This window comes from Notamacropus eugenii, chromosome 2, assembly GCF_028372415.1.
Source record: "Notamacropus eugenii isolate mMacEug1 chromosome 2, mMacEug1.pri_v2, whole genome shotgun sequence".
Lineage (NCBI taxonomy): Eukaryota > Metazoa > Chordata > Mammalia > Diprotodontia > Macropodidae > Notamacropus > Notamacropus eugenii.
The window spans coordinates 436934048-437220222 of record NC_092873.1 but is presented as its reverse complement, the minus strand read 5'-3'; the positions used below and the strand labels follow the sequence as shown (position 1 = coordinate 437220222).

Below are 286175 nucleotides of genomic sequence, written 5' to 3'. Positions count from 1 at the left end.
CCAAACTTCCCTGTGTTTCATTACTTTGCAGTTAGTCTTTTGGGACACATCTCCCTTATCAGAATGTAATCTCTTTAAACAGGAGGGATTGTTATATTCTTTACACTTATATCCTCAGCACCTAGGACAGTGCCCAACACCTAATAAATGCTTTTTGGATTGGTTGACAATTTAGTCTAACCTCCTCATTTTACACATTGAACCTGAGGCTAAAAGAAATTAAATGGTTTGCTCATTATCACATAGGTAGCAGAGCTGAGATTCAAAGTTGTCTTCTGACTCCAAATCTAGCATTCTTTTCACTCCACAGTGCAATTCTCAAAGTTGATTCTTCCTTGATTTCCACTAATAGAAGTGTAACGTCATGAGTAAAGGAGGCTACAGTCAAATTGGATTGATCTCATATCACAGCTTGAATATTATGTCCACTTCTAGGTCATATATTTTAGAAGGGATATTGCCAAAATGGAGGCCATTCAAAAGAGAGCAAACCAACATGATGGAGGAGAATATAATCCATACTTGTGATGATCAGGTGAAGGAACTAGGGATTTTCATTCTACAGAAGACTAAAAATGGGTTATGTTAGTAGGCTTCAACTATTTAAAGAATTTTCATGTGGAAGGGAGATTAGATTTGTTCTATCTGGCTTTGGAGGACAGAACTAGACTAATGACTGAAAGTTTAGGGAGACAGATATTAACTCAACATATGAAAAAACTTCCTAATAATTAGGATGTCACAAAACAGAATGGGCTGCCTTTGGGAATGGTTAGGCAAGTCAAGCCAAGTCAACAAGCATTTTTTTATTGTACTTACTAGTGCCAGTCACTGTACTATGCAGTAGGGACAGAAAGAAAGGTAAAAACAGTCCCCACCCTTAAGGGCCTCACAATCTATAGAGTTAAGATTTCTCTCACCAAAATATCTCCAATCAGAGGTTAGATGAATACTTGTGTCAGGGATTCATGCTTTGGGTGACCTCGGAGAGTCTTTCTGTCTCTGTGATTCTATAATCCCTTTGACCTTGGTGGGGAAGACAAACCAAACAAAGAAGGGTACATTCCTTGTCTATAAGGGGTAGATAATCTCACTCAAATTGCATCTTTCCTGTTCGACAGGGATGGGCCCCAAAGGAGACTTCAATAGTGATTTCAAGATTTTAATTTTATCCCTTGTGTCAAAATTCAAGCACCCACCCTGGAGTCGCTCAAATCTTTCCATCTATTGCTCAGGCTTGCTCCAAATATTAATGTGCTTGATCATTACTCTACCATGCTGAGAGGTATTCACTACTAGCTTCAGACAGCTCACATTCCTCCCTGTCTTTTTATTCAGTATCTTGTGGTCCAGCTTCCCATTTACCAATGATCCCAGCAGAATGTAGTGGGTACAGACTTTGGGCTGTCCTTTGGGCTCATAGCCTAATTCTACTTTGCCATCCTTCAGCTTCTCATTGTTTTCCTGGTCTGTACCCGTCAACACCTGCACCCGAGTTACTGTGGCTGCTTTGGCCAAAACCACAGTTAAATGGTTGCCAACCTTAGGCTCCAGTGCCCAAAAGAACCCTCCCTCACCTAGGACATAGGCCTTTTGGGGAGAAACATGGTTTAAAATCTGCAAATTACTGTAGACAGTTGCGGGTGGATTGTTGGGGGACTCCTCTCTGTTCTTATTTTTGATGACCTTGTACACTGGTTTGTTGGAGATGCCCTCACTGGAGAAGCTCACTTGATGAAAGAGGGAAGGGCTGAATTGGATAGGATGGTTCTGGTCACGCAGATTTCGGAAATGGTAGAGAAGCACTTCAGGAGGTGCCTCCCTGTAGAGGAAGAAGAATTGAGCTAGCCGAGGGAGGTCATTGGAATGCAGGAGTTTGCCAATGAAGCCCTGTGTTGAGAATTCCATTAGTACCCAGTCATTTGTCTTCCAGGTCACTATCTCTCTCCATATGCAAGTGACAAAGTTGGGCAAACAGTGGACATTATCTTCAATCATCAGGAAATAGTTAGAGAGATTGGCAGCAAAATTCATAAGCAAGGCATGCGCCACATTCTGATTAAATTGGACCATATTGGAGTAGGCCTCACTGAGATTAGTTTTCAGGGACCTCATAGGATGGGGAGTAGACAAGGAGCGGATCACCAGCAACTGCCCTGCTAGTGTTTGTGGACTGAAGGTCTTGACAATGTCAGTGATGGTCTCATTGAACCAAGTAGGATCAAGGGTAGTCAGGTAGACCAGCACTAGGATATTCTTCAGCTCATCCTCAGAGGAAGCAAGGAATAGCGACTTCAAGGTACTCATGAGGTAGTTGCCCTGGGGATGCAGCACAGAGGACAGACCTACAGTCATTAGCTCTGAAAAGGAAGCACCAGTGGTAGCATTAATAGCAGAAAGAGATGAAAATGACTTGTATCTTTATAATTTGAGTCAGTTCTCCATAGATTTGTGAAACAAGGCCTTTATTAGAGATACTTGTTGCAAATTTTCCCCCCAGTTTTCTGCTTTCCTTTTAATTTTGGTTACAGTGGTTTTGTTTTTGTGAAAAACTTTTTAATTTTATATAATCAAAATGATCTATGTTACATTTTGTAATGCTCTCTATATTTGCTTTGGTCCCAAGTTCTTCCATTATCTATAGATTTGACAAATAAACTATTCCGTGCTGTCCTAATTTGCATGGGAAGGATTTGAGATAGTCCCTGGGAATTTCACCTCTGCTCCTCTCTCTTCTCTTTCCACTTTCATGATTTCTTTCTCCCTTCCCTGGGGGATGAACCAGATAAGGTAATGCTACTTTACTTAGAAGTTTAAGTTAAATCTCCATTTATTTTCTCCTCATGGAGGATGATGATGAGAGTATGTATCTGGGACCCAGGAGTGGGGAGAATCTGAAGGAAAATATAAGAGTACACCAGAGATAAAGCTTGCCTAGGAATAGCTCTGGCCCAGCTTCTCAGCATTGTCCCTGGTGCCACAGGGGATAGATGGTATTACCTCCCATTTGCCTTCTTTCTACCTTATATGTTTAGAGCTATTTGTGTGTTGTCACTCTACTAGAAAGTTATGGTTCTTGAGAGGACAGATCATGTTTTTGCCTTTCTTTGTATCCCCAGCACTTAAAGCAGAATAGGCTCTTTAAAAAATTCTTCTTGAGTAACTGACTGACATAGATGGACAAAACTTGGATTAGATGATTTATAGAATCCTATAAGGATGCCAAAATTCTGGGGTTCTAGTGCACTGTGAAAAACACCCACCCACCCCCAAGAACCCATTCCTTTTCTTTAAAAATAATAACGCTTTCTAAAAAAAAATCTTTTGGTTTCACATCATCTACATTTCCCAAAGTAAACCTATCAGAGAGCCATTAGAACAAAGAATGGAAATGAGGAAAAACAGTGCAGTAAAACTAACCAACATATGGAAAAGGTCTGACTTTATATGCAGTATTTCACAGGCACGTTCCCCACTCCCTACTCTACCTCTTCCAAGCAGAGGACGTTTGGGCTTTCTCATCTTTTCCTTCTCTTTTTATCTAGTTTCTCTGCCATAGCTCTTCCTTTTCTCCTTCCCTCCCATCTCCCTCTTCCTCAAAGCCCTGCTAAGAATACCCTTAGCAAAGAATGACCAGAGGATCAGTCTAACTTGGGCAGGGGGGAGGGGAGGAATACAGGGTGGCAGGGTTTGATGCTGCTGGTTTTAGGGCAGATTGGGTTTGAGGAGAATAATGGACTTAGGATTCCAGGTTTCTACATTTAAAGTCTCATGGGCAACAGCCCTGCCTGTCAGTATTCCCCACCCCACCCCACCCCCCATAGCCTTCTTTCTTTTCTTCTTCCTACTTAACATCTTCATGTCAGCTGTTATATCCTTTAGCCTTCAGAGGACTCCATGCTTCCTAAATGGTGGGGCAGATAAAGTACTGTGCTTAGAATCAGAAAACTTCTGTTAGAATCCTCCTTCAGACACTTGTGTGACCTTGGGTAAGTCATATTTACCTAAGTCCCAGTTTACTCATTTGTTAAATGAGAGGGTTAGATCTGATGGCCTTGAAGATCCCTTCCATATTTACATCTTTGACCCCAGTTCTCCCCAGGTTTCCTTGGGGAGACTTACTTTTCTTGATGGGCAAGTTTCCAGCCAGCTGTTGATAGGAGGCGTTACTAAGCTCTGAGGGGTTCTGGATTTCTTTGAAGGTCCTCAAGTGACTTTTGCTCATAGAGGTAACTTGCTCCTGGGTGATTATCCAAGCCAAGATCTTCTTTTCCTCCTGCGGATGGGAATAGTTTCAGTCTTTCCACATATCCCACTCCAAGCCTCTAAGGCTGTGGTCTCCGAAGTGTGGAGTTGGCCTGACTCCACAGTTGGCTGTGTAATCACCCAACAGGTCACCTCTTAGTGATGTCAGGCTTAGGGGCATATCTCCAACACAACCCTATCCTTTCCCCCCAACACTTCCTTATTCTACCCTCCTCCTTCCACTCTAGGGTAGCTAGGTGGTACAGTGGATAGAGCACCAGTGCAGGAGTCAGGAGGACCTGAGTTCAGACCTCACCTCAGACACTTGACACTGACTAGCTGTGTGACCTTGGGCAAGTCACTTAACCCCAATTGCCTCATCCTGGGTCATCTCCAGTAATTCTGATGAATATCTGGTCACTGGATTCAGATGGTTCTGGAGAAGTGAGGCTGGTGACCTGCACAGCTCTCCCTCACTCAAAACAAAGTCAAGTGCAAGTCATGTCATTATTTCTCTGATGGCATGGTCTTCTTGGGCAACGAAGGACAAACACACGAAAGTCCTTCCACTCTGCAAGCTTCCAACCTTTACTATTCTGGGAGCAGTTATTATTTACCTAGGTATTTACCTAGGTATTTACCTAGGCACCCGTAGGGTGCCAGAAAAGTTCTCACCCTGCCCCATACTTACCAACTGCCTTTCTCCTTCCCCCTCTTCCACCCTCACCTCCCACATCTGCCAATCTCCTAGTGGCTGCTTTGAGGAGTGAAGGCTTGAATAGTGAAGTAACTAAGTGGGACAGAGGATGCTTTCACTCAGAGGTTCACAACCTTTCTGTTTTCGCTCTCACTGTCCTCACATAACCATATGGATACCAAATTTTGTTCTTGTTCTCTCTCTATACATATATACATACACATATATATATGATTATTAGTATAGTTATTGTTCATTCTTTGTTTTTGAAGAGGACCAATGACATTATGGGTCACATGAATTAGATTTAAGTGAGGCAAAGTTACAGTCATTAGCCTCACTCTCTCTTCTAGAGTCATCAAAATCCAGTGGCAAGACACAAGTCAGGATGACTGGTGATGGCTCAGGATGCAGTGGATGACTTTGGTATCTTTGATGTCTCTAAGCACTCCACAGCACTTGCTTCATGGCCATTGAATAAATGATTCTCATCTGCTCATTCCCCTAGGGGAAGTCTTCACATGCTTAGGGTAGTTATTCCTCTTAACTCACCAACAGGCTTAAGGTCTGTTGGTTACCCCAACTTGGTTTAGCCTATCTTCCTGGATAGTTTTATTGAAATGTGACCTATAAGCATGCTACAGCTTTTTAAAGCCATAGGAGAGAGTTAAGTGAAAGGTGGACACTAAAGGTGGATGATAGGCCTGAAAAGAAATGAGCAAACCCTTACATCAGAGGTGCTAGTCCTCCCTGAACACCCTATACATCCCAGTATAGTAGTAGAGGTGTGTGTGTGTGTGTGTGTGTGTGTGTGTGTGTGTGTGTGTGTGTGTGTGGAGAGAGACAGAGACAGAGACAGAGACAGGGAGGTAGAGGGTAGAGGGAGAGAGAAAAGAGAAGAGGGGTGTTTCCAGACCTAGTTTTTCTACTGTGGTGATAAAAATTATCCAACCTAGAATAAGATAAACTGAGGCAGAACTCAAAGCCCATGGTACTATATTAAAGGGTCAATGGTCCCCTCAGATCTTCCTCATGATCTCAGATGCCCTATTTTTATATGGTTATATATCTAAATATTCAAGAACAGCTATACCAAGTATAGAAAAATTCCATTGGTTGATATATGATGCATAAGCAAAAATGATCTGTCAGCAGGGTTATGAGTTGGGTGAAGCAAGGAATATCTCCACAGACTAGGTGGCCATAAGGTGGTCATAAAATGGACACCTGTTTGTATTGGACAAGAAAGAACAGTCTGGAGGTACAAAAATAAACTTGGGGGACTTTCCAAGTTGTTGAGTCACTCTGCCATACTGGGCTTGGTCACCATGACAAGGAAAAACAAGGGTGGAGGGCCTCTAGTTAACTTCCTATGATTAAGCAAGAGAACTTACAATCTGTAGCTCATAGCTCTGGGGCCAAATATACAGAATTTATAACCTTAACCCCTATGGAATCATAATGAATAGACGGATACTGATTAGAGTTTGAGTTGGGGCCCTCAAGGAATCAGCTTTCTTACCACTGAGTTCCAGTCTGCTGTCATCTGGGCATTTCAAATTGGATGTCCCACAGTCATCTCAAACTCAGGATGTCCCAAGAAGAACTTATATTTCTCCCCAAACCTAACCCTCTTCCAAATTTCCCCATTATTATTGGGGGGTGAACCACTGTTCTTCCATTCAGAAAGATTTACAACCTCAGTGTCATCCTCAACACTCTCACTTACCCCATGAGTCTCATCCATTCTCACACTCCCTATACATTCCCCTCTCCATTCACCCAGCTACCACTCTAGTTCAGACCCATAGTCAATTCTTGCCCTGGATGACCATATTAGCTTCTTATTTCACCTTCCTCTCTCAGAACTCCCCCATTCCAATAGATCCTCTATACAGCTGCCAAAGGGATTTTCCTAAACCACAGGTCTGACCATGCCACCCCCCTGTACTATGAACTCCTGTGCCACTGTTACCTTGAGGATGGCATTCTCATATCACTTCTTTAGGGCCAAGCTTGACCAGCCTCTGAGGTTTTGAGGATATTGATTTCTCATCCAGAATGCTTCTCCCACCCCAATATACTTGATTCGGATTCTACCAAGGGCCAGTTCAGCCCTGCCTATTTCCTTTGTGACATTGACTCTCCCTTACCTCCCAGGGTGACTGAGAGAATCAAATGAGATAATGTTTGTAAAGCTCTTAGCACAGTGCCTGACATAGAGTAGGCATGTTGTAAATGCTTGTTTCCTTCCTTCCTTAAATCCCTAGCTCTCTATTCTGAATTTTTACAGCATGGGCAGTCTATATTATATTATACAATACAGAATTTGATAGATCCTGTCTTATGGTACCCCCTTTTTGTTTTTGCTCCACTGTGGGCTCTCTTACTTACCAGGGCCTGCTCTTCATCAATTTCTGTGGTAGTTCCCAGGCTGAGGAGGAGCCCCAGGAGAATGGATGCAGGAAAGGCCAGTGCTGAGCATCGAGTGGAATAACGCATGGCGTGTAGGTGAGATTCAGCTCTGAAAAGGAAATTGAGTCTGGTCAGAATGGGGGATCTAGGATGTTTCTATCTCTACAGAAACTCAGAGCATCTTTCCACCTCCTTTGGAAGTCCCTCCTCCTTTCTATCTATTCATAATTGCCATTTTCACAAACCTTTGGCTCTTTCCTACCTGAAGACATCGCTGTACAGAACAGACAGTTACATGACACAGTAGATACCATAACAGACCTGTAATCAGGCATACTCATTTTCCTGAGTTCAAATTTAGCCTCAGACACTTAATAGGTGTGTGTATGTGTGTGTGTGTGTGTGTGTGTGTGTGTGTGTGTGTATGACCTTGGGCTGGTCATTTAACTCTGTTGGCTTCAGTTTCCTCATCTATAAAATGAGCTGGAGAAGGAAATGGCAAACCTCAAATGGGATAAGAAAAAGTCGGACGTGGCTGAACAACAATAGAACAGACACTTTGCCACCCAGTGGAAGAGATCAGCTCTATATGACTGTGTCCCCTTCTGCCTCCTGTGACTTCTCCTAGACCTCTCAGAGCCTTTTGGAAGTATCAGTGAAAATCAGGCAGGCTTTCTGGGAGGGACCAGGGCACTCAAGGGATCATTCTTGGAGAAGGGAAGTGCATTAGAAACAAACAGAGAAAGTGGGGGGCTGGTGGGGGCAGGGATAAAGGACAAGAGTTCAGTTTCCTCTCCCAGCCCCTGACCATCAAGGAGATATCTATAATTGGGCTATAGTAATGCACATTATTCCTCTGATTCCTCACCTGTTATCTATTCAATTGCTGAGCAATCTCCCCTTGACCTCTTGGTTAGGATTCTCTTGGAAGAACATTGGAATGGAAGTAGCTACCCAGGGATGAGGATGGAGGAGTTTGTAGCCTGGGTTTAAGCTACCTCTTTAAGCACAACAACCCACAGGTCTTTCTCTCTTTTGGCATCTACCTTCCACTCCCCAAGGGCTGAGGAGGAAGTGTTCAGTAAGTGGATTGTAAAGAATTAAATAGGAAATCCAAGTCAGTTCAAGCACCTCAGAACCACTGCCGATGATGGTAAGTTCATCTGTCATCTAGTCAACCTATTGCCTCTTAAGTGTGGGGTATTTCAGAGACTTCAGAGTTCACCCAAAGATTCAGGCGAAGGAACTTTAAAACCCCTACAGACAGTGGGGTTAGATCTGGACTCCTTGGACCACCAGGCAGAGCCTGATGGGACCAGAATTTGTCTCCTCTGATCTCTGGTGTGACCAAATAAATTTCTTATGGTCCCTCCCAGGTAACAGTACCCTAACAACCATTATTCCCTCTGAATAGGGACCAAGCTACCACTTCATCCTCAGGGGTCTGTGACAAGAGGGAGCCTATGGTCATCAGAGTATCATTGATTTAGATCTTGAAGACCATCCAATCCAACCCCATCATTTTATAGCTGAGGAAAATGAAGTCCAGAGTGATTTAACTGACTTGCCCTCCTACTATAGTTAAGACATGCCAGAAGTAGGATTTGGACTCTGGCCTGGAACCCAGAGCCAATACTCTTCCCATTGTGGTATACAGTGACTTGGGTGGTCTCCATCGTGAGACTAAAGAAAGGTTAAATAGAGCTTTCTCACTTTTACTCAGACTGGAAATGTTAGGGTAGCAGTAACTGCTCTCAGCTCACTTTTCTTGTTAGGGTGACAGAACCTCACACAAACAGGAGCCCAGCCCAGCCCTAGATAATCAAATAGTTTCAGAACCATTGGAGAACCCATAAAGTTCACTTATGGACGACGACTCCAGATCAAGAGCAGGGTATGTAATTGAAGCTTCAGTCAACACGAGAAGAATTAGGAAACAGCAGCTTATAAACTTTCTATGGCTTAGAAGAAGACCTACAAGATCTTCCTTCTGCTTGCCCTCCTGCTGCCACATTATTTTGATAAGTATTATTTTGGGAAAGAGGAAGATATAGAGAAAAATAGATTTTTTTTTTAAACCAAGGAGCTTTTATGTTCAAATACTCCATCAGATTTTTATCAACTGTGTGACTCTGGGCAAATCAATAAACCTTTTTCAGCCTCATTCCCTGTAAAATGGGGATAATAGTACCTGCAAGTAGCTCTGGGGGAGGGGTGTTGAGAGGCTTAGAGGATATAATGAATTTTGTAAAGCACTTTGCAGATCTCACAGTACAATATAAATAAATACCAGTTACTATTGTTATAGTTGCTATTTTTAGCCTCATTCACCAGGTCTTCTGTCTAGTGAAAACTTCATTCCTTAAGCCTTTCTACTGCACCCTTTCCAAAACAACTTTTATAGAACAATCCAGGGGTGTGCTGCTAAATGTTTCACAAGGGAGAGGGGATATGTTCAGAAGTTCTTAAGTTCAACATGCAGTATTAACTTTCTTAAGTTTGGACAATTAACAAAACAATAAATCAAGTCTTGATTTGTAGCTATTGCCTGTTTCTTAGGTGTACATTAAATATTCCCACTGAAAATTTAACAATGGGGTCTATAAGATGGTTAAAGCTGTTTCTAGCAAATCTCTGCCATAGGGCACTCTGAGAGCCAATCAAATAATCAATAAGCATGTGTTAATTGCTTATCATATGTCAGGCCCTGTGTCTAAGAACTGGGAACTCAGAGAAAAACCAAAAGAATCCCAAACAAAACCCAGTTCTGGCCCTCACAGAGCTCACTTTCTAACAGTGGTTTTCAAATTGCCATCAGAGGACCCCTCAGGGTCTTTGCTTATTATGAGAAATGAGTCCAACAAGCCCCCAGCTGTGACAAACATGCTCACCTTAAACAAAGAACAGCACTTGTTGTGAAATCAGGGAAGCTTTTATTAATTTTTACATTCATTTCCCCTCAATGAACGTGTAGATCCTAGGCGAGCGCTACAATTCCAAATTGGAGTCTCCCCACCTCACCATCTGTTGGCTAGAAGAAGCCTCCTGCACACCTCACTTCATGTTCTCTGTGATAGACTTCCCCTCAAACAGTTCATCAGGTCTGTGCACAAGTTTCTGACCTTTTACCTGATCATACTAGGTCACAACTTCGATTAGCTGCTATCTCTTAAAGCTAGGAGGAGTTTTAACTCTGTGGAAATAGAAAAATAGAATTCTTTCTTTCTGTCCTCCACACTTATTAAAATAACTCCTCCCCTTTTTCAACTACATGTCTTCATATGGCTAGATTTTCTTCTTATGCTTCAACTCAAGGCTCCATATCACAACAGATTGAATATAGAAGCAGATAGGAGAATATATCGCTATCTTTTATTACTAAACATTAGATAGACATTAAAGAGATTTACAAAAATATTTAAAATAAATCTGTTTTGGAAAATATAGCTATTTTCATAAAAACAGAGTTTATGTTCACATGTAATAGAATTGTTATTATTTTAAAATGAATTAATAAATACTGTATTTTAGTTTTTTATTAGTTTTAATTTCTAAAACAGTAAATGTCAACAGATATAATCTACATAAGAAGAGCCTTTTGAGGTCCTCTGTAATTTTTAAGAATGTAAAGGGATTCTGAGAATTAAAGATTATAAGAATTGCTTTGTTCTAATATGAGACACAAGTAACCAATTACATGCATACCATATATGCATGCAGGCATGTCTACATACCTGCATACATATATGTATATACGTACATACATGTTAAAAGGAAGGTAATCTCAGAGGACAGGCACTAGCAAGGGGGAGGACTAGATAAGACCACCTCAGGAAGGTAGAATTTGAGGTGAGTCTTGAAGCCAAGGAAACCATTAAAAAACAAACAGAAGCTTAAATCCTCTAGCTTCCTAATCATGCCTGGAATATTCTCCATCCTCTACCAAGACTACTGACCTCCTGGGTTTCTTTGGAGTCCCATCTAAAATCCCACCTTCTATAGGAGGCCTTCTTCACCCCCTCTTAATTCCAGTGTCTTCCTTCTCTTAATTACTTCCTATTTATCCTGTCTATAGATTGCTTGGTATATATTTGTTTGCATGTTTTCTCCCCAGTTCGGTTGTAAGCTTTTTAAGGGCAGAGATGGTCTTTTTCCACTTTTGGGATCCCCAGCACTTAGCACAGTGCCTTAGCACATAGTAGGCACTTTATACATTTGTATTGTTTGATTGTTGCTTCTTTCTTAGCTTGCTTTGTATGTCTGTATTGTCTCATCTATTAGGTTGTAACCTTCTTAAGGGCAGAGACTGTCTTTTGCCTCTTTTTGTATCTCCAACATTTAGCACAGTACCTGGCACATAGTAGGTAGTTAATAAATGTTTATTGATTGATTACTTGTGTAGATGTAGTCTTCTATGGAAAATCATCTGGGAAAGCCTTCCTTTAGCAAATTGTCAAGCCCTTCATAACCTGGATCCAACGTGCCTTTCCAGGCTTTTGTATGTGCTTCCTCTTCACGAACTCTTCATTTTAGCCAACTTGCAGTTTCCTGTGTGTATATATATATATATATATATATATATAAGTTCCCTCCCTGAGTGTTTAGTATATATAGGCCCTGAATCAATGTTTGTCAATTGATTGAGGGAAGGATATTCCTCCCACCGCATTTACTCTGTATGAATATAGCTATTTTCTTGCTATATTCCACATTAGAATGTAATGGTCCTTGTGCCCTCAGGGCCTAGCTTTCTTGAGATATGCTATTAAGTCTACCTTTTCTCCCTTCTTAAAGCAACGAAGGTCATTTTTGTCCTAGTGACTTTCCAAGTATTTCATCAGTGTATCCTTTCCTCATATGATGCCTTTGTATTTGGCACTTTGCAAGTTGGCACTTGTAGAAGAGAATTTGGGCAAAGAATCCATTCAGATTAGGTCCAGTCTTATGCTTTCTTCCCTTTTCAACTGTGTGGTTCTGTATACGCTTCTGAACAAAACTTTCCCTGGGCCTTCTCAACATTACCCATTGTGAATTCTGCTTGGCAGCAAGAGCTAGCTCAGTCACCTCAGCCCCAAGTCTCAATTCCTTTTGGTTTGTTTGTTTTTCGAAGGTTGTTTAGTTTCCTCTACAACTGAAGAAAGCTGTGGCCAGGTGTGGCTGTGCTCCGTTGTGTAATACTCAGCTGTACATTTCTTTTTTGATCAGTTTATAATTAACCAATATACTTTCGTGTACAAAGAGTAACAAAAGAATATTTTATGTGAAACAGTGAACTACTTTACATTTTAAAACGGTATATTAAAACAAAGGTTTATCTTTAATAAACATTGTCTTTGCTACCAAAGTTTTCCATATCTGACCCAATGCATAGCCCAAGACATAGCTAATTGCTTTTCTGCATTCTCTTTAAAATAATTAGAAAGAAAAGACTAGAATCCAGAATTGAAAGCTATATCCAAATATTGAAAGAAGGCATTACTTTAGGAATTTGTTCTCATTACAAGAAAGATATTTTTCAGTACTTTTAATCCAACATATTTCGCTTTTCCACCTCTGTAACTTTGCTTACAGCCAGCCAAATACCAAGTTTTCCCCAAGTCCAAGACAGGGGAGATGTGACAAGCTATCCTCTTCAAAGCATTCCTGCTTCTTAGGATTTCCCATTCAGGTGTGGGGAAAATGCTCCATATAATCTGCTGCTTTAAAATGGTCGGATCTCTATCTTTCCCCTATCATATTCTATGTTGTTATTATATTTAACCACTTACAGGTCATATTCCCCTTAGTGAATTGTAATCTACATGAAAGCAGGAATCATGCAATTAAAAAAAAATCTCTGTAACTTTAGCATCTAGCTCAATGCCTTGTAACATAGTGAGCACTTAACAAATATTTAATTAAATTGATAAAGATGTTAAACAGAACAAACTCAAGGGCAGATAAAGCAGGATATATGTGTGTGTGTGTATGTGTGTGTATGTATATGTATATATATGTATATGTGTGTATATGTATACACACACACACACACATTCACATATAAGCCATGAGTTCAGGAAGGTAGCAGCTACTGCAACTAGCCTTAATGAATGTACTAATCTGTCTTCTACTAGAGATTTTGTCTGTAGACCACAGCAAAAAACAAGAAGAAAAAGAATCTCTGGATAGATGTATGTTGAAGGTTGACCCATTATGCTACAGTTGTACAGCTCATTGGAAAAGGCAGAGAAGTATCTTGTAGGGGAGGACAGTCTTTTGTTTCAGGGTAGTGTTGTTTTTGCATGTGTGTCTCAGGTCAATGTATCCCCGGGGAATTCTTGTGTTTTGGGCTATGTTGCAAGCTGTCCTCTATGCATTCAGGCCTAAAAGACAGTAATGTGTTTGTCACAAGGTCAGAACTATAGCTGTTAATAACCTCTTTTCTTGTTTAGTATTTTATTTTTCCCCAGTTACATATAAAAACAATTTTTTAACATTTTTAAAAATTTTAAGTTTCAAATTCTCTCCCTTCTTCCACTCTCTCCAGTCTCCCTAATTAAGAAGGCAAGCAATTTGATATAGGTCATACATGTGCAGTCATGCAAGACATTTCCATAACAGTCATGTTGTGAAAGAAAACGTAGATTGAAAAAACAAACCAAAAAACAACAAACCAAACCCTCAAGAAAAATAAAGAATGAAAAAAAAAAAACATGCTTCAATCTGTATTCAGACACCATCAGTTCTTTCTCTGGGGATGGATAATATTTTTTTCCATCATAAGTCCTTCAGTGTTGTTTTGGATTGTTGTATTGGACAACACCTCTTTTCTCAAGCATGCCTGTGGTAGAAGTCATAGTGTCCCAGGGGTCAAAGTTATAGAACTCTGGTAATATTTAATCAACATTTTTTTAGGTCAACCAATTCTGAACACTCTTCCCCTCTCTTGCCCCCAAGTATCCTTAGTACAATCCAGTATAATCCATAACCCAAAAGAATTCATTTTATCTTTCTGAATGAATGATTGACCAGCATCAGGCATGAGGATCCTGCAGCCTTGAGGTCATATGTGGTCTTCTAGATCTTTAAGTGTGGCCTTTTGATTGAATCCAAACTTTACGGAACAATGGCTGCAGGTTCCCCATCCCTGGTCCAGCCATTGCTTGAATACCTTATAAGTAAATACAAAGTATTTACAATTTCATGGAGTGGGCTGAGAAGTAGCTAGGTAGATATATGTTATCCCACCAGTAGCTAGAGTGGGGAGCAGGGAGGAATATAGAAAGGCCTTGTATGAGGACTTTTTAGTGAGGAAGTGGAACCTGAGTTGAACTCTGAAGAAAACTAGGGACTTGAGGTGAAAAGGAAGTACATTCCAAACCTAGGAGACAACAATGTCAAGGACAGAGATGAGAGAAGGAATGTTGGGTATGAGGAAAATCCAGTTGTCTGAAATGTAGAATTCATGAAAGGGAATAATGTAAAAAGTCTGGAAAATTTAGTTAAAGTCAAATTATGAAGGACTTTAAATGTCAAACCAAGGAGTTTGAATTGTATCCTATAGATAATACAGGGGTCCACTGGAGTTTTTTGAGAAGGGGAGGGTTATAGTCAGACATGCACTTTAGGAATTCACTTTAGCAGCAGTATGGAAAATGGTTTGGAGAGAGGAGAGACTAGAGGTAGGAAGACCAATTAAGAGACTACAGACAATTCCTACTGTATTTAAGGGAACCATTCTACAGACCTCTACATAAAGTGATTTTTATGTAACTTGAATTTGCCCTCAACATGGGGAAGGGAGGGAGGTCAAAGCCAACAGGCAGGAATGGAGAAGAGAGAGAGAGAGAGAGAGAGAGAGAGAGAGAGAGAGAGACAGAGAGACAGAGAGAGACAGAGAGAGAGAGAGAGAGAGAGAGAGACAGAGAGAGAGAGAGACAGAGACAGAGACAGAGACAGAGAGAGGAGAGAGAGACAGAGAGAGAGAATAATACTATACAGTAAAATTAACAGGCTTTTTTATAATGTGGATTTTTTTTTAGAATTCTTTACATGAAGTTGAATTTACACAAAGTAAGAACAACTTTGTATTAGTTCCAGATGAGAAGTAATGACTGTGAATTACAATGGTGGATATATGAAGGGAGAGAAGAGAACAGATATGAAAGATTTTGTGGTGGTAGAGCTGACAAAACTTCGCAGCTGAATGGATATAGCAGCTCAGTGAGGGTGAGGAGTTGAGGATGACTCTAAACTTGTTAACCTAGATGACTGAAAGGATGGTGATGCACTCAATAGAAAAAGGGAAATTAGAAAGAAGGGTGAATTTGGGAGGAAAAGAGAAGTTCAGTTTCAGGCACACTGAATGTAAGATTCTAGTTCAACATGCATTTAGAAATGTCTAATAGGCAGTTGTTAACGGGGACTTAGGAGAGAAGTTAGGGTTGTATCCACAAACAGTTTTTGAAAAAAGGATGAGTTTTGTAGGAAAAAATCATGAGTAAGGTTCTGAATAAGTTGAATTTGAGATGCCCATGGGATATCCAATTTGAAATGTCTGAAAATAAATAAGGGATGCCTAATTGGAGCTCTGGAGAAAGATTCAGGCTTGATATATAGATCTGGGAGTCATCTGCATAGAGATGATAGTTGGAACTATTGGAGATGATGAGGTTACCAAGGGAGGGAGGAGAGAAGAGGGCCTAGGACAGAACCCTGGACAATGTGGCCAGACACAGGAGGAGAACCAAGAGAGTCGTACCTTAATTCTATTTCTGCCTCAAAACATCCAAGACAATGTGATTGTATCTAACAATTTATAAAGCATTCTTCCCTGATTGTTTCCCTCTCTCTGTGAAGACAGATATGCTCCATTACCTGCTCTCTAGGACTATTATTGGCTTTGAGTGATGTTTTTATTTACCCTGTTATAGTTATGGTGCATAGCATTCTTTAGGTTCTGTTCACTTTGTGTCAGTCCACACTTTGTGTATAGCTTCTTAAAGTACAATGTTATCTTGTTGGCCTTTCCATCTAATCAATCCCCTTTTATTACTTCATTCTGCTCATAAGTCTTCTTCTATCCAAATTTCAAACCTCATTTCTTGGCCTGAGATTCCCGAGTCAGGACTTTGGTTCCCTCTACCTATTCAAGGCTCAATGGTGTTATAACATCTCAGCTTGTTGCTAAAGAATGGAAGGCCAGAGGTGGCATTCCCTATATTGAAAACCCCTCCCCACCTAGAGAATTCACAGAAGGAGAGGGAGTCAGACAGGGTTGTCCATGGAAAACTGGAATTGGAATATAGTTAATAAGAAATCAGGACATCTGGGTTCCAACTTTTTTCTCCCATTGCTCTGCTGTAACTTGGGGCAAGTTACTGAGTTTCTTTGAATTTCAGGTTCCCTAGGTGGAATGAGGAAAAGTAATCTTTGATCTTTCCTGCTCAAAAGGATAGTGTAAGGATCAGTATTTCAATACAAAGAAGACACCCTGAGCTCTTTTGGAAGAAAGGGACTATCATTGGTCTTCCAAAAGTCTTCAGAGTTTATTGAGATTCCATTCCGTCCATTATGTGGACGAGATAAATGACAATAGATGACTGCTAATGGCATCAGGCCCAAAGCTATCCCTTTCCTCTCATCAAGGCTCTATCATGTGCAGTTGCCCCCTTCTGTTCAGTTGTTTTTCAGGCCCGTCTCTATCCACTATACCAGCTAGCTGCCCTGGCTTGTTCCCTACTAGCTACTAAAGCCAAATGCCTTGTGGTTCGGTTGCTGGTCTGCTGCTCCTATCCCACAAGGAGCCCTGGAAGGGCTCAACTAATGAAATTACTTTTTTGGCATTAAAAAATATATATTACTATTGTATAAACTTGACAAACATCAACTTCCAAGATATCAGATCCCCTGAGGTCTCTCATAGTGTATTGGTTGAAGGTAATTCTATCCCTAAATTCACTTGGCTTCAGGGATAGAGAGATAAAGAAACATTCTGGAGTTTTCAGGGTCATTTGCTCATGCTGGGCTGGGGAAGGTAATTTAGGAGGGTGGGTTGGTTTGAAGGAAAAAAGCCCCGTGGCTCCCTCCAAGGTAGAAAGGGGTCTCTGCCCCTTATCCACTTGCATGGTCCATTCAGATGAGCAATGTAAGGAAAGCGCTTTGCAAACCTTGGTATAAATGTTAACTCTTATTGTTGGGTTATTGTTAATGTTATGCTTATCATTATTGCTCTCAAATAAATGCCCCTGGGTGTTTTCCAGTGTTTTAATTTTCTGTCACCTCTGTCATTTCCATCCCCAGACTGGGCCCCTCTCTTTCTCTTCATCAGACCTTCTGTCTCCCGCTGTTCCTCAGACTGTCCAGGTCTTTGTAGTTTGATCACAATCCAGTCATTCCGGGTGGTTCTCACCACTAGCTTCAGGCAGCTCACCCTGTTCTCCATTTCTTTGTACAGCATTTTAGGATCAAATTTCCCATTTTCTTTGGCATGTCTTTGACATTTTCACTGGGATTATAGCCCAGTTCTACCTCTCTTCCAAGAAGAAACACTAGTTTGTCTTCAGGGCCTGTTGAAACTTGTACTTCTCTTATTTTAGCTGGCTCCTCCAAAATTACAGTCAAGTGGTTGCCTGCTATGGGCTCTAGGGCCAAGAAGAAATCCTCTTCCAGAGTGTGGGCTTTCTCAGGTAGATAGGCTTTAAAAATCTGCATGTCAGTGTAGATGGATGCAGGTGGGCTGTTGGGTTTCCCAAAGTCCTTTTTTTGGAACATGTCCTCTGAGTTTAAGGAACTAACTTCATGAAAGGGAATCTCAGAGGAGAAGTTGCTTTCATGAATGGAGAAGTCCATTGGCTGGAAGAATGAGAGGCTAATTTGGATGGTTTTTTTCTGGGCTAGCATCTTGCTGAAGCTAGAGGGACAAGCTCTGATAGTAGAGGAAGAAAGAGGCTAGACAGGGAAGGTCCCTGGAGTGGCAGAGATTGCCTGTGAAGCCTCACATAGAGAATTCCATTATACCTCAGGACCTACCCTTCTAGATCACCAGATCACCAGATCACTGGCCCTTGTATGGCAGTGATAACATTGGGAAAGCAGTGAATATTGTCCTTGATCATCAGAAAGTAGTTGGAGAGGTTGGTTGCAAAGTTCTTAAGGAAGGCATAGTCTGCAATCTGTTTAAACAGGATAGGGGTGAGGAAGGACTCACTAACGTTGGTTCTCAGATTTCCTCAGGAGAGATAAGCAGCAAGCAGTGGGTCACTAGCAGTTGCCCAGTGAGGATTTGTGGGGCAAAGATTCTGCTAATGTGGATGCTCATCAGAGTACTCATGAGATATATGCCCTGCTTGGAGGACAATCCTGTAGTCAGCAGCTCTGGGGAGGAAGTTGAAAAGGTTGTTAGAGCATAAGGGAGTGGAGAAGGCAACTTGTATGGGCAGGGGTTGGGATACTCCCTTACCCCTTCCCTACTGCCCTAATTTGCTGTCTTTCCTTTTTTAGTTACATCTTTCCTATTTCCCTTAGCAGACTAGATAGTCTAGATTAGGGCTTGGTGACTTATTCAGAGGTTAAGTGCACATTTTCATTTTAGAGAATTCCAGGACTTCAAGGCTAGATAGGAGCTTAGAGATCACCTGTTTCAATTTTCTTCATTTTATAGATGAAGAAAAAAGGTATAAATGACTTGCCCAAGTTCATCTTTCTAGTTACAACCAGAGGTCAGAGACATATAGGCAGAAGGGGCTTTAGTTTTCATCTTGTCCAAATCTTTCATTTTATGGATTTAAAAAATGAGATTTAAAAAAAGAAAAGGATATGACTTGCCCATGGTCACATTACCAGTAAGTCGCAGAGGCTGTACTATGACCCAATGTTCTTCCCATTATACCAGGCTCTTTCCTACTTCCTTTTCAAGAAGTCTTTCCTACAAACTTCAACCTATAAGCTCATATATAGATCTCCCTCTAGTACTTCCTCTGCCTATTCCTCTAGTATTTCCACTCTTTCCTTCTAGTAATCTCAGATTGCCCTGATGAATGACTCTGATCATATCATTCTGCTGCTATAAAACATTAATGGCTCCATAATGCCTAATGGCTAAGATCTGAACTCTTTAACCTGACATTCAAGACCCAAACTTGTTTTTCTAGATTTATGTCTTCCTTCTCCCACTCTTGAATCTTCTGTTCTAGCCAAGCTGTCCTATGCATATACACTCCTTTTCACCTTCACTCAAAGAATTAGTCTGCTTGGAATGCCTTCCTCCCTCCAATCTAAATTTGATCTTTCAGCGCAGCTCAAGTCCCTCCTTTTCTGTGAGCCCTTTGTCCCCTTTGAAATGGCTTTAAGGGTGGCCATGGGAGGAGAAACAGAGGAAGTAAGAGAATGCAGTGATGGGGGAAACAAGTATGAGATTTGGTGTGAGAAGACCTGGGTTTGAATGCCAGCTCTCGCACTTACTGCCTCAGTGACCTTTGGGAAAACCCTTCATCTCTACAAGACTCAGTTTCCTAATTTGTAAAGTGAAGGGGCATCAGACTAGGTGATCTCTAAAAGTCTATTCTGGTTATAAATCTATGATTCTGTCTCCATACAAACCTGGCATCCTTCATCTCTTATTCTAGAGGCTGCCCTGGTTTGGCTAGTCAACTTCATTCCAGGGCTACAGACTGATCATTTTTGGAGTGTATGATCTCCTGAGTCCCACGTTGGCTCAAAGGTTTTGAGAGCCTAGAGAGCACAGTGTAAAGCATTCCCAAAGAAGCTCATTTGTTCTCCTTTTACTCACCTTTCTTTCTCTCAGTTTTCCTCCCTTCTCCCCTCCTAACCCAACATTCCCTCCTCCCTTTTCTTTCTTCAGGACCCTGCTAAGAATGTGATAAATGGACTTTTTCAAGGAGGGAAGTGATTTTAGTCAGGGCAGAAGCTGGGCCCTAATGGCCATGGGATTACAATTGTCTATGTTCGAAATTCCTTAGGCACAGCCCTTCCCTTCATTCCCTTCTTTTTCTCCCCTCTCCTCCACATTCTTCCTTCTTTCTTCCTAATCACCTTCCCACTCAGCGATCATACTCTCTACTCTCCTAAGAGAGCTTAACTTTTCCACAAGTTCCCCTCCCAGGAACTCACTCTTCTTTTGGGACAAGGTTCCAGCCAGGTGTTGGTAGGAAACATTATGGAAGAGGTCTGAGCTGTTCTGCCATTCTTTAAAATTTCTCAAGAGGCTCTTTTCCCCAGATGTGACCTGCTCCTGGGCTCTTGGCCAAGTTAAGTTCTTCTTTGCTTCCTGGGAATAGGATAAGCATTAGATTTTCAAAAATATCTCCCAAGCTCTAGCTGAGAGAGGCAGGGAGGGATCCCTTCCATAGAGCCTCTACTGTGTTCCATGTGGAGACTGAGCGATCAGTGAATATATTGTATGCACCTATTATATGTTTAGAACTGTGCCTTGTATCACAAAGAATACTTTGAAATTTGAAGACATAGTTCTTGACCTCATGGAGTTTACAATGTAATGGACCCAGTATAAATTACTCTATTTAGGTTTTCAAGATATCCCTATCCCCTGGGCCCACTCGATTAATATATAGTAATCCCCAGTATTTCTTAAATTGTCTAATATACAATCAGTGCCAAATAAGTATTTGTTGAAGATGATGGTGATACTATAGCTCAGACTGGTTTCATCCTCAAGACAGATTCACAGAATTAACAGTGGGGTTTTGCCTCAGAGCGCCAAAATTTAAAAGTTTCCAAAATTTTACCCACATACTCCAGCTATATAGTAACCATTGTGGTAACTAAGTCCTTCCACTCAGATGATTTTGTCTTAATTACTTCTTACATTATTTTGATATGAATTACAAAGCTGATTCTTTTTTGTTTGCTCCAGGCACAATTCATGCTGCTTATTTCTTGTTATTTGCTTGGATAACACCAAGATTACTAGTAACAGATATATATATATATATATATATATATATATATATATATATATATATATATATATATATATATATATATATATATACATACACACACACATATAAAGTATGCTACATATATTATTTATACACGTATATGTACACACACACACATATACATATATGTATATCAGAGGTTCCCAAACTAATTTGGCCTACTTCTCCCTTAAAAAAAAATTATTCAGTAACCCCTTGGAAATCTACTTTCTTTAACTTTTTAATGGTTTTTAAAAATTTTTTTGCATCATTTTAAAAAATATAAATTTTTAAAAAATGCATCTTAAATTTAATAGTTTATTGTAAATTTTGGGGGGTTTTCTGTATTGAAATTTTGGTCACACAATATTGCATCATGTAACTGTATAAGTATCATATTATAAACAAGTCATTATATGCACATATTTCTGCCAATGCACGCTTGACTTCCTGACAATACACTACACACTCACCTGCCAATATTTGATTGTTAAGAACTGTCGGTAAATTTGACCACTGATTGGTTATAACTTGCATTCTGTGTATTTATTTGGAAAATAATGTAATTACTACAACTTTAACTCTGTTACACAATAGATGAAACATGTGAAGTTTTTCAAAATTTTCTTCTCTTCTTTTCTTTCCTGTGCTACCACCCCCCCCTTAATTTTATTCATTCTGCCCCAATTGCACCCAAGGCTACTACTGTCCCCTCTGGATCATTCCAGTGCCCCACAATAAGCAATATCACTCATTTGGGGAACGAATGAAATTTATATTTTATGTGAGTCCTCCTTACTTGGAATGACTGTTTTCTGCCTGTTCAGATCCTATTCAATATTCAAGACTCACATTCCACACTCTTTTCTCTTAAACCTTTCTCCACCCATTACTCCAAGTTCTCATCAGTTCTTCTTTCCTTTGTGATATGGATAGATTATACCCCACATTATAACACTTAATTATTTTTGTCTTGTATCCCCAGTGACTAGCACAGTAATTGACACATAGTGGTTGTTTAATCAAGGTGCTTTTTGGTTGGTTGATTTCATCTCAGGGGTTATTGCCGCTTGGTTTTGTACTTACCAGAACTTGGTCTTCATCAGCAATGACAGTGGCTTCTAAACCGTGCAAGATGCTGAGAAGCACTGAGCCAGTTAGCACTAAGACACAGAGCTGAGTCGAAAGACACATGGCACTTAAGTTGAAGTCACAGCTCTGTAGGGAAGAGTGAAAACAAGCTGAAAAATTCATGGTGTAATTTTAAAAGCACAAAGATGGAATTCTATAGAGCGAATTTCTAATCCTGGCTCCCAAGCTAATTCATTCTAGGACGTTAGACAAGGTATTTATTGTCTTTTCCTTATCAGTAAAGTGAGAGGGATGGATTAGATAATGCATCATCCTTTTGAGTTTTGATATTCTGTGGTTTTATGAGGAGAGGCTAAGATTCAGAATTTAAAACTTGAAAGACTTTAATTCTATATCTCCTTTGGAAACTTCCCTTTTTCTCTCTCTTTGTTCTAAGCACAGGAAACCTTTCCCCTTCCCCCTGTAGTTCTAATGCCTTTCCTTTGTTGATTATTTCCAATTTATCCTACGTATAGACTGTTGCAGTTGTGAGCTCCTCAAGAGCAGGATTGTCTTTTGCTTTTCTTTGCACTTAGCACACAGTGCCTGATTCCTAGGAAGTGTTTAATAAATTTTTCTTTATTTTTAATATAAATATAAAATATTTATTAATTTTATTTTTAATAATTATATTCATTAATTATTTATTTTATTTACTGCTCGCCATTTGTATTTTTTTCTTCCCCTGAGCTTTTAGCTCTTTGCCAATCTGAAGAGAGACACAGTCCTCCTACAATAATGAATGGAGACTGCAAGTGTTCCTCTGTCCTTCTGCCTTTTGTATGTCCCAAGTGGTTTGCTAATTAAAGGAAGCCTAATTTCCTCTAATTGTTGTTGTTATTTGTCCTTCATTCTCAAAGAGGATCATCAGGAAGGTGATGTTTCGACTTGCAAGTGAATTGGATTTATGTGAGGCAGAGCTTTGCTCTCACCTCTGGAGCCATCAGTGGCAAAACATTGTTCAGGACGGTTAGAGATGGCTCTGGATGTGGTGGAAGATTTTGACCTTTTAAAACTAGGTCTTTCCCAGGTCTCAGTTTGTCTGAGGCAATGCCCACTAAGGTCACATAAGAAAAGAGACAAAAAATGGCTTTCCTCTAGGCAGACCACCTAGAAAAAGTAGGTGAGACATAAGCCATGTGTAAGGGTGTGGAAGGTGAATGGGGAGGAGAATAAGGAACACTTTGCCTGCCATGTCCACTGGTACCTAAATATCACCCCTTCTCTCCTCTGAACTTTTGCTTATCTCCCCTACCTTTACACCCCTGCCCCACCTTTTTCTTTTAAATCTCTTTTCAACTTTTAGTTGAAAACTTGAATCTTTTAGCAGAACCCCCCATGGACATCCCCCCTTCCTTGAAACTCCAGAACTGTGGAGGAGACAGTGAGCAAAGGGATTGAAAGAAGTAAGGAAATCAGCATAAAGTTCTATCCGCTTCAAACCCCTCACCGCTGGTGAAGTTCCAGGCCCATCTAAGCTTTTTTTCCTGTTTCTTGCTTCCAGGGTGCACAGAAGACAAGGCTCAGGTGCTTCTTCAGGTTTCAGAGTTCTCTCCAAAGTTTAGGAGAATAAGCTTTAGCCCCTTTGGGGCAGGGTTTGGGGTTGGATCCAGCTGGACAGGACCAGAACTTGCCTCTTCTGAGTTTGGCCAGAGCTGGGTCCTCCTAGGTGACAGTACCCTGACAACCATTGTTTCTCCTGAATGGTGGGCCTGCCCCCTACCCCCTCCCCAGGCACCTGTTTAGGTGTGTATATGGCATAGAGATGAATGAGATAGGTTTGTGGATATTATAGGAGTAAGAATAGCACAAAAATAATTCAGCAATGGAAGGGGCTTTCAAGATCATTTGGTCCAAACCCCTCATTTTACCTTAAATGATAGAAACTCAGTCCTAGAGATAAAGTGACTTTCCTGATGTCACACAACAAGTTAATGGCAGAACAAAGACTGGGAAGAACTCAGTCCTCTTTATGGCTGCATTCTGTTTTTTACCTCTCTTTCATTTCAGCACATAGTCCCACCCCTTCTCTGTCCCCCATCCATGAAATCGTTCCTTACTTTTGTAGTCTCTCATTCATATCCAAGTCTCCATGACCCCATTTGGGAGATTCTTGGTAGAGATACTGGAGTGGTTTGCCATTTTCTTCTCTATCTCATTTTACAGATAAGGACACTGAGGCAAACAGGGTTAAGTGACTTGCCCTGGGTCACACAGCTAGGCAGTGTCTGAGGCTGCATTTGAATTCAGGAAGATGAGTCTTCTTGGTTCCAGGCTTAGTGCTCTATCCACTATGTCACCCAGTTACCCCACCATCCCTAATAGTAAAGATTTAAAAAGAAAGAGAAAAATACAATTCATCAAAACCAATCAACACACCTACCAAGTCGAACAGAATCTGCAACATTCCGCACAACCTTAGCTGTTGTTGTCCTTCTGACCTCACCTCCTATCCTCTCCCTCCCCCCCAGAAGAAGTGAGAGAGGCATTTTCCTGTCTTGTTTCTGGCAGCCCAGGGTCTTTTATTCTATACCGTACAACCTTCTTCTGCACCTTGTTTCTGTGCTGAACTAATGAATGGGCTTTATAGGACTTCACATTCTTTAAACAAGCTGGTAGTATTAGGGTATCAATAAAGTCTTCTTACACATTACCCACCCTACCTGTCTCTCTCAGGTACTCTACAACCAGTGACACTGAACCTTTTGCTTCTTCTTGCACACAACATTCCCTCTCCCAGTTCTAGGTATTTACACTGGCTGTCCTCCATACCTGGAATTCTCTCCCACCTCATCTGGGCCTTCTCCTGGTTTCCCTGGCTTCCTTTGAGATCTAGCTAAAATCTTACCTTCTACAGGAAGCCTTTCCTGATCCCCCTTCATTCTAATGCCTTTCCTCTGTTGATTACTCCTAACTTCTCCTGTGTGGAGCTGATTTGTACATCGCTGCCTGTTGTCTCCACCATTAGACTGTGAGCTCTTCGGAAGCAGGGACTATCTTTTAACCTTTCTTTGTATTCCTGCACAGTTCCTGACATATAGCAGATGCTAACTGATTGACTGAAATCACTTTCATCTCACTTTTTTTTTTTTTGCCTTGGTGGCTTTGGAACCTCATCCAGATGAGCTTTTGTACCAAATATACCAAAGTGCATTTCAGCCCTTCATTTTGGACAAGCCCAAAGTTCCCTAAAGGAACATGTAGATCACACATTGAGAACCATTTAAAAGCAGTCATAGACTTTGCCAATTTGCTTGAGTGAGGTTCTAATTTGACCAGGAGTGTAATGGTATTATAGATGTTTCATATCTTGCCTCAGACATTAATTAGAGGTGTGACCTTGGGCAAATCACTTAATCAAGTTCAGAATTTGAACTCCAAGCACTCTACCCACAATACCGCCTAGCTGTACCTCCCCACCTTTTATGCACTACCCCAGTTTCTTCATTTGTAACCTGGGGATAATAATAGTACATGCCTGACAGGGTTGCTGTGCAGATCAAATAGATAATAGCTTTGTAAAGCACTTTACAAACCTTAATGTATTTTATAAGCATTAGCTATTAATGTCACGGGAGAAGAAGGAGACCTGTTCATTTTGAGCAGCTTTATTATTGGAAATTTGCCATTTGCAATTTGAAAGCAGCAGGTATGGTTAATATGCTTTTTCTGCTCTAACCACTTTTTATAATAAGTGATCCAGTTGCCTCCTACCATGTCTTGGCTGTGGATAAAGTTGAGGAAGTCTGACTATAGAACTCCCAGCTGGCAGAGGAAGTCAAGAGAGGAAAATCTCAGGAAACTATGATGAAGGAATATGAATTTGATACTCAATTATGGCTCTGTTTTCATCACCCCACCCCCTTCTAAGAGACTAGTTTTCAATCCTAAACATAGTCTACACCATTCACCATCCCCATTTTGACAAGCATCTTTAAGTTGATAGCTATATTGATTACATAGATTTAGAGCTAGAAGAAACCTTGGACACTATTGAGTCCAATTCCATTTTACAGATGAAGAAACTGAGGCCAAGAGAGGTTCAGTTCCTTGCCCGAGGTCACACAATTATTAAGTCTGGGTCAAGATTTGAACTTGAGTCCAGTACTCTACTCACCATGGGCTCTAAATGCTCCTCCTCCCCCTTTCTTTGCACTGGTTAAAGAGGGAATACTGCAAATGATCCTTGATGTCTTTCATTTTCCCCAAAGGGCCTGAAAAATTTGGAAGCTGTTGCTCCACCAGATCCTTTCAGTCAGAACACTCTAATTTCTCAGTTCTTCAGATGCTATAGAGTGGGGAGAATATCCATAAGCTGCACTCTTAGGTAGTCACCCTCCTAAAACTCAGGGTCCATTCTCAATCCCTTACACATGTCAGCACTATTGAAGTGTTGACTGGCTTATCAATGGACATCGTAGATAAAGAAGCAAGCTTCTGGAAGGAGCAAGAAGGAGTTGGCAAGGTCGAGGACCCATTTTACTGGAGATGTGAGGGGCAATGACAGTTAGCACTGATGTAGCCTTAAGGTTTCAAAACACTTTACAAATACCATGCTACTTTATCCTTACAACTCTGAGAGGTAGATGCTATTATTATCCCCGTTTTGTTTTGTTTTTTTGATGTTGAACCCTGAGTCAGACAGAGGTTAAATGACATGGTCAGGGTCACACATAACTAGTAAGGTCTGAGGCTAAATTTGAACTCGTCTTCCTGACTCCTGGTCCAGTGCTCTATTCATTTCATCACCTAGCTGTCTTAGTAATAGTTAGAATTGTTTGATATTTTGCTTAAACTATTTTACTCATCTGTTTGACTGGGTTGGTGAGAAGTGTAGATGGTAAGTAGGCAAGTATGCCAGTAAAAATTGAAGAAATCCAACAGTTTCTTCTGGCTGTCAAAAGAATAGATCTTAGACTGGGGGCATTCTGATTGGCTTTTATTGGTTTCTTGATTAGATGTGGTGGCTAGAAGGAAGAATTAATAGCACTCACCAGAACCCTAGAGCTAGGGGGAAATAAAAGAGTAAATGTTTTTTACAAACTTGAAATATGCTTTCTATGTTCTACATGCCCATGGAGCAATTTAGAAAGATAGTGGATATCTGACAGCAAAAAGCTCCCCTTTCAAATATGCCCAGGAGATTTCACATATCCACTAAGCTGTTGAAAAGCTGCGGGAGATAGCTATTATCTTTTGTAAAGGTCACCAGAAAGGGGAAATGAATCAGGCTGTGGGAAATCTCCTGGTAGACACTGCCGCAAAGAATGCTGCCTGCCCATTAACCATACTGGCTCCTTTACTCCCACAACCACCTGGTCCCTTCGCACCTTCCTACAGCCCCCAAGAACAGGCCATGACTAGGAAAAAAAAAAGATACCAGTTCTAACCCTTGGGGTAGTTTTAGACACGGCTCAGACCAACTTCTTATCCCCTTGGAGAGCCAACGGAAGTGTCTTTCTGGGTTATACTAGGCCACACACCTGGGGAAGAATGCCCCCCCAGTGTCTGATAAAAGTTTGTTTTTACTAGCAGTAAGCCAGTAGAAATCACCAGACAAGTCTCTTGGGCTTGCCCAACTTATACCCAGAGACTCTGGAATGTACCTGTGAAGCCTTGTAAGACCTTGAACTGCTGTTTAGAAAGGCCTCAGCCCCCTCCAGAGGACAGGTGGATAAAAAGAGGTGAAATCATACACGCCCTTTTCCTTTTATGTTTTGGTCTTGCCGCATCCTTCTTTAATTCTCTCCAGAGATATTGCCTTCTCTATATTCCTCTTGTGCCTGTTTGGTCCTTGTTTGCTTAACCTCCTTGCCAAGTTTGTCTCTTCCAGGGTTCAAATCATCAACTTCTAGATGACTACTTAGGCTTTATGCCCCTTGAATGGGACCAGCATGGCAGGGACAGCAGTTCCAGAAGCTGAGACTTTTGTCCCTTATCTCAAAAGAATTTGGGTTGCATTTGTTTGAGGGGGAGTGATGGGGTGCTAATGATGGACCCCTAAATGGCCCTGGTCTTTCCTACACAGATTCAGCTGGGGCACCCAGCCCTTCCCAGTATCATCCCTTCAGTTGTCCTTGCATTGTGGCTTTGACCTTGCCCCATTCTCCAATTCTGTTACTTCTAACCTAGCCCCATTGTCTGCCACTTCTCACCCTTAATTCCATCTAGATCCCTTCTCTGTTACCTCCCAGACACTGCAGACTATTTGTCCACTCCTTGATCTTCCCACAGTCTTCTCACCCAGATCTTCCCACAGTCTTTCTGTATACGAGATCCATCTTGCTCCCCATTAAATCACTCAGATTCTTAAAATTTGGCCAATAGTGCAGACTCCCTAAGAATCCCACCCACTCCAACCAGTGTTTTAATAAACCTTGTCTCTGACTGAAAGAAGGCTTGAGCTGAATTCTTTCAAGGCAGGACCTACTTCTTTTGCCCTTGAATTTCAGAGTTCCCAGAAGTACTAGACCTCCACATTGTCTATGATGTAGCCTCTCCTCATGAGAGGAAGCAACACATATCACACACAGCAGGAATTATGCAAAGTTCTTACACTGGGCCAGATCAGCAGCGCCCCTGCAATCTCTGCCCACTATTCTTAGTTCTTCTCTCAAGAAGCACAACAATTGGAATGGCTAAACAAATTGTGGCCCATAAATACAATGGAATATTGCTATGCTGTAAGAAACAATGAGCATGATGAATACAGAAGAATATAGGAAGAGTTATATGAACTGATACAAAATGAATTAAGCAGAACCAGGAAAACGTCTCATTGAGGCATCTAGGTGGCAAAGTGGTTAGAGTGCTGGACTTGGAGTCAGAAAGCCCTGAGTTCAAATCCTGCTTTATTTGCCAGCTATCTGACCCAGAGCAAGTTGCTTAGTTTCTCTTAGGCTCAGTTTTCTCATTTGTAAAATGAAGGAAGTGGACTTGGTGGTCTCCAAGGTCCCTTCCAATTCTAAATCTATGGCCCTGTGAATATATACAATGACTATAACAATGTGGGTGGAAAGAACTACAAAACAATTAAAACTGAATGTTGCAAAATCATGAGGCAGCAAATTGTAGCTGATAGGGCGCTGGACATGGAATCAGGAAAATCTGGATTCAATTCCAGCCATATGATCCCTGGGCAAGTCATTTAAAATCTCTGTGACCTGGTTTCCTCATCTATAAAATAAATAAGTTGGTTGGACTCAATAGCCCCTGAGGAACCATTCAGCTCTAAATTTGTGATATATACATTCCTTTTCTTCCATGACGGTTCCTTAAGTGTGAAAAAAAATCTAAATTGTCCTGCTCTTTTTACCTCTAAGGACAAGTATCACATTTATCCTTAGTTTTTCCCCATTGTTTTCATGCCTCTCACTATCTGCATCACTGTCTCAATTCCTAGCTTAGAGGTTCAGGTCTGAAAAATACTGGAATTATTTTAAAAGAAATCAAGCTCCCAATAAAGTTAGATAGATGATTAGATAGATAGATGTGGGAAACAAAGGAAGGAGTTCTGTTTCCACAGGGTTAAATCTCCTCCCAGCTTTAAGTGATAGCAGTTAATCAGAGTGGTGACCTAGCATGGTCAGGTAAAAGATCAGAAACTGGAGGGGGAGCCTATCAGAGAGGGGAACGTGAAGTCATGTGACCAATAGATGGTGTGGTGGGAAGTTCAAATTTGGAACAGTATAAAAGGGCTTGCATTGGTCTGAACAAATTAAAGTCTTTTTATAACCTGACTTGGGAGCTACCTGTTCATTCAGGGCAAATGGATGTAAAGATTAATGAAGCTTTCTTTATTTCACAACAAGTATGGTTCTTTGTTTAAGGTGAGCACTTCTTTCGTAGTAGGGAATGTGTGCTCTTCTTATAAGGACTGTAATTAAAGATTCTTCTTCACTCTGGATTTTAGTTTTGTTATCAGGCAGGATGTGTCTTACTCTAGATGGGGAGCAGACTCAAGAGGGGGCCCTATTGATAACAATAGAAAATTAGTGTTACCCAGTTTTTAAGCCTGGAGCATTTTACATAACTCTCCTAAATGGTAGAGAGAATGATGACTTGATGCTGCATGCATGTGTGAAGGGAATGAAATTGGTATGAGATTTTTGGAGAGGAGAGACATTCTTCCTTCCTCCTGTGAGAGACACGTGGAGTTTTCAGACTCTCCAGAGACATCTATCCATCCTTTCCCACAAGCTGCATTTAGGTATGTGTGTCTGTGTGGACACGGGCAACATGGTCAACACACACAGACTTAAGAGATTTTTTTTTTGGGGGGTGACCATGTTTCTCAATAAGAAAAAGAAGAAAAGAAAATAAGAAAAATTTCACTGGGATATGAGGCAAAATTCAAATTCAGCTCTTCCTGACTCCAAATCCAGTACTGTACTTACTTGATGTTATCTAATACATCTCTGGATTCTGAAAAAGAATCCCTTTTTCAACATTCTCACAAGCAGTCATCCAGTCTTTGTTTGAAGACTTTTGAAGATGGGGAACTCTACCTTTTAAGTCAGCACATGCAATTTTGGAACAGCTCTGTTAGGATGATTTTCTGCTGAACCCAAATCTGCACCTGCATCTTCTACCCATTATTGCTTCTAATTTTGCCCTTTGGAATCAAGAAGAAGAAGATTTTTTTCTCAAGAAAAACTTTTATACATTTGAATACAATTATTAGGTACTTCCTAAGTCTTACCTTCTCTAGTCTGAACATCTCCACTTCCTTTTATTCTTTTTATTTTATTTTATTTATTTTCAGTGTTCTACAATCACTACCATATAACTTAAATTTTTTTTCCTCCCTCTCTCCCCTTCCCTTCTCCCTCCCACCTCCCTCCCCAAGATGGCATACAATTTTATATAGGTTCTACACATACATTCCTATTAAATACATTTTCACCATAATCATGTTGCATAGAAGAATTAAAACAAATGGGAGAAATCATATAACAAACCAAATCATAATACAAAAGAAAACGATCTGTTACATTCTGAGATTGAATTCTATAGTCCTTTCTCTGGATGTGGAAGGCATTTTGCCTTAAAAGACCATTGGGAACTTTTTAAGTCCTTGAATTGCAATGAAGTTCTAAGTCTACCAGAAAAAATCCTCACACACTGTGGTTATTGCTACGTATAAAGTTCTCCTGGTTCTTCTCCTTTCGCTCAGCATCAGATCATATAAGTCTTTCTAGGCCTCGCTGAAGTCTTTCTGTTCATCATTTCTTATAGCATAATAGTATTCCATTACATTCATATACCATAATTTATTCAGCCATTCCCCAATTGATGGGCATTCCCTTGATTTCCAGTTTTTGGCCACCACAAAGAGAACTGCTATAAATATTTTTGTACATGTGGGACCCTTTCCCATTTTTATGATCTCTTGGGGATACAGTCCTAGAAGTGATATTGCTGGATCAAAGGGTATGCACAATTTTTGTAGCCCTTTAGGCATAGTTCCAAATTGCTCTCCAAAATGGTTGGATCAGCTTACAGCTCTACCAGCAATGAATTAGTGTTCCAACTCTCCCATATCTTCTTCAACATTTATCATCTTCCTGTTTTGTCATGTTAGCCAATCTGATAGGTGTGATGTGGTATCTCAGAGATGTTTTGATTTGCATTTCTCTAATCAATAGTGATTTAGAGCATTTTTTCATATGACTACAGATATCTTTAATTTCTTCTTCTGAAAACTTTCTGTTCATATCCTTTGACCATTTATCAATTGGGGAATGACTTGTATTCTCATACATTTGATTCAGTTCTCTATGTATTTTAGAAATGAGGCCTTTATAACCAACATTAGTTGCAAAAATTCTTTCCTAGTTTTCTGCTTCCCTCCCAATCTTGGTTGCATTGGGTTTGGTTGTGCAAAACCTTTTCAGTTTAATGTGATCAAAATTATCCATTTTGCATTTCATAATGTTTTCTATCTCTTGTTTAGTCAAAAATTCTTCCCTTCTCCATAAATCTGACAAATACATTATTCCTTGTTCTCCTAATTTGTTTATAGTACTAGTCTTTATACATAGATCATGTATCCATTTGGACTTTGTTCTGGTATATGGTGTCAGGCATTGGTCTATGCCCAGTTTCTGCCACACTGTTATCCAGTTTTCCCAGCAATTTTTGTCAGACAGTGAGTTCTTATCCCAGAAGCTGGGATCCTTGGGTTTATCAAATAGTAAATTGCTATATTCATTGACTACTGTGTCTTGAGTACCTAACATATTCCACTGGTCTACCCTTCTGTTTCTTAGCCAGTACCAAGTGATTTTGATAATTGTAGCTTTATAACACAATTTGATATCTAGTAGAGCTAGACCACCTTCCATAGCATTACTCTTCATTAGTTCCCTTGATATTCTGGACCTTTTGTTCTTCCAGATGAATTTTGATATTATTTTTTCTAGCTCTAGAAAATAATTTTCTGATAATTTGATTGGTATGGCACTAAATAAGTAAATTAATTTAGGTAGAATTGTCATTTTTATTATATTGGTTCGACTTACCCACAAGCAACTGATGTTTTTCCACTTACTTAGATCTGACTTTATTTGTGAGAAAGGTATCATTTCCTTTAATTCTTAAGTAACCAGGTATTCCCAGAAGCCCCTTGCCTTGAGGGGGTAGAATCTGAAGATTCAGTGGAAGAATGTCAAGCCTCAGAAACTGAGCTCTGATTTCAGTTTGGTTTGGAGAGGTATAAAGGTAGGAAAGGGGTAGCTTTGAAATGGCAGATGCTCCAGCAGGGACTTTGAATGGAGGTTGAAAGGGGGAGTAATGGCAGCTAGATTTCTCCCCAGTTTGTTAATCTACCTATTCAAATTTCTGAGAAGGGCTGTGTGTGGTTTGAATGTACTGAAGCTAATAATTAGCTTGAATTATAATAATTAGCTCCTTGAAACCAGTGAAAGAACAGCCAGTGACATTTTAACTCCCCTCCTTCTTACCCCATGTCTGCAGTAAGCAGGCATTTTCTGCATAATTTCTCTATCTCTTTAAACTAATTCCTCATTTTGTTTCATATAAAGCTGTGACCAGTCATAAATCCTTATTATTCACATATATTAATTAATCATGAACAGAGGGACTGCAGTTGAGAAGGTCAGTGCTTGGAACATATAATGCTTGGAACATATAAAACTAAACAAAACAGAAGTTTGCTCCTTGGTTTAAAATAGCTAGAATTTAATCTTGGCTTTGGAGGATTTGTGCTATAATTGTGAGAGACTCATATTTTTTGGTCTTTTTCCTAATAATTCTTATAAACTCTCAAATAGCAGAAATAAGACCAACCATGTGAATCAAGACCATTGGATACATAAACTATTGCATCATGGGTAAGCAAGATGCAAATGACATTTAGAATATGGCAAATGCCTCAGCTAACCTTGCTAGACAGTGCCACCTGCTGATTACATTTATATGGCATGTTCTTCAGTCCCCTTACCATACTAGTATGGGCTTGGCTACAGTTTGTCCAAGTCTTTCATAAAATATGGTGTCTGGAACTTAATACAAAACTACAGATATGGTGTGACTAGGTCTGATAGAAATTATCATCTCCATTGTTTTGTACACCACCATTAACCTCTATTAACGTATTCTTTGATTGAGGGTTTTTTTTTTTTTACTACCTTGTTACATTGTTGACTCATATTAAGTTTATAGTCCATGAAAATTCCCAGGCTCTTTTCACAAGACATGTTGCCAAAAAAAAAAAAAAAAGTACTCTCTATCCATGTTCCTCTATCCTATACTTGTGCAATTGATTTGTTGAGCCCAAACATTGGACTTTACATTTGTCCCTATTACATTTCTTATGAGATTCACCCCCATCATTCTAGTGTACTATGATCTTTTTGGCTCCCTAGTCTGTCATCCAACAGGCTAGCTTTCCCTGCCAGCTCCATTTGATTAATAAATTTGATAAGTATGCTATCTAGGCTGTCATTCAAGTCATTCAAAAGATGTTGAATTGCCTTGCAGCATTCCACTAGAGAGACTTCCCTCCCTGACACTAATCCATTAATCGCAGCTTGTGGAGTTTATTGATTTAATATTTTTTAAATAAAAATTTTATTTTTTTAATCAGTAAAAATCTACTTTTTTCCTCTCCCCTTTTTCCAATTGAGAAAAAAAGAAAAAAGAAAACTCCCATTATAAACATGTATAGAAAAGCAAAACAAAGTCCTGTATTGGCTATGTCTATAAAAATATGTGTCCATTAGTACTTCTGAGTCCTATTCTCTATTAGTAGAGGGAGTAGTATATTTTATCTGGAACTATGATTGGTTACTGCTTTGATTAGAGTGCCTAAGTCTTTCAAAGTTGTTTGTCTTTACAATATTTCATAAATTGTTCTGATTCTGCTCACTTCACTGTGCATCAATTCATATAAATCTTGTTGGTTTCTTGGAAATAATCTCCATCATCATTTCTTACTGAACAAAAGTATTCCATGAAGGTTATATACTATAACTTATTCAGTAATTCCCCAATTGATGGGCATACCTTTAGTTTCCAATTCTTTGCCACCACAAAAAAAGCTGCTTTAAACATTTTTGTATATCCTCAATTAAAGTTTGTATTGCCTAGACTCCCTTAATTTGCCTTGACTTTTATTTCCCCTACTACCTTCTCCTCTTTTCCAGTTGAGTGAAATGTATTTCTGTTCCCAGTTGTATGTTGTATATAGTCTTCCCTCCTTTGACCAGTTCAGATGAGTAAGACTCAGGTGTTATCTACTCCCCTACTTCCTCTTTGTTTGTATATACTTCTACTTGCTTGCTTTAAGCGAGATATTATTTTCCAGAGTTCCTTTCTTTTCCCCTCCTCCTCCCCAGTGTATTCCTCTTTCCCTTCCTCTCCATGAAGATCTTCAAGACACAACTGAACCACTCTCAAGTTCTCTATCTAATAAGATTCCCTTTATGACCCCTGATGATGACATAGTTCTGAGGGGACATGTGTCTTTTCTCCCCATATTAGAATGTAAACAATTTATTCTTGTTCAATTGCTTATGATTGTTTGCTTAAGCTTACCTTTTTATATTTCTCATGACTCCTGTATTTGTGCTTCAAAATATCTATGCAACTCTGGTCCTTTCATCAGGGATGTTTGGAAGAGAGACTGATGGCTTTCTGCAACTCTGCCTCACTTAAATCTAATTCATACAGAAGTTAAGACATCACCCTGCGATATTATTGGTCCTCTTTGAAATAAAAGGATGAACAAAAAAATCCTCTGTTTCATTAAAGATCTATTTTCCCCGTTAGAATTGTACTCAGAATTGTACTCAGTTTTACTGGGTAAATTATTTTTGGTTGTAAGTCTATATATTTTGTGTTCTGGAATATTGTATTCTAAGTTCTGTTCTTTTATGGTGGTGGTTGCTATATATATTGTGTGACTATGGCTCCTTGGTAATTGAATTATTTTTTTCTGGCTGCTTGGTGTGTGTGTGTGTGTGTGTGTGTGTGTGTGTGTGTGTGTGTGTGTGTGTGTGTGTGTGTGTCTTAATTTGACTTGGAAGCTCTGGATTTTGGCTATAACATTTCTGGGAGTTTTCATTTTGAGTTTTCTTTCAGAAGGAGAACAATGGATTCTTACTATTTCCACTTTGCTCTTGGTTCTAAAAGATTTAGGCAATTTTCTTTTGTGATTTCTTGAATTCTGATGTCAAGGTTCATTTTTTTGGTCATAGCTTTCAGGTAGTCTTCTAAAGTTCTTAGGTAATTCTAATATTATCTTCCCTTGATATATTTTCCAGGTCAGGTTTTACTATGAGATACTTTACAATTTCTTCTATTTTTTGTTCCTTTTTTGCTTTTTAAAAATATTTTTGTTGTCTCATAGAGTCATTATTTTCTATTTGGTTCATTCTAATTTTGAGGAAGTTTGCTGCTTGGGTAAGGTTTTGTACCTTTCATGACAAGCTGTTAATTGCTTTTCTAATTCTTTCTTTCATAGCTCTAAATTCTTTTTCATTTTTTTCTTTTGGCAGTCTCATTTCATTTATAAAAAAAATATTTTAAGCATTCTTTTAAACTTTTTTGATCTCTTCCAGGAATTCTAATTGGACTTGTGCCTAAGTTATATTTTACTTTGAGGCTTTTCTTGTCACTCTTTTGGAATCATTCTCTCCTGGGTTTATGACTTGGGCATCCCTATCACCACAATAGCTTTTAATGGTGGAATTAGTATATTTTTGCTCATTTTTTTTTTTGCAGCCTATTTCTTGATCCAGACTTAATGTTAGAGCCCAGGCATACCCATTTCTGGAGGGAATATCTGAGCTGGTTTGCTGCTGTTTTCCTGAGTGTTGCATATTATCTTATTCAAGAACGTCAGAAGCAGTTTAGGCTTGGAACCTGCAAGCTCTCTGTACTACCAAAGTGGTTTCCTCCATGGTTTAAACTCTTCATGTTCCTGACCAGGTTTTGGATCTGAGCAATATGTCTGTGGGGATTTTGTTTTTTGAGCTCCAATAGACAACAGCTGGACTCAGCCACTATCAACCAGATGGAAAACTTTGCTGGTTCAAAGTGCAAGAATTGTAAGACCCTTTGGTCTTAGATTCCTGCCCTGGTTATTCTTCTGCAGACCAGAATGTAAGTTGGAACTGAGACCCTGCTCTGCTCTTGGGAGTCCAAGCCACACAACTACTGCTTGCTTCTGAACTTTTTCCTTCTTTGGTACATAGCCTAGGTCCTGCAAGAGCTCTTCACTCTGGAATACCACCCGAGGGGCAAATCTTTTGTCTTCTCTGGAGCTGTGACCCAGACCTGGGTGCTGAGTAATAGAGTTGCTAGATTATACTTATTCCTGTACCCTGCTCAAGTGTAGGCCCCTTTGTGTCATCTCCCTATTCATTTCTCACTAGATTCCATCTCCAATGTCCACAGACCTCTCTTCCTGTCTCTTTATACCAACCAAAATGACTCTCTGTGATTTTTTCTCTAGGTTTTCCTGATTAGGACTCAGTCTGGGGCATTTTCTAAATTTTTTTGGAGGTACTGTGGAGAAGAGCTTGGCTGTACTTCTTGCAACTCTACCATCTTGGTACTTCAATTCAACCATTTCTTAATCTTCCTAATTACACTATCATCTAATTCACACATATCTTTTACATGAAGATAGTAAGAGCGATTTCATGAAATGCCTCTCCCGTTCTGCTCCTTGAGAGTATTGACTCTGTAGCTTGCCATCTCTCAAACAGCGGATTCCCCACTTCAGACACCAGGTTCTTGCCCTTTGAATTTCTCTCTATAGAGAAATTTGAGATTGAGGAAGCAATTATCCTTTAATTCATGTCTTAGGCTGTTTGCAGGTACATCTTCTGTGGCCATTTGCTCCTATTACAAGATACAGTTGCTAATGGGAGAAGGGGAGGAGGAAGAAATCCTCATATTCTCTTACTGCTCTCTTCTAGAACATTTCTAAGAGCTTACTGTTTGAATTTGAGTGTCTCAGGGTAGGGCCAGTTTTCTTTTTATCTAGACCACAAAGCACATGGCTAATTTTCTTAACCATTCATTAGAAGTCATTGAACAGAGGATAAAATGAAAAATTAGCTGAAAAGTTTTTGCACAAAGTCAATGTTTAGAAATAGAAGGGAAATCTAATAAAATCTTCACAGAGAAAAATTTGAGCCTAATCTCTTCATTTTATTTATTTATTTAAAACTTTAATTTTTTCTCTCAACAAAAAAAATTTCTTTCCCTCCCCTCCCCCCCAAAAGAAAAATCTAAACCCTTTAAAAAAATAAATATGTATAACCAAGCAAAACAAATTCTTCATCTGGCCATGTTAAAAAAAATAATCTCAATATGCACCCTGAATCTACCACATCTGTGTCAGAAGTAGAGTAGCATGAACCATCTAAAATAGTAGTCACTGCATTGATCAGAGTTCTTAAGTTTTTCTTTACAATATTGTTGTTATTGTATAAGTTGTTCTGGTTCTGCTCACTTCACTTTGCATCAGTTCCTACAAGTCTTCCCAGGTTTCTCTGAAACTATCTCCTTCATAATTTTTTATAGCAAAATAGTGTTCCATTAATTTACTATAATTTGTTTAGTCATTCTCCATGTAATGGGTACCCATTTAGTTTCTATTTCTTTGACACCACAAAAGAGCTATTACAAATAATTTTTGCACATAATTGCCTTTCCTTTTTCTTTGTTCTCTTCAGGAGTATAGGCTTAGCAATATATCTATCACTGGATCAAAGGGAATGATCAGTTTAGTGATTTTTGGGGACATGGTTTCAAATTGTTTTCTAGAATGACTACCAATTTGGAGTACCATTGATGGTTTATTAATGTGCCTGTTTTCCATAACCATTCCAGCATCTGTCATTTTTATTTTATGTAAATTTTGCCAATTTGATCAGTGTGAGGTATAATTTTGAAATTGCTTCAATGTATATCTTTTTATTTTTAGTAATTTAGGGCTTGTTTTCAGATGGTTATGGATAGCTTACATTTCTTCTTCAGAAAACTTCTATTTATATCTGTAATGGCAAGCAAAGTAGGATCTTTTACTGTTTTTGTTTTATTATAATCAAGTGCCTCTGATTGAATAATGAGATTAAAGATCTTCCCTATCCATTAAATGGGACTTCCCACTAAGGGGAGTTTGATTAGGGAAGATTTGTAGTAAGACCCACACCTTTTGTTAACGAGATGCTGGTTCTCAAGGGTTGTGATGCCCTGTTGCTCTGAAAAGTGTAAAGACGCTGAGGTGATATTTTATATTGTGGCTTAGTTTTGGAAGATTTGTGTGTCAGATGAGACTCTGGGAAGCCGCTAAGCAGTCTCCTGGCTTTGAAAACCAAGACATTGGTTCTTCTCTCTGGTAACTGTATATATGGTCAGATGCATGTATTGCTTATGTCAGGCAGCTGGAAGCATTTTCTGTTGATTTTGATTTCTCTGTATTTTCTCTGAAGTTCAGGGTGCTGACTTTTTCCCTGAGCTAAATGAAAGATACATGTGCTTGATTAAAGTGATTGTTGACCCCCTCAAGTTGCCTTTCCTTTTAGAAAATCAGATCTAAGAACCTGTGATAGCAGGCCCTCCTGTGAATGTTGGGATGCGGCTTTCACAATATCCTTTCACTATCAATTAGAGAGTGGAGCAAATCTCTCTGATAAAGTATATTCGAAAATTGATATGAATGCACAAGAACAAAGACCATCTCACAATAGGTAAAGAGTCAAAGGCAATTGATTCTGAAGGTAAAAAATCCAGGCTATCAACAGAATATGAAAAAGTGCTTCAAATAACTAACAATAAGAAAAATGCAAATTAAAACTACTCTGAAGTTCTCCCTAATACCCATCATTGACGAAGATGAACAAAAAAGACACTGACAATTTTGTGAAGCACTACAGGATGACTGGAACACTAATACAGTATTAGAGGAGATGCTTAATGTGCTTTTCAGTGGAATCATATAATGTCATTTATGTTATCAAATGATGAATGTTTTGGTATGATTTCCTTCTTTTCATTTGAAAGCCATATTCAGTTCTACGTTCAAAAGCATCAAAAGTGATGCTACTATATTTAAGACTAGGGAGATCCACAGAGGGATTAAATTGTCTTCTTGGAAGATGCCATGTTTGACACAAATCATTCCTGATAATACTGTATTATGGTATGTTTTAACTGGAGAATAGTTTTTCATGTGGACATCAAATATCCTAGCATTTATGTATATATTTGTAGTACATTACTAAGCCAGTCAAGGACTGCAATAAGCAAAGTCAATGTAAATGTCATGATGCTTTTAGGTGGCTTGTTCAATAATCACCAAATTTATAACGAGTTGTTCTTTATACCACTGATTTTGTTTTTTGCATACCCATTTTGATATGAAGTCAATATATTGTTTTCATGTGAGTAGTGTTCACTGATTCTTTTCCCTGAGTGATACAACTGAATGTTTTATACAAAGTACAAAAACATAAATAGACTGTATTTGGAGGGGGTCACTGAATTTTTTGTTAATAAATATGTGATGTCTCCTGTTAGGAATGATGGATTTAGGCTTGAATCAGAAAGGAAGCTTATAGTATATTTTACTAAAAATTCATGCATCTTGATGTCATGGTGCTCTTTGAGAACGAAGGACAAACACAGCCTGTGAGTGAGTAGCAGATCCTCTCCTCCTCTTCTTCTCTCTCTTCCTCCTCTCCTCTGGTGTTCTACCCCAGGGGAAGGTACACTCCATGCCCAAAAGCTGCCTTTTTTCCTTTGGGTTTACCGGTTACATTTCTTGCTCAAAGATCAAGCCTTAAACCCAATTCACTCTGGAACTCAAAGACTGGACAACAAGTTCCCACCCACCTGGCAAAGAATGAATTTAATTACTAAATAGTAATTGTTACTCTTTTACTCAGGAATCCTGAGGGTCTTCCCCTCTCACTTGGATTTTTTTTTTTATTAAAGGGGCCACCCCTTGAGTAACTACTTAAAGAAATCTATTCATTGAATGGGTGTATCTCACTCAAAGTAAGAATGTGATAAGACCTTAGCCTGAAAGGTAAGGGTCTCACATTGCATCCTGGGCCATCTCCAATCATCCTAATTAACATTAGGCTACTGGACCCAAATGGCTCAGAAGAAAGTGAGGTTGGTGACTTTGCACAGCCCTCCCTCACTCAAATCAAAGTCAACTGCTAGTCATGCTATCATCTTGATGTCATGGTCCTCTGAGAACAAAGGACAAACACATGAGCTATTGTGTAGTGTTTGAGGCAGTAATTAAGGAGCTTATTTGGAGCTGTAACTCTTCAGTTTTGCAGGGAAGTTATAGTTTCAGTCATTTACCTTGATATAACTGTTACTGTTATCATTAACTATTTTTGTTATTATTATAGCTCTTTGGGAAATTTTTTGAAGTGATTTATGGGGCTCTCTACCTTATTTTCCCATGGTTGTACCTGCTACTGTCTAGTATCTAGCTTAGTGATAAGTATAGGTTTCCTCCCTGTGTTCCACTCTTTCCCTTTTCAGTTTGGGGATTTTTTTTTTTTATCAGATCTGCAAGTCTGCAGTCCAGTATACTTTTCCTGACCTTGTTAGATACAGTGGGGATGCCACAGAAAATCACTGCATTTAGAGTCAGAGGACTTGGTTTCCAATCCTGGCCCTTGAACAAGTCATTTAACTTTCCCAAGCTTTTTTCCTCCTCTATAAAATGTCACATTTTGGACTAGATGACACATGTTAAATTAGATTACTTCCCAAGTCCCTTCCCGCTCTAAATGTATGAGTTCTGGAAAAGTCAATTATTCTTTATCTTAAGCTTTGAGAAATTTAAATAATTATGTCAACAAGTTCAGGAAGCATTATTTTTAAATTATTCAGCATTATTTCAGTAAGTAGAGTCATTCTGGATCACTGTACAGTTACACAGATCTACAATCCAACCCCTGGACACATTGGAGAGTACATTCAAAGAAAGAAATAATGAACCAATATCTGAGTACATAAGATTAACCTCAGTAAAATCTCATTCTGAGGCACTTTTTGATAATACCAATATGAGAATCAAACTAGTATCTCATTGGTCAACACATTTCAAAAAGTTCTGTCAGTCTTCTGTGTAGAAGTGAGGTACTTGCTAGGTGCTGAGAGGAATACAAAAGTGAATAAGATGGGGTTTGCTGTAGTCTGGGATAGTAAAGACATGAAGATAAGTAACTGCAATGTATGCTAAATTTCATAAGAGATGTACAAAGAAAGTGTTTCATTGCTTAGAAGAGAGATCCCATCAGGTTGAGGGGGCTCAGGGAAGGTGTCTGGAGATGTATCAAAATTGTTCATCAATCTGTAGACATTCATTAAGTGCCTACTCTACCTCAGATAATATACTAATGATGGGGTTACAAAAAGGGGCAAATACTAGTCTTTGCCCTTGAGTTCACAGTCTAATGAAGAGATAATAAGCAAACAAATGTGTATTAACAAGTTATATATAGAATAAATAGGAAATAATTAAAAGAGGGAAGGTTCTAGAATTAAGAGGGTTTGGGAAAGACTTCCTGTAAGGAGATGGGATTTAAGTTGGGATTTAAAGAAAGCCAGGGAAGCTAGGAGATGGAGATGAGGAAGGAGAACATTCCAGGCATGCAGGATAGCCGGAAAAAAAGCCTTAGAGCCAGAGATGGTGTGTCTTCTTCATGGAATGTTGAAGAGCACTTTTGGAGAGTAAGGCGTAAGAACAGCTAGGTGGGCAAAATGGGTAGAGAGCCTGTCCTGAGTTAGGAGACTCATCTTCAAGAGTTCATATCAACCCACAACCTTGTCTGTCTCAGTTTCTTCATTTGTAAAATGAGCTCGCGAAAGGATTGACAGTCACTTCAGTATCTTTGCCAAGAAAACCCTAAATGAAAATGCCAAATAGAGGATTTTGTAGCGAACCACTGGAGTTTGATGGGATCTATGTTTTAGGAAAATCACTTTAGTGGATGAATGGAGGATGGATTGGAGGGCGGAAGAGACCTGAGGTAGGGAGCCACTAGCAGGTTACTGCACTAGTCCAAGTATGAAGCAATGAGGGCCAGCACTAGAGAGGTGCCAGTGGCAGAGGAGAGATGTTGCAAAGGTGAAATCGACACGCCTCAGCCCCAGCTTGGATTTGCGGCGTGAGAGACGCTGAGGAATCCCGGCTGACTCCCAGGTTGCGAGCCTCAGGCACTGGGAGCTCAGGGCTGCTTTCCGGTAATAAGGAAGCTTAACAGCAGCATTCAGGGGAAAGAATACTGGATTTTTATTTGGAAGAGCCATTGTGGCCTTAGGCAAGTTACTTCCTTTCCCGTTATGTTTTCTTGTCTGTAAAATAATGAGGCTAAATTAGACGCTCTCGACTAGCTCAAAATCCTATCATCGAGCGACGCGTGGCATCTGAGCTGAGCCTTTTGAAGGTGGCCCTAACCATTTCCACAGGTGGAAACGGGGGTGGTTGGGGATGAGCCAATAGGAGCTCAGGAGCAGGTTTTAACACCTGGGTGATCCGGCTTGGGGAGATCTGGGGGAGGAAAGATTGTAAAGGAAGCCGGGCGCTCGACAGGCTGGACGGGCTCCCTCGGTGCGGTGAAAGGGCCCTGGGCTGGAGTCCTTAGCCCTTAGTGGCTTTGAATCGATGCCCGGCCACGTGGCCTTAAGGACTCCAGGGGCCTCTAATCCAAACCACCTCCCTCCCCCTGGGAAGCTACTGCAGGAAGGGCAGGACTGTACGTAGCCCTTCGGCTGTTCGGCCTCTCGACAGTGGCCGCCGCTGTCAACGGAGCGCTTTCCGCGTTTTAAAGCGCTTTATGTACCCTGGTTGGGGGTTGGGCAGTCCCCAGTCCTCGGGAGAAACGTGTTACTAGGTAGGAAACAGGTTTAGGGAGGGAGGCCGCGGGCCCCTCAGTCTGGACCGCTCCGGGCTTCCGTTTCCTTATCTGTAGAAGGGCCGTAATAATGCTGCCCGCCCGGGGGTTGTGAGGGAAGCGCCCGGTAAGCGGTGCCGCGCTACGTGAAGGTCGGCTCTTACTTTACGGCCCTTGCACCCGAGGCGAGCATCCTCGAGGCCGGCGCGCCGGGAAGCTCTCTAGCGGGCTGCTATGGATGCCGGCGCCTCTGGGCGGAAGGACAAGAGTGCGCAAGCCGTCTGGGACGCCGCAGGCCCCGGAGGCGCGGTCCGAACGGCGGGCACAAGCCACGCCCCGAAGTGGGGGAAGCTCCGTCCCCCTCCTTCTCTTGGTCTCGCCCGTTCGCCGGCGATGACGTCACCGTCCTCGGACCCAGCCGGGATTGGTTCGGTGATAGGGGCGCCGGCGGCGAACGCGACGGGACGTGGAGCGACGCAGGACTGGGGCCGGAGGTCTCGCGAGAACTGCGGGCCCTGGGTGTGGGATGGACGCGGAGCCGGGAGGAACTGGTTCGCTGCTCCCCGGGCCTTCCTGCCGGCCCGAGACATGGCCCGGGGCCCCGGCCCGCTAGGCCGTGGCTGTCCCCGCCCCGAGTCCGCCGCCATGCCCAAGAGAGGGAAACGACTCAAGTTCCGGGCCCACGACGCCTGCTCCGGTCGAGGTGAGAGCGAGGGCTTGGGGAGGGGACGTCAGGGAGGCGGGGAGGCTGCGGGGAAGGGGCGAGCCGCACCGGAAGGACGGAGGCTGGAGAGACCCCTGCCGGGAGGGGCGCAGTGTTGAGAGCCTGTCCTGTTTTTCAGTGACTGTGGCAGATTACGCCAACTCGGATCCGGCAGTCGTGAAGTCTGGACGAGTCAAAAAAGCTGTTGCCAATGCTATCCAGCAGGAAGGTAGGCTTGGGCGAGCCCCGTGTGTCCTTTCGGCGGCCCCGCGTCTGCTCCCCTGGGAGTGCTCTCCTAAAGGATCCTGCCCCAAGTGCTTTCTTGGGGAACGAAGAGCGAGGGGAGTAGCCAGAAGCAGCATTTTGCGGAGGAGGGCTTATCTCCTCCACTGATTTATGGCCGCTTTCTGTTTGATTGCTTTTTTTCGTTTTCTCCCTCAGTCTTGGTTTATTTGTCCTCCAGTCTATGCCCATTGCTCTCTGGTTATTTTCTCTTATTACATGTTTTTTCCTGAGTTTTCTGTTCTCACTTGCCTTTGTTTTTTTGTTCTTTAATTCCTGGAACTCCTCTAATAGGGCAGTCTTTTTCATTTTGAAGATATGCTGCATTCTGGGTGCTGTATACCCAGGGTTCCAAAAGCCTTTAAACTTGAACAGCTTAAAACTGCACACCTTGTATAATAACGAAGGGGTATAGACCTGTGATTTCGCTGGTATAGGGAGCTCCACAAGGAGGAAACTCCTTATACCAATATAGGTTTGCATCTTCTCTGTGATTTATGATATTAGAGAAGTTGCCCTAAGGGCTGAGAACTTCAGTAAGTCCCTTTTTTACCTCGAGTCACAATTCAGTATGTGTTAGAGGTGGAAGTTGAATCCAGCTCTTACTGGCTGGCAGGTTCTCTGTGCTCTCTTACATTTCTTCTCCCCTGGGTAGATGTGGTGAACCATGTGAGAATTTGTCATGGTGTTCACTCATTTTTCAGTTGGGTCTGACTCTGTGACTTCATTTGGAGTTTCTAGGCGGAGATACTGGAGTGGTTTGGTATTTTCTTCTCCAGCTAATTTAACAGATGCAGAAAATGAGGCAACTTGCCCCCAGGGTCACCCAGCTAGTAAGTGTCTGAGGCCAGATTTGAACTCAGAAAGATAAGTCTTCCTGTCTCCAGGCCAGGCACTTCATCACCCAGATGCTCTGGAATTTGTCATCCATCTTACCAAATTAATTAAATCATGGGGTAGCATGAAAATAGTATTTTGTCTTTTGGAGAAATTCAAATTCAACACACTATTAAGCACCTTTATATAATGAGTTTAGGCACTGTGCTAGGTGCTGCAGATGTAGGAACAGAAATGAATCAGTCCTAGCCCTTAATGCATATGCATTTTACTGAGAATTACAGAGATACATTACCTAAATACAGGGCAGTTTAAAAAAGGGAAAAAGAGAGAGCAAGTAACTCTTTAGGAAAGATAGATCATTAATGGGATTGATCAGGATAAACTTCATGGAAGAAACTGAGCCTTGAAAAGGTTCTAACCAGTAAATGTGATGGAAGATGAGGCTGGATTGCTCAAATGCTTCAGAGTTGAGGGATAGAATTTTGAGTTCTGGGAACAGCTTTGGGTCTAGAGGCTATTGAGTACAGTGTGTGAAGGAGGTAACGTATGATAAGGCTAGAAAAGGTAAATTGGAGAGATTTAAGTGCCAGGCTAAGGAGCTTGTCATATATTGAGCAATAGGGGGAGCTTTTGAGAAGGGAAATGAATGGTGAGTTTGTGTCTTGGTAGTAGCAATAGTCATGGCAGCTGGCATTTATAGAGCACTTTAAAGTTTGCAAAGTACTTTAAAATATTATCAGATTTTATTCTGATAACAACCGTAGGATGAAGGTACTGCTGAGGCAGACAGATCACAGTTAGTAAATGTGACTTGAATTCAGGTTTTCTTGACACTTGGTCCAGGACTTTATCCACTGAGTAAGGAAATGATTTTGACAGCTCTGTAGAGTGATTGGGAAAGGCAAGTGACTGAAAGAAATATGATTAATTTGGAGGCAATTGAAATGGGGTGGGCAAGGCCTGAAGGTGATGGCCTTGTGAGTTAAGTTGTGGAGGCAGAAGTGATGGGGTTTGACAAATGATTGATAGAAGGATGATGAAGAGTAAGGAAAGATCAAGGAACTCCTCTCTAAGCGTTTTGGAAGGTTTGGGGGTGGTGTGAAACTGAGTTTAGTTTAGGACTTTTTGAGCTAGAGATGTCATTTGGGGCATCCAGGTCGATAGCTGTCCTGCTGGACACGAGCAATCAGAGATGCATGAGTGGAATTTAGGAAAGAAATTAGGTATGGGAAGAATCTTTGAACCCACTGGAGTGGGAGAGGGAGAAAGGCCTCCTGGGGATAAGGGAGGGAGAGAACAGTATTGTAGAAGTATCAGGAATAAGAACTAGTATCAGAGGAAATGGAAAGGAAGATAAAGATAAGATTTGAGAAAAAGACATGAGATTTAGCATTTAAGAGAATAATTTCTTTTGAGTAGTGGGGTCAGAGGCCAAATTATAAGAAGTGGAGGAAAGAAGGAGTTTAGGAAGTAAAGAGGTTGGTTTCTAGACTATTATTCCTATGAATCTGTGAGTTAATGATAGGAGCAGTATAAGCAAATGACTTCAGGGCATAAGTGAAGATTTCATAAAGAATATATAAGACCTGAGCGTGTTCCCATGTACTGGGAAATGCTGGTATTGTATGCTATGCTAGTAATGTATAGTATAGAATGCTAAGGTTGAAGACAGAAGAAATTTCAGAGGGTAATATCAATGGTATAAGTCTCAGTCTTGTCAAAGAAGAGGGCCACCTTTTCAAGTTTGTTTCAAGTTGGGACTTTTCAAGAAACTGCTCATTGTTTTACGGATTAAAAAATATTTCTGGAGAAAATGTTACCTAGTTTTCTGGAGTTAAATTGCCAAGTTTAAGAGATAACTCAGAAGTACAGCCATTCTTTTCTGCATCAGATTGGCTCATGCTGCTGAGTCTTTTTCTTTTACTTTTTAAAAAGAGTTGTTACTTTGTTAGTATATGATTTTTATCCATTGACCCTGTCTGTTATTTCTTGTTGCCTTTTCGATAGTCATAGTCAATGTGCTGTTAAAGTTGTATTGTATGTTTTCTGCATATTACTTATTCTTGTCATTGATTGCATTATAATATTCCATACACAGTTCAGCCATTTTACTCCTTTTGGACATTTAAGGTTTTTTCCACTTTTTTGGTGTTACAAATGACAACACTAAATATGGATTTTTGATTTGCTTGACAGTGCTCTGAAAGTATATTCTTAATAATGGGATTATTTAGTATATTGTTAGAGTGCTCTCTAAAAATGATTCTCTTAATTTTCAGTGCCATGCTCTAGGTGTGTTCTGTTAGGTTATGGCAGCCTGACCGGCTAGTTTTGTGCTCTTGGGTGGGATTTTACTTCATCTTGCTCTTCTGTCTCCTAGTGAAATCTTTGTGTGGCTTGGAAGCCTCCCAGGTCCCCACAGAAGAAGTTTTCTCTGGGGCTGGGGAGCCCTGTGACAGCAGTGATGAGATGGATGCCCAGGAGGAGAGCATCCGTGAGCAGACTGTCTCCAGAAAAAAGAAAAGCAAAAGGCACAAAGGTAAGGGGCGTGTTTGCATGGTCCTGAGCATTTCTTTCTATAATGACACATGGTAACTATGTTATAGCAGTTTTAGGGAAAGTACCAGAGGAAGCGTCCAGAATCCAAACATTGAGGAAACTATGTAGGTACCTATGTGAGTAGAGATGTAAACCACTTTTTCTTGTTATGTTTAACTTATTCCAGACATGGAAGCTGATGTGTGACTATTGGAGCAGTCATAGGCAAAAAATGTACGTAATAGTTCTGGAACATAACTCTGCTGGCTATCCAGAGTGTAAGGCAGGAGAGATGTACCAAAAACTTGCCTTCCTCAAATATGTGTATGTCAGTATATCAGGTGCCTATGATTTAGCTGATTTGTGAATGCCTTCCCCTGATAAAGACTCTAAATGTAGTTTGAGAGAGTTGCCTGAGGCTCAGAGCAGCTAGGTGATTTGCTCATGGTCATATACCTAGTAAATGTCAGAGGTGGGTGTCAGGGGTGCCAGGTCTTCCTGATCGCCAATGTTTTTTTTATTATTTGCCACTCCAAAAATTGTGTATAGTAACTGATTTTCTTAGATAAAATTATAGGTGTTTAATACAATATTACGTGCTTGCTGTGTGATTAATAGGTCCTATAGGTGAGTAGAAATATGACAGTTCTTTTCCTCAAGAAGCTTACAATTTAAAGCTATACTTAAATAAAACAATTAGAGAACAATTCAAGATAGTGTAGAATAAAATGCTAAATTGAATGTAAGTAGAAGATATTATGAGAGATTTAATTTTTTTCATACACCTTGGAGAAATCCTTGTCCAACTGCTTTGATTCTGCCAAAAAAGACGATGAACCTAGACAGTATTGGGCACCAGGGCTTCTGAAGTAGTGTTGAAATCCCCTAAGGAATGTCCACATGTTTTGTGATTGCCTCCAATCACTTGGACTCTCATTCCATCTCTCAGTGCCACACTTACAGTTTGTGTACATACATTCAGTTAATGTTTCTCTCTAGGTAAGTCCATTTGCATTCAGTTGTTGTACTTTTCCATCTAACAGCATTCAGATGTTAGAATGTCATACAGATCTACCAGTTTTTTCAAAAAAATTGGTGTTATTGGTACCCATCCCCTGACATTCAGGCATTGCAGAAAGTACTTTGTCTCTTAAGTGAGAATGTTCGTTAGCCCCTTGCCATGTGAAAGTCAATATACTTATATGGGGAAAAGTATCTGATCTAATTCTCCTTTCTTTCATGAAGACATGAGAATTTAATGTGCTAACATTAGTTCTGAACAGTGGTGATGCTAGGAAGTGTAAACTTGGAATAGTGACTTCTGGGATTAGGAGGTAGCATAGAGTGGTGGCCCTGGAAGGAAGCAGAGTTTTGTGTGGTGACTGAAGGTTAAGGGTATAGGGGCTTAGAAATTAGGGAAAAGAAGATGCTCTTAGAGAAATTGAGAGGAAATAAGATAATGATGAAAGTTGGAGAACTTCATGAAGTAGTCAGTTAGAAAAATTTTTCAGGTGGAGCAAATGAGAAAAGGTTAGGGGAATAGCCAAGTAAAGCTAGGAACAGCTCACTAGAATTGACTTTGGGGTTGCATACTTGGAAAGGAGTTTTGAGGGATATTCTTAGAACGAAAATGAAGTTCAGAGAAATTGCCAGATCTGATAAAGTAATTTTAAGGAGAGGAATTTTTCCCAACAACATTAAATCAGTAAGCCAGGCATTGTGCTAAGCACAGAGGATGCAAAGAAATGCAAAAAACAGTCCCTGCCCTTGAGTAGCTTAGTCTAATGGTAGAGATAACATGAAAACAAGGAGGCAATGAGCGAGATAATATTTTATTAGCAGGGCCATGCTCCCTGTCAGTAAATATCCATGGCTTGCCTCCATTAATGTCAAAGACCCTGAGCAGGAGCACAGTTACTTTGGGGTTCTCAGGGAATGTAGAACAAAGAACAGAGCAGGGTAGATGACGTCAGGGAATTAAAGGGGCACCATGGTTGGTTACAGAGTCAGGGAATATCATGGTACATTGGAAGTTTAATAATGAGGGCTAGCAATGACCATCCTTCTCTCATGAGACTAAGAAGTTCTTATTGTCTTGAGTGCAGGTGTGAGAATAGTGGCCTAGACTTTTGCACAGCAAACCAGACATCCTTGAAGAATGGCTTGGTGTGGGATAAAGATCAGGTCCAAACTCCCTTGCTTTCTCACACATTCTTCAAGGACATTTAAAATTCCTTGAGGCAGGAGAGCTGGATTTTTAAACTTAATGTATTACAAGCTGGCTGAATTCTAAACTAAGTTCAGCAACAAAGAACATGACTTAAGTAGTTGCAGGACAAAATGAGTCACTTATAAATAGGATCAATAAGAAAATGATACAGGCTCAATTTTAATCTTCTCAAGATATATATACATATACACATATAACACAGGGAAATCATTAGAATTAAAGGGGGTTGGGATAGACTTCCTTTACAAAATAGGATTTTAACTGGGATTTGGAGGAAACCAAGATGCAGAGGAATATTCCAGGCATGTGGGGCGACCACTGACAATTCCTAGAATTGCGAGATAGTATGTCTTGTTTGAGGCCAGTTGTCACTGAATCATAAGAGTATGTGTAGGGTTGGGAGGTGTTATAAGGTGTGAAAAAGGTGTGAAAAGTTAGGGTGGGAGGCAGGTTACGAAGGGCTTTGAATGCCAAACAGCAAATTTTATATATGATCCTGGAGGTAATAGGGAACCACTGGAGTTGATTGTGTTGGAGGGGTATAGATGAGGAAACTCAAGTTAGAGTAAGATCATAGCTCTTGGGATCCCACAGGATACCTCACCTAACTTCATTTTATAGATGAGGAGACTGAGTCACTCAAGTTCACAAAGGTGCTGTCAGAGGTATCATTTGAACCCAGGCTTCCTGACTCTAGAGCCGGTTTAGAGTCAGTCCATCTCCTAGAATCTTAGTTCCTTGAGGGGGAACTGTTTCTTTAAACTTTGTGTCTTTTAGCACTTTGCCTCGTACAGTGTAAAATTTTAATAATTATGTTATAGAGGAGAGACAGGAGGACCTCGATGCAGATCCAACTTCTCACATTAGTTTTGTGACCCTCGGCAAAGTTGCTAAACCTCCCTGAGGTTTAGTTTCTTTTTCTGTAAAATGGAAATAATAGTAGCACTTACTTTCTATAAGGTTGTTGTGACCATTATATAGATGCTTTGTAAAACATAAAATACCATATTATAGTAAGTTTTGTTACAGTTGCTTTGGGACTGTGATTTCATTGGTTCTTCCTAGCGAGAAACCTGCCTCTAGGAAACATCAGCAGCTGTTCTGTAATTTATAATCTCAGAGTTACTTGCTTGAGGTACTAACGAGACACTTTGTAAATGTAGAGGTATAGACAGAACAGACACAGGTCATTTAGGTGGGGGAGGTAGCCTTCAAGACTGATAACTAGGAGAATTAGGAAGACTTCTTAAAGTATAGCTTGTGCTGATCCTAGAAGGAACCTTAGGTGGCTTCTAAGAATTAGAATTGAGGAAAGTATGTGTTCCAGGCAGGAGAGATGTTTTTTTACAAAGGTGTGGAGAACAGAGATGAAGTGAGTAATGTGTGTGAAGAACAGTAAGAAGGTGAGTGTGGATAGTAATGTGCTGAAGTGGGGAATGATGTGGAATAAAGCTAGGAGGTAGGTTAGCACTAGTCTGCAGAAGAGCTTTGAAATGCCAAACAGGTTTAAATTTGTTCTTGGAGGTAATAGAGGGTCCTATCCATCACAGGAAAATACTGAGCTCTAAAAGGCAGAAAATAGTTAGAAAGCCTCCTATGTCGGTTTCAGAAGGAAAAAGGCTGAGATTCTGATTCTATTTTATTCTATTTCAGAAGACCCTGAGGGGGCTGTTGGAGAAGAGTATCCCATGGATATTTGGCTTTTATTGGCCTCCTACATTCGTCCTGAGGACATAGTGAAATTTTCCCTGATTTGTAAGGACGCCTGGACCGTCACTTGCACTGCCGCCTTTTGGACCAGATTGTATCGAAGGTGCGACTGAAGTGAGCTTAATATGCTATTTGTATAGCTGACTTCAGTGTTTCCTGTGGCTTGGAACTGCTCCCTGAATGAGGTCCTGGTGCTTGATCCTATGCTGTATGCATTTTCCTGCCTTCTGGATGCTTTTCTAATTTATATTTACAATTTCTAACTCTCACCTGTTATCTTTTCTGTGACTTTTCACTTCTGCAGCTTCTTCCAGCAGAGTGATGTCCTTGGTTCCCTCAAAAGACCTTTCTGTAGTCTTCCAAGTGGGGCATTTCCTAGTCAAACTTGTTAAGTTCTGGAGACACCTTTTTTCTCATACTCTGAAGCTGATTTGTTGAATTAGTGGTGCCTCTTAAATTGAGGTTTTATAATGCCGTCTTTTTGCTTGTGTTGCTGTATCTGTATCAGTAGTAGTTGTGAACTGCCAAGGAGAGAACAGCTTGTGTATTTAATCAGAATCCCAGCTCTGATTACTGGGAAAATGGGTGCAATAGAGAAAGTGAAGGTGAGGATGCAGTGGGGATAGAAAGGTCTGCAGACCCTACTGGAGAAGGCAATTTCCCAGGAGATAGACAGCTAGAGGAAGATGATGGTTCTCCCTTCACTCTTCTTGTTTGTTCACTTTTGTTTCTAGTGAAGAACTTAAGCTCATTGTAAGAAAGGGACCTGTAACAATTCAGATTTTTGTTATACCATGGTCCTTCTGGCTCTTGTGTCCTACTTTACTTGGACTCATCTTCTCTTGATGTTACTACAAGTTTAAAGGAAATCTTCTAAGTGTTTGCAATTCTAGTATTGAAGAGGGTGCCAAGAGTAGTAACAAGGAGGATTTAAAAGTGTGTAGTAGATGGAAATCTGGAGATTATATGTTCATCTGTATTTTGTATGGGAATAAGCAGAATGGTTGAGAGGTAGAGGAAGTGGTGGCTCTTGGGTATGAACATTGTGGGTTGGCTTAATGGGGTAGTATAGCCAAGTTCTGGCTCATCTGGTTTCAGCCGTGTAGTGGTCCTGGTCTGGCATGCTGTTGTGGGATCGTTCACATGTTGGTATGGGTAACGTGTCCTGTTACAGGCACTACACGCTGGACGCCTACCTGCCCCTCCGCTTGCGGCCGGAGTCTATGGAGAAGCTGCGCTGTCTCCGGGCATGTGTGATCCGGTCTCTGTACCATATGTATGAGCCATTTGCTGCTCGAATCTCCAAGAATCCGGCCATTCCAGAGACCACTCCCAGCACTTTAAAGAATTCCAAAGTAAGTAAGAGGGAAATGGGGAGCTTTTTGATGGGGTTTGGGACTGATGGTCTCATGTGCCTTTGGGGGCACATTATATACTAAGTTTCCATTAAAATTCCTGTCCTCAGCCAGAGTTCTGGAGGGGGAGGGAGCAAGGTTGTGGCCTACTAGGGGACCAGCACTGGCTGTTTTAGTTTAGAAGTATCAGTCTTCTGAAATATTTCTTTTGTTGGAATGGCTTTTTGCAGCCTTCACTGTTAAGGCCATTTTGTGCTTTTAATGGAGTTCCCTCTTTTCTTTGTATCAGTTTATTTGCATTGTGTTGAATATTGGGACACTCTAGGTGGTGGTTTTGTTGGGTTTGGGCTAGGAAGGGGACAACACAGTTTATTTTACAAGTGAGAATGGAAGGAATTGATGTCTTTATGTGGATAAACACATTTTTAGACAGGAATAAAAAGTGTTTTTTATCACTTTAGCACACATGAAAAGGGTAAGCTTTTTGTGGCTCTGAGATCTAGGTTGTCTTTTTTTCATTCTATCTGTGTCAAACACCCTGGATTTTTTATTGTTTGAAACCTCTTGTCTTCAAGAAGTTGGCCAGTTATTTTACTTTTATGCCCTATATGTCTAGTCAGGTATCTGTATCTGAATGGACATAGGTCTCTCGGTAACAAATTCTTTCTCTTCTTTCCTCTTGTCATCTTGAAATCTCCCTATGGTGACATTACTTCTATCCAGGCAGTTTGACATCTCTGATCCTTTGGGGAATTAATCTCTTAGGTTGTTCCCTAGTTAGCAGATACTTACCTGCTCTCTAGGTACATATTTCTTGAGTTTTCAAATCCTTGAAGGCAGGAGTCATACATATCTCAATTATCTTTATATCTCTCCTAGTGCTTAACACAGTGCTCTGTACATAGTAGGCAGTCAGTAGATGTTGACTTGAATTGAATTGCAGGTCACTTTGATTACTCTGCCCCTGATCCTACAACCTAATATTCTTCCAAGCCTTCTCAAATCTGTTATACTGATGCTTTCATTAACACGAAAGTTATGCAGTCTTTCATTATACAACCCTTCATTTCAGATCTTGGGTGACTGCGTAGCTTTCCATATATGTATATAGATTACAAGTGTACTGTTGGTTTGGCATTATATGCATTATATACTGTAGTAGTTAGGAGTTCCCTTTCTTCCCTTTGTCAATTGAAACTTGAGAGTCAGGATTATATGTGAGGACTATATTAGCACAGCCCTCTCAGCTTAGCATCATGTTACCTGGTGATTCAGGGCAGGAGCAGAATGCATGGCGAATAGAATTCTCACTCAGCAGCTGCCTATGCTTCTAATGTGGATGGATGGTGTGTCTGTTGTAGTGTTTACATAGTAAGCTTCCCAGTTGTTTGCCATGGAATTAGACTGGTGGTGGTGGACATGGGACTCATCCTATAAATTTACAACCCTAGTTTTGTTGATTAAAGGGAATAGAGTGACATTGGGCGAACTCCTAGAGACACATCCTAGCGGCTCCAGTGCAGAATGCAAATGCTATGGCTAAGTTGATCATTTTTAAATGCCCATCTCCTCCTATTTGTACTGCTGCTTGTTAAATTGGAGTAAATGAAATATAAAAAGCCGGAGTGGAATGACAGTGAGGGTTTTACCCAAACCCGGGCAGTGGGCAGTCAGCTCAGGCCGCCATGGCTTCTTCTATGCCTTCATGTTAGATTTTTCTGATCTGGAAGAGGGTTTGGGAACCGGAGTGGCAGGTGACCCACGCATGGCCTTGCCAGTTATGGACCCACAGTCGCATGGCATTCAGGGAGCTGCTGGCATGCCTGTAGGAGAACTGTCCCCTGGTCCTCGACTCCAGCTTTTCGTATTTGATTCTCCCCTCTCTCTCTTTTCAATAGCATAGCTTGTGTGGGACACTGGAGCCGTTGTGATGGCAGCAGAAGTATTTGCCCCCTAAAGCCAAGCCCATTATTTTTGATGGAACAGCAGGACGTACAGGGCATGTCTGAAGGGCAGGACAGCCAGCACGGCGGACGACCCACCCCCTACCCCCTGGGAGGTACTTCACTTCTTGTGCTTAACCCTAGCTGTAGCTTGGCTGCCACCAAGGGGCTGCTTATTAACAACTAGTGCAGCCTGACTGCGGTTTTCAGATGGGCCCTCTGCTCTGAGGACCTCTTGAGCTGCTTCCCTTTATCACAGGGGTGGGATTTTCTCTGTCCAGCTTTTACAGCCTTGCTGGCACCTTGCCTGGTGGCTGCTGGCTATCCTTTGGTTTCAGCAAGGAGATGTGGCCTACTGAATCAGAGTGAATGCACCAGTCTCTGTAGCCCACATATCTGTATTTTAAAGATGAGAGCAGCAGGGGTTGACCTTGACAGATTCTAAAGTTAACACTGTTAGTCCCTCTTCTTGGTACTTGGCAGCCCTGGGATTGTCTAGTTTTATGTGGAAAATAGAGATGAGCTGGGCAGCTCTCACTCAGCACCTTGCAGTGCCACTGTAGATAACGCACTGTAGGTGGTACCAGATCTGTCAAGCAGGGAGGCTGCTGTTGCTGATTTTGTTTCACTTTATAGTCTCTTGTGATGTTTTTTTTTTTTATTTCCTTATAACAGTGTCTGCTTTTCTGGTACAGAAAGATTGTTGGGAACCGACAAGAACCAATGTGGGAATTTAACTTCAAGTTCAAAAAACAGGTATGAGCTCTTCTGATAACTCATTTGGGTTTGGTTAGCAGTGGCCCTGCTCAGTGTTTCTGGAGGGATGTGTGATTGGAGGTAGTGGGGGTAGGATTTTAGTGAAGCCTAAAAGCCTAGAGCAGGACTTGAGGTTTTGTCATACTGGGGGATTTCCTATTAGTTGACATCTTCCTTTCCTTAAAAGACTGAAAAAAGTCTTTTAAGAATTTAATTGCAACAGCCAGTCCTTTGGATGGAATAATCAGAACTCTTATGCTGGTTCTCATTCAGAATTTTCTCACTGACCATACCCTGTTTTGTCTTAACAATGTTTCTTGGTCCTTCTTCCTTTTAAAAATGTATTCTGACACTACAAATGGGTTTCCTCTTAGGAGGTGAATGACATATAGCCTAATATCCCACAATGTGTAGGGTATAGATTTTGCCAAAAAGACTCCCATACCAAATAGGAACTTTTAGATAAGGTGCCTCCCAGGGTGTATAACAGTGATATTTCTGAGGTTTTTAGATCAAGCCCCCTTTGAAAATTTGTCTGGGGACCTGAACTTTAAACTTAAACCATTACTTTCAGGTACCTCTGCTTCCATTTTGTGCTATGGGTACAGAGCATAGAAAGACTGCCTAACTGAAATTATATTTATAATGTGCTGATGTTTATATAGCACTTAAGGTTTACAAAAATTTTGCTTTACAGATAATTTCATTTTAGTCTCACAAGAATGCTGGGTGGTAGGTGCTATTGTTACCCCCATTGTACAGAGAAACAAACTGAGGCAGACAGATTAGTAACTTGCCCAGAATCACATAGCTTGCAGATGTCACAGGTTGATTTTGAACCTCCAGTCTTTCTGACTCCAGACACAGCTCTCTATTCACAGTGCTACCTAGCTGCTCTATAATATAAAAAGGAACTGATTACATTTTTTTTTTTTTGTTATTCAAATAAAGCAAATGCTTTGGTGCTCATTTGTTAGGTAATCACAGTATGTAGGGGCTTTTATGCATATGTTTTGTAGGTTCTTTGGAATTTAGAATGCTGGATAGCTGATACATTTAATTTTTGTTTCCCCACTTATCTCCTAGATTCTACTGAGTTGCTTTACAAATAAGGTTTTACCCCATTTAATATAAGACATTCTGGGGAAAAGTACTTTTGTAAAGTGAGTCACTTTTTAATTGACTTTTATATAATTTCTGGGAAAGGAGTATGTGTTTGTGTAAGTATATTTGGTTTCATTTTATTTTATTTTATTTCTAGGCCGGAATTTTGGTCTTGATTGTATAGCTGCTAAGAAATTCTTAGTCCCCTAACATCTTGTCACATGTCAGACATTGGGGAAACATGTTTGGCAAAATCATGCTAAGATGGGATATTGGGTCAGGATGGGCATCACAAATTCTTAACAAATAAGGGACAGGAGCTTAATGACTATGACAAGGCAATTTTGAGAATCTTCTACTCAAAAAAATTGTAATTTCTCCAAGGAATAGTGACCAGAGTTTGAGTATCCTCTGCTCTTCCTCTTTGTATGAAGCAGATCTCTGCATTGATAGTTGACAGAGCAGGAAGCATACACTTGTCATACATTGGTTGACCTTACTAGAGGTTCCAAGTTTACTGAATGGAAGTACAAACCCCTACCAAAGATTTGTGAGTTCTATTATTATTGCAAGTGCTAATAATCCTTTTCCTTTTAATAATTCAGAGTTTTCAAAGCCCTGTTATATTTATAGGATTGTAGATTTAAGAGAATGTAGAGGCCTGCTAGTCCAGCCTCCTCATTTTACAGATAAGGAAATGGGAGTTCAGAAATGTCAAATGGATTGCCCAAAGTCACAGAGGCAAGATATCTCAGTGAAGTTCATATTAATCTGCTTCTCATAATGGCTTTGTAAATTAAAGCTAGATATTAATCTTTCTTTTAGAGATGAATAAATTTAGGGTTAGAGAAATTATTTCCTCTTGTCCATAAGAATAGTTAATACCTGACTGGAATTGGAACTTGGATTGGTATCCTTGAACTTTTTTTAAATTGGTAATTGCATTTTATAATGTAATTGTTTTCCTTTAGATTTTATTTTATGCATTTAAAAACATGCTGAGGTTTTTTATAGGTTTCATCAGAATGCCAAAGGAGTTCATGAGATTAAAAAAAGATTTAGAATTCCTGGGCTAGAACCGGAGGTCTTTATCATCTACTATTCCATACTGATTCTTTTGTCTTGGTAGGTGGACAAATTTTGTCATAAGATGAATTAATTTAAATAAAATCTACCCTTTAAAAAAATAATTGATTTCAGATTTTAATAAATCATTTCATTATTATTGGTCATTTGCCAGAACATAGAAATAATTTGCATCATTAATAAAACTTTACACTTAAAATATTCATTACGGCAGGATTTTTCCTTTATCAGCTCTGGTTAGCAGTTTGTTGAGATATGAGTTTATTCAACTAAAATAAGGCTTTGGTAGTGTGTGTGTGTGTGTGTGTGTGTGTGTTACAGACACATACACATGGGTGTCTTCCTTCCTTCCTTCTTTCTTTCCTTCTTTCCCTCCTTCCCCTACCACCTCTAACACTGAATCTAACTTATGAATGTAACTTTACTTTTTATAAGATTCATTGCTGTCTTTGAAGTGTTTGGTAAATTATAAAGTGCTTTGTGAACATAAGCTGCTGTTCTTGTCTTTGCTTACCTTGCAATTCTAGTCCTCTGCCACATAGAGTAAGTAACCTGGTAAAACAAAAGACAATAGGTGTCATTAGGTTAGGCATAGGTTTGTCACTGGTCGTATCCTAGAATCATTTATATTTTTCTAATCCACTGAGTTCATTTTCAGTTCTGTTTAGTCCCCCAGGTTAAAGAGTAAGTGTGTGGGAGGGCTACAGCCTCCTGTTCAGTATGAAGATGTTCACACCAACCCAGATCAGGACTGCTGCCTCCTACAAGTCACCACTCTCAATTTCATCTTTATCCCCATTGTCATGGGCATGATTTTTACCCTGGTAAGTGGATACAGGATGAGAATAATCCTGTTAACTGAATAACCCTATGTGCAGCAGGATAAGAAAGAAGGCCTGACAATGATGTGGTCTTTGGCTAAGCTTGTAGATGAGGACTCTGGAGTTCTCTTCTCATATCTCTGAGGGATTGACTGTGGCTAGGATCTGAGAAAAGAAAAAGTAATGAGAACATAAAGAGAGAAGAGACCATCCTAAGTGGTCTGGTGGTTCACTAGTTCCAAAATCAGCTACCCCTGGCTTGTGGGCAGATGGACTTTTGGATGGGGTAATAAGTTGAAATCCCACTCTCCTGTCTGAATGTTGAGTCTTCAATGATCCATGAACATTGAAGGCGGCCCTATTTGTTTGAGAAATAATAAAGTCTTAGACATAAGACAGACCTCGGGGCATATGGAAGACATCTCTAACCTAGGATGCAAGTTGACACCCCTTGTGCAAAGTTTAGACTGTTTTGAGTCAGTTTACCACGAAGTACTCCTATTTCTATACCTCTGGCACATTGGTCCCATTTCTTATAATATGTTTGGCAGCTAGAGAAGGAAAAATTATGACATTTAGTCTTTTGTGCCTTTTAGGTTTATATTCAGGGATCATTGTCTTTATTTTTAGCTTAAAGAGCTTAAACTGGGATGAGTTTATAAAATTAACCTTAAATGATTTTTCTTTATAAGACAGTTTTAGTAATTTAATTTTATAGAGCAATTGTGGTGCTTTTTTGGAGTTGAGCAGTCTCTGAATTCTCTTTAGACTATACTTTTTTGTAGAGTATAATCTGTAGCAAATCTAGCTTGCTTCATTTGAAGGATTGCTTCATGGGGCTACTCATTTTGCCTTTTCCTTTCAGTTTACCATCAACGTGAGTACTGACATGAGACACCATCGGGTGAGGCTGGTGTTCCAGGATACTCCTGTTCAAAATGGTCGGAAACTACGAAGTGAACAGGGTGTACAAGTCATTTTGGACCCCGTGCACAGTGTTCGTCTCTTTGACTGGTGGCATCCTCAGTATCCCTTTTCTTTGAGAGCTTAGTTACTGCCTCCTGTCTTTGGGGGCAGCCCTGAGCCAGTTGGATAATCCGTTAGTCATCAGAATACAACTAGGAAGGGGGCAGCTGGATTGCCTTTCCTGTTAGTAACTCACATGCTGCTCAATTTCTGGGGGCTCTTACATGGGGCTACTGAAGAATCAAGGGAGGGAAACAATGATTTGTAAACCTATTTTAATGTAAATTCTGCATTTGAAAGGAGAAACTTGGCCCTGTTCCTTGCTTTTAAAAGCCCTTTTTGGTGCTATTGAGTTTGGTGTCTTTTATTTTATTAACCCCACTGAACACAGAAAATGGATGATCTTGATTTGAGAAGAGCTCAGCTTTTTTGAATCCCCAAAACTGGAAAGCTTCTGCATTTCTTTGTGGATTTGAGTCCCATGTTGGCCCATCTGCATATAAGTGAATTTTCTTTCCTCCAGGAAATAAAACAGGTAGTAGGGTTCACAGAAATCTACTCATAATGATTTTTTGTTTTTTTTTTAATGGAGATATTTGTTATTTTAAATTTCTTCTGGCCATTTAAAAATCTCAGATGCTTCTGTACAAAGCTGGAACTTGAGATTTCCTGGGATATGTTAAAAGGTAGCAAGTTATATATATAAGATGAAAAGTAAGAATTTGAAATTTGTCTTTTGTTAGATTGTAGTGAAGTTTTAAAATGAAAAACAGGAAAGTTACTGCAGGGAAGACACTGTTACTCTTCTAGAAATAAGCAGGAGGCATTTATATCATTAAAAGAATAAAAATGATTCATCAATTCTTTGTAAAATTGGCTTCCTGGGCTAATAAATAGGAGGTCCTGATTGACTTTACCTTTACCTTTCACTCAGTGGCCTTGACAGCAGCCTGGGTGCCTCCTGAAGCCTGATCTGCTGCACCTTTGCAGATTTTTGTTTATTCCCTATAGTAGACAGGGGTGGAGTGTTTCTATAGGTGGTGATCTGAGAAAAGAGAACAACTTTTATGTGAAGCTACTATGTTGCTTTTTGATGATCTTAAGATCTCAGTGGATGTGGTGATTGCTGCATCTCATCTAGAGTCTGGCAACAAAGTAGAACCTTCTATTGGAAACCATGTGTCCCAGGTAGCTGATAACATAGGTCAAGCCTCTAAAAATGAATACTGCTTTTTCTACTGCATGGGTTCTGGAAAATTCTGAAAAATCTGCCTGATAATGCAGGTTTGTCTGTCATTAGACCTGTCTGGCCTCATTCCATACCATATGTGTCCTGAGTTGTTAATGGGATGGGTACCTGGGATGGCAACAGCAACATTTTGGGGTTGTCATCAAGAAAAGGGGAGGTTGCTTATAAACTTCCCTATTTTAAAACTTTTTTTTTTTTTTGCATTGGAAGACTAATAGTCTCCCTGAAATGAAACTACTGGAAATAGGATGATTTTGAAAGAAAATGGAAATGAAATTATTTGTCCTGTAGGTGTTTTAATTTGACTTCTGCCGTGTTCACCTTTCTCTTTGCAGAGCCAAACTAGAAGCTTACTGTACAAAAACAGTGCCAGCAGTGGGTATGGGCTCACTTGTCCAGTTGGCATAAGATCGCTTACCTCTTGAATTCAGTGATGATTAATCAGAACATCTTGGTTGAATGCTAACTTTGCTATTTAGTAGCCAGGTGATGTTGAACAAGTCACTCCTAACTTTGTTTCCTCATCTTGTAAAAATGGGGACAATAATACCTACCTCACTTGGTGAGGTAAGTGCTTTCCAAACCTTTAAAGCACTGCGTGTGGGCTGTCGTTGACTCCTGTGGCTTTAGATGTGCAATTTGCCCAGCTACTATTTCTAGAATCTCAGTGAAAGGATTTGCTTGTCTCAAAGCCTTTACTTTGAAGAAGCTTCTGCCTTCTTCCCCACACCCAAGTGCTTGTGGTGGTTATAGGTAATGGAATGTTTTGGCCTGCAGGTTGAACACTTGTCCTTTTCAGTTTTTTCTATGAATTGTCCTCCAGGAGAGCCAGTCTGGGTAAAAGGGCCTATGATTTTCCCCCGAGAGATGGGCATGTCTTCTGACTCATTGGGTTTTGAATCACATTCAACTCCTCCCCACTTCCTTCCTAAAACAGGAAAATGAAATGACATAGGAAATATTTTTGGAGAAGGGAAAAAGGAGAGCAAGGCTCTATGTGCCAAACTTCTGCTGCATAAACTAGTATTTGCTACTGAAATAGAACATGTTATGTATATATTTATAAATACATATGTACACAGTGCTGCACGTATATAAAAAATCTTCACACTGAGAGCAGTGCTCACTGGGTATTCTTAATGGGTTCTGTAGGCACCCACAACTCAGATGAGTGGGGAAGAGTGGTGGCACCAGAAAGGGGGAACCCGCGTGATGGCAGGGAACCTAGGGATCCCCAGGGTTCAGGAAGGGGAGCAGCGATTCCAGCGGGGGGACCCCCACCCGTGCCCCGGGGAGTATGGTCAGTGCATCAACAAGGGGTGGATGGGCACAGCAGGCCTCCCGGAAGAGCTGGGGCAGTGCCCTGTTCACTCCCCCTTCCATCCTGGCACCGCCGACTGGCACTTGAAAATCAAGTTTTCTCACCTGATCTATGGGTCTAATCCCCCGCCCCAAGCTGGGGCAAGTGCTGGACCAGGGAGCAAGCCTGAAATGCCAAGACAGCAAACCCTAGGGTTTAGCTGCCACGTTGGGGTGGGGGCTGGGAGGGGCGAGGTTGGGAACCGCACCCCCAGCACTTGGCCCCCAAACACCCAAATTGATCCCTACCTGGCCAGGGGGCCGCCAAGATGGCGCCAGAAGCTCCACGACTCTCGTCACGTGCCCGGGGCGGGGTCTAGGGCAGCTCCGCCTCCCGAGGCGTGGACATGCTAATATACGTGGCTGGGGGCGGGGCCTCGGGCCGGGCACCGGCTGAGGCTGCAGCCAATTCGGCTCGGGCTCGGCTCCCTCGGACGTGCCGGGCTCCCGCGGCCGGGGGCGGCTCCCTGTTGCCTGTGAGCGGCGCTGGCGGCGGCTGCAGGTGAGGGCCGGGCCGGCAGCGGCGGGGCAGGGTTCTTCGTTTCCCTTCCTCCCCCCCACACCCTCCTACCCCTCCAGGCCTAATAACCCCTGCGGGCTCTGGCCTGGTCTGGTGGCGCGGGTGCCCGCCGCATCCTAGGACCCTGGCCGCCAGGTGCTGACTCGGCCCCTCCTGCCGCCCCTCCGGCTCCTTGCCCTTGAGGAGTGGGGGTAGGGTGGTAGGTGGGGAGGGGGATGATACAGGGAGAGCTGGGTCGTCGATTCCTCCCTACCCTACCCCAGTGACCCCCGCCTCCAGCCCTACCAGTCCGGGGGTGGGAAGGGGAGATGTGGGGGTCGTAGTGGACAGCGCCACCCTTGCAGGAAGCTCAACCTGGCATCAGCTCAGCTCTCCAGGCAGGCCAGGCCCTGGGGAGTGTGGGGGGTGTGGGGCGGGTCTCGGCCAGGAGCTCGTTCCCGCACACTGCCTGCCCGCATTTGTCTAGCCTGTGCTTTTTCTGGGTAGCAATGCCCTCCCTCTCTGCAGTGCTGACGATGGGAAGGGGGGTCCTGCTGGCCAGCACTAAACGGGGGTCTTGGGGGTCCTTGAACATGTGGGGAAAGTGAGAATCAGCTGCGATTCGGGTGTATGTATGTGTTTCGTGGAGGGTTCCTGTGCCAGATGGGGGAGGGGGAGAAAAAGAAGACGGGGTGAAAAGACCGTAAATGTGATTTATGGTTTTTTCGGTGGTGGGGGTAGGAGAAAATCGGGGATCATGGGAGAGGAGAGAAGGAAGTGCCACTAGAAGGTGATGTCACTCTCCTGGGAAAGACTTGTGGTGGACCCCACTCCCAGCTTCCCTTCCCGATGTCTACCGTTTAATGGTGTGGAGGAAAGAGGGGTGATGAGAGAAGTATTGCTCAGGTTTTATATCCCTTCCACTTAGGAAGATTAAAGGACTTGGGCTTGAAAGTGGTCCCTTGGGGCTGCCTTGAAGTCACCTCCGAGGACACCTGGTCTAGAACCTCAAGCGCCCCATTATGTGTATGTGTATGAGTGTGTGTTTAAAGAGCAAAATGTACTTTCATCCAGTCTCCCCTTTCCTGTGTTTGGATGTAACGGGTCAAAGCAGAGAGAGAGGACCCCATCGTTTCAGCAGGCTTTTGGGATACTCCCACAGTATAGCTGGCTAGGCATTCCTGGGGAAGCTGTCCTGGCTGGAAGGACAGGCCTGTATTAATTTTTTCCCCCCTCTTCCGTCGTTTTCCAAGGCTTTGTCCTGCAGCTCCTTAATGCCTGAATTTAATGGCATCTGGAAGTAACCAGATGATGAATGGTGCAAAGGTTATTAAGGGCCAAGAATTCACTAGGCATGGAGCACAGATGACATCTCTGGAAGGAGGAAAAATATGGGGGAGGAAACAGGGTTGGGGGAGAGGGGCAGAATGGCAATTGTACTTGTTGGCATCAAGGATACTGCTGTGAAACAGAATATCATGATGTCATAACCGTGGGGGTGGCATCAAATCTGGGGCTTGAGGGTGGGTGGAATGCCAGACACCCAAGTATCATCTAGGATCTGATTGCTGTGGTCTAGCTGAAGGAAATTGTAGCTGGGGGCCATTTGTTGTAAATTTTTAGGACTTTAGAGGACAGTGAAGGTGGGGAAGGGAACAAGATCCCCATGATAATGACAGTAAGAGAAGCCACTGTGATAAATGAGCACCTTTATGCAGGACCTGGTACAGGTGTCCAGTAGAGCTGGCACTCTGAGGGAGAATTGTTTTGGCTCATGTGCTTGGAGTTTGAGAAAGCTAGCTGAGATCTTCTTCAGCCAAAGACTCTGTCCCTTAGAGCTTTTGGCTCTCTCATGTTGAATTGGCAAATAGCTGGAGCTAGGAAAATGAGGTCTAATAGGGGTGTGAATTTTGGTGATAGGCTTGGCATTTAGAGTCTGGAGTGTGTGTGGGGGAATGAGGGTAGGGTGGAGAAAGCTCTTATAAAGTTCTTGTCTCAGATAGGAAAATGAGAGGAATGGGCAAAAAGGAGTGTTTGTGTGTATCAGGGCCACAGGAAGTCACCATCTGTCCTCTTCTCTGTCCTGAGAGCTCACTGACCTATAATTAGCTACAGAGGACATGTGTGGTGTTGGTTTTGGACGACTGTGGTGCTGTGGGTAGCAGGGTACAGAAAGCTCCTGGTTCTAAGGGGAGCTGACTTGACTCCTAGGATCATATGAAGCAGTGGGTACCATCATAGGACTTAGAGCTGGAAAATACCCTAAAGATTATTTGGTCCAGGTCCCTTGAGGATTTTATTAATGAGGAAATTGAAGCACCCTTCCCCTTCCCCCCCAAAAGAGGAAGTAACTGGCCACAGGCAGCAGTAAGTGGCAAAGCCAGAATTCAAACCCAGGTCATGTGAGTCCACTTTACCACTTTCATTAGTGAGTCACTTCAACAAACATTTATTGAACACCTACTGTGTGTAAGGCAACATTTTAGGCAGGCTAGATAGACAAGAAAACAATAAAGGAAGTCTTCAAGGAACTGATACTCTAGTGGGGGTGACATATGATGTGTTCTATAAGAAAATACAAGGTAATTTGAGAAGGAAGGGTGAACACTAACAAATAGGTAGATCTGGGGAGACTGGAGAGGTAGGAACTGAGTTGAGCCTTCAATAAAGGTTAAGATCTTGGCATGCTGCCATGAGAAGGAAATGTATTCCAGGCATTAAAGACTTCTTGAAGATTATAATGCATGGAAGAAGAAAATTGAGTGTAAATTTTGGGGAACACCCCAAATATAGAAAATGAATGAATTTGGGGACTAGTTTGGCTGGGAAATGTATCAAGAGGAATAAAGTCATAACTGGTCAAGTAGATGGGAGCAAAATTGTGGAGGGCTTTATGGGAGCAAAATTGTGGAGGGCTTTAAATGCTGTGTTGAGGGAGTTATGTTGCTGTAGAAAACAAGATCCTGAGCCAGCAGAGAGCCTTGGAAGATTTTAGATCAGGGACATGGAACATTTTCAGATCTAGGATGTTTTGGCCACTGTATAGAGGATAATTTGGAGAGGGGAGAGGTTGGAAATTGGGAACCCATTTAGCAGGTGGTTGCAATAGTTCAGGCAAGAGGTGATCAGGGTTTGAACAAGTTGGTGGCCATGTGAATAAAAAGGAGATGAATTTTTGGAGGTACTTTAAAAAGTAGAGTCAACAACAGTTGGCAACTGATTGGATCTGAAGAGTGAGGGAGAGGGAAAAGTCCAGGTGAACTTGGATCTTATGGATCCTAGGATTCAGAAGAGTAGTGGCGCATTCAAGAGAAAGAGGGAACTTTAGAGGAAGGGTATGAGTTAGAAGTGAGATGAGTTTTTATAGAAAAAATAATGAAGCTGTGATGAGATACAATGAGGATGTGATGAAAAGAAAAATGGGAAAAGGGTTAAAGGAAAGAGGCTGACTAGTTTAGGAGAGGTTTGCTGCCCTGTACCGGAAGGAAATGTTATTTATAGGGGAAACCCAGGGAGCTGTGGTTGGAGGACAGGGTTAAGGAAGGTCTGACAAATGTCAGAGGTGGCAAAAGCTGTCACTGAGAGAAGGAATAGGGGTTCCTAGGTAGAGAATTTTGGAAGAGATCTTAGGTGCCTTCTCATGCAACCTCTTCATTTTATAGATGAGGAAACTGAGGCATAGGGAAGTTGCTAAGTGGTTTGACCAAGGTCTTGCAGGTATTAAGCAGCAGAACTGGGATTGGAACCCAGGTCATCTGGGACATGTGTAGTGGGAGAGAAGTGAAAGTCACATAGCTTGGCCATGGATCCCTTCTTTTGCCTGATACCAGGAATCTCCATTCCCAGAACCATGAAGCTAGGTTAGTCAATGAAGGATGTTTTTGGAAATGAAAGAGCATTTATTTCCTGTGATCTCCTATGGTTTACTGAAGATATCTACTCTCTTTTCCTAGCCACAGTAGATTTCTAACATTTTTTAAAAAATATTTTATTGGTGATTTTTTTCTAACACTGTTTTCTCCCCATATCCACAGAAAATTTTGTTTTCTTACAATAAAGAAGTACATTTAAGCAGAAATAGGCATAAAGGCTTTGTTTGAAAACATGTACCTCATTCTGCATGAATCCACCATCTCTCTCCAGAGAGACATAGGTCCTGAGGAGAGAAGCATGTCTGACTATGACACTACTTCCTACATAAATTTCAAGTTGCTTTTCAAAATGTTTGTTCTGATTCACAGCTCCACCAACAATGCACTAGCATTTCTATCTACTCATAATCCCATCCATCCAACATTGACTATTCTCATCTTTCCCATTTTTCTGGATGTGAGGTAAAACTTCAGGGCTGTTTTGACTTGCATTTCTCTTGTTATTAGTGATTTAGAGTAGTCATTAGTAGTTTGCAATTATTTTTAGAACTGTTCTTCATATCCCAACAAAGAATTTCAAGATATTTGAGAAGAATCCTTTTGAGTTTAGAAGTGTGTGTGTGGGTTAATATTACGGAAGAAATTCCCTAGGAAGTAGGCCTGGAAGGAAGAAATGGATTTTGAGTGGTGATATGGGGCAAGTGCAGACATTTAGGTTGGCCTCTGAGAGTCCAGATGAAAAGTGGAGTAAGATGAAATCCTGGAGCATCAAGTTTGGCTGGAACACAGAGTGTGTGATGGGGACTCATGTGAAAAATGGGTGGAGGGTTGGGTGGCCCTGAATGCTAAGGCATTTGTGGTATAGTGGAGTCAGAAATTCTGCCTCAATACTTCCTAGCTCTTTGACCCTATGCAAATCACTTCACCCCTGGAATCTCAGTCACCTCACCTGTAAATTGAGGATGCTACTTGCCACACTTACCTCATAAGGTGGTTGTATGGAACAGATGAAATAACATAAGTAAATGACTTTGCAAACCTGAAAGCCTATCCAAATGTGAGCTGTTTATTTTATCCTATAGTCATTTGGGTTTTACAGCAGGGGTCAGTCTTTAAGGAAGATTATTTGGGGAATGGTTTGGAAAGGGGAGAAAAGAAGGCAGGAATGTCATTAGGTCATGATCACCAAGACAGGAGATTGATGTTCAGCCATTTTTCAGTTGTGTCTGACTCTTCATGACTCCACCTGGGGTTTCCTTGGCAGAGATATTGGAGTTGTTTGCTATTTCCTTCTCCAGCTCATTTTACAAATGAGGAAACTGAGGCAAATAGGGTTAAGTGACTCACCTAGAGTCACACAGCTAGGAAATGTCTAAGGCCAGATTTGAACTCAGGAAGATGAGTCTTCCTGACTCTAGACCTGGCCCTCTGTTCATTTGGCCACCTAGCTGTCCCTGGAGATAGATAGGTCTTTAAAAAGTGTCAGAATGGGCACTTAATAAATGATTGCTGGATTGGGATCAGCAGGGCTGGGCAACTGATTAGATGTGGGATTAAAAGAGGGAAAAGAATTAAAAGTGGCACAAGGGTTGCTGGTTTTTTTGTGTGTGTGTGTTTGGATGACCTCTTCCATACAGTAGCCCTTCAGTTATTTGAAGATAGTTACTATCATGCCCTGCCCCCAAATCTTCTTTTCTCTTCTCTAGGCTAAACATGCCCAATTTCTTCAACTGATCTTCCTGTGACAATCCTATCAACTAGATAGGGCATCTGCATCCTAGACAGTTGGGCACAGGGCTATATAGTAATACTACTACTAACAATAGTACTCTACTTGGTCTCCCTGGTTCAGGTTTCACCTTTTTCCCATCTGCCTTCCAAACAGCTGATAAACTGATATTCCTAAAGCACAGATCTGAAATAGGTAACTTTCCTACTCAAGAAGCTTTAGTGGCTCCCTTGTTGCCTCTAGAATGAAATAGAAACGTCTCTGTTTGGCATTTAAAGCCCTTTTCTCCACTGATTTCACATCATTCTCCCTCTCAAACTCTGCTCCAGCCCAACTGGTTTTACGTGTTATCCTTTTATGTGATATTTCGTTTCCCCCTGTCTGTACCTTAGCATAGGCTGTCCCTCATGCCTGGAATGCTCTCTCTCCTCACCTTGGTCTTTTGGAAAAACATAGCCTCATTCAAAGCTTAACTCCAGGGTTGCCTCCTAGAAGAGGCCCTCTCTGAGCCTCCCAGCAGATTGTGCTTTCTCCTATCTCCACAACTGCTTTGTAATTACTTTGATATTTTGCATTTGTTTATCTGTATACACATCATTCCTTCCAATTACAAGGTAAACTCCTTGCAGGCAGGGAACATTTCCTTTTTTGTTTCTTGTACCCCTGGCACATGTCTGGATACTCAGTTAAATCTGGAGTCTTATTAGTCTTTTTGCATTGGCTATTCTCTCCAGTGATGCTGTTTATAATCCATCCATGCCTGTCCTCCTGCCCACATCTTGGCCACAGGGGCTGTGCCTGACATGCTGAAGACCTTCATCACTTTTTCCTGACATTATAAGGATACCATAGAGGTTACCAGGCTATTACTGCTTGTCTGTGCTTGTCCACAAATAGCTCATCTTCTCTTCTGATCATGCATTTCTTTGATGACATCCTTTGCTCTGGTTCTCTTTTGGAATTTCTTATTTGTTATAGTTTGCTGACTGTTTGCTCCCACCATTTATTGCCCTCTGTGGTACTCTTTTTTAATTCTGGGGAGATTGTTCTATCTTGTGTTTTTCAGGAATATAGCCAAAATGTATTGGCATTAAAAAGCTGCGTCTTTATTTTGGGAGAAGTCTGGAGTCATTGAAAGAGTTTTTTGCAATGTTATGAAGGCAGTCCTTTCCACTCCTCTTTCTGTTTAACTCTAGCTCCAATTCACTGTATTTGTCTATGTACATGTAGGTGTATGTGCATGTTCATGTAACACATACATCATTGATACACATATGGTCAAGGGCCATTAGGTGGTTGTCTACTTGCGTGTCATATTCTGGGTAATAGACATTCTTTATCCACTTGGTTTTTCTTGCTTGGATGGTCAGGCCAAACTCTTTTGAATGGTCATGGATCCCTTCCAGGAGGCTCTGCAGTGTTATGGGGTTTGATATAACTAACGTGATGCTGTTTGATAACAGAAGATCTGGAGGACCTCCCCATCCTTAAAAAATTGCTCTTTAACTTAGGCTTTTCACTGGATGTCTTTTATCACAGTGGCAAATACTTTTGGAAAGCACCTACTCTTTGTTTAGTATCTTACCTTATGCTTGTGATTAGAAGATTGTTGAACAAGGTCATGTCTATGATATGTCTTATGAGGAATCTTGAATGATTTTTATGCGTAGATGGGAGGTACCTTGTTAAGTCTCTTTTTACCCCTCTAGCAAACAAAATGCTTTTTAGAACATCAACAAAAAATAATTATAATGGAATCTTGTATCCTAGTTATATGACAGTAAAGGTGTAGTCCACTGTGGAATATCACTTGCAAAAGCCTGCCTGTTCCCTTCTAATATTCTCATCAAGGATGCCCTTGTAGATGATTCTCATAAAAATTTAATGTAGATGGGAAATAGGCATATAGGTTGGTAGTTGTTGATGAGTTCTCTTTTTTCAGTATTAATGAGGCCTAAGATTTTTTCCCATTCATTTAGCATCTTCTCCTTCAGATATATTGTGAATCAATTCCTCAGTGCCTCTTAATTGAGTCTCCTCTAGCCTTTTGTACACTTGGTATAATATGGCTGCTTTTTTCTTCACTTTGTTCTCTTTAGTGCTATTTCTGTTTCCTCCATAAGCACATCTGGGATGATTATGTTCGAGTCCAAGTGTGGCAGCTGTATTGTTCTTGTTGGGGAGGACAGCTTATCATAAAAGGACAGTTTATCTTTTCCATTTTTTTTTGGTTTGTTGATTTCTTTCCATTTTTATTCTTATGTATCACCTCTTCTGGACTCACTCCCCCAAACTCAGCTAGCAGGTTAGGTCCTCAGAGAATGACTACTTTTCCTCTCAGGGTTCTTTGAATAACCCTGAGGGACCAGAGTTTCTTTTATTCATGGGCCCCCATTGGCTGCTCCCCCAATACTGATCAACTAGTTGATATCAATTAGCTTTTACAAAGGGCTATTTGCTAAGAAGGTATAGCAAGGACAGAAGTATACAAACATCCCTTCCAAACTCAGGAATGTAATTTTTTTAGGATAGTGGGCTTAAGCTTAAAGTGGTTGATATAGAACATTCCCTCCCAACCCAAAGACTCTTCCCTCCCCCTTTTACACACACACACACACACACACACACACACACACACACACACACACACACACAGTCATTGGGAGAGTGGCCTCAAATTGGGAGCACAAAAGATACTGAGGAACCCAGGTGGGGAACCTATGGGGCTGAGTGGTACCTCACAACTTCTGACCCTAGGAATCCTTTTCTCCCTTCTGTGGATCCCTACCAACTTTGCTTGGGGGGGCAGGTAGTGCCAGCTGGGCTGGCTTCTTCTAGTATTTGGTGTCTCAACTACTGGACTCTGCTCAATTGCTGTGTTAATCTAATCCTTCACTGTTTCTATTGACTCCAGTTGTCTCTGGATTGCTGGTGGAAGCTGGAATGGCTCTCCTAACGTTTCAGAACTCACAAGGGACCAAAAGGTCCCTTCCTTTTCTGTATACTCATTCATCTGAGATCAAGAAGGAGGAAACACAATAGAAACAGAGATGCCATGTACTCTGGAACGCATGATGTCTGGGTGAGAGATAGGGGAGTCTGCCCTTCCCCCATGTGGTGGCAGCTCACAGAAATTCTTCTCACTGGGAAGCTGCCAGGGAAAAAAGTGAGAGATCTTCTGCCTGAACCTTCTGTATACTCCTTCAATTCTGGCTGCTTAGCCAGTTAGAATGCCAGAATGCTGCTAGTCACTCACAGCCAGTAGTAGGCTCACTAAGCTGCCATGTGTTGGATTGAAGCCAGGTGGGAGATATAGCAAATGCTCTGTATAACCCACGAGGAACAGGCAAATCCACTAGTACTCTATGGACTGGGCCCTCATTGACTACTCTTGCATTACATTTAAATGCCCTTGGGATAAATGTGCTTAGTTGGATCTCTCACTAAGCATTTTTTAAACTGATTTTTACCTTTCACTGCTCCTCCGTGCTTTATGAGGTGATATTACTAATAATAATCCTTCATCATGAGGCCTTTTCTAATTCCCTCAGTTGCTGGCTTCTGCCCCCGTCCACATTACTTCATATATATTGTGTTTGTTTGTAAATATTTGTATGTGTTGTCTTCCTTGGTAGAATGTCAGTATCTCAAGGGCAGGGATTGTTTTGTCTTTATATGTCTAGCATCTAGCATAATGTCTGGCACACATAGGCACTTAATACATGCTTGATTGATAGACTGTGCTTCTCCATATGATTTTACAATAGGGAGTTTTGATAGAACTGATTTAGGAAACTCCCTGGATGAAAAGACTCCACTGTAAATTTGGATCAACACCTTCTTATCTTAGTATGGCTAAGTTAAGTGATTTTTCCAAGATTATGTGGCTAATATATGTCAGAAGTGGGACTTGATCCCAAGTCAGTCTTTTTCTGAGACTGGTTCTCCACTATACCATATTGACTCTTCAAAATCTTACAAATAAGTTGGGTTCTATACTGGCATTGCCTTTGGCTGCCCTCTCATTTTGAAAATCAAGTGTTTGCTTATTACTTTGTGTTTTAGGCTCTTTGGATTTGTTATATAAATTATTTTACATTGGTTAAATTGTGAAATTATTTTAATTGCTGTCAATGTCTTTTTTACTGTCCATTGTCCATTTTTCATTATCAGTAATTTGTTTGAATAGATTAGGGCTGACTTGCTTCAATTGCACAAGGTATCATTTTTAAATCTATTTTTTCTAGTTTTATACCCTTTTTGATCCTTGCTTGAACAAGTTATTTATCTGATTGCCCACAGATAACTGATTCAGGAATGATTTCCATACCAGTAACAAGCCTTTTCCTGTGTTTAAACATGATAAAATGGCAGTTTTTGTAATGTTATTTGGTACATAGTTCCAATGCCTAACCTTTCATGTTGTAGAAGCATGAAGTCTCTGTGTAGTCTACAGGTCTTTGACATCTTTCCTTCCTTGTTCCTGATTCATGTTCTCTAATGTCCATAACTATTTAGGTACTTAATAAATGCTTGTTGAATTGTGCTGGATGGGAGTAAATGGGAGCGTTTATTAACCACTTTGGCAGTTTACTTGGAAAGTTGAAATCAAAACCTGGATTGGTGCCCACCATGGGCTGACTGCCTCAGTTTCCTAGGTTCCTTGGAGGTGCAGATATTGCAGGTGAAGCTGTTTCTTTACCGTCGTCCTAACAGGAGAGTGACCAGTCTATGACCAGGCACTAAGTTCTGTTTTTCTTATTTTGTGTCTCCTCATCCCTACCTCCCAGTCCCTGTAGGTAGCTGGCAAAGAGCTGGTCTAGGATAAAGAAGGTTAGATCTAGAATTAGAATCTTTGCTCTGACCAAACAAGACACTTACTACCTGACCTTGAGAAAGTCACTTCATCTTATCTCATTCTGTAAAATGGGAATAATAACACATAGAATGCCTTCTTTACCTAATTGCTGTGGAAATTGCACTTTGTAAGTGGGGTGGGGAGAGTGGAGGGTGGAGCATTGTAATTAAACTGTGGGCATTTTGTTGTAGTGGGACCTACCTACCCATCTGGCAGCCTGACAAGGAGCCAGGCCCTTTGTGGTCAGTAGTGGCTGAGGCCAGGGTTGTCCACCCACTTGACATAAGAGAGAAATTACTTTTGGGAAGGCAGGAGAGATGCCTCAGTTTGGTCTCTTTTACCAAGAAAGGAGCCTGATTTCTTCCCTCCCCTTCTGCCCACCCTTCCCTACCCTGTACTGCTATCTCCCTGTTTCCTTTCCTTGGTTTCACAGTCTACCCACACTCCTCACAGGCAAAGCCCATTACAAATTGCCTGCTTTAAGGAGCTGGCAGCTTTCACCCCTGAATTAGGGCCCTGTAAGTGTTACTTAGAAACCACACTGGGGCTGGGGAGGCTTCTGTGAGGCTGAGATGATAATTGTGCTATTTAAAGCCAATGCCAGAGCCAATGCCTTATGTGGCCTCGGGAACTGCCTCTGTCCCCCCTGTATGGGAGAGGGCTGAAAGAAGGGGAACAGAATCTGTTCTGTTTTTCATGTGTGATTGTTCTACCCTCCTCCAGAATGTGCCTGGCCAGTAGAGAGATTAACAAACCAGTCTAGCTCCAGAGCAGGGTCACAAAGACACTGAGGGGTCTGGATACCAAGCTGCACAAAGAGCAGGTGAAAGAATGAGGGATATTTGTCCTGGAAAAGCGGAGACTGGAGAAAGGCAGTAGGGGCCAAGAAAGTTCTCTGAGCTGGTGTGTGGAAATCGGGTCAGACTTGTTCTATTTGACCCCAGAGGGCAGACCTAAAAGAGCTGGAGAGAAATTGGAGAGGCAGATTTAAGCTGGATATAAGGGAAGACTTCCTAACAATTAGAGCTGTCCCAAAGGAATTAGTGGCTTCCCCATCTTCAAGTCAAGTGAGAGGCAGTGTGGTGGCAGCAGGTGGTTCAGTGGAGAGAGGCTAGACCTGGAGTCTGGAAGTCCTGAGTTCAAATAACCATACCTACTTCCTGGGTTCTTGTGAGGATAAAGTAAGATATTGATTGTAAAGTGCTTTGCAAACCTTAAAATGCTATAGGAGTGTTAACTTCTATTATTATTGTTTATTAAAATGAAGGGGCTAGATTCACTGGCCTCTAAAGTCCTCTTTAGCTCTAAAATTATATTCTGGATGGACATTTGTCTGGCATGTTGTATGGAGGGGATTCCTGATGAGGTGCTGGTTGACTTCTGAAATCCCTTCTAGCTGTGTGAGTTTGAGTAATCCTGCCTTCCCTATAGTCTGGCAATGCCTTGTGGGCCCTGGAAGTTGAGTAAATATTAGCCTAGTGGGGGACCTAGAGTACAGGTCTATAGGACCCGATAGTCAAGTTGCCCATGATCAGCAATGTTTTGGAGGGAAGTGTGGCTTCCTGTGAAGTTAATGCTTAAGTATGGGATGTTTGGTTTCTCCCCGGTGAGATTTTTCTCCTTCCTTCAGGGGAACATCAGACATTCCATCCATGGATAGCCTTTGCCTTTGAGAACATGAATCTGGAGGTTCATCTTTGTGGGCTTTCCTTTCTCCAACATAGATTACAAGTTCTCCATGCCTTGGTAGGCAGTGATAGGACTTGCTGTGGCCAAGAAAAGAAACCATCCTCTCTACCCCTAAGCTCCTGGTAATGACTCTCTTTGTCCTTAGGCTGGTTTTTGGATCATAGACAGAGTCCGCCAGACCCATCTCAGTACCTTTCCCAGTGGACCTTGCTGGAATGACTTTCTAGATCCCAAGGTCCTCTCCTCTCCTCACCTTGCTGGTGCATGGGAGTAGAACTGGTACAGAGAATCTCTTAGAATTAGTGCTCACCTACATTTCTATAGTGCCTTATTAAAAAAAATTATCGATACATTTTGTTTTTAATTTGACTTTTATTTTCCCATTTATCCCTTATTCTATCTAGAGAACTATCCCTTTAATAAGAAGGGGAAAAAAGCAGTTCAGCAAAATTTACCAACACAGCAACTCAGTATACCATTATATTCAATGTTTAACTCCCATAGTTCCCCACTTCTGCAAAAAAGGGAGGGAAATACATTCATATCTCTTTTTACTCTGAAAACTACCTGTTCATACCTCTTGACCATTTACATCAACTGAAGTATAACTCTTGTAAATTTGACCGAGTTCTCTGTAGGTCTTACAAATGCGATCTTTATCAGGAAAACTTGCTGGAATGATTCCCTACTCCCCCATCTCCTGCTTCTCTTCTAATTATAGCTGCATTGATTTTGTTTGTACAAAACCTTTTTATTTTAATGTGATTAAAATTGTCCATTTTACCTCCTGTGAACATCTCACTTATATCTCTTGCTTGGTCGTGAATTCTTCCCCTGTCCATAGATCTGATGACATTTTCCACACTTCCCTAATTTGCTTATGATGCTGCCCTTTATGTCTAAATCATGTACTCATTTGGGCTTATTTTGGCAAGCAGGGTAAGATGTTGGTCTATACCTAGTTTCTGCCAGACTACTTTACATTTTTTCCAGTTGTTTTTGTCAAATAGTGAGTTCTTGCCCCCGATAGTTGAGATCTTCAGGTTTACCAAAAACTAGGTTACAATGTTCATTTTCTTCTGTATCATATCTCTTCTTTAGGGCCAAATTTGTCTGTTATAATTATATATGTTTCATAATTTTCACATCCATTACCTCTGATCGTCACTACACCCCTGTGTGATAGGGAGGGTTGATTGTGATTTTCCTTTTCCAAAGGTGGCAGTTGAAGTACAGAGGTGCCTAGTGATTTATCCAAGGTGTGGTTAGTGGCAGAATCAGGACCAGAACTCAGCTGTATTCATTATACCATGCTGCCAGAGGGCCTGAGATTTTATGGGTTACCCACAATCTCAGGCCCCTTATTTCCACAAAGACAGGCTCCAGAATGCCATTGAAAATATTCTTCTGGGAATAGGACAGGTAGGGTGGTGGTAATGGCTAGAGTACCTCAGATGCTTATTAGCTGTGTGACCCTTGGAGAGTCATTTAACCTCTTGGCACCTCAGTCTCACCATCTGTAAAATGGGGATAATAGCGTTGGTTACTTCCCAGGGTTCTTGTGAGGATCAAGTGAGATAATATATATAAAAAACTTTGTAAACTTTAAAGCACTCTATAGATGGTTGGCTATTAGTGCTAGCCTCTCATTCTTTTCTTTCAAAAAAAGTTTTGTGAACACCTTGGTTTTTATATCACCATTGTTTCTCAGTGTACTCTCTTCCTCCCTTCCTCTGCCACCTGTACAAGAAAGAGGAACCAGTAGATATAGCCACCACATTTGACATTGCATGCAACATTCTGTATCCATAGCCCCCCATTTCCGCAGTAGCATACTTCCTCAGCCTTTTCCCAGGGCCAGGATTGGTCATCACAGTTACATGATGCCGGGCTTCAGCTTCTTTATGTATCTGCATTAGTGCAGTCATTGTAGAGTGTCTTCCTATTTCTGCTTACTTCATTTATTCCTCATTGGGTCACATCAGTCTTTCCATTCCTCTCAATTCCTTGTGTTCATTGTTTCCTACAGCACAATAGTATTCCATTACATTCTCCTTCCACAGTAAGTTTAGCCATTCCTCAGGGGTGGGTCCCAACTTTGTTTCTACTTCTTTGCTATGAGAGTGATGTGACTAATATTTTGGTATATATAGGAACTTTCTTGTCTTTAATCTCCTTGGGAGTATGTGCCCAGCTCTTGGTTAAAGTCATCACTTCATTAGGGAGTTTGGGGTGTTCGTCAGTGTTACAGCTCCTACTCTCACAGTTTCAGGGGCAAATTGGACTCCATGGAGTGTGATGGTTATGGGGCCTGCTGTTGTCTGGGTTTGTGAAATGGCAGCTCTGGCCTCCCCCAGCCTCTTTTTAAAAAAAATTTATTTATTTAACTTTTAACATTCATTTTCACAAAATTTTGGGTTACAGATTTTCTCCCCATTTGTCCCCTCCCCCCACCCCAAAGCACCAAGTATTCTGATTGCCCCTATCACCAATCTGCCCTCTCTTCTATCATCCCTCCCTTCCCTTGTCCCCATCTTCTCTTTTGTCCTGTAGGGCCAGATAACTTTCTATACCCCATTACCTGTATTTCTTATTTCCCAGTGGCAAGAACAGTACTCGACAGTTGTTCCTAAAACTTTGAGTTCCAACTTCTCTTCATCCCTCCCTCCCCACCCATTCCCTTTGGGAAGGCAAGCAATTCAATATAGGCCATATTTGTGTAGTTTTGCAAATGACTTCCATAATAGTCATGTTGTGTAAGACTAACTATATTTCCCTCCATCCTATCCTGCCCCCCATTGCTTCTATTCTCTCTTTTGATCCTGTCCCTCCCCAAGAGTATTGACTTCAAATTGCTCCCTCTTCCCATTGCCCTCCCTTTCATCATCCCCCCCACCCTGCTTATCCCCTTCTCCCCCACTTTCCTGTATTGTAAGATGGGTTTTCATACCAAAATGAGTGTGCATTTTATTCCTTCCTTTAGTCGAATGTGATGAGAATAAGCTTCATGTTTTTCTCTCACCTCCCCTCTTTTTCCCTCCACTAAAAAGTCCTTTGCTTGCCTCTTTTATGAGAGATAATTTGCCCCATTCCATTTCTCCCTTTCTCCTCCCAATATATTTCTCTCTCACCACTTAATTTCATTTTTTTAAGATGTGATCCCATCCTATTCAATTCAGTCTGTGCTCTGTGTGTGTGTGTGTGTGCGTGTGTGTGTGTGTCTGTAGTCCCACCAACTACCCAGATACTGAAAAGTTTCAAGAGTTACAAATATTGTCTTTCCATGTAGGAATGTAAACAATTCAACTTTAGTAAGTCCCTTATGACTTTTCTTTGCTGTGTACCTTTTCTTTCTTCTCTTCATTCTTTTGTTTGAAAGTCAGATTTTCTTTTCAGCTCTGGTCTTTTCATCAAGAATGCTTGAAAGTCCTCGATTTCATTGAAAGACCATTTCTTCCCCTGAAGTATTATACTCAGTTTTGCTGGGTAGGTGATTCTTGGTTTTAGTCCTAGTTCCTTTGACTTCTGGAAGATCATATTCCATGCCCTTCTATCCCTTAATGTAGAAGCTTCTAGATCTTGTGTTATCCTGATTGTATTTCCACAATACTTGAATTGTTTCTTTCTAGCTGCTTGCAATATTTTCTCCTTGACCAGGGAACTCTGGAGTTTGGCTACAATATTCCTAGGAGTTTCTCTTTTGGATCTCTTTCAGGCAGTGATCGGTGGATTCCTTGAATACTTATTTTGCCCTCTGGTTCTAGAATATCAGGGAAGTTTTCCTTGATAATTTCCTGAAAGATGATGTCTAGGCTCTTTTTTTGATCATGGCTTTCAGGCAGTCCCATAATTTTTAAATTGTCTCTCCTGAATCTGTTTTCCAGGTCAGTTGTTTTTCCAATGAGATATTTCACATGATCTTCCATTTTTTCATTCTTTTGGTTTTGTTTTGTGATTTCTTGGTTTCTTATAAAGTCATTAGCCTCCATCTGTTCCATTCTAATTTTGAAAGAACTATTTTCTTCAGTGAGCTTTTGGACCTCCTTTTCCATTTGGCTAATTCTGCTTTTGAAAGCATTCTTCTCCTCATAGGCTTTTTGAACCTCTTTTGCCAATTGAGTTAGCCTATTTTTAAAGGTGTTATTTTCTTCAGCATTTTTTTGGGTCTCCTTTAGTAAGGTGTTGACCTGCTTTTCATGCTTTTCTTGCATCTCTCTCATTTCTCTTCCCAGTTTTTCCTCCACCTCTCTAACTTGATTTTCAAAATCCTTATTGAGCTCTTCCATGGCCTGAGCCCATTAAATATTTATTTTGGATGTTTGGGATACAGAAGCCTTGACTTCTGTGTCTTTCCCTGATGGTAAGCATTGTTCTTCCTCATGGGAAAGGAAGGGAGGAGATATCTGTTCACCAAGAAAGTAACCTTCTATGGTCCTATTTTTTTCCCTTTTCTGGGCATTTTCCCAGCCAGTGACTTGACTTCTGAGTGTCCTCTCCACACCCACCACACCTCCAGATCCGCCCAGCCAGTGCTTGGGGTCTGAGATTCAAATGCTGCTTCCCAGCCTCAGAGCTTTGGGCGGGGGAGGGGCTGCTATTCAGTGTGAGATTAAGTTCAGGTGCTCATGTGGGGGCAGGGCTGCTCCATGGGGCTCAGTTCCCTCAGGGGGTTTATGCAGAGACTTTCAACAATGGATCTGAGCTCCTGCTTGCTTTGGGAGCCCCTGTCAGCTGCTGCCTCTGCTGCTGCCTCCCTAGGGGGGCCTGGGTTATGGAGACACCCCACTCCCCTCTTGGTGAGCCAAAAAGACTCTCTCACTGACCTTTGCCGCTTGTGGGTGGAGAGACCTGTGCAGCTGCTGGAGATTCTGTCCCTGAAGCCTGTTTGGATCCGCTCCTCTCGGTGCTGCGTGGCCAAGGCAGGGCTGGGCTCTGCTCTGGGTCCAGGGCATGACAGACCTTTCGTGTCAGTTTTTCAGGTCTCTCTGGAGCAGAAATTTCCTCTGCTCCGTTGTTGTGTGGCTTCTGCTGCTCCAGAATTTGTTGGGAGTTCTTCTTTACAGGCATTTTATGGGCTGTGGGTTTGGAGCTAGCATATGTGTATCTTTCTACTCTTCCATCTTGGTTCCACCCCCCCGCCAGCCTCTTTTTGTCCAAAGACTAGAGCAGTGGATGTGGCCCTGCTTCAGGTCATCCTATCTCTTTCTGCTGTAGATCTGTTGGAGAGGGAGGAGGAATGCTTGTGGGTCTAGCCTTCTGACTGCCAAGTCAGGATAGGTGGGCAGGCACAGACAGGACATCCATAGTGGGGAGCAACCTAGGGCTTGCCTATACTGGTGCTGTCATTCCAGAAGAGCCACAGAGATCACTCTCAGCTCTGCGCCAGATCCATCTCTGATCTGCGGGCATCCATGTGTGCTAGAGAAGTAGTGTGATATAGGAGGAGCACTGAATTTGGAGGAGCCCTGTTAAAGTCCAAGCCCTTCTGCCCCGGGCAATCACTGCCCTTTTCTGGCCCTCATCTTTTCCTCATCTGTCAAAGAAGGGCTTTAGACTAGGTTATCTCGAAGATCCCTTATTCTAAGGTCTCTAAGGTGTATTCTTTTATTATGTGTGTATGTGTGTGTATGTATTTCCCCCTTTTGTCTTTTTTCTCATGTTCTGACTCTGTTGTCCCTTTCCATCCAATACATTGGATCTTTTCAGGGCCTCTAAAGAGGGCTGGCTGCCAAGGATTGACTCTACTTTAGCCTCCTTATCCTTCTAGTTAATATGTGTGTGCATTAAGAATATCACACAAACACAGATATACATTGTGAAATATTCACATTATATCATGTATGTGTGTAATACATGTATATTTATGCATGTGGACACACATACACAATATAGAAACATGCCAGCATAATACATATATTGCATATGTGAAAGAAAGAATGAATAAACAAAGCATCTATGAAGCACTTGCTGAATGCTGGGGATACATAGAGAAAAACTTCCTGCTTCCAATGAGCTTGTAAACTGGTGGGGGCGACAACACATCTGGAAGGTGAGCATACGCTTACATGTCTGTGTGGGAGCACACATGTATATTTACATGCATGTTTATCTTGTATGTACAGACACGTAAGGGGATGCAAACCTGCCTCTGCTGTTGATGCCTCAGTCACCCTTGGGCACAGCTCATTTCTCTTCTCTGGTGCCTCCTCTGTAAAGGTGGGGTTGGACTGGATTACCTCTGAGGTTCCTTTTAGCTCTGAATCCTCACGTCAATCCCAGGCAGACGTCAAAGCTGATGCTGCCCAAACTGAGACCCTGGCCCCCCTCCTCTAAGACAAGACCTTGGCTGTCAGCTGTTCCCTATCCCTCCTCTGGGGTGAGAGGAATTGTAGGAAATGCCCCCATGACATCCTAGCTTTGTTGGGTGGGTTTGGAGTCTGGTGTTTCCCCCATGGACTAGGTTCACCGTTATTGCTCTTTCCCACGTGAGGCCCACCCAGGTGTTGTGTGCTAGAGGCCAAGGGGTCCTCACTGGCTCTGTGCTGTCCAAGTACAAAGCACCTGCCAGTCTGGAGTCAGGTGACTCAAAAGGAAATTCTTATTATGGAGCACAAGCTGAGAGCAGGATGGTTCCCCACCCTTCCTCTGCTACCTCTCCACCACCCCTATCCCCTATACTTAGCTCCTTCCCAAACCCAGAGGAGAGAGGAGGAGATTTGGGATCCAAAGCTCATTGCCCTCCCCCCCCCCCCCCCGCCCCAGGACAGGGTGCTATATATTTTGGCAGGTTCCACAAGCAAGAATTGACTTGGGCTAGAGCCAGCTAACTAGATTATGAACATCTTGGCATGTCAGGGCTCTGTGCCTGCCCCAGTGCCCATCCTGTGCCCCTCTAGCATACGTTTTCTATGTGGTGCTGGTGTCTAGGGCTGGAGGCGTCCTATGACCTCAGGTATCCTCATCTAGGGGTGACTCTTGTGTCACCCAGAGCCCTTTTACTCCTTCGGTACTAGCATTGGGAAGAGATTGGATGGGGATGGAGAGACTGTGGGAAGATGCCACCTTCTATCTTCCTCCCTCCTCCATGAGCTCCCCCTCCCCAACTCCAGCGAGGACTCTGGGCAGCAGGCCGGCTGATGCTCCTCTGCCGCTGACTGAATCATTTCTATATTTGGCCAGTGAGCCACGTGGGTGGGGGAACCACTGCGGCTGCCCTTCTGACAGCTGCTGGGGGGAGGGGATAGGAAGGTGGGGATGAGCAGGAGAGACTGGGGCTGCAGGCAGCAGGCAAGTGTCTGGATTTCTCCACAGAGACGAGCATGGCTGCATTTGAGCAGTCCTGGAGAAGGGGCAGGCCCTGACCTCTCCCTTCCTTCTCTCTCACAGCCTTCACCCTATTCTTTGACCCCAAATCTTTGTCTCCCTTTGTCTTCTCACCCTTTGTGACTCCAAGGTATTCCCCCTTCCTTCTGGCACCAGATCCTTACATCTCCTTCTTCTCCCACAGACCTGGTCCAATTCAGTGCACTCTCCTTTGGAAATGATGGGCATCCCTAGGCCCAGCTGGGATTCTGCCAGGCCCCAGTGCGTGGTGTGAGAGGAAGGCATCCTTTCCAGCCCTGGCACCTCTGCTCATCATGGCCTTGCTCAACTGCTGTCCATTCGAGTGGAGACTCAGAGGGCCCAGCATCAGCCCTGGGAAGTGCCATCAGGCAGTTTGGCACCACCCTTCAGAGGCCTCCCAGGCACTGTGCTCCACCTGGAGCAAGAGCCATTGATGGCCTCAGCATGGGAGAACTCTCTACCTGCATATCCACCTGCCTGGCACTACCCACTCTAAGGCCTGTGAACTGGGTCGATCTGGAGGTGCCAACCCTGTGAACCCATTCCCCATCCCTAGGGATCCCTGACCATCCCAACCATGTGTGAAGTAATGCCTACCATCAATGAGGGGGACCCTCTTGGTCCCCCTCATGGTGCTGATGCTGATGCCAATTTTGAACAGCTGATGGTGAACATGTTGGATGAGCGGGAAAAGTTGCTGGAATCATTGCGTGAGAGTCAGGAGACCTTGGTGGCCACACAGAGTCGACTACAAGATGCTTTGCATGAACGGGACCAACTTCAGCGCCACCTCAACTCTGCCCTTCCCCAGGTAAGCTGCCTGCTGATTGGCTTTCAGCTTGGACAGTGTTGGCAGTCCAAGTCCCTGCCTGTTCCATTCTCCACCTCTACCCATCCCCAAGGCATTGGTAAACAGGCCTAAACCCTTCCCCCTCATTCCGCCTTCAATCCCGAGTTCCAATCCCAGGTGTGACCCTTAGCACCTGGGTGACTTGGGACAAAGCACTTCCCCTTTCTGGGCCTCAGAATGTGTAAAATGAAGCTGTTGGATCAGCTACCTTCTGAGGTCCCTTCTGTCTCTAAATTAGTGATCTCATTCCCTCCACCCCAGTCAACTAATTTAGTTTAATTTGTATACCATATACATGTGCCTTGAAAATTGATTTAACGTCCGTCCTCCTTTCATCCCTTCCCCTGATCTATTTCAAGCCTTGTAAATCAGTCTGGCATGACTACGCCTGGAAAAATGAAAGGTTGGGGGCTTCCTCAGCTGTGGGTTGAAGTTTTGATATAGGGGAGGGAACCCTTGGAGACGTTAACCACAACCCTAGGTGCAGTGAACCAAACCCGCCAGCAGGTGACACCCCAGGCTGGGAAGAAATTTGCCATTTGGACCCAATGGCCTGTGACTTACCCAACCTGGAATGGGGGTAGACTGTTTTCTGAGCACGGGGGTGGGTGCAGAAATTCTTGGTCATTGGGTATCTGGGCTTCTTTCCTGTGGATTGTCAGGGAGGTGAGATGTAAAGGGGATGGTTACTCTGTGCCCTGAACTACCACATCCTATATGAGCCTATCTGGTGTGTCAGAGTGTCCTCTCTGTGGCTCCTGTCCCTCCCCAGCATCCCTCTCCCCATTCTAGGAATGGAATCAGCTTTCAAAACTATTCACTGGATACCAGTGATCACTGAGCCAACAAAGGAATGAACCCAGGGTTAGGAGGAGAGATGATGAAGTTGGGGAAGGGGCACATGCATAATCTGAGGGTCCAGGGCAAGGGCCTCCTGTGTTGACTCTCTCAGATGGTCACAGCTTGTCCAGTCTCTTGGCCAGGGTTTATATAGTGTGGAGGCTGCTCAGGCACCCCACATGGGCTGCAGCTTCTCAGAAGACCCCTGCCTTGCCTGACTGGGGTTAGGGGAGTCACATGTGAGAACTCATGCTTTGCATGCGATGAGGAAACTTCAAGCCTGGCCCATGCTACTGCCCCTCCTTGGGTGACAGAGGTGAGAGGAGCCTGGGCCTGGAGAGCGAGGGGATGCGAGCACTGAGAGTTTCTTTATATTCTATCCTGAGAGCACTGGCCTGGCTAGTGGTCCTTGTTGGGCTCGGAGGCCTCCAGGCTGTGCCGTCTGGCTGCCTTCTTCTTAAAGACCTAGTGTGTGCAGAACCAAGGAGTTCAGAGAGGACGTGGATCTCTGTCCTCATGGAGTGAGTAGTCTAGTGAGTGTATAAGACACATACAAAGGTCACCATAGTAATCATTACAACAGCCATAGTAGTTACAGCTAGTTATTTATTTATAGTGTATTAGGGTTGGCAAAGCACTTTACAAATATCCCCTTTTCTCTTCCCAACAACCCTGGGAGATAGGTGCTATTATCTCCATTTATAGTTAAGGAAACCGAGGTCCAGGGTCACACAGCTAGTAAGTATTTAATACAGGATTTGAACTTGGGTCTTCAAGACTCCCAAGTCCGGGACTGCATCAACAGTACCACCAGTTTGCCTTTCATATGGAACAATATGTGATAAATGCATCTGAGAGGTACAAAATAGTGTTTTTCAAGGTCGTTTCTAATGGGAGGAGAAGCTGCTATAGAAGAGGCGACATTTGAGCTGGCCTTTAAAGGTGGTAGAGGGATTCAACAGAACAATACCAACAGCTGGAATTTATCTAGACCTTGAAGGCTCTCAGAATGTGTTCTCTACGACAAACCAGTGTGGCCAGTTGGAGAGAGTGAAGAGACAGCGTTCGAGGCAGAGAATGGCATGAAGGGAGGCTCTTGGCCAGGCAGTCTCCCTCCTTTGGCGAGAACCCTCCTCCCGTCAGTCTGTGACCAGACTCACGCTTGCTGCCTGTAACAAGAGCGTTTAAGTTTTTTTTTCTTTTTTAAACAAAACATTATTACTATCTTTTTATATCACCTGCATTTCCCAATATATCCCTTTCTCCCTGCTCTCAGAGATAATTCTTTATAATACAGGACAAAAAAGGAGGGGGGAGCCCTGTTAAACAAAAACTAATCAACAGATAGAAAAAGCCTAATGATATATGTAGTGTTCTGTACCCATAGAGTGCCTCCTTCTGCAAACAAGCAAGGGAGATACAGAAGGGCACTGTCTTCTTGGTAAGGGAACAAAGAGCTAGACTAGAGGCAGCATGACATATAGTGGAGACCTAAATGGAGGCCTCAGCAGAGTCAGAGGACCTGGTTCACATCCCATCTCAGCAGTTACTACAAAAGTTGAAGATGGAGAATGGATGCTTGGGTTCAGGGGTGGGTGGTGGAAGGGTGAGACAACGCTTCCACTGCCTTGGGAAGTGCTGACCCCTCCAAGTGCAGGGTCTCCAGGCTCATGGGTGTCTTGGGGGGTTTTCAGGAGTTTGCCACATTAACCCGGGAGCTGAGTGTGTGTCGGGAGCAGCTTCTAGAACGGGAGGAGGAGATCTCCGAGCTGAAAGCCGAACGGAATAACACGAGGGTAAGTGGGAAGGACTGGCTGTGTGTAGAAGAACAAAATCCTTGCCCAAGGCAGGTACATGCTGTTGGGACAGGAGGTGGACCCCATGCCAGTGAACCTCTAGCATCTGACAGCAGACTAATGACCCCTTCCTTATCTTCCTCCCCTCTTTCCTCTCCAGCTGCTGCTAGAACATCTGGAGTGCCTTGTGTCCCGTCATGAACGATCCCTTCGGATGACAGTGGTGAAGCGTCAGGCTCAGTCTCCCTCTGGTGTCTCCAGTGAGGTGGAAGTCCTCAAGGCCCTTAAATCTCTGTTTGAGCATCACAAGGCACTGGATGAAAAGGTGAATGGGGGCCCCTTGGCTAGTCCAGCTCCAGGTCCCTCACCAGAGAGGTTGTCATGGTGCAGCTGAGTGGCCAGTAGCCTCCTCTTCTCCCTTTGTCCTGCCCCTAGTGCTCTTGCTACTCTTTATCTAGCAAACCTTGCCAAAGGAACCTTCGTGAGGCTTTCTGGTTTGGAGCTGAAACCTGCCTATCATTCTTGTCCCAGGACCCTCCTGTGCCAACTCTTCCAGATGGCATAGCCTCCTCCTCTCCCCCCATTCCCTGGCCTCAGATTAGTAGACCCATTCCTTCAGTCTGAGGAAGGCAACAAGATGATTTTTTCCTCCTGCCATGTGACCTGGCTAGGTTCGGGAGAGGCTCCGGGCAGCACTGGAACGTGTAAGCACCTTGGAGGAGCAGTTGGCAGGTGCTCACCAACAGGTAAACTACCCACCTATCTTCTTCCCCTTTCACTGGCAGTGTCCTCTGCTGAGCCTGGATGGCAGGGGCTGCCTTGTACTGGCAGTCCCTCTTTGTTCCTCTGCCTTTGGGTGGGATGTTTCCTCTATGAGGAGATGGGAGTTCTCATCTCCAAAGCAGCACTTTTTACATCCTGTTCCCCTGTAGGTATCTGTGCTACAGCAGGGAGCAGGACCCAGGGACGGAGCTTCAGGAGAAGATGGGGCCCTGGAGTTGGGACCAAGACTCTTATGGAAGGTGGGTCTTTGGGAGACTGGCAGGGAGAAGGGCTCCCTCCTTCTCTCTCACAGGGGTCATATGTTCCTTTATCTCAGCACCTAATTCATCTCCAATTCCCATGCTGGAAGGTGGGGCCCAGCCCTACTTTAGAAAGGTCAACAGTGGGACAGGTTTGATTGGCATTTGAGGTTCTTACCTTCACTGCAGACATCTTTCCATACCCTTTCTCTCTTTCCATTTCCTTTGACCTAATTACATTGCCTACCACAATGCTAGGCAAAGAATATTTACTTAACAAAGACCTACTGAGTTGACTTTAATTATAGTGTATTGGGTTGAGTTGTCACCCTCTGATTCTCTTGCTCTACCAGGTCAGGAGGGCCCCCTTCCTTTGCTTTTCCCTTTCTGGGTCTTAGTTCCCACTTCTATGAGCCTACTCCTCCCCAAGACTGGCACATAGCTGAGAAAGTGGGCATGGATTCTGTGAGGCAGCCTAAGGATGAGAGTGGGGTCCTGAGGCCTACAGGGAGAAAGGGGATTAGCCGGAAGTTGGATGTTGGAGGCAGAGCTCTGAATACAGTCCCATTGCTGGCTTCTCAGGGGGAAGGAAGAGGGTGGTGGGGCACCTTGAGGGGGAGTGCTTACTGTGCCCAGGACACCCAGAGACTGACCAATGACTCGTGCTCCTGGAGGATGAAGCAGGCCGGGCTGGAGAACTTCAGGAGCGCCTGGAGAAGCAGACTTTTGAGCTGAATCAGGCCCGTGAGCGCCTGGTTGCCCTGGCTGGCACAGTGGCTGAGCTAGAGGAGGACCTGAGCACTGCCCGCAGGGATCTCATCAAGTCAGAGGAGCTGAGCAACAGACACCAGCGGGACCTCCGAGAGGTCAGCGGCTCCCCGCTCATCCCAGACCTGCCCCAGACTGGGTTTAGGATGAGTAGCTTGCTAAAATTGAGAGGAAAAGGCAGTGGATCCTGAGGATGACCAGTCAGGGTAGGAAAAGGGGCACGTGCTGATTATACCCGGGGAGGGAGGGAGGGTGGTGGGGTATGGCCAGATGCTGGAGGGGCAGTGCAGTTAGGCACTATCATGAGGGTCAAAGGATAGCCTTGGGAAGGGAGTGTCCATGTCTAGGAAGGGAAAACTCCAGTGCTATCCCAGTGTCGGGGGTGAGCTTGGCACATAGTGGGGCCCAGTGGGCTCAGCACTGATGACTCTCTCTGTGGTTAGGCTTTGGCACAGAAGGATGACATGGAAGAGAGAATCACCACACTGGAGAAGCGCTACTTGGCAGCTCAGCGTGAAGCTACATCCATCCATGACCTCAATGACAAGTTGGAGAATGAATTGGCCAATAAGGAGTCCTTGCATCGTCAGGTGTGTTACCTGGGTGGGCCATGGAGTAGCAAGTGGAGAAGGGGTGCCATGACATGGGACCTCACAGCCTTTTGTGACTTTTAATGGAGGCTCAGTCTCTCAGGTCACCTGGGTCTGGGTCATCTTGTATCGATAGGACTCTGCCAGATTCCTCTGGCTCCCAGGGGTCTTAGGTCATTTCACTTAGCCTCTCCTGGGGTATCTGCTCCTTCCACCTTGCTCCTGCCAATTGTAACAATCCTAATGACTTGTCCCACCATAGTTTCTTCCTGACCGTGCTCAGAGATTTCCTCTACAGATGCCTCGGCTTTTACCCTTTGCCATCCTAAGCCCAAACCACAGTTGTGTTTCACAAGGAGATTTATTTGTGTAGAAAAAACAAAATGACCAGTCAGATCCTTCCAGTCACTGAGCCAGTAAGATACCTTCTCACCTAAACTAGTCTCATCCCAACTCTTCTTGAGAATTTAGTTTCCTTTGCTGAGAGGAATTCCATGTCTTTTTCTGTCTCCCATGCCTCTCAAAGATCCCCCCTCTTTTCAGAATGAATTCAGGGGAATTGCTAATGACAGTCACTACACTCCATCAAGGGCAACTCGTTGCCTTGCTGGACAGAGCACTGAGCTTGGAATCAGTAAGCTTCATTTTCCTGAATTCAATTCCAGCCTCAGACATTTAATAGCCATGTGACCCCAGCAAGTCACTTACTGTTTACCTCAGTTTCCTCCTCTGTCAAATGAACTGCAGAAGGAAATGGCAAACCACTCCAGTGTCTTTGCCTGGAAAACCCCAAATGGGACCATGAAGAGTCAGCTGCAACTGAAAAATGACTAAATAACAGTCTCCCTCAGCACACTCCATCCTGTTCATGAATTAGCAAGGGATCACTGGGCAGAGGATCAAAGCTGCACCCAATTATTATCAATAGTTGTGCAATTTCTACTTCCAGACTTCACCAAAAATATACCGTTTTATCTCAGAAGGTCAAGATGATAGGTATTAGTGCTGAATGGGAAACTTGAGTCCACTGCAGTCGGTGACATGGCCCCTCCACCCCTAGCTCACAGCTCCCAGGAACCCTGGGAAAGAGCCTGGTCTAGATTTCACATCCTTTTCTTGCATCCAATCTCTCCACAGTGTGAGGAGAAGGCTCGTCACCTCCAGGAGCTTTTGGAACTGGCTGAGCAGAAGCTGCAGCAGACAATGCGCAAAGCCGAGACCCTGCCTGAGGTCGAGGCTGAGCTGGCTCAGAGAATTGCTGCCCTCACCAAGGCAAGTGCCCATAGACATAGCAAGGCCCTAGGCATTCTTCCCTTCCCCCTCGCCTCTGCCACCTTTCACTCTCCCATGTAGCAAGGCAGATGGCAGAAAGTGTGGTGGGGTGGACCAGGAGGTGGGAGCCCTGGCAAGCTGCTTTACCACTGGGTCTGGTAGCCCATCTGCCAAGTGGGGGGGGGGGGGGGGTTATTCCTGCACTAGGTACTTCATAGAGTTATTGGGAGAATAATGAGCTAGCATATATGAATATGCTTTGAAATGTATAAAGTGCTATGCAGCTGCAAGGTGCTATGATTATTCAGTAGCCATTCCTTCTCTAAGAGGTTGGGCAGAAAGAATAGGATTTTTCAATCTAGTCTGGTGGTTCTTAGCATTTTTTGTGTCTTGGATACTTTTGGCAATGTGGTGAAGCCTGTGGGCTCCTTCTCAGAAGAACATATTTAAATGCATAAAATACAATACATCATAAAGGATTACAAAAGAAAATAATTATATTGAAATACGGTTAGCAGAATAATTGTCAGATTCCCTGAAATCTGTCCATAGGTTCCAGGTGAAATCACATGATCTAGGAATATTCTGACAGAGAGGGGATGGGGAGAAGGGAAGATGTGATCAATTGATTCATTTTGATTTCCATTAATATTTATTGAGCACCTGCTGTACTGCAAGACAAAGACAGGGACAGAGTGAACAGATTGTCTCCCAGTTCCAGGATAAGGAGTCCTGGGTTGGGAGGTACCCCGGAAGTGTGAAGGAGAGAATTTTAGGGCAAGTAAAATGACAGATTTGGAGAAGCTTTGTTACCAGGTTAGTTGTCAGGTGATGGTGGGTTTGCTTGGTTTTCTTTTTGGTCTGTGGAGATGAATGAAACTGGCAAAACTAGAGACTCCTTGATCCTGTGTGACTGACACCTGTTTCTGCAGTGACTATATGGCAAAGGGATAGAGGGTGCTTAAAAAGCATCCAATTGGTAGGCCATCGATAAGCATCAATTTGCCTGGTGATGCTCATAGGGTGTGATCTTTTGTCCAAACCAACATGGTAACTCATTACTGCTCTGGGAGCTGAACCAAACACATGCTGTCGTTCATACTCAACAGTCCTGTGGTTCTCAAACTGGTGTGGTTTCAGAAACCCTTTATGCTCTTAATAATTATCAAGGACCCTAAAGAGCTTTTGTTTATGAGGGCTTTACATATTGACATATATTGCATTAGAAGTAAAAACATCTTAGCATCATGATGAAAGCTGTTTTGGCCTCACAGATACCCTGTCAGGGTTTCAGTTACCTTCAGGAGCTCTGCACCACACTTTGAGAACTACTGATCTGCGTGAAACCGGAGAAGCCACAAGCTAAGTGGAAGGTCAGCTCAGTGGTTCTCCCATGAGAGACAAAGAAAGAACTTGGCAAAGTTGGCCTCCTAACATACTTGAAGGTAACAAGGAGAATCATTCCATATGTAGGATGCTTGATCATCTGGCTCCTCGCTGGGCACACAAGATATTGCAAAGACAGTTGTGACATCCCTTAGAAAAGATGAAGGAATGGAAAACTTCTGTAAAGAACCTTACAACATCCCCTAGCCTCCATTGATGCACCCCTCAATAGTCAGTGATCTCTATGCAAAGATGACCATAGGGGAGGATACCCCAAAACTCCAAGAAGTGGAAGAGGCTGCAGTCTTCCATGGTCTTGTGCAGCGTCATGCTAGGATATCATTCGTGCTTTGGTCAGTAAGTGACTCAAAAGAGGTGAGTGCTGAGTGACATCATACACACGATAGGAAACAGCTGAGTGCTGACAGTAGTGATCATTTCCGATTCAAGTGTCAGTGCGATCGGATGGTTAGAGCAAAGACCAGCATCTCCACTCTGGCGTGGTTTAGACACCATCAATGCCAGTAAAAAGGTAATCAATTCTCTCACCAATTTTAGAGGAGTGAAATTGTTTCAGAAATGGTTGCCTCTGAGAGAATGCTACGAAATTACAGAAACCGCTCCATCTATCAAACACACTTTCACCCAGCCATGACACCAGGGAAGCAATGGGTTATTATACAAACAGCCACCAAAATCCTGGAGGAAGATCCCAAGCTGTGCTGCCTCATCAAAGTGTAAAAAGAGAAAACAACCCAGAATAGAGCTTGGGGTGAGGTCCTCTACACCATGTCATTCCAAGAGCCTAATTCATAGCCTAACTCAGAAGGAAGGCAGCAAAGAGATTTGAAATGGAATGGCTCAGTGCTGGCTGCAGAACAAGTCACAGCACTGAACTCTACCTCCTCCAGACCCTGTATATTATGGGAGGGAGAAGCAATGGCGCTTTATGAATTTGGAGGGTTAGTTGCATCTGTCCATCTATAGGGATGGTATTGGGATCTGTTATTCCATTGGTCTAGTGAACTTCCAGGTGAGGAAATGCCTTCTTCTAGGGCACTTCAGCACCTTCTCTGCAACTTATCAGTCAGTCAACAAGTATTGATTAAGTTCCTACTCTGTGTTGTATTCTGGGGAGGCAGGTACAAAGAATGAAATAATCCCTTTCCCTTCTAGTTTTAGAGCACTGAAAAGTCCAGTGACTTGTCCGAGGTCACACAGTCAGAATGAGTCATAGGCAGGACTTGACTCTCCCTCCACTAACCATGCTGACTTTTGGACCAATATGGAAGAAATCTGTTCTGGGAACAATAGGAGTTTAAGGATGTTCAGGCATCAGTTGTCAAGATATTCATAGATAGAATACTAACTAGTCTTGGAATCAGGAAGATCTGAGTTTAAAAACCTGCCTCAGACGTTAACTGCTTGTGTGACCCTCAAGTCACAGCTTCGCTCAGTTTCAGTTTCCTCCTCTGTAAGATGAGGGTGATAAAAATAGCACCCACTGCACAATGTTTCTAAGATCAAATGAGATAATATGTGTAAAGTATTTGGCAAACCCTAAAGTGCTATATGAATGTTAGCTATCATTATCACCAAAGGATGGAAAAGATCATTGAATAGTATTTTTAAAAAGGGCAGAGGAGAAGAAATCAGCAGCTGCCAGCCTTATATGCCTCCTTGTTCAATTCTATAAAATCTTTATAGGTGTGGTCTGTACACGTATCAAGAGTGTTCTTGATGGAAAGACGTGAAGGGAATAGCCAGGCTTCTGCAGATATTTTTTCTGTCCATGGTCTTTACAGCCATTCAGGATCTCCTTGATGTAGAGAATCTAAGATCCCATTTGCCTGCTATCTAATTATTAAAAAGCATTTGATTCAGCAGAACAAAATTTATCTTTTAAAGCTCTCATCAAACAGTGCCTTCCATATGTATATTAAAATAACATTCTGTAATAGAAGCAGTTAAGGAGAAAACTTGGTTTGATGATCTATTGAAATATTGACATCCAATGGGACATAACATTTGGAGACACATGCTCACCCAAAGCATTTACCAGTAACTGTGTTGCAGAGTTCAAACAAAAGAAGAACTTTGTCTTAAGGACCGAAGTCCTCTGAATGCTCCTCGTACACACATGGTGTCACAGTCATTGTATTGAGTTCCAGAGCGTTACAGAGCCTTCTCACTTAAATCCAGTGTTATGTAGAAGAAATTTGTCTAATTGTTCATACCAAAAAACAGAACAAAAAAACAAAACCCAAAATCAAACACACAAACCTAGCTTCATTGTGAGTGAAAATTGCAACTAGAAAGGACAGCCCATTGAATGAGTACATTTATCTTTCTGTCTATCTGTGTAAATACAAGATATACCAAAAATCTTGGTCTAGTTTTAAGTTACTAAAGTTTAAAATGATTTAGAGTTTGAAATTACACCAAGACTTTTGGGACACCATGCACATATTTTAAATAGACCATGCAGAGCTGGAACCAGAATCATGTGGAAGGAGAAGATGGAGGTATATTTGGGAAATTGTGTGAAACTTTGAATGATCCCAAGCTACTTGTTGACACAGAAACCCATCTCTTCTGCTATGCGACTCTAACTTTTGGAACACCACGATCTCAGATTAATAGAAATAATGACTAACCCAAAGGACAGCACCAAGATGCATGGCAGGCATCCGTAGACTCCATCCCATTACCAGCAGCAACTCCTGCACAAGAAGACACAAAAGAAATGGTTCAGGGCCCATTCGACCAGAAAACGAGGTGGACTGGTCATGTAGTGAGAATATGAACCAACATGTGGAGGGTTCAGGTGCTGCATTGACACCCCCTTCTCCCCATGCCCAAATATTAATGAACCTCTGCACTGGATGAACCATCCATGGGAAGATGTGAGTGAGAATAGCATAGGATGATTAAGTGTGAAAGGGCTGCCATCTGCCCTGGCAATGGAAACACACACCAGTAGGAGCCTTGATCATTTTAAACATCTGTATAGACAATGAATTTAATGGAGCTTATTCCGTGATGTGATGGTACAAGATGGAAATAAGGCATAGAGCTCTGACTATGAAATATAACTCTGAGATCAAATTACTTTGAAAGGAAGAAAAAATGGCATATATATGCGGCAGAAATGACAATGACTATTTCTGCATGCAAGTTTTATACAAGTCAGATTTGGAAGGAAAAAGAACAGTTGATTTTCTGACCAGTATAGTAAGAAGTTTCAAGTAAAGTTTGATAAATTCATAGATGACAAATACATGAATTAAAGGGAGCTTAGGAATATCTATCTTCTCCTTAAGGGAGGACAGCTGTACCTTCCTTTCTGTGTCATTTCTGAGAGCCTCTTAAAGTGGAAGCTTGGTCCATTTTCCTGTTTTTGGATTAGAACCTGTAAGTATTGACCCTTGGGTTCAATGTCTTTTCCTTGGTGATCCCCCCTGCAAGGGGAGTTCCCAAAGCTGTGTCTGTGTGCATTCTTGGCTTCTTCTGCAGGCCTCCAGTTCTTGTCCAGAGAGCCCAGATTTTGGGCTCTTTTTTCAAATATGATTTTGGAAATGAAAGGGTTCCTGACCTGGAAAGGCCTTGACTAGGTGCCTTGCCTTGAGTGTGGTCCTGGAAGCTGAAAGCTTCTGATTTTGAAGGGAACTTAGAAGTCATCTGGTCCATCTCTTATTTTATGGATGATAAAAATGAGTCCCAGAGATGTGAGGGTCTCCAGAGATATTAGTAGTAGAACTGGGACCCAATCCGAGGTCTTTCACCTCTAAGTTTCTTTTCACTCCACATTTTCCCCACAATATGAAGAAATCAAGGAACAACTTAACTAACAAGAGGTTTGAAAGGTGGTCTTCTGAGCATGTCTCAATCTGTTTGTCCTGGCAAAGAGAGAGACTGGCAGCTTGGGAGGACCTTGCTAGAGTCTTTAGGGTAGTCTGTGTAGGCTGAGGCAGCTGGCCATAGGCCATGATGGTGGGAGGGGTTTAGGCCAGACTTGAGAAGAGCTGGTTGATGGTGAGAATTATAATATTAAGCCGAGGGACTCCTGAGTATCCTCTAGTGATTTTCCTTTTTTAAGAAAAGCAAAGGCAGCTCTGTCTCCCTGGGCTGGGGTCTGGTGTGAATGGACACAGGGAATGGCTTTGTAGCTCTCTGAGTCCCAATTATAGCAGCATCAGCTAGGAGAGTGCCAGGTTATGGAAAAACTGATCTGTTCCTCATTCTAAGCTCTGCTGGGATGGAAGAGTAAGGAAGGGGAGGAGAAGCGAGGGAGGGAGCGTGATGGTCAAGTGCAGTGTTGGCATCCCCAGGCTGAAGAGCGGCACGGCAACATTGAGGAGCACCTTCGGCAACTGGAGGCCCAGCTGGAAGAGAAGAACCAGGAGCTGGCTAGGGTGAGGGCAGCCAGAGACCCAGGAGTGGCGTCTGTTATGGTGGTCAGGCAGAGGTGGCTTCGGGGTGGGGACAAGAAGAAGGGACCCCAGAGTTGGGGTTTCCAGGTGATTCTCTGGGAGTGGAGGAGTGGAGGAGAGTGGGAAGTCTGGGTTTGCAGTGACAGGGCTGATGGGGAGTAGGGAGTGTAAGCAGATGCCAAGGATTGGAGGGATAAGATAGATGTTTTGAAGCACTTAACATGTGTTAGGCATTGTGCTAAACACTTGGGATATTAATACAATTCCTGCCCTCAAATAATGGTTATTTGATTGCAGGGCAAGACAAGCTATAAAAGGGAGCTGGAAAGTGGGGGAGGGAAATTGAGGAAACTGAGGGCAGTTGAATGGAGGCCTGGCCCCTAGGAAGACAAGACAGAAAGGTCACCCACCAGAGCCAAGGAACTAGGAGTGGAATACAACTTTCTGATGGGATAGAGACAGAGAGGAGGGCATGATGAGGGAACTTCTGGAAGCTGCAGAGAGGCCTGGGCAAGATAAGACCAAAGAGGAGATTCCCAGAAATGATGCCATTGGAAGCCATGGAAGCAGAGACAGGGGGATGAAGCTGAGTCATGGCTCCTGGAGGAGCTCTCCAAGGTCTCTGGGGGTTCTGGGTGCCACATGGCTTGTTTTATGGCAGGTGCGCCAGCGGGAAAAGATGAATGAAGACCACAATAAGCGTCTCTCAGACACTGTCGATCGGCTGCTGAGTGAATCCAATGAACGCCTACAACTGCACCTCAAAGAACGGATGGCTGCTCTTGAAGAGAAGGTGTGGCTGAGGGCTGGGGCTGCAGCTGAAAGGGGGTCACCTAGGTGAAGGCAGGGAAGGATGGAAGCACGGAACCCTGAAAACCACATTTCCTTCTGTGTGTGTGTGTGTGTGTGTGTGTGTGTGTGTGTGTGTGTGTGAGGGGTATGTGATACCCAGGCTCCCTGGGTCTGATATTTGGTACCTGGGCTCTCGTTCTTCCCCAGAACACGCTCATCCAGGAGCTGGAGAGCTCTCAGAGGCAGATTGAGGAGCAGCACCATCATAAGGTACCTGCCAGCCATCGCCACCTTCCAGAATGCCCAGGGCATGGGGGGCTGGCAAGTCTTCCTGGGGGAGAGACTAGTTTGGTGTAGTGGACAGTGGAGAGACAGAGACTTCTCAGGAGGGCTGGGCAGGGGGCATTTCACAAGTGTGGCCTCCTTCCTCAAATTCTGGTGAGAGATATATGTTCCCTGGGGTTCTTATCCAGGATTACAGCATCCTAGAATTTAGATCAGTTTGCTCTGCCCTCTGATTTTATGGATGAGGAGGGTGAAGCCCAAAGAGGAAAGAAAGACCTGCTTGAGGTCACACAAATATTTCACTGGGCTGGCACTTGACCCCAGGTCTTTTGAGGCCAAATCCAGCATTCTTTCTACTCGAGAGGTTTTTCTGGGCTTGGACCACAGCAGGTATTACCAGCATGGCAGGGATTATTTGATCTCATCTATTCATGTCAGTGAGTGCCAGGTAGGCCTGCAGGGTAAAGGGACTTGTGCCAGACTCTGTCTGTTGGAGACTCTGGAGAGGGAGATTTTGGAGCTGAACATCCACTGTTTCCACCCCATGAGCCAACCCTACTTCCTGTATCTGTGAATGACAATAGAGTGTGGCAGTGGAGCTTCAAATGCTAGCTGGAGGAGTGGGTGGATGGGATGGGGTTGCTGCAATCCACTCCTCTGCTTTTCCCCTGAGAGGTGTTCTCAGGAATTCTTTTGGAGATCTGCCTCCAGTTCCTAGCAGATCCCGCTGTGAAACACGCTGCGTTCGGCAATAACATCCCCTTCAGATCTCACATGGGACTTTGTTTTGTCTCTCTCTAAGTACTGATGTAATATTGTGTATGCTAGTGATCTGTAAAGTGCATCACCTCTCTACCAGGCTGTAGGCTTTCTGAGGGCAGAGAGACTGTTTCTTGCCTAAACTTTATCCCTCCCAGCTCCTAGATGGTGCTTTGTGCCTGTTGTGGAGGGACATTGAGTCTGCGTTAGCAGGACTCTGGGGCTTATGCCCTCCCTGGAGGGATAGTCTCTCAGGCAAAATTCCTGACAGATCTGAGCTCATTCCCTAACCCCTTGGGTCCGCTCTGTTTCCTCCTCTATGTGTGATGGACAGGGAGTGTGTTGGGCAGTTAGTTCTCTGTTAGCTATTTGTCTCCCTCCTTAAACAGATCCCTCTCTTAGCCTTAATACTCTTGGATCAGCCCTTTGCCAGGACCCTCGGCGGATGCTCTTAGTGATCCTTTAATCATATGGTGTCAGGAATGGGCCTAGATTGGGGCTTCTGGGATGTGGCCTGTGCTGAGTTCTTCTTTACCCTTCCCTGACCTCCACTTTCCCCTCTCTGCTGCCCTCTCTTTGCCCCAACCCAACCCCCACCATCCCCTCTGTGACCCCCACCCTCCCTGGGTTGGCCTGGCACAGGGCCGCCTTTCAGAAGAGATTGAGAAGCTACGCCTGGAGGTGGACCAGCTGAAGGGTCGAGGGGGGCCATTTGCAGATGGCGTCCATTCCAGGTACTAGAGTTGAGGAGTCTGGGTGCACTCAGAGGGGTCCCTGGAGCATCCTGAGAGAAGGAAACACTTCTTTGGATGCTGACCATCTTATGGTTCCTGGGATGATCGCCCTTCAATAACCTCTGTCCTATAAAGACAAAAGTCTCATCTCACCCAAGATGAGGTAGCCAAGGCTCCTAGAGGTTGAGAGAGAAAAGGTGGCATTTAAATGGCTCTTGATGGCATAGAGAACACTGTCTCCTCCCTCCAAACCTGTGAGACAGGCCCCAAAGTGGGATTATCCCTTTGTCACAGCTGAGGAAATTGAAGTTTAGGCAGATGACTTGCCCAGGATCACACAGCTAGAAATGTGTCTGGATTGGGGCTTGAACCCCAGGTCTTCTGACTCCTAGTCCGATGTTCTTTCCACTGCCCCCCTACAGCACATCAGGGCAGAGATGGGACCAGGGCCTGGCTCTTCTGCCTGGTCAGTCAGTTCGTTCTGTCTTCCAAGGGAGCCACCTCCATACTCTGCTTTGAAAACTCTAGATTCTTGGGGTGAGAGAGAGCAGCAGCCATGCTGTAGACCTAGAATGGAAGACGGACCTCAGTCAAACCTCTCGTTCTTACAGATAAGAAAAGTGACTTTTGGCCCAAGAGTCTCTTGAGGGAGGTCGAGAAGTAGATGATATAAAAAAAGGGGATGGCGACTCAGTCTCTTGTTACCAGGCTCTCCAGAGCTTGTGCCACACTTCCTCGGCCCCTCCCCAAATCCCCACTATTCAAAACGCTATTTCCTGGGGTCTTATTTTCCTTTGATGAGGGTTCGGGTGGGAAGGGTATGATATGACCAAGGAGGTAACAAGCTCTTTGCCACTTTTTTCTTTCTGTTCTGTCTTTGGCATCCTCTGGTCTATACCTCAAATCTCTGGGCCTGGGGTGGGGGGCTTAATACTATGGGAAAAGATAAAGCTGGAATCTCCACTGCTCCCATCCCCCATAACTACTCTAGGTAGTTTAATACTCCTGCAGCCTTCTGGTCTCTAGCCTCCTTGGGGTCCTAAGTGACGAGAGTAGTGAGGGGCAGTAGGGAGATAAGGAGGTAGCAGGGCCCTTAGAGGATGGTTCCAGGCCAAAGAAGTTTCCTTAGCCCTCCCTTCTGTTGTGGTCTCTAGGCTTGAATCCTCCTCAAGGTTTGCCATAGGCCCAAGGCTGACCCAGCTCTGGGTAAACAGCCCAGGGTGGGGAGGTCCAAGTGGATCCTTCTCTGACAATTCTGTCTGGTCCAGAAGGCATGACACTGGTGGGGGGCAGGAAGTTCCTGTGCTCAAGGGATGTTCTCTCCTTTTCCCTCAGGTCCCACATGGGCAGTGCTGTGGACCTTCGGTTCTCAATGAGTGCCGGAGCCCACGCTCCCCCTGGTCCTACCCCCAGCCTTCACCGCAGGTTTTCTGCCCTACGAGAGGAGCCCACCAAGGTAAGGAATGGAGGAGCAAGGCAGGGGGAAGCTCCCTTGGGGCCTTTGGGGTCCAGCCTGCCGCGTGCCTGGCTCCAGTTATGCCGGCGGTTGGCGTGTGGTGCAAATCCTCACCCATCAGCCCTCCCTTCAACCACTGACAGCTGCAGCAGCGGGGGCTCAAGGCCGTCTGTCAGTGGTAACAGCTGTGGGGCCCCCTGGGCCCCCTGAGACTCCCTCCTCCCTGAGGTGGGGAAGAGGAGGGTAGGACTGGAAGGTGGCCAGGCAGAGGGTATGTGTGCATGTGTGTGTATGTGTATGTACATGTGTGTGTGTGCATGTGTGTGTGTGCACATGCACACAGGTCTGTATGTAATGGGCAGGGATATCAGGAAAGAGACTGCCATTTTTAGGGGGAAAGAGAAAAGCTGAGGAGCTAAGTAGGCCCTGGAAATGGCATTGGACTTTTTTGGGAAGTAACTATGAGTCAATGGGCTTTGCCTAGAAGGGTGATTCCCTGCAGCATGCTCCCTCCTATTTTCCCAGCCTTCCCCTAAGGACTCCTCTTTTGCCTTTCCTCCCCTCTCCCCTCTCCTTTCCTACCCTCTACCTCCACAGTGCTCAGACTGAATAAAGGCTGCAAAGGCTGTCCACAGAGAACCTTGGAGGTGAACGGGTGAACAGTCCCCTTGCTCACTCCAGCTTCTTGGGCTCTGACAATAGTTCTTTGCCTCTTGCCTCCTTCCCCTTCCCTCCCCATTCTCTTCCTTTTCTGTATCCACCTCTACTCCAGTATGGATGTCTGGGAAAGAATTAGCAAAGGGAATTGAGAAATCCCAGGTCAAAGTGACTTGTCTGAGTACTGAGAGAACCCAGGTGTCCCTCACATCAGCAGCACCATGACACCCTCCTTTATTTTTCCTTTACTTTAATAATCTAAGCACAGTTCTACTGGAGGCAGGAGGTGAACCAAAACCCTCCCAAGGTCCATCTATGGGTTCTGTGACTTGTAACAGCTTTGGACAAATGAGGACTGGCCACACCACTGCAAGGGATGGGTGTGTGTGTGTGTGTGTGTGTGTGTGTGTGTGTGCGTGTGTGTGTGTGTGTGTGTGTGTGTGTGTGTGTGGAGAAGGCCTTGGAGGGGGTTCTGCCACCTCAGCGAGGTGTCTCATTGCCATCCTTTCCTTCCTCCACTTCCCAAACCACATTAAGGACTGGGAACCATCGCCACTCTCCGGGGTGCTGGCATCCACCGCCACCCCCGCTTTTGATAGTGACCCTGAGATCTCAGATGTGGATGAGGATGAGCCTGAGGGGCTGGTGGGCTCTGTGGGTGTCGTCTCACCCAGTGGCCATTCAGATGCCCAGACCTTGGCCATGATGCTTCAAGAACAGCTGGACGCCATCAATGAGGAGATCAGGTTTGAGGCGAGGCCGACCTGATTAGAGACAAGGGGCCACTGGGTGGGTGGGTGGGGCTCTTCTGAATTTGAGAATTGAGAATAATGTGAATTATGTGATGCTTGGCAATACAGTATATAATTGCATATAATCTGGGGATAAAGACCCAGAGTCAGCTCAGGAATTCTGTTCCATAACACAAGTCCTTTCTTGGTGCAGGACTGTTCATCTCAGCAGAGAGCTTCAGACACCTTCATTTGGGTTCTTAGTACCCCACTGGGGCCTGAAGGGGAAAATAATGACCTCTGTGGCTAGGCTGATTTTCAGTGGGAGGAACTGAAGAAAAGGAAAGAGCTGTGGGATCTCTGGGGGTTTGAGAATCCTCTGCTCTCTGTGGGGCACTAAGGAGGCATTGGAGAGAAACCATTAACCAGGAGGCTTGTCATGACCCCTGAGGTGGGGGGCTGGCTGCTGGCAGTGCAGAGGAACATAAGACCATGTGTCTAAAGCAGGCAGGAACTTCAGAGCCCTTTAGTCTAGTCTGGATGAGAAACTAAGGCCGAGAGCTGAGAAGCAGCTTGTCCATGCCATGCAGTGAGTCAGGGTGAGAGACATCGGGCCTCTGAGCCCTGTCCGCCTTTCAGTCCTTCTTGCTGTTTATCTTTCTGGAGGCTGCTTTGGTGGAACTTGGGGTGGAGACAGGGGCAGTGGAACAAAGGGGAGGGTGGAGAGGCTTCTGACTAGCAAGCTGGGGAAACTCCTTCCCTGTTAGCAGTGGCTGAATGTAGCTTGTAAGGGTGGAGAGAGTTCGGTGACCTTTAAATGATGTGATTCGGTGTGAAGGGGTTTGGCATGGCAGCTTTCCTCCGGGCTGCGATGCAAATGTCCAAGGGTCACCTGTGTAGATCTTTCCTACCTTAAGGCTAGAAATCCTAATGGTGGAGTCTGGTTTTCTGACCTGCCAGGATGATTCAGGAGGAGAAGGAATCGACTGAGCTCCGAGCTGAAGAGATCGAGACACGGGTAACCAGCGGTAGCATGGAAGCGCTGAACCTCACCCAGCTGCGTAAACGTGGCTCAATCCCCACCTCGCTGACCGCCCTGTCTCTGGCCAGTGCTTCTCCACCCCTCAGTGGCCGCTCCACACCCAAACTCACCTCCCGCAGTGCCGCCCAGGACCTGGACCGAATGGGTGTCATGACTTTGGTGAGACCTGCTTCCTGGGTCTCCTTGAATCTTCCGAGGAGCCCAGGATGTCACGAGTCTCTGCTTTTGGAACTGATGGAGAGGGTCTAGTAGGCCTGGGGCTGAGGTTGCCTTTGTCTAGGACAGTCTTATTGCTCCTATTTCCTGGGAGTAGGATAGTTTGTGCCCAGGATGTCAGTGCTCACAGGCCAGGCTACTGACTTGAGTTTCTTGGAGATTGAAGAGGTCCTGTGAGAGCTCTTGTGGGCATCAAGATGATTGTCTGCTCTCTCCTATTCTGTGCCCTGGACCTTGCTCTGTCCTGCCATTCTCAGGAGATTCCTCTTGGCTATGGACATCAGTATCAGATTCCCTCTCAGTTGGTCTTCCTGCCTTCAGGCCTTTTCAGTGCCAGGCTCTTCCTGGGCACCCCAAGATTTTGAGGGAAATTGACCTATGGGGATCATAAGATCGTAGGATTTTAGAAAGACCCTTGAAGATCATCTCATCCAACCTCTGCTTTACAGAGGAAGCTGTTAAGAGGCTAAGGGACTTGTCCTCTAAGGTCTTGCATGTTGTAAGCTGACAGAGCTAGGCTTCAGGTCCAGCTCCTCTGACACCCACTCCAGTCTCTTCCTACTGAACTGTGCTGCCCCACCCTGTTGTTCTCTCTCATGCATGGGTCTGACTGCCAGTTTTGGGGGACAGGAATTTGTATGTTCCACTTTTCTTCTCTTTCTCTTGCAGCCAAGTGATTTGAGGAAGCACAGGAGGAAGCTACTGGTGAGTGCTCATGAGTACCCAGGGTGCCAAGGGGTTACCTCTCAGAAGCTTGGGATACCCTGCCTCCCTTCATTCCCCAGCCCTGGACAAAGGAAACAGTCTGGTAGCCAATGGAGGCTGTGGAAGCCTGCCCTGAGTCTTTTCCAGACTTTGTAAAACTACCTGTGCCCAGGTGGCTATCAAGAAATGGGTACTCCCTTTTCCTTACCTCTCCCACCTCCTGGCTTCATGATGGTCCAGTCCCCTAAGCCCCCAGGGGAGTTCTCCCCTCACCCCCAACAGTGCACCCTCCAGGCTCTGCCTTCTTGGAGGAGCCGCCCCTGCGAGTCAGTGGGTGGTTGACTGGTTGGTAGGCACTGACGTCTCTGCCCTGTTCCCCTCATGGCTTCACTGTCTGTTCAGTCACCAGTGGCTCGGGAAGAGAACCGAGAAGATAAAACCACCATAAAATGTGAGACTTCTCCTCCTTCCTCACCCAGGACTTTGCGGTTGGAGAAGCTCGGCCATCCTGCCCTGAGCCAGGATGAAGGTAAAAGGTAAAAAAAGGGCAGGGCCCACCCCTGCTCCTCACCTTCCTTAACCCTCAGTCAGTCTGTCAACAGATCTTTACTGAGCACCTTCTACATACAGGGCCCTGTGCTAGACTCTGTGGGGCAGACAGAGAAGACTAAAGCATAGTCCCTGTCCTCATAGAGGTTATACTCTAGTAGGGGATCTCACCCATGCTCCTGCCCGCAGACAGGCTGGCATCTCACCTATCCCAGGTACATGGAACTAACTCTAAGCCTCTGCTTGAAGCATCTCCAAAGAAGGAGATGGTCCCCAACCTCCCTGGTCTCTTGCTCCAAGCCCCTGCATTGCTTTCTCCCTAAAAAGGAAGTTCTTTTTGAGGTCTAACTTTCATCTCCCCTGCTCCAACTTAGCCAATTTCCTCTGCTCCTCTCACCCTCTTGGCTCCTGCCCTCCAGTTCTTTGGATGACCAAGGCAGTAACCCCAGCAGCAGCAACAGCAGCCAGGACTCCCTGCACAAGGGCACCAAGCGCAAGGGGATCAAGTCATCCATTGGTCGACTCTTTGGGAAGAAAGAGAAGGGCAGGCTGATCCAGTTGAGCCGGGAAGGAACCACAGGCCATGGTCTCTGACCTGCCTTAGGAGAGTTTTGGATGGGTTCTGGGAATGGGATAATGCATGGGAGACTGGGAGCAAGAAGAGTTGGTTAAGCCTATTTCTTTGGAAATATTAAAATGTTTGGGATTATTAGAGAGAAGGGGGGAAAGAGGGAAAGAAAGGGAGAGGGAGAGAGAAGGGAGAGAGAGAGAGAGAGAGACAGAGACAGAGACAGAGACAGAGACAGAGAGACAGAGAGAGCAGGAGGGAGAGAGGGAGAGGGAGAAAGTGTCAGGATAGTCCTTGACTGTGGCTTATCTTTGTTATATATTGTCCTCAAGTTGTTGGTACCATCTACTTCGACACTTAATTCCCTTTTGGCATTAAATTCAGTGAGGATTTATTAAGTGCCTATGGTGTGTCCAGTGATTGGCTGTTTCATTATTGCCATCTCTGTTGATTTTTACTCCTGAGCCGAGCCTACAACCCTGTAGGAGCTGGAAGGAAGGAACTTCCCAGTCAAAACACCTAATTGCCATTCCCACCTCAGGGAAGGTGTGAGGCAGAAAGAAAGCTAGATAAGAAAAAGAAAGGTCTAGGGGTTTGTGCATGGGTCTCAGACGCAGTTAGCCATCTCCCAGCATGCAAGAAGGAAGCAGGAAGCTGTGGATCAAGGGGCAGGGTTTCTTGAAGCTGAATACCCCAGAGTCATATCTCCCCAGTGGAGCTGCTTTTTTTGTTTAATGATAGGAATTTTCACAATGCTGCCCACACCTGTATTCACCTCTAAATACAACACTGTATTCTGAAGCCAAATGGAATATAATATGATTTTATTACTTACCATTTTGGATTATCCATTTCACTGTCCTTCATCCATTGGTGTGGATTACGGAGATCATACTTTATAAGACGTTGCCTCTTTCAATGGATTGGCCACAGGGTTCTGGGACCCGTTCAGAAATGGAGAAAATATGTTTGTGAATGAGAAGAGCACAGCATCTTTATTTTATGTAAGTGAGCCTTCCTGGAAGGAGGCACGGAGACTTCCCATCAATGAAGGGACGTGTTTTGTAAGCATTCTTAATAGCATACATCTCACTACCAGGACCTGATGTTGAATTTTATTCACTCATATCTCTCTATCTTGTGAGAATAACTAGGTCTTCTTTCCTTCCTTAAATTAAATACCTGCAGGCCTCTGTATACCAGTAGATATTTAATAAACTTTGAATTGATTGACTGAAAGACACTCTACCCTGGCTGCTGCTGGGTGGGGCAGCCTCTTCCCAATAGGTTCAAAAGATAGCCCAGATTTCAGGATTTCCAGAGATGGCTCTGGGGTACAGGTATTGTAGCGATCTAGGTAAAAGGAAACCTCAGACAAGCCTGGGTCTGTGGCCTTAGACAGGCTCCTTGCCCATGGTCATTCCTGTGCACAGGGCTTCCGGAGGGGGGACTTCTGTAATGACAGAAGTGCCAGGGCATTTATCTAGCTATGGGTTGAGGTGGGAAGGGGACAGAACAGAGTTGGTAGCCTGGATGGAGGTGGCACCCAGAAGCCCTTGTACTAACCAGTGATGGGAGAGAATCCTCAAGGCTCTGGACAAATGGACAAAGATGTTCCCTTGGATGGCTTCTCTTTGGTTTTCACTCACTTCTGTTTGACACCTTACCCCATCCCTTGAATGTGGTCTGGGCTAAGAGAAGTCAGGGATGTGTCTGCATGGGCTCCAGTGAGGCTGGACACTGACATCCCCATTATTTCCCTTCTAGTCCTACTGTCAGAGTCAGAGCTCAATCTGCAGGAGCCCTTGGTGCCTGCCAAGCTGGGAACCCAGGCTGAGAAAGACCGGCGTTTGAGAAAGAAGTAAGGTTTGGGGTGGGGGAGTCATCTCCTCCTTTTCACCTGCCATCGACTCTTATGTGGCAGCCGCCTGAGGAGTTTTGGGGTTGAGTCTAAGGATTCATCTTTCCAGGCCAGCCCCGATAGGGGAGAGAGGCAGGGATTTAACATTAAAGGCAACGTTCTAGAAGGAAGGGTCAGCAGAGATGTTTTTGATTTATTATGAAATGATCAGCATGTCAGTTCTAGGACTGGTAATATAGAAATTAGTTAAGAACCCAGGACCTTTTGGGAATTGGGCCCTGTTCTTTGTTTTTCCTAGTTCATTCTGGACAGGGCAGAGTTAGCATTTAGGAGGCTAATGTAGCTATTTCTGGGCTTGGGACTGGGGAGAAGTTATGATAGATATTCCAGTTCCTGTTTTAGGAGCCCTCAGGCTCAGTGGATGATGGGCACAAAAGAGGGCCAGGCTAGATCCTCTCTGAGTCTGCTTTGCTTTCTTCCTGCCAGACACCAGCTTCTTGAGGATGCACGCCGGAAGGGAATGCCTTTTGCTCACTGGGATGGCCCCACTGTGGTCTCATGGCTGGAGGTAAGGCAGGGCAGCTGGTGAGACACACTGGGATATGGCTGGCAAGGATATCCCCACTGGGGGAGGAGCGAAGGGGCCAAGACTCCCTGATTAGGGGTGTGATGTCCCTGGGACCTCCAGTGCTTCTACCAGTTCTTGGCAGTGTTAGGTTCTGTTCCTCCAAGTTATTCTGAAGCACATAATTGGTGAATGACTGTGACTATTGTGAATGGCCTTTTGGCCAGCTATTTAGAGGTAAGTCTAGGAAGGTTTCCTCTGATGGTCATGACACATAGTTCTGGATCTGTTCCGTTCTCACTAGAGGTGTGACCTTTGGTATGGCCTTTCTTACAAGGACTAACTAGGTGTGGACCACAGTCAAATTCCTTAGTCTACTCGGGGCTCCTGTTCCTCATGTCTAATACAGAGGAGAAAAGATTTGGGCTAAATGACTCTAAGGACCTTTCTTGCTCTCAGATTCCCTGATCTCTCTGTTGCCTCAGTTCCTATGGGGTGGGTTTCTGAAGAGAAAGGCAGGAAGCCTGCTGGTTAGTTACTCCTTAGTGATTCTTGGTTTTTGGGAAAGGAAGGGAAATGGAGTGCCTGGGAATTAACCCGCTCTCTTTTCTGTTGGCAGCTGTGGGTGGGCATGCCAGCCTGGTACGTGGCTGCCTGCCGAGCCAATGTCAAGAGTGGCGCCATCATGTCGGCTCTCTCAGACACAGAGATCCAGCGGGAGATCGGCATCAGCAATGCCCTGCACCGGCTCAAGCTTCGGCTGGCAATCCAGGAGATGGTGTCGCTGACCAGTCCTTCAGCCCCACCTACCTCTAGGACGGTGAGTAGGTGTCCCTTCCACCCCAGGGACTTCTTGGCTAGGGGGGTGGGGGGTGGAGGGTGGGTGGGGGATTCTTTCAAGATTGCTCCTGGTCTCTGTCACTGGCTTTAATATCAGGAAAATCCTGCCAGGCTGGAATGCCCCACACCCATGGGCCTTGTTGCCCCATTTTGGCTTTCTTGGGTGGTATGTTGAGTTAGTCTCCTTGGTGCCTCTCACAGCCAATGACCTCGAGCAAGTCACAACTTCTCTGAGCCTCAGTTTCTTCCTCTGTAAAAATGAAGTTTTTGGACTAGAAAATCTCCAAGGTTTCTTCTAGCCCTAAATCAAGGACCTTCCTTTCTAGCAAATAGCATGGCTTATACCATCTGACAATGGGCTAGTGTGGGGGAGTTTGAATGGGAAGGAAGCAATAGAGGAAAGAATTTATTTCATCTCTGTGGCCTAGGAAACGTCCATGCCCTCAGGAGCCTTTACTAGGAAACCTGATGTTTACACTTTGCTGAGTCTTGCTTATGAGGAAAGGGAGGAAAATGGAGTGACTGGAGGCCAATCTGTTCTCTTTTAAAAAGGAAAAAAACCCTTTCCTCGTGCTCAGCTGTGCGGTTGTTTGACCTTTAGGAAAGCTTTTTTTGCTGTTATTTTTCCCACCTTCCATGGTCCTCATACAGGACTCTGGCTTCTGTTCTGCTTTTCTTTTTGAGGAGACAAACATGTAAGTATTCTTGCCCATCATCTCGGAATCCTTTGGGGAAGACACCCTGGTCTTCCTCAGGGGAAGCTCAAGGTTAGTGATGGGAAAATGTAACTGGGGGGGGAAGCTCATTTTTCCCCCCTCTGATGTTTTACAGTGAATAAGAGTTTATCCTGAGCACTTTGAAAAATCTAAGTGTTTTCCTCCTTCAGTGTCCAATATCTAGGAGGCCAGGAAATTAAGTAGTTTGGGCTGGTTGGTTCTGGAAGACCCCTTGGCAGGGAAGCACAGAGTGCAGAGATGTGGCATTATTGATTTCTCTCTGCCCTAGGCTCTGCTTCTGGGGCCCAATTGTTTGATCAAGGTCCCCTTTGCCTTCCCAACTTTTTTCCTCCCACTATTTGCAGTCCTCTGGGAATGTCTGGGTCACCCACGAGGAGATGGAGACACTGGCAACATCCACAAAAACAGTGAGTTTATCCCGCCACCCTGCAGCTTAGGAGTCAGAATTGGGGGGGGGGGGTGACTTTCCAGGAATCTAAGAGCTCAGAGGGCCCTGAAGCTCATGAAGCTTAGACCTGCGAGAACCCTTCCATTTTTGAAGTAGAGAGAAATGGGGTGAGGGATAGAACTCTCTTCTCCATCAGTGCTCTATAGGGAGAACTCATGAGTTCTATCCTGGGCTGCAGGTACCCCAAAACATACCCATGCTAAGCATCTGCTGGAGCAGAAATAAACTGGAAAGGTCTTATCTCAGGCTCTCCTGGGCTCTGATGCCAGGGGGGCCCCTGTACCATAGGCGCAGCTCCTCAAATTGAATCATGGACCATGAGCAAGGGTATGACAGAGAGAGGGTCTGGGGGCTTCTTTAAGTTCTTACTGTCACTTTTTAGGACAAACCCAAGGACTTAGTTTACATGTGCCTGCATGCGCGTGTGTGCGCACACTTATGTGTATGTGACACACACACACATAAACACACACCAGCTTTTCCAGATAAATACATAATATGCCCCCATCCACTTTACTGCCTACTCTTTTCCTCTGAGAGTCTCAAGTCCCATCAGTCTTCTTTTGCCCCCACTTCAATTGCAGGTGACTTCCTCCCTCTGCCCCTTCATAAGGGGGGGTTAACACAGGTACAGGTTGTGCATTAATTGACTCAGTCTGTTTCTCCTGACATGCTGCACTTGCTCCTGCTAGGACAGCGAGGAGGGCAGTTGGGCTCAGGTAAGATCCCCTGCATGACTTCCTTTGAGGATTGACGTGCAGGATGTGAAGACCCCAGGAATTCTCTTTCCAACCCTTCTTGTTGGGGTCTGCTCCTCTCATATTTAAGTTTTCATTTTGGGTTCTATTCCCAGAGCTATCACTAGGCATTTCTGCATCCAAGGCAAGGTTTAAAAACTGTTCACTGCCTTTTACTGTTCATTTGCAGCATTGAATCTTCACCACATATATAATTAACTTACCACAAAATAAATGTCGTTACAGTCATGGGGAGCAGAATTTTCTGCCATTGAAAAATGTGCCATTTTTAAAAATGGCATTAAACCTTCCCTTAGAGTTCCCTGTTATGTGTTACATTCTAGATGTCTGCCTCCTATACTACTCTTAGTCTTACCTCCTAGAGGAAGAATCCAGACACCTGGGGGACTGGTTCCTTCAGGAATGCCAGGATACCTGGCAAGGCAGTGCTGGAACTGGCTGGCTCCTGGCTCTTCTGAACTCCAGTCACATCAGCCCTAGAACTGAGTATCCTTCCCTGGAGAGAAGAAACATTATGTAGACTGGTTGGTGTCAGCCTCTCCTCACCCTGCCTGGGAAAAGTACTGATCAAAGAAGAAGCAGCCCATAGTTAGTGGGTAAAGGCCTGACTGGTAACCTACCCACTAAATGGCCAGACAGTGGAGGGTTGACTCTGTAGTTATATAATATCAGCTCTTAATGATTCACAGTAAGTGATTTAAATACTTTGAGGATTCTTTGAGGGCCATACATCCAATTGACCATCATCAGCCTGAGCCAAAGAGAAGGGAGGAAGGTGAATGACAAATGACCATCAGCCTAGGTCACTGAAAATAGATTCAATTTTCAGTCATCCTTCCCACCTTCTCACCCTTACCCCAAACATAAGAACTACAGAGGGAAGTCAAACTACAGAGGGATGAACTACAGAGGGATGAAATCTTGTTTCTCCTTCCTGGGTAGAAGTTGGATTAACAATTCTTCTAGCCAAATGTGAATGCTGCAAATGGCTCTGCCCCTCACCCTTTTGCTCTGGCAGACCCTGGCCTATGGGGATATGAACCATGAATGGATTGGGAATGAGTGGCTCCCCAGTCTGGGGCTCCCCCAGTACCGCAGCTACTTCATGGAGTGCTTGGTGGATGCCCGCATGCTGGATCATCTCACTAAGAAGGACCTTCGAGTCCATCTGAAGATGGTGGACAGCTTCCACCGGTAAGCTAGAGCCAGGAACTTAGGGTCACTTTCCCCAACTCCTTGTCTCTGGATAGGATAGTGTATTCCCCAGATTTGGTCATGGGCTGCCTCACTATAGGAAGCAAGACTTTACTGCCTCACTGGGTATCCATTCCAATGCATTGGCTCTACGCCTTCACTCTTAGGAAGTCCTCCTTCTGTGTTGACCCTTACCTTCTCTCATTGTCGTTTTAAGGTGAGGGTCATGACTGTCCCTCATCACGAGGAGTGTTCCAGGAAAGAGCCAGGGTAGCTGCTAGACAGGGTTACCACAGAGGGGAGCCATCTTTTGTCTGAGAGGTAGGGTTTAAATGACCTCTGAGTTCAATGAATTAATCCACAAGCATTTGTTAAATGTGCCGGTCACTGGGCTAGGTGCTGGGAATGCACAGAAAGGCAGAGGTCTAGCCCCCACCCTCAAAGAGTTCCCATTCTAGTGGGAGACACAACATGCAAATAAACATGTACATGCAAGACATATACAGTGTAAATGGAAGGTGATCTTAATGGGAAGGTTCTAATAGTGGGGGTGGGGCAGGCCTGGGAAGGGCCTTCTGCAGGGGTGGGGTTCAAGCTGAGTCTTAAAGGAAGCCAGAATAACTGAGAATCCAAGGTGAAGAGGGAGAACATTCCAGGCAGGGGGCACAGCCAGTGCAAAGGTGTGGCGTCAGGAGAGGAATGGGCAGGACGCCAGTGTCTCTGGATCACAGACTACTTGGAGGGCAGGGAAGGCTTAGAACATTGAAATTGCAGGGGGGACCCAGCTTGTGAAGGCTGTCAAAAGCTAAACAGAGCATCTCGTATTTGATCTTGGAGGTTTGATAGGGACAGCATCTGGAGAGGTTTTCCTCCCAACTTTGAGATTCCATGATTTTAAGTCGAGTTTCCTTTGCCCCTTAAATGTTAAAGAAATTTAAGAATCACCTCCCTTTAGCAATTCTTTTTCAGCTCTTTTTTAGTTGATTCTCTCAGGGCAGAGCCTTCTTACTTTTCTCTTGACTCTGTATCTTTGCTTGAATCGAGGATTCACCAACTGAATTCACTGCTAAATCAAGCACAAGTAAAGTAGAAATGCTTTTAATTAGCCATCACTGTGTCATGGCCCTCTAGGGTCTGGGGCCTCCCCCAGGCCTTTCTGTAAGCTCGGAGCCCCTTCGGAGAGGGGTGCTGTTGAATCCTTTACTTAACGTTATGACTCATTGGAGGAATAGTGGACTGGTGGGCTCTCGCCTGAACCCAGGGCTGGGTTCTGTTGTGTCCAGAGTCAATGGGGGGAATGGGGAAGTTTCTCTAAAACTCATCTCTCTCTTTGCCTTGTGGATTTGTCTTGAAAGGTTTTCTTGATTCCTAGAACATAGTTCATCTATCATATCAGGTTAGAGCAGACTCTAGAGATCCTCTGTTCTGCCCCCTTTACTTTATAAATGAGGAAATGGAGGCCCAGAGGTGACGTGAGTCATCCAGAGGTTATACAGCATGTTGGTGGCACCAGCCCTGGTACCAGAACTGAGCTCTCTTAACTTCTGTTCCCCTAGACCCTGCTGCCTTCTCTCCTGAGTACCAGGATGAAGGCTATCCCAGAAGCAAAGGTTTCCTTCTGCCTCCTGTCAGAGCTGTCCGGTGCATCCTTTTTCTCCTGGAGGGAGCCTGTCAGGCCCTAGGCACCTGTTCCCTTCACTCCCCAGCTCAGTAATTGATAGGGAGGGGAGGGGGGAGCTGGACAGTTCTCCTTTCCTGTTCTGCTGACTGGACACATTCACCTTCTGCCCACACAACTGGAAGTGGGGGAAGGAGTCTCTCAGTCCAATCACAAGGGGTTTTTTTGGGAGCCCTTTCCTTCGGCCCAGGGGAAAGAACCCTGGACTTGACTCTTAGAGTATCAGTTAAATAATACTCCCGCCCTCCTACAGTAAGGTGGACTTTCATCTCCGTTGCTCTTTTCTCACAACACCCCTGGGAGATAGGTCAGGCAGGGACTCCTATTCCCATTTAAGAAATCAGAAAGTGAGTCCCTATGAGTTTAAGTGGTTTGCCCCAGGGCACACAGGGAGTGAGTTACAGAGTCAGGGCTAGAACCCTGACTACACCTCCTCACTCTCCTTTGCTGCCCAGCCATAGCCCTTTTGTAAGGAGTGTGTGAGATGATGTAGGGAGAAAACACACTGGAGCCCAGAGGATACGTGTGTGTGATGGGGACAGGACAAGGACTCGCTTCCATCAACCTTGAATGGCAGAAGACTGAGGGCTGGGGTTTAAACAAGGTCTTTCTATCATACTCATTTTTCTTATTTTTTCCCCCATTATACTAATTTATTAACTGGCTACTACGTGCATTTGAGAGGCAGCTTGGCCTGGTTCATAAAGTGCTGACATTGGAGTCAGAAAGACCTGGGTTCAGATCTCATACCAGATATTTAATAGCTGGGTGACTGGGCAAGTTTAAGTTACTTCATCTGTAAAACTGGACAGTACTAGCCATAATACCTAACAAGCTTGGAGAGAGAACTAATGTAATGAGTTTGTACTTTGCAAAGTTTGATAATAATTATGATGATAGTAGTGAGTATTTATGTAGCACATAATTATGTGGCACAGTTAGTGATCTTATTGATCCTCACGGAAACTCTCAGAGGTGGATGCTATTATTATCACCATTTCACAGAGGAGGAAATGGAAGCAGTTTCAGGTGGGTTGGATAGCTAGTATATATAAGAGGCTGGACTTGAACTTAGCTCCTGTGACTCCAGATATAGGGCTCTGCCCACTGTCCTGTGCTTCCTCTTGTGGAGGAGAGGACTTTGGGAATCCGGGAAAAGAGGTTCTCAGGATTCTCAGCAAAGTGAGAGGTAGGGTCTATTGAGAGAGGTGAGTTGGGGGGCTTTGAGGAGGGAAGAGAAGGTTGTATTTAAATAATTGTTTTGGGGGATGTAATAGGGAGTCAGTAGTACTGAATTTCTGAATAGCAGTGATGACCAAGTTGAAGTTAGATGGTGCTCAGTCTACACAATTGTATGATTTGTTCCTGCCATATTCTGCTTTTCTTTAGGAGAATCAGAGGTGGGGGTTGTGCAGATTGGGGATTACCAGCATGGAAACATAAGAAAGTCAGAGAAGGTTAGGGACTCAAAGTGATGGTACATAATTGAAATAACTGACCACAGGGTCAAGATTTATAGAATCTCAGAGTTTAGAGGGTCCACAGCAGTCACACAGTCCAACTGGCAGGCTGCAAAAGGAAGAAAGAGAACAGGGGTGAAAGGACGGGGAGAAGAGGGAGGGGTCTGAGTTCATGATGAGAGTAAAACGTTGGTCCAGGAGGAATGAGGCAAAAGGAAAAGAGATAATGTTCATAGAGGGAAAGTTCTGAGTTCAGAATCTTGGAGGTGTTGCTGAGATCCGCAGTGGTGTGATTACTGCTACAAGGGTTACAACATTGTGGAGACTGAGGAACTGAGAGACCAGTCAGCAGTGTGAATGTTGAAGCCCTGAGTCAGCTAGAGGTGATGGGTCACAGAAGTTACTGGAAGAGGCAGAGGAGTGCTCTGTTCTGGAGGTCTGTCAGTGGCTATAACAAGGGCTACAGTAGAATAAAAATGGCCATAGATAACACTTGTATAGTCCTTTACATAGATTTTCTCATTTGTTGGGTAGAGGATGCTAGGTGGAGGACAGTGTGATCTTCAAAAGACAAAGAATTTTTGAGTGATGGTGGCAGCAAGTTTTTGGTGGTGGATTGTAAAATGGGTGAGTGAAAGCCCTCTGGAGTAGGTAGACTTCAGCAACTATTAAAAGGAGATTAAAAGTTTGGGTTTCTGTGAAGGGAAGTGGTTCCAGACATGTGGAATAGTCAGTAGGAAGGCTGGGAAGAAAAAAGAGAGAGAGAAAAGAAATGCAATAACAAAATTAGAAGAAAATCTATCTCGTGATTCAAAGACAAAAAAAAGCACTTGTCTCAATTAAGGAATCACAGAGATAATGCCAAGACAGATGCTTTATTTGGGTCCCATTTTTTTTATCAGTATCTGAATAAAAAAAATTAATGAATTTAAACATCAAACAATGAGCATTTGCATATACATATTAGAACAGAAAAAAGAGGATTGTACATAAAATGCAGATCTTTATAATATACAGCTTTCTGACTTTAAAAAAACATAAGAAGAGTCACTTGTAACTTTGAAGCTGTTCCACTTTCTGACCTTTTTGGCCTTCCTTCTGTTCTTTTCTCTCCATTTAACAAAAAGATATGGCAATGACCTACCTTCCTTCCTTCCTTCCTTCCTTCCTTCCTTCCTTCCTTCCTTCCTTCCTTCCTTCCTTCCTTCCTTCCTCCCTTCCTCCCTCCCTCCCTCCCTCCCTCCCTCCCTCCCTCCCTCCCTCCCTTCCTTCCTCCCTCCCTCCTTCCTTCATTCCCTCCTTCTTTCCCTCACACCTTACCCACCAGTATCCCACCCCCTTAGAAAAGTAATAGGCAATATATGACATTTCCTGGTGGATGTTATTTCCCCCTCCTTTTAGAACTCTGTGCTAGGAAATACTTGTCACTAACAAGGAAAGTCTAGGGAAATCAGGAGCCTGATTCTTGCCCAGCTGGCTTTCCTTCACATAATAATAGTTAACTTAATTAGCTATTAAGTTAATAATGAATAAGAATTTAATATTATTTCCCAGTTGGCTTTCCATCCCTTAATAATAGTAGCTAATAAGTATTAATTAATAATCCATAACTGCTTAACAACAACAGTAATAGCAGTGCTTCTCCAATTGGCTTCCCCTCCATCTTACACCCACCTTAATGTACACGGTTCATTATGCTTACAAGTACTGCTTCCAGCTCTTGGTTATCCAGCGTTTCGAGGTTTATAAAGCACTTTTCTCATCACAACCTTTTGAAGCAGGCTCATTGTACCCTGACAGCTGCGTGGCCCAGCAAACATGATTCCTTATGGCTCCTTCTTGGAGAGTCAGGGAGGGTGTGGGGGTCCTGGACATAAACTAGCTGGGCACATAGCCAGTCCCTCCCCTGCCACAGGGCAGGACTCTGTTCCTGATGCCCTGGCTGATTGGGTGGGGGATCTGCAAAGAAAAACTGAGGTAGTGAGTGGGGAGAACCCATAACTGTCCTCTGGAGGTACAGTTCTCATTCTGGTTCTTGCTCAATGTGTGAATTTGAACAAGTCCCTCCCCCTCTCTGGGTCTCAATTTCCTGATATCTAAATGAGAGGCTCAGGCTAAGGGATGTTGCTGGTCCCTCTGGCATTCTTTGTTTTACTTTAAGCCTTGTCGCCCCTTTGGCTGGTTCTCCTTGTGATTCTAACCTAAGCCTTGTTTAGTGTGTACTGAGTACACGCTCAGACTCATCTTCTCCTGTCTGCAGTTTGAAGCTGAGGTGGTCTAAGGCTGAGAAGAGGTTCTGGTTCTGCTGGGCACTCCTTGTATGACCTTGTGTAAATCACATCCTTTCCAAGCCTACATTTCCTCTTCCATCAAATGAAGACTTTAGTCTATGGATTTCTGAGGTTCTCCTTTCCAGCTCTAAATCTATGATCCTGTGAAACAGGGGACTTTTTTTTTGTTTATTTTTAGTTTTCAACATTCATTTCCATAAGTTTTAAATTTTCTCCCCCTTCCCCCTCCCCAAAATGGCATGCAATGTGATATAGGCTCTACATATGCATTCTTATTAAACTTATTTTCACATTAGTCATATTGTATAGAAGAATAAGAACGAATGGGAGGAACCATGAGAAAGAAAAAAAACAAAACAAAATAAGAAAATAGTCTGCTTCTCTCTGCATTCAGACTCAATAGTTCTTTCTCTGGACATGGATGGCTTTTTCCATCATGAATCTTTTGGAATTGTTTTAAGTCCTTGCCTTACTGAGAAGGGCTAAGTCTATCAAAGTCAGTCATCACACAGTTATTGTGTACAACGTTCCCCTGGTTCGGCTCACTTCATTCAGCATCAGTTTATATAAGTTTTTCCAGGAAACAGGGAACTCTTTTGTCCTCCTCCGCTACTCTTTTGTCTTGATAGGGATTATTATGGAGGCAGTGGTCATTGCCTTTATGGTCATGGAAAGAGCACTGGTATTTTTTGCCCCTGTGACCTTGGTCATTTCATCTCCCTAGGCTTCAGTTTCCTTACTTGTAAAGGGGTTAGAATAGGTCATCTCTGAGGTCTCTTCCTTGTTTGATATTCTCTGAATTCAAGTATAGTGGAAAGACCATCGAATCTCATTAAAAACCCAGCTCTTCTGTCACTGTGACTTTGGGTAAACCACTTCTCCTCTCTAGATCTTAATTTCCCCTTCTGTAAAATGAGGAAGTTGAAGTAGAGGATCTCCAAGGCCCCTGCCAATGCTAATCCTGTGATCCAGCGATTCTGTAGTTGTCTTGGTCTTAACATTACCTAGAAGGGGTGGGAAAGATGTAGAAGGAAGCAACCTCAGGGTAAGGCCCCCATGTGGAGCGGACAGCCCAGTAAGAATGTCTAATGGAAAGGCAGAGGGGCATGGGTGGTCTGGTAAGTAGGCTTCTTCACTGCTACACAAGGAAGAGTTGTAATAATATGTTCTCCTGAGGCAAGTGGCTGGGGTTGGAGAGAATAGTGTGTGTGTGTGTGTGTGTGTGTGTGTGTGTGTGTGTGTGTGTGTGTGTGTGTGTGTGTGTGTATATGTGTGTGTGAGAGAGAGAGAGAGAGAGAGAGAGAGAGAGAGAGAGAGAGAGAGAGAGAGAGATCTGCAGTTGGTACAGGTTTCAGCTAAGCTGAAAGTGTGTCAGGAGAGGAAGAAGAGGAAGTCTTTGGTGGAGCTAGCAAGGGAAGGTGCTGTTGGTGCTCTCTGAATTCCTCCTAGGAATTCAGCACTAGAGTGCATAGCCCTAGCTACCCCTGCCCCTACCCTGGTTAGAGAGTTCTTGCTGGAAGCAGGAGAGTCACTTGCCTCCTTGTCCCTCCCACTCCCCTGGGCTCAGCACCATGCTTTGTGCCCAACAGGAGCAGCCTGCAGTATGGCATCATGTGCTTGAAGAGGCTCAATTATGACAGGAAGGAGCTGGAGAAGAGAAGGGAGGAGAGCCAGCATGAGATCAAAGGTGAGCTGGGTCCTGCAGCTGGGGGAGGGAGGAGAAAGGAGAGGGGAAGTGGGTAGGGTCCTGGGAAGGGCACAGCATAGGACTATGGCCCAGCTCTGACAGCACTCCCTGGATGCTAGGGTCCTAGATTTAGAGCTAGAAGGAAACTCAAAGCCACATTTTACTGACGAGGAAAGCAAAGCCCAGGGGAGGGACTTGACTTACTTGAGCGCATGCCCATGGTCAGTAACAGAACCAGGATTCGCATGCAGGGCCTCTGACTCCACATCCAACCTGCTTTCTTTACTATGTCACCTAGCTTCTTTGAGGGCCCCTCTTTGAGAGGCTGATTACAGGACCACTGCTCTCTCCCTTGATCCTTCCCCCTTCAGATGTGCTCGTCTGGACCAATGACCAAGTGATACACTGGATTCAGTCCATCGGGCTGCGGGACTATGCCAGCAATCTTCACGAGAGTGGTGTCCATGGGGCCCTCCTTGCTCTGGATGAGAACTTTGACCACAACACGTTGGCCTTGGTCTTACAGATTCCCACGCAGAACACCCAGGTGGGATGCTTTCCCTTATTTTCCACTTTCTGTCAGGTCAAGGCAACATTCAAAATCTTGTGTCCTTAAAGGAAAGAAAATTACACACACACACACACACACACACACACACACACACACACACACACACACACACACACACTTTAATTCCCATTAAAAGAACCTCTTCAATGGAATCTTCAGGTCAACTCATGCCTGACAAAGCCTTTCATGCCATCACATAGTATCTCTGAGTGGTCCCAGCCTCCATCTTAGCTCTAGAATTCATCAGGTCCCAGCCTTCAAGGAAGCTGTTCCATACTACTCTATCCTTGCTCACTCTTGAGTCTGTTCTCAGAAAATGGGTAGAATCGTAATGCCAGTGAGGGAGGACCAAGACATAAGCCTTGATCCCCATGATTTCTCTAGGCTGAGATTCTATCCCTGACAGAGGTGCCAAGAGATGAGTTTTGGGAGGGTATGATTGGCCTACAAAAATGAGGGATGTCTTCCTGATTTTTCTTTCATAACTCACTAGAAACTCATCACCCAAAAATTATTTGATTGTTCCTTGAATCTATTTATGTTTGGGGTCTGCATAACTTTCAGGGAATCATTTTTCGTTTTGCAGTTTTGTTTTTAGAGCTGCAAGAGATCGTAGAGATTATCTAGTGCAGTAATCTCATTTTACAAATGAGGAGATGAAGGCCTTGAGAGGTTAAGAGACTTTCCTCAGAAAACACAGTGTGAATTCTGTGTGGGAAGTAGCACTTGCTTTTATTTGTCACAATGTTAATCTATTTTAAGCATTAAGGTGGGTGGAGGAGAGAAGCCTGCAGTAGCCGGGGGTCTGGTGAGCAAGCCCATTTTTAGCCTAGCTCCTGCCCTTCACCATTTTATAAACTCTGATCATATTTCCCCCCAGCTCTTGTCTGTCATTTTGGGACAGAGAATCTCCACCCCTGATGGTTTTAGTCATCCTGCTTTGGACTTATTCCAAATGGGTTGTTTGTATCTTTCTGGGAATATAGCAACCAGAACTATTCACAGCATTCCAGCAGTGAACTTGCTTTGGCTTTGTACAAGGATAGGGTGATATTTGCTGTTGGTACTCAGAAATGTAGTGGCCATTTTGGTCATGGAAGCACAGTGGGCCAGAGTCTTTTGGAAACAGACCATGACTGATAGCTCTTCCCTCTTTCCTGATAATTGTCTCAGTGTCTCTCCTATAATTTAGAATCTGGATTATGCCCACTGGTTGCCCATTGTCCACATACTTATCCTCTCAAAGAACGTCATTAGTTTAAAGATGCATGGTTGTTGTTTTTTATTTATAGAAATCATGTTGCCTTTCCCCCACTGTGTTCAGTGATCTTACCTTTTATTATAAATTCTTCCAGACTATACCATGAGTGAGTAGTCCCAAGTCTGTAGTTCTCAGGGTCTCCGTTGAAGTCATTCTCATTGATGGCTGGCAATACTTCTCAGGAATACACTTAACACAATGATAATAGCTCTTCACATTTATGTAATCCTAAAGTTATAGCCCTAAAAGTTTAACAAAGTACTTTCACATAACTTTGTGTATTACATATATGTATATGTGTATATGCATGTATTTATACATATATATGTATATATATTTATAAAGTACATTTATATAACTCTAAATTTATAACCCTAAAAGTTTTACAAAGTACTTTCATCACAACCACCCTATGAGGTTGGTGGTAAAATATGAGGTCCTCCTTTTATAGATGAGGAAATGAAGGCTTTCACGTCTCATCTAGTGCATTCTTCTCTTTGCATGTCTGAGGGAGTCTGGGGAGAGGGCTTGAACTAGGTTCAAGGTTGTAACTCCTGTTCTCCTCTCTTCTTCCTGTTATTCTCAGGCCCGCCAAGTGATGGAAAGGGAATTTAACAACCTCTTGGCCTTGGGCACAGACCGGAAGCTGGATGATGTGAGTGTCTAACCTTAGTGGGAATTCCTTTGGGGAGTTCTACTCATTGTTGGCATTTGGCCTTCACAAACCCTTCTCATGCTAAGGAATGGGAGGGGGGTGGTTTTTGTTTGGGCCCAGAAGGCAGATCTAGGGACACTGGGTCAAAGCTACAAAGAGACAAACTTAGGTTCAGTGCCAGCAAAGAAGTGTCCAGAGTCGAAATTGTCCCAAAGTGAAGGGGCAACCTCTTTGGGGAAGTGGCTTCACCCTCAGTAAAGGTCTCCTAAGCAAAAGCTTCATGATTGTGTAATGAGTATCCTGTAGAAGGGATTCTCATTTAGTTATAGGCTGGGCCAGATGGTCACTGAGGCCTCTTCCAGCTCCTGACATTCTGGAGTTCTGTGGGAGAGGCACCAAGGCCTGGATAAAAACCCCTTGAACTCTATGTAGGTGCTTATAGCCCTATTTTGCTTATGGGCAGCTTTTGGGTCTCCTTATGGTATGTGGGCTTTTGGGAGAGGTTGTAATGTGGAATAACATTTCACCATTGCCGTCTAAAAAGATCAGAGTTTCCTCCTCCAAAGACCATGCCATTGAGATCAGAGTTTTTCTTGTGCATTTCTCTCTGAGACCCTCCCTCGCTTTATGGTAGCTTCAGCATGGCATATGCTCAGCTAGCTGCTTTGGATCCAAACTCTATTTTGCTATAATATGTGGGAATCTCAGGGTACAGACTCCAAGTGGGTAGCTAAATATTGGGGATTCGGTTGCTAAATTTCAGGGAAGAAATTTGAGACAGGAAGACTAATGAAGAGGCAATTGCAATAGTTCAAGTAACTAACTTGTTACACACTTCAGTGACATGGCTTAACTCATCGGTCATCTCCAGGTTCACTTTCTAGCTTCCAGTCTTGGTCCTGCCTGTAGTCCAGACCAGTGCTTTCCTGTCTCAGTGTTCCTGACCTCCTTCCCATTTGCATTGTTCAGGCTTTCTCCTAGATTACAGGCCAGGCCGCTGGTCCCTGTGCCCCTGAGGTGCTGTGTACCAAAATCCCCTTGAACTTCTCTATTTCCTTGACATAGTGTCTGTCCTGCTTCCCCCTGCACCACCCACCTGACATCCCACCCCATCACCTGCCAGTTCCTTTGCCTAATATACTTACCTTCCTTCAGTTAATTCATTGCTATTTTCCCTCTGCTCACTACAGCTTCTCTATCCCTCATAAAGCACCCTGCTCTATGATTCCCATTTTCTCATCTCTGTAGTAAAATCTGTCAGACTGCTTGGTGAATGGTTCTTGTCTACTTCAAAGATCAATTGATCAGTCAACAAGCATTTCTTAAGTACTTGCTTAAGTTGTTAAGAGACTGTGACCAAGTGAAGCATTGCCTGTCCTTGAGGAACTGACACAGCAGCAGGGGAGACCACTTCCATCCATGCACACTATTCCTCCATCCATCCATCCATCCATTCATTTCTTTTTACATACGTGTGTGTATGCAAAACATACACAAAGCGGCTATCAGGTAGTCTTAGTGAGAGGAAGGCTCTAGCCTCTGGGAGACAGAGAAAGGCCTCATGTGGAAGGTCTGACTTGAGTTGAGTTTAAAGGAAATCTGGGATTCTACAGGTTTTAAATGAGGAGGGGAGAACATTTCAGGCCTAAGGATCACCAAGGCACAGAGTCAGGACATGGTTCATCATGTGTGAGGAACAGGGAAAAGATGGAAATAGCTGGAAAGATAGGATGGGACTAAGGGCTTTAAACTCTAAATAGAAAGGTTTCTATTTAATCCTAGAGGTAACAGGAGCTGACTAGACTTTAAGGAGAAGAGTGACATTAGGAAAATCACTTTGGCAGCCATAAGAGTTGGAGGGGGAGAAATTTGAGGCAGGGAGGCTGTTTATAGTTAGGAAGCTATTGAGGTAGTTCAGTTAAAGGTAATGTATTAGGGCAGGGGTGGGGAATCTGTGGCCACACATAGCCCTCTAGGTCCTCAGTGCAGCGCTTTGCCTGAGTCCAAGCTTCATAGAACAGATGCCCTTCAAAAAAGGATTTGTTCTGTAAAACCTGGACCCAGTCAAAAGGCCATACCCAAGGACCTAGAAAGCCACATGTGGCCTTAAGGCCGAAGGTTCCCCACCCCTGCCCTAGGGCAATTACTGTGTGAGTAGAGGGAGGGTGTCACTGGACATTTTTGCCATCACAGAATCTGAGTGCAGAGATGGACTTTCATTTTACAGAAGAGGAGACTGAGGCCCAGAGACTCATTAACCTCCCCAAGGTCATGGAGGTGGTCCCAGCAGAAAGTGAGGATTCGAACCCAACTCTTTTTAACTCTCAATTCAGCACACACTCTCCCCACGACAGGTGCTGCTTCTCAGCTAGCCTCAGGGTACTTTGAGATTCTCACTATTTGTGGGAGGAGAGGCCTTGGGTGCTGGAGTGGGTTTCTGATTTAGGAAAGTTGACCTTTCCCGTCAAGTGGGTATCAGATAACTTATCTCCCTCTGTTTTCATCTTCATAAATATGGCTTTAGTTCTCCCTTTGCCCTCACTGTTGTAGATCTCTCTTGGCTCCTAAGTCGTCCTGGTCTCTGCCTGGAATATCAACTCAAGGGGAAGCTGGAGCTGACTTTCTGGGTTCCATGCACCAGGGTGGAGATGTGGGTGATGTCATCTGGTGGGGGACGTGGGAGTGCTGGGAAATGCAGAGATTCTAGAGAAAGAGGGCTTCATGGAGGAGATGACAGAGACCCAGGGTCTGGGTTGAGACTGTGATTCAGAGGTGGCCTGAAAATGGGGGAGGCTGTCACCCAATGACATCTCCAGGATCTGCTAAAGGATCAAGTCCCTTATGTCTAGAATGTTTCTGAGGCTTCCTTCCCAGGCTCCTAGCCTGCAGAGGGAATGTGACTATCCATGAGGGAATGCTGCTTGAAGTATAGTCAGTCAGTTGTCCAACAAATACTACGTGCCAAGCACTGGGATAAATGCCGGTTTATAGCAGTAAGTTCATCAGACATCAGGGTGGGGTTCTTAGAGAACACAGGAATTCACTTTAACAAATATTTTTAAAAGCACCTAACAGACATCAAGGTACTGTTCTAGGCTTTGAACAGAGAGATACAACAAAGATCCTGTCCTAAAGAATCTTTATAATCCAACAAGGGAGGGAAAATGTACACAAATAAGTGTGATACAAAAGGAGAGATCTAGGCAAAGGACTTCTGAGAAATTTGTGTGTGTGAGTGCATGTGCGTGTGCGTGTGTGTGTGTGTGTGTGTGTGTGTGTGTGTGTGGTCAGGAAAGGTTCCCAGGAAGTAGCACCTGGCTTGGGCCTGAGGGAAGGGTGGGTCTTCAGAAGAGGAGGAATACTGCTGTGGGGAGGGTGTTTATTCCTCCCATGAGCAAAGGCATAGACATGGCACAAGCTTTGGAAACTTTTCTTGAGCCTGAGTGTGCATGTGTGTTTAAGAGGAGGGGAGGTGACTCTTGGTCTGGGACAGGCAAAGGGTAGGCCTGGAGAGTCAGGGGATGGATGAGAAATGACCACCGAAGGATATTTATAGCCTGAGAAGGCCTTGATGGGCTTGTTTTTGGCAACCAGAACTGACACTTCTTTGAGAGGATGGCTGGGAAGACTGCACGATAATAATGGGAATAATAGCTAGAAGTTACAGAAAAATGCATTACAAATATCATCTCATTTGATCCTCCCAATAGCCCTGGGAGGTAGGTGCTATTATTATCCCCACTTTACAGATGAGGAAATCAGGCACACAGAGGTTAAATGACTTGCCCAGGGTCACACCACTAGTGAATATCTGAAGAAAGATTTGAACTCAGGCCTTCCTGACTCTAGGACCAGTGCTTTGCCCACTGTGACATCTCTGGTTAGCTGACTTATGACTGGTTTTGGCCAAGACCACCTATGACTGTCAAAAACTCCTTTGACCAGTCCAATCCCCAGCATTAAGCCAGAGAGAGAGAGAGGATGGAGGAAGAAAGAGGCCTGGTGAAAGACTCTCCAGAGAAGGGAGGTGGTGGGAGTGGGATACTTCCCCACTTCTATTTTCTTGTGGACAAAGTGGGGCACTGACTGCATGGGAAGTGTGGCCTTGGCCTTGCACATAGAAGAATGTCTGGTTCTGGTCACTGGTAGCTGGAAGCCAAGGGGATTTGGCTGAGAGGAGACACCTAGGGAACCAGATGCCCAACACTGTCTCCTCTTAGCTAGGTCTGGGAAGGATTGGACATGCACTAAGGCCTAATGAAGACCAGGATGGTGTGTCTGGGGGGGTCAACTCTTCACTTTTCCTCTAGGGGACTGGATGGGAGACATGTGGCTGGAAAGACATAAGAATGGAGATCCTAAGCTTGGGCTGGGTTGGTTGGACCAGGGCAGCAGGACCCTCACAGACAACTGGCCTGAGACACTCTTCCTTGGACATATAGGTCTGAGACACCCCACCTTAGAGCTAGAGGGGACATTAGAGGTCATGGAATTGAGCCTGCTCATTGTACAGATGAGCAAGTTGAGGCCCAGAAGGTGGAAAGTGGTCCCAGAAAGGTTCCTGCAGGGCTCGCAGGTAGAGGAGGTTTGAGGTTCCAGTTTGCCTAGGGTAGTGACGCCTCACATTCTTTGTGTGTCTGTGTGTGTACATGCATGTCTCTAACGTGCAGGGCGAGGACAAGGTGTTCCGCCGTGCTCCCTCCTGGAGGAAACGCTTCCGTCCACGGGACCCCCATGGAGGGATGCTCAGCACCTCAGCTGAGACCCTCCCCACCAGCTTCCGAGTCTCCACCTTGGGGCCATTGCAGCCCCCACCGGCTCCGCCAAAGAAGATGCTGCCAGAAGGTGAGCTGGCTGCTGGGGTATAGTCAGTGTCCATGTGGGCACAGAATCTCCCCCGATGTCCCCTCTCCCTCCTGATATTCAGAAGCCCAGTTGTAGGGGGTACCAGAGATGAACATGGTGGCCATATCTGAGCCCTAGTTCTGCCATTCATTTCAGAAGGCTGGTTGCCATCCCTGGCTTCCCAGTTCCCCATGCTAATGCTAAACTAATGGTCCGGCCCTCACCCCTCTGCCCCACCTTGCGCACTAACCCCTGCTCTGTGTGTTCTTGCTGCTTCTGACTTCTCCCAGCTGGGACATCAGGGTCACAGAGACTGGAGACCTCCACGGTTCGGACCTACTCCTGCTGAACTCCCCCCTACCTTCCCTACCCCGGGTCTGACGGGGGGTATGCCCGTGGCTCGGGGTAAGTGGGGGTAGGCCCTATGCCAGCCTGGGAATGGGCGTGTGGGGCCATCCCTACTTCTGCCCACATGAACTCCTCCCCTGACATTTCCCCAGACAACCTGCTCTCTTCTTGTTTGCCCCTTCCACACCCACTGAACATCAACCGTCCCTGTACATTCACCTGGGAGAGCTGCTCCCAACTCTACCAAGGAGCCTAGATGCTACCTTTTGGGTGTTGGCTTCCTCATACAACTGCTTTGTGCCCTCCAGGCCTGGCCCTTTCTCTAACACTGGACCGTGCACACTGCCCTGCCTGGCCTCTTGCCTTTTCTGCCTTGCTTTGCTCTAGGGATTAAGGGAGGTGGGAGCTGACCCCAAGAGGTGGAATGGGTGGGGAAGATTTGCAGCCCCTTACCTCCCTGGAGTCATCCTGGCTCCTCCTAACCCCATTCTCTCTCTCTTTCTCTCTCTGTGTCTGTCTTTCCTAGTTCATTCCCACTATCTCTACGGACACATGCTCTCCGCCTTCCGGGACTAGCCACGGCCCCACCCGGCTTCCTCCTTGGCCTCACCGGCCTGGCCGGCTCAATCCCCTCCTGCTTGTTCCTTTTCCAGTAGCTCCCAGTCTTGTCTGTGACTTTCCAGTTGCCCCTGGATCTCAGCATATACTCATCCTTGAGCTCTGACTCCCATCACCTTTGTCCATGTGTTTCATGAGGCTTTGGTTGGGGCCTCTGTGTGCCAGGCTTGGCCCCATGGATTGGTCATTCTTAGACTGCAGGGGAGAGAAGGCAGCAAGCCCAGGGATGGAAACAGCTCCTTCCCCTTCATCTTCTGAATACCCAACCTGTTCCCCTGGCCTTGGAGCAAGGCCCAGGCCATGTGGTACTGATAGAGTAGTGTGAACCATAGCTTCTGGGGAAAGACAACTGTGTACTCTGGCTCTGGACTGTTTCCTTCCTTCTAGGGAGGGTCTCCTAGGCCTTGAGAGTATTTCTACCTAACAGTTGATTTTGATACCCTCTGACAATTTCTACATTAGCAATAGCCACAGAAATAACTCTCAGGACTTCCTGGGGGTTTAAAGGGACCTTGAAATCTTCTGGAAAGGCAGGTGAACAGAGCAAAGGGCTTCTTCACCTAGGCTTGGGGTGCGGGGAGAGTGAAATAGCAGGAATATTTCCACCATTAGAATAGGTTCCAGCTTAGTCTCTCTGGGATCCAAGCCCCAGGCCCTGGCCAAAGAGAATGTTAGAAAGAATGGGGTTGACCAGCAGGCCAGATTGGGGAGAAGACGTGAAAAGAAATGGAATCCAGAACTGTAGGCCAAGTGTGCATGAATAGGGAGGCCCCTTTCTTCATTTAGATATTCAAATGTTGGGGAGGGGAGAACAGACTGTATTCGGTTAGCAATAAGTCCCACATGGACATGGAAGCTCTTCTCTCTCTGCTTGCTCCCCAGCCTCTGCCCGGGCTGGTGGGTTGATGGATTCTAGAAGAATGTCATAGATTCACACTGACTCAAATGTCACAGGTTCACACACTGGGGTGAGGAGTGGGCAGGGATCGTCCTCTGCTTCCCCTGAACTCTCCCCAAGAGATGAAAGTTAGGAAGAGAGGGGAGAGGAAATGAACTTCTCTGAGGAGTGACTACACATGTATCCTTTTTGGCTCAGAACCCTATGGACCCCGAATTTCCAATCCTCTGACTCTTGCCATTGATCCCTCTTTCCCCCTGCCCCGAGCCTGCTTTCTCTGTCCTGGGTGTGTGCCAGGAAGAGGCATTCCTAGGAAATCTTCCTCCTCCTATCCTTTCCCTACCAAGGAATATTGCAGGTGCCTAGAGTTTGTGTCAGTAGTGAGTGTCTTGGAGTGGGGGAGGGTCCAGGACTGAATTTTAGAGTAAGGAGTCAGAGACAATGACAGGTTTCCTGGGCCCTCTACAACCCACTGTCCTTCCTGAGTCTGTCTCTGGAAGAGGGCTAAGGTTTTATTCTTTGGGTAGACTTCAAGTGGGAAGAGCTGGTGTGTTGGTTTGTCTGCTTAGCTTTTGAGCTGGGCTTAGAAATGAGGCTGACTGAGGTGGCAGTTACCCACCTACCCCCAGGAGGAGCCCAGAGCAGTACTAGCTCTTGACCTGTGTTTGCTTTGCAATGGAAGGAGGAGGCATGTTAAACCTCTGTCTGCTTGCGTGGGCACTTCCTTCAGTCTGAGGAACTGAGGAAGTGCTCCCTTCAGAGGTTTAGGTGAGCGGGAAAGAATCTTTCTTTCTTCTGAAAGGCCCTCACCTGCCCTTTGGGACTTGTGGGCTCCCGTGCTGCCTGCTCCCTTCCCACTAGGCTGATGGAGATGGAGATGGTAGAGCTAGAATGTTTAATCAGGAAATGAGTTGGAAGGAGACTAGGCTGAAAGAAGAAATTCTGTTTCAAGATCAGCTTTTGGGTTGTAGAGTTTTGAATGCTAAGATCCTGGGGTTGTGCATCTAGGATCGTGGGGATTGCAGTGCCATCTGAATCCTTTAAAGGACTCAATTATTTTTCTTTTGTAAACATCCCATGCTAAATGGGCTGTGCTGAATGAGAGACCAAGCCAACAGCTGCATCTCCAGCCCTAGCTCTCTAGGACCTTAATGTTGACCTGCCCTGGCTGGCCTGATCACAGGGCAGAAGCTAGAGAGAAAATCCATCCTTCCAAGGGCTGTTGGGAAGCAGGGGGATCTGTGTTATGCCATGGTAGTGGGGTGTTGTCTCAGTGTGTATCTTGCCTAAGACTCAATATGTTTTTTTATTTGGAGAGTCACTAGTGACCCCAGGCCCCCTCACCAGCCTCCAATGTCTCGTCAGGTCCTCCTTCCTCAGTACTGTATCAGATCACTGCATCAGGAATGGGTGTGCAACGCCCCTCTGTGTGTGTGTGTATATGTGTGTGTGTATGTGTGTGTGTGGCAGGGGTGTGTATGTAACAATAAACAACCCGGTTTTAAAACAACATACATATTGCCTCTGGTCCTCTTGAATGTTGATATTCTGGGTTTTGGGCTCCCTGGAGGCTGCTCCTGGGTTGAAATTCAGTTAAAAAAATGAGCTTTTCTATTCAGTCAAGAACCCACTTGATTGCGGCTGCCACGGTGATCTCTCAGGAGAGAAGTCTGGGAACATGGGAGATGAAGAAAAGGAAGGGGGAGAGGGCTTTAGTATCTGCGAGCAACCTGACCCACCAGAAGGTAACCAGCATCCACCACCTATGTGCAGGGCAGACTGAAGACCACAGGAGGGAGTGGCAGAGGGGAGGGACTGATGCTCTGTCTCAGGAAGAATTGCCTGCTGGCCAGGACTGTGCGTCCCCAGTCACCCAAAGGGCAGGCGGAATATCCTTTTCTCCAAGAATGTGAGGCCTACCTGGCTCTTGTCCTTCATCAGGGAAGCTTACTTAGGGTCAGGCCTCATCAGTGGCAGGGAGGTTGACTGGATGGTCTTTGGTGCCATCGACTCATCCAGTGATTCTATGCCTTTCCTTCCCTGGAGTCTCCTCCTTGTAAAAGAAGAGACATTGAAGAACAGAAGGGGAAGGGTTGATGATATTCAACAGAAGCTGGGGCAGGAACTCAGGAGCCTCCCCTTCCACACAGCCGCTGAGGCCCCAGAACACCATTAAGATTTTCACTGAGGCTTCACTCCATCTAGGTGGATAAAACATGAGGGCACCAAGTTTATCTGCAGTCATTTGCATTCAATTTACATAACCTACCAGTTAAATTGTCATTTCCATTCCCTGATAGTTGTCATATTCGATTCCTTCTCATCCACCCACTCATCCACCCTCAGGTTTCCATCCACCAGATACATATGATGGGGGAGGAAGAGCTGTACCAAGCTGGGGGGATGGAGCAACTGCAGACAGCTCACATGTGAACTTGGCTGTTGTGAGCATCCCATGAGATGGTGTAGGTAAAGCATTTGGTAGACCTGGAAATGTTCCATCAGCGTAAGCCATGATGATTATGACTTCCTTAGGGTCCACTCAGTGGCCATGGAGGCCCTGGATCTCTAGGCAGCTGCCCCCCTTCCTTCCCCTGCCCCCTTCTTCCCAAACCTCAGATATGGTTAGTGGAGTTTATCAAGGGATTTATTTACAAAGTAAGAGTCCAGTTTACAAACATGCACAAGAACGTGAAGAGTGCTCAACAGTTAACTGATCACTTCCTAATCTAGATTTCTGTTCTCAGTCCTAGGGTCTAGCCATTTTTGTCAGGGACAAACATTCCTCTCTCCTTTTCCCAGATTTCTTGGCAGACTCCCTCCTTCTTATTCCCATCATGGTCTCTGCCCTCCCTTAGCTCTGCCCCTCTTTGAAGGAAGAACCAATGACATCCATTCTACCCCCTCAACACGTGACATTTACGAGTCAGCAAGGGGTCCACTTCTTATATACCTGGGAACAGAAGTCATACCTGCCTATTTCCTATGGTTATGCAATTCTTCCACTTAAAATGTCATTTTATCACAAGTGCTTAGTGCCAAATGTGTGGCACAGACAAGTGCCGCAGGAGGCAGAGATCTTTCTGGGGGCTGGAGCAGCAGGGGAAAGCTTTATGAAAGAGATGGGAAGTAATATGAGTCCTGAAGAATAGGTAGGATTTGACTAGCCAGAGGGAAAGTTACCATGGTGTAATGCAGTGGTTCTCATATTTTTTGGTCCCAGGATCCCTTTATAATTTAGAAAATTATTGAGGATTCCCCAACAGGCTTTTGTTTATGTAGGTCATATCTATTGATAAATGCTGTTTTAGAAATTCAAACATCTTTGTATTATTATGAAAATAATTTTGACTTTGTTGACCCCTAGCTTGTCTTGGGGGAGACCTCCAGGGATCCCCAGATCGTAGTTTGAAAACTGCTGGTCTAGTGGAAAGAGAAGAGACTGGCAGTCTGAAACAGACTACCCGGATTCAAATCCCATCTCCAACACTTATTTGCTTACTAACCACAGGCAAACCTCTCTGAACCTCAGTTTCCTTATCTTTGAAACAATAGAGTTGAGCTCTGAGATCTTTAAAACCCTCCCAGCTATAAATAACATGTCATTGAAAGCATTTGGGGACAATTGTGGTAGGTAGAACTGACCATTGTTCCCAGGACAATCTGACAAGGGCAGAATCTAGGGGGACTGCCAGCTCCTAAGCTCTGGAAGCTCTCTCTTACTGAAGCCCCCAAGATCCCAGGTCTTCACTCTATTTGCCTGCTGTCAGCGTGGGGTTCACTAGAAACGCCCCCCCCCCCCCCCCATCCTCCTTGGACAAACTGCCATCTGGCTGTGCCTCCCCAGACTTGTCTTGGTAAGGATAATTTTCTGAACCCAACCGTATGTATTTGCATTTATTTAGATTACATTTCATCTCATTAATTCAGTCCAATGATCTGCCAGGGGTGGGTAACCTGCTACAAGTTCCCAATCCCCAACTAGGCTGTTGACATCTTTTGTGTTAGCTACTTCTCCTCTGCACTCCAGTGGAAATCTTCTAGGTTGATGCTGAACCTATTACTTTTACCTATTACTCTTTGAGTTGGGTCATTTGATCAGATCTAAGTCCATCTAAATGTATTATCAGGAAGATCCAAGTTTAAATCCCACCTCAGACAGCGACAAGCTGTGTTACCCTTAGCAAGTCACATAACCTCTCTGTGCCTCAGTTTACTCTTCTGAAAATGGGGATAAAATTAGCACCTACCTCCCAGATTTGTGAGAATCAAATGCGGTAATATTTGTAAATCACTTTGCAAATATCAAAGCACTGTAAAAGTGCATAAGAATAATATAGGATATTAATAAATTTAAAACCAGTAATGGTCCCAAAGAAAAAGATAAGGAAAGATATTTCCCTTCTCATGGCAGAGACATGAGGCAAAACATTATATACGCTGTCAGATGTAGCTATTATTTTGGATACATTCACTTATATAACCCTATGTTGGGACACTTTACACTTAATTGTTTTTCTTACAATGCATCATGTTACAGTGAAAAGAGCCTCCTTCTGGAGTCAGGCAACCTCAGCTGGATGGCATAACTGATAGAGTGCTGGGCTTGGAGTCAGGAGGAATTGAGTTCGAATTTGGTCTCAGACAGTTACTAGCTGTGTGGCCTTGAGCAAGTTGCTTAACCTTTGCCTGCCTCAGTTTCCTCATCTGTAAAATGGGGATAATAACAGCACCCTCCTTCCAGGGCTGTTGTGAGCATCAAATGAGATAATATGCAGCCTTTCCCCAATCTGCCCAGTTTTGTTACCCCATCAGAAAAAAGAAGTCACATTGGTCTGTCTTCCAGGACTTGTTTTTTCTGAGGCCATGCTGACTGGCTGTTTGTGATCACTGCTTCCCTTCTGGATGCTCACAAACCATCTTTTTAATGATTCATCCTAGAATTTTCCAAGGAACTGGGTCAAACTCACTGGACTATAGTTCATAAACTCTTCGCTTTTCTGAAATCTCAGCCTTTGTCCTTCAGTTTTATGATCCGTTGACATTTCAAGTTCTGAGAGCACAGCTGTGATCAGATCTGCGTCGGATGCAATTCACCTGGTCCAGGTCAAGGGCAGCTTGGTACTCTCCTAGTACAGTATCTCTGCTCATCTGGGATATCAATTCCCCATGAACCACTTTTGTTCTATATCTTCCTGTCACAACTTCTCTCCTTGGCAGAGTAAACAGGAACAAAATAAGGAGTTCCTCTGCCTTTTATCAGTCTCCAGTTATCTTTGTCCTTCTGGTCCCAAGCAATGGTCTAGTGGCTGGACTGAAGCCTTTCTTTGATTATCTTATCTCCTACAGCATAGCTAGCACACTCACCTCTCTGTTGTCCACAAATTCATTGGTTCATTCTGAGGTTTGGCGTTCCTGGTGCTACCCTCATATATCATGCCACCTTTCTACGCATAGCTTTTTGAAAAGCTAGCTTGGGTAGTAAATTCTATGTGCATTCGTATCAGTCTCTTCAGACAATCACATTCTTTACCTTTGTAGCTCCACCATTTCATGGTTGAGATTTTCCCTCTCTCCTGCGGTACCATCTCATGTCTATTTTTAATCCATGGTGCCCTTTTTCTGAACACTTTAAAAATCGCTATCCTCAAATCTGGAGTGCACGTAAGGTTTTATTTGCATGTTCTTTCCATTTCTATTACAAACTCGAGAAAGGAGTGGTCTCTCTTCTCCAAGTTCCTCATCATTTTGTCTATGAGTGAGAATCAGATCCAGAATAAGTAGGATTCCCCTTCGTTGGTTCCTTTACCTTTTGAAGAAAGGAATTTTCATGAAGGCAAGTCAAGCCATTATCTGCTACTGCGCAGTCTGACTCCAGCTTCATCGCCATCCAACGTGGAGTCTGTCCCCTTTCCACGCCATCTTCCCCATAGCTGCCAAAATGATCTTCCTTGAGCACAAGGCTGCCTATGGTACTCTTTTCCTAGAGATTGCCTTTAGGATAAAATGCAAACTCTTCTGATTGGCATTTAAGTGAAGCCTTTTACAATTTGTCTTCTGCCTACCTTTCTAGGCTGGTTGCACATTACTCCTCTTCATGCAGGCCACATTCCAGCCAAACTAGGCTATTGTATGCTTCCTGAACTTGGCATTCTGAGTCCCCAAATATAGTTCCCACTTTTCTTACCAGACATTTTATATTACTCCCTTTCATATGTTCATCAGCATTCCAACTTCAACCTTCCTTCATGCCTTTGAACATTTTTCAAAGGCAGCTTGGAGCTGCACCCTCCCCCTCCCCCCCAGTCCTAGAATGTACTTCCTCCTCATCTCTGCCTTTTAGTACTTTGTCCTTTAAAGATGATCATGAATGTATTTATCTGTCTATATGTTGTATCCCCCAGCAGACTGTAAACACATTGTCTTATTTCCCAGGCATCTAGCACAATTGCACATAGTAGGCACATAATTAATTTTTGTCAAATTGAATTGGGTAACCAGTCTGAAGCTCAGAATGGGTAATATCATTTACCCTAGGCCACAGAGTTATTTACTACCATGCTGGACTTCAGGATAGGAAATACAAGGCTTGTAGTTCACATGCTAGACTATTGAGATAACACACGTCATCTCTTACTGAGAAGCAGTAAATGATACTAATAAAATAAGATGAATGATTATATCTGAAAACATCAGTATAGCTATGACTATAATTAATGTATTTCTTAGGGTTTGATATTTATGGGACATTAGCCTAGTTGCAAATGTTACATATTACTGGAAAGTAATAAACTTTCTTTTAATAGCCTATACTTTATGTTAATCCCACACAAGTCTGAGTTTCTGTGCGTGGGGGGGTATTGGGGGGGTGGCTAAGGAAACTCAAATTCTAGCTAATGTCAGCCCTCTCCAGTTAATCTCCAAAACGGACCCATTTTTAACATTGTCTGATGAACTAGAGTTTTCAACTATTCCATCTAATCTTTGAAAATCTAGCAACCTCAAAAGCAAGAAAACCTTTGCTACCCTTTCAGTAATTACTCTTTATTATCTTCAGCTGTTGGGACAATGCAGTACATCTCATAGCTCTGAGTCAGAGGAGAGGTAAGGGAAGAGATGTGTCTCTGCATTAAAAGGCAAGTGAACATGCGATCATCTCCAACCCTTATTTGTTATAGTTACTCTCCATCTCCCCAGAGGACGCCTGGATTTTCTCTCTTGGGGTTGTGGGAAACCAGGAGAAGAATCAGAGGAAGGGTGTGGGGGAGGAGAAGGCACCTTGAGTCCAACCCCATAGTGCTAAGAATATGTACAGAAGGGAGCAACCATGTCACTACCTCATTCTATCCTCCTGGGATTACCTCCATTATAAACTACAAACTCTTCAGCCTGACATTCTAAGCCCTCCAAAATATGGTTCCCATTGTCCTTTCCAAACATTTTATATCACTCCCCTTCATATGTTCATCATCCTAGCCAAATGTACTTGCTGTTTAACACTTTCAATATTCCCTCTCTAGCCTTCATGCTTTTGAATAGGCTGTTCCCCCATATCTGGAATAAATTCCCTTCTCATTTCACCTCTTAGACACTCTTCAAGCCTCAACTTGGGTGCCACCCCCTTCATGATCCCCACTCCCACCCTCTTGGGTGTTAGCGTTCCACCTCTAAGTCCCACCTCACAGACCCTGAGGTCAAAGATCTTGTTTTTACACTTGTTTTACACTTTTTCTCCACTATCTTCCCATAGTTCCTTGCACATAGTGGACATTTAATAAATGTTTGTTGGAATGAATTAGGGAGTGGATGGAAATGGCATGCCACGGAATGAAATGGAATACAGTGAAATAGAATATTTGTCAGGCCCACACCCTGGTTCCCTTCATTGCCAGGCTTTCCCAGGGAGGGTGGAATGGCATGGGGCCATATTACCCCCTGCCCTGACTCTGCCTTCTAGTGACCTTATGAAGATTGATACCACTAATCTTGCCCCTTCCCCCAAACTCTTTCCTAACCCTCCCTTCCCTATCCTACTGCTGGAAACCCTACCCGAGGGAATGGGGCCAGTTTTTCGAGCTGAAAGGGGAAGGGGAATGGGGGCTATTGGTACCCTCTCCACTCTTCCTTCCCCCAGGGTTGTGTTCTTCAAACACCTAGATTTTTATTCATTTTTATTTTTTAAAAAAAGGAAATCTAAATAAGTTAGCAAAAAATTACAAAACAATGGCAAAACCACACAATGCTTAGTAAAAAAAACCAAAAAAACCCCAAACCAACAACCCTCAAGATCCCCGCTTCCATTCCCCCTCCCCCCAGCCTCCTGTGACCTTACTTCCAGGAGCCCCTGACTTTGGTGCTAGGAGACATTGGTCAAATGTCCTCTTTATAAACACAAAACAAAGCAAAACAAAACAACACTGGGAGGACCCCAATAATAGCTTGGCCCCCAGGCATACCTGGATAGAACATTTCCCCTATTTAGGGTGGGCCCAGCCCAGCCACTGGAATCAGGGAGAGATGAGAGCATATGGGCCACACTGCCCATGCTCCTAGCCCCATCACTCCTAATGTGTTTTTGTGAGGGAAGGGGTTAAGACAGAGGGACATTTTGGAAAGGGGCAGCTGCTAACCCAGGTTGACATGCAGGAGGGGCCACTCAGTATTCACTGATCTCTCTCCCTGGAGAGAAGGGAGCTGAAAAAACCCAGCTGAAATGGGAGGACACCTCTCTCTAAAGGCTGTGATCCAACCTCTTAGAGATATGGGAAAGTCTCTGAGACCTGGTAGCTCCGGAAGGTGACTTCCTGAAATTGGGACATCCAAGGAGATCTCTGCTTTGGAGGCAGTGGTATCCATGGCCCTGGCCTCCTGGGAGAGCCTCCTCCATCTCATAGCTGGCCTCAGTTCGGTATGGCTTCATCTGGGAAGGCTGCAGAAACATCTTCCACTGTGATGCTGTCCACGATGGATGTGAGGGAGTGCAGGTTGTGGGCATCGGAGGTGTCATCTGGGAGCAGATGGTCTGGGAGGGGAGAGAAGGTACAATATTAGCTGTAGGCTAGGGGCACGGTGGGACTCGGAGTCCAGAAAAGGGGAGTAATGGAATAGTAAGGTGGAATATTTGTGATAGGTGTAAGTAGACCCCAGTAGTCCTTGCCCTAAATGTGCAATCTCCGTGTGTTTATGTGAATTTGTGCATATGTGAAGATGCAGCCCAGTTAGGCTGGATTTAGCAGTTCCCAGGGACCCCTGGGGAAAGTACACATTAGCCCTTGGGGAAGGTCCAAAAACTAGTGGGATGAGAGTGAAGTAGGAGAGGAGGAGAGGGGATGAAAGGACACAAATCTCTCCTCTGACCAGTCTGGGTGCAGGGATGACTGGAGTGATAGGGAGAGAGGGGGGAAAGGGTTGAGATACAAAAAGTATGATGGAAGCTGCAGTCTCTAGAAGGGGACAACAAGGACTTTAGAGTGAGATTGGGTCACTCAGAACTTACCCCCAGGGTTGCTGCTGAACTCCAGTGTAGTACCCCACTCAGGACTGCAGGAGGCACTGTGGGAGCTGCATTCACTAGGCACCTGTTAGGGTGGGGGGCATGGTGAAGTTTTCTCCCTTTTTATTACCCCAAAAGAACTGGAACTAAAATCCCATGTCCGTGGCTCTGGCTACAGAATCCCCTCCATAGGAGGCAATACCTACTGCTCCCTAAATTTGACTCCAAGGATCTCCAAGCCCAATTCACTCTCTCAGGGCTCTCCTAACCTCTGCCTACATGGTCACTGCAAAGACTGTCTCTGCTTCTCTGGAGCCCAGTACACTGGAATTCTGTGTAATCATCTCTAGTCAGCACCCTTCCCATAGTTCCCATCACTCTCTCCCAATGGCTTTGGTCAATGTGCTGATCCCAGTCAACATCCCTGTGTTTCTGACTCCCTTAGAGATCAGGAATTTGCCATGGGAAAAGAGGGCTATTTATCTTTCTGTCCTGCAAAATGGGACCGCCCGCCCTGGGAAACTGGGGGGAGTTTTCTCTCTGCTTAGCAGTAATCTCCTGGTCCTCCTTACTCTCTGGACTGAGGCAGAACAGTCTTGAGTTCCATGGGCTTGCCACAGATTACTGATACCACAACCAATATGTTTGGTACCATCTCCACCAATCAAACTCAGTTACCACTCCCAGCCACCCTTTCGGTCTCTTTCTGCCAAAGTTTTTCCTCACACCAATCTGGAATGCCTTCCCACCTTTAACCCCGGTCTGGGGCTGAACCACTTAGAGCCAAGGTCATGCCATTCAATTCTTCTTTCCCCAACCCCAGATCTGCCCAATGGGGGATTTTAGCACCCTCTCCCCAAACCACTCTGACTAAGGATGGCACTGGAGAGGGGAATGCATCCAGAACTTCAATGTCTATGCTCAAGCATCTTCCTCCTCATCCTTGCTACCTGACTTCCCACCCTCCCATAGCAAAATGCCCCACCCCTGCTTTTGGAAATCAAGTCCACCCACATGCATCAGAGGTCCTGGAATGGGAGGCAGAAGCTGCCACTTACCCCTGCCTGAGGCCCCGCAGTGCGGTAGCAGGCCAGGTCCCGCTCCTCCTGGTTGAGGGAGCTGAGCAGTGTCTGGAGACGCTCAATATATTGGATGGCACTGCGTAGGATCTCCACCTTGGGCAGCCGCTGGTTGGGGTTGAGCAGGGTGCTCCTCTTAAGGGCCTCAAAGGCCTCATTGACCTTCTTGAGCCGCCGTTTCTCCCTCAGGGTCGCTGCCCGCCTTCGGTCCACAGACACTGTCTTCCGCTTGCACACCTTACAGGCCCAGGGCAAGCACTGGCCCGGGCAGTGTTCGGTGGTCCCAGAGCCCTTCTCCTCCAGTGGTACCCGGCAGTCAGGGCCCAGGCCAAGGTCAGCCCGCTCATAGCTTGGGGGCTCGAAGCCTGGGAGCCGGACAGGCAGGTAGTTTTCAGTCTCATAGAAGCGGGGCTCGGGGTAGAAGTAGGGAGAAGTCTCGTAGAGCTCCATGGGGTCGGGAGATGTTTGCTCTTGCCACCAGCCCCCGGCCTCCTGCAACCCCTCAAACCCCTCACGCCAACTGCCGGGTGCCATTTAAACCCTTCCCGCTGGCATGGAATCAGAGATAAATATAGCCGACCCCTTGGAAACCTGAGCCTCCCTCTAAGCTGTTGCTGCACATCAAGACATTTACAGTGGATTAGATGTGATTCCCCCTTCTCCCCCGCCCTGCTTTCACCCCCCCTGTCCCCTACCCCAGGCCAGCCTGCCCCAAGCAAGTCCAGTGGCTCCTGTGCACGGGGAGGGAGGCCGTTGGGTGTAATTTGATTAGTTTTCGTTTCTCTGAAGCCCCTGTGGGCAGGGGAGGCGGGAGGCTGCACAGCATTCTTTCCTCATCTGCTCCTTTCAATAATGCCTAGCCAGGCAGCCTGGCCCCCCTGGGTCCCTGAAGCTGCAAGACAGAGAAGAAAGGGGGTGGGCTTTGCTTGGAAGGGACCTTGAAAGGTCATCTCACCCACACCTCTGCTCTCCAATAGAAGCTCGTGTAAACATCCTATTCTCATGAAATTCTGTCCTGGCTTTAAAGACTCTAGCCTAAGGAAGGAGATTCCATAAGCTTTTTGTGTCTCTTAAAGCTGCATGACCTTGAGCAAGTCACCTGCCCTGTCTGAGCCTCCATTTCCTCATCTGAAATATATAACAAAATAATCCCTAAAGTCTCCCTTGGCTTTTCAGTTTTATGACATGACTTGTAAAGCTTCATTGCTAGGAAGTTCTTTTTTGTTAGAATGCAAACCTTTTACCTTCTTGTTAGGTTCTCAGAAGGGAATGGAAGCTAGCTGATGCCTGTCTGTTTGGGGACAGGATGGTCATGAAACCTAGAGGCTTCCTAGCTCCCACTTTATTTTTCAGAATATCTTCAACACCCTTCCCCGTCTCTTGTCTGAGGGAGTACTCTAAGTCATGGGGGCAGGACTGGGAGAAGGAAGGCTCCTCGTTCAGGGGCACAACTTGTTTGAGTTGGAGCTGGTGTTTGGGCACAAAGTCTTAGTCATGTCATCTTTACCCATTGTCATGGGCATCAGGAGCCATTGGGATCTGATTGCCCCATTTAGTCTGGCCCACTCTCTATTCCCTTTCAAGGGGCACCAGAAATAGTTCTAGCTACAATGGGAAGGGGGTGATTGGAAGTTGCAAGCTCAGGGATGATAGAAAGCAAGTTCCCTTAAATCTCACCTTTTCCTGGAAACCTTCATTGATTTTTCCAGTTAGCAGGAATGTCTCCCTACCACTGAACTCCTAGAACAGCTCATAGGTTTCATAGGACTGAGAGTTGGAAGGGACCTTAAAAAGTCTATAACCCATATCCCTTATCACAGGCTATCTTTGCCACACAGATACTTAACATGTTCTGCTTTGCATCATTGGTAATCTTGTGTTATTTACCACATGGAAGAAATATTGGACTTTTATACACAGCTCTAGAGGGTCAAAACAGGATCAATCAGTGGAAGTTTCATGGAGGCAGATTTTTAGCTCCATATAAGGAAAACCTTTCAAACAGAACGAGAGATGTCCAATACCCAGGCAGAAATGTTTGATGTTGGGTCAGGGCATTCCTGTACTGAGTAGAGAGCTAGATCCACCTCCAAAGAGATTTCCCCATTCTAAGATTCCACCATAGCTTCTCAAGCACAGGGACTGTCTTTGGTCTTGTTTAGTACAGTTTCTGGAATACAGCAGGCACTTAATAAATGCTTATTGACTGATTCCAGTGCCTTTAATGGATTGTAAGTCTTGTGAAGGCAGAGATCATGCCTTAAGTATCTTTCTGTTTTTCCCAGTCTTAACTCCATGGCTTTACACATAGGGTAGAAGGTGCTTAATAAGTGGCTGCTGAATAAATGAAAAAATGAGGAATCTCTCCACCTTGGCCTTCCACTGGCTCAGCAACAGCTAACCTTCACATCTCAAACTGGCCTCACAACACCCCTGATACAGTTCACCATGACATATATGTATGTGTATGCACACATACACACACATATAATACTCCTACTTAAATAGTATTTTAAGATTTACAACACCCCTGGGAGATGGGAAAACAAGCATTATTATCCTCATTTACAGAGTTAAGTGGCTTTCCCATTAAGTATAACAGCTAGAATTCAAGCTCAAGTCTCTTGATGCCAGGTCTCATACTCTTTATTTTTTAAAAATGTATTAAAATTTTTTTGTTGATGTCTAAGAATAATCAATATAATTTCCCAGTACTCTCTTCCAATAAAATTCACTTTTGTAAGAAAAAAATATATAGTTAAGTGCAGCCAACCAAAACAATGATCTTAACCAATGGCATATGCCTCATTCTGTATTTGTGGCCCTCTACTTCTCTACTTAGAAGAGAGACATATCAGTCAGTCAATCAATGAGCACTTATTAATCACCTACTGTGAACTATGTTTCATTATGTGTTCTATGGAGTCAACGCTGGTCAGTACAGTGATCTGAGCTCTGATGTCCTTTAGGGTTTTTTCCTTTATTTTATTGAGATCATTACTATCACTATGTAATCTTGGGCAAATCACTTTTGCCTCAGTTTTCTCAACTGTAAAATGGAGTGATAATAACAGCACCTATATCCCAGGGCTGTTGTTAGGATCACAGGAGATCGTATTTATAAAGCACTTCCTCAGCATAGTGCCTGGCACATAATAGCTATGTTCTTTCCATTACAATGCGCTGCCCCTTCTGCGCTGCCTTGTTCTAGGGCAGCTGCTCCTTTCAGGTGCTGTTTCTTCCCCTAGGTTGGACATTCTCTTTTCATCACAGGCTAAGAGCAAAGAAAAAGGATGGCAGAATGAGCAAGACTATGCGTATTGCAATGATGAAAGGGAAAGGTGTCAAGGAGTCGACATTCACTGAGAGCCATCACTGACCCAAATGTCCTATGGGTCAGCTCCGGGCACTTTGGGAGCCAAGAGCCAGGACCACACCTGGCTAAAAGGCCTGTGTGTTCCCCTCTCCTTTGTTCATTCTCATTCCACAGACGGGCGTTAGCCTCAAGGATGTGTTGAAGCTCTAGGAGAAAGTGAGCCCTCTCTGGAGTCCTCTACTCAAAGGTTTGTGCAATGAATGGAAGGTAGCCTTGGGTCTGGGAGGAAAGGCTAAAGAACCAATTCTGTTCTGCCTCTGTTACTCATATGTGAGATGGGGCTGTCATACAACAGCATTTGCCTTTGGTGTGAAAAAATGAATGTTTTTATGTAGCTGTTCTACATGATGATAAAGGGTTAGGGGCATGTTTCCAAGGCTCTTGGGCAACAGCAGCTAAGGCAAGCTGAGCGTTTGTTAGGCTAACACCTGGTGAGCACCGGAGTTTAATTCTGTGATTTATTTAAATTTCTGTGACTTCTTAGGTGTGTGACCTCAGACAAGTCACAACTTCTTTGGGTCTCAGTTTTGTCATCTGTAAAATTAAGGGATTGAACTGCAAGTCAACAATATGGCAGCCCAAAAAAGTTAACATGAGCTTGGGCTGTATTCAGAAAGGCCTTGCTCCCAGAAAGAAGGTGGTAACTTCCATTGTTGATAATGTCGGGAGATTGCCCTTAATCAGACTACCCCAGTATTACATTCAGTTCTGGACACCACCTTAGAGGAAGGACTTTGCTAGGCTTCAGAGCATCCAGAGAGGAGTAACTAGGCTGATGAAGGGCCTTGAGTCCATGCCACCTGAGGATCATTTGGAGGCACTGGGAATGTTTGCCTGGGAGAAGTGTCGTGAGGACAGGAGAGCTGCCTTCAAATACTTGAAAATCTAAGCTCTCTTGTGTAAGATAGATCTGTTTCACTTGGCCCCAGAGGGCAGAATGAGGAACAAGAAGAGGGAGTCAGGAAGGAGGCTTACTGCCAGTATTACAAGGAGTAGAGTTGCCCTGAAGTGGGCTGGGCTGCCCTAGGAGGTGGGTTCTCCAAGTAAAGGCTGCTTGGCAATTGTCTGGATGTTCTCTCTCTGACTGGGCTGGACTGGATGGCCAGTGAAGTTCCTTCAACTCAAAAATTCTTTGACTTAGATAACCTCTAAAGGTCCCTTCTGGTCTAAATCTATGCTCATCATGATGCTTCTACTCTACTGATTCTTTCTGGAATAAAGTATTTCTGCACAAATAACTTAGGAGATCAAGTTAGAAATGTTTGTACAACTGGCCTTAGGAGCTCCATGTTCCCGCTCATCTTCAACCCTCTGTTCTCTTCTTCCTGCACTCATGTCTTGGTTGGTTGGTTCATACTCAACGAGGACCAAAATGGCATCCCTGTGTTGGGATCAATGTATAGTGTATCTTACTGTGGCTGATCAGATATCTCCTTGACTGCTGCTAGGGAAGTCTCTAGGAAGAGGATTAGGGGTAGGATGGTTTCAGGAAGGAGTCCATATGTGGGCATAGGAAGGCCTCAGGATCTTATAATCCACTGGACTGAGGGCACGTGGTTCATATTCCCAGTTAGAAGCAGTTGCTCCACTGGGTGCCCTATCCCCTAGAGACTCTGACCTATACCCCTAGTTTCCCAGATCCTTGGAAGATGTGGGTGGGGGAAGAGGACACAGATTGGGATGGAGTGCGGTAGTGGTTAAGGTTCTTGACCCTGAGATATAAGACCATACCTACTACTAGGACTGTCAGGTGGTGGTGAACTGAGCAAGGGAATAGAATGGTCTTGCTGCAGATGCAGGGGGCTATGGTATGGGGGCCCTTAAGGATTATGGGACCAAGAAAACTGCAGTGGCATCCTTCTTTCCATACACAGATGTCAGGCACTGTGGGACATAGTACCAATTGTTTCACCCTCATTATGGCTTTGTAAAGTTTTCCTTCTGGAGACCTCAGAATATTTTGTTCTGCATCCTTCAGCTATACTAGTATTCTATGTATGTGTCATTTCCCTGTTGGACTGTAAGTGCTGAGAGGACAGGGATAATTTCTTATTTAAACTTCCTCATCTACTGCCTAGTGTAGTGATCTGCACTCAGTAAATGCTGAATAAATGTTGTTTGAATTGTTGTCAGAGAAAAGCACAGACCATCTGTGCACATTTACCATCATCTAAATGATAAATTCTTCAACTAAATGGGGAGCTTGAGCCACAAGTCCAAGAGCAAGAAATTATGTCTCATGCTTCTAATTGAATGTGAGTTTTTAGAAGGAAGGTAAAGTCGAGTTTTTGCCTTCATATCCCGAGGGCCCAGCACAGTGTCTGGCACGTAGTGGGCACTTAATTCATGCTCCATAATTTGAATTTTGCCTTCCTTCCGTAGGTTGGAGACTTCCCCAGAATGGTATCTCTCCTATAAGGTATGGAGTTCACCAATGTCATGCCTTCTTCCTTTGGGTCTTCTCTCTGTGTTCTGGATTATACCAGGAATGAAAACAAAGTCCTTTATCGTCTGTCATCAACTCAGCACCGTATTAGTAGGAGGATCAGGTTCATGTTTATTCCGTTGATAACCCAGCTGGCTAGAAGCATAGGGAAATGGAGTTTCTGTAGATAATGAGTATATTTATCAACCAGTCAATCGACAAACATTTATTAAGCATCTACTTACACTTACTTAAGTACTTCCTACTGGAGGGCAAGGTCTTGGGGATACATATACATCCACACTCTTGAGGACCATATGTATTAAAGGAAGTATGTGTTTGTGGGTGTATGCATATATGTATGTATTTGTGAGCATATGCATTCTGTGATTCTATATGTGTCCTTGTCCTTGTGTGCTCAGCACTGAGGGGTCAAGACTGACCTGATGGTTAAGGAAAGTCACATTTCTCCCCTTTCCTGGGGACCAGGTTGTAGCTTCTCCCTCCTAAAAAAGCCCAGAATATAGGAAAAAAAATACTGTATCTGGCATCTGCCGCTGGGGCTTCCCCTCCCCTAGGGCCTGTGGTTCTCCCCTATCCTGCCCCCACCACCCCTTGTGTTGCCCTCTGATGGATGGGAACACGTTGATGCCAAGTACAGCTCTGTCTTTGTCCTCCACCACCAGCCAGGATCCATCAGCTCTAACCTGACAGCAGGGAGTCCAGCCATAATCCCCACCCCTGCTGGGTTGGCTGGAAGGGCCCCCATTACCCGTGGCTGCCCTCCCCCCCACCAAACACCCACTCCTTACCCCTCCTCCATGGGCCCCAGTAGCATTTCTGTTAATTCCCCTTCTCTAGCTTTAACTTGATGCTATTTGCATGATGTGTTAGACTTCATTTGCATGGTAGCTACTAGATTTCATAATTCACAGAAATCCCCTCCACCTGCTTCTCTCTTCCTCCGTCTCCTTCTACTGCTCCCCTCTCTTCTTCTCCCTCTCCCACCATGAAGGACTCTCAGCCTTAGGTTTCTGAAGGCCAGTGTCTCTCAGTCCTACTCGGGGCCAGGTGGGCTGATGGATGCCTGGTTGAATTGGACTCACATATATTCCCCATTCCAGAATCCGGGGCGGGGGGTGGGGGGGGGGGAAGAGGGAGGTTGGATTCTGGATGCGGAAGGAGAGACGAGGGCCTTACAGTAGAGACATTGGCCCCAAAGCGTTGTGAGGAATCTACCTTGTAAAGATCAAGAGTAGCTTAAGTTGTAAAGCTTGGAAAGTAGAGTGTTCCCTACTAACATGTTGCTGCTGTCCTGGTTCTTATCTTGTGTGATGGAATGTAGATAGAAACTGTCTTGGGACAAGTCCCTATCCTGATATTATTCTCTTATGTTTAGTATTCTACAGACTCTTACACAGTGGTCAAAGCTACTTTTTATAGTTAAATAATAAAAGCTGACATTTATATAGTGTTTACCATGTGCCAGGCATTGTGCTAAGCACTTTAAAATAATAATAAAATATATATATAACAAAAAATAAAAGTATTAGGGTATAAGCTCATTGTTGGTGTTGTTTTCACCTAATATTCTATGGCATTCAGATGGAGATTGCCCTAGGACAGGTCACTACACTCTTATTATTCTCTTATTTTTAACATTCTGCACGCTTTTTTGGAATAAAATGATTGTTGTTTGTAATTAAGTAAAAGCATTGGCATGGAAGCCCATCTTCTGTAAGTCCATCAAAAGCATCTTTGGTGCAAGTTATTATTTATTACGATTTGTTGTTGGGCAGCCGTGTCTGACTCTTTGTGACTCCATTTGGGGTTTTCTTGGGGATGATACTGGAATGGTTTGCCATTTTCTTTGCCAGTGTGTCCCCATTTTACAGATGACGAAACTGAGACAAATGAGATTAAGTAACTTGCTCAGGGTGAAATGGCTAGTAAGTGTCTGGGGCCAGATTTGAGCTTAGATCTGCCTGACTCTAGGCATGGTGTTCTATCCACTGCATGTTGCTTTCCATAATTATTGGGAGCTCAGTAGGGTTACACATATGGCAGCTGCTGGGAGTTAGTGTAGTACAGCTTAAACCAATAGTGATTTGGAGGGTTTGGGGAGGTTAAAATCAGGGTGTGGATATATGTGTTGGGGTGGCAGTTTCTGTGCATTTAAGTAAGCAGAGGTATGAAAATGACACATATAGCAGTCCTGATTATGGAAGATTGAGCAGCTTGGTGAACACTAGGTGTTTAGAAGACTTTCTCTTTGGGCACTGTCGGTCTGTCTTCAAGATTCTGACAAAGTATGAAAGCTAACACAGACGACCTCAGTGTGGATGAGGGAGAGAAACAGATGCTGTTGTGTTCAGACTTCTCTCTCTACCGGGAGAAGTGAGTAAGATGTATTGAGTGTATGTGTGGGTGGTGGGGAGGGGATATTCAGGATTGGCTTCTTGGAGGTGGCAGACAGGCAGGCAAGGAGTGAAGGAAGATGCTTTGTGGATGATGGAGACTGATAAGAATGCCTAGACCTAGGGGTTATGCCCAGGTGGAGAGGGGAGGGTCTGGAATAGTAGAGGACAAAGGTAAGTGAGGGAAGAAGGAAATTAGAGAGAGACAGACAGAGACAGACAGAGACAGAATAGAGAGGGAGAGTGCTTGGGGAGGGAGGGCAGAGATGTGCTTCTATCCCTTCTCTCTCTCTCTCTCTCTCTCTCTCTCTCTCTCTCTCTCTCTCTCTCTCTCTCTCTCTCTCTCTCTCTCTCTCTTCCCCCACCCCCAAGAGACCATCAGAGAGGCCACACATTGTTTCCACTGAAGACAAGGAATCAGATGACTGTTGGGAAATCCCGGCTGTGACTGGAATCCAAAACCCAGAGCCAGACTCATTCTCTAAGATTCTTTTGCTGTCAGGGGAGGGGCAAGAGAAGGATAGGGAGCTGGGGTGCTGGGGAGTTAGATAGACTGGGATGGGGGGGAAGGGGAGTCTAAGTCTATCTATGGAGAAGGGAATAGAGACCTCACTACTTAGGTCAGAGGGCAGGGAGCAGCCAAGGCTTCTGTATAATATGACACAACTGTAGGGACTGGGAGCTTGAAACTATGAGTGAGGATGGAGAATCATATGTTTTGAGCTGGAAAGGATCTCAGGGTTCATCTTTTCCAACTCCCTTTTTTTTTAACAAATGAAGAAACTGAGCCACAAAGAGGCTAAAATATTTTCCCCAAGGTCACACAGGAAGTAAGCAGCTGAAACAGATATTTGAACCTCTGATTCCAAATACAGTACATTCTTTATTGTCCCACTGAAAACAAGACCTGCAGCTCACTTTACAGAGCTAAGTTCTGTACCAACAATGAGAGGAAGAGCTCAAGGAGGAGGCCTAGAGGAGGCCATTGTGGATGGGAAGGGTTAGCAGGCTGGCTCAAATGTAGAATGAGCAGTGTGGCCTAATGAGTAGATCAGAAAAAAACAGAGTTCAAATCGTTCTTCAGACTGCATAAGCCACTTAATTTCTATAAAGTGAGGGGGTTAAAGTTTATGACCTCTGAGATCTCTTCCAGTTCTGAATCTGTGATCTGTGATTAGAGATAAAGGCAAAGTGAGATTTTTCATGTTCCCCACTGGCCAAGGTGTCGCTGTCTCCTCCCCAAGCTAGAAGGGACCTTAGAGCACCCCTAGCCTAGGACACTTGACCCTTTATTCTCACCACTACTTTTCAAGGTTTCGTCCCCCTCATCTTCATAGTGTCAAGTTGTCTCTTGTAAGGTTCCTGGCCTGCCTTCTTCTTATCTTCCAACACACAGAAACACACACACGCACGCACACACACACACATGACTTCCCTCCACCTCAAGTTCTGACACTGAGAAGCAATGTAGTATTATGGAAAGAATACCAGATTAGGAGTCAAGAGACTTGGTTCTGAATTTTGTCCCTGCTACCGCTTAACTTAGTGTGACCTTAGACAAGTCACTTTTCCTTTCAGAATCATCATTGGTAAAATGAGGAAATGGGAATAGACTATCTCTTTCTTTCACTTCCACTTTTAAACCTATGAAATCTCTCTGCCCACCCGTACTACTCCCCTAGTCCTTGCCTGTTTTCCTTCCTTCTGTCCTCGTAGTCCCTTAACTGTCTCCTCCACCTCCCTCCTTGGGGGGAAAACCCCCTAGCCTTTTTCTACCCCCTCTCTGGACCCAGCTTCTATTTCTGCCCCTTTGACAAGTTGTAACATATTTAGGAGCAGCTGCTGCCTGGATGAAGATGCCTTTGCCTCCCTCCCCCCTCCAAACCCTCCTGGACTGCCCCCTCCTCACTCTCCACAACCACCGCCCCCATGCCTGGAATGTGCCCTGGGCCCCTCCCCAGTCTTTCCTCACCCAGGACTGAGACCAGATGCGTCTCCTAGGTCCCCACCACATGGCTGGCCGCCTGGGCCAACAGTATTGGGCCGAGAACTGGGCCCAGGCATCCGGAGACTTGCTATCTAATCCTTTTGTGCTTTAGAAAAGTCACTTAACAGCTCAGAGACTCAGTTTCCTTATCTGTACCTTGGGTATGATTGTATCTCCTCCACTTGCCTCAAAGGGTTGTCGTGAACATCCACTGAAATACCAGGTAGGGAAGCTGCCTGTTTTGTGAACTACAAAGCATGAGGCACCATTCATTATTCTTATGAAAGGGGCCAAGGGCATCTGAAGTGTGGGGGTCCCCTGGAGTAGTCATCAGACCTCAAACCCGTCCTCCCTGTGTGAGCTTCTTTTCTTAAGTTTATAAGGAAGGATCACACACTGGGGTCCCACCTTGGCATAAACTAGATAGGGCTTCAATTAAGATTGGCCCCAGGGGAAGTGGTTAGATCCTGCTTCCTGGTTAAGTTCTGGGTCTCTTGGCCTACCCTTCAGGCTCTCACTCCATGCCTATCCCCAACCCCATCATGATCAATTGCCAGGTGTCTCTGGTTATATCACTTATTAGCTGTGTGACCTTGGACAGGTCACTTCACCTATGAGTTTCAGGATCTTCATTTATAATATTAGTGCATTAGACTAGAAGATCTCTTAGGTTCTTTCTAATCCTAACAATCTACCATCTATGATCTCGGAGGTCTCTTCTTAAGCATATTTAGCTCCATTCCCTGGGTCTCACTCCCTCCACCCCACTGCCAGCTGTCATCTTGTGACCCTCTATTGCCTTTCATATCCAATTTGGTCCCCTAATCCAGGCCTTCAAAGTTCCTCCCCTCCAACTGTCGTCCCCTTCCCCAAACTGCCCTCATGTCCCATGACTTTCTGGCAGACTCACTGCTGTACCAGGCAAGCGTCTGTCTTTTCCTTTCTGTCTCTGGGTCTCCCTGCCTTTTACATGACCCACTTCTCCTCAGCCAAGCCCTGTCCTTATCCTTGAAAAGCCTGTTAACCCCCTCCCTGTCCTGGGAGGTTTTTTGAAATCTACCTGCTTCTCTTCATCCCATTTCCTCCAGCTTGGGGCTCCTTCCTCTTCCACCCTCCCTGCTGTCTTTAAGACCGTAATTTAGTACTATGGTTCCTAGTTTTTGTTACCTTATACATGTATGTCCATTGTCCCTGAGTCAGAAGAAGCAAGTTTCTTAAGCAACCCTGTCTCCTTCATCAATTCAATTCATTCTAATATCAGTTAATTGAGACCCCATATTTGAAGTTATGAGGAATATAAAGATGGATAAGTCATGGTCTTTGCCCTCAAGAAGCTTACACTAATGAAGGGAGGTAAATTATGCATATTCACAAATAAGTATAATACAAGGCAGACTGTGATGGGTTCCATAAGAGAAATTCCAAGAACATGTTACAATGTTGGTGTTCAAAAGAGGAAATGATTGGGGATGGTGAGAATCAGAGAAGGTTGTACAGAGCAGTTGGCCTTTGAGCTGGGCCTTAAAGAAGAGGAAAATTTCAAGTGGAAGAGTTGGGAGGAGGGGGAGACATTCCCAGCAGAAGGAATGGAATGAACTAAGTTCCAGAGGCAAGAAAGCATGAGATGTGCTCAGAAAACTGATTACCTGTCTGGTTGGTCTGGAGCAAAGATTAAGGAAGGGGGCAGTGTGGAAAAAGGCTGGAGCTTGATTGTAAAGGGTCTTGAATGTCAGGCTAAGGAGTTTAGACTCCATTCCATGAACAATGGAGTGCTCTGAAAGGACAGAGATCATGTGTCATGTGTCAGGCCTGTCCTATCTCCGCATCATAGAATCAGAGTTGGAAGGAAACTGTGGAACCGTCTAGTTCAACCCTCATCTAAATAAGAATCTCATCTAAACCTTACCCAACTTTTCATCCAGTAAGGGGGACCCCAGCTTCTCCTCCTGAGGTAGGTCATTCCTCTGTTGGAGAGCTGTACTCCAGCCCAAACGTGCTTCTTTATATTGACTATCTACCATCTTGAGCATGACCACCTGCTTGTCTCACAAGTCTCTCATTTTAACATGAACTCTTCATCTTGGAATTTAAGATAGAGAAGATTAGAGTCAGAATGAGTCTAATATTGTAGATGTTTGGAAAGGAGTTTTCAGAGCCTTCTGTAAAGTATAGGTAGGATCCCATAGATTAAAGTTCTATAGAGTAAGTCAGCCAAGGCAGGAAAGGGGAGATTTCATGAATGAAATTCTATAGAAAACTTCTGATGAGAAATAAAAGGGGAAGCTATCTAAAGAGTGAATTTGCAAGGGATCATTAGCCAACTTGATTCTTTTTAAAAGTCACGTCCTCAATAGGGAAACAGGATCAGGTAACAGACCGTAGTATGGTCCTGTGAGATATTGTTGGAAGTACAAATGATTAGAATGAACTGAAGCTGGTGAAGTAAGCTGAAGACAGCAAAGAAAAGCTGTATAGAGAAAGAGGAAGATCCAAGGGTGGAGGACAATGATGACAGAGAACAGAAGAGAAGGAAAAGCTGCTCAATTATCACTTTACTTCTGTTTTTCCCTGACAAAGAGAATGGAAAGAACACTACAAAAATGATCAATAGGAAATTGATGCCCAAAATAAATGGGAATGTTGTAGGAGAACACCTAACTGCCCTTGATGAATTCAAATGAACTAGACTCAGATGGACAGAAAGATGCAATAGAAGTGATGACCGAGCCTCCATCAACCATCTTTGAAAGAATGTAGAGAATGAATGGGAAAGGAAACCCAGGACTAAAGAATGACAGATATTTTCCCAGTTTAAGGAAGAGCAGAGAATAGAATCTGTAGACATAGTGAGTTTGACAATTCCCAGCAAAATGCTACAAAGTAGGTTGGTTAGCAGACATTAGAGAGGCAATGAGGTACAGTGGCTGGAGTGCTAGACCTGACTTTGAATCCTTTCATCAGCATTAGCCGAGTGATCATGGGCAGAGTCACTGTACGCTTCTGGGTCTCAATTTTCTTATCTGCAAAATGGAGATGATAATACCTGCATGACTTAACTTATAAGGAAGTAGTGAAGGTCAAATGAGATAATATATAATATATATATATATACAATATATACATATAATGTATAAACTATGAGTGTGCAAACTCTATGGAAATGCTGTACAAGTTATTTTTATCTAGAAAAGGAGGTGGTGATTACATAGATCCAACGTGTTTTCACAAAGAAGAAGTCATGTCAGACTAATCATACTTTCTTTTTTTAACAGAATTGTTATGTTGGTGTTTCAGGGAAATTCCATGGATTACTTTGCCTGGGATTTTTGTTGCTTTCGTTTAGTCCTTTCAGACATGTTCAACTCTTCAGGACTTCATTTGGAATTTTCTTGGCAGAGATACTGGAGTGGTTTGCCTTTTCCTTCTCAAGTTCATTTTACAGATAAGGAAGATGAGGCAAACAGGGGTTAAGTGACTTGCCCAGGGTTACCCGGCTCTGAGGCCAGATGTGAATTTAGGAAAATGAGTCTAACTCCAGGCCCAGCACACTATCCACTGTGTCACCTAGTTGCCCCAACCTAGATTTTAGCAAAGTCTTACATATAGTCTCCCACGTAATTTTTATTGCCAAAAAGAAAAGATACGGGCTAGACAATGATACAATTAGATGAATTTGGCACTGAGTTAATGGATGGCTTCTAGTTATTAAAGATTTGATGTTGGATGATGTTTAATAGTAAGCCACAGGGATCTGTGCTTGGCACTTAGCTATTTAACATCTTTATTAATGACCTAGATAAGGTCATAGTTGGCATGGCTATCAGATTTGCAGATGACACAAAGTTGGGAGAGACTAAACATGGAATGATAGAGTCGTTCAACCCAGCAAGCTAATAAGTGAATTCAGTTAGGCGACATTAGGAATTATAGTGTCCAGGACCATGGAGCTGTGAGTTTGAATGTGCTCTGTCTTGACCAGATCACATCGGGGGTATTGTCCTGACACTACATTTTAGGAAAAACGTTCACAATCTGGAGAGAATCTAGAAAACAACTGGGATGGTGGAGGTTGTCACTGTCATGCCCAGTTCCTCTTAAAGGGACTAGGATACTTAGTTTGGAGAAGAGTAGAGTTAGGGAAGATGCAAATAGTGGTCATGTACATGATGGACATGTACATGTAAATTTGCTTTCCACAAATTCGATTTTATGTAAAGAATACTGAGAGAAATTCACATATTCCCCAAAAAACTATGTTAATTTTACTGTATAGTACTGTGCTATGCCCCCTTTGCTCCTGCCCCTTGACCTTCCATCCCCCTAACAAAATAAAACCTCATTTGAAGAACCCCTCTGAGTGAAAGCAGAAAAACAAGGGGCAGAGAGACCTGTATTGCCACAACCATATCCAGAGCTTGGCTTGAGATCTCCAGTGCAGAAGATGAGACCCTTGTCCTACTCTGCCCACATGTCTATCCTGGCATGTCTGCCTTCCATCCCTCTGAGCTCAGACACTGCATCTGTCCCTGGCCTCCCATGTGTCCTTGAACTGTGAGCATATTTATATTATGTAGAAATTGCTTTACTTAGAAGTCTGTGGAACAGTCCACTTACGTAAAACGAGAACTCTCTGTATTTGAAGGCCTGTTGTGTAGAAGAAGGATTACACCTGCTCTGCTTGGCACTGAGGGCAGAACTAGATGCAATGGGCAGAAATTGTAAAGAGGAAGATTTAGGCTTGACGTAAGTTTGACAGAGTTTAACCCTGATCTCATGGTATGGCCACACCATGTGATCTTGCCCAGTGCCAAAGCATTTGAACTTTGGGATAAAGTAGGAGTTCTCTATTGAATGCTGAACCTGGAATCAAGAAAACCTAAGTTTGAATCAGGCCTTAGACTTTTACTAGTTGTGTGACCCTGGACAAGTCACTTATCCGCTTTCTGGTTCAGTTTGCTCGTCTGTAAAACAGGGATAACAATAGCTTTTACCTCTCAGAATTATGAGTATAAAGTGAGATAACTTTTGTAAAGCACTTTGCAAATCTTAAAGCATTATGTAAATAATAGCTGTTATTATTGTTAGTTGTCATCATCATCATCATCATCATCATCATCACCGTCATCATCATCGTCATCGTCATCATCGTCAGTCCCAGGGACTTGACCTTTGGGATGATGAAGAAATCCTTGTTGAAGCATCAGTCCCTGGCGCTGCGGCTGGGGGCCTTTGGGATTGTCTGAGTAACTCATCCAACAGACGATGGATGACCACATGCTGAGTTAGTTTGAGACAAGTACCGACTGGTCTAAATAATATCCTCTGAGGTCCCTTCCAACTCTGACTGTTCTATGATTCTGTGAGATGACATCTCCATATTGGCTCCCTGGTGTTCACACCAGGACTGATTACCTTATTCCCTAAAGCTTCCCTTTCCTTTAACTTCTCTGTTTCTGTGGCTGGCACTATCACTTCCTTGTTCACCCAGGCAAGAAAGCTGGGTATCATCTATAACTCATCTCTCATCTCCTACATCCAATTGCAAAGTCCTTTCCATTCAGTATCTGCAAAATTTTTCAATCTGTTCTGTCCTATTCATTCCCACTTCAGCATTCCTAATCAAAGAACTCATTGCCTCTTTCCTGAACAATTTGAATAACCTGAAACTTGTCCTTGCAGCCTCCAGACGCCAGAGTCTTGCCTCTCCATTGCATTCTTCAAACCACTGGGTGCAACCTTCCAAACAGCACTGATAAGGAAGGTGTTCCTCCACTCAGAAGCTTTCAGTGGTTCCCCATTGGCTACCAAATAAAGTATAAATTCCTTAGCATGATAGCCGAGATCCCTCACCAACTGGACCATACTTACCTTCCTCGTCTTATTTCTCACTACTACCCTTGCTAGATGCTAAATTATAGTCAGCTAGACCACTGACCATCTCCTATTCACATCCCATTCTCTCCTGTTTCTATTGCCTCTGTTTAAAGTTTCCCTCAGTTCTGGAATGGACCTGCCCTTTGCTGGCTGTTAAAGTACTTCCCTCTATCAAGAGCCAACTCAAATGCTCCCTTCTTTATGAAACTTTTCCTATCTCACTCCATCAAATTTGTCATAGCATTTCATCTCAAATCTCTTTCATGTACATTGCATTTTTTTCTTGTGGTTATTCCTGTACATGTCTCATTCACCCATCCTTTCCCTGCTACCTTGCCAGTGGACTGCAGGATACTTGAGAGCAGGGTTTCCTTAGCAAATATTTCTTGAATTGAACCTAATTTCATTGTCCCATTCACTTCCAGCAGTGGCCCTGTACCTGCCCCTTTCTTAATACAAAATAATAATACAATGGATTTCTTAATAAAAAAGTGTCCTTTGGGTTGACTTTGCCCTTCATTGAAAGGTCAGCTCATTCTGCACTTTAGCCTCAGACAGTCTTCTCATAGCACCATCTCACTCTTGTATTTACTCGTTACTCATACTTGAGAGGCAGTGTGTTACATTGTGGTTAGGGTACCTCGGAGCCAGGAAGACTTGTGTTCAACATCTCCTGCCTTTGATACATACTGACTATATCCCTCCAGAAAAGTCACAGCCTCTCAGGGGATTAGCCAACTCTACTACAAACTGTGGAGAAGTTGCTGACCTGAATTAGTAGAGGGTTTCCTTGCACGAAAGTTCCTTGTGCTAATGAAACCATAGATCTGGTTCCTACTTCTATCCCAACTTGTATTTACTCCCTTTTGTTTGTATGTCAAAATGTGAATTTGTGGAGGAGCACCTTATGCAGCCACACACTTCTCTTTAGACACTTTTCCACCTTATGAGAATCATTAGTGATTTGACTCACTAGAATTATGTTCTTTTAGCCTTGAGTCAATTTCAGATTTCAGGCAATGGGATCCTACCCTATTCTTTGTCTGAATTCTTTGATATTTGCTCTCCCAAACTCCAGGGTACACCTCAGAGCATAGGAATGTCCTGTTTCTTCTCTATGACAAATTCCTTAGATGGCTCTCATTTCAGTTTCTGAAACCAGTTCCTCCTTGTGGTTCAGATTCATTTCCAGGAAAGTCATTGCCCTTGCGTTTTCTTCTGTGTTCCACAAGATAAGCTTCTCAGTGAGATGAGGCAAGGGAAGGCAGGGCAGGGCAAGTTTTTATCAGCTGCCCTGCTTGTAGGCGTGGGAGCACCAGCAGGTGTGTGGATAGCTGCAGGCCTTCATCACAGTTGTAGCTTGATTCTGTGCCAGTTCTGTCTGTGAGCCTCTTCTAAAACATCATCCATTTCCCCCTTTTGGCCAGGCAGTTCGAAATATGTTTCTGCCACAATGCCCCTTCTGTGTTCTTTGTTTTGATCCTCACCCAAATGTTCTTCACCATGTCTGCATCCCCATGTCCCCTCCCTTGATAAGTCAATGAGCATTTATTTAGCACTTACTGTGTGCCCACATTGTGTTAAGCAGGGTGATACAAGGAAAGGCAAAAGCTCATGCATTCTCTGCATCTATCTCCATTGCATTCATTGCTCCTTTGATCTTATCTCTTTCTTTTGAGAAGATTGCTAGGTTGTCCAATGACCACCTCCTCCTCCCCCCTCCCCTCCTTCCCCCCATGATCCCTCCCCAGACACCTCTGAAAATGAGGACCAGAGGCATAGCTGAGCTAGTCAGTAAGTCCTACCACACAAAAATTCATCTTTTAGCTCTCATTTTTGCTTGATTTGTACTCACTGGTATATGTGGGAGTGGAGGTACTACCAGACTAACCAATCAATTACTCAATCAACAGGTATTTATTAATTTCTTATGTGTCAGGCACCATTCTAGCATCCCTGGGGATGCAAACCCAAACTCTGATAGTCCTTGAAAGAGCTTCCATTCTCCCAGGGGGTACAACATGAGAAGCACTGTGGTCCACTGGCAAGAACACCAGCTGTGGGGTCAGAGGACCCTGGTTCAAATCTTTTCTCCATTGCTTACAACCTGTGTGAACTTTGGCAAGTGACAAAACCTCTCTGGGCTTTGGGGCTATGAACTAAATGGCCTCTGATGATTCTAATTCTTTGTTATTTAAATGATTATTATTCATTTATTATTAAGGATTTGAACATAGGACTCTGAATCAAATCTGGTGCTCTATCCATTACTAAACTACCTCTCACATTGCCTCTTTTGAAATACTGTGCACCTCCACTTTTTTTCTTCTTCTGATGTGATAAATTCCTACAAGAATAGAATTTTCTGTCATTATAAATACATCTATTAAAAAATCACATTAGAAAGTGTCAAGTGTGCCCCTAGAATGCAATGCTCTAGGTGGAATGTGATGTTCTAGCTTGCTTTTCCTAAGGCTAGCTCTGCCCCAGGTTCTTGGCTGGCAGGGAGTTTAAGGGGACTCAGGGTAAGGGTATGAGGGCAGAGCACGTTCTGTGAAGGGAATGTGCATCTGGAAGGTAGGAAAGCAGATTCTCATTAGAGATTTTGGGGGATCTTCAACTAGGAAGTGCCAGGACTTCTGATTTTCACTAAGCATGCCTGAGATAATTTGAAAGAACCCAGAAGGTAATGTCAAGGACACAGCTGTCACTGACCTTGTGATATAGACACTGTCTTCCCCTTCCTCCCCCTGGATACTCTGCCTCCCTTGGCATTTGTGACACTGCTCTCTCTTGGTCCTCCTAGACTGCTCCTTGTCAAGCTTTCTTTCTGGATCATCCTCCATCTCCTGCCCTCTAACTGTGGGTGTCTCCCAATGTTCTGGACCGTCTGCTCTTCTCACTCTGTACCCTCTTTCTCATCTGACCCCTTGTTTTCATTTCTATGCAGGGGAAGTGGGGATAGGTGCCAGGTACTCTGCTAAGTGTTTTATAAATAAATATTTCATTTGATCCTCACAGCAACCTAGGAAGTAGGTGCTATTATTATCCCCATTTTACAATTGGGAAAACTGAGGCAAACAGAGGTTAAGTGACTTGCCCAGGGATACAGAGCTTGTAAGTGTCTGAGGCTAGATTGGAACTCAGCTATATCTGACTCTGGTCCGGTACCTTTATCCATTGTACTACTTACCAGCTCCTAATATACTAAGCTCTAAAATATCTACTGAGATCCAGTTCTGTTAATAACTATCCCCCACCTTTGGGACACACATACACACAACATAAGGGAAACCAACATGCAGGGGAAGCTCCTTGGATAGTCAGATTTCCCAGCGCTGTGCTATTCTGACAGAAGGCAACCTCACCAGGCTCCTGTGTCTTCCCTCTTCCCCAAAGCACAACTCAAACATCAGAGGATCATGGGCCAGCCCAACATTAACTCATGATTCAAGTCTCCCTACCTTTACCTATCACTAAAGTCAGCTAAAGTGAGATCAGTGCCTTGGTCATCAGTTAGGAGTAAGACCTGATTCCCACCTATATCACTTCGCGGAGTTTATTTGTCTGTGGACATGTTGCACCTTCCACAAATGGAATGTAAGCTCTTTAATAGCACAGTCTATGTAACCTTATTCTTGGATCCTTAGTGCCTAGCTTACTGTTTTGTGCATTTGGTGCTTGATAAATATTTGATGAAATGAACTGGATAATTCAGGGAATTTCCTCCCAAGGGCTCCAGACTGGAAGAAGGAAGTCTCCTTAAGAGGAGGGACTATGAAACCTTTTTCTTGTATCCCCAGTACCTAGCTCAATGTCTTATGAACTAGGTACTTCATTCATATTTGTCGAATTGGAGAATATAGGTGAATTTCTTCCCAAGGGCTCAAGGGGGTAGGGGGTGGGGAGTCTAATTGGGCTTGTCTAATGTTAGTTGAATTTTGGGGTCCCTGGGCTTGACAGAGTCTTGAGAACTATACTATTTCATCTGCTTAACTCTAGGAAAAGTAGCACTGAACCTTTGCAGACAGATGCCTAAGTCTTCCAAAGGAGAATGCCTTATTTTCCAGATTCATACTCATGCTTCTTTTGTTCTACGATTTCCCCCTGACGACAAAAACCAAAGGGCTCATGGTTAAGGGGAAAGTCAAAGGTCAGACAATTAGGTCCCAGACTCCAGCCTCATGGACCCAGAACCTAGTAAGGACAGCAGGCAAAAGCAGGCTACAGGGAGGAACCAATGGGAGGTACCATCTGGTCCTCATTCTGGGCTGGGGAACAGCCATGTGGCAAGGGAATGGGGAAGGCCAATCACGACTTTAAAAACACCGTGTTGCCAGAGCTGTGGGCACTGGCACCAGGCTGGCCCTCACCAGCCAGCGGATATAGATGATGGAACATTCAGGAACTCAGAGTTCTTGGTGGGAGCTCACCCCATAAATCCTGGACCAAAGAGAAAAAGAGCTCAGTACACTTTGCTATCCCTCACATACTCTATGGAAAAACTGTCCAAAGGTCAAGATGTCTAGCTCCCTGCCTCTATTATCCTAGTTTCTTCAATATGATCCTTTTGGTTTTCCAAACTGTCTGATTTGTGGTTCAGAAATAGAAGGGGATTCTCTAGGAGAGTTTGTAGTGGGGTCAGAAATTTGGCACATCTTGTGGCAGTATCATACACATCGGTTCTTTGGAAAGAGAACCAAATTTGGAATCATAGAACCACAGACTCTCAGTGCAGGCTGGGACTCCAGGGGCCATCTAGTTGCATCAGTAACTGAACAAGAATACAAATGTATCTGAGAAATAGTGACCCAGTTTTCACTTGAAGGCTCTGAGTGATGGACAGCCCGCTGCCTCTCAGTGCAGTCTATGCAACTTTTTCAAGACTGGTTGTTTCTAAGGCTTCCTTCACTGTTAAGATCTCCTCTTTGCAGCTCTTCTCTCCGGCTCCTAGCACTGCTCTCTGGAGCCTAGAAAACATAGGTAATACCTCTTATGCACTGAATATTAAAAGATAGCTGTCTTGGGCCATCTACGGCTTCTCTTCTCCAGATTAAACATTCCTGGTTCCTTCACTTGTATAGGGAGGTAAGGGAGGACTAGAACCTCTGGGGTGAGGGCTGCCGAACCCTTTTCAGAGCCGCTCATACACTTTTGGTGTCCACCTGTCCCTCAATGCTCCATAGCAAGTGAAGTAGGCCACACCCTGGTAAAAAACCTTTCTGCAGATGCGCTAAATCGGGTTGAGGGTATCCAACAGGCGTCAAACCCATGGAATAGGTGGGTGAGAACAATCTGTTCCAAAGGCCATAAAGGCGGCTAACGTAGACACTGAGGAGAGCTTAGGCAGGGGTGGGGAGCCTGAGCTACAGGTTCCCCACCCCTGGCTTAGAGTGGTCAGACATCGAAGACTAAGGCAAAACTAAACAACAGCACTGAAAACCCCCCACCTATTTGCATTTAAATGAATTCATTTCCGTATTTAAAACATCAATATCTTTTTTCAATTGCTCCTTTAAAATCCTCATCAGGATTCTTTGTCTCTCCATTCTTATGGATTTATCTTTTCATATGATCATCATTTATTAGAATTCTGTGCACTTGGTTCTTTTTTTCTTTTTCGCTTTACATTATTTTATAAAGGTCTTTCCAGATTTCTTTGTGTTTTTTGTTCTTGTCAGTCTTTATTGTATTAATGCGAAATAACTTACTTTACATAAAAATGTTTTATTGATTTTCTTTTCATGAAAAAAAGTTCCCTTATCATTTTTCCCCCCTCAATCCCCGCTCCTGTGGAACCCTCTCTTATAAAAAAGAAGTTTTTGTTCTTTTGACCCCCGTTTGGGGTTTTCTTAGCAAAGATACAGGAGTGGTTTGCCATTAACTTCTCCAGCTCATTTTACAGATGAGGAACTGAGGCACAGGGGGTTAAGTGACTTGCCCAGGATCACACATCTAGTAAGTATTTGAGACTGGATTTGAACTCAGGTCCTCCTGTCTCCAAGACCAGAGTTCTATCTACTGTGCCACTTAGCTGCCCCAGAGCCAGATTAAATGTACTATAATTGGGAAATATTTACAAAATAAATAAAAGTACAATAGAATGCAGATAATGTCTATTCATATGTGGTCTTCCCCCCCCCCCAAATTTATTAATTTATTTGTTTTCAGTTTTCAACAGTCACTTCCAAAAGTTCCAAAATTTCTCCCCCTCCTTTTCCAAGATGGCATGCCATCTTTCACATACATTCCTATTAAACACATTTTCACATTAGTCATGTTGAATAGAAGAATTAAGACAAATGGGAAAAACCATGAGAAAAACAAAATAAAACATAACAAAAGAGAAAATATTTTGCTTCATTCTGCGTTCTGACTCCGTAGTTCTTTCTCTAGATGTGGATGGCGTTTTGCATCATGAGTCCTTTGGACATGTTTTAGGTCCTTGCATTACTGTGAAGGGCTAAGTCTATGAGAAACAGTCCTCGCACACGGTGGTTGTTACTGTGTATGATGTTCTACCGGTTCTGCTCGTTTCACTCATCTCATGTGTGGTCTTTTAAGGCAATAAGCAGTTCATAGGGATCCTAATGTATGATTTATTCTGGTTTGTTTATTCCCATTTTTCTTTGAGTTTGACATCATGGATCTAGGGCAAGGTCTTTCATTTTCCAGATAAAGGCAAAGTGGATCAAGCACTGGATCTGGTGTCAGGAATATCTGAGTTCAAATCCAGCCTCAAATACTTACTAGCTTATATGACCCTGGGGAAGTCATTGCCTCAGTTTCCTTATCTGTAAAATAGAAACAATAGCAGCCCCTCCCTCCCAGGGTTTTTGTGAGGACAAAATGAGATAATATTTATAAAGTTGTTAGCAAATCTTAAAGTGCTATATAAAGGTGTGCTATTGTAGATAAGGTTGAAGGTCACCCATGTAGTAAACTTCAGAGACAGGATTTGAATTCTGCTCCTCTGATTTCAGAGCTGGTCACCACTTATCATTAGACTCCATCACCTATATTCTAGGATTTAGAATTAGAGGGCGCTTTAGAAGTCATGCAGTCTAACCCCTTTGTGTTCTAGAAGAAGAAACAGGGCAGGAGAGGGGGCCCAGTGAAAGGTGATAGAATTAATAAGCAATGAAGTTAGCTGGGGGGCAAGGGATTCTAGTGGTCAGTGTCAGGCTGAAGGCTGAAAAAACTCAGGGGAGGAATTGAGGGTATGGGACTTCCCTTTCCCATGGCAGGTGAATAGACTTAGGTAGGCCTGGCTGTTTAGGAAGCATCCAGAAGGACCCTGGAATAACCCAGGGCTTTAGAGACACTCCCCCCCCCACTTCTCCCCAAAGCTATCTGTTTTCAGAACAAGCCACAAGCTGCTATGGAGTCCTACACGTTAAGATCCAGCATTCAAGGAGGGGAATTCAGGCTAGCAGAGAAGGAAGAGAATTACAGGCAGTAAGATCCAGGAGCTGGAACACACTGTCCCCCCCAGCCTGCTCGCTATGCCAGGAACGCAGCAGATGCGACTGCCTGGACCAGAATGAAACATTTGGTTTATGGTCTCACACCAACTCACTGGAGAGGGACTCTCACCGGAAGCCCAGGCACTGGTAAACAAAAGGGGGGAGGAGGAAGAAGCTGGGAATCAGGGAAGGGTCTGAGACTTTCTAAGAGCCTTCAAGCAGGTGGTGATAGAGTGAGAGGCTGTCAGGACTGCCAAAGGCCTTAGAGGTCATGGGGCATTGGCCAAGCTGCGCAGAAGAGGAAAGTGAGGTCTGAAGCAGGGAAGTAATATGCCAGTATGAATTAGGGGAAGAGCTTGGGACGGGCACTCAGGTCTCTTGAATCCTTTAACCTTTGTCTGCCTTAATCTGCTGGAGAACAAAATGGCACACCATGCCAGTGTCTTTGCCAAGAAAACCCCATGGACAGCATTGGGGTACTATCATGCATGGGGTTACAAAGAGTTGGACACGCCTAAACAACAATTTACTTCAAAGGTATAGCAAGAACAAATATGCATACACTTCCCCCAACATCTCTGGGGCATACTCTCCCTTATACCACCACCAGTCTCTAGGAGAGAAATGGTTCAGTCCCTACAAAGCTAACAGTCCCTTCCGTCAGCTTCCTGTCCAGATGCAGCATGACAGCTAGATGAGCCTGTGTCTCAGCTACCTCTGAGATGGGATCCTGAAGATCACTCCTTGGGGCATTGCTGCTGTGATGGCTGTAAAATGTGGACTCTGAAATTTTGGGCTACCAAGGAAGGGCATCAATGCTGCACCAGGTGCAGACCTCAACTCCAGAACAATAGGATTCTAAATTTACCTTTGTAAATCACAAGGTTTTAGGTTCTATTTACCTCTTTACCTTTCTAAATCACAAGGTTTTAGGTTCTATTCCCTTGATTGGACACCAGACTCCCCCAAGAGCAGGCCTTTGTGAATGTCTCCACAATCACTATCTTTTTTTTTCTGCTGAAATTAATTAACTTTAACATGAATTAACAAAATTATTTTGAGTTCCAAATTCTCTCCCTCTCTTCAGCTCCTCCCCCACCCACTGAGAAGATGAACAATCTGATCTCAATTATACATATGCAATCACGTAAAAACTCGTTCCATATTAGCCATGCTGCAAAAAGGAAGAGGAATCAAGTGAAAAAATTATGTTTTAATCTGCACTCAGAGTTAATCAGTTCTCTCTCTGGAGGGGGATGACATTTTTCATCATGGGTGCTTTGGAATTGTCTTGGATTGTTGTATTGATCAGAATAACTAAGCCTTTCACAATTAATTGTTGTTAAAATATTGCTGTTACTGTGTACCATGTGCCCCACAATCACTGTCAAAGTGCCTGCTATTTAATATGTGCTTAGCCAAATGGAACAGTCTACAGAATGGCTATAAATGCTCCACAGTCTCTACAAGGTACTTAAATTACATGTCCTCACAATTTTCTTGGAAGTAGTTCCTTAGCATCCTCTCCATGGAAAGACACCATCTTCTTCCTAGCTTCCTCCATGTGGAGATGCCATCTGAGGCACTTTGGACATGAACTAGACCCCATTACACTATATTCTATGTATATACAAAGAGAACACAAAGGAAAAATTAAAAACAGTCCCTGTTCTCAAGGGGCTTACGTTTTACTAGTGATGAAACATTTGTACAGACTAGTAGAAATTACATAATTTGATCAAGGAGAGAGTAAGTCCTAACAACTAGAACTCAGAAAAGTCTTCTAAAAAGAGCTTTGAAAAATGAACCTAAAGATTCTAATTGGTGAAAGTAAGGAGGGAATGTATTTAAGGTATTCAGACATATCAGCCTGTACAGAGATTCTAGCATTCTAAGATTTTAGGGCTGCTAGGTGGATCAGTAGATAGAGTGCCAGGCCTGGAGTCAAGAAGACTCATCTTCCTCAGTTCAAATCCAGCCTCAGACACTTCCTAGATGTGTGATCTTGGCAAGTGGTCACTTTACCCTGTTTGCCTCTGCTTCCTCATCTTTCAAATGACCTGGAGAAGGAAATGGTGAACCACTGTAGTGTCTTTGTCAAGAAAACCTCAAATAAGGTCATGAAGAGTCAGACAGGACTGTAAACTGAGTTACAACAACAAAAGTATTTTAGGATTCTATGATTCAGACAAATATGTGAAAGTATAGAGATGACTATCCAACCATTCTTTCAATTCAAGAAAGTGATGGACTGTTCCCTTGATAGCCTTGTAAGTCAAACTGGAGAGAAAGGATAGGAAGGATGGTAAGAGGCTTGTAAACCATGACAAGGAAGTGCATTAATCTGGAGAAGGGGACACTAAGAGGGCCCACTAAGGCTATTCTCAGCTATTTGAAGAGCTGCCACATGAGAAAGAGACTAGTTTTCTTCTGAATAGACCTAGACGGCAATAATAGGAGCAATGTTGGGAACTCCTCAAGGGCAGGGACTGTCATTTGCTTTCTTTGTTTCCCCAGTGTATAGTACAGTAACTGGTATATAGTAGGCACTTAATAAGTGCTTACTGACTGACTGACAATGGATGGTAGTTGCAGTTATACACTTTTATTTCAATGTAAGTGTAAGGGGAACTACAAATTCGACTTCATTGTTGCATTTGTCCATTTTTGAAGAGGACCATGGCATCAGGGAAACCATGAGATCATTTGTACTTGACTTTGATTTGAGTGAGGGAGGCTGTGCAAGGTCACCAGCCTCACTTTCTCCTCCAGAGTCATCTGGGTCCAGTGACCCAATATTCATCAGGATGACTGGAGATGACCCAGGATGCAATGGGAGACCCTGGTCCTTTCAGGCTAAAGCCTTTTCAGATGTTCACTTAGAGTGAGGTAACACCCATTCAGTGAATAGGCCTCTTTAAGAAGTGAGTTAAGGGATGGCCCCTTTAATTAGGAAAAAAGAAAAAAAGATCTAGCTGGGAGGGGAAGACCCTCAGGGTTGCTATTCAAAAGAGAAAAAGTTACCATTGATATTCACTCTAAGGAGGACCCAAAATATAGCCATTAAGTGGACAGAAAACTTAAACATGTTGTTAGTCTCATCCATTTACATTGTGTCTTGTTGGGTGAAACTCCCCGGGGTGATTTTCATGGACCTGGGATATGATGGAACCTGAAAGGCATGTTCTTATCTTAGCTCAAAGGATAGACTGAATCAAAAAAAGAAATGGCAGCTTAGGCAAAAGAAAAGCAGTTAAAAAAATAGACTTAATACCTAAGGGCTTCTCTGACTTTATAGTTATGGGTCTGAATCTACGTCTGTGTTTATCCTTTGTTTTTGAAGAAGACCATGACAACAGAGAAATGATGACATGACTTGCACTTGACTTTGTTTTGAGTGAGGGAGGGCTGTGCAGGTCACCAGGCTCATTTTCTCCTTCTGAGCATCAGTCTGAATCACAAAGAGCTGAGACAGCCATTGGAGCTACAGGCAGAAAGAGCTGAAACATCATCCTCTAGAGTAAATGAGCCACATAACAACTGCAGCTCAGTGGAGAGCTGCAGGTGGATACAGTGGGGACCTAGAGGAGAATACCAAAGATACCAATATATGGCAGTACAGCAGTAACTATGGATTAAAAAGGTTTGCAACAAAGATTGGCAGTCTGCAACAGTGGCTAGGAGCTTTATGATATCATCAGACAAGCAGTAATTCTACTGGGAAGTAAGTAGTGAGCACCAGAGCAAGAGAGAGGTTCCAGTAGGGATGCAGTCCTAGGAGCATGAATTGTCCCATGTTCGCTGACCACAGGTTCTTGTACATGTACATACTCACATACATATGCACACACATATATCCTTTCCCATGTATACTGTCTTGGCCATATATCTTATCATGTGTCCTTTCCATATTCCTTATGTGTATCCCATGGTCATGAATGCTGTCTTTCTTGTGTTTCCCCTTCCACCAGATATATGGGAATGTATGGAAGAGCATGCCTCTGTGAAGGAGTTTTCCTTATTTAGTTGCTATGCTAGTCATTAAATGACTTCTGCTTTCAACTTTTGCTTTCAATTGGTCTCTTGAAAAGAACCATCAGTAGGGGTTTGCGAATGGTGCTTTGAGAGGATGTTGACCCAAAGCATCCCTTGAACCCGAGGTAGTTATCAGGGTGCCTGAGCTGTATAAGGAAATACTGAGCTGTCCAAATGTGTAATCGGATTCCTCACGAGGTAGAATTCTCTAACACTAGATGTTTTTGAGAGAAACATGGATGACCACTTGTCAAGGATTTTATAGAGGGTAAAATCTGTTCATGTATAGGATGGATTAGATATTCTCTAAGGCCCCTTGTAGCTCTGAGATTCTGTAATTTGAGGTTAAGGGGAACTCAGATTAATCAGTTGATGAGAAGGCTAAGCCAAGACATATGATTAGAAAAGTACTTTGGCTGGCTAAGAGATGGGACTTGATAACCTCTCAAGGTCTCTCCCAGCCTGGGCATTTTGGAGTCCATCTCTACTCCAGCCCCATCCATTGTCAGCCACTGGCATTGAGTTTCTTGTATTTTATGAATCTCATTTCTTTGCCTGTTGTGAGTTATAAATAATCCCCGGGCCATCTGCTCTGTGAAACCCCAATAGTGACACAATGAGCAGAGTATCTCTGAGTCCCAGTCTTTCCCAACTATCAGAGACAAGAGACTCACCTCCCTCTCCAAACAGTCCTTTCCTTCTGTCTCCCATAAGATTCCTATTTTCCTCTTACGCCATCCTCTTCCCTGCAGAACCCCAAAGTGGCATATTGATTCAATCTCCTTGCAAGTAACAGTGGGGCCTTGAGCTAAATAAGTCAAAAGCTGCCAGTTTAAAGAAATTGTATAGAAACAATTTGTTCTCTCTGGCCGTCCTGGGCAGACCAGCCAGGGTCCAGCTGGAGACAGCCTGGAATGGAGAGGGAAAACTAGATTCAGGTGGAGGCAGTCAGAACACAAAGTCCTAGACCCTTCTCCTTTTCTCCAAGGCTAGGCAAGGGTGTATCAGTGGATGCACTGTCTATCAGTGCAAGCAGAGGAAATGACTTTTGTCGCAGGATAGAATTAAGAAGAAGAAACTTCTAACTTGTGCTTAAAAAAAAAAAAGACTAATGGAGGCAGGGTGCTAAAATCGGACTCTGAATTTGGAATCAAATGACCCGGATTTGAATGCCAGATTTATGCTTCTTATCCATATGACTGTAAGCTAAGAGACTTGAGAACTTCAGTCTCTTCTCCCTGTGAGACAGGATTAACAATATCTTTCAGAGTTGTTTTCAGAGTTGTTATGATGATGTCAGCTGTGGTTGTATCCCTCTGCCCAAGTCCTCTCCTCTTGCTTCAGGGTGGCTTGGAATTATTTGGAAAGAGCACTGGCTCCAGAGTAAAAGAACTTGGGTTTGAATCTTGCCCCCATGTGGCTTTGGCAAGTCATTTAATTTAAGCTCCCTGAGTCTTAGCTTTCTCATTTGATTGGTTTACCATTACGTCTCCAGCCTATTTTACAACTGAGGAAACTGAGGCAAACTGGGTGAAGTGACTTGCCCAGGGTCACACAAATAGTGTCTGAGGTCAGATTTGAACTCCTGAAGATGAGTATTCCTGACTCCAGGCCTGGTACTCTATCCGCCCGAACATCTAGCTTCCTTGGAGCCCCACCTTCACAAGAATATTTGTCTAGAGTAGCTTAGAGAGAGCCCACAGACTGGAGTCAGGAATACCTAAATTCAAGCCAGTCGTTGGACATTTACTAGCTGTGTGACCCTGGACAAGTCACCCTCAGATTCCTCATCTGTAAAATGTGAATAAATAATAATAATATCTTCCAGGGTTGCTATATCAAATGAGAAAAATATTTGTAAAGTGCTTTATAAAACCTCAAGGCACTATATAAATGTTACCTGTCATGATCACATCCTCCCTCTCCCCCAGGGGAGGGTCTGCATTTTGGTTCATTTGGTGCTTCCCAAACCTACCCTAGGTGCCTTGTAATTCTGTAGTAGGAATGTAGTAAATACTCACCATGGTACAATATAGTGATTCTTTTTTGACTTCAGTTCCCCATTTGTAGAGGGGGAGAGGGGAGGGATTGAGGCAGATGAGTGTCTCCCTGTTAGTTCCTAAAGAATTAACCATTTCATCTTCTTGCCTCTGTGTCTTTGCCCAAGCTATATTCCATTTCTGAAATGCTCTGCCTTACCTCTGCCTTTCGAAACCTTAGTTTGCCCCAAGACTCAGTTCAGACTCTCTCTCCTATGTGATCCCCAAATTACTTTCTCTTTATTTTTATATACTTCACGCTTAGTGTACATTTTGTAGACTCCAGTAGAAAGCAAGGTTCTACTCAAAGTTTTAAAAAATGAACGTTAAAAATTGTTTTTTACTTGTAACTGGGGAAAAACAAAATGCTAAATGAAAATTTAAAAAACTGATGTGAAAAAAAAGTAGGGTTCTAAAGGGCAGCTCTTGTTCCATTTTTGCCTTTATATCCCCTTCTCCTGGCATAGAGACTTATACATAGTAGGTATTGAATGAATTATTGTTGAATTAAATATAATTCAGTTGGGCTGGATGAGGGGTGGGGAACCTGTGGCTTCGAGGCCACAGATCATCTCCACAGTCCCTTTCAGCTCTAACATTTTATATTCCAAGTTCCTTTCCAGTTATGACTTAGACAGACATACAACATTTTATACTATACTGGAGGCCCCAGGTTTAAATTCTGACTTTGCCATTTACCGCCTTTGTGATTTGGGGTAAGTCCCTTTAATTCTGTGAACTCTGGTTTCTTCAGCTGTAAAAAAGAGAGGGTCCAATAGATGATCCTAATTTTTTTCCCAGCTCCAGATCTATGATGCTTCTCTTTCCTGACCATCTCCCTTTTTTCTTCTCTTCTCTTTTCTTTTCTTCTCAACTCTTCTTCCACCATTTTCCTTTCCCTCTCTTTCTGCACATTTTCTTTCCTTTAATACCCCTTATTGCTCTTACCTACCCTGTAGACTAGCTGGGGTGAAGGTCTATAAAGACCAGGCTTAGTTCTAGAGGTTCTGCCCAGATTAAACTCTAAACCCTCCAAAATGCCCTGAGGGCAGGTGAAAGTGGCCATGGTGATGGTGGTAGCCATGGTGGTGGTGGTGGTGGCCATAGTGGTGGTAGGGGAGGCCCAGAGCAGTTTCCTCTCTTGCACCTGGCCCTAGATAAAGGAGAGCAGATGGACCAGGCCCAACCCTGATGCCTGGAGAGAGAGCTCAGACTGAGGGGAACAGGTGGAGACTTGGTACTAGGGTGTGAATGTGTTCAATTCATGGGCCTGTGGGCAGAGTGCCCAGCTTGGGGGGCAGCAACAGCTGGGTGGTACAGGGGGAAGGCACAGGAATGATGGGGAGTGGGCTAGCCATGAGAGAAGGAGAACAGAAGACAGAGAGGTAGGGAAGGGAAAGGACTTGGACTATGGTACCTTGGGGTTCTCAGCCCTCACACTATCCGCCATGGCAGGAACAACTCAAAGGTAATAGCCTGATCTATTATGGCTCAGGGTAGCACCATGAATAAATTGGCACAATAAGAGAGGGTGAGCCCAGGGTACCGTTTCTTGCTCCTTCTCTGTTTTATCCACCTGTCCTCTGCCTCTCCCTAAACCCAAGGTATTTGGGCCATCTCAACAGCTGTGCCAGTCCCTTGGCAGGGGTGGGGGCGGAGAGCAGCTGCCATCTCCCTCCCTAGCTCCCTCTGTAGTGGAGGGGCAGGGACACAGGCAGACAGAAGCCACAGGGAAAGCTGAAAACGTATTAATGAACTCCCAGTAGCCTGTCTTGGATATTAAAACATTCTCTATGTAGTGTAGTTGTGGTAGAAACAGATGAGGTGGGCTTTGAATAGCAGTGTCCTTAAGGCAGGGAAGCCAATCTAAAAATAATCATCATTGCCCCTTGCTGGGTTAAGTGGTCTCCTGGCTATAGGGGCAGATGAATGATGGAAACGGCCTCAGTAAGTCTGTGGACTATGAGAAATATTTCATTGAAATTTCAAAAAAATAACTCGGGACAATTTTGACCTTTAATCTTATGCTTAGTTGCATTCCTTTGCTCTGGGTAGAGATTTTTAGGGAGCTAGAGGTCTAGTCCCTTCTCTTCCCTTCCATGTCCCCTCCCTCATTCCTATGTACCCAGTTTCAGCCCCTCTTCGCCCCCAGAAAGCCAGCCATTGGGCAACTGTGCATTGGAATGGACTCCTCTGTGCTCTTTCTCCCATCAAGCCACCAGGGGGACACCAAACCCTAAGAACCCAGGTCCCTGACCAGGGCAGCCCATTGATGCTTCAGAAGCTGAATACTTTCTAAAGCCCAGAGGGCACCCTCTTCTCTGATTTGGAGCAGACGTGCATACTGTCTGCAGCTTTTCAGGAACAAGGAGTTGGGGGTAGGGAGAAGGCTGGGATGGGAATGCTCTTTTGATCTCTGTAGTATATGCATTGTATAGCGGAGATGCTGGGACTGGAGGGGGAAAACTGAGGAGTCATTTACCTGCGTCCCTGCCCTTTCCTACTTGGACTTCAGGGAAAGGAAGACACCTTCTGAATCCCCTACCCCCCCACACCGTGGTCTGGCAGACCACTCAGAGAGAAGGAGGGAGTGATAGACAGCCAGACAATAAGCATTTCTTAGACACCTGGTCCAGGTCCCGGGTGTTGTACTAAATTCTAGGGATACAAAGAAAGGTAAAAGATAGTCCCTACCCTCGAGGAACTCATCCTCTAATGGGGGAGACCACATGGGAACAACTTAGGTACAAACAAGTGGGCCTTATTTGTAACATAGGATAATAGAATATTTTGGGTAACATTGGGACAAATAAGAGGAAAAACTGGTAATGATCAGCAAAAGGAAGGAAGTAGAATTACGGGTAATCAGAAAGGCTTCTTTAGAAGATGTCTTAGCTGGGACTTGAAGGAAGCCAGGAGGCAGAGATGGGAGGGAGGAGTATTCCAGGCATGGTGGACAGCCAGTAAAGATGTTCCATGTTGGGAGATGTAATACCTTGTTCAAGGAACAGAAATGAGGTCAGCATTGCTAGATGTGTGTGTGTGTGGGTGTGTGTGTGTGTGTGTGTGTGTGTGTGTGTGTGTGTGTGTGTGTGTGTGTGTGTGTGTGTGAAGGTATAAGAACGCTGGAAAGGTGCAGGGCAGGGGGAGAAGTTAGGAAGAGGTTTGAATACCAAACAGAGATCCTATTTTTGATCTGTGAGGGGAAGCCACCGGAATTTATTGAATAGTGGAGTGATATAGTTATACCTGAAATTTAGGTAAATCATATGGAGCAGTGAGAGACTAGAGGCAGGCAGATCCACCAGCAGCCTATTGAAATGGTCCAGGTATAAGGTGATGAGGGCCAGGAACTGAGTGGTGGTAGTGTCACAAGATAGGAGGCATATTTCAGAGGTGTTATGAAGGGAAAATGAATAGCAGAGTACTCAATTGGCCCTCTCCTTCAACCTGAAGATCTAAGGTAAGGAAGGGAGACCCTCACAGGACAGGTGGTACCTGCTGTAGCCATAAGATGATCTGAGGGAATAGGGGGTGGGTATGGTGTGTGGGCATTTTCCCCTGTTCAGTTGCTACTGTGGATGCTTGGGTTGAGCAATGAGGTTGTAAGTAGGGGTGTGGTGGTAATATTTAACAATTGATTTTCTGAAAAAAAAAAAGGTATCATGTATAATCTCTATCAAATTACTTGCCTTCTCTCAGTAAGGGGAAGGAGGGAGGAAGGAAGGAAGAAAATTTGGAATGCTAAATTATTAGGAGTGAATGTTAAAAATAGTTTTTGTATGTAATTGGAAAAAACATTTGAAATGAAAAAATCTATTAAAAACACTTTAGAGTTTAATCTATCATTAACATTTTCTCCACTGCTTTCTTAAGTCTAGACGGTCAAGGAAGGAAACAATAAATCAAACCCTGCTTTGCTGTTTTCTGAGGTATAAATATTCAAACTGAAAATTTAACAATCTCTCCCTAGGCTAGGTGACTTGAGTTGACTTCAGCATATCCCTGGCTATAACTGCCCTGGGAGTTAAACTTCTGGTATAAAAAGGGAAGAAGATGAGAACTTGTATAGTGGAGGGAGGGAGTAGAATTGGGCACTATTGGGGGATGGGGTAGGTAAGGTTGTGTTGGAGATAAACCCTAAGATTGACCAGTCCAAGGAGGTGGGATGTGATCCATCTTTCCCCCCTCTGATTGGTTGATGACATAGTCTCTTGAGGTCCCAGACCCAGCATGGGGGGGCCTCCTGACTCTCACTTTGTAAACTTCTGAGATAGTCAATAGTTGTTGTTTGTCTTTTATTTTTGTAGAGGACGAATGACATCACAGCGCTGGGTTCAGGGTACAGTGTATTCAGCTGTGGCTGATCACTCTAATACTAGTTTGGTAGGCTCTACCACAAGTTGGGCACAAGTAGACTGCTAGAACATTTGGGATGGAAGTGTCATTGGATTTGTGCAGCTCACGTTTCCTTCATGCTGCTGCGATTCTGCTTTGCTCATGGAGCATTGCATCTTCTCTGACACTCCATGCTGGGTGGTCCTGTGCCAGTATCTCCCATGTCTCACAATCACTACTGAAGTTCTTCAGAGATACCTTAACAGTGTCCCTGTGTCACTTCTTCTGATCACTGTGTGAGCACTTGCCTTGTTTGAATTCTTCGTAAAATAGTCTTTTAGGTAAGTGTACATTTGGCATTTGGGTTGTGTGGCCAGCCCATTGGAGTTTCGCTCTCTGAAGTAGAGTTTGAATGCTTGGCAGTTCAGTTTGAGAGAGGACCTCATTGTCCAGTACTTTATCCAGTACCTTATTACAATTCTCCTAAGATGATTCAAATGGAAACAATTCCGTTTTCTGGCATGTTATTGGTATACTGTCCACGTTTCACAGGCATACAGCAATGAGGTCAGCACAACGGCTCTGTAGACCTTCAGTTTGGTAGACAGCTTAATACCTCTTCTCTCCTACACTTTCAGAGCCTCCCAAATGCTGACCTAGTTCTGGCCATGAATGCCTCATCATCTATGTAGATATCTCTGGAAGTTATGTGCCAAGGTAAGTGAACTTGTCCACAACATTCACAATTTATCCATTTACTGTGACCCTTGCTTCTGCTTATGGATGGTGCAGTGCTAGCTGGTGAAGGACCTCTGTTTCTTGGTGTTGAGTGTCAGCCCAAAATTAGCACAAGTGGCAGAGAATTGGATCCACAGTCTGTTTACTCAGCTCCAGAGGCTGCATTGAATGCATAACTATCTGTAAACAAAAGCTTGTATACCAACTGTCCCTCCACATTGTTCTTGGCTTGTAGCCTTTTCAGGTTAAATAGTTTACCATCAGTGAAGTAGCTGACTTTGATGCTGTTTTCATCCTTGTTGAGGGCATCCAACAACATCTTGGAAGATGTCATTCTGAAAAGTGTGGGAGTAAGCCCACAGCCCTACTTCATGGTAGGTGATTGGAAAAACATGAGAGCATCGTCCTTCATCCAGAGCCTGTGCCATCATGAAACAGGTATACAGTACTGATGGACTTCTCCAGGCAACCATGTTTCACCATGATCTTCTGCAAGCCCTCACAACTAAGAGTATTTTTGCAAAGATGATTTCACTCACCATCAGTACAAGGAGTCTATGCACACATGAACAACATAAAATCTAGTATATCTGAAGCATGAACAGCTCCTGTTGCAAGAGAACTTAATAGGTACTGCATCCAAACAGTAGCCCTGAGTGAAACAAGGTTGGCAAATGAAAGTTAGCTTACTGAAGTTGGAGCTGGATACAGATTTTTCTGGAATGACTGCTGCACGATAAGGAGCACTGTGAAGCTGACAAAGGTTTTGCAATCAGATCTAAACTAGTCAACAAACTTTTATGCCTTCTGAAAGGAGGCTGAATGATAGGCTCATAACAATGCAACTGCTACTTGTAGAAAAGTGCCACACCACTATCATCCATGCATATATTCCCACCATGATGAATCCCAATGAAGTTAAATAAAAATTCTGTGAAGAAAAAACTCTATGGTAGACCCTATCATCAGTATGCTGAAAGAGAACAAGCTTGTAATTCTGGGCGACTTTCATGCCAGGGTAGATGTGGACTATAAGACATAGAGGAAGTCCTTGGGAGGAATGGAGTGAGAAACAGCAACAGCAATGATCACTTACTACTGAAGATTTATGCATCTCATGACCTTCTCATCACCAACACTATCTTCCACTTACCCAAGTGCAACAAAATATTATAGATGCAAATTCTCAGCAAGCACTGGCATTTAATAGACTAGTCATTGTAAAGAGAAGAGACATGTAAGATATGAGAATGATGAAGGCAATGTGTGGTGCAGAGTGTCGGACCAATCATAGATTCATCCTTTCCAAGCTAAACTTTTGCATTCAGTAAAAGTGGCAAGAAAATAGTCAGAAGACTCATTGTCAACAGGATAGAGTACTTCTCCTTGCACAAGCAGTTCATTACTGACCTGGAGGGACTATTGTGTTCAGTTCTGGGCACTACAGTTTACAATGGAATAAAAAGTATATAGAGGAGAGCAACCAAAACGGAGAAACTATGCCACTGGACACGGTGAAGAAAGGACCTGAGGGAAGGAAGGAATGATGACTTTCTTTAAGTTTTCGAAGGGCTGTCCGAGGTCCTTATTCTGTTTGACTCCAGAGGACAGAACCCTGTTGGAGACAATAGGGAGAAGCTGCAAAGGGGTCAATTTAGGCTCGATGTCAATAAAAGCTTCTTACTAGCTTGTTGTTGTTTAATCCTTTCAGCTGTGTCTACTCTTTGGAGTTTTCTTGGCAAAGATACTGGAGTGCTTTGCCATTTTCTTCCCCAGCTCATTTTGTAGATGAGGAAACTGAGGCAAACAGCGTGAAGTGACTTGGCCAAGGTCACACAGCTAGTAAATGTCTGAGGCTGGATTTGAACTCAGGTCTTCTTGACTCCAGGCCCGAACCTCTATCTACTGTGCCACCTAGATGCCCAATCTTAACAAATAGAACTCTTCAAAAGTTGAATAGGCTGCCACCAGGCATGGGTACCCCCTCACTATATGTTGTAGTGGGGATTCTTTTTTAAAATATGAATTAGACTACTTTGTCCCTGAAGTCATTCATCTAATGCAGAAAATCAAAACAACTTTGGTTGTTAGAAAAGTTCTTTTTTAAATCTCAGTGTCAGACTCTCTTTACATAGTTCCATCCAACAGCTCCTAATTTTATCTTTTGTTTTTGTTACTGATATGGTCAATTATGCTTATTGTTTTCCTAATACTGAATGAGCCCTACATTCTGGGTATAAATCCAGCCTGATTATAGCATACATTTTTGCCTTTGGGACTAAGCAGAAAAAACCTAATTGCTATCTTTCAAACATTTGTAGATATCTCTTCTTGACTCTCGCCCAAGATCACACAGCTAGTAAGTGACCAAGCCGAAACTCAACCCAAGCCTTTTGACTCCAAGTCCTGGGTTCTTTCCACTATAACTTGTTGCAGAATGGTAACTCGAGGAGATAAGAATGTAACAAACCATAAGGTATTTGGAGCTCACAAAACCATAGGTCCCATGAGGGTAAGAATCTTGCTTTGTTGAAGTTTCGTATCTACCTCAGCACCTAGTACAATGCTCTCTGGACCAGGTAGGTGTTTAATGACTATTTGTTGAATAAAATTGGAGCTGTGGTTAAGATTAGGGATCATTTTATTTTGCTTTGTTTTCCATTTTGTTGTAAACTGGGCTTGAAGCCAGGATTTAGGGCTGGGGATAGGGATTGACAAGAGTTGAAGCTGGGATGAAGATTCTGTTTCTCAGGGAATGGAGCCGGGCAGGGCATGGTAAGTATTTCAGATTCTTCTGTGGGGTGTAGTGAGGAATGAATATTTCCAATCTTATGCTCTGGGACTTAGAAGGGAGGGATTGGTGGTTCAAAGAATCATTATGAGACCATCACTCTAGTGCATTCTTAGAAAATTTGCAGTAGATTCCTGGGTATGAAGAGGAGGTTTGGAAATGTGCCTTAGGCAATGAGGATTTGCCTGATCCCTTATAGCTACTTATATTTAACCCAAGTGAAAACTCACATTTCCAGAAAGCTTTCCCTAATTTTATCACTCTACTACTTGGTGTCCTAAATTTTCAGTGTTGTTTTTCACGTTGATGTTTCTTTTTCTATAATATTTTCCCTTTCTCTCTCCTCTATGCCCCCACAGCATAAGTTGCAACCCTTTTGATTAGAATAGGCTCCAAATCTTGTCTTCCTCTTGTTGCCTCTCCGGAGCAGTGTCTAGGGTGGGGCAACTGAGGTTTTTTCTAAAGGTCCCAAAATGATTGTTTAGTCCTTTTTGACTAAGGAATAAGCATGTTTGTCCCCTACATCCCCACAGCAAACCTTCTGAGAATGGCATTATATTCATGTTGTCGTGGTTGTTGGTTGTTGTTCTTCATATTTGAAGAGGACCAAAGTGACACCACTATGTCGGGATCAATGTACAGTGTGTCCGACTGTGGCTGATCAGACCAGTATGAGTTCAGAAGGCTTACCACATGTTGGGCACAAATAGTCTGTAAGAACGTGTTCTCATACTGATTCTTTTGACCACTAGTTCCTGCCCCCCTTTTATTTTTAAAACTTAATCCTTTTGGGCCTATTTTGTTCAATGAAGAAGATTCCCTCTGCACTCTAGGACTTCTTTGAGCTTATGTGAGACCTACTAAGAAACCTTGAAGAAGGGACTGTTAGTCTGTCTGGGACCTGATCTTCACAAAGGAAGGAAAGGACTTGTTCTGTTTAGGCCTGGTCTAGTTTTTCTGTGGGACTTTTTGTAAAGCCTTGAATCTGTCTTTCCTCACTGAGTCCACTCTGTTCTTGGCTCCCAATGCAGATTTGGCTGCTGTCCTGGGAACTGCTACAAAACTGATGAAAAAGTCCAAATTGTCCAACCCAGGGATAGAGGTGGGGAAACTAGGTCTGGACCAAGGATAAACTGTTCTCACTCCTAAGTGATTCCTTCTCAGCAGTTTGGATGGAATGTTCTCTCCAGCCTAAACAATCCCTCCGGGTTCTGAACTACCTCTGGGTTTAAATAAAGCTACCCAAGTCTCTTAATCAATTAGGACAGACTTCCGCTTAAATTCTTTTAAGCCCATCCAATGGCTTTCAAGGATTTTTTGCACTTAGTCTAGAGTCTAATTGATTGAGCCCTATTCTCACTTGGTAAAGGTATCAGCATGAAGCATCTTGTAACTTAGTTTAATTGGGATGGAGTAATCAAGTGATTAATTCAACTTAGTGATCCCTACTCTTACACTCATCATCTAGCTTTATACTTAATAAGCATTTAATAGGCACTGAATTGAATCCAAGAGTTGAGGACAGGGGTAGAATAAATATTTAAAAATAACAGTTTTATTAAAAACAGTGTCAGAACCCTAAAGTTCAGAAAGTGCGTAACTGACAGGGAATGCTAAATTTATCACAAAAGGACTCTTTTAACAAACCTGTGTTGGTATTAAGAGGAAGTTCAAAGGAGTCGAACTACTGTTCCAAATGGATGAGACAATGATAATGAAATACAGAAGAAGCAAGACTTCTTAAATTTAAGACTTACATCTTATTTTACTTCTATTTTCTCTGCCAAGGAGAATAGTTTTCATATTGGGAAGGACAGAACAAAAATGGTTAACAATGACTTGAGATTCAAGTGGCATTAAGAAATGGTAAGACATGACCTCATTGTCCTCCATGAGTTCAAGTCATTGGGCATAGACTACATTCCGGGAAAAAGAAATAACTATCAGAAGTAATTAATGAGTCACTGTCACTGACCTATGAAAAACTGTAAACAGCTAGAGATAGATAGGCAAGTGTCCCAATTTTCAAAAGACGAAAGTAAATAGAGCTGGTGAGTTGGGCTTTGATTTCTTGCAAATTCTTGAAATAATTATTTAAGGGTGCTAAGAACCATCATGGTCTCAACAAAATCAGGTTATGTTCAATGAAGAAAAGCTGCTCTTTTCTAAGCAAAGAGGTAGGGGACAATGGGTATAGAATGCTTTTTAAAAAATTGCTTAAAAAATTATTTAATTTTAGTTTTCGATATTTACTTTTGTAAGATTTTGAGTTCCAAATTTTCCCCTTTCTCTCACCCCTCATGAGGGCATGCAATCTAATATAGGCTAGGAATGTACAATCATATTAAATATATATTTCCACATTAGTCATGTTGTGAAAGAAAAATCAAAACAACAGAGAAAAACCACGAGAAAGGAAATCTAAACAAAACAAAACAAAAACAAAAAGAGAAAATAGTATGCTTAGATGGGCATTCAGATTCCATAGTTCTTTCTCTGGATGTGGATTGAATTTTCCATCATGAGACATGGAATTGTCTTAGATTATTGTATTGCTGAGAAACACTAAGTTTATCAAGGTTTATCATGGAACAATGTTGCTTTTACTGAGTATAATGTTCTCCTGGTTCTGCTCACTTCACTCAGCATCAGTTCATGTAATTCTTTCTAGGTTTTTCCAAAATCCACCTGCTCATCATTTCTTATAGCACAATAGTATCCCATTACATTTATATACCATAACTTATTTAACCATTCTCCAATTGATGGGCATCCCTCAATTTCCCCAATTCTTTGCCGCCACAAAAAAAAGCTTCTATAAATATTTTTGAATATATGGATCCTTTCCCCCTTTTTATGATCTCTTTGGAATATAGACTTAGTAGTGCTATTGGATCAAAAGGTATGTACAGTTTTATAGCCTTTTGGGCATAGTTCCAAATTGCTCTTCAGAGTGGTTTGATCAGTTCACAACTGCACCAATAATGCATTAGTGTTCCAGTGTTCCCCCATCTTCTCCAACATTCATCATTTTCCTTTTTTTTTTTTTTTTTTTAGCAAATTAGCCCATCAAGTAGGTGTGAGGTTGTTTTAATTCACATTTCTCTAATAAGTAGTGCTTTAGAGAATTTTTCACATAACTATACATAGCTTATAGATATAGAATGTTACATACACTATCAGATATGATCACTGTGTTGGTTGGTTCTCCTTAACTATTTTCATTCATTGCAAAGGAGAGTTCTAGGCAGTGTATACTGGGAAATAACATTGGTATTTTAAAAAAGAATAAATAAAGTATTAAAGGAAAAAAATAAGTGTTATGTCATAATAACCTCATTTCACTTTCAGATAGATCAAAGGAATGCCATAGACATAGTTAGTAGACCTAAATTCTAGTCAGTCATTTGATGGTCTGTCAAAAAACCCTTATGAAAATATGAAGAACTATGGGCTAGATAAGAATAGTTATCAGAACTGGCTGCGTGACTGGTCCTAAAGAATGTTCCTTGGTGGATTAATATCAGCCTAATGGGTAATGGAGTACCTCCATACTTTGCCCTATGCCATTCAAAATTTGAATCAGTGACTTGGATGAAGGCATAGGTGGCATGGTTATCAAATTGGTAGATGACATGACACCTTAAGGAATATTCAGATAAGATATTAGCATGTTAAAAGGATGGACCAAATATAATAGATTTTAATTGAACGGAATTAAATTTAGGAACCTCTAGCTCTTCACTATCTACTCACTCCTCCATTCTATCATCCTGACTTCCATCCTTACCACTAGTGGTTTAGGAGGGATGGGAAGGGAGTGCGGCCATTCCCAAACTTCCTGAGCTTATCTGGTTTGTGCTGGTGGCAGTTGGTCAGCAGTTGGTGTTGGTGATGGTGAAGAAGATGGGCCCCATCTCCATCGTGATTTACCTGTTCACTGATGGCTTTGGGGCCTGAGATGGAATCAGGTCTGGTAGTCTAGAGGCTCACTGCTATTCCTAGGATTCTTAAGTTCAGAGTCCTGATCTATCTCCATACAGATTTGGGGGGAGGCAGTGGTAGAACTGGTATTGGTGATTTGTCTTGCCTAGCACAAGCAATTTTCAGTCTTGGTATGCCAGGCATTGTGCTATATACATTCAAAATGGGAGAGGGGAAATTTTAGAAAGATGCTGGATTGGGAGGCTATTGCAGTGGTAGTGGTGAGAAGGATAGTGCACTGAATTATATGGCTTTAAGAAGAGGGGGAGGGGTTATAAGAGAGTAGATAAAGAAGTAAGGGTGACTGACATTTTTGAACTTGAGTGACTGGAAGGATCATGGGGCCCTCAACAGAATCGGAGAAGTCTGGAGAAGCAAAGATTTAGGAGTACATGTGCTTCAGAAATCTAAATTGACTGATAAGTTCCTTGTGTTTTCACATCAGTCTCCACATCAGACAAGGGGCTCTTAACTTGGGGCCATGAACTTGTTTTAAAAAATATTTTGGGGAGAGGAGCTAAGGTGGTGGGGTAGAAAGATACACATATGCTAGCTCCAAACCCACAGCCCATAAAATACCTGTAAAGAAGAACTCCCAACAAATTCTGGATCAGCAGAAGCCACAGAACAATGGAGTGGAGGAGATATCTGTTCCAGACAGATATGAAAAACTGACACAAAAGGTCCATCATGCCCTGGACCTGGAGCAGAGCCCAGCCCTGCTTTGGCCATGTGGCACTGAGAGGAGCAGATCCAAGCAGGCTTCAGGGACAGAATCTCCAGCGGCCACACAGGTCCCTCCACCCACAGGCACCAAAGGTCAGTGAGAGAGTCTTTTTGGATTGAAGAGAGGGGAGTGGGGTGTGCCCATGACTCAGGCCCCCTCAGGAGGCAGCAGCAGAGGCAGCAGCAGACAAGGGCTCCCAAAGCAGGCAGGAGCGCAGATCCATTGTTGAAGGTCTCTGCATAAACCCCCTGAGGGAACTGAGCCCCATGTGGCGGCCCTGCCCCTACCTGAGCACCTAAACTTAGCAGCCTTGCCCCAACAAAGCCCTGAGGCTGGGAAGCAGCATTTGGATCTCAGCCCCTAAGCGCTAGCTGGGCGTTAGGAGAGGTGAGGTGGGTGTGGAGAGGAAAATCAGAAGACAAGTAACTGGCTGGGAAAATGCCCAGAAAAGGGAAAAAAAATAAGACCATAGAAAGTTACTTTCTTGGGGAACAGATATCTCCTCCCATCCTTTCCCATGAGGAAGAACAATGCTTACCATCAGGGAAAGACACAGAAGTCAAGGCTTCTGTATCCCAAACATCCAAAATAAATATTCAATGGGCTCAGGCCATGGAAGAGCGCAAAAAGGATTTTGAAAATCAAGTTAGAGAGGTGGAGGAAAAACTGGGAAGAGAAATGAGAGAGATGCAAGAAAAGCATGAAAAGCAGGTCAACACCTTGCTAAAGGAGACCCAAAAAAAATGCTGAAGAAAATAACACCTTTAAAAATAGGCTAACTCAATTGGCAAAAGAGGTTCAAAAAGCCAATGAGGAGAAGAATGCTTTCAAAAGCAGAATTAGCCAAATGGAAAAGGAGGTCCAAAAGCTCACTGAAGAAAATAGTTCTTTCAAAATTAGAATGGAACAGATGGAGGCTAATGACTTTATGAGAAACCAAGAAATCACAAAACCAAACCAAAAGAATGAAAAAATGGAAGAGAATGTGAAATATCTCATTGGAAAAACAACTGATCTGGAAAATAGATCCAGGAGAGACAGTTTAAAAATTATGGGACTACCTGAAAGCCATGATCAAAAAAAGAGCCTAGACATCATCTTTCATGAAATTATCAAGGAAAACTGCCCTGATATTCTAGAACCAGAGGGCAAAATAAGTATTCAAGTAATCCACCAATCACTGCCTGAAAGAGATCCAAAAAGAGAAACTCCTAGGAACATTGTGGCCAAATTCCAGAGTTCCCTGGTCAAGGAGAAAATATTGCAAGCAGCTAGAAAGAAACAATTCAATTATTGTGGAAATACAATTAGGATAACACAAGATCTAGCAGCTTCTACATTAAGGGATAGAAGGGCGTGGAATATGATCTTCCAGAAGTCAAAGGAACTAGGACTAAAACCAAGAATCACCTACCCAGCAAAACTGAGTATAATACTTCAGGGGAAAAAAATGGTCTTTCAATGAAATTGAGGACTTTCAAGCATTCTTGATGAAAAGACCAGAGTTGAAAAAAAAATTTGACTTTCAAACACAAGAATAAAGAGAAGCATGAAAAGAAGCAACAGGAAGCATATAGAACTTTATGAGCTGAAGAGTGATGTGGATATATCTGTGCTTTAGGAATATTGCTTTGGTAGCTGTGTGAAGGATGAATTTGAGAGAAGAGGACTGGGAGATATAACAGACTGAAAGCTGAGGAATGATGACAGTGACAGCTGATATTGCCTTCAGACAACTCTGCGGGACTACAATAAGAGTCTTGGTATGGCACAATGCCTAATGCTACCTGCTGAGAGCTATGCAGAGCCACAGGAAGAGATACCTGCTGAGAGCCCCGTCTGGTGGTGAAGGGAAATTACTGAGACTCTAGGCAGTATATTTTTTACTTACATCCCACTATTGCTGCTATGAGGATTTGCAGCACACTGAATGTTTCAGCAGGCAATACTACAGGAGAGTTAGGAAACTTTTACATACAGTTTCCCATCAATGAGAATTACCATCTTTGTTTCAAGTTCAAGGTATGATGAGTTTTACTGCCTAAATCTACCTGGCAAGTTTTGTTCATTTTAAAAATATTATGCAGGCCACACAATATGTATGCTGAGTAAGTAAAATTGATGTTTAAAAAATATTTTGATAACTACATTTCAATATAATTGGTTTTCTTTGTAGTTTTTAATGTGTTTTATACATTTAAAACCATTATTCTATAGACCATTCTATAAAACCATTATTCTTAGACTTTAGCAGACTGCCCACTGAATCCATGACACAACAAAAGTAACCCCTGCCTGCAACAATCTTCCTTCTTCTACCTTACTGGATATTTTATTCCTTATGAGTTTTCCATCTTCCTTGGACCTACTTCCCCTGAGGAATTTTAGTTCATGAGAGCTTAGATATCCCTTTTCTGAACTCTGGAATTCTTAAATCCTCAGTAGTACCCCCTCGAGCTACTATGCTTTCCCTCTCCCAGTCCTCACTGCCAACCTTCCAGAAGGAATTGTCTATACTTGTATACTCTGTCTTTTGTTCTCCACTCTCTCCATTTTAGTTTCTTACAGCCTGACTTCTGACCCCACAATTTGTCTGAAACTGCTCTTTCGAGGTCACCAAGGCCTTCCTAATCCCCAAGACCAGTGATACTTTTGTAGTTCTGAGTTCTGCCTTCAAATTCTCTGTGACAAAGGATCAACCATCTTTTCTTCAAATGCTCTCTTCCTTCAACTTCCTTCTGTTGACACTATGTTATACTGCTTTGAGGTTGTCCAATCTCACCGACAGCACCTTCCCTGTCTCATCTGACAGCTCTCAAGCTTCTTTTTGTCTCCTAAATGTAGGCATTCCCCAAAGAGTGCTGCTCAAGGTTACCTTCTTCAGGAAGCCTTCCCAATTCTATATGAATGGACTTCTATCCCATGCTCCCTCCCCGATTCCCATCCTAAGATACTGTCCTTCCTTTTCCCCTTTCCACCCCCATCAGCTGTAGGCTGTTGGTGCTTGGCTTTTAGATCTGGCTCCATTTCTATGGGTGTCTCAGTCAGTCAGGGGACTAATTGTGTTTTTTAGACCATTCATCTGAAAAATTGTCCCCACCCATATTTCTTCATACCTCTTATTCTCATTCCTCAGTAGTCATCCTTACCCCTTTCTGCTCTTTTCCCTCCCTCCCTTCCTTCCTTCCTTCCTTCCTTCCTTCCTTCCTTCCTTCCTTCCTTCCTTCCTTCCTTCCTTCCTTCTAAAACAGAAGTGCAGGCCAAAGTATTCCAATTCAGAATACTGAAGAGAATCAGACAAATGGGTGCAGGAAGGACAGAGGCAGGAGATCTGGTGGGCAGAGATCGTATGTGTGCATCTCCCTCCCCCAGTTCCTAGCATATCAATGTTTGCTGAATGAATGAATGAATGAATGAATGGGTAAATGAAATTTGCTCACGACTTGTTTCCTTCAGGAAGCTTTTTCAGACTAACCCAATTCAACATTCTAATTATCCTCTAGCATTGATATACAACAATAATTAGTAAGCTGAGAGGCAGTTTATCACTGTGCATAGTGATCTGGTCTAGGAGTCCAGAAGATCTGAGTTCAAGTCCTGATACATACTGGATAGGACAGTGATCCTGGACAAGTCACTTAACTTTTAAATGCCCCAGGCAATGCTTTAAGATTATTGAATAAGGTGTAGTGAAGGTTCTGATCTATATTAAAAGAAGACATTTCTTACAGAGAGCTTCCTATATGCATGAAATCACAAGAGCAGTTTAAAAATACATACACAAAAGTATATGTATAGAATCACGTGGAATCTCACATAGAATGTCAGAGTTGGAAAGGAGATAAGTGGATCCAAACCCTTCAACTTACAGAAGAAGAAATGGAGAAAAATGAGATGTCTAATATACATGTGTGATTGTCTTAGTTTTCTTTTTCCTGAAGTGCCCAGGATACAGAGTGGCTGGCTTGAGTGACTCAAGGGAAGAGGTCCAGGATACCACCACAGCTCAGCCCCTTTCCAGTGCCCCCATTCCAGGGTGGCAGCTACTGTCTGAATCATAACTAGCTTTTCCCCTCCTCCTGCCCTCCCTCCATCCCCAACCAAATAGGAAACAAATTCATCAAGTAGTGACAATGCCCTTGTCAAGGACTATGGTTAGCCACAAAGAAGAACTTCCTGACCATCATAAGGGTGAGCACAGTAGGCTAAGAAGTAGGGGAAGCACAGACTTTAGGACCCTGGTAAGCTTTAGTCCCTCCTAGAAGGGGAAAAGACTAAATACATTCTGATTTGTCTCTCATTGTCCCATAAGCCTCCTTTCTCTAGGGTTTCTCTGTCAGTCTCATTGCTGGGAAGATGGTGGTAGAGTGGAAAGAATGTAGGATGTAGAGTAAATGGACCTGAAGTGATTCCTGGTTCTGTTACTTAGTGCCTGTTTGATTTTTGACAAGTCACTTAACTCTTCTGGACCTCTGACAGAAGATGAGGAAGCTGGACTAGATAAAAATCAATACTGACTGGAGTCACAGGACCTGGGTTCAAATCTTACTTCTCATTTGTTCTACCTGTATAGCTTTGGGTCAGTCGTTGAACTTCCTTAGGTCTCTCCTTCCCTTAACTGCACAATGAGATTAGCCTAGATGGCTTCTAAGGTACTTTTAGGTGCAGCTAGGTGGTGCAGTGACTCCTCTTCCTGAGTTCAAATCTGGCCTCTGTCATTAGCTGTGTGACTTTAGGCAAGTCACTTTACCCTATCTGCCTCAGTTTCTTCATCTGTAAAATGAGCTAGGGAAGGAAATGGTAAACCATTCCAGTACCCCTGCTGAGAAAACCCCAAATGGGGTTACAGGCAGTAGAATATGAATGAACAGTAACAAGGTACCATTTAACTCAAGATTTATAATTCCATTATCTGGTGATCTCTAAGGTTAACTTTTTTATTGTTTTTTTCTTTTTTAAGTTTTATTGATGCCTTTATTTTTACATCACAGTCATTTCTGGAAATATCTCCCTTCCGCCTTGAAACTGAACTCTTGTAGCAAAGAAAAACAGTTAAGCCAAAGTACAGGGTTAACTCTTTCCATTCTAAACCTTTTCCTTTGGGAGGGAAAGGAAATGGATGAAAGATCTAGGTTCTAAAGGCTTCATTAACTTGAGGGTCACAAGGCAAGTTTTCGAAGAGTCAGAAACTGATGTAGCCAAAGGTACGTGGAGCGTGGCTGGGGAAGGGGGCTTCCTGGGTCATTTCACTAGGACATTCAAAAAATCCTCCAGATTTGGGAGTCTAGTTGGCTCCCCTCACCTGCATGCCTCCTCATTCATTAAACATTTTTTATTAAGGTGTTTTTTAACTATATGTAGAGCATTATGTTGGATACAGTGAGTGACACAAAATTTAGATAAGACATTGTCTGTTTAAATTCATGGAACTTTCAATATGTTAAGAGGAGAAGACACAGATGCAGATAGAAGATTGTGCGTCTATAGTGTGCTAAAAATGGTCCAAGGCCCCAAATAAGCCCCAGTCGTTCAAGAGACAAATGAGAAACCTAAAAACCCTTCCAGGCACTCTCTCTGCTGAGCTGCTGCTGGCTTCAAAGGACGTCAATAGCTTTGCTGCCTCCATCTGTGCTCCTTTCTCTGAATGGATCTGGGATGCCTGAATAATCCTCAGATTGTCACCAGGTTGGAGTGAGGGGAGAAAAGTCATATCTCCCCCTGCCCCTGTAACTGACAAAGATCAGTCCTATTCTGAGAACCCACTGGGGATGGAGAAGCCAGAGAAGCTTTTTTTCAGTGTTCTCAGGTCTTAGGCACAACAGACTTTCTAAACAGGGCAGCTGGGTGGCCCAGTGGATTGGACACTGGGCCTATAGTCAGAAAGATTCATCTTCCTGAGTTCAAATCTAGCCTCAGACACTTACCAGTTGTGTGACTCTGGGCAAGTCAATTCACCCTGTTGGCCTTAGTTTTCTTATCTGTAAAATGAGCTGGAGAAGGAAATGGCAAATCACTCCAGTAGCTTTGCCAAGAAAACCCCAAATGGGGTCACAAATAGTAGAACACAACGAACAACAACCATATTAAACATGCCTGGCAGAGTCCAGAAATTCTACTGTATCCATAGTAGTCAGCAAATAAATATTTATTAAGTGCTGATTATATGCCAAGCTCTGTGCGAAACACTGAGGAGACAAAACAAGGCAAAAGACTGTACCTGTCCTCAAGGAGATGACAATCTAATGGGGGAGACAACCAAGCACACACATATGTTATATTCAAAATAAAAAAAGAAGGAAGTCATTAGAATAAAGAGAGGTTGAGAAAGACTTCCTGAAGGAGAAGGGAGTTTAGTTGTGATTTAAAGGAAGCCAGGGAAGGCAGAAAGCAAAGATGAAGAGAGAGTGTTCCAGGTATGGGGGCCAGAGGAAATGCCCAGAGCCAGAGAGATGGAGTGTCTTGTTGGTGGATCAACAATGAGGCCAGTGTCACCGAATCAAAGAGGATGTGTTGGGGAGTATGGTGTGAGAAGACTGGAAAGGTGGGAGGGGGCTAGGCTAGGAAGGGCTTTGGATACCCAACAGAGCATTTTGTATTTTCTCCTGATGGAGATAGGGAGCCACTGGAGTTTGCTAAGTGTGTGTGTGTGTGTGTGTGTGTGTGTGTGTGTGTGTGTGTGTGTATGTGTGTGTGTCAGAGGCAGGGATTGGGGGGAGACCCAACACATCGTCAGACCTCTGCTTTAGTAAAATCACGTTACTGACTGGAGATTGGATTGGAATGAAGAGACATGAGGCAGGCAGACCCACCAGCAGCTACTATGATAATCTAGGTGTGATGTGATGAGAGCCTGTACTAGACTGGGGGACACTGTCAGAGGAGAGAAGACATGTTGCAAAGGTGAATTCAACTTGGCACCAGCTTGGCTATGGAGGTTGAGAGATAGGGAGTTGTCCAGGATGCCTTCTTGGTTGCCAGGACTGGGCAAATAGTATTACCCTCTCTGGTAATAAGGAAAGGAGGAGGGGGAGGAGGTTTAGGAGGAAAGATCATGAACTTGGTTTTGGATGTGTTGGGTTTAAGATGTCTGCTGTAACTGAGTGAAAGCAGGGAAAAAGATAAAACCCAGAATGGGACTTCTAGGAGAGAACAAATGAAAGGAGAATAGGACCAAACACTGAAAGCATTTCTTCTCATTATGAATTAAACAGGAGAGGGAGAGGGAGAGGAAAGAGGTGGAGGGGACTGGAGAGAGAATGGAGAGAGGAGGAGGTGAGTAAAAGGAGGACAGAGGAGAGCAAAGAGCAAAGAGATGCTTAGAGAGAGGGGGCCCCATAGGCAGGGAACCTTGATGAGAATGACTCAGTCCTAAGAAGAGGATGGGAAAGAAGTTGAGTTCAGATGGAGCTGTCTCCGGGGAACCTGGGAGAACTAGAAGATGTTACACCTGGGGCAAGTTCTTAGAATCTATTGCTTCGAATATACTTTGTGCATTCTTTGTATATACTGTGTATACACAGATGGCCTTTGAGCTCCCTTCCAGTTACATCTATGACTCTTGAAAACTAGGATGGATTTTTTTGTTTTGTTTTTATTTTTGGACAGTGTTTGACAGCTAGTAATTGCTTAATAAATATTTGTTGAATTGAATCAGTCCTTGACTAAGCCCCCTTCCAGACCCCCTATCTACTCCCCTACTGTGCTCTTCCCTTTTCCACTTGAAACTTAGATCTTAGCATGTCCTTTAGCTTGGGAAGTGTCTCAATTTCAGAGGAGTCCAGAGGGACTCTTCACGTAGACTGTTCACCGGATGGAATCTGTCCAATTCTCTTTCTCAGTAGGGCCTACGCAGTCTGACATAGGGTGGCTGCTGATGGTGGTGAAGGGAGCAGGCAGGAGTTTCAGTCAATTTTAATCTAAAGTGGAAAATCTGAAAATCACTTGCATGTATCAAGCAAATTGAAATGGATGGTTTTTTAGGCAGTAGGTTTGGATGGAGAGGAGAAGGGAAGCTGTCTGCCTGAGGAAACTACAACTCATTGTTTCTGTGAAATCTGTCTGTTTGGGTGGGGTAAGGGAAATGAAATAGAAGAAAGAGAAAAGAATTTCTATCCAGATCCATGATTTTGGGTCATCAAGGTTATTTGAGCATTGTTAGGCTAGAAGAAAGAAGGACATTGTTAAACCATCCTTTCCTCCCAGTTTGGTCTGAACTTTTCATTGTTACTTTACCAAAAAATACCCATAACATAAAAACACAGACAATGTCTTTGGGGGCAATTGTTGACCTCATTACTTGGGAGATAAAAGGAGGTCATGGATTTATACTATACATTTACATCTGGAAGGGACTTTAGTAATCTTCTAATCCAACTCCTTCATTTTACAGATTAGGAAACTGAGACCCTGGAGAAGTTTCTTTGAGTTACTAAAAGTCATAAAGGTAGTGTGTTGACAAAGTTGGCATTTGAACCCAAGATTTCTGACTCCAATTCCAGTACTCTTCCCATTGCATCCAAGGGCCTAAAGTCGCTGGGACGGAGGATGCAGAGAAAGATGGAAAGGGTCGAAGGTAGGACAAGTCTTTTTGGAGGTGGGAGGGTAACCAAGATGAATGCTTGATCTCTAGGTCACAATTCCCACTCTTCTTTGTCTGAATTATTTAGAATTCTGTGACTTTTACCACTGAGAATAGTGAGATCTCAAAATCTCAGAAGTACAGTATTGGAAGGTCCCTCAGAGATCATCTAGTCCAAGTTAGACCTGAACAGATTACTCTCCACAACCATCCGTGACCAGTGGATGTTCAGCTTCCGTGTGAAGACAGCAAGTGACGAGGAGTATGCAACCCTTCAAGGCAGCCCATTCCATTTTGGGATGGCTCTCACTGTTAGAAAGTTCTGCTTTATTTTACACCTCAAACTCCCTCTCTATAAACTCCCCCCAAGTTTGTTCTTAATTCTGTCTTTTGGGTCGGCAGAAACAATAATCTCTCTCCTTAGAGGAATTAAAATGTTTGGGGACAGTGATCAAGTCTCCTAACTCTTACCTGGGGTCACGGTCATTAAGTGGCCAAGCTAGCACTTGTAATCACACATCTCAACATTCCTACCATTAGAACAATGATGTGGAAAGTTATTGGGCAGAGATTAGAACTGAAGAATCCATATAGTGTTTGGAGTTTACTGTAAAAAGCTCCATGAGGACAGGAACCTTGTCTTTTCTAAACTGTATCTACCTCAGAGCCCAGCACAGTGTTTTGGATATGGTAGGTACTTAATAAATATTTGTTGAATTAAATTGGAGTTGTCATTCAGGCAGGGGATGAGGTTGTTTGTTTGGTTTTTTTTTCTGGAAAGCAGCATTGAGACAAGGGTGGAGAGCTAGGGGTGGAGGCTGAATGGGAAATGATCCTCAGAGTGAGTGGAGGGGGAAGAGGAATGTCATAAAGTTATCTCCATTGCCTGCCCTTGGTAGTGGAAGATGTCCCCATCATCCTCCCACCATTTTCTGATCTTCCCCTTCCTTTCAGAGGAGGGGGGCACTGCTGGGTCATGACACAGGTACACATCCCTGTTACCTGACACAGGTAACACCCACAGCTAGATCCCTGTGCCCTTTCTTGCATCCTCAGCCCTACCCAATGCTCAATTCCCAGAACAGGAGGTTCTGTGGTGGGTGGGGGTGAAGGTAGGATTGGGGTCCCCTGCATCCTGGCATTTAGCCTGAGGTTTTCACTGCCCCCAGGTCCGGTCTAAGCTTGGCTCCTGATGACCTGAATTGAAATCCCTTCAGGTGGGGACAAGCAGCCTAAAAGCTGAAAGGAGCGACTGGGTGTCTTTGTGCTTGGGAGTGGGAGTAGTCCAGCAGTGAAAAAGAGGTATGTCCTGTGTGTTTTGGGGTGTCAAGGGAGAGCACTATACTGAGCGTGTGGAAGATACTCCCGAAGTGCCAAAGTGCTCAGAGGAGACGCTGGCATTTGAAAGAAAGTGTGGTGCCGTGATGCCAGATGGCAGAGATGATCGGAATCGGCAGACGATAGGAGTGGGATGCTGGAATCCTGCAGGCGGGATGCTGAGGAGGATGGAGCAGGAACCCCAGAAGTCTGGTCTGGGCCAATAGAATCGGGAGGGGAGAGGGGGACTGGGGAGGAGGAATAGTGTTTTCCAAATTGAGGCTGGATGCCTGGATCCAGATACCAGACCCTTCACATAGTCCCCGTTTTCGTAGCTTTTCTCACCCATATTCATTTCCTTTGTTCAGAAAGCAGGAGGAGGGGAAGCGGGGAAGGATAGGAGAGGTGGAAAAGGCGGTGGGGTGGGGGAGGAAGAGGGAAGACAACTAGAGCCAAGAGGGAGGGGCCCGCCAGTGTGCAGGTTGGAACTGTCACATTGTCCCCTCCTTCTGGGCGGGTTTAGAGGTGTGTCGGAGCTCTGCCAGAGACCCAAACCAGGGCACCCCCAGGGCATTAGCAGGTTTGCACTGCGCCTTCCGGGGTGCCACTCTCATGGAAAGTGAGGGGGACAGGGGATTCTGAGCTGGGGGGTACTGAGACTGGGCAGTTCAGGTGCCTGGGTTCGTTCACCAGCTGGTGCCTGCTTGGGTCACCTTGGGTAAGTCAGTGTCTTGGTTTTCCCTCTGGCTCATAAGTCCTTGACTTGGACGTGAGTGTGGGAGTTAGGGACCAGCCTACCCTGGACGAATAGGGACCTCTCCCTTTAGCATGGCGCCCGCAATGGGCGAGGGGTCCTGACCGTCTGGAGACTGGGGACTAGGAGGACTACCTGGGACCCCAGCTCCAGAAGCTCTCCAACTGAGGTAGGACACTGTGTACATGATGGGACAAGGGGTAGCTCGGCTCCCGGTTCCTCTCTTGGCGGTGGGGTCCTCATCCGTGATTCCCACCCTGTTCCAGGTGCAAAAACAGGGGCACTATCTCTTTAAAGCTTCCAGGGCTGCTACCGCACCATGTGATTGCTTGAAAGGCTGAGCGCTGGCGCTGCAGCAGAGGAGTTCGGAGGAGGATGAGCTGCGGCTTGCAGCCGCCCGGTGCCCGCAGCCCAGCCCAGCTTCGGGCTCTCCCTGAGCCCTGGCCGGGACCTGTGGTCCAGGCCCCCCGGGGACCCACCTCTGGAACCACCTGCTGGCCAGCTGGCAGGATGGTGAGCCCCTTGCCTGTTGGGCACTGGGGGGGACAGTGGCAGGGGGTGTTGGATGGGATCCCTGGGGTGTACTGCTAAGGGGGCTGGGTGGGTCACACCTGATAAAGGGAGTGGAAGGGTGAAAGGGGAGTGAACAGAGCTATTTTTAAGTTGCTGAATGGAGTCTGTAGGAATGATAAGAGACAGGGGCAGAGATTTGTCAAGAAGAGGGCTGGGGCTGCCCTACCCCCTTTGGCTCTGGGTGTGGGGCACATGGTGTGCCAAGGGGCTCCAAGTAGGGCATGCTTCTAGGGGGTGCCAGGACAGCTTCCCTGCCCAGGCTCTGTTTTTCCCTCGCAGGGGGCTTACCCCCTTGGCTCCCATGCCCGCAGGTACCTGCTGTGTGCCCACCAGTGCCTGCTGGCTGATGTTCCTGCCCTTTGCCCGCCATGCCCCACTCCATATCGGCCTTCCAGGCCGCTTACATTGGCATCGAGGTGCTCATCGCCCTGGTGTCAGTGCCTGGAAACGTGCTGGTGATCTGGGCAGTGAAGGTGAACCAGGCTCTTCGTGATGCCACCTTCTGCTTCATTGTGTCTCTGGCTGTGGCCGACGTGGCTGTGGGTGCCCTGGTCATTCCTCTGGCCATCCTTATCAACATTGGTCCCCAGACTAATTTCTACACCTGCCTCATGGTGGCCTGTCCTGTCCTCATCCTCACCCAGAGCTCCATCCTGGCCTTGCTCGCTATTGCTGTTGATCGCTACCTCCGAGTCAAGATCCCGCTCAGGTCAGTAGATGATGACCCAAGGTAACCAACCCTCCTGTGTCTGGGTAGCCCTGGATGACATCAGGTGCTACTGGCAGTGTGGGATGTTCTGCGTTTCTGAGTTCCCCTACTTTCCTTCCCAACACATCTGAAGAAACAGAGGAACAAGTGGAATATTACCCTCAAAAATGTTGATGTCTCCTGGCATATTTTGTCTGGGCATCATGCCTTCTGTCCTGTTCCTTGGTGTCAGAGTGCTGTTAGGTTTGTGGGTAGGAATTGGATAGGCAAGAAGGGAAGGCTCAGACTTAGGGAAGGGCTGCTAGAACAGGGAGATTGGTGGGCATGTGAGCATAGTCTCACCAGCTGGTATACCAGAGAGGGGAGCTTTGCCTGTTATCTCAACATGGTCCCAGAAGCTCAAAGCTAACTTCCATTTCTATTCTGGAAGCTGGTCTAGGGGACTAGGGACATGTGATGGGGAAATATCAGCTAATGCTTGAGCCCAGAGCCATGGGGCCTGTAGAGTTTGAATGAGACAGGGACAAGAAAGAGACCAGGGCTGTAGAGTCTTGGGGTTTGATGCCCCCTTTTCCCCAAGCCCCTAGGAAGCCAGAGAGAGATGGGGAGGTGGGAACAGAATTGCTGACCCAGGGAAATGGATCTGCCTTTGGAGTTGCGTTGTGGTACCTAAGGGACCTGTTTCCTTCTGCCCACTGCCCATTCATATGCTGTTTGTTGTGGGCATTAGGGAGGGAACTGTTTATATTCTGTCTTAATGTTCTTTGTTCTGTTGAAAAAACATTCTGAGTCTTAGTCCATGGAACAAGGTAGGAAGGAGGATTCCCTCTGGTATCTGGGTAGAGTGATTGCCCAGGCAGTGTCAATCCTCATTGCTGATGCCCAAGTTCACATCAGAGCTCAGTGACCATGGATGCCAGGACATGATGTAGTTCCCCGGGCAGGGCCTGTGCCACCTAGTGCCAGGGAGCAACCTGGACAAGTGCCACGTAGTGGCCGTGCCAGTATACCCACAAAGCGTGCTGGTCTCTTCTCTAAATGTGATAAACTTCCCTTTCTCTCTGGAGCCTTGACCATCTTTGGCACCTGCTCGTTTGCAGATAGGCAGGGGGACTGCTGTTTGGTGGTCTGCAGGCAGAGTCTGCTCTGGCCATCTGGGCAGCAGAAAGCAGTGGAGAAGTGTTTGTTTCTCTTTTGCATTTGAACAGCTCTTTGAATTTCAGTCATTCACCCAGTATTTGTCGAGTGCCTCCCGGTATAAGATATTGGACTAGATTCAAAGGTAACTAGGAGATGAGTCCTACCCTCAAGGAACTTCCCATGGCTTGGCTTGACCAAATGCTTTCACATATGTTACCTTTTTCTGTCTTCACACTAATTCAGTGAGGTAGAAAGGGTCTTATTACTATGTTATAAATGAGAAAACCCAGACTCAGAGAGGATGAAGTGATAGCTGCAGCCACACAGCCAGTCAGTGACAGAACTGGGAGAAGAAACCGGGTTGATTCCTCATCCCCTGATGCCTGATGTCTTCTTTGGGGGTCATCTGGTACCTCAATACCAGAGAACCTCCTACTCTTTCCTCTGATGAGGGCTGTGCCCTTTGCTCCAAAAAGGCATGGCTTTGAATCCTTTGTAAGATCAGCCCTAATGGAACTTACGGCACATATGTGGTGGTTCTGTGATTAGGAGTGACTAGTAGCAGGTCTTTGTATTGCTTAGATGATTCTGATCTTAGCACATTACACGTGGTATGGGTCCCATGGGCCCAGGACTTGATTATAGGGAAAACACCCTCCAATGTAGCAACTCTTCCTTTCCAGAAATCCTGACTTTTGAGTGGATGCCAACTGGAAGCATGCGAAAGCCTTGTTGTTGATATTACTAATATCATTAACAATTAGAACATACTGTTGTCTCCCCAAGGACGGGAGGGAAGGTCTGGTCTCACAAAGAATGAAGCTCACATCCACTCTGCCAGTTCCTTAGCACTCAGACTCCCTCCCCCACACAAGCATCTTCCTTCAAGGTGCAGCTGTAGCTTTAATGGGGAGACTGCTGGATTGGAAGGTTGGGGCTTTGAATCTTGGCTCAGCTACTTATGGAGTGGCCTTGGACAAGCTGGGGTTTCCTCCTCTGTAAAATGAGAGTGTTGGACGAGAAGGCTGACTCTCTCCCCACTCAAACTCTCTATCTGATCCTATTCTCTCCTGCAGGTCTTCCTCTTTCTCACCTGCTGGCCAGCAGCCAGCCAGATATAATCTCCCTCACCTCAAATTGTCCAAGAACACTTTGTCTGGATCTTTCCTTTTCCTTTATTGTTATTCAGTATTAGTAGTCTATATGTGTATCTCCCTTCTCTCTTCTTTCCTTCCTCCCCACCCCCTACATTCTCCCATCTCAACCCCTGAACTTTGTGACCATTCCCTTTTTTGTCTTTGTGTATGTGCCCTATGGGGGGCCATCTCCAGATGACTCCAGAGAATACAGTGAGGTTGGTGACTTTGCATAGCCCTGCCTCACTTAAATTCAGTTCACTTGCAAGTCATGGCATCGCCTTCCTGATGTTATGATCCTCTTCAAGAATAAGGGGCAAACAACAACAATGTGCCCAGCACCTGCTCTCAGTGGGAGCTTAATAAACATTTGCTTGAATGGAATTGGAATCTAGTCCATTGTCTTGGCAGGATCGTCCTCATTCTATTCCAGTCTTTTCTCCCCTTCCTTCCTTCCTTCCTTCCTTCCTTCCTTCCTTCCTTCCTTCCTTCCTTCCTTCCTTTTTTCCTTCTTTTTTCTTCCTTTCTTCTTTCCTTCCTTCCTTCCTTCCTTCTTCCCTCCCTCCCTCCCTCCCTTCCTTGCTTCCTTCCCTTTCTCTCTGTCTCTCTCTCTCCATTTCCAAAGACATACTCTTTGGATATGCATGTCACTTGTTCTGAGTTTGCCCTTATGACTACTTTCTTGATGTCCATTATCTCTCCCTCCTCGTTGCCCCAGTCTATGCTCATTCTTCTCTTTGTTCTGCCTTCAATGACTGAAGAGGTCAGCTGCTCCATCTTGGTTTAAACACCAAACCTTTAGGAACTTGGGGGTGATGAGAAAATCCCAGACTAACATGCTCAGGCTAAGAGCAGGGCTCTTCCCAAGTAAGGTGCTTATTCTGCAAATTTTGCTTGGAACTCAAGTAGCTATTCACGAAGATAAGCAAAAGAAGGCAAGGAGAGACCCTTTCTAGGAAGAGAACAAGGAACAAAAAGTCAGCTTCTGTTCATCTCCCAAGGCTTGTTTGAAGACACAGTATGATGTGGTAGAAAGAACGTTGAATCTGCAGTCTGAGGACTGGCCCCTGTGTGACCTTGGACATGTCTTCCTTTTTTGGGGTTGTTCCGTCTTCTGTAAAATGAGAGGCTTCAATTAGAATGATTCCTTAGGTCTCTTCCACACCTATATCCAATGATTCTTCACCATCTCAGGGCTCCCCTGCTTGGATCTGGCCTCTTAAGGTGGAGATACGGGGTGGGGGGACCTGCTGTGATATTTCCTAGACCAGGTCCATCCCCATTACTCCCTATGCAATGACAAGCAAGGAATGAATTCTGTTCTACTGTCAAATGCCTGGGAGCATGGTATCTGAGAACATGGGAATATGGGCAACTGAGGGAGATTTTTACATCTCTAACCAGAGGCACTGGAAACATTTGGCTTCTACCCCGGATGGCCAAGCAAAAGCATCTCTAGCCTCTGTCACCATCCCTGGGGATTCAATTAGAATTGACTAAGTTCTGGGGTACTCCCTGTGTCCTCTGTGTGACCAGCAGAGAGAAGGGAGACCTTTGTTGGACCAAACTGTTGCTTAAGGCATTTCAGGGGGAAAAGGGAGTAGTATGTTGGTCATTCATCCATAAATGGGAGAAAGGATTGTATGAAGGAAGGCTTAGGCTTTCAGGATTGGGATCCAGTTATCACAAAATAATCAAGCCATTGATTTGCCACTAATAACTTGTTTTGTATACTGATTTGCATATCATTTTCATACAGTGTCAGCATGGTTAGTATTCCCTTCTTCTTCCTTCACTCCTCCTTTCAGGAGACTTCTAACATCTGTTCTTCTGCTTGCCCTGTCTTAGAGCCCATGTTTGAATTGGTCCTGTGACATCCATCATGGCACTCAAAGGGAGTGCCTGTTCTAATGGGTCATGAGCTTTGTGCCACCAACTTCCACCCCCCAGCTACAGTTTGTTGCCTGTTTTTCCCACATTGGCTTGGGAAAGGTTACAATATTCACTCTATCCTTGGTGGTGGAATGCTATCTCCTCCTCTTTGAATCCCCAGGAAGTAAAGAAACAAGGAAGTACGGGGATGGAGGAAGGGAAATAGAAACAGAGGAATTCCAAGACTCAAGTAATAGATCTGCAAGCTCAGCTATCAGGGAACCTTTCTTTTTTGCCAACCTAAATGTTCAGTGTGCTGCGATTCATTATGGCTGAGGACTGTGCTATGAGCAAAGAGCCAAAGAACAACCTCTCCCCCGCAAAAAAACAACCCAAAAAAACCTGTTTGGGAACTACTGATTAGGATTATTTTGTAGGATTTAGAGCAGGTGTACCTTAAAAGATACCTAGTACAACTTAATTTTATAGGGAAGGAAACTGAATCCTGGTCACATAAGCAGTACCAGAGCTGAGATTGGAACTCCAGTTCTATGATTCTAAATTCAGTTCTCTTTCTTCCATATCATGCTTTTACTTATGCATTGGACTGTGGCAAGGTTCTACAGGGACTCAGTTATAGACAAGTGGCCTAAGGAATTCTCAGTCTGTTTAGCTGGGAAGAGGACTGGATTAATAGTCAAGAGACTGTCAGATTTGCTGTGGGACCTTGAGCAGATCACTCTCTCTTCATTCCCCGATTTGTTAAAATAGGAGTTTAGACAAGATGGTGTCTGGAGCCTCTTTTGACAGTAAGATTTTGTGATTCTTTCCTTTCACAACTAGCTATTGCCTCAGGTCCAACCAAGTCTGTGTGTTGTTTTGGGTGACCAGACATTGCTGTTAGTCTTGAATGAACAAGAAATTGGAGGATTTAGGAATAATTTTTCAAGAACTTAGTGGAATGGTGTTAGTTTTGCTTTTTTGGATTTTTTCCAGATGGTGTGAGTTGCCACCCAGCCTTGCATCTGCCTCTTGTTCCCCTCCCAGCAAGTCGGGGGCACCTCTACCCCAGTGGGCAGCGGGGTCTGCACCAATCCTGCTTCTGTTCATTGCTGGATGTTTGCCTCACCCAAGATGTGAAAGAAAAGCTATGTGGGGGAGGGTTGAAAGTCTGGCTGGATTAGGCCCTGACAGAGAGAAATGTTAAAAATTGAATTATGGGTAGATTAGGGATTACTTAGCTTTTTCACCACCTGCTGCCCTGGATTGGCTTTGGCTTCATTTGATCAGTAAAGGGGGTGACAACAGTTATCTAATCCATCTGCCCATACATCAGTGGGTCTGAACAGGGAAGGTTTTGTGGCTTACTGTATCCTGGAAATATTTGTAGTCTAAATCCAGAAATTTGCAGAGGAGGAGAAAGTGAATAGTTTCTGAATCTTCTCTGTAAAGGCACATGGCTTGCATAGGGAAAACTAGTATAGTCACTTAGAATAAAAGCCTTTTCAGAAACATGAGACAACCTTCAGGTTAGTTTCTTCCTATTGCCAATGTTTAGGCTAGGTCCTCATTACTTCTCTCTTGGTCTCTTGCAATAGACTCCTAATTGGCTTCTTCTGCCTCTAGCTTCTTCTTCATCCAATCCATTAATCTTCCTATGGTTGCCTAGAGAAAGCTAGGTAGTTCAATGCATAAAGTTCTGAGTCATGAGTCCTGGAAGACCTGAGTTCAAATCCAGACTCATGTACTTACTATCTGTGTTACTCTGGGAATGTCACTTAACCTCTGTTTCTTCAATTTTTAAAGGAGAGTGGTAACAGTCCTTACCTCCCAGACTTGGGAAGCTCAAAGGAGATGATATTTGTAAAGTACTTTCCTTCCTCTGACACTACTCTTTTCTGGTTGTATTCCTGGTCAAAAATCTTCAGTGATTCCTCATTATCTATTTTAAAAAGCCCAAACTCCTTAGTTTGGCATTTAAAGTCCTTTGGGATCTGGTCTCAGTCTGCCTGTCTAAATTTATCTCCCATTTCTTCCCCACATAAATTCTATGCTGCTACCAAGGTGGACGATTTGCAGTTCTCTGGACAAGACTTTTCCACTTATGCACCTCTGCTCCTGACATTCCTGCTGCCTGCAAGATTCATTAGTCCCATCTCCCCTCACTAAAACCCTGCTTGCTTTTAAGGATTAAAGGACATGGATATTGAGCTGGAAGGGAACTTTAGAGTCCATTCACCACAACCACTTCCCTCCATTTAACAGATGAGGGAACTGTGGACCACGAAGGGGAAGTGATTTCCCCATAGAGATACAGGGAGGAAGGGTCAGGGGAGGGATTTGAACTTATACCCTCCGTCTGCAGAATCAGTGCTCTTTCTTCTGTATTGTACTCCAAACCTAGAGTAGCTTAGTGATGCAGTGGATAGAGCACTGAACTTGGAGTCAAGAAGACTCATCTTCCTGAGTTCAAATCTGGCTTCAGACGCTTACTAGCTCTGGGACTGTGGGCAAGTCACTTAACTTTGTTCACCTGTTTCCTCATCTATAAAATGAGCTGGAGAAAGAAATGGCAAAGCGTTCCAGTATCTTTAAGAAAACACCCAATGAGGTCACAAATATGACTGAAACAACTGAACAACAAAATGTTCCTTATCATAGAATCTATCTCCAATGCCAATTACTTAAAAAAAACCCCTCCTCTATCCTTCATATGTGTGTGATTTCTTTCCCTTATTAAATCCCATTCGACTTTGTATCTTTCATATGGTATTTGGCATATGCTGCCTTGTCTGATTGCTCTTTGTGAATGTGCCTCATCTTTCCTACTATGGTAAATTGTAAGCCCTTAAAGGCAGGCCTCATGTATTATACACCTTTGTGTCTCTCCCCCTCAACACTTAACATTAGTGCCTTGCACACAGTACATGCAGTGTTTGAATGATAGTGAGGGCAGAATCAATAGATAGCATTTTCAGCAAGAGGGATCTAAGTGAGATATGAAGATGAACCCTTCCCAACAACCATGCCCTCTGGAGCACTGCAAGATGGCTTGAGTAAAGCACAGAGCTTGTTTGGTGACAGGGGGTGGGTGATAGATGACTCCCAGAGGGTCTTCTTAACCTCCTAGCACATTAGAGCAGGAAGGAACTTGAACATCATCTGATAATCCAAGTATTTTATTTTGTAGATGAGAAAACTGAGATCTGTAGAGTTTACATGACCACAAAACATTAGAGGGGAAGGCAGGTTTGGAACCTAACCCAGTGGTCCTTTTACTATATCATGTTGCCTCCTATTTATGACAATTCTTGTGTCAGGCTGAAAAGAAGAACCCCAAGCCTCTAAACACATATACTGTATCTGTGCCTAGTATCTTCCAACCTGTCTGCCCAGGCTGGGAGGAAGAAGGAGGAGAACATGGGTCTATTCTTTGTTTCACCAGGCGTGGGCATCTTTCTTACTTGTTTTCCTATGCTCCTTTGACAGATTTTCCCTTATCCAGGGTTAAAGGTCCAGAGGGCAAGGACCCCAGGGTGTGGCCCTTTGGGGGAAGAGATGAAATAGGGTAAGTAGCAGGCATGAGTAATGAAAGGGATGGTTGAGAAATAAACGGTTCTCTTGTGGATCATTTTACCCCCCCGGTCACAGCCTTGTTAACATAAATGAGGTAGAGGCAGCTTCTGCCAGGGAGTGAGAAACAAGATGGTAGTGGTGGTGGTGGTGGGGAGATGTTTCCTCTTTGCTAGGGTGCTGGGGGGGAGAATAGACAAGCAGAGACTGAGCCTGGACACAAAGCATCAGGAGACCTGTGCCCATATTCCATTGGGGCAAGCTTGTAGATGAATCTCTAACACTAGCTACTATTCTCAATGGGCAGGGCAGGGGCTTGGGCTGGATGGGAAGCAGCTGGCAAGGGGACTCTGGCATGGGGAAGAGGAGTTTGGGGGCATCTTGCTCTGAACATTCCAAGCCTCTTTTAGACTAAGACTTGAGGTCTGCAGTATAACGGAGTCCGGCATTTGACCGAAGGACTGACAATGTACAAAACACACTTTTCCTATCCAACATATGCCCCTCTGCCCTCATATTAAACCCTTTCTCTGACTCTCATCCCACATCTGTTCAAACAGCATAAAACCAGGCTGGGCAATCAGGAAAAATGGCAGGTTGGACTCCACCCTAGCCACGCTGTGCCTTGGTCAGAATTCTACCTTGGACCTGTCCCACTCCCCTTGGTAGCCCTTGGACTGAGGATGGCATCCCCTTTATCCTTAGCTGTACAGGGACAAAGGGACAGAGCTAAGGACATCTGGTCTGTGTAAAAGGCCCCTCTCTGTCTCCTTGCTGTTGGAGGTGGCTATTGAGGAGAGTTCAGCAGTACCCTGGGCCTTTTCCCCAATCTTCTGTTTTCTTCCCTTGTGGGTACCTCTGGTATAGCCACAAATATGGGATAAATAATTCACGTGCCAAGCCCTGGCTGGGAGTTCTGGGTGAGGCTGGGAATCCTCTAGAATTTCTAGAGACATCCTGTGCCACCCAGATCCATAAAGGAGCACCCAGGGATCGGGGCAGCTGGTTCCTTCCTTTCATTGGCTCAGAGCAGTGAACTCCCTCCTCAGGGATGCACTTCTTGCTTTCTAGCATCCAAGTAGCAAGAAGAGAGTTGGTCACTTTAAAATTTGGGGGCATGGAACTTCCGCTCTTGATTCATGTATTAGATTCATATATTAGAGATGGATTCATATTATTATTCATATATTAGAGATTGATTCCTTTATTAGAGGGACCAGAATTTAAGAATATCCCAAAGGACCAAGCTGGGTCAATTGGCACAGTGAATTTTTTTAATCCATAAGACAAAGAAAATAGAGATAGGAGGATGAAAATGTTTATTGCAAAATAAAATTGTACTTCACAGCAGTTCACAGTTCTGTTCCTTCTAGCATCAAAATCCCAGGGCTCATAGGCTGTCAGGATCCACTAGCAGTTATTTGATCCATCGTCTTGCCTCCACGTAGCCCAGGCAGTTTGGAGTCCTTCCTGCCTTGGTCAAACTTTAGGGATATTACCATCCAGCAAACACCATTATCCAGAGGCTCTCCAACTCCAGCTGTTCCTTGGGTTTTTTCTTTGTTTTGATCTTCACCTTCCTTTCAGGAGGCTGTTCTTTCCATTTAAATCTCCAGCCGAATTGACCTTGGGGATCTGTGATTTCCTAAGCCATTACTTCCCTTTCTCTTCTGCTTAGTATCTAGACCCATGTGCTAGGAAGAGATGACTCCTTTATGGATTTGACCTAAATATCTCTACAGTCCCTTCTGGCTCTGAGGTTCCATGAGCCAGGAGGTACTAACTAACCTACTGTTGGGATCTAGAGGGAATTCAGGCAAGTAGACTGTAAGAAGGCACCATATTTTTCTTAGGAGGAAAGAAAGACAGCAACTCAGCTGTTGAGGTGGCCTAGCCTTACCTGGGAGTGACATTATGGAAGATGTAATCAATCCCTGTACACCCAGGGTGTTCCCCATTTCTGCTGGGTAGAGGATGTTTGTCTTACTAGGTAGAGGGTTTTTTTTTTCTTCCATCCCGTCAAAGCTACCTCAAAGCAGCAATAAGAAATGGTATCTAGAATGGATCTAGAGCAGAAGGATTGCTGAGCCACTTATCACATTGAGGATGGAGGCTTTTCACCTAAATCAGCAGAAACCATAAGTCACCAACACGAGTTTATGGAGTGCCTGTAGAGTGTCTGCTGCTGCTGGGCAAGATGGACAGGTCAGAAAAGCTGGGTGGGTGTTGTGTGTGTGGCAATAGGAGTGTGTGTCTTGAAAGGCTAATTTAGAAATGATGCCGATGGCCCTTGACGCAGAATCAGTCTGCCTTGGCTAGACTCTTCTGCATCCGTCACTCCCTTGCAGCGGGGTCATGGGATCATAAGATCACAGACTTAGAGCAGGAAGGCAATTTGCAGACTAACCTCCTCATTTTATAGATGAGGAAAGCGAAGTCCAAGGATGTTAAATGAGGTATCTAAAGTTACATAGTATAAAAGGCAGAATCTGAATTCAGGTCTTTTGATTTCAAAGCTTATGCTTTTTCCACTGTAGCCCCTGTACTACCTACCTTGATATGTGGAGTCCAGAAATCTGAATTCTAGTCTTGGCTCTCCTAAAAGTTGGCTACATGGTGATAGTTGTCATGTCACCTGCCTAGGTCTTATGATCTTCATCTATAAAGCAAAGATGGGGGAAGAGAATGAACTAGAAAAATTTTATTGTCCCTAAAATTCTGTGATTTAGCTGAGTCTTTGCCAGGCCTAGAGGCCTGTGGGCTACCCGAGTCTTTCTTACCTCACCTCCTGAGGTCTTCGGCTGGCCACGCCGGGTGCGCATATGAGAGAAAGGACGTTCCAGAGTCGAACAAGGGTTGAGCTTTATTTCAGGGTCTCGGTTACAAGTGCAGGGGATTCTTCCTTAGGAGGGAGAGAAAGAAGGATCTCCCAAGGAGGCAAAGATCTTACAATAAGAGATTGGAAGTAGAAGTATAAGCGGGGAGAGAGGGGGAGGGGAGAGAAGAGAGAGGAAAAGCGGAGCCTTGTTGTCCTGTCCACTCCGCGCCCCTCCGCCCAAGAGAGCTTTCAGGCTTTCCTGATCCTACTTAAACTCTTCAGCGGCATAGTTTGCATCTGAATAGGCGGGGAGAGCTCTCTCCCATCACGTCTCTCACGGGAAGAGGCGGAAATACACGAGATAGCTTGGTTCACCTCGATTCCCAGCCGTTTCCTGGGGGGTCTCGTGAGAACTCTAAGATTTAGAAGTTCCCACCTTTACCCGCCCGAGACTGTCCACATGGAATTGAGCTTCCAACCCTATCAAGTCTTGAAGGAAATTAGAAATTCAAAGAGGTGGAGATGAGGAGGGAGCACACTCCAGGTATAAGGGTCAAAGTCACTGACCCACTCAATAAACTCTAGTGATTCCCTATTGCTTCTAGACAAAATAAAGTTTCTTTGGCATTTATAACCCTTCACAACCTGTCTCTAACCTAACCTGTCTCTTACCTAACCTTCATAACCTGTCTCTAACTTTCCAGCCTCTTTATGCATTTCAGAAACGCTTTTTAGTTGTTCAAAGAACAACTCTTCAGAATAAAGACATGGAGAGAGGGGAGATGGGAGATGGAGTGTTGTGTATGAGGAACAGATCTGGAATTGGATCAGGAGATTTAGACTGAAATCTCAGGACTGCTTCTTGTTAGCTGTGTGACCTTGAACTAGTTGCTTAATTTCTCTGAACCTCAGTTTCTTCATTTGTAAAATGAGGGGGGTGGTGGCGAGCTGGATGATATCTAAGGATTTTTATAGCTCGAAATCCTATGATTTCCCTTCTCCACAGTGATGGAATTGGGAGGAAGTTACATGTAACAGGTGGAGAATGAGGTGGTTGAGAGAAAATGTTCCAGACTTGTTGCTATAACCCACAGAGTGGAGGAGCCTCCGGAGGATAATTGAGAATTATTTTATTCCTCTGAAACAGGTGAGGCAAAATATACTGCCATCTCTGCCCTACAGAGGAGGAAGCAGGTTCAGCTGAAGCTGGTTTTTCTGGGTAGTGCCAGAGATGGCGCTTAGTCCTGAGTCCCAGTGGGAAATGCTTCATAAATGTTTGTTGATTGACTGATTGATTGATAGGATGTGTGACATTTAGGAGAAGGAAAGTAAAGGACCAATGGCCAACTTATCCTCCCCCTCATCTTGAGGAAGCTAAAGCTAATGACTCCCCCAGGAGGCTACTGTTGTACCTCAACTAAAAGTCACCTCTCCAGGGAGAAAAGCTTTTCCAGTATTTTAGGATTGTGTTTATCTGGGCCCACCTGCGGTGCCCAGTTACAGCATAACATAAATACAACAATATTACCCCTGTGAGGAAAGGATCATATTATGGGCTCCCAGGGGCTGTTCTTGAGAGCATGATTAGAAGCAGCAGACTACAAAGGCCTGAGGGAAATGCAGACAAACACACAGATGGTTTTGTGAAGTCCCAGGGGGCCAATAAGGAGGGAGACTGGGGGATGGGGTGGGGTTTAGACCAAGCCTGGAAGGATGGAAGTAATATTCCTCACTCACAGATTTAGAACTGCCAGATACCTAGCATGTTCAGCTCCCCTTGTTTTACAGAGAAGGAAACTGAGATCTAAGGTGCTGAAGGAGCTGGACAGGACCCCCAAAGTCCTACTGTAGCAGAGCCTTCTGGTCCTGACCCCAAGTCCAGGACTTGAAGTCACTGAACTACTCAAATCAGAAATTCACAGTGATTAAGGAGTTAGGGTTTAATGGAAGGATTAAGGTGCTGACGATTTAGAATAAGAAGAATCATATTCAAATCTGCTTTCTAATTAAGTGACCTTGGGCAAGTCACTTAACTTCTCATTTATAAATGAGAGGGCTTAGATTTGTTGACCTCCCTTCTAGCTCTAAGAGTCTGATTTCTCCCTACCCCTTTCTCTACTACCTCAGCTCTACCTAGACCTCGGTCTTATGGTCTCATTGTTCTTAAAACCAGAATATCAGATATCCTTAACTGGTTTGACTTTCTCAATTTATAAATAAGGAAACTGAGGTTCAGAGCAGGGATTTTACTGCTAGTAAGTGGGGAGAGTCAGGAACTGAACTCTGAATCTTCTGAGGAGCCAGGTCCAAAACTCACCTCTGATACCTACTGTCATTCACCTCCCTGAGCCTCAGTTTCCTCTTTTGTAAATTGGGGGTGTTAGACTAAATGGCCTCTGAAGTCCTCTTCAGATCTAGATCTGTGATCTTGTGACCCTCAAATCCACTGTGCCCTATACCTATGACCCCTATATCTATGATCCTATGACCCCAAATACAATGTCCTTTCTACTCACTGGGCTGCCTCCTACTGTGGTCAAACAGATCAAATTTGGAGTCCCTGGCCCATTTCTGTCTTGTGCAGGAATAAGGTCCTCTCCCAAACTGGAGTAAACTTTGCCCCCCTCCTTCTTTTTTTCATCATGTGCCTTTTTAGCTCTTTGTCCAAAATGCTAAGTGCTGTGCAGACAGCTGTGTCCTCCCTTGCTGAGATTTTTGTTGTTTTCACTTGTTTCAATCATCTCTGACTCTCTGTGATCCCATTTGGGGTTTTCTTGGCTAAGAGACTGGAGTGACTATGCCATTGTATTCTCCAGCTCATTTTATAGATGAGAAAACTGAGGCACAGAGGTTGAAGTGACTTGCCCAGCGTCACACAACTAGTAATTGTCTGCAGGCAGATTTGAATGCAGGAAGATGACTGACACTCCCTGTCAGATCCTTCTCCTTGACCTTTTCAATGTCTATAATGTACAATACTCTTCTCCACTTGCTTTCTGGGTTTCTGCCAATCTGTGCTCTGCCTCCTCTACCAGGCTGTGAGCTCACATCTAGACAGCACCATCTTTGGAAGTTCATCACCTGGACAAGGGGACAGATTTTCACGAGATCAGTTAATGGAGCTCATTGACTGACTCTCAGTGAATGAGATGTAAGGGAAGAAGCTTCTAAAAAATGAGGAGGAGCAGAAAGGGGGGGGGATGACTCACCAGGGGCAAAGATACTAAGTTCGCCTCTGGAGCTTTTTTTTTTTAAAGATTATTATTGATATATTTGGTTTTTATATAAATTTCATTTCTCATTATATCTCTCTCTTCTAGGAAAGCCATCCCTGACAAAAATAAATAAAAGAAAAAATAGTTTAGTAAGACCAATCGAATCTGACATTTTATGCCACATTCCACACCCAGTCTCCGGCTGATGCAAAGAAGGGATGGAAGACACATTTTTATAGCTCTTTTTGGGGGCCATACTTGGTCACTCACTATAATTTCCCATTATTTCATTTCTGTTTTACTCTTATCCTTTCCATTTACATTGCTGCAGTCATCCTATTCCAGCAACTAGGTGGCAAAGTGGATAGTGTGCTAGGCCTCCAGTCCACAAGACTCCTGTTCCTGGGTTCAAATCCACCTCAGACACTTACTAATTGGATGACCCTGTCCAGGTCACTCCACCCTGTTTCCCTCAGTTTCCTCATCTGAAGGAAATGGTAAACCACTCCAACTCTTTTGCCAAGAAAATCCTAAATAGCATCATGACTGAAAAATGACTGAACAGCAGCAAACTGCAGTCATCCTGTGTGTTGTTGTCCCAATTCTGCCTGCTTCACTTTGCATAAGTGTGTGTAAGTTTTCTGATCCTTCTTCACATCCTTTATTTTCATTGCTTCTTTTGGTGCAGGCCTGTTCTGTGACATTCACAGGCAACAATTTATTTAGCCATTTTCCAATTTGGGGGAATCTACTTGATTTCCAGTTCCTTGCTACTATACCAAGTGCTGCTAAAATTTTTTCCATGTATTCATAGGACCTTTGTTTTAAATTCTTGAACTCCTTGGGGTATATTCCTAGTAGTAGGATCTCTGGGTCAAAGTATATGGACATTTTAGTCACTTAGCATAATTCCAAAATTCTTCCCAGAATGATTTGACCAACTTACAGTTTCACTAGCAATAATTTAGTGCTATTGCCTCCTGAAGTTTTTGTTTTTTGAAAAAAATGTAATATGAACTTAAGAAGTATTAACACATTTGAACATTTCAATATACACAGAACAGAAAAAGAGGATTGTGAATGAAACCAAGAATCCATATTAAAGGTTTAAAAAGTCTATAGTAAATTTAACATGATATGACCAGCATTGTCTTTCATCCCCTTCTGAACTTTTATCTCTTTTCTGTATATTTTAAAAACTTTCATTAATACTCTTTGGGGGTGGGGCATTACTTTTGCTCCTTGCTGTCATCAAAACTTTACTCCCTAAAACGTAAAAGCCCTGCATTTTTATTAAAAAATAATTATAGTCAAGACATGAACAATTGAAGTTTTTTTTTAAAAAGGGAGAACACTTCATCCTCAAAAATTAAAAGTAGTTTCTATAGCACTTTATGATTATAAAAATGCATGTAAAATACATCCCCTTCTTGCTTTGACCTTTGAAATCTGAAGGAGAAGGATGATATTATCTTGGTTTTACAGAAAACTGAAGCTCTGGGTGATGAAATGATTTGCCCCAGATTACAAAGCTGTTAAGTAAGAGAGTGGCAATTGAGGAAAGTCTGAGTTAGGACTCTGATTACTGGACCACACTCAGCAGAGTAGGGAGAGCTCTGGTTTGGAGAGAGCCTAACTTCAAATTCTGACACAGGTACTTACTAGTAATATGACCTTGGGGCAAGTAAGTTACAGAATCAGAGGATCTCAGATGTGGAAGGGGCCTCAGGGACTTATAGATTTAGCCAGTAGTCCAACCCATATAGGAACAGCCAATCTCAGCCCCTCCTTTTACAAATGAAGAAACTGGCAAAATTCCAAAATAGTTTTCAGATTCTTTCCATCCATACTTCCCCATATTGTGCTTCAAAAATTAATTTTTAAGCTCATATGTAAGACTCAATAACTGTTAAAGTTCTTGTTATTAGTTCCTAACTTAACCTATTAGAATTCTAACCCATTGAGATGTTTTCAGAGATTCTGACTGTCACTCAGCCAGTTGGTTATTCCTGCCAGCTTTGTGTGGTCTGCAGATGAGATGAGTGTGATGTCTAAACCTTTATCCAAGGCTAATAAAAATGGTAGGCAGCACAGGACCTAGGACAGATCCCTGGAGAACTCAGTTGGAGGTCTTCTGACAAGTTCAATTTAACCAGTATTTGTGATATATAGCTTTGTACCAGGCATAAAGAAGAAAATGAAATAGCTTCTGCCTTCAAGGAACTTACATTCTACTGCAGGGCCAGTAGAAGGTGTATAGATACATACATATAGAATATTTGAGGTGAGAGAGATGATTAACATCTTGGGGGAGTCATGAAGTCGTACTTGATCTGAATGGGAAAGGGATGTAAGGAGTCTCAGAGGTAGAAATGAGGAGGGAAGACATTCCAGGCATGGGATAGTTATTCATTTCAAGGTACAGAAATAAGAGATGGAGAGCCAAGCTTGGGGAATAGACAAGCCTGGGACTTCAAAACCCATCTACATTGTCTCCTATAGTACTTTCTTCCTGTCAAAGCATCCCCTCTTTTCCTTGATGTTATCCCCTCCATGATCCTTCTCTCTGTCTCACTCTCTCTCTCTCTCTCTCTCTCTCTCTCTCTCTCTCTCTCTCTCTGTCTCTCGGTCTCTCTCTCTATCTTTCTCTCTCTCTCATTTGACTTTATTTATTTGTTCCTTCTGTCACAAAATGCTCAGGTCTTGCCCATGCATAAAGTAACACTTTTTTGACCCTTTCATCTCCTCAAGCCATTATACTGAATCGTCTTATATCTCTTCTATAACCAAACATGAATCGTTTAATCAACTGATACATATGTATTTAGTGCTTACTGTGTGTAAGCATATGAGCATACAAAGACATAGGAAATAGTCCCTGCCTTCAATGAACTTCTATTCAATGGTGGGAGACATGTACATATAATACATAAAATATGCAGAAAATAAATACAAGGAAACATTTTAAGGGGTGGGGGCGATACTAGCAACTGGGATGATCTGCAAAGGCCTCAGATAAGAGGTGGCATTTGAGCTAAGCTTTGAAGGAAGGTAATAATTCTACGAAGTGGAGATGAGGAGGGAATGAATTCTAGGTATGGAGGCCTGTGTAAAAGCACAGATTAGATGGAATGTGGTGAGAGAGGACCAGTAAAAATCCAGTTTGGCTGACTGCATGTAGGTTGTAATGAAGGAGTGCAATATATACGAATCTTGGAAAGGTAAGTTGAATTTAGGTTGTGAAAGGAATCAGCCTTCACCTCCCCCCCAACACACACACACTAACCTTCTTGTATGGAAATATTTTCTACCTTCATTCCCTTCCCACCTCCACACCATATGTAGCAGTTTTAATTAAGAAATGTACAAATTGGAAAAGGTTGTGGGGAGTGTTGGTATGTTGTGTATGAAGAACAGCTGAATTGTAGAATATGAAAAGAGGAATAATATGTAATAAGTCCAGAAATGTAGGTTACAGTCAGATTGTAAAAGGTCTCTAAATGCCAAATAAAGAGATTGTGTTTTATCCTACAGATAATAGAGAGCTACTGGAGTTTATTGAGTAGGTGAGTGTTGTGGTTGGACTAAATGTCACTTTGGCAGCTCTTTGGAAGATGAATTGGAGAAAGGAGGGTCTTGAGGCAGGAGACCATTTAGAAAACTATGTAAAAAAATTAAAAATAATAAAAAATAAAATTTAAAAAAGAAGGCTATGGCAATGGTATAGGCAAAGGTGATGATAGCCTAAAGTAGAATAGTAGGAATGGAAGCAAGAGAATGGATGCAAGGGATGGTAAGGAAGAAGAACTGACCAGATTTGGTAACTGATTGGTTGCGTAAGGAGTAGAGGATGATTCCAACTTGGTGAACCTCTGGCACTGGGAGTATTGTGGTGCCCTTGACACAAGTTTAGAAGAGTGGATTTTTTGGGGAAAGATACTGAATTCTGTTTTGTACATGTTGCATTCAAGATGCCTCCAGAATATCCAGATGGAAATGTCCAACATGTAGGTGGTGATTTAGGACCAGAACTCAGGAGACTCTCCAAAATCATTTCTTATCACCTCCCTGCCTCACCTCCCAGTCCCTTCTTAAAACCCTGGCAGTCTGGCTTCAGACTTTCCTATTCAACTGAAACTACTATTTCCAAGGTTAGCAATGATCTCTTCGTTGTCCAGCAAATTGACCTTTTTCTAGGTGTTCATTCTGTTTGATGTTCCTACAGCTTTTCACAGTGTCAGACAACCCTTCATCCTCCATCCTCTCTCCTCCTTAGCTTTAGTCATACTGCTCTCTCCTAGTTCTTTTGCATGGCTGACTGCTTTTTCCAGGAGGGTGTGTACAATGTCTTCTCCAGTATCATCTCACCAGGTGGGAGTATTCCGACTCTGCCCTTTTCTCTTCTCTCTGTACTCCTTCTGTCCACAGCTTCTTCACTTCCCATGATTTTACTGAAACAACTCATAAATGTATATGTCCAACCTTAATCTTTCTTTTCTCTTTCAGTTCAATATCACCAGATTTCTGCTGGACAGCTCCATTGATGTCCCATTGATATCTCAAACTCTACATGTCCAAAAGGGAATGAATTCATCACCTTTCCTACTTAAACCCATTTTCCTTTCAAATTTTCTTTGTATATGCCAAGGTCACCACTATCCATGCTCACAACCTTGTAAATTCCTTGAGAGCAAGGATTGTTTTGTTTCTGTCTTTCTATCTTCAACACTTAGCACAGTGCTGGCACTTGGGAGATATTTAACAAATGTTTGTTGATTGATTGACTTCCCTTTTCTAAACCATCCATATCTAATCACTTGCCAAGTCTTATCAATTTTTCTACATCAACATTTTCATTCATCCTCTTCTCTTTGGTCATAAGACCACTACTGGAATTTAAGATCTCTTCCCCTCTCACATGGATTCTTGCAGTATTCTCTTAATTTTTTTCTCATTTCTAGTTTTTCACAGCTTCCAAATTAATATTGCCATAATAGAGGCCTGATCTCATTCTCCTGCTTGAAAATATTCAGTGACTCCCTCTTGTCTTTAAAATAAAATGCAAACACCTCAGCCTACCATTCAAAGCTCTTCATCATCTGACTTCAATCTACATTTCCAGACTCAATTCATATTATTTCTTTTCTTGCACTACACATTCAAAGGTAATGTGGAACCATCAACAATGTTATCTGGGTGCTGCTGCCATTTTCAAAGCCACCTAATTGTACTAGTCTTGACTATAGAGAATTTTGTAATCTCATCTTACCGATATGGAAACTAATGCCCAGTGAGGCAAACTTCTCTGCATTGCTGTTTCTTCATAATTTTAGAACAATAATGTTTATAAATAACAGCTTCAAAGTCTACTAAACACTCCATATATATATATATTATATCTATTTTGATGTGTGTACTATATAACTTGCTGGACTGTTGTGAAGAAAGTGCTTTATTAACCTTAAGCTGCTGAAGATATGTGAGTTGTTATTCTTTGTTAAACATCTGGGACACAGTGGCTAGCATATGGTTGGGAACTGAAGAGTTGGATAGCATCTTTGGTAACATTTCCATTTATAATCAAAAGTAACAGTTCTGGCTTTAGGAAGAGAAGAGAATATGAGGTTTAGAATTCAAGAAGAATAAAGATGCAAGGAAGAAAAAAAATTAGCTTCTGGTGGTGAAGAATATATTGCTTGCAGGGAAGGGGGTCTATATCCATTCTGATAGGTCTCTGATGACTCCCAAGGCCAAGGGACATATGCAAAAGTTGATGATATCCTAGGATTATGGATTAGAAGAGATCTTGGACATTGTGTTGCCACTTTTATGGATGAGGAAACCAAGGTTAAAAAAAAGAGAGATCACTAACTCAAAGTTACACAAGTATTAGTGATAATTCATATTTCTGGGTCACCTTAAAGTCTGTGAAGTCATTTTCCTCACAACAACCTTGTAAGGTGTTAGTTTAAATATTATTGCCCCCATTTTACAGATGAGGAAACGGAGGCTCTGAAGGTTGTGACTTAACCATGATCATATAAGTAGTAAGTAACACAAATCAAAATTTGAACGTAATTCCTATGACTGTAAATCAAGAGTTCTTTTCACTAAAACGTGAGCTGAGGGATCAGACAATTCCCTGCTCTACCTTCCTCTCATTCCCTTGCAATCTCCAATCTCAGCCCCTTCTCTCGCTCCCACCTATAAAACACAGGGCTTGTGTTTGAACTCAATTCTCCAGTGAGATTCAAAGTCAAAATATTCAAGAGAAAAATTCATCCTGACAAGTAGAGAGTGGGGCTTAGACCCACCAAGGCTGCCATAGAGGGGTTTGGAGGCATGGAATGGGGAGTAAATCAAATCTAGTTAGCATCGTGGAAATACGTTAGATTGGGAGGCAGAAAAACAAGCATCTTATCCTACATCTGCCGTCTACTAGCTTTGTGACGTGGGCAAATCATTTAACTTTCTTGGACTTTGGCTCCTCAGCTGTCAGAAGAGGTAAGATTACTTTTTCTGTCTTCCTTTAAGGTTTGGCATGAGAACTGGGTGAGGTAATGTATTCAAAAGCGCCTTGTAAGGCACTGCAAACTGTCAGTGATTATTAGCCTCATTAAAACCCAGCTGGACCATCACATCACTTGGGCTTCTCACAGAGCTTGGGGCTCCAGAGTGAGGACAGAATGTGTGTGTGTGTGTGTGTGTGTGTGTGTGTGTGTGTAAGGCACTGTGCCCAGAAATTCCAGAATAAGGCTTCTCCACCTTCTTTGCTGGGATACTGTGGGATATAAGGGAGAATTCTTGTGTGTCCTGATATTTTGAGTCACTCTTCTTTTCCAGTTTTTGACCAGGAGACAGGTGGGTACGGGTGCAGAGAGAAGAGGAAGGATGGCGATGACAACGATGGTGAGGTTGTGTGTGTGCATGTGTGTGTGTGGTTTTGAAGATTGTGGATAGACAGATGACCTATGCTTGCCCTGGTGGGTCCTGGGAAGGTCACAAATGTATTACTGATATTTAAAAAAAATGTTAAGGAGCATTTTCCTGAGGGTAGTAAATGTGAAAATTTTTTAAGAATATGAAATATTATGCAATTATAAGTGGCATATCATCATCATCAACATCATATCATCATCACCACCACCATCATCATCAGTGATAGTGGTGGTAGTATTATTCTATGGTCTTCTTGTAGTTCAGTAGTTTTAAGTTATGTCTAACTCTCTGTGACCCTATTTGGGGTTTTCGTGACAGAGGTACTGGAGTGACTTGCCATTTCCTTCTTTAGCTCATTTTCCAGATGAAGAAACTGATGCAAACAGGATTAAGTGACTTGGCCAGGGTCATACAGCTTGTACGTGTCTGAGGTCAAATTTGAACTCAGGTCTTTCTGATTTCAGACCTAGCACTCTATCCATCCACCTCTAAGATGTCAATTCCCTCCTTATTCAGCATCTCCTTTGTGAGAGATGCTATCCCAGGGGAAGGTGTGGTTGGGTAAAATTCACAAGAAGTCAAGAAATTTTTCCTGACATTAGTAAGTTCATAATCTGATGGGAGAGAAATGGATGTAATCCTTGGGGGACTCTGAACCTAATTTTATAAAAAGGAATATTTTGAACACTATACACCCTTGAACTTAAAGTCATTGCCCCCTCCAATCTAAAGTAGCATGGAATATTAAAGAGATGATTTGTAGACACTTATAATGAGGGTGACCACCAGGGACCACCATGGTTGGGCTAATGCCAGGACAAAGCCATGTTGGAATAAATAACCTGATTCAGTTCTTTGGCATGGTAATTTACTAGACTGACAAATCAGAGAGGTGATGGACACATAGTCCCTCTGAATTCCAGGGAGGCTTTGATGTCTACTAATGATGTCTTTGTAGACAAGATGCAGTGATATTTAGAACTAAGTAACTGAAATTAGGGGCAGCCAGGTGGCACAATGGATAGAGTACCTGCCCTAGAGTCAGGAAGACTCATTTTCCTAAGCAAAAATCCAGCCTCAGACACTAATGAGCTGTGTGACCCTAGGGAAGTCACTTCACCTTGTTTGCCTCAGTTTCCTCATCTGTAAAATGAGCTGGACCAAATCACTCCAGTACCTTTGCAAAGAAAACCCCAAATGGGGTCATGAAGAGTTGGACATGACTGAAACAGCTGAACAACAAATATCTATGTGTATATATGCATACATGTATACATACATTATATATCTATGCACATATATATATTTGAGTATAAAATAATGCGCTGTAGCCATCACCTTCCTTATCACAAACACTATACTTCTCAATGCGGCTTATAATTGAATAAGTTTTTTTTGTCTCCCATTTCATATTATTGAGCTTACAATCCACTAAGACCCCCAGATCTTTTTCCTATAGATTTCTCTCTAGCCATGTTTCCCCTATGTTGTACTTGTAAAGCTTTTTTTAATTCAAGTGTAGTAATTTGTATTTGTACCCATTAAATTTCATCTTATTACATTTGATACAATGTTCTCTCTCATCAGTACATACTGCTCATACATATCTGGTGACAGAGAGGAGACCATGTCATTCAGCTCTTCTTTTACTTCTGTTTTCTTTGCCATGGAGGATTTGGAATGGAAAAGAGGGAACAAATATAGACTGGATCATTGATTTAAAGAACTTTAAAAGAAACCTTGAAAGCTATCTAATCAAATTGTGTCTTTTACTAATAAGGAAACTGAGGCCAAAAGAGGTTACATGATTTACCCAAGGTGACCCAGGTAGTGATAAAGGTCAGATTTGAGCCTAGGTCTCTGTACCCAAATCCAATGCTGTTCCAACTGTATCATTCTTCTGGGTTAATAATGGGAACTTGGTACCCAAGATGCAATGGAGATAGTTACAAGAGTATGCTACTGCCCTTGACAAGTTCAAATCACCAGAAATGAATTACATCCCAGAGTAGTAAAGGAAATGGGAGATGTTCTTGCTGAACTGACATGAGTGATTTAAAAATCCTAGGAATGGAAGGTGTGGTATGGGATGAAAGAAGGGCAAATATCTTGATTTCAAGGAAAAAAAAGAAGAGACTGAGGTCTGCATGACTTGGTTAAAGGCATAAGTCATATGCTCATCAAATTTGTAGCTGATGAACAGCTGGGAGAAATAGCTAACACATTAGATAACAAAGCCAAGATTTAAAAATATCTGGACAGGCCAGAACCAATGTTCTGAATTGAATAACAAGAGACAAGATGTTTCTTGAATTGAAATTTAATAAAGATGAATGTAAAGTTTTACACTTAGGTTAAAAAAAATCAGCTTAATCAGTACCCAATGGAGAGGTTAAATAGCCATTTCCATTAAGGAGATGTTGAAGTTTTATTGACCTTTAAGGCAGTATGTCAGCAGCACAATAAGGCAATGAAAACAGCTAATGCAGACTTTTTTTTTTTTTGGGTGGGGCGGGGGGAGAGAGGATCTTTGACAGTGCAGCAAATGTCCTCTCCCAATACAGCTCAGCAGTTCTTCTCTAGCTGTAGTCCTAGAAAGAAGGAAGGAAAAGGAAGGGAATAAACATTTATATATCTTCTATTGGGTACTTTGCTAAGTGCTTAAGAAATATTATCTCATTAGATCCTCACAACCCTGAGAGGTAAATGCAGTTATTATTCCCATTGTACAGTTGAGGAAAATGAGGCAAATAGAAGTGAAGTGACTTGAGAGGGGAAAGGGGAGGGTCACCTAGCTAGTAAGTGTCTGGGACCAGATTTAGAGAGTTGCCTGAGGGGTGGGGTGGGCAGGAGGTGACCCAGTGGATAGAGAGCAGGGCCCAGAGTCAGAAAGACTCACCTTCCTGAGTTCAAATCTGGCTTCAGACTCTTACTAGTTGTGTGACCCTAGATAAGTCATTTAACCCTGTTTGCCTCAGTTTCCTCATCTGCAAAATGACCTGGAAAAGGGAATGGCAAACCACTCGAGTGTCCTTGTCAAGAAAACTCCAAATAGGATTACGAAGAGTTGGACGCAACCAAAACAACTGAACAGCCACAGCCTCACAGCTAGTTTGCTTCAGAGATAGAACTTTAATCTAGGTTTTCCTGGCTCCCAGAACAACCCTCTGTCCATTACACCATGCTGCTTCTCAGTGTCTAATAGAGGAGTAGTGTCTGGAGTAAAGAAGGCAACGTTTTCATTGTCTTCTGCTCTTGTTGGATGACATCCAGTGATTCTGGGACTTTGAGATTCTGTGATGCTGGAGGTTGGCATCCACCCTGAATCACCACTCTGAGTCCTGACATCCCTTCTTAGGAAGGACATTAACAACCTGGAGTTTGTCTAGAGGAGAGGCATCAGGATGATGAAGGGACCACAGACTGGGACACACAAGGACTAGCTGGATCAGTCTCTGGGTAGTATAGTGGATAGAGGCATGTAGAACATGGAGTCAGGGAGACCGGAGTTCAGTTGTGTGACCTTGGGCAAGTCACTTAGGCTCTCTGTGCCTCAATTTCCTCATCTCTGAAATGGGGATAATAATAGCCCTTCACAGGATTATCGTGAGGATCAAATGAGTCAACATATGTAAAGTGCTTGCAAACATTAAAGTACTCTATAAATATTTGCTATTCTTGTCGTCATCATCATCATCAGGGCAGCCAGGTGGTGCAGTGGATGGAGCACCAGGAGTTAGGGGGACCTGAGTTCAAATCTCACCTCAGACACTTGACACTCACCAGCTGTGTGACCTTGGGCAAGTCACTTAACCCCCAATTGCCTCATCTTGGGTCATCTCCAGTCATCCTGATGAATATCTGGTCACTGGATTCAGATGGCTCTGGAGGAGAAGTGAGGCTGGTGACCTCACAGCCCTCCCTCACTCGAAACAAAGTCAAGTGCAAGTCATGTCATCATTTCTCTGATGGCATGGTCTTCTTTGGCAGTGAAGGACGAACACACATCATCATCATCATCATCATCACCATCATCATCATTACTGAAAGAATGACAGGTACTTATCCTAGAGACCTGATAGCTGTCTCTAAATACCTGAAGGACTGTTATGTAGAGGAGAGGTAAGGCGTGTTCTGCATGACCCTGAAGAGCAGAGCTAGGAGTTGTGAGTGGAAGTTACTGGAAGGTAGATTCAGGTGATGAAAAAAAACTTCCTGGCCATTAGGGCTGCTAAAAAAAATGGATATTGTTCAGTCATGTTTTTCAGTTGTGCCTGACTCTTTGTGACCCCATGTGGGTTTTCTTGGCAAAGACATTGGGGTGGTTTGTCATTTCCTTCTCCAGCTCATTTTACAGATGAGGAAACTGAGACAAACAAGGTAGAGTGACTTGCCCAGGGTCACATGACTAGTAAGTGTCTGTGACTGGATTCGAACTCAGGTCTTCCTGTCTCCAAGCCTGGCATTCTATCCCTTGATTACCTGGTTACTGGAGATTTTTAAGCCTTGGAATGACCACTTTTTGGGGATGTGTTAGAAGGCTTCTTGAAATAGTGAATTGAATTAGAGGACTCCCAAGGACCTGCCTCCCAGCTTTAGGTTTCTTTTGTTCTCTGATGTATAGGAGGAGATTCCTCTTCTAAAGGATGAGGGTGAACAGGGCTTGTCTGTTGTCCTCTGGACCTTCCCTCCCTGAAGGAAATCTTCAGGCCTCACCTGATTTCCTGTAGGCATCAGAGCCCACGGACCAGACTTATCTGCCTCACTGCCTCAATCACATGTGCCAAGGAAGCTAAATTAGGAGGTGTTGCCAACACCATGACAACAGAAATAATACTAGTCAGGCCCATAAAGGTGAGAACAGTGGGCAGAGGAGAGGAGAGAGAGCTTAACAAGGGTTGAGGAATCCACTTATGAAGATGAGGATGGAGTGGGGCCTTAAACTGCTCCTAGGCCAGGGGACCAAGGGCACAGGCAGGGGTTGAGGCTGAAAGAGGTCCTGAGGGAAGGGATCTTGAGAAGTGATGCTATTCCAGGGACTCTGGGCATTTCACTTTAATTCTTTCCCAGTCACAAGTGCCTCTTCATGAGACCTGATTCTGAGAATCAGGAGTCTGGGGTTCAGTTAGCAATTGACTTTTGAACTTGCTGTATGTCCTCAGACCCTACCCTTTCCCTCTCTGGGTTGCAGCTTCCTTCCTTTCCCAGCAGGCTAGAAGATATATTTATGGTTTCCTTTATGTCCACTGTGTACTCATTGTTGTCCTGGGTACAGGGGAGCCTCAGAGGGAAGGAGATATTGTCACTGAATCTAGGATGGATAGAATGGTGAGCATGGAGTCAGGAAGACCAGAGTTCAAATCCAACCTTAGATACTTATGTGATGTGATCCTGAGCAAGTCACTTAACCTTGGTTTGCCTCTGTATCCATAAAACAAGGATAATAATCATTGTTTCTTCCCAGAATTGTGAGGATCAAATGAGATCATATTTGTAAAAGCCCATAGCATACTGCCTGGAATAATATGTACATATATATATATGTATATATACGCAAATATATAGTACATGCTACATAAAGCTATTATTATTATTTTATTATATTACCATCTGGAAACAATTCATCAGCTGTTTTAATACCAGTACCTGTGAACCCAGCTTAACTTGGAGTCCAAAGACCAAGATCAGAATTTTGGCTCTGCCGCTGACTAGAGACATGACCTTGAGCAATACGTAACCTTCCCTGGACCTCAGATTCCTCAGTGGTAAAACTAAGGGTTTTGTCTGGATAATCTCTTATGCTCCTCTTAGCGTTAAATCCTATGATCCTATGAATTAGAGACTGAGATGATGGTGTGTGCAATCAAGTGTGACACAAGTTAGGAATGCTGTAGAAAGTCAGAGGAGGGGAGGCTATCAAGGGATGCAGGAGTCAGGAAAGGCTTTATAGGAGGGAGAATAAGATGGGACGCGTTCGGAGGCTTGAAGCTGGCCCTTTGTTTACTTCTGTAGCACCTGGGTAAAGGGAGAGGAGGAGGGGAATGGATTCAATTAGATTAAATAGAAGCACAAGTTTCTCTAAAACAGTGCTGATCTCCTGGGACACTGTCCTTCTGGGTCTCTCTTGGTCTCCAGTCTTTCCTGTGACTTGTGCTCCCTGGCCTGGGACAGAGGGAAGTTTAGAGCCCTCACTGACTGGAGGTGCAGTCCCAGATCTCAGTTTGATTGGGGATTGCAGTCCCAGATCATGACTGATTGGGGATTACAGACTTAGGTCCCTCATTGATTGGGAGGCAGTTTTGAGCCTTGACTGTTGGGAAAGTGCTGGGAATCATAACTTGTAGAAGAGTAAGGGTTCTTAGAAGCTATCTAATACCAACCCTTTCATTTTCTAGATGAGGAAAACAGGATCCATAGAGGTTAAGTGACTTGTCTTAAATTTACACAGCTAGTAAATGTCAAAGGTGGGATTCAAACCAAGGTCTTCCCGAATCTAAGTCCAGCATTCTATCCACATGCCCTCCTGATCAGGGACCTCACTCCCCTCCCCACTCCCTCCCCCCACCCCCATAGAGACGCAGTTCAGAGCTGCCACCGATAAATAAGTTGACCTCTCCCTTCATCATCAGCACTGCCACCATCCCAAAGTCCCCCTGGTCCCCAGGCATTAGTGCGGCTCATTGCTTGTTCTCATGCAAGGTGGCTGAGATTCATGGTTAGCTGATTTCTCAGCTGGCTCGATCCCTGTCGAGAGTCTTTAATGTCGGCTGGCTTCATTTCTTTTTTCCAGATCAGAGGACTGCCCTTTGAAGTTTTCGTGAATGGTGGATGGAAAAAAAGAGTTTTGATTAAATAAGCTCTTCTCCCCACTCCCTCCTCCCTCCTCATGATTCTCCCCAGAGTCAGGCCAGATGCTTAAGGATTTAGACAGGCTTTGCCCAAGTAGGAGAAAGCAGTTGGAACTGAGTTTATTGATCATCTCTTGGAGAAAATGCCTTCCCCAGCCCTGGCACAGAGACCCTACCAGCTGCCACAAGCTGTCCTGTTTTGTGCAGGCCCAAAGCAAAGGGCCAGGACCAGCTTCCTGCTGCAGGGGATTGGGACCAGCTGGTTACCAAATCTACTGAGCTCCGGGCATGAGGAAATGGGTTGGCCTCATAGCAAGAGGGATTAAGGTTAGACTTCTGGAATAACCCATCCTGTGTTTGAGGCACTGGGGCTGCTTGATCTAAGTGTAGCTGTGGAATCCACACCTGAAGGATTCTGTCACAGGATCTTAAAGGAAAAGATCTTAGAGGGAAAGAGGCTATCTGGTCTTGCAACCCTTGAGACCAGTCTAGCTCTTCCTGGAAGTAATAGAAAGAGCATTTGTATTCGACCTGAGTTCTAGTCCTGGCTCTGACCTGTAATCACCGCCTCATCCTGTGCAAGTTAATTGAGACCCCTGACCTTCTGCAGTTTGACATATGAAAGAGAGAATACTTTCCCTGAAAGATTTGTGAGGGAAACGCTTTATATAAATCTTAACACACTATATAAATGTGAGCTAGGATTGTTATACTTCATGTATATAACTGCGTCTGGCTTCACTTAGCTGCTGTGCTGGCTGCCTCTTCTCTCTCACTCGACCTCTGTCCTCAGTCTGTGTCTGGATGCTTCCTTTCCTTTTCTTAGTACACCCAGAGAACCAGGGCAGAGGCTGGATTTTCCAGAAAAGACTTTTCTTTTTCCCCTAGCACTAAAGGGAAAGTCGCTGAGATAAATCAGACTGATAGAGCCCAGAATTCTTGGGTTAGCACAAAGGAATCTTATTCTAAAATGCTGCTGCTGTTATCACCCCCATCATCCCCACTCCCACCCCAACCATACCATCCCTCGCATCCACTCACATTCACCCTCACATATGATCTGCTCCCTCCCTCTCTCCATCCTCCTTCCTCCCCCTCCCCCATCATTACCACCACCATCACTACTTCTATAGCACCCTAAGGTTTACAGAACTCTTTCCAGCCACAGAGAGAAGCATAGTTTCTGTGACTACCTAACCCCATTCCTCTATCAGGGCCTTGACTTACCACTGAATGACAAGGTATAATGCAGAGATGGGGAACCTGTGGCCTTGAGGTCACATGTGGTCTTCTGCTTCCTTGGGTGAGGCTTTTGACTGAGTCCAAATTTTACAGAACAAATCCTTTTATTAAAGGGATTTGTTCTGTGATGTTTGGATTCAAAGGGCTGCTCTTGAGGACTTAGAGGGCCACATGTGGCCTCAAACTCCCTTGGCTTCAAATCCTGACTGCCACTTTTTGTTTTTACTTGTGTGATGGGTCAAATTGCTGAACTTCTCTGGGCCTCATTTTCTTCATCTGTAAAGGGCTGGGGTTTCTGAGTTCCCTGATGGAGCTCTGATCCTGTGACTGTACTCCCCGCTACTCGTGTATCTTGGCAGCCATGTTCAAGTGGGAGTTTCTCTGTGTTTTCCACCTGGTTCTTCCTAAGAACTTCTGGGTTCAGTGCTTAAAGGTACCGTGAATTCTCCAAATTATCAAGGCTCTGCTCACCGGCAGTCAGGAAAACATCTATTGTTTGCAGGGCAGCACCACAGGTGTTGGCTGAGGGAAATTTTGCTGGAAAGCGGAAGGTGGGTAAGATGATCTGAGTCTTTTTAGCTTGCCTGTTCTTTTTCCCTTTTAAGTGACAGTCAAGAAAATAGAATGCCAGGTGAAGTGTTGGATGGAAAGTCTCATGAAGTCACTGTCTGTGTGTGGTTGTCCATTGTGGACAAAGGTGTTCAAACTCCCAGTCAACCCATGGACAGTAGGGCTGTCTACCTTCAAGGGTAAGTCCTGGTCAGACTGAGGTGCCTTACCCCAACCCCCTCACTTCCAACCAAAAACTTTGCTTTTAGCATTAAGCAACCTGGATTTCACACCCAGTTCTATGACTTTGGGTAGGTCATCGAGCCTCAGTTTCTTTGTCTGTTAGATAAGAGGACTAGAGTATTCCCTGGTAAGTTCCTTTCTAGTTTTAAAATATCTGACCCTACATCCCACCTCCTCTCCAGAGTAGAGGATCATGGGGGTTCACAGATTCCTTTTTGGGCTGCCATGCCATCTGGGGACTTCGTGCTGGGGCTGGCATGCTGAAGGAAACTGGCACCTGGATAGGGCTTGGCAGCTGCCTTGTTCTAAATGCTGCATCTCAGTGTGGGGCTGCGAGGAAATTGGATGAGTAATGACTGAGGCACAGAATTGAAAAACAGGATCAATGTGGGACTGTGAGGAAGGGCTGAGAAACTGCAGGTGCTGTAATGGTGATGTCATTATTGTTATTGATGACAGTAGGCATGTCCCAGGTGCAAGGAGGGAGCCTGTGGGACAGGAAGGAAAAGGGATTAATTTTAGGGGGAGGGGAAGAAGAAAGGAAACTGCCTTTTGTCTACTGCCCTTGTTTTGACCCTTTCATCTTTAGCTTCATCCTCATATCTTCAGTTCTGGCCCCATTATTTATTCAACAAGTCTTTTTGAACATCACCAAAAACTTGCACTTATATTGAGAGCTCAGATTTACAAAATTCCTTAATCCTTTCATGCCTGTAAACTAATTAGTACACACACACATATATATACACATACATATATACACACACATTTGTATGTATATATGCGTGTGTATACATGTATACACAATACAGATACATACATAAACACATACATATATGTGTGTATATACATGTATATGTATATATGTATATATATGTATACATATACACACACACACACACATACATTTTTAATTGACATTTTGCCCATGAGAAAACTCAGGCATAAAAAGAAGTAACTTGCCCAAGGTAGCAGAGGTAGGATTTGAATCCAAGTCTTCTGAACCGAAGTTCAGTATCTTTTCTCCTATTGCTGTTGAGTCGTTTCAGTCCTGTCTGACCATTCATGACCCCATTTTGGGGGTTTTCTTGGCAAAGGTACTGGAGTGATTTGCCATTTCCTTTTCCAGCTCATTTTGCAGTTGAGGAAACTGAAGCAAACAGGGTTAAGTGACTTGCCCAGGGTCACACAGCTAGTAAATGTCTGACGCTAGATATTAGGGTTAAATCTTGCTGGTCTAGGGACTTATTTAAAACAAAAAGCTGGTAGCTTCCCTGGTCTGTCTCTGTCTCTTAAAATGGGGGTAGCAAATTATATCAGAATTTAATCTCAGGTCTTTTTATTCTGAATCCAGCGGTCTTTTCAGATCCAGACTGATTCTCTTTGTCCATGGTGTATTCCCAGTCCACTTATCTCTATCAAACTGCCTCTAGGAATAAAACTCCAGGTTTCCAATTAGGACACCGAACCCTTAGCTTACTTGTCAGTTTGACACCTTCTTAATAAATACTGGTTACACAAAAGACCATCACAAATAATGAAGAATAAGTAAGCTTGTTTATCCAAGGAGAGAGCCAACACAAATCAGAGAAGTTATACGGATACAAAAAATACATAGGATAGATAAGAGTATTGCTCAACAAAGAAAGAGGCCTCAATTAGCCCTAAGCTGAAATTATCTGAAGTCTTTAGGGAGGCAAACTGGAAATTAGGAACATATTGAGGACGTAGTTCCCCTATCTATAAGTCTTTCTCTTTCTTATCCCTGAAGTTGATCCTGAATAGAATCTGGAATCATGTATGTTTCTCTCCAAGAAGAAATGAAGAAAGTCTCTCTTTTCCCAAAGCTCTTGCACCAACTCTACCCCTCACGTAGGCGAGAACAAAATCATGTCAGTATTGTCTCTTCTCTTTAGGTTAGTCTCATGCAAAATGATCAAGCTGGACTGAAAACCTGGCTTACCGATAGAATTAAACTGAAGGGACCTCAGCGGTCATCTACTTCAACCACTCATTTTATAGATGAGGAACTGAGGTCTGGAGAAGTTGATTTGTTGAAAATCCCAAACGTTTTGAGCAGCAGCAACGATTCAAATTCAGATCCTGGGACTTCAAATATTTCGACTCCATCATGCTGTCTCATTTTAGAATTGGCCTAAATCCAGCTAAATCAGGGGATATACCTGCTGAAAAATAAATTCAAATCTTGGAAATAACTATCAATTGAACCATCACTTGGACTTATCTGTCTCCCCTGTCAATGTATATGTCCTAATTGGAAACCTGGATTTTTGTTCCTAGAGGCAGTTATGTGGTATGGTGGATAGAATACTGGACTTGGAGTCAGGAAGACCTGAATTCCATTCCTGCCGTGTGTGTGTGTGTGTGTGTGTGTGTGTGTGTGTGTGTGTGTGTGTGTACTAATTGTATGACTTTGAGCAAGTCACTTAACCTCTGTTTGTCTTGCTCTTCTTACCTGTAAAATAGGGATGATAATAGCACTCACCATCCAGGGTTGTTGTGAGGATGACATAATATGTGTAATAGCATTTGTAATATGTGTAATAGCACATGCTAGGTGCTATATAAATACTCGATATTATTGTTATTGATATTATACTGCATCTAGTGGAAGGCACAGTAGGAAAATAATGGAGAGGGGAAGGTACCTGACCTTGGTAGATATTTTCAACAAGGTCTAATTGGAAGAGCACTGGATTTGTAATAAAACATCATAGTGATGGTGCATTTTTAGATTCTCTAAAGGCCATCTAATTCAGCTCCCTCATTTTATGGAGACAAATCACTTAACCTTTTGGGGCCTCGATTTCCTACTCTGTAAAATGAGGGATTTGGATGAGGTGCTCTCTAGGATCTCTTGTAGCTGTATATCCTATGATGTATCAATAGATTGAGTAATGGTGTATGCAACTTTATTCTCAAACCAAAGGGAAATGAGTTTTGGATTATCCTTACCTCATTTTCCCCATTTATTAATTCCCTATTGTTTTTCCCTATTTAAAATATTTTTATTGCTATCTTTTATTTATACATAGAAAAAGATTTATTTCAGTATTCCTTCTTTTTTCCCTTCCAGATGGCCATCCCATATAACAAAGATTTTTTTAAGAAAAAGAGGAAGAAAAGAGAAAAAAATCAGCAAAACTGATCAATATATCCACAAAGTGCTATACCTTTCTGAAACGACTGCTGTTGCTCTTAGTTCTCTGGTACTATATCTGGTTCCCTGATCTATAAATTAAAGGAATTGTTCCTGTGATCCAGAGGAAAGATCACCAGTGGAAAGGGGTGCTAGGTTTTGTGTCAGAGGATGTGGAGGTTCAAATTCCATCTCTGACATTTACCACCTGCATATCCTGGAGTGAGTTACCTTCTCTGGATCTCAGTTTTCTCATGTAAAATTAGGTGGGGCTGGACTCTATGGCTTCTGTGGTTTCCTCTGGCTCCAGATCTATGACTACGATGACATAATACCACAGATTCCTCCCAATTCTAAATTCTATGATCCTAGAAATAATTTCCAACCCCTTCATTTTACCAAAGAGGAAACTGAGGCAGAAAGAAGTAGTGACTAGTTCAAGATCATACAACTAGTGGTGGAACCAGGATTTGAACCCAGATGTCCTGACCAACACCAGCTCTTTTTCCATTGTTCCACGTTCTAATGAATTATCTTAAGCAATAGCTTCTCTCTCATTTCTAGACCCCTCTGTTTATGCTCAATGCACTGATAATTCCCTCAATTCCCTCAGTGAACAACATCATAGGACCCTCTGTACTGTCCTAGGTGACAGGATAAGGGACTTCTACAGACTTCACCACACTGTTCATGTAGAGACGGCCTGGACTCCCCATTACTTTGGCTCTCTCATGAACATGGCTTGTGAGAAAGCCCAATAAATCCCACAGAGACTCATGGAGAACTAAGCAATTCAAATAACTGTCCCTTCAGGAGCCCAGGACTTTTTGTAGAGGGATTATTTTGTCTCACTGGTAAAAGCAATCTTCTTGCCCCTTTTCACTTGTGTCCTAGTTGACACATCTGAATTGTGGGGCCAGCCACAGGTCATCAAATCCCTGGGCCAGACAGGCTGGGTTTTTTCCATCTAACCCAGCTGAATCAGAAATAGCTGTCCACTGTAGGTGGGGCCAACACTCCTGATTCAATTCACCCCTCAAGGTAAGAGAAAATATAATCCTCACAGGCTGCAAGGGTGAGGCTGAGCTGTGGCCTGGGTCCTACTGATTCCTTTAGCCCCATTTCTGAACACTCCTTATGACTTGGGTCCCCAGTTTGACCTGTTGATTGGGGAGCTCTTGGAGGGCATGGACAGTGTGTCTAGAGTCAATACTGGGAGCTCCCCATGAGCAACCACTCATGGTGGATCCCTCATGAAACTGGAACTTTTGGTCACTGATGGCAGGAAATATGTCACTGTCCTCCATTAGTCATTCATCAAGCATTTATTAAGTTCCTACTTATGTGCACCGTGGGAATAGAGGTTAGAGTGGGGAATTTCTTTTTCTGAGCTAACCAATATATTCTCCTGGTCTCTTATCTCCCACTTCCACTGGGAGTTCCTTCTGCCTTTAAGTTCCTTCTCTCTTGTGGTGGGGATGGGGAAGGGGTGGTAGAGAAAGTGATCACAGATAAGTCAATACAGGAGGTATCCAAAATAGCGATATGGGAAGGGAGGTGGCCTTGAGCAACATCTAAAGAATAACTAAGGGTCCAGGTCCGTCAAATATTTAACTGGATGGGGAACTCCATGGTGGAAGAGGCCGCCTCCTTCAAAAACGTGAGAGCTTAGAACTGGGCTTCTTTCTTGTCTCTTCTCAGAGCTGCAGCCAAGGCTGCGAATCGAGGGTGTAAGCTCAGTACTAGCTCTGACTAAAATACGGTCCAAGTCAGAAATTTTGACTGCTAGCACTGACTCTCAGCAAGTGGCTGCTAACCACTTTCAAGGCCAGTTGAACACAATTCCTGCCTTTAGTTGATCCAACTCTTTCCCTCCAAAGGACACAAAGTATCAGCTCTCCTTTCCTCCTATATTCCTTCTAGCTCAGCCTACTGAAGAGGGAAGGGGAAGGGGAAGAGGATGCAGGATGACACCCTGAAACTCAAGTTGGTGGAAACTGAGGTACAGGGAGGCTGCAGACCCCTAATTAAAGCCCACACAGCAAGAGAACAGGGGAAGCTGGGTCCCCACTTTGCACCCAGCCCTCTAAGGCAGTGCTGTGATTAGAGCCTCAGATGTACCCTGGAGCGTTCAGTCTTGTTAAATTGTATCTGATTTCCTGTTTCCCTTAGGCCCACAGGAAGGGTTTCTATGTAATAAGTAGCTTAATAATCTTATAATGATGTAAGCCTCACTTCCCTTGGTGGCAGATGGGATCATGTGGTCAGTAAAGCAAGACTGAAGAGTTTGGAGTTTACAGTTAAAAAAAAAGCCTAGAAAGTGTGTTACTACAGGTTTTCTGTAAGTAGAAAAAAAGATTATCATTTTTTTCCCCTCCTAAAACATGGAGAACTGTCTTTTTTTTTTCTTTGAAGGACCTGAATGTATGTTAGGCTTGGCCAAATCCCTGTTAAATCTCCCTTTTCTTTCAGAGAAGATAGAGATGAATGCGATGGAAAGATTAGTCATTTGCTAGTGGCAGCTCATGAACTTTACTTTTTCCTAGTGTCTTTTCATCACAGCCATCACCTGGATGAGTTATCAATCTTTGCTAACTACCGTCCCATGCTAGCAGGGAGCTAGGTAACCCAGTTAAGAGTAGGAGCTCCGAGGCCAGGCACAAAAATCTCACCACATGTGCGACCCATGGTAGCTGGCAGAATGAGGCATAGATTGTAAGAAGTGAAAGTGTGAGATAAGGGAAGAAAGAGAATAAAGAAGACATTTTGAATATTTGTTGATTCAGAAAAAGAAGAAATTCTCCACTACTCTGTATCCTTAATATTTTGAGTTTGGGTTAGAGATTTCTTATTTGTTCTAAGGAAAGAGTCATCCAGTGCCATGGGACGCTGCAAAGATATGTACTGTTAAATGGTTCCATGTAAACCCGTCACACTTGTGCATATGTCAGTTAATCTTTATCAGTCTCAGTTTCCCCATCTGTAAAATGAAATAGACTGGACTCAGGACCTTTCTAGTCCTTTCAGACATGTCTCCAGGAATTGAGAAGCCCTAAGTTCAAATCATAGCTCTGATACTCATGACTTGTATGGCCTTGGACAAGTAATTTCTCTCTTGCCTCAGTTTTCTCCTCTGTCAAAAGAAGTGATTAGATTAGGTCGTCTCTAAAGTCTCGGGTCTAAATCTATGATCATATAAATCTGTAACAGTTATGAGTGACTGACAACCTGGGATATAGAGTAACCCTGGGATGTGAAGGGGAAAAAAGCACGAGATGAGCTAGATCTGAGGACTTTTCCCTTTCTGAAACTAGAGGGGAATGGGTGGGTATTTAGTCAATTTCTTACCTGGAGTTCCTGAACTTTGTTTTTGATGTTTTGATAACTATCGTTCAATGTCATTTTTATAATCATATGTGTTCCATTTTTTGCATTAAAGTATTCTTCTAGAAAGGATCCATAAGATTGCCCAAAGATTGGTCCATAACACGGAAACAGTTAAGAACCTCATCATAGAAACTTAGTAGCATAGGATGTTAGGGTGGAAAGACTTTATTATTCTACCCCCTCCTTTTTTGACAGATGTGGAAACTGAGGTAGAAAGATGGAGTGATTTGCGCAAGGTTGTAGAGCCAGTAAATGGCAGCTGGAAAAAAAATCAGGGTTCCTGACTCCGAGACCAGTGTTCTCTCTGTTGCCCTGTGCTTCCTTCACAATGACCCAAGTGCCAAAACTACGAGAAAGAATGAACTTCTATCCTTTCATCCTAGCAAAGCAGGGTGTCCAGCGGGTGAGAAGGGGAGACAGTAGGACAAAGTCAGGATCATAGTTTCAAACAGTTCCTATCTCAGCCTCTGCAGAGTTGTATCTTTTTGTCTATCTCCCTGCCTCTAAGTGGGACCAGATCTTAAATGAACTTGGACTTGTGAGGAGGCTTTTCTTTTCTAAGTTAAAAAAATTCCTTTACGCTCTTGGTCACCTGTCATACCTCCTCTAGACAGTAATTCCTGATGCCTACACCTCATTCTTCATGCTTCAATTGAACTCTAGTGTCTTGTGCTTAATATGGCATTGTTCAGTGGAGCTTCCTCATCTCTCTGTAATCTAGCTCTCTACCAGACCGGAAATAATCGAATTGTTCTTCAGTTCAGATCTCTCCATTGTCCCTCGGTAGTCTCTTTTCCCAACTAAGGAAGCCCTAATTCTTTCAACCTCTTCCCTTGTTCCTGTTGTCTCCAGTGCTTATTGACAGTAACTCACATGATTACTGAATTTTAGAGCTGGTAAGGACCTTAGTGGTCACTGAGCGCAGGTCATGTCCAAAGAGGTATTCCATCTGTAACATACCAGACAGATAAGTGGTCATCCATCCATTCCACTTTGGGTTAACTATGATTGCTGGGAATTTTTAAGGTTTAGATTTGTTTCTGAAACTTCTATCTATTGATCTTAGTACTATCGTCTGGGGCCAAACAGATTGTCTCATCCTTGTTCCACATGATTTCAGTCCTTCCAAGTACAAGACAAATACCAGGTCAGGAAGCACTCCCCTCTGGCTTAGAGCCAGCAGCCACACAAAGTAGAAGAGGATTAGTTATCCCCAGAGAACAGCACCCACATCTTATGATGTGGTTGGGAGTCTGAAGGTACCTCTGTCACCAGAAAACAGCCAACCTGCAATGCAATCAATGAAAAATGAACTTGTTAACATTTGAGGAAAATCTGTCTATTGAAGTGAAAGAATCCATGAGGTGTAGAGAAAAGGCTAATCAACTGGAAGTCACGGCTGAGTAATAGTCCTCGTCCTGCCACCGACTAGTGAGTTATATGACTTTGGCCTAGTTCTCTTTTTTAGGGCTATGTTTTCCCCTCCCCCTATTAAAAGGATGGACCTAGACTAGATGACTTTTAGGGTCCACTGATACTCCCTGAATCAAAGGATCATAGATTTTAGAGATGGAAGGAACCTCAGAGGTCATCCACTCTCCGTCGCTGTGCTGCCTTTTTCCAAATTAGACTGCGAACTCCTTGAGATCAGGGACTGTCTTTTGCCTTATTCTCAGCGCTTCAAATAATATCTGGTATATACAGTAGGTGTTTAATAAATATTTGTTCACTTGTTAACTACAAATGAAGAAAGTGAGGCCAAAAGGGGTAAAGTATTAGAGTTAGGATTCGAACGCTGGTCTTTTAGACTCGTAAGTCCATCACTTTTTCCACTGGACCAAACCATCTCTAATTTATTTTGATACGGCCAAGCAGAAGGTGGATTATTCTTATGGAACTTGGAGAAAAGGAGAATTGGTGTGCCTGAATTGGTGGATGTGCCTTCTGCACTGCCCACTAGTGGCTCCCTATTACCTCCAGGATCAGATATCAAATCCTTTTTTGGCCTGTCCAGTCTTCCCCTGGACTGTTGCCCATTCACTGTGTGATCCAGCAACACTGATCTTCCTGCTGTTCCTTGAATATGATACTTGATCTCTTTCACTTCAAGCATTTTCATTGGCTGTGCCCCTTGTCTGAAATACTTTCCTTCCTCACCTCTGCTTCTTGCTTTCCTGGGACTCACCTCAAATCTCTTCTCAAAAGGCCTTTCCCGGTCTCTCCTCCCACCATCCATCACCTCTGACTACTAGTGTCTTCTCTCTGAGATTATCTCCCATTTGCATATATATAATATACATATATACTATACTACATATATGTAATATACATTAATGAAATATACCATATAATACATTATTATATATAATATGTGTACATATTTTGCCTTTATTTTTATTCCCAGTGCTTAGCATAGTGCCTGGCACATAGTAGGTACTTAATAAGTAACTTATGTATACACATACATATATGTGTATCTATGTACACACAAATATATGTATAGGTGTATAAAGAAATATGTGTGTATATGTATATATACATCCATCCATCCATACGTGTGTCTATCTGTCTTGCATATACATGGTTATTGGCATGTTGTTTCCCCCATCAAAATGTGAGTTCATTTAGTTCATTAAACCTTGTTTTAGTTTTCTTCTGCATCCCCAAAACTCAGCCCGGTACCTGGCACATCATAAGCACTTAAATGCTCATTGATTGATTTTACCATTTTTATATTGCTTCTGCATTCTATATAGTGTAAGGAGTGTCCCAAAAGTCTTAGTGCAGTCTTAATCCCTTACAGCTTAAAACTGTACCAGGGCTTTTGGAACTTCCTGTATAATCACTGCTATTGTTATGACAGATTGATAGAAACATATTTTGAAAGAACTTAACTCCTCTTACTCTAATGTTCCACATCTAGTGCTTTGCAACATCCCTACCCACAAGAAAAGGGTACCAGATATTGACCACTGGTATATGTTACAGAACCACATGTGGTCAGAGCTTGAAGGAAACTTATAGATCACTGAGACTAACTAAGTTCTTTTACAGATGAAGAAACTGAGGCCCAGAGAGTGGGTGGGACTTGCCCTATGCTAACAAATTGTGGAGTGGAGATTTCAGCCCAGTTCTCTTGGCTCTTTCCTCTCCACCACACTGCCTCTCCTAGACCATGAGTGTATTGGCATCTGTTATCTTAGTCTCTTGCAAGATTGGCTAGTATGATTTCCCTACCCCAACTTCTACTCCCACCTCCCCAGCCTGATCACTGCTGAAATCAAGTTTCTGAAGCTCAGTCTAGAGCTTAGGATCCTCTGTAGCCCCACCAAGGTACAGCTAACCTCAGGAGGCCAAGCCAGAAATAGCTGACTGGTCTTTTTCTACACTTAGCCCTGCTGATTCTTTTGTTTAAGTTACAGTTTAGTTTGGTGCCTAACTACAAAAACCCCTAAGGGTTTGGCTGGAGAATGGAGATGGAGGACTCGTTATCAGCCTTCTAATCTCTAAAGGGCTATCATGGTAAGTGGCTGCTCTCTTGGCCTGGATGGACAAGGCAGGGATAAGGGGATAATCTTCAATTGAAGTAGGAAGGAGTTAGTTATGGCAGCAAGAACAGCTTTCTGTGGTGAGACACTTATTTGAACCCGACCTGTGATTTCATTGGGGCATGGAACTCCCGGTGAGGAATGCCCTCTATCATGCAGATTGACACCTGCTTTGAAATTGATTGTCTTTGAGAGAATGGAGCCCTGGTACGTCATGACTCATCCAGGGTAACATAGTCAGTCCTTGCCAGAGTCTGGACTTGAATTCAGATCTTTCTGTCTGTGAGGCCAGTTGTCTACTCATTATACCTCCCCTTGTGAGACACATTGCAATGATTCAATCATCGTCTCATAGTTATTGAGCCTGGTGTGGTGGAAGGAACTTAATTTATGCCTGTTGAAATCCTTCTCTTTCTTTAATACCCAGCTCCCATGCTATTTTCTCTGCAAAGACTTTCTTGGTCTCAGCTGTAAGGGATCTCTCTTCCTCCTCAAATCTCTCAGAGGGCAAGGTGGCATGACGGTGTGAGAGCTTGCCAATTGATTCGTCAGTGGGTCTGCAGAGAAAGCTCTGATCTAGGAGTCTGGAGGTCTGAATTCTCTAGTCCAAGCTCTGGCACTGACTTGCTGCTTGGCCTTGGAGGAATTGCTTACTTCAGCAACTCAGTGCTTAGCTCTGTAACCCTGTGCCAATTCCTGTGGGTGGTACCAATCAATCAGGCTGCAGACGAGCATTTATTAATCATCTACTATAATCCAGGCACTGTGCTAGGGATACACAGGCAAAAATGAGAATGATCTCCTGAGTTGCTTACATTCTATTAAGGAACAGAGAACTGGATCCCCGCTCTGAGGAGCCACCAGCATCTTCCTTACTGGGAAAGGATGAGGAGGCAGTATTGAGAAAGAAGTGACATGTAGTCCGAAGACACCTGGCTTCACCACTTTCTGGTTATGTGGCCAAGAGCAAATCAGTTCTTAGAACAATAATATCCTCACCTGTGAAATGGTGATGCTAACATTTTTACCCCTTACCACCTCTCTGCAAGGTCCTTGGCCCTCTTGTAGACTGTGACATGACATAGAATTGTGTAACCTATCATTAACATACGTGAGGTGAGTCAGGGAAGACTTCCCGATGGAGATGAGTTATTCTTAGCCTCATTTCAGGACCTGTTTGTTCTTGGTCCCATGCTGGGCTATCATATAGAGCTGAAAGGGACTTCAGACATCAAATCCAGGTCTATTTTTTTCAGATGAGAAAACTGAAGCCCAGAGAGAGGAAGAGACTTGCCCAAGGTCACACCTGTGGCAGAACTACACCTGGTTCTTTTTATTACTGTGGTTCTGCTTTCTAAGATCACAGATGCCAATGTCAGAGTTTAAGAGGACCTTGGAGATCAGCCCCGCTATGTGCCAGGCACTGTGCCATGGGTTTTACAAATATCTCATTTGATTCTCACAACAACCTTTAGAGGTAGCCACTGTTATTACCTCATTTTACAGTTGAGGAAACTGAGGCAAATGGGGATTAAGTGACTTGCCCAGGGTCACACAGCTAGTAAGTCTCTAAGATCGTATCTGAACTTGGGTCCTCCTGACTCTAGGCCCAGAGCTCTCCCCACTGCACCATTGAGCTCTAGTACACATTACTAATGAGTGACAGAGTCAGGATTTAAGCCCTGGTCTTCTGACTTTTTAAGTCTACTATGTCATGTTGCTAGCAGGCTAGATTTGAGCATACAGACAAGAAGATGCTTAGGGGACAGATTAGCATTAGCACTGTGTACCAGCCAAGGTGGGGTCCTGTTCTGAGGGAGAAGGGAGAGTCACAGAAACTCACAGACTCAGACTGAATAAGAGTCGAAAGAGATGACTTCTTTAATCTAGGAAGAGGTGGGATTTAGCAGCCTCTCTACTCAACACCTCTCCATAGCTTTATTTTTCTCCATTCTCTCTTGTCTCTGAGCCTTCTATCATGGTGTATTGTATGTCTGCAATGCCTCGCCCATCCAGTTTAATAAGCTTCCTCTCTCTCCATTCATACAGATCTTCAGAGTCCACTTCTGCTGGGAAGCCTTCCTATATTGACTGCAGAGAACACCGACGATTTTTCTTGCCATTCCATGTTTGAATAAAGACCTCTCCCCTAGCAGCCACCCCTGTGTTTTATTAGGAAGTAAATACCTTCTTGAACATGTGTGACCCACCCTAGGCCAAATTAGGAAGTAGATAAAGTTTGTCTTTTGTGCCCCCCACCTTACCCTCTCTACAATTTAGGTACTTCCCAATCATCCTTCAGACACCCAGGACTCCAAAAAAGCATCTGATAAATTCATTCATTCTCAGGTGCTAGTGACTTTGTTAATGGGAGAGAACCCTCTTTAGTTCAAAGGAATAACTGCCCAATGGTGAAGTAACAAACAAGCAAACATCAGTTGGGGAGATAGTGTGCTTTTCTCCTCATGTTCATGTGGGGGTGACCTTGTGATTAAGACTCGGAAGAGGAGGGTGGGGGAAGGGGTTCCTGGGGTGAGGAAAGGAGAAGTATTTGTGTGTCCAGAGTGCCCCTCCCCTGTCCCTGTTCCAAACAACTTCCAGGCTTACTCCTGTTTCCCACGAGTAGAGAGAGGTGTGTCTTTACCTCCTTCCCACGAGAACCTGTCCCACCCCAGCCATGGGTCCTGTGTCCTTTGGACCTTTTCCCACACAGGGAAAAAATAGCAAGAAAAACAGATCAGAGCCGATACTCTAATCACCTGGGTCAGCTTACCCTTGCTCCAGGAGCAGTCCCTGGAGAGAGAGCCTTCCCCTCAACAGGCCCAAGACAGAGGCACTAGGTGGGAGGAAGATGAAGAGAGGGAGGCTAGTGTTCACATGCCCCAGCCAGAGATTCTTCCTCTGCCCTCAGTCTTATTGGAGGTGCTGAAGGGGTATCTTCCAGGGACTCTCCTTTGAGTAAGCCAACATTTCTCAGGTCTAGGGTTCTAGATATCTCCAGATCTGCAGGGGTCTGATTTTTCCATTCCTTTCAACTACTTACAGGAAAGAATGTTTGGAAGGGGCTTTGAGATCCTCAGAAAATAGTACTAAGACAAGTTTGTAAACCTCTATTTCATCATTTAATTGCATCTGATGAGTGCTTTTAGCGTGTTTGGTAGTCCCTGGAAACTATAGGCAGAAGAGGACCAGGTTGGGGCTTGTAGATACTAAAACAAAGAGATTGCCAATGCCCTGAAAGAGTGATTTAATTTCTTTTGCTTTTACTTAAGTGGAAACAAGAGACATAGCAAGGTATAGTTCCCCCTGAAAGGAGGAGGATGGTGTGGATGATCTTAGAAGGCTTTTTCTAGCCTGGGGTAACAGGGAGTCTATTACAATAAATAAGATATAGGAAATTTATAGAGTATTCCTTGGTTTTCCCCATCTGTAAAATGGGGGAGTTGGATAAATTATTTCTCAGGTTTCCTTCTGTCTTCAACATTCTGTATTCTGTGATTATATCAATGAAGCCATCTGGTGCTTCTCCTATTCCTGCCCTACCAAGAAAGGAAGACTTCAAAGAGGGGAAATCTTTTGCTGGAGGGAAAGGATGGAGTTTGGGAGAGAGAGGCTTATAGGATTATAGGATTCAGTGCTGGAAAGAACCACAGGGATCATCTAGCTCAGCTCTCTTTTATGCTGTTTAGTCATTTTTCAATCATGTCTGACCCTTCACGATCCCATTTGGAGTTTTCTTGTCAAAGATATTGGAGTGGTTGGCCATTTCCTTTTCTGTCTCATTTTAAAGATGAGGAAACTGAGGCAAAGAGAGTTAAATGACTTACCCAGGGTCACACAGCCAGTAAGTGTCTGTGGCTGGGATTTGAACTCATGAAGATGAGTCTTCCTGACTTCAGGTCCAGCGTTCTGTATCTTGTACCATCTAGAAATAAGACTCAGAGAGGTCAAGTGACTTATTCAAAGCTAATAGCAGAGCAAGAATTCAAACCTAGATCTTCTAACACCCGAGCCCTATCTCTTCCCACTACACCACACTGCCTCTCTTCAAGGGTGGGAACAACTTAGTCTTGCTTATAATTCGTAAAGTAAGAAAGAAGCCTGCAGGCCCCTGGGCAAAGAGGTCTGGATGAAATGAGCCTGCTCAGTTGCATTCCCCATTTCCTCCTTGCCTGGGGCTCCGTGGCTATAGTCCAGAGAGATCTCACCATCCATCTCTGGTGCTGCATTGGAAAAACACAACCAGGCAGAGTGCAAAGACAGCCTGCCTCAGCAGTCTTTCCGGAAGAGGTAGGGGGCAGGGGGAGGCATGCCCTGATAGTTGGCACTGACCCCTGCTATATAAGTGGAGGAGGGGCTGATGCCCAAGTGGTTGATCTGAAAGAAGGCTGTCTGTGGGGAAAAAACACCACCCCCACCAAGGTGTGTGCCTTGGGATCTGAAATTCCATTATTAGTGATTTATTTTTCAGTAGATTCATCTACTCCCACCCTTGTGTTTTACAGAGGAGAAAATAAGAGATCTCCAGAGGGACTGTGCCTTGCCAGAGGCCGCTTCTTTGATACTTCAACAAATTGATGATGTCTGATAAATTAACAACTGGGTGCTCCCTTCAGTGGCTTAGATCACAACCCATCCATACCTCTGGGACTCGTGTCCATTTTCTCCTGTGATCTGCCAAAGGATTCCTTTTCATCTTTCCCTGTCTCACCCCCCCCCCCCCCCCCAGCCATTACATCTCTTTCATTGCTGGCATCTTTTATGCTCCTTTTCTTTCATGGTTCCACTTTTGTAACGTGTGTTCATGACCACCACATGCCTATATGACATTTAGGTGATCTTCAACTTCAGTTAGTTTTTTCACAATTAAAAAAAAATGTTTAAGACTGGGTTTCTAGTCTAGCCCAGGCTAAAAGTGCAGGAGCTACTCATGGCCCAATTTCAGTATTGGTAGGAGCTTTGATCTGCTCCATTTCCAACCTCCTTAGGCAATCTGGAGGCTCCATCCTCTGCCACTCCTTTCTGTCTCCCAGAGAAACACCATGTTGATGCCAAACTTAATATAGACACCTGACCTACATAGCCCTTTGGAGCTCAGAACTCCTGAGCTCAAGAGAGCCATCCACCTCAGCCTTTCTTGTCTTTGGAATTACAAGTATACGCCACCATACCCAACCTCGTTGGGTTATCCATCCAGCTGCATATCATAGTCATTCTTGATCCAGTTGGTTTTTTCCCATGTGGGCAATTGAACTGAAGTCATATAATTATGGATCCCATTTAAGAGATTCTACAGTATTTGGGGGTTTGATGCACTTTGCACAATTACATCAGAAAACAGGAGCATTTGGAATACTTTCTATAGGGAATCCACCTTCAATATGAATTCACTAGATGTCCTCCATGAAGTGGAAAAACATCTTTGGTGAGCATGGGTTTTGCTGTTTATGCCTTGCTCAGTATTAGTAATAGGAGCAATGTCAGCATTATCTCTGTTGTTACATCTTTCAGGGAATCTTGTGAGATGTTGACATATGATGGGAGACATCTTTGGAAGAGGAGAGCCTTTAATGAAACATTTTAATCTACGTAATTACTGCTTTTTTACAATCAACCAAGAGTGAGCACAATGGGATCTTGTCTTGCAATAGTTTTCAGTCGATTGTGTGTCTATAAAGATGTGGTCTTTATTGTTAATGAAAGCTTGTTCCCTTCTAATACCATCTTTAAGGATACTCAGTGTGAACATAGATTGTGTTCGTAACAATTTTGTAGAGGTAGACATGTCAGTTGGTTGACATTCTCTCTGTTGCCTTCTTTTGAAAACACTATCTGAGATTTTTTTCCATACCGTTGGTATCTTTTTCCTTATAGATACCTTGAGAATTAAATCCTCAGTCCCCCAGCCCCCCCCAAATTGAATCACCTACAGCTCAGACCTTCTCTATGTTTTATTGTTGTTCACTCATTTCAATTGCGTCTGACTCTCCATGACCCTATTTGTGGTTTTCTTGGCAAAGATACCAGAGTGGTTTGCCATTTCCTTCTCCAGCCTATTTTACAGATGAGGAAACTGAGGCAAAGTGACTTGCCCAAGGTCACACAGATAATAAGTGTCTGAGGCCACATTTTAAATCAGGAAGATGATTCTTCCTTTCTCCAGGCCCAGCGCTCTATCCACTATGCTACCAAACTGCCTCTTGTCTAGGTAGACTGTTCAATTCAGTTGCTCTTTGCATTTTTGTCTTTGTATGCACCATTTCTACTTTCTCATATAGCGCATCTGGGACTGGGATGTTAAGAATCCAAATGTGGTGGTTCCACGGTCCTTGTTGGTGAAAAGACTTTGTTATAAAAATTTGTCCAGATAGTTTTCATTTTTCATCTATTTTGTCTTCCTTTCAGTTTCATCTTTAAAAACCCTCAAGACTTTGTTTAGTTGTCTTTACCAACAAGCTTTTTAGTAAATTTGTTTCCCCCTCCACTGCCTTTTCGCTGCTTTCTCTGTAAGACTTGGAAAATACTTATATTTGAAGCCACTGTCCTTGGCTGCTGTATCTCTCTGTCTCCTTGGCCCAGAGATTGCAGGTATTTTTTTTTAGTCTCTTAGTTTTTAGTCTCTTAGTTATTGCAGTTGATTTACATTGGTTAAACTTTCTTAGGAAATGGTTATAATCTGTATTGATGCCAATTCCTCCACCCATTAGTCATTTTTTTCATCATCCAAAGCTCATTTAAATGAGTTGCACTGGAGTTGTTTTAATTGTCTGCCATACATTTTTCCAATTTTTATTCTTTTAGAGTTATTTTGATCTTTACTCAGACTGCACATAACTCATTCAGGAATGATTCCCACACTAGTAATCCATCAGGTCAACATGACCAATTTATTGTTTGGTGTTTTTCCCATCCAACAAACCTGGAATCTTTTCTTAAAGAATGTATTTGTGATTAAATAGGCATGAAGCTTCTATATAGTCTACAGGTCATCAGGCTCTCATTTCTTATTCCTGAGTGTCATTTTTTTTTGTGTGTGTGATCTTCCCCTTTGGTCATCTTTGCACTGAAGTCACTGAGTGACTTAATTTAGAATGTTTTCTCCAGGTCTTACCTTTTTTCTGCCTCCTCATTTTCTACAACAGATGCTGGTCTTCATAATGATATTTTTTACAAATATATATTATAAATGCTGCAAATAAGAGATGACCAAAGTGCTGAGAAATGATTCTTCATATTGCCTCTAAGCATATGATAGAAATCAACTCTGCCAACTCTTGTATTTGCCACTCAAAGGCAAGCCTGTGAGCTATCTTTCTATCTAGTAACAACTTCCTTTTGTCTTCTGGTTTCATTTATATTAAGAATATGAAGATTAATACAATTCAGTTCCTTGAGCAGTATGACCAGTAAAGGATCTCATGTTTAGAGTACCAACAGTTAAGTTCATGTTTAGAGATGGTCTAAAAATTATGTTACCTCTGGCCCCCTTTTGGCCCCTGCATAAGCAGAAAGGGCTTGACCAGGACTGAGAACCGTCTTATATTTTCCTTTGTTTCATGGGTTACTAGACCCAAAGGAATCATCACCAAATAGAAAGCCTGTTGGTGGTGAGCCCCAACTCACTTGTCTAGGCTGGACCTCGAAAAGTAGACACAATCTTTTTCAAAGCCTTTCCAGTAGGGCAGCAATTTTCAAAGTTTAGGACCCACTAGCATGATCTTTGAAAATCCAGGATCACTTCTATGCCAGAATGAGGTGTTGGAATAGGTCTTTGTAGAATCCCAGAGTCACATAGATTACAAATGGTGGTCTGAACTCAAACCTGGGTCTTCTAAGGAGAAGGTCTATGTGAAGAAAGTCAGGGAATGTAACAATTCAGTGTCACTAATAGCATCATTTTGAGAAAGGTCTAATCTCTTTGATGGGGAGAATCTCCTGAAGGCACCAAGACCAGTATGGAGGGCACCCAGGGAAGAGCTTTGGATTGGGGTCAGCTAATCAATCTGAGATTGACTTAACTGCCTTTCTATCTACCAAAAGCTTGCCAGGGATAGAAGGAATAGTGAAAGCATAATGTTTAACAGCTCTGTATTAACCCAGAGGGGTGCTGGACTGGTCTTTAAGGACTTTGAGATCTTTTCTAGAAGGGGATGCTCCCTAATTTTTCTCCAGAGTTACAGCCCTTTCATGGAGAGAGGAACTCCTAGAAGGAATGAGGCACAAACAGGGAACTTCTCTGGTCATTTTCTGATGACATTTTGGTCCACAAGACCAAAGAGACTTAAAAAAGTTTGCGTGTTAATTATCTCACTAGTTCAATCAGTACAGACATGAATCATTCAAACCCCAGTTTTATGAGTTTTGTTTTTTTAATAAATGTCAACCCAGTTTCTCAGTTTCCCATCAACTCTAGACACACAAAGAAGCAAGGCTTTTTTGAGATTCAAGAGTAGATTAGATAACTTCTAAAATCTATTCCAACTAGTAGATTAGAAATTTTTTCTTGACCTTGGTGTGGATGGGCCTAGGTCTGCTGAGAAGGTGCAAACCAGCACACTTCATAGTGGGGGCTGGGGAATGGGAGGGAGGAGGAATTTCTCTTAGGTTCCCAGAGGGGAATTTGTGTGTGTGTGGGGGGAGGGGCGGGGGGTGTTGGGCTCTGCCCCAGAGGAAGAGGGACTTTCACAATTTTGTCTTCTTCACCCTTAGGTACAAGATGGTGGTGACGCCAAGGAGGGCATCAGTGGCCATTGCAGGCTGCTGGCTGCTATCATTCCTCGTTGGCCTAACACCCATGTTTGGCTGGAATAACCTGGATAAATTGAAACAGGAGGCTAATGGCAGCTTAGGTGATTTGGTGATTAGGTGTGAGTTTGAGAAGGTCATCAGTATGGAATACATGGTATACTTCAACTTTTTTGTCTGGGTCCTCCCACCTCTGCTGCTCATGGTCTTCATCTATCTGGAGGTCTTCTACCTGATCCGTAAGCAGCTCAACAAGAAGGTGTCGGGTTCTTCAGGGGACCCCCAGAAGTACTATGGGAAGGAGCTGAAGATTGCCAAGTCCCTGGCCCTCATCCTTTTCCTCTTTGCCCTCAGCTGGCTACCCTTACACATACTCAACTGCATCACTCTCTTCTGCCCAGATTGCCAAAAACCCAGCATCCTCACCTACATCGCCATCTTCCTCACTCATGGTAACTCGGCCATGAACCCCATTGTCTACGCCTTCCGCATTCAGAAATTTCGGACAACCTTCCTGCAGATCTGGAACCAGCATTTCCGATGCCGGGCAGTGCCCCCATCTGATAATGAGGATGCCCCGGAGGAAAAGCTGGATAACTAGACACGGAGCCTTCCTGCACCCCAACTGTCCTATCCCCATCCACATCCCTCTCCACTGCCCTTTACAAATCCCAATCCTTATCTGCCCATAGTTCCCTTGGCAATGTCATGGGGCATGAGCAGAGGGAGGGCCCTGCAGTGAAATTCAGAGCTTTAGACCATCTTCCTGCCACCCCCGCCAGGTGGGCCATATGATCTGGATGGCCATGGGGTTAATTGTCCTTCCTTTTACATGTCCTGGGGAGATAGATGCCTGTGATAATGAATGGGATTGGGCTTATTATGGAGAAGGAAGGAGGCAGGATGGGCCTCCTTGTTCTTCCAGTCAATATCAGTGCCCCATGTTTAATGTTCTGAGGCAAATGTGGGAGCCTGCAGGGATGAAACCCAGGAAAATCTGGGCTGGAGAGAAAGTTCCTAGAGCCCCCTCAGACTCTTTTGGTGCAGCTTGGAGGAGGAGAGGACAGAAGTTGGCTCAGAAACCAGTTTCTGTGTAGGGTGGGGGTGGTTGACAAGAAGGAGGGAGAACTCCCCTTCCTCCTTTCCTGGCTCTAGAGGTAGAGGCAACTGAGACCCAATGCCCTGGCCTCCTGGTCTGAGAATATTGTGCCCAGAGCAGTGCCAGGCAGCTCCCTGGTCTAAGGATATTACACTCTAGTCTAGGCAGTGCCAGGTACCTACTCTAATGGCCCCAACAAGTATAATCCTACAGCTGGACATGATGTAGGAACTGGGACCTAAAACTGTGGGGGCAGTTTTCCTCTTCCCATTCCTTACTAACTCCCAAGTTAGTACCAAGAGCTAGGACTCAGGTGGCTTCTAGAAGAAGCAGTGTCTTGTGGACCATGGGGGCACAGGGCAGAGATGATGCCCCTGGGTACAGTGCTGGAACACTCCACCATGTGGGAGCATTGGTTCCCCTATCTAGCCTCAAGCTTCTCCAAGTTGTCTCTAAGAAACCAGAGACCCTAGAAAAGAGCTAGAACACACGGATACATATGGGATGAGACCTTTTCAGCATCCTGAGCTTTTATGTTGATCTGGGGAGGCCAGCTGGGACTCTGTCCTCCCAACTGGGGGAAGAAATCATTTCTTTCAGAAGGACTGGAAATCAGATGCTAGTGCTGAAGCCCATAGGAGGGGTGAGCAGGGCACAGGTGCCAGGGCATCACTTTTATCACCATCCTGGGAGCTAGATAAGGGAGGAAGAGTTATATTGATGAATGAAGCCCATCTGCCAGCATGAAGTCAAGGTGGATGTAGGAAACATAACACATGCTGTGGGTGTGCCCACTGCTAATCCACTTGGGGAGTGGCCCTGGGAACTCTCAAAAGTTGGGTGAGAAGTGGTTAGCACTATTTAAGTGGGAAAAGAAAGACTTTCTGAAAAAGAGCTCAATAGGGAACTTCTTGATGAACCTAATTGATCTACCTTGGTTTTGTTCTAGGCCCCCAAAGGCATTCTGGGATGAGATAGTGCTAAGGTAGGGCTTGATAGTGACAGAGGGGACGTCAGGCTGAGTTTGAATCCTGGTTCTAGGTCAGATTCCCTCAGTCTGACTCAGTTTTCCTCAGTGTGCAATGGGGGTGGGGAGGAATGTCACCCTACCCTCCCTGGTTCCCAGAGTGGGGAATAAGAACTGACCAATAAAGGATTATGAAACCAACAAGATACACTCACAGCAGTAGTTGATGCAGGGTGCTGGGAACAAGGGAACTCAGACCGAGAGGAGCTGGTGCAACCCATTGGATGGTGGTGGTGGTGGTGGTGGGTACTTTGGAGGCACAAGGGTAGGATGAATGGGTACCTCCTTGTGCTTCAGATCTTTCTAATGGAGTTTGGAGCTAATAGGAGGAGGGTCACTAAATAGGATCTCCAAACTTACAGTGACATACTCAAGAGAATTCTTTTCCCAGTAACATTCTCAGAATAGTCCTTCCCCCCAACCATGGTGTGATATACCTGGAACATCCTCCAAGGCCCACATTTATAGTGACACACCTTGAAACTCCACAGTGACCAATCTACAAACCATCAGAGTGTGTATGTGAGTATGTGTGGTGGTGGTGCCAAGGTCTTCTGGTGATACATCTAAACAGACCCCCTCAGAAGCATAGCCTACAATAGAGCAACCCCTTTCACTGACACTGACACCCTTTCAAAATAATCCCTCTCGAGTAATACTATAACACTTCTTTATTCAAGGACCCCCCTTCTGAGTCCTCTGAGGCTGGTGTTTGAAGCTCTGGACAGCCAGCTCACTCTCCCTGGTGGTCCACTGAGACCAGCTCTCCTGGCTCCAGTTTTGAGAAGAGAAAGGAACTGAGCTACCAGCCACTGTGTACATGGATAGGGGCCACCCAGTCTGAAGATTTTGACTTGATCCGGTACCAGCTCCAGCAGCATCTAGGAGAGAAATGGCCTCCTCAGCCCAGGAGATACAGAGCTCCTCCTCCAAAGGAGGATAAAAAACCCATGGTATCTCCACTCCCTTCTCATCTCAGGTTTTCCTCTTCCAAACTCCTGCTCCCAATCCTAAACTCATTGCCACCTCTGCCTCCCATCTCTCAGGCATCAGAGTAATCTGTCAAACCTTGGCAGCATTCCTTTCTCCATTGAATTCCACAGAAGGCAAAACAAGGACTGCCACCCCTATTTTAAAGAGCATGACACCGAGGTCTGTCAAATGTGCGTTAAGAAGTGTGTTGGCAGAGTGGTAAAGAACAACTGAGGGAGGACCTGGATTCAGATTTTGACTCATCTCTTTTTTTCTACGTGGCCTTGGGCAAGTTTTGGTGAGCCTAAGTCTAGCTCACAAAAGTCTACCTAGGTAGCTCAGTGTTTGGAAGATTCATCTAAATGAGTTCAAATTCAGCCTTAGACACTTACTAGCTGTATGACCCTGGGCAGGTCACTTAATTCTGTCTGCCTCAGTTTCCTCAACTATATAATGAGCTAGAGAAGGAAATGGCAAACCACTCCAGTATCTCTGTCAAGAAAAACCCAAATGGGGTCAAGAAGAGTAGGATACAACTAGAAAATGATACAACAACAAAAAGTCTTCTGCTAAAAAATGGGAGAGGGGGAGGGGAATGGATTAGAATGCTTCCCAAGGTCCTCCTTCCAGTGCAAAAATAACATTAAAACTTAGTGGTACAGACTGAAGCTCAGATTCCTTCATCTACCAGACCATATTCTTTCCATTTGACTATACTATCGCTGCTGTACTGGAAACCCACCCCAACCCCCCAAATCACACTAGATAGCATTTTTATAGATTTTTAAGGTTTGCCAATTTACCAATATTATCTCATTTGACCTTCCCAACAACCTTGAGAAGTAGGTGCTATTATTATCTCCATTTTACAGATGAGGAAACTGAGGCAAACAGAGATGAAGTGACTTGCCTGGGAACACACAGAAAATAAGTGTCTGAAGCTGGATTTGAACTTAGGTCTTCCTGAATCCCAAACTTATGGTCTACCCATGCCAGAGCTTCCCCATCCTCCTTAGTGATAAGCCCTCCCTGTTTTCCCTTTCCTCTTTGCCCCAAACCTTCTGATCTCAGGATTTCTCTATCCCTGAGCACCCCCCTGCCCCATCACCTTACCAAAAGCCCCTAGACTTCAACTTACCCTTTCAGTCTGAAGCTGCTGGTACTCTTCAGTGTGTGGCAGAAGCTGTAAGAGATCCGGCCCTGTCAGAGGCCTGAAGACTATGGGCTTGGGGCGGGGGGGAAGGAGGAACTCCTTGGGGGAGATGTGTCAGCATCTCTGAGCTGTTGGATGCCAGCAAGGCCATGTCCTTCCTCCCTCTGGACTTGTCCAAGGTAGGGAGGGGCCCACAACCTCACACTGACACCTCGCCCTCACATCTCATATTTCCCCCACATGTCAGGTTCTTTCTAAGGTCTGACTTTGGTTTCTCCCACTGCCAACTCTTCTTGTTCTAATTTTCTCCAGGGATGTTCTTAGAGTCTACCTAGCTTGTTTTAGCTCCAAGGTGATGGAGTAGGACCAAAACCCCCAAAATCTTGCACCAGCTTTAACATCAGCAATGGGGGTCTTCTCCCTCCCCCCATCTTTCTTCACTGGATCCTTCACCTTTCACGTCCAGTCGACAGTCCACAGAAGCCTCTCCCAGGGCGTTGATGGCCTTGCAGGTGTAAACACCAGCATCGAAAGGGCTGGGTTTCCGGATCTCCAGGGAGCAGACGCCTTGCTCGCTAAGGGCCCTGTATTTGGGGTTACCCTGTATGTCCATCTTGTTTTTCATCCAGATGATCTTGGGCTGGAAAAGTAGAAGTGTAAGGGATATGGGGGGTGGTGGGGTGGGAGCTGGGCAGCCCCCTGATGGTAAGTGCCAGCTGACACTCCTGTGTGTCTTTCACTCCCCTCCTCACGACACCATTCCCTTCCCCTCTGAGCTCCTCACCTTGGGGGTTGCACGAACAGAGCAGAACAGCTGGGTGCTGTAACCAGGGGTGGTCTTGTGGTCTGCCAGGGGGTGGGTAAACTTGGGGGCTTCTGAGAAGTCTCTCTCTGGGATGCCTTCTCTTTTGCTAACAGTATCTGATGAGGGGAGAATGGGCGCAGAATGAAACAAGGGTTCAGAACCCTAGAAAGCTGGAGCCATTGCTCTCTCCACCCTCTTGTAATAACACTGCTCCCAACACATATTCTGTAATACTGAAGACACTTTCACATGAGTTACCTCACTGCAGCCTTACAGTGATGCTGTTGAAAATAGGTAAGGTAAGAATTATTATGTCCCTATACTGCAGATGGGGAAGTTGAGGCCTGGAGAATTTCAAGTGACTTGTCCAGTGAGTTTTGACTTTAGAGGCTAGGCAGTTTCCCAGGTTAGAATTTTGCTGGGATTAGAGATAAGGGGGAAAAGGGGCAAAGGAAGGAAAAGGAGAGAGAGCGATAAGTTCTTGGAGTCAGAGTTTGAGGCAATACATCCACCCCCTCACCCTTTATTCTGTGTCCCTAGAACCGTGAGATGGGGCCCCCAACTTCTGGGGCCATTGGGAGGCAGGGTGTGAGTAATTTACAGAAACCTAGAGATGGGGAGACAGGCAGAGGAAATCAGATAAGAGAGAAATAAAATTGGATAGCCATCTGTTGTACATACATAAGCTACTGTCACTCTGAGTTATCTGAGAGAGAATTGATTTTTCTTTTGGCAAGATATTCACTTTCCTTATTCCATTCTGCTCAAGCTGATGTCTAAGCGAGTCTGTCCTTTCTGAGGGCTAGAGTGGTGGGCAAGGGACAGACATTCTGGGATCAGGAAGGTGTGTGACCAGATGATCATACCACTGAGTTTTAACAAAAAACAGAACTAAGTGAATGCAGTGCAGTGTTGTGGGTCAGGAGACCAGAGTTAAGTGCGGGCTCTGCTGTGGATCTTGAACAGGTCACTGTTACCCCTAAGCCTTAGTTTTGTCATCTGTAAAAGGACTTTGCATTAGGTGATTACTAAGGTTGTCTTCAGCTCTGACATTCTATCATCCTAAGCAGTCCCCTCTCCTACTTAGTTATGTGACCTTGGGCCAGTTAATTACCTTCCTTGAGCCTCATTCATCTGCAAAATTAGGGGTGTGGATAACATGATCTCTGAGGTCCCCTCCAACAGTAAATCCTAAAATCCTCTGAAGGTGACACACTCCAGTCATGGAAACACCTCCCTCATTAGAAACTGCTTTCAGAACCCACTGACAGGCCTCAGCACACTTTGGACCTCAAGCCACTGAGCTCTGAAGGATGTTTAACTGTCTTCAGAAATCTACCTTTCATGTTCAGTGACCTGCCACCACTGAGATTATTTTAGAAAAATGTTGCCACAGCCACTGAGGAGACCCCAAGATGCTTGAGCTGTACGTCTTTGAAATAAGCCGGTGGCCTCCCAGGAGGACAATACTCATTTGGACTTATAATTAAATTCAAACTTGTTAAGCACTCACCTTGTGCGAATGCTGTACTATAAACTAATGATATAAAGATATGTTAGGCCTGATTCTCAAGGAATATACAATCCAATGGATGGAAAAACCAGTACACAAATAGCTAGAAGAAGACAGATTTCATGAGAGAAGTACAAAGGAAAGAGACCCAGGCAAAATGCTATTATAGACCTGAGCAGGGCCAGATCATTTTCACTGGAGGGTAGCAAGTGACAAGGGAGGGTTTACCCAGGAGGTGGTATCTGTATTTGACCTTGGAGTCTTGGAAGAACACTGGCCGATGGAGATGGGGGTAGGAGCTAGGAGTGAGCAAGAGGGTAATTCATTCCAGACATGGAGAATGGTTTTGAGCAAAGCCATGGAGAGAAGAGAGAGCAAAAAGAGACCATTAAATGAGAGCTTGGCACAGAGAGAGGGAGTCTAGTGGCTAGATTGGTAAACATGAAAAATAATAGAGCTGTAGACATGAAGTGGGGGAGGCCAGGTGGTGCCAAGGATAGAGTATTGAACTTGAATCAGGAAGAGCTGCCGCAGATTGTGCGATGCTGGGTAAGTCATTTCACCTCAGTTTGCCTCAGATTCTTCATCTGTAAAATGAGGATGATAATAACAGTACGTACCTCACAGGACTGTTGGGAGAATCAAATGAGGTGAGACAGAAAGTGCTTTGTAAACCTTGAAGTGCTTTATTAATTCTGGCTATTATTAATGGTAGTAATAGTATGAAATGAGGTTGGGCAGGCGGGATGAGGTCAGATTGTGGAGAGCCAGTCAGGAATTTATCCTTTATTTATAGGCAATGGGAAACTATTAAATGTTACCGAGTAGACGAGCAACTGGACTCAGTATTTTAAGTCAAAGTGTGTGTGTGTGTGTGTGTGTGTGTGTGTGTGTGTGTGACAGAGACAGAAGAGAAGAGAGGAGAGAGAAAGAGTGAAAGAGAGAGAGGAGAGAGAGAAAGAAGAGAGAGAGAGATGAGGAAAGGGACAGAGAGAGAGAGAGTCAGAGAAAGAGAAAGTTCAGAGGAAGAGTGACTTTGAGAGGCTCTTACAAGACACTCCCAAGAAAAAAGACAATGCTAGACTGGGGCCATCGAAAGCGCTCTCCCCCGGGGTCCCTGGGAACACAGACTCACCCGCCTTCTGGATGTGGGCGAGCTCGGCAGTGACAGGGGCGGTGGCACTCAGGCCACACTGGTTTTCTGAGAAGACTCGGAAGGAGTAGGAATTGCCAATGATGAGGTCAGACACTGTACAGCTTGTCCGGTGGCAGCGCTCGAAGACTGTGAACCATTGCTGCAGGGACCCCAGCCCCCAGTTACCCACAGATACCCTGCCCTCCTCTCCTGTATTCATCCATCCCAACCCATCCATGGACATCTGGACCATCTATCCCCACAGGGGTCCTCCCCGAGTTGGGTAGAAGGGAGAGATCCCGGAGGGTGGAAGGATGGGGATTGGTGATGAAAGTCACAGGTTTTTTCCTTCCCATCTTCTATCTCCATACTTGACCAGGCATTTCCCCAAATCAGTTCCTCCCCCCACCCACACTCCAGAGACTAATCTAAGAAAATAACCATTTGCATGTACATAGTGCCTTGAAGTTTACAACCAGCTTTCCTCATAATAACTCTAGGAATTTGGTAATTCAAGCAGTATTACTCCCCTTTTACAGATTTGCCGGTGGTCATGTAGCTAGTAAGTAAAAGTCTCCCCTGGGATTCATTCCCAAGTCTCTTCTAATTTATGTCTTCTTCCCATTATGCCATGCTCTTATCCCCACTCTGGTCCTCTGAAGGGAGCCCTCAAGACCCCTCCCTCTGCCATTAACCTTACTTACCCCTGTCTTCTGATCTGCTTTTTGTACCATGTAGCCTAGTAATTCTGTGTTACCAGTGTCCCCCGGAGGTGTCCACTCCAGAGCAGCATTGAAGCCCCACACATCCAACAGCTTGATGCTTTTGGGGGGCCCGGGTCTCTCTGAAAGGCCAGGTGGTATTTGGAACCACAACCCTATCCATGGTTACACATCCTTACCATAACACCCATTTCCCTTGGCTCACAAACTCAAAATGGCAAAGATCACATCTCCCTGCCTGGTGTTTCCCTTATAACCAGTCTGAGCCCTCCCTGGACTGGGGATGCTATGCTTTCCAAATATTGGCTTTGATTCTCTCATTTCCCCCTCAGTCATACCGATCACCAAGATGTCAATCGTAGCTTTGGCCTCTAGTTCTTCCAGACGAACACTGAGCTCATAGTGGCCTGAATCAGTTCTCTGGGCTGACCGGATGAAGAGGATGGAATCTTGTTCCCCATTCCGCACATTCACACGTTGGGTGTCGAGGGCATGGCCATTATGGGTCCAGGTGATCTGAGGCTTGGGCTTACCCTGGGGGGGGGGGGGGGGGGCGGGGCGGGTAGTAGGGGAAAGGGAAGAAAAGCAGAAGGGATGATGATGATGACAGTAATAAGAATTCCTATTTCTATTATTTAAGGTTTATAAAACACATTTTTCCTAGTGATCCCATGAAATAAGTAAACTTTTCTGTTCCTCATTTTCCTGGTGAGGAAACTGTCAGTGATCATACAGTTAATGAGACCTGGAGGCTCCCTCCTGTGCTTTCAGAAATCCTGATAAGAAAGAGCCTCCCCACTACTCAGAGGACAACGGATTTAAATGTTGGATCTTCCTGGCCAGCAAATGAGCAAGAGTGATAGGGCTGGAAAGAAGACTGGCCCAGAGCCTGGCTTTAGGAGGTCTTACTAGGTCCACTGAGTGAAAAAGAGTCCTCCTCTTTGGGGAGAGTGAGCTGAACTGTAGGATCACTGATCCAGAGCTCACAGGGAACTCAGATACCATTTTACAGATGAGGAAACTGAGGCTTAAGTTATAAAGGGACAGGATCTCAAACCCCCCCAGGGGAAAGACATACTCACTTGGAAAGGGATCTGGAGGTTGATGCCCTCCCCAACCTTGCGGATGTAGGTCTGGCGCAGGTAGCGGGGAACTCGGATCTTGGGGGCCTCTGAGTCAGAAAGAGAACAATGGGCCAGACATCAACCCCATGAGCAGGAAGGTGGGGTCTTAGGGTGGTGAAGGGGGAAACATCTGGGGTAAAGAATTGAATTTGGTTCTGTTTCTCTGATTCCATATGCCTGTGTGTGTGTGTGTGTGTGTCTCTGTCTCTGTCTCTGTCTCTGTCTCTCTCTCTGTCTCCCTCTTACAGTCTCTGTCTGTCTGAAGTTCTGAGGACCTCCCTACCTTCTTGGGATCCCAGAATGGCCCTTCCTTGGGCAGGGAAGGCAATGTCTCATATCCCAGGGTGTGCTTCGAGATCCCAATGGAGAGCATAGCCAGGGGAGGTTCCCAGGGGAGGCAGAGTGAGTGACATGACTTCAAGGACTCCTGGGGAACCCCTGCACACGCTGCCTGAAAGTGCGAAGTGTTAAACATCCGTGGCACTCTCTTGGCAATTCCAGCCATGTCAGTCTGGGATTTGCCCAGGGCTCCAATTCCTCCCCTGACCTCCCCCTGGTGAAAAACAGGCACTGCACCTGTTAACCTGATGGCCCCAGATTTTCTGAGGAAGGGAGGGAATAAATCTTCCTACCTCCTCAATCCAGAACCCTATCTTTTCCCTCTGAGAGGTTCACATGCACCTGTCAGAAATCATTTTGCTCTAGGCTACACTGTCCCAAATGTAATTGATATTGATTGGGAGTGTCTTCTTAGTATGGCCAGGGAAAGAGATGGCCCATCCCCTTTCTGTCTATATATCTAAGCCTGTTAACTTCATTGTCATAAAAATCTCACTGTAATCCCTCCAGACAAAGTCAGAAACCTTTTGGTTCCCTTATAGATTCCTTGGGAGACAGGAGTCAATCTTAGGGGAGAGGACACACATACTCTTGGGGGTATACGTGGAAAAAAGGAATACATGGCTCGGAACCTTATGGTAAGGCATGAAACCAATTTCCCCGCTAGCTTAGGAGACAAGATTTGAAATGAGGAGGAACTTTCTGAATCCCCAGGGCCCCTTAGCATGTAAAGATCCTATGAGAAGGTCCCCAGGACATCTATTGAGCTGCGATCAGAAGTGCACCTGACTCATCCCCCAAAGAAGAGCTGATTCCTCCAGGGATGAACATTCCCAGCCTCCTCAGATCACTTTTCTTGGGTTCTTTCAGCTCTTAGAACAGCCTGTATCACTATTTTGGTGGCAAACTCTGAGGAGATGGAAATGGTAGCAATGAGAGGTCATCTCTGGTAGAGTCCTTAGAGATCGACAAATAACAGAATCGACAACAGTCGATTTCAAACTGGAGGACATCTTAGAGGTCATTTAATCCAACCCCCTCATTATACAGAGGAGGAAACAGACTCAGAGAGAGTAAGTGAATTTCCCAAGATCCCACAGGAGAAGAACTGGGATCTAAACTCAGTTCTTTGAACTTCTAGATCCAGTGCTTTTTCTACTATACCAAACTTCTTTCAACCTCATTTTGTAGGTGAGAAAACTGAGGTGTGGAGAGATGAAATGACTTGTTAATGGTCACAATTAGGTGGTTCAGTGCAGAGTGCTGGGCTTGGATTCAAGGAGACTTTTGTTTGAATCCTGTCAAATAATTACTGTGTGACCAAATAACTTTACCTCTCTCAGCCCCAGTTTTCTCATCTGTTAAGTGGGGATGATAACAGCACTTGTGTACTATAGCTATAGAGGGAGAGGGAGAGGAAGAGGAAGAGAGAGAAGGAGAGGGGAAGGGGGAAGAGGGGAGGGGAAGGGAAGGGAAGGGAGAGGGAGAGGGGGAAGAGAGAAGGGGTTAGGGAGCTCTGCAAACTTGGAAGCACTAGTAGTAGTAATAGCAGTGATAGTGGTAGTAGTAGTAATGGGTAGGTATGTAGTCAAACCAGTACTTGAATCCAGGCCCTCTGACTAACCCCAGAGATTTTTGCGGGGAAGAGATCTTTGAGACCATTTAATTAGAGGGTCACTGGGTGACAGATTGGTAAGACTGTGCCGTGAGGGACAGTACTGAGAGGAGGGGCCTAATGGAAAATATCTGGGGGCAAAAGGAGGGGCAGGAACACTCTGTCTCTCCTGGGATTAGACAACAGTCATCTGCCCATTCAGGATGCCATTCCTTTTTGGAACAGAGGAATGATGTTGGAGCAGCTGAAGTGGAGAGAGGTATGCTTGGCAGGCCCAGGTGGCAGTAGGGGAGGACAGCTGAGCAGTTGAGGTCCTTGGACAACAGGACCCCTCCCCTCTGCTCCTTTGAGAGGGACTTGGCTATTTAGACTTTCTCCCTGCTTCCATCCTTCCCATTTTCTCTCCAGGAAATTCCTTTCTCCTTTTCCCTCAGAGGAATTTTAATGAAGTGAAGTGCAAGCAATGTCTGGCTTGTTTGAAGGTGTTATCCATCTTCTTTCACAAAGGACTTGGGCTTCCAGTAAGGCCTGCCTCAGCTTGGCACCTTTGCCAGGGAGTAGGGATTTCTTTCCTTTCTTGTCAGGTGTGTCATAGCCTGTTCTGGGGATATAGTGCTGCTCTAGACTCTTGGAATCCTAGGCTGACTACTAGGAACCTTGATGTTTTATTTTCTGAAATCCAATTACAGTGTGCCCATATAGTCATTTTTCCTCACAAATTAGGAACTCTCCCTGTCTCACTATGTGGTAGGAGTACAGAGAATTAGCCTCTCCAGGCTTGGAAGGATCCATGGAGGTCATTTCCCCCTCCATACTTTGCCTCTGGGAAGGATCACTCTCCTCCAGGCCTAAAAGATGGGATCTTTTGGGGTTTCAGAAAACACAAGGAAAGACAACTTGGAAGAAGGGTGTAGTGAGAAGAGTATCAGAATGAACCAGGAATCAGGAGACCTGAATTCAAGTCTAGCCTGTGTGACAGGCAACAAATTACTTTACTTTTCCAGCTGGGCTTCAATGTCCTCCCCTGTCAACGATGCGATAGAAGCAAATGATCTCTAAGGTTCTTTATCAGGATAAGATTCTGCGATCCTAAGCACTTTAAACCATTTTTTCTGGAGTCTCTGAAATGTAGTCTAGCCTATTCCTAAAGATTCTAGTTAGAATCCTAGTTCTGGATGCCATTTCTTTGTGAATGGACTAAGTCACTTTATCAGGCAAGATGTCATGGTGGGCCTTTGGAGCCAGGAAAAACAAAGTTCAAATTTGACCTTAGCAGCTAGTCCCTGGGCAAGTCACTTAATTTCTCTGTGCCTCAGTTTCGTTCTTTGTAAAATGAAGGTATTGAATATGCTGGTCTCTGAGGTCTCTTCATTTCTAAATCTATAATCTTGAACCTCAATTTCTTAATCTTTAAAATGAGGAGGTTTGACCAAATGGTCTTCCAACTTTAAATTCCATGAACCCAAGCCCTCTTTCTACCATGGAGGCCTCTTTCTTTTTCTTTTTAGGAAAGGGCTCATTGATAGCCCTGTGGCTTTGCCCTGGATTGTCTCAAAGACCTGAGGGGACCCAAACTCTCCTGCTCATTGCTATGGGTGAGGAGGATAACCAATGTGGCAAGGGAAAGAAGGAAGGGGAAGGCGCAGACCCCAGGACACCTGCTTCTTCATGTCTTTCTCCACCCTGGGGGCACAAATGATCCCCAGGGAGCTCATATCAGACCAAGTGACTCATTGCCATTAAGATACCGAAACCCGATCAGCCCTTCCAAGGCAGTAACTAATAGGAATGAAGGCTAATGCACCCCGAAAATAGAAATATTAGTAACAGAGACAGGGCGGTTGAGTTCCAGGGTCCTCAGCCTACCTCTTTCTCATCTTTCTTTCCCAGATCTCTTCTCCTTCCTAGAATCCTAGGATTTAAAAACTAGAACCAGAGAAGTCAGCTAGTTCAACATCCTCATTTACAGATGAGGAAACTGAGGCCCAGTTAGCAGGACTGATTTGACCAAGCTTACACAAGTAATACGGATCGTACCTTGGATGTAAAACCCACCTGATTCTGAATCCAATGCTCTTTCCTATACTTCCTGACACCTTCTCCCTATCTCCCTAATTCTGCTTCCCTATCATAGGTTCCAAGGCCAGGCCACATCTGATTCAGAGATCCTCTTAGTTCCCTCTCCAATTAGTTCTCCCTGCTGCCATCCAGATTTTCCTGAAGCACAGGCCTGACCATGTCATCCCCCTCCCTCCTCAATAAACTGCAGTGGCTCCCTATTGCCTCTAAGGATCAAGTACAAAATGCTTTGTTTGGCATTCACAGCATTTCATAACCTGGCCCACCCCTACCTCCAGGCAGTTCCACAAACCAGCCACTCCATCTCTGCTCTAGGCGTCGTCTGTAGCCATCCTCAAGGCTATGATATTGTCTTATTTCCACCTTCAGGCTTCCTTTAAGTCCCAACTAAAATCCCATCTTCTGCAGGAAGTCTTTCCCAACCTCTCTGAATTCTAGTGCCTTCCTTCTGTTAACACTCTCCTTTTTCAATCTTGTCTATAGCTGGTTTGTACACATTTGCTTTCTTATTGTCTCTGCTATTTGATTGTAAGATTGTGTTTTGACTCTTTTTGTATCCTTGGCACTTAGCAGAATGCCTGACACGTAGTATGTGCTTAATCAATGCTTATTGACTGATTGGCTGACTGAATCCCAGGCCTTTCAAAGAATGTGGGACAAAGCTATGAGTCTTTGGAGAGCAAGAAATCTGTTTCTGTGGGATTAGACATGAGATTAGACATGCCATAGGCCTTAAATCTGAAGAACAGGAGATCCTGAGACAAGCGCCTAGGAAAGCAGCATGGCATCCTAGAAAGGATCATGAATCTGAAATCAGAGGGTCTAGGTTAAAACCCCAGTTTGGCTGCTTATGACCTTGAGAAAATTGTTTAAATATTTCTGGCTCCAAGTTTCCTCCTTTGTAAGATAAGGGGGTGGAACAAAATGACCTCAGGTTCTTTCTGGTTCAAATTCTAACAGCTCTATTATCCTTCCCTGAAGGACACGCCCCCTTTGGGAATGGTCCAGATTGAGCGGTACCTTGCTGCTTGAAGGGCCTGAGGATTTTCTGCCCTGAAGGTGTGGTTGGCCAAGGCCTCGGTTTAAGGAGGCTGACTCATTCCAAGTCTCTTCCCTCCTTGAGGCTTTATGGTCCCTATGCCTCCCTTACAGCTCTAGGAAGAATATAGCTGGGAGATGAAGGTGATAGGGGTCCAACTTTACCAATGAACTCCTTGATATGGACAGGCTGGTCCAAGACAGCAGCAGGGCCGGCACCCTCGGAGCTCACCGCAGAGACTCGAAAAAAGAATGTGTTTCCTATAGCCAGGTTCCGCAGGGTATGCTGGGTGACCATCATGGGCTGTGCATTGACTGGAACCCACTCTGAGGCTGGGAACAAAGGGAGATGTCAAGTGAGAGCCTTGAATCCCAGCTGCTGATCATTTGCTATGTGCTTTTGGGGAAGCTGCCCTTCTTCTCTGGGACTGAATTACTCCCTTTTCCCCTCCCCATTGTCCAAGACATCCAGTATGTCAAGTCCCTTCTAGCTGACTGCCTCTTCCTGAGATCTGAGGCAGACAGAGAACCAGAGAAGGCACACAATCTATGCAAAGTCACCCAGCAAAGCAGAGGCAGAGGGGAGAGCAGAACCTCATAAACTCTATGGGAAGAAGGAATAGAAGTTGAAAAGCACAGCTAGAAACCTAGAACCCTTCATTTTTCATTTTTCATTCTCGGGGGGAAGGCAGGGAACCTTTCTGTAGTCATCTCATTGATTTCTCTGCTTTTAATCCGATTCATCAGATTATCTATTAATTTTATTATTTTATTTATTAAGCTTTTAATATATACCCAGCTCTGTGTAGGTACTAAAAATTACAGGACAGAAAATAGTATAGGCCCTGAGTTCAAGGAGCTTATAAATCTATTCTGGGCACTGAATACTACTTTCTCCCAGATAAATATGTGGAATAGGAAAGGGAATGGGAGGGGGAACCTCTCCCATTCTGGAAGTCCTGCAGAAATGGAGATCTCCTTCATTTCCCTTGGCTACTCCTGCCAGAATTAACCCAGATAATCCTGAAATCCCTTGCTAGCTGAAGGGTTTGACTCCCAGCCTCCTCGGTCTTCGACCCAAGTCTGGGCTACTCACCTCCCTCTAGACAATACTCCAGCATGTAACCTTTTATTCCCCACCTTCCTAAGCTTTCTGGGGGTTCCCAGCTCAAAGTTACTGAGCTATTAGTCACATCCTCCACGGTTAGCAGCAGTGGGCAGCTGGGGAGATCTGCAGGGAGAAGACCTGGCGTTAGTCGGCTCCGTGCCCAACTGTCCCCTCCCTCCCCTTACCCTGATGATGATGATGACGACGATTTCTGTTTTGGGCCAGACTTGTGATTTTATCAGTGTAGAAGAGAATCTCTACCTTTGCAGATGAACACTGGCTCTGCAACTTAGAGACTTGAAAATAATTATAACAGTTATGATCACAATAATATCATGTATATGGTGCTTTAACGTTTACTGATACCTCATTAATCCTCACAATAACCTTAGGAGGCAGGTCCTATTATGATTCCCATTTTACAGATGAGGACACTGAGGCAACCTACCATTGAGTGACTTGCCCAGGATCATATGGCAGGATTTAAACTCAGGTCTTACTGCTTTCAAGTCCAGCATTCTATCTACTGCACACCTAACTGCCCAGGGACTAACAGCTCAGTGCTTGGGGGCACTGAGATGGTCCATGACTTGTCCAGGGTCACAAAACCATTATATATTAGTGGCAGAATCTGAATCCAAGTCTTCTAGACCCAGAGGACCAGCTAACTCCCCAGCTACTCTCTCATGCTAATGACAGTGGACATTTACATAACATTTTAAGGTTTGCAGAGTATTTTACATACACCACCTCACAACAAACACACAGCAAACCTGTGAGATTGGGACTATAAAAAAATTATGCCCAACTTACAGGTAAGAAAACTGAAGGTCAGAGTAATTAAAGTCTTGCCTGTGGTTACACAGCTGTAAAGCATCGAAGATGGTATTGAAACCCAGGTTCTTCTGAGCCCAGATTCAGTGTTTTGCCTACTCCATCCCAATGTCCACAATAACTCACACTTGTGTGCTATTTGACAAAGCATTTTCCCTCTTAAATATCTGCATCCCACCTCCACCAGTCACTGTCCCCATCCCCTTCTCACTTCACCTTCACTTGCAGGTAGGGGCTTAGAGATTACAGGGGGTCCTGTGCTAGGCCCCTCTGAGGCTGGTTCTCTGGATTCGGTCCCTATGTCTTCTCCTGTGGGTTCTGGGGTGGCCTCCTTGGCAGGCTCTGAAGTCTTTTCCTCGGGTTCACAGGCTGGGGTCTCAGTCTCTGTTTCTCCAGGCATCCTTGTTTGTGAGCTCTGAGTCTGGGGTTATCTAAGTAGGTGGTAGAGGTAGAGGTCTCTAGGGCTCCTGGGTGACACGATGCCGCCTGTGGGCATATATAGTCAGTAGCTACCCCGCCTCCCAGCCAAACTATTCCCAGCTGTGGGGTCAGGTCAAGCTGGGGGAATGAAGGAGGGGGAGAGAGTAGGGAGAAGGCCAAGACAGTTGTAGCCAGGAATAGCTCTAGGGGGGAGGGGCCTCAATAGCCCCCTGAGGAATCGGCTCCTCTGTCACCCCGGGGAAATGCTGAAGATCATTCAGTCCCCTAGTGCCTCAACTCGGAGGGTGCGCAAGAGGTAAGGAGGGCACCTGCTGAGGGCAGAAGGGGTCAAGGGGCAGAAAGGGAGGGGGAAACTTTCACCTGGAAAATGGCTCGAGATCAGATTTCATTAGGTCAGTTTCCATGTGCTACCCAGGGACTCCTCTAACTGAGCAGTCAGGTGCCCAAGTGTTCTGATAATGTACCCCTAACTTCTCCCCTCATGGAGTGTTTCCCTTCAGCATCTCATCCAAAGATCTCACTTCCTGGCTAGTGTCTCCGTGGCCTTGTCATTTTTCATCTAAGATCCCTTATTTCGAAGGGTCCTTATTTCCCTTCTCCTTCACTCCTTGAGAATACCTTTTTTAGTCCTGGGTCAAGTGAAGCTAGAGCCTGGGGGCTATGGGGAGGTAAGAAGGGAGGGAGGGAGGGATGTGCAGATACCTCAGGTGGGAGAGAGATCACCTGATAGAAAACCTTAATCAAGCAGGCCATATCCTAATTGACCCTCCAAGGGTCTAGGACTCCATGTTTTTGTGGAGTGGAAGTGGCAAGACTTTTGGTTTCTGCAGTCTGTTCTTTATTCCTCAGTTTCCCCATGTTCAGTAGAAGAAATATTTGATCATGAAGTCATCAACAACAGCTAGTTCCATGAGACAGGGAATGGGCTAAGGATAGGAGGTGAAACCTAGAGACACTGGCTGAGGATTACCACCTCTAGAGTTTCTAAATCATCTTAAGTGTCAGGGGTGGAATAGGAGTTATTGGGGTGGGGAAGCCAAATTCTTTTTCTATGCTATGCCTCTCTCCTTTTCCAAAGAGTGAGCTTTGGAGGACATTTGGTCCTGGGAGGAGGCATGAAGAATGGTCTTTCATGTGTCTTCTCAAGAACCTTGCAATGTATACGTGTGTGTGTGTGTGTGTGTGTGTGTGTAAGAAAAAAAGGGAAGGAGGAAAAAAGAGGAAATTGTGACAATTCTGAGACTGACATAACATTTTGGACAGTGGTGGTGAATGTTTGGTAGGGTCCCTGGGATCCCCCTTCCCCACCAGTACTTGCATTTTCTGCCAGCTGACTCACCACTGTCCTATTGGACAGGGGGTGGACCCTGGAGACCTGATCCTTGACCTTGGATTCTGACTCTGTGGCTATAAGTGACTGTGAGTAAGCTCATAGCACCCTGAGTCAGCCCCTGGAGAGGCATAGTACCAGGCTGGGGGTAGGGAAGGAGTAGACAGTTTATGATTCCTGGGGCATCAGTAACCCTAGGGATAAAGGGGTAAAGTTACAACTATCCCCCTAATGCCAATTGAAAAGTCGCAGCTTTTTTCTAGTTACCCAGGCAGATTCACAGCCAAATTTTTATATGCTTTGCCCTTAGGTAAGAATCATGCCCTTGAGATCAGATATGCCAACTGGCTTCAGATTTCTAAACAGTTGATAGGTATCTCCTTCCCTGCACCTGGAACTAGCTTTGCAAATAATTAAGTTAACTAGATTATTTTTCCCCATAAAGAGAAGAGGTATCCTAAGACAGCAGATGATCCCGAAATCATTTCCCTTTGGTTTTAGGCACTATTTGCACTTTTATTTGAAGATAACTGTGTGAGAGATATCCCTTGCATGAGGAGAAGTGGGTCAGCCTCCTCATCCTGTATCCTGGGACCACGTTCACTAATGTTGGGGATAACGTCACCTCTTAGTTTAGCCTGAGCAGGTTCAGATCAGAGCTGTCTTCAAATATATAAAAGACTACCATGTGAAAGAAGGATTGGATTCTGAGTGTTATACATATAACATATAAAAATATAATAGCTAACAATACCACGTTTACCATGTGCCAGGCACTGTACTAAGCCCTTTTCAATTATTATCTTATTTAATCCTCACAACAACGCTGTGAGGTAGGTGCTATTATTATCACCTCTCTTTTACAGATGAAGAAACTGGGGCAACCAGGGGATAAATGACTTGCCCAGGTTCACACACCTAGTCCAGGGCTAGATTTTGACTCATTTTTTCCTGGTTCTAGGCACAGTCCTCTATCCATTGTGGCCTTTAGCTCTACTAACAATTGTGTGGGATCAGGAAAGACTTATAGGGGATGGCGCCTGAACTTCTGAACCTTTAAAATACAGGATTCTAGGAGGTGGAGGGTCCCATAGCTAAGAAGTGTCTGAGGCCAGATTTGAACTCAGAAAGATGAGTCTTCCCGACTCCAGGCCTGGCACTGTATGCACTAGGGTGCCACTTTGCTGCCCACAAACTGAAGGTAGGAAGCCCAATTAGGAGGCTTCTGCAATGTTCTAGGTGAAAGGTGATGAAGTAAGTGAGCCTTGTAGGTAGAGAGAAGGGGATGGATGTGGGAAAATCAACACTCAGCAGCTAATATACTGGGTTTATCCAGCCCATACCTCTAGGTGGAAAAGGGTGTGTGTGTGTGTGTGTGTGTGTGTGTGTGTGTGTGTGTGTGTGTGTGTGTGTGTAGGGGTCATAATTTCGCCCCAAGGGGCTCCATTTATCAGGTTTGGCCATCACAGTAGGGGAGCCCTGGAGAGTGGAGCGGAACAGAGACTAAAAGTTCAGGATGTAGAAAGGAATAGGAGAGTGGAACCTAGGGGAGGTAGGGAGATTTGGTGGTTTCCTTTGTACTCCATGACAGAGCCGTGGAGTTGGAATCATAGAAGTCTGGGTTCAAATCTAAACTCATATGAGTTGGGTCAGCTTGGGCAAGTCACTTAAGCACTGAAACTTGGATTCTTCTTGTAAAATGAGGTACTTGACTTAGACGGAGGATCTCTAAGGGCTCAAAATCACAGAAATCATAGGCCATAGAAGAGTTGGGAGGTATCTCTTTCCTTAGTAGTTATCCACTACAAGCATACCTGAAAGCACTAACCACTATAATATAGTCAACTAGTCCTTTATCTAACCTCTGCTGGAAGATGTCCAAGGAGGAGAAACCTACCCATCACCCCTCTGGGTAGCCCATTCCAATTCGAGATAGTGTTTAACTCCAGCTTTAACATTCTATGGTCATATGAACCCCAATATCTGGGTTCTATGCTTCTTTCCTCAGTTGGTACTATTTCTCTTTGAACCAAAGACTGAAATGTGAGTGGCAGGAGAGAAGTAGGGAGGAGTGCTTTAGGAAAGGAGCTTTTAGGAAAGGAAAGTGGCACAGAGATGGACTGAGGCTCAAGTAGATTTTTGAATTGTTCTCTTTATTGTTCAAATAAATAGTGGGATTAAGAAAGTAGAAAAGAAGATGCTCCAAGGCGAAGGCCAAATCTCTTCCCTAAGGAGAACAAGTAAGACTATATAGAGGCTTGTGTGATGATCGCCCTAGGACAGGGCCCTGGACTGAGAGGGAAGGCTGACACTCTGGACTTTTGAGTGAATATCTATCAATGGCTAGGGCTTGAGGTCCAGGGGGCTTAGGAATCAGCCCATGGACAGCTCCAGGACATGGAAACACATGCAATCCATCATCAAATTTTCATTGAGGGTCAACTGTGTGGCCAGACTTCATCCTGGGCTTCAGACCTCCCTGACTGTCCCTTCCCCACTCTCCCAACCTCCAAAGGGACCCCTGAAGCAGAGAACAGAAGTGAGGAGTATATTTGACCTTTAGCAGACATTCTTATGACCAAAGGCATTTTCTCACCATAAGAAACATTCCCTGTACCCAGATCTTACTCCCAGTTGGAGTAAAGGTGATGGTGGTGGTGGTGGTAGTGTGTGTGTGTGTGTGTGTGTGTGTGTGTGTGTGTGTGTGTGAGAGAGAGAGAGAGAGAGAGAGAGAGAGAGAGAGAGAGAGAGAGAGAGAGAGAGAGAGAGAGAGAGAGAGAGAGAGGGACAGAGACACACAGAGAGAGAGAGAGGATTACACCTGAACTCTGACCCCAGAGCAAAAGAAGAAAGGATGAGAAGCAGACGTGGATGGCATTCCAGGGTCTAAGTAGAGAAGAGAGCATTCTTGATGGCCACTGTCAGGGGGTAGGACTTCTGATTGCAGAAGGTGCCCTCAAAATCATCCAAGTCAAGCGCCCATACCATGGCTCCTGCCAGCTTCCTGGTCTTCAAGAACTGTACCTAGCAGAATAGAAGAAATAATGGACAGGGTATGTATACATATACATATACTTCCCTTCCCTGATGCCCAGAAGAAACGAGGGTGTGTGTGTGTGTGTGTGTGTGTGTGTGTGTGTGTGTGTGTGTGTGTGTACATATATATACGTATATGTGTGCCTGTATATGCACACACATACATATATATGGACACACATATGCATACCCACATACATGTATATATACACACATACACATTTGTATATATATATATGTGTGTGTGTGTGTGTGTATATAATATTGAACTATATACCATCTTTGAAGAGAAGGGTGGGATGAGGCAGCAGCGCAACTTGAGTCATTGAAGACTCAGCCCCGTGATCTCTCACCCTGGAAACAGGGATGTTGTCTATCCTCCCCTCTCCCTCCTTCCTGAACCCACCAAAGGAGCCCCTACCTTGACTCGGACACTTTCCTGATCCTCATACCCCACCCACTGGTTTCCTTTTGTGGCATAGGGGACCTTTTGTTCCAAAATCCGATTAACAGCAGCCCCAGGGAGGAATTCACAGATCTAAAAGGGGAGAAAAAAAGAAAGGAAGAGGTACTAGTTGAGAATTTCCCCAACTGAATAGACCCTAGGACTGTGTGTCCACTATTCTCAATCCCTTTCTTTTCTGGCCCTCACTTCTGCATGTAGCAGAAACACCTAGACCTGGTTGACACGCAGTGATCCAGATTGACTTCCATGCCAAATGACACGCAAAGTGCCTAGAGGGGGGAATTCTGAGCTTGGTTCTACAACAGACTGTGGGGCTCTTCTCTGGTTGGAAGGTGGGGAGGGAGGGAAAGGTGATAGTTGTCAATAAATCAATAAGCATGTATTAAGCACCTACTATGTGCCAGGAACTATGGGAGGTGAGGAAAATATAGACAGAAATAAAAACCTCTGCCTTCAAGGAGTTTATATAGAGGAGACCACGTGCACACACAATTAGGGAGTTAAGTCTAACCACACTGTAAATGTAGATCTGGACCTTGTGAGGAAGGGCATTAGCCCATTGCCATCACCTACTCTCACCTATGAGAAGGTTTTTGACCCTTCTTCTCTCCACTCATCAGATGTACCAAGTCTAGTGAAGAAGATGATTGTTGGAAAAGGTTAGCAGGAAGTGGTAGGGAAGGAGGCTTCTTCCTTCTGACTTTGCTTACCCTTTCTTTTGATTACCTCATAATAGGCCAGGATCCCTGGCTCCTTGGTGTAGAGTCCTGCAGTCCCAGGTCCCAATATTTTTGCTCCAACTTCAGTGTCTGAAGAGGCTAGGGTGAAACTGTCCCCAAAGGTTGGGATGCCCATGATCAGTTTGCTGGCTGGGGCCCCCTTTGACAGCATGTAGTCCACAGCATATCTCTGGGTAGGAAAGGAAAGAATATTATTAACAGTGATCTGGCTAGGAGGAAAATGGGGCCCAGTGGCTTGTGCAAAATCATCCTCTGGGGCCTTTACTCAGGCCATCTGATTCCAAGTGCATTGCTTTCTCTATTATACGATGTTGCCCATCCTGTGGACTAGACTATTGACCACCAGGGGGATTCTGCAGTGCCTTATACTGCCCTACCAAGCTACTTCTGTGTTTTCAACCATCCTCTTTTCCCCCCCAACCTTAAATGGTACTCACAACATTGTTGTATTTATTATCCTTCTTTCCCTTGTACAGAGGGCTGTGGTGTCCTGTGGTCTTTTCCCAGGGTCCATGGAAGTTATAAGTCATGAGATTGATAAAATCCAAGCTCCTATAGCAAGGATGGTAGTGGATTAGATTGGGTTAGGAGGGAGGGAGTCAAAAGTAGCCATCATCTTCCATGCTACCATCATCACCAGGCATTAACAAAACTCAAGCTCTACTGTATGAGGTAAGATGGGACAAAGATGTTACCCAGACAAGTCCCTAACCACTGGAGCTCATGGTCCAAGGGGGATGGCCACATCACTATATATTCAGATAAGAATAGTCTATTCCCTCCAGGATCTCAGATTTAGTCCTCATGAACACTCCTACAAGTACAGGTCAAAATCTTTCTATAACTCAGCAGACAGTTTTTGTGAATCCCTATGACAAACAAATTCTTCTTCCTTTAGTCAGCCCTGTGATGAACTTCTCTGATTTCAATTCAATTTAATAAACATTTATTAACCACCTACCGTGTGCTGGGTGTTGAAGATCAATCAGTTAATCAACCAGCATTTATAAGTGCTAACCATGTGCTAAGTGCTTGGAATTTCAAGAAAAGACAATAAAATAGTCTCTGCCCTCAAGTGACTTTTGTTTTATTGGGGTGAAATTGTACATATTCAGTTACGCTAATACAAACAATGTAGCATCTAGCTGTAGCTAACATTTCTATGGCGCACTAAAGTTTGTAAGGCCCTAGACACAGGTTATATCATTAGGTGGAGAGGCCTGTATTAGCGCCTAGAGGGACCAGGAAAGGCCTCATATAACAGGTAACATGAGTTGAGCCTGACTAGTTTTCCAATCACAAATATGTAACCATCTCTTATGCCCATATCCATAAAGCTTTTCAAGGATGGTAGAATCTGCCAGATCCACTGGCAAAGACTTTGGGAAACCAGGGTCACCTCTAATTCAAAATTAGACATTGGAGGAGAGTGTTAGTGGAGGTTCAGAGAGCAGAAAAAACCCCTGGCTTAACCAATGAAACCTATTTCCAGTTACGTGTCTGTGGCTAACTTGAACTGGGGATTCTGGACCACTCACCAACCTGGTGATAAGTGGAAGCTTAGGGAATGGCAAATTCATTTTAGTAGATGAACCTGGGGGCTGCAGGACCCAAGTATCTTCTTCAGGGATAGAGATCTCAGGATTGTAACTCTAAGGCTATATTCTTCTCTAGAAGCATGGATAAAGAAGGGTTAATTTACATGAAAGTGGCAGGGGAAAGGGTTAAAAGAAGTGCAGACATTTTCATATGTATAATAACTGACACTCAAAGCACTTTACATAAATTATCTAATCTGATTTGCTATGATCATATTTGCCATGATAAGCTTTTTTTTTTTTTACCCCAACTGGGATAAAAAACAAAATCATTTGAATCTAACAGATGTTTAAATGCCCATCCCTTTGGTTCAGTTTGGAGTTCAAAGTCATTCATAACCTAACTCCTCACCTTTCCAGTCTTCTTACATTTGACTTCGCTCCTCCATACTTGGATCCAGTGACGTTGGTCTCCTGGTGGTTCCTTGTACAAGAAACTCCCTCTCCTGACGAGGAATTATCCCAGGACAATCTACCATGCCTTGAATTCTCTCCATCCTTATCTCAGCCTCCTGGCTTTCCTGGCTTCAAGTCCCAGCTAAAATCTCACGTTACAAGAAGCCTTTCCCAATCTTCAGTGCTTATGCCTTCCCTCTACTATTATGTCCAGTTTAGCCTGTATAAATCTTATTTGTACATAGCTGTTTGTATTTTGCTTCCCCCATTATAGACTGTGAACTTCCCCTAGAACCTGTGCCTAGGGCCTTGTCTCTTGCCTTTCCTTGTTTCTCCAGCCCTTATAACACAGTGCAAGGCATGTAGTAGGCATGCAATAAATATCTGTTTATTATGACTGACTCACTAACGTTTGCAAGAGGGGATGGTGTCAGTAGACTGAAGATTGAATGCTTGAATGTGTAATGAAGAATGTAGTATTGAGGTCCGCTCATCTGTTCATCACTTCTCTGTACTTCTTCCCTGATCATACATAATATATCTTATATGTGATTATATGCCTTTAAAAAGATTTTAATTTGTATTTCAGCTTCCAATCTCTTATGTCTCATGTCTAATCCCCACCAAAATAATCTTCCTAGGAAAAGTTCTGACCATGTCACTCCCTTGTTCAAAAGCTTCAGATGGCTCCTGATTACCTCCAAGATAAAATCCAAACTTCTCAATCTGCCATTTAAGGCCCTACAAAGTCTGACTCCAACCTTTCTTTCCAATCTTGTCTCAAATGACTTCCCTTCGTGTTCTTGGCATTATATTCAAGCTGGACTGAGCACTCGCCCCCAAATTCAACCTCCTACTTCCCATTGTTCGGAAACCATGCAAGTCTTTCCCATGACTGAAAGATTCTCCCTCCTCAACTCTACCACCCAGTACCAAGGCAGCCCCTATGAGAATGTAAGCCCCTCTCAATGAAGAAGAATGGCAGAGGGGATGCCTTCAAGGCACAGAAGGAGATGCGCATGCTGAGGCATGGCCAATCTGGAGATTTTTTTTTGCTTTTGCTTTCCAATTTATATTTGTTGAAAAGATTTTTTAATTGTTTTTAAGTGGGAGAGAGGAGATGGGAGGGAAAAATTAATTCTCGATAACTGAAAAAAAATTAAATTTAATTGAAAAAAATCCCAATTACAACCGCCCCCCCCATAAAAATTTAAAAGGATGTAAGCTCTTTAATGACTCCATCAGTGTAAATAGAAAGAAAAAAATGCCACAAAACAAGTGAAGTTGGTTATTGGGAAATGAGAAAACATGCTCCTCCCCAACCTTCTTTGCAGAGGTGTGGGGGTGGAGGGAGGGGATGGGTAGGGCATAATGGATGGATAGAATATCAGATTTTTTTCTATGTATTTATTGACTTGGTTGATTTTTTTCCCTCTTCCTCTTTGTCTTGCTTTAAAAAAAATTCTTTATTATGAGGGATGTTCCTCTGGGAGGGGAGAGAGGGAGGGGTAGAGGGGGAAATCTGAGCCATATAAAAGTAAAAGATATCAATAAAATCGATTTTTAAGAGAATGTCTTGGGGACAGGGACAGTGTTTTTGCCTTTCTTTGTAGTCTCAGTGCTTATCAGAGTACTTGGCACATAGTAAGCATTTAATAAAATCTTGTTAATTGACTGACTAATCCCTTCAGTAGTTAATGCTCTCATCCTCTCTCCTCAAATTACCTTGTTTTATTTTCTATGTTCATGTTGTACCTATCCACTCAGAAGAACTGAAGCTCCTTAAGAGCAAGATTTTTCATCTTTGTATGCCCAATGCCTAGTGTGTGCAGTGCCTTGCACATAGTAGGCACTTAGTAGGTGTCTGCTGAACTGGATGGAAAAGACTGAGAAAAAAAATTCCTGTCCTTGAAGACTCTTGTCTCTTGCCTCAACTTCTCCAAATGGGAAAGAATATATGAAAAAGTTCAGTAAACTGCAAAGCTGACTCAAAGGTAAGGTACTGGCATTACTTTCCCCATGGCAGCCACCACCACCATGCCACTACCATCTTTGCTGTGAAGGTTACCATCGTGTATACAATTTGTTTCTTTGTTTTATCTGATCCTCTCGATACTCCTATGAATAAGTTCCCTAATGTTTCATCTTCTTTCTCCAAGCATTGGTAGAAACTGTTCCCCATGACTGGAATTTAAGCTGTGAGCAAGGGAAGGCAGGAGTCTCCTTGTGACAGGTGGTATTACAAAGACATTGGTGACCTTCCCAAGGTCATGTGGAATTAGTAGCAAAGCTGAGACTAAAACCCAGATCTTCTGCTTCCTGGTTCATTGCCCTAACTGTTTAATAGCTAGATTGGACAGGATCAGGGAGGGAAATCAGGGGAGCAGAGATTTGGGAAGGCCGGCTGGGGAAAATGAGAGACCAAAGAGGGAAAACTCACCCAGAGATCTTGGGGATGTCATAACCTGCATCAAGTGTTATCTTCCCAGCTGGCAGTGCTGCACTGAGCAGAAGTCTCTCCTTTCCAGTCCTCTGAGCTTCTTTGGAGAATTCAGCTGCCATTTCCTAAAAGGAGATATTCCCTATACCAATGATGTCCTGGGAGCCTCTGATCCAACCTGCCTTCCTCACTCTTCCAAAACCCTACAACTTCCCTGTGGGCTGGTCTTCATTTCACCCTACCCACTCTTTTTTACCTAAGAGACTATTTAAATCTGTTCATGAATGCCAACTCTGAATTATCTGCTCAGTTAGAATTAGAGAGTGGCATGGAAAAACTCAAACTAGGCGAATGATCTTAAATTCCTTCCTACATAAGGATCATAGATCTAGAATGCCATGGGACCTCAGAGCTCTCTAGTCAAAACTCTCATTTTACACAAAGTAATTGAGGCCCCGGGAGATTAGGTGATTTGTCTAAAGTCGCCTAGTATCAGAAGCAGGATTTGGACCTAGGTCTGTTGACTCCAAGGCCAGGCACTTTGGACTGTAGTACTTCAATATTCATGATTTCTTGGGGGAAGTAGGTTTTCCTGTCTAATTTTGTTTTGCTCAAACTAATAAAATGAGGCTGTGCTTCCCTAGCACATATAACATGAAATAAAGGGCAATTTTACTGAATTTTGTGTTGAGGTCTTTTTTTCTTAAAGAGATTTTCTCCTAAGGGCCTAGATGTAAATGTCCCCAAATTAGAACTGGACCTCACTGACTCGGATGTACGCACGGTGGTAGGTAGCGTGGGATTAATCACGTGCCATGGAAGGGATGGAGGAAGGGAGGGAGGGAGAAAGGGGGGGAAGGAGAGAGGAAGGAAGGAAGGAAGGAAAGGAGGGAGGGAAGGAGGGAGGAAAGAAGGAAGGAAGGAAGGAAGGAAGGAAGGAAGGAAGGAAGGAAGGAAGGAAGGAAAGAAGGAATGAAAGCATTTATTAAGCAAGGACTATGTGCCAGGCCCTGCGCTAAGCACTTTAAAAATATTATCTCATTTGATCCTCACAATAGCACTAGAAGGTAGGTGCTAAACTTGTGAGGTAGGGGAGCTAAAGTCAATAATTGAAAGGTGGCAGTATCTCCAACCATCTCCTATCTCCTCAAAACAGAGGGAGAAAGAACACCATGTAATGAATGCCCTTTCTTCTCATGAGATTTGTAAACCTAGAATAGATACTCTCCAGCTTCTAGTACACCAAGGCCAGCAGACAGATCTGTTCTGTAATATCTATAGAACAAGAATTTCTACTTGTGCCTTCCCTCCATTAACAGTTCCCTTTCTTCTGTTGATTATTTCCTATGTATCCTATGTATAGCTTGTTTGTGAACATTTGTTTCTTTGTTGTCTCTTTCCTTAGATTGTGGACTCCTTGAGGACAGGGGCAATTCTTTGCCTTTTTTTGTATCTCCAGAACTTCCCACAGTGCCTGGAACATAATAGGCACTTAATAAATGCTTATTAATTGACTGACAGCCTCTTGTTTCTATTTTAGAGTCACTCAGCCTATGAAGTTAGAAAAATATTCCCCATGTCTGACCTAAATACCATCTGCTACAGTTTAAGCCTGTTTCCTTTTTTCTGTCCTCCGCAGAAGTAGAGAACAGCTCCAGACAGTTACTAAGACCCTTGTCCTGACCTCCTCCCAGCTCCTCATAACCTTCTCCTTCGCCACTCCCTCCAACCCCATTGGGTTTCCATACCTGAAGCAATAAGTTATAGTTTTCTTTGTCTCTCTGTCCTGGATAGAGCCAGGCTATGTCCAGGCCATCAAAGTTGTTTATCCTCAGGAATGTTGTGACTGAGTTGATGAAGGTCCTTCGACTCTCAGTTCGGGATGCCATGTCAGAGAACCTAGATACCGCGCCCCCCCCCCCCCCCCCTTATAAGTTCAGGGCAGAAAGGTTTGAGAATTCCATCATGGCAAACAGAAAAAAAAAAGTTCTGAACTGGGATTTAAGACATTTGCTTTTGGTCCTGGCTCACTATATGACTCACTCATTCATTATATAACTGTCCTCACCCATTAGATGACTTGACAAGTCATTTCCTTCTATGGGTCTCAGTTTCCTGTTCTGTAAAATGAAGCATTGATTTCTAAGGCTTCTTGCAGCTCTAGGTTCATAGATTTAGGGCTGAAATTGACCTTGGAGTATGCCTGATTCAACCCCCTCATTTACTGAGGCCTGGAAAATTTAAGTAATGTATCTAAGTTCACACAGGTAGCAAACAGCAAAGGCAGAATTTGAACTCAGGTCCTCTGGCCCCAATCCCAGCACACTTTTCACCATACTGTTCTGTCTCATCTAAGGTTCTATCTATCAAAGGACTGTTCTAGTCTAAGTCAGGTTTCTGAGGGAATGGAGGAGTCTGGAACCACAGAGTACTGAATGTCTGATAGGAGGCAATGTACTTAGCACACTAATTCAGAATTCCTCCACCAAAAGCCCCCTTTAATTAGTCATTGCTTGTATCTATTTTCTTCCTTCATGATCTTAGAACGTTTCTTGTCATCTCCTATTCACATCTTTGAGTCTTCCTATAGACTATACCCACTGCCTGGAATTCCATCAAACCTTTCCTCCTCCAAATCCTGTCCTGCTTCTTCCAAACTCAACTCCAACCTCTCCTCCTCTAGGAAACCTTCCCTGACTAATCTTACCTGGCTCAGGTCACTTTGAGCTGGTTACAGTGACTGTCTAACTTTAGGTTCATATCCACTCCCTTGCCCCTACATCTTAGGTCTGTATTCTTCACACATATACTCCATCTCCCAACTTCAAGCATTTTCTTTGGCAATCCCTCATTCCTGGTCTCCTGACTTCCTTGGCTTCCTTCAATTCTCAACTAAAATCCCTGAGTTTCTGAAAGAAAACTTTTCCCCGTCCTCCTTAATTTTGCTTAGTGTCTTTCCTCTGTTGATTATCTCCAATTTATCCTGTAAATAGCTTGTTTGTACGTAGTTATTTTCCTTTGTCTTCTCCATTACATTGTGAGCTCTTTGAGAGCATGGACCAGATTTTTGCCTTTCTTTGTATCCCCAGGTCTTAGTACAGTGCCTGGAACATGGTAGATACATAATAAATATTTGCTGACTGACTGAATATCCATTCTTCACCACCTAGAGTGGGCAGTAGTAAATTCCCTGTGACTGGGAAGTCTTCATGCAGAGACTGAATGACCAATTGTCTTAGTTCTTATACAAAATATTCTTTCTGAGACCAGATAACCTTTGAAGATCCTTTCAATTCTGACACATTGTGATTCTAAGTCCCCTGAGAACCTCTGCTACTACCACTCTGCTAAGTGTTCAGTCATCAAGCTTCCATTAATGGGAAACTAGCCTCTTCTTGAAGCAACCCATTGCCTTTTGGACAGCACTATTTATTAAGAATTTTTCCTTCCATAGTTTAAATCTCTCAACTCTGTCCAATGGATCTGAGCAGAATAGCTCTGATCTTTGTTCCACAAGGCAGGTATTCAGATATCTGAAGACAGCTATTATCCACCCTACATCTTTTCTTCTCTAGGTGAAACATTCCCAATTCTTTCAATCACTCTTTGGATGGCACACTTTCCAGTGCCCTCTTCATCTAGATCACCTTCCTCCAGTTAAGTCAATGTCCTTTTTAAGATGTGGTGCCCAGAATGGAACATAGTACTCCAGATGTACTCTTATCAGGGTAGTGTAGAGCAGGACCATCTAAAACCTTACTTCCCCACCTTCTTTTCTGTTTTACCTCATGGACATAAGGGATGAGAGGTTAATGGGCAGATAAGACTGTCTAGAGAGTATGAAATCTTACCTCTTGGTACCCATGCTCCTTCCACCCACAGACAAGAGTGTCTTCAGTTTGGTGTTCCTGTGGGGAAAGGGAGAAGAAGGACAGGGTTTGGCAGAAGTCTTCAGGAAGATCCTGGATAGCCACCTCTCTAGGATGCTCCAGAAGGAATTATTGATCTTTGGGAGGTTAGTGTGAGAGGGAGGATTTGAACCCAGGGCCTCTGATTGCAGAGCTTTTACTGCTTCCTAAAATGTCCAGTTTTAGACTTGTCAATACATGCCAGGAGCAAGGGGCAACTGAAGACCACTGGCATTTGTAGGATTTGGAGCTGACAGGACCTTTGAGTCTCATTTAGTCTAACCCCTTCATTTGATGGAGAAAAATCTGTTAAATGATTTGCCTAATGCCATATACCTGGTAAGAATCAGAGCCTAGATTTAACCCTATGTATCCTGACTCCTTTATAAGGCAGTTACTCCTATCTCCAGTAGCTTTTTCTGTTATATCTTGTGAAAGAAACTTTAAGATGACTACAGTAGAATCATGGTGACCATCTGGTCAGTTCTCTCAATTCATAAATATCTGCTATTGGTTGACAGCTACTGATCTTATAGCACTGGGAGTGTGCCCATTCCCTGACCAGGAATCATCCATATAGTCAAGAGGGAGCACTCCTGGGAGGTGTTTAGTACTTGACTTCCAGCGAAGGAGTCAGTCTTCTTGGGGTCTGCTGGGGAGTAGCAGAAACTCCACCTGCATCCCGCTTTGACCTTGAATGTGATGTGACAGGAAGAGCTTTGGATTTCCAGTCATAAGACCTTGGCTCGAATCCTAACCCTGCTATTTACTATGTCTGTGACCTTGGCCAAGTTATCTGTCTTTAGGCCTTAGTAAAATGAGGAATCTAGAAGGCTGATTGTTGAAGTTTCTTCTGGATCTAAATCCTCTACTCTTATGGCTCCCATGACAATATGGTAAGCTTTACAAGCTCTGTCCCAGATGCCTCTTCTTGACCTTCTCTCTGTCCCAATAGAATTCTTCAAGCCAAGCTTAGAGCCCTTGAAGTATCAGGCATGAGAATCTGCTTCAGGTGTCTAACATTAGGTACATTTGTTTGGCCAGTGGGTTAAAAAAAAAAAAAGTTGTCCCACTCTGATTACTATCATCTTGTGTCCCTTTCCTTTGTCTAGTCCCATCCAGGAAGAGGAAAGGGAGAGAGACCTGGATGACTCACCTTTGTTTGAGTTCATTCAGAGTTTCATAGAGTGTCACATCATTCCATTCCCAGGTATCAATCTGATTATTGCTTATGTTGGCAAAGCTATAGATGATGTGGGTGCAGAGGTTGGCATCAATGTTATCTGGAAGGCATGCAGCATCTCCATCCCGGTACTGGGACCAGCTGGTATAGTAGCAGACCAATTTGTAAGCATAGCCTAAGAGAAGAGAGGCAGAAAACAGATGTATGGGCAGGAGCTCATGAATTATTGTTCTGAAAACTCAGTAAGATGAGCATTGACAAGACCTTTGAGTATGAATGGGGGCATATCTAGAGGGAGGAATGGATATGGTCCCTAATCTTGGGAACCTCCTATGCTGGTAGGAAAGTTATAACTCCCATCCTCAGGGAGGAGTCAACTTAATAGGGGAGGTGTAATTCTTGAATTCTTATTCTCAAAAACTGCAGTGTAATATCATTTAATATGATATTTAATGTGGTTAATATAAACATCCAAATTAAATTGACTTAATGATATTGTTGTGGTTCAGTCACGTAGTCATATCCACCTCTATAAGACCTCATGAACTTGTCCATGGGGTTTTCTTGACAAAGCTACTGGAGTGATTTTGCCATTTCCTTTTCCAGTACATTCTCCATTTTATCGATGTGGAGATTAAGTGACTTGCCCATGATCACAGAACTAACAAGTGTCTGAAGCTGGATTTGAACTTAGGTCTTCCTGACTCTTTTCTAGCTGTCCCTGTTAGTGATATTATTACCCCCAAAAAGGCTATGAAGAAGACAGCCAATTACTGATGAACACCAGATCGATGAGTACTGCATTTTCACAATCACCTACCTGAGTGAATAGCACAGAGAGTACAGTATCCTGCCATGTTCGTTTGTTGCTTACCATAAGGCATTTGACTCAGTAAAGCAAAACTCAGCATAAAGTCATTCCCCCAGTAACGTATCTCACATGCCAAAAGCTTACAAAAATTTTTAGTAGACACAACAGTGATGACTTCATTCATCTCTGATTGTGAGGAGTTCAGTAGGGAAAAAATCATAGTAATATAGTGCAGGGTACCAAGGAAGTGTGGACCAAAGGAAATTAAAGACTAAGTATGGAACAAAGAGGGTTTGAGTGGCAGATGAGTTCACTTAAGGAAAGTTCTGGGTGACAGTGAATTTTGAAAGGGAGGATACACATTAATTGATTGAAAAAGGTATTTGACAAAATAGGAATGCTGGAAGACAGATACATTCATTCATTCATTCAGCCAGCATTTATTAAATACTTGCTTCACACCAGGAGCTTTGCTAACTGCTGGGGATGCAAAGTCAAAATAAAAACAGACTTTGCTCCTGAAAAACTTCTGTTTAACTGGTTAGAAATAACCTGTTCTACAGATTAGGAACTACAACATATGAAAATGAGAGGGAAGAGTTAACACCTGAAAGGATTAAGAAAAGCCTGGTTTGGTAGGGGCATCTGAACTGAGCCATGAAAGAAGCTGGTGAGGTTGAGAAGTGGCGGTGAGGAGGGAGAGAATTCCAGGTATGGTGGATCCAGCATATGCAAAAGTGTGGAGATCATATGTGACATACTGTGGCAGGGTTCAGAATGCTGGCCAGTTAGACCGGAATGTAGCATGCATGAAGGAGAGTAACATTGAATAAGCCTGGAAGGAGACAAATTGAGAAAAGCTTTAAAAGTCAAATGAAGCACTTAGAATTTCAATCAATTAGTATTTATTAAGCACCTACTACTGTGCTCAGATTATAAGACGCTTCTAACATTTCTTGAATGGGGTGATATGGTTGGAGCTATGCCTTAGGAATGAAATATCAACTTAACCATTGTTTAGAGGATGAATTGGAAAAGCAAGAGATTTGCAATAATTCAAATGAGAGGCTCTGAGGCCCCGAACTAGGGGGATGGTCATGCGAGTGGAAAAAAGGGGGTGATAATTGAGCCATCATGAAGGTAGAACTAACCAGATTTGGCAATCCATTAGATATAATGGGTAGAGGAATACAGAAAAATTGAGGATGCCTTTGAGCTTGCAAACCTCAGTGACTGGAAGGATGGTGGTATCCTCCACAAAAATAAAGAAATCAGGAAGAGGGGAGGATTGAGAGGAAAAAGAATTAGTCCTGTTTTGAACATGTTGAGTTTGAGGCAGATTGGTGGTTGAATGGGTAACACCTTGACATGAGGAATCCTACCTTAGACACTTACTGCTCAGGTTACTAAACCTTTTTCAGCCTCAGTTTACTCATCTGCAAAAACAAGGATAATAATTGTACCTACTTCTCCTCCCCCCCCAGGGTTATCATGAGGACAAAGTAAGATGATATTTGTAAAACACTCAAAGTGCTAGCTATAATTATTATTATTTGAGATGACTAGAAGACATCCAATTGGAAATGTCCAATAAACAATTGGTGAGGTAGGGCAAGAATTCAAGAGAGAGACTAGGGCTGCCTTTATAAGCTTTGAGTCATCTGCATAGAGGTGATAGTTGAGCCCAGGGGAGCTGAAGAGATCTCAAAGACAAAGTATAAAGAGAGATGTAGAAAGGGCACAGGATAGAGCCATGTGTAAGCACACACATCAGAGATGGGATCAAGATGGTGGTCTTGCAAAGGAGGAGTGTCCAGACAAAAAGGAGGAATCAAGGAAACCAGGGTCATGAAAACCCGGAAGAGAGGGTGTCTTGGAGGAAGGTGCTGCAGAGGGCCATGTTTGGTGGTCCACACCTGTAATCCCTACCACTTGAGAAGCTGAGGCTGGTGGATTACTTGAGTCTGAAAATTCGGAATATCTGCAGGCTGAGCCAATCTGCTATCTGCACTAAATCTGGCACCAATATGATGAGCCTCTGGGAGCAAGTTGGAAGCAAGACCTGGTCAAGCTCCCAAGCAAATCTATGTTGTTTTTGGTGGTATTGAGTCATGAGTGGCTGCTGAACCTTCAGTTTAGGAGAGACAGGGAGACCCAGTCTCAAAAACAAAACAAAATAACTGCTGCAGAGGGATCAAGAAAGATAAGAAATAAGAAAAGACCATTGGGTTTGGGAATTAAGAGATCACTGTTAACTTTGGAGATAGCCGTTTAAGTTGAATGATGAAAGCCAGATTGCAAGTGATTTGGAAACGCAAAACAGGGGACAAGAGGTAGCTCATGGCAGATGAGATCTATTTTCTCAGTAAAGTATGAGGCAAAGTCCTCTGTTGAAAAGGAGGAAGAAGAGGTGGTATATAAAGGGAAAGGAGAAGAGAGGAGAGGGGAGAGGAGAAGAGGAGGGGAGGAAAGAGAAGAAAATGGAGGAAAAGAGAGGAGAGAAAGAAGAGAAGAGGACGAGAGAAAGAAGAGAAGAGGACGAGAGAAGAGGAAAGTTGTTGTAGTGTGAGCTTGTTTGATGAGTACCCTTGAAGCTAGAGCAAAGCTACCTCTCAGACTATTTGCCATATTATCTTTTTGTGAGTGCCTCTTGGCTCTAGGTAAAATTGAATCCCAGAGCATATAAACTCTTTAAGGGCAAGGAATGTTTTCTTTTTATCTGTTTCCCCAGTGCTGAGCACATTGCCTCTCACATAGTAGGCACTTTATAAATATGCAGAATTGAATTGAATTGAAGGTCATTGCCTCGGTCTGAGTTGCTACCTTGAAGCAGAAGAAGGAAAAGGTTCCCCACGACTGAACCCCACTCCGCCACATATACATTTTCACTTTTTCTCCCTTCCCCCCAAACTCTTCTCCCATCGCATCCCAGGAAGTACTTACTGTATTGGAACAACACCAAGATACAGAAACCTGGAAGGAAATAAATGCTGTCAGAGAAGGAGCTATTCATCCTGGGTTTCACCAGGTATTTGCCTAGCCCTCTCCTCCTCACCCAGACAAGCTGCATGTGGCCATTGTCCCCAGGGTATCTCTGGAGCCCAGTCCTGACACCAGTCATGGCTATCTTTGAACAACTTGGTGAGAGGCTGGGCTCCAGAGATGTCCTCATGGAAGTGGAAGCCACACACAGCAACTTTACCCCTGAAAATCCAGATTTCCAAGCTCCTCTTGACTGGCTCCTCACTGACCTATCTCAGCTGCTTTCAGACTCATCTTGGCTGGAATGCAGAACACCAGAAACCTGTGCTGCTGTCGGTGTCGGCTGCACACTGCCTGTGAGTCTGCTGCTGGTATGTGTGTCTGCTTCCCTGCTTCCTGGATGGTCTCTCCCAGTTCCTGGTTTCCCTTTTATCTATCTCCACTCAACTCCTGTCCATCTCAAGCCCATCCTAGTTTACAGGAATCAAGCAGTTCCCAAAAAAAGGAACTAGAGACTTAGTAGTGATGGTGAAATGCTTTAGGCAAAGAGAATGTATTGTGAAATGCTGGATAATTTCATAATCTCCCAGATTGTTTTCTTTTTTAAGAGTCATACCAAGGGTAGAGACCAATCTAATGGATCTTTCCACTGGTCCTTGCCTCTGGTCATGATCATTACCTCCTATCTCAAATCCTACATCTCTCTACCTCCCCTGAGAACAAACCTCAAGACTCCCCCTACCAGAGTTAGACTCATTTTCTGAGAATCACCCTGTTTTTCTCATTCTCATTCCCTCTCCTTGTAGCAGCCTGAGGTTTCTCTTCCAAACTGCTTCCTGGATTAAATTGCCAGAATCCTTCACCTAGGAAAATATCTCTCAATTCCCTCAGTTACTTGGTCATTGGCATGAATGTAGACAAGCCCAGTGAGATTATGCAACTTGTAGGTTCGCCGAACAAGGCCTCCCTTTTCTCCCTGCCAGGATCAGTGCCCTCAACTTTCCTGTTGACACAGATTATTGGAAAAGAAACTGGCTTGGGATTCTAAGAGATGGGAAACCATGGGCAGGGAAAGTTGGAAACTACATTGGTGTCTACATTGGCTCCCTTGTTTTGGGCACATTTTGCCAAAGAAAGTGGATATTTCAAAATAGTACTATCCAGTTTGGCAGTCTGCATGGCATGCATTGTAGGACACGTCCCAAAGGCTTCTACATGATTCTGGGATGCTTTGCTATTCCCTAGGTTTTGGGGTGCTGTCTTGCTCCAGCAGGTTTTCACCTCTTGTTTGAGCCCCCATCCAGTGGGGTAGACCAAACCAGTCTGACATGTGAAATCATTAGTAGAAGTCATTTAATGAAAAAAGGAGAGCAAGGTAAGTCAAAGGTTATATTAAATAAGCATACTTCCCCTGCCATGGGTGTCTGGGGGAGAGCTAGGCTCAGCTTCCTGCTGACCACTCTGTTTCCATGCCACAGTAAGAGAAGCAAACCTCAAGGCCCACACAGCAGCAGAGCTACATGTTAGTTTCTGACTATGGAGCCATTGTATAAAGTACTGTTGTTTCTCCTGGGTATGAGAATCAGATGATCCTTGAAGATCAGGACACAGCTTCCGTTTTCTTCACTTCCCTACCCAGTGAACCCCCTACCTTCTCCAATTCTGTCCTCTGCCAGTTTTTCTTTAATGCCTTTGAAAACTCAAAGCCTCTTAGAAGGTGTGGTTCCCAGAGCAAGCATAGGCTCTGTGTCTATGGACATACCCCCATTCATCCTATTTTTCTAATATTCTTATAGTTTGACACACTTCAGACTAAAGTCCTTGACATCCTGTGAAGGTCTGAATCAGGACGAGTTACAAAGCTGAGTTCAATTTGTTTTCCCCCTGCCCAAATACTTCCTATTTCTCATTGCACACTGGAGATGGGTAGCTCTGCTACCCATCAAAAGTATGGAAAATACCTGAGCCCAGTGGTCACTGTTCATTAAGCTTTCTGTTCCTCTGGCTCCCAGTTTTCCTTGGATGGATACGTGGACAACTGTTACATCTTTATGTATTCCTTTCCAGGTCTTGATGGGCCGAGGGACTATACTAGGGAGGAATGAAGGAATAAAGGATGGCAGGAAGGAAGGAAACAAGGAAGCAAGGAAGGAAGGAGGGAAGGGAGGGAGGGAAGGAAGAAGGAGGGAGGGAGGAAACAGGCATTTATTAAGCACCTCCTGTGTGCCAAATGCTTTACAAACATAATCGAATTCGATCCTCAAAACAACCCTGAGAATTAGGTGCTATTATTATTCTCATTTTGTAGTTAAGGAAACTGAGGCAAACAGAAGCCCAATTACTTGCCCAGGATCAGGGGGCAGATGGAATTCAGGGAGAAACAAGGATAGAAAAGCCAAGAAATACCAATGGCTAAATCTCTCTTGGGCTGCCAAGATCAGCTCTCGGACATTTTCCCTACCTGACATCTGGCCCGTTTCAACTTGTTAAATCCATGGGGGCAGTTCTGTTAATTCTCTGCAAAGGCTTCCCATCCTGGCTAAAGTGATCTATATCCCATTCGCTGAATTCTCAGCTTGTTTGTTCCCATATTCACCTGAAAATACCCTCTCCACCCCTCCCATCTGTATACGTGCTTCTCCTTCTTTTCCAAACCCATCTCAGAGTTCATCTTCCCTAGGAAGCTTCCCCTGATTAACCCCACTTAAGGCTGAGTGCAACTTATTTCTTATTTGCAGGCCTGCTCTCCTGAAGTATTTCTATCTTGGCCTTCATCTGTTTTTTCACTGTTCCTCTGTGTGTCCGTGTTGTTCATGTGTATGTCTGTGGTGAGGAAGGGGGAGAGAGACAGACAAGCAGAAACAGAGAGACAGGGACAATGAAAGAGGCAGAGATAAAGACAGGCTATGACTTCCCCATCTTTCTTGGAGCTCCTGGTAACTGAGACTATGGCCCTGATCAGCTCTCTGAGTGCAGGAAGGAAGGAAGGATTCTTCCATGTAAAGCTGGAAGCTGGGGTGGGCACAAAGCAGCAGATTTCAGAACAAGGGAAGTCAGACCCCTGGGAAAAGGAAGTTTGAAGTATGCTGGCTGAGGAACTTGCAATGCCGGTGCACCAAGGGCTTGGCTAGGTGGCTTTGGGATAAAGCTCTGCAGGGCATCTAGGAAGAAAGGAAGGATAACCCCATAGCTATTTGTGTTCTAGGTAGCCTAACACATTTTCTGTTCTTCACATGTTTTAAAATAAAACTGTTCTATATTTATATGTTTATTGTTAGCCCATTAACTTGCAGGAGAACTGAAGAGTTCTGGTGGAAAGTTAGAAATAAAGCAAATGTAGATAGATGTTCCTAGGGTCTAAGCCCTGGGTATAGGCTGAGCCTTAATCAAACAATTGTTGGAAACTCTCCAAGTTTGAACCTGAACCATGTGAATAAAAATTCAGGTTTGAGGCAAAGATTGCACATGACACGCTGTAGTCTCTTGGGAGACTGCTGAGAAGCAATAAAAATTGCCCTCAATCTTCTTGGGGGCAAAAGCAGAACCTGTTCCCAATGGCCTAATGAACGTTTCTAAGTGAATGACCTGGAGATGTCTAAACTCAACATGTGCAGACTGAAATCAATCTCTTCCCTTGTTCCCTCCGCACCAATCCTCCCCTCTTCCAAACTTCTCTGCTTCTGATAAAGACACTCTCACTCCTCCAGTTTCCTCAGTTCATAACCTCAGCATTATGCTGGACTCATCACTCCCCCTTAATCAGCATTTCCAATCAGGGGCCACCACTTATCTCTGCGTTCACAACCCCTCTCACATTTGACCCTCCTCTCTACTCACACAGCTGCCACCTTAGTTCTGGCCTTCATCACCTGGTCTAGATTACTGCAGCCACCTCCTAGTGGGGCTCTGAGCCTGAAGCTTCTCTTCACTTCAGTCCATCCTATCAACTACTAACAAAGGAATTTTCTTTAAGTACATGGGCAGCTAGATGTCCCAGTGCATAGAATACTGGGCTTAAAGTGAGGAAGACTGATCTTCCAGAGTTCAAATCTGACCTCAGAAACTTACTAGCTGTGTGACCCTGGGCTAGTCACTTTACCCTGTTTGCCTCAGTTTCCTGATCTGTAAAATGAGCTGGAGACAGAAATTATAAAAACAACTCCAGTACCTTTGCCAAGAAAACCCCAAATGGGGCCATGAAGAGTCAGACACAATTAAAATGACAGAAAAACAACATGCGTTTGACCATGTGATTCCCATATTCTACCAGTTTCAATGGCTTATTATTGCCCGTAGGATTAATACTCTGACTCTGTTGTTGTTTGTTCTTCATTCTCGAAGAGGATCTTGACATCAGAGAGGTGATGCCATGACTTGCAATGAGTTGGATTGAAGTGAGGCGGGGCTGTGCAAAGTCACCAGCCTCATTTTTTCCTCCAGAGCCATCTGGGTCCAGTGGCCAGATATAGATCAGGATGACTGGAGATGGCCCCTGACTCTGACTCTATTTGGCTTTTAAAGAACCTGGTCCACCCTGTCTTTCCACCCTCCTTGAATATTATTCCCCCTCCCACACTCTGTGAACCAGTCACTGGCTTTTTCTGGGTTCCTCATTCATGCCATACCTTTGCACAGCCTTTCCCTCATATCTGCCAGGTCCTCCCTCCTTATCTCTGCTTTGCAGAGTCCCTCTCTTCCTTTAGGATGCAGCTCAAGCACAGTCTTCTGCATGAAGCCTTTCTTCATCCTCAACTGGTTGCGCCCTCCCTTTCAAACTACCTTACATTTCACTGCCTTGCATATATTTTATATTTATTCAGTGCCTAGGGCTAGTCATGTTTCATTCCCCTGGAAACTGTGCTTCTGACTCTAAGGACTTAGCCATACTACCCTCCAACCCCACCACTTGCAAGGTACCTTCTCTTCCCACTCCCCCTTTCAGCTCTCTTTTTATGTGTTCTATTCCACTAATAGCATATAGGCTCCTGAGAGCAGGATCTGCCTTTTTTGTTTGTCTTTATATCCCCAACATTTAACATAGTGCTTGGCACATTGTAAGTCCTTAATAAATACTCATTTAATTTGGTTAGGGGATGAGAGAGAGAGAGAGAGAGAGAGAGAGAGAGAGAGAGAGAGAGAGAGAGAGAGAGAGAGAGAGGAAAGGGAGAGAGAGAGAGGAAAGGGAGAGAGAGAGGAAAGGGAGAGAGAGGGAGAGAGAGAAGAGAAAGGGGAGAGAGAGAGGAAAGGGAGAAAGAAAGAGAGAGGGAGAGAAGAGAAAGGGGACAGAGAGAAAAGAGAAATGGGAGAGAGAGGAAAGAGAGAGAGAGGGAGAGAGAGAAAGGAGAGAGAAAATATCTAAAATTAAGGGACTGGAGAGCAGTTCAAAAAGAATTTATTAAGCACTATTATGTACATGACAACACTGTGCTGGTTGTTGTTGCTTGGTCATGCAATTGTGTCCAACTCTTCGTGACCCCATGGACCATAGCATGCCAATACAGTCAGTCCATAGGGTTTTCTTGGTAAAGATAAAGTGGTTTACCGTTGCTTTCTCCAGTGAATGAGGCAAACAGAGGTTAAGTGACTTTCCTGGGGTCACACAGCTTGCAAGTGTCTGAGGCCAGGTTTGAATTCAGGTCTTCCTGACTCCAGGCCCAGCTCTCTCTCCACTGAGTCACCTTGCTTCCTCAATACTGTACTTAGGTGGTAATAAAAATTAAGTTATACCTGCCTTAAAGGAATTTACAGCCTACTAATTTCTTCTAGTTTTAAATCCTATGGGACTTAGTCCCTTATATGTAAAATGAGAGGAATGGTTGCATGACCTCTAAAGTCCCTTTTAGCTCTAATTCTGATCTGACAATCTCTTGTCTGTATATAGGGAGATGCAAAATGGATACAGGATAATTTGGGTTGGGGGAGGCACTGGTAGCTGGTGGAGGTGGATCATATAGAAAGTGCTTGAGCTTTGATGTAAACTAGGCATTCCAGGAAGAAGAGGGAGGAGGGAACTCATTCTAGGTATGGATGATAGTCAGCCAACACAGAGGCAAAGAGATGGGCATTGGAGGACTCTAAATGACACACAGTGAAGGGGTCACTTTGGCTGGACCGTAGAGTATGTGAAGATGAGGAATACTTAATAATAAAGGTTCAAAAGCTGAGTTGGGAGCCCATTTAAGAAGGTTAGTTAATGTTTGCCAAAATGAAGTTAATTAAAGCTCCTTCTCCACCAGTACAGGGGCTTTCTCAATCATCCACCTGCCTGCAGACATTCTGTTTTTCCTTAACCAGAAGGAGGTAGGAATTTTTTCTCTCTTTTTCTGTTTTATAACCCCATACTTCAAATCTCAGTTGCCAAAAAAAAAAAAAAAAAAAGCCTTACACTACCAATAGTGCCTTGTTTGCCAAGTAAATTAGGGCTTTGGAGAAAGCCTGAGATATTGGCGTTTTGTTCAAATATTTAAAATTCAGTCTGTACACTAAGAAAAAAAGAAAAGTTCATTGAACAAAAGCAATTCTTCCCTCACAATCCATGCTAGTGTTGATCATACGCTTTTGCCTTCTTCCCAAAACATTGAACCAGCTAGAGGAATCTACTGAGGTGAGGGCTTCTGTGAGCTTCCAATCTGGCACATGGTAGGTATTTAATAAATGCTTACATAACAAATAGGCACTTATTAAATGCTTGTTGACTGATCCAAATGGGTTTTTGACATTAAGAGTTGGTAATTTTGTTATATATCCTTCCCCCTCCTCCCCCCTCCTCCCTCTCTCCCAATTCAGGACGCTGTTAAGGAAAGCTGCATACCCAGGTCTCCTCATTGGGAAGGAATGGGTTTAGATGATAAGAAGAACTGTCTCTGGAGGCTTTGACATTGGACTCTGTGTAATATAAAAAGTGGGCTTCTTCACACATCTTTAAGTCTATGACACAGATATCCTTTGGTCTGAGATGAATTGGAGACAATTCTATCCATATTCAGAAGGTGAACGAGATTCTCCACCACTTCCTACCCCACCTCTGCTTTTTAAATCTTCTGTTACTAAACTGTATAATAAAAAGCAAACTTTCTCAAATGTCTCCATTTATAATAGAAACTCATCAATAATAACACTGGTCTTTAAGAGCTTAGAGACAGAGGTAAAAAGTACCTTTGAGATAAATTTCAATGGCTTTTAAATTTGAAAGAACATTTCATTTTAAACACATCTGTGGTGGAACCTTGCATTAAAAATGGTTATCAAAATTTTTTTAAGTGCCTGCTAGTAATGACAGAATTGTAGTTCACCAGAAAGATGGTAGGACTTGGAATCAAAAGTTCTGTGTTCCAATCTTGATGCTCTCATTCAGCAGCCATAAGTCCTTGGGAAATGAAGAAGCCATGGAAGGCTTCGAGTCCTCAGGGTCCTCAACTACAAAATGAAGGAATTTGATTGGATTACCTGCAAGGTCCTTCTAACTCAAAATCTAGGATCCCAGAATGATCTTTCCAATATCCTCTGCTGTATTTCATTACTACCCTGGCCTGCAAACATAAGACTATGGTTGAGAATTGGGTTAGGAAGTAGGGTGGGATGGGGCCAATGAGAAGCTCACTTGGGGCATAAATCACCACCTGGGGAAATGGACAGAAAATACATCATGTGGTAGCTTTCTATTTTAACTAATTGTTCTTGTTAACTAGGTACTAAGCTCAATTGTTTCTGGGCTATTAAAGAAGACAATTATGGGGGCAGAGCCAAGATGGCGAAGTAGAAAGACGCACATACACATAGCTCCGAACCCACAAACCACAGAACGGCTAGAGGGGACCAAGCCAGGGCGAGTTCTGCACCCAGAGACCACGGAGTATTGGAGCGAGGGAGATTTCTGCTCCGGAGAGACCTGCAAACCTCTCGCCGGGGGTCCTTCGCACCGCGGACTGGGCGCCGGATGGGGAGTGGAGTGTGGCCCTGCTGTGGCCGCGACACTGAGGGGAGGAGATCCGAGAGGGCTACGGGGACGGGATCTCCAGCAGCCACGCGGGTCCCCCCACCCACAGAGGGACCTGCAAACCTCTCGCAAAAGGTCTGTAGCGCTGCAGACGCAGAGCCCAGCCCGGACCTGCGGCGGCAGCGGCTGTGGCTGCGGCTCTGAGAGGCACAGATCTGAGAGGTCTCCGGAGGCGGGATCTTCAGCGGCGGCATGGGCCCCCCCACCAACAGGTGACTGACGGGGGTGGGTGAGAGAGTCTCTTTGGCGGGTTGAGAGGGGAGTGGGGTGCCCCCATGGCTCGGGCCCCCCCGGGAGGTGGGGGCTGAGAGGCGGCTGCGGACAGGGGCTCCCCAAACGGGCGGGAGCCTGGATCCATTGTGGAAGATCTGTGTATAAACCCCCTGAGGGAACTGAGCCAGAGAGGCAGCCCTGCTCCTGACCTCAGCACCTGAACTTAATTTAACACTGAATAACAGCCCTGCCCCCACCAAAAATCCTAAGGCGGGAAGCAGCATTTGAATCTCAGTCCCCAAACGCTGGCTGGGAGGACCAGGAGGCGAGGTGGGTGTGAGGAGAACATTCAGAGGTCAGGCCACTGGTTGGAAAAAATGCCAAGAAAAGGGAAAAGAAATAAAACTATTGAAGGGTACTTTATTGGAGAAAAGACACTTCCTCCCTTCCTTTCTGATGGGGAGGAACAATGCTTGCCATCAGGCAAAGACACAGAAATCGAGGATTCTGTGTCCCAGCCCACCCAATGGGCTCGGGCCATGGAAGAGCTCAAGAGGAATTTTGAAAATCAAGTTAGAGAGGTAGAGGAAAGACTGGGAAGGGAAATGAGAGGGATGAGGGAGAAGCATGAAAAGCAGACCAGCTCCCTGCTAAAGGAGAACCAAAAAAATCTTGAAGAAATTGGCACCTTGAGAACTAGCCTAACTCAGCTGGCAAGGGAGGTGCAAGGGGCCAATGAGGAGAAGAATGCTTTCAAAAGCAGAATTAACCAAATGGAAAAGGAGATTCAAAAGCTCACTGAAGAAAATAGATCTTTCAAAACTGGAATGGTACGGATGGACGCTAAGGACTTTTCGAGAAAGACAGATATCTCAGAACATACCGCGCAGATTCGAAAAATGGAAGATAATGTGAAATATCTTATTGGAAAAACAACTGACCTGGAAAATAGAATCAGGAGAGACAATGTAAAAATTCTGGGACTACCTGAAAACCATGATCAAAAGAAGAGCCTAGACATCATCTTCCATGAAATTATCAAGGAAAACTGCCCTGAGATTCTAGAACCAGAAGGCAAAATAAATATTCAAGGAATCCGCAGAACACCGCATGAAAGAGATCCAAAAAGAGAAACTCCTAGGAGCATTGTGGCCAAATTCCAGAATTCCCAGGTGAAAGAGAAAATATTGCAAGCAGCTAGAAAGAAACAATTCAAGTATTGTGGAAATACAATCAGGATAGCACAAGATCTGGCACCCTCTACATTGAGGGATAGAAGGGAATGGAATAGGATATTCCAGAAGTCAAAGGAACTAGGACTGAAGCCAAGAATCACCTACCCAGCAAAACTGAGTATAATACTTCAGGAGAAAAAATGGTCTTTCAATGAAATAGAAGACTTTCAAATTTTCCTGATGAAAAGACCAGAGCTGGAAAGAAAATTTGACTTTCTAACACAAGAATGAAGAGAACCATGAAAAGGCGAACAGCAAAGAGAAATCATAAGGGACTTACTAAAGTTGAACTGTTTACATTCCTACATGGAAAGACAATATTTATAACTCTTGAAACATTTCAGTATCTGGACACTGGGTGGGAGTACACACACACACACATGCACACACGCACACATACATAGAGACAGAGTGCACAGAGTGAATTGAAGAGGATGGGATCATATATTAAAAAAAAAAATGAAATCAAGCAGTGAGAGAGAAATATTGGGAGGAGAAAGGGAGAAGTTATATGGGGCAAATTATCTCTCATAAAAGAGGCAAGCAAAAGACTTATTAGTGGTGGGATAAAAAGGGGAGGCAAGAGAAAAACATGAGGTCTACTCTCATCACACTCCACTAAAGGAAAGAATATAATGCACACTCATTTTGATAGGAAAACCTATCTCATAATACAGGAGAGTGGGGGACAGGGGCACAAGCAGGGTGGGGGGGAGGATGGAGGGGAGGGCATGGGGAGGAGAATGCAATACGAGGTCAACACTCATGGGGAGGGAAAGGACCATAAGAAAATA

At 43.9% G+C, this 286175-nt stretch overlaps 7 protein-coding genes and 1 pseudogene across 20 annotated transcripts; 3 read left to right on the top strand and 5 right to left on the bottom strand.

Moving 5' to 3' along the window:
- Positions 1–1148: 1148 nt before the first annotated feature.
- On the bottom strand, positions 1149–8704 carry LOC140529473 (alpha-1,3-mannosyl-glycoprotein 4-beta-N-acetylglucosaminyltransferase-like protein MGAT4E). Of its 2 annotated transcripts, none has more exons than XM_072648171.1 (4): positions 8226–8704; positions 7337–7466; positions 4123–4276; positions 1149–2360 (listed from the first exon to the last, which is right to left on the bottom strand). In XM_072648171.1, exons 2-4 carry the CDS (start codon positions 7442–7444, stop codon positions 1225–1227), a joined length of 1398 nt encoding a protein of 465 aa, XP_072504272.1. In that variant the 5' UTR covers positions 7445–7466; positions 8226–8704; the 3' UTR covers positions 1149–1224. The 2 variants fall into 2 exon arrangements, with proteins under 2 accessions (XP_072504272.1, XP_072504271.1); XM_072648170.1 differs by having other exon boundaries at positions 8489–8704.
- Positions 8705–16855: 8151 nt separating this feature from the next.
- LOC140529472 (alpha-1,3-mannosyl-glycoprotein 4-beta-N-acetylglucosaminyltransferase C-like) lies at positions 16856–24084 on the bottom strand (annotated as a pseudogene).
- A 20198-nt stretch (positions 24085–44282) lies between these two features.
- Positions 44283–60515, top strand: TMEM183A (transmembrane protein 183A). Of its 3 annotated transcripts, none has more exons than XM_072648163.1 (8): positions 44283–44532; positions 44672–44761; positions 48035–48193; positions 52079–52235; positions 53307–53487; positions 56106–56186; positions 59045–59200; positions 60063–60515. In XM_072648163.1, the coding sequence occupies exons 1-8, from the start codon at positions 44418–44420 to the stop codon at positions 60246–60248; spliced, it is 1125 nt and encodes a 374-aa protein (XP_072504264.1). In that variant the 5' UTR covers positions 44283–44417; the 3' UTR covers positions 60249–60515. The 3 variants fall into 3 exon arrangements, with proteins under 3 accessions (XP_072504264.1, XP_072504265.1, XP_072504263.1); XM_072648162.1 differs by having other exon boundaries at positions 44287–44532; positions 52076–52235; XM_072648164.1 differs by lacking the exon at positions 53307–53487 and having other exon boundaries at positions 52076–52235; positions 56126–56186.
- A 750-nt stretch (positions 60516–61265) lies between these two features.
- On the top strand, positions 61266–188171 carry PPFIA4 (PTPRF interacting protein alpha 4). 9 transcript variants are annotated; one of them, XR_011975565.1, is made up of 31 exons: positions 61266–63273; positions 82926–83573; positions 86147–86248; positions 86409–86573; positions 86920–86994; positions 87181–87270; positions 87945–88136; positions 88482–88628; positions 89766–89900; positions 95618–95701; positions 96381–96512; positions 96719–96781; positions 98198–98289; positions 99625–99745; positions 100940–101148; positions 102094–102334; positions 103061–103096; positions 103499–103632; positions 104065–104231; positions 105981–106074; positions 106561–106642; positions 107259–107459; positions 108561–108623; positions 109357–109383; positions 110441–110616; positions 117635–117732; positions 118104–118279; positions 120151–120219; positions 124890–125064; positions 172096–172174; positions 174517–188079. XR_011975565.1 is itself a non-coding variant. In XM_072648159.1 (30 exons), the coding sequence occupies exons 2-30, from the start codon at positions 83340–83342 to the stop codon at positions 188089–188091; spliced, it is 3585 nt and encodes a 1194-aa protein (XP_072504260.1). In that variant the 5' UTR covers positions 61266–63273; positions 82926–83339; the 3' UTR covers positions 188092–188171. The 9 variants fall into 9 exon arrangements, 8 of the variants coding, with proteins under 8 accessions (XP_072504260.1, XP_072504259.1, XP_072504256.1 ...); XM_072648159.1 differs by lacking the exons at positions 172096–172174; positions 174517–188079 and adding an exon at positions 188087–188171; XM_072648158.1 differs by lacking the exon at positions 174517–188079 and having other exon boundaries at positions 172096–173881.
- On the bottom strand, positions 135129–138005 carry MYOG (myogenin). The gene is made up of 3 exons (XM_072648169.1): positions 137480–138005; positions 136425–136506; positions 135129–135950 (listed from the first exon to the last, which is right to left on the bottom strand). The coding sequence occupies exons 1-3, from the start codon at positions 137948–137950 to the stop codon at positions 135829–135831; spliced, it is 675 nt and encodes a 224-aa protein (XP_072504270.1). The 5' UTR covers positions 137951–138005; the 3' UTR covers positions 135129–135828.
- Positions 188172–190702: 2531 nt separating the features above from the next.
- Positions 190703–242317, top strand: ADORA1 (adenosine A1 receptor). Of its 3 annotated transcripts, XM_072648167.1 has the most exons (4): positions 190724–190859; positions 191231–191628; positions 199266–199344; positions 240008–242317. In XM_072648167.1, exons 2-4 carry the CDS (start codon positions 191412–191414, stop codon positions 240642–240644), a joined length of 933 nt encoding a protein of 310 aa, XP_072504268.1. In that variant the 5' UTR covers positions 190724–190859; positions 191231–191411; the 3' UTR covers positions 240645–242317. The 3 variants fall into 3 exon arrangements, with proteins under 3 accessions (XP_072504267.1, XP_072504269.1, XP_072504268.1); XM_072648166.1 differs by lacking the exon at positions 199266–199344 and having other exon boundaries at positions 190703–190859; XM_072648168.1 differs by lacking the exon at positions 199266–199344 and having other exon boundaries at positions 190722–190859; positions 191564–191628.
- Positions 242318–242825: 508 nt separating this feature from the next.
- MYBPH (myosin binding protein H) lies at positions 242826–257593 on the bottom strand. The gene is made up of 11 exons (XM_072648165.1): positions 256823–257593; positions 255761–255895; positions 254830–254997; positions 249552–249640; positions 248808–249003; positions 248452–248591; positions 247748–247907; positions 245079–245215; positions 244748–244934; positions 244280–244324; positions 242826–243050 (listed from the first exon to the last, which is right to left on the bottom strand). Exons 1-10 carry the CDS (start codon positions 257004–257006, stop codon positions 244308–244310), a joined length of 1413 nt encoding a protein of 470 aa, XP_072504266.1. The 5' UTR covers positions 257007–257593; the 3' UTR covers positions 242826–243050; positions 244280–244307.
- A 2916-nt stretch (positions 257594–260509) lies between these two features.
- Positions 260510–276449, bottom strand: CHI3L1 (chitinase 3 like 1). The gene is made up of 10 exons (XM_072648153.1): positions 276207–276449; positions 275899–275928; positions 272118–272319; positions 270905–270961; positions 268802–268952; positions 267054–267178; positions 263057–263171; positions 262606–262788; positions 261835–261951; positions 260510–261401 (listed from the first exon to the last, which is right to left on the bottom strand). Exons 1-10 carry the CDS (start codon positions 276229–276231, stop codon positions 261264–261266), a joined length of 1143 nt encoding a protein of 380 aa, XP_072504254.1. The 5' UTR covers positions 276232–276449; the 3' UTR covers positions 260510–261263.
- Between the last annotated feature and the right edge of the window lie 9726 nt (positions 276450–286175).

Bases quoted from the DNA above. Each gene is read 5' to 3' on its own strand.
- MYOG (XM_072648169.1), bottom strand. From the start codon at position 137,950: ATGGAGCTCTACGAGACTTCTCCCTACTTCTACCCCGAGCCCCGCTTC. The intron at 136,507-137,479 runs GTAAGTGGCAGC...CCACCCTAACAG, and splicing joins CTGCGGGGCCTCAGGCAGGG to GTGCCTAGTGAATGCAGCTC. The intron at 135,951-136,424 runs GTAAGTTCTGAG...CTCCCCTCCCAG, and splicing joins GTTCAGCAGCAACCCTGGGG to ACCATCTGCTCCCAGATGAC.
- ADORA1 (XM_072648166.1), top strand. From the start codon at position 191,288: ATGCCCCACTCCATATCGGCCTTCCAGGCCGCTTACATTGGCATCGAG. The intron at 191,629-240,007 runs GTCAGTAGATGA...CTTCACCCTTAG, and splicing joins CGAGTCAAGATCCCGCTCAG to GTACAAGATGGTGGTGACGC.
- LOC140529473 (XM_072648170.1), bottom strand. From the start codon at position 8,520: ATGAACTTACCATCATCGGCAGTGGTTCTGAG. The intron at 7,467-8,488 runs GTGCTTGAACTG...TTTCCTTTTCAG, and splicing joins TCATCGGCAGTGGTTCTGAG to AGCTGAATCTCACCTACACG. The intron at 2,361-4,122 runs GTAAGTCTCCCC...CTTCCTTTTCAG, and splicing joins AAACTTGCCCATCAAGAAAA to AGCTAATGACTGTAGGTCTG.
- PPFIA4 (XM_072648154.1), top strand. From the start codon at position 83,340: ATGTGTGAAGTAATGCCTACCATCAATGAGGGGGACCCTCTTGGTCCC. The intron at 88,629-89,765 runs GTGTGTTACCTG...ATCTCTCCACAG, and splicing joins AGGAGTCCTTGCATCGTCAG to TGTGAGGAGAAGGCTCGTCA. The intron at 98,290-99,624 runs GTACTAGAGTTG...CTTTTCCCTCAG, and splicing joins GCAGATGGCGTCCATTCCAG to GTCCCACATGGGCAGTGCTG.
- MYBPH (XM_072648165.1), bottom strand. From the start codon at position 257,006: ATGCCTGGAGAAACAGAGACTGAGACCCCAGCCTGTGAACCCGAGGAA. The intron at 249,641-254,829 runs GTAAAGTTGGAC...TTTCTGACTCAG, and splicing joins CCATATCAAGGAGTTCATTG to AGGCCCCCAAGATCCGAGTT. The intron at 249,004-249,551 runs GTGAGTATGTCT...CCCCCCCCCCAG, and splicing joins ACCTCCAGATCCCTTTCCAA to GGTAAGCCCAAGCCTCAGAT.
- CHI3L1 (XM_072648153.1), bottom strand. From the start codon at position 276,231: ATGAGTCTGAAAGCAGCTGAGATAG. The intron at 275,929-276,206 runs GTCAGTGAGGAG...ATTTCCTTCCAG, and splicing joins TCTGAAAGCAGCTGAGATAG to GTTTCTGTATCTTGGTGTTG. The intron at 272,320-275,898 runs GTAAGTACTTCC...CTCTTCTCTTAG, and splicing joins CTTGGTGTTGTTCCAATACA to GCTATGCTTACAAATTGGTC.
- TMEM183A (XM_072648162.1), top strand. From the start codon at position 44,418: ATGGCCCGGGGCCCCGGCCCGCTAGGCCGTGGCTGTCCCCGCCCCGAG. The intron at 44,762-48,034 runs GTAGGCTTGGGC...TCTGTCTCCTAG, and splicing joins CAATGCTATCCAGCAGGAAG to TGAAATCTTTGTGTGGCTTG. The intron at 52,236-53,306 runs GTGCGACTGAAG...GTCCTGTTACAG, and splicing joins TGGACCAGATTGTATCGAAG to GCACTACACGCTGGACGCCT.